Source organism: Hyperolius riggenbachi, chromosome 5 (genome assembly GCF_040937935.1).
Source record: "Hyperolius riggenbachi isolate aHypRig1 chromosome 5, aHypRig1.pri, whole genome shotgun sequence".
Taxonomy (NCBI): Eukaryota; Metazoa; Chordata; class Amphibia; order Anura; family Hyperoliidae; genus Hyperolius; species Hyperolius riggenbachi.
In genome coordinates this window covers 323,205,230-323,493,587 of record NC_090650.1, presented here as the reverse complement: position 1 = coordinate 323,493,587, position 288,358 = coordinate 323,205,230, and the positions used below count along the sequence as shown (strand labels likewise).

Here is a 288,358-nt window from a genome sequence, read left to right as displayed (position 1 = left end):
ACACCAACACTTTGATCCACATAGGGTAGCACCATGCTGGACTACATCCAGCAATAGTTCCCCTAGGGATCAGCCTAAATATGCCCTTGTAATATTTATACTACCTGGTGCAGCGGCGGGAGCTGTGGCTGGCGGCGATCAAAGTCTCAGACTTTGTTTGATTCTTTGATCTGAAGAGGCTGAACAAGATTTTATCTGGCAACAGCGCCATCTTGGGGCAGCCAGTTTTCGACATTAGTCCTATGCTGAAAAATGCCAGTGCTGGACATCTGACATAGGATTGGAAAGGGTTAAGATATATGTGCAGACTACAGGCACAGTGCTGAGATCATCATTTTAAGTGGAAACATGGATTGGTTACAGTGTTTGCTGCCAGCCAATCACTGCTGTACCTTAAAGAATGGACCAGTGCCTCTTGTGGTCTGCAGTGACTGCAAGTATATAAAGATGTGTGCCCGCTGTGAACCTATGTACTGCTAGAAGTACTGCACAGAATAACTGAATGATGCCATAGAGCTGAGTGCGCTCTCATCCAATCACCATTTTATGTCTGTTGCTAACCTTACTGAATATAATATTTACTTTCTCCACTCTGGCCAGAACTTTCAGTCTGTGTAACTAGTTGAAAATTATAGCATGATAAGGAGCATAGGGGTTGTGTTGGAAAATCTCAATTAGAAAGTATAATTTAATAGAACGCGTATTGAACCAAATTCATTGATTCATGTAGATGATATAGCACTTTCATTGATTCAGAGCAAACGATTTAGTGCTGAAAGCTCGAAGCTAAAACGATGCTACAAAACTCTGTTTAATGCCGTCCTTGAGAATTCCTTCACAAAGAAATTCTTTGTAATGTTCAGGGACTGGGTAGAATGCGGTATATGTCAGTCTGATCCCCGAGGATTGTATTTCGTACTCTTAGAGCTGTTATGAGCCTACATTATATCCAAGGAGTAATTTTCCTTAGGGGTGCCTGACTTGCTTTGTGTCAATATTACAACATTTTAAGTCACGTACAGTATATGCTTCTGGGAACCGAGCAGGAGCCAGCCAGACTCATAATGGTCTGCATTCATTAATAAAGGCAGAAGCTTCTGTCCCTCCATTGCCCACAACAGGGATGCCTCTCTGGTCAGATGGGACTCGTACACTCACATTTAAAGAGAGCTTTATTCTGAGTGGGCAGGAGATGAAATGCAGGACTTGCAGGCATTTCCGAAATCTGCTGCAAGTCTGAGCACAGGGATGACCTTAATAGGTCAAAGTAGAATGCAGGTCAAAAGACTTATTATCCGGACTATTGGAAACCAATTGCGTTTGTTAAAAAAAAAAAAAAAAAACAAGGGAAAAAGTGAAGCGTGTTTAAAGGCAGAGAATAGTGTTGCATACCTCTTCTGAAAGTAAATAGTTGCCTTCGGAATGAGACAATGCAAAGCCTGGTGTGTGTGTGTGTGTGTGTGTGTGCGCGTGCGCGTGCGTGTGTGTGTGTGTGTGTGCGTGTGTTATCCTCAGTGTGTGTGTGTTATCCACAGTGTGTGTGTGTTATCCACAGTGTGTGTGTGTGTGTGTGTGTGAGTGTGTGTTATATCCATAGTAGCAAAAAAACCTATATGTTATATCCATAGTGCTTCTGCTTTGAGGGTTGTGATCGCTACACATTGTCACAATATGTCTCCCGATTTACTAACATTCTCCTGCACATAAGTGATCCTAATGACTGGGTGCATTACCATTTGTGTTACTGATTGCCCAGTAAGCTCATGGAGAACCAGTACTCCTAGGAGTGTGTAAGGGACTAAACAGGACCAAAATGCCACCTTACTAAAATGCTATGCAAAACAGAAGTTTGCCTTCTTAAAACAGAACGTATTTGTGATTATTCGGGTTGGAGTGAGCATATGAGGTATCTCACAATGTATTACTGCTGAATATGTAAATCATCTCTTTGTTGTCCACAGTGTGGCGGTACTGTTGCAGTAAAGTGGGTTGCGGTATAGTAACACACTGCATGCCATGTTCTTCACTATACCGGGCGCAACGCGATCATAACATGCAGCACTGCTGTCCTGATCCATTGTGTTGCATTCCTGCTGTCACAGGGAATGCAGCTGCTGATTTAAGCTCACACTATGCACATTGCATTGTGATAAGATTTCAATGGAGCCGAAAATTTACATCATGCGTTAGCGTAAGCGTTGCAATACGACCATACACTGAGGCATAGAGTACAATGCCTGACTTCCACTATAAACGCTTACATTGCTCTGTAAACACAATGCATGTTGTGTGTGTCACCTTGATGGAATGCACCACTTTGCAATCAGTGAGATAGCCCCATAGGAATATTGTTGTATTGGGTTATGGTGCAGTGATTTTGTCATAGTATGAAAGGAGCCTTAGAAGACATGCAAATCCTACAAAACAGGCGCAATGGCATGGTGGATAGCATGGTTTCCTTCCATATCTGGGTCTCCAGGACACGATCTACATATGTTCTTCCTGTTTTTGCATTGGTTTTCTCTCACATTCCAAAAACATACTTTAGCATGAAATGGATTGGTTCACAACAAAATTAGCCCTAGATGGATAGGGGACATCAGACAAATAGTAGGAATACATTATGAGCTCTGAGGAAGAGTTGGTGAGATAACAATGCCAGCATTTATAATTACAAAATAATAATAATTTACAGTAGCTAAAGAAGTTTTCTGTTTTCTATAATGCTCTCCGATGAACCAAACACAAGGCCGTGTCTACAGGGTCTAGTACTGTATAAATTAAGGGGACCAGTTTCAAGCAACAAGATGCGGACCATTCCATATTCACAGGGAGCAGCTTTCAGTGCTGAAACACCTACATGGAGATCTCCTGCAAAAGCTACTGAGACAAACCAAAAAAAAAAGTATTTTATAGGCTTTGCTTTGTTTTTAAATAGCACCGGCAAAAACAGATATAGACAGGGTCTGCCACTGCTGTGTAAAAAGTGGTAAACGGAGCAGAATCAATGATGCTATTTTTATTATTGCTCACAGGGTGCTTTTTTAAATATCCTGTTAAAGTGTTTTAAAGAGTTTCTGGCAGACCAGTGAAAGCTCCTGCACACCATTGTACTTTGCACAGCAGGGCTGATTTGTAAAAAGTGTAACAATATATTACCATACTGAGGTTTTGTTGTTTTTTTTTTTTTTTTTTACATTGATGCATTTTCTTCAATGCTTTAAAGAGAATGGTTGAAATGTTAACACTTGCATGGTGCTCTTTTCCTGGACTCAAAGTGCTTGAGAGCTGCAGCCACCAAGGGCGTGCTGAGTAGCCACCCTGGAGCATTGAGGAGTCTTGCTCAAGGACTCTTTACTGAACAGGTACTGGCTCCAGACAAGATTTGAACCATTTGTTTCCTATGTTAGAGTTGGTATATTTAACCAGTTGCTATAGTTGGTTGAACCACATGAAACTGCCACCTTTCAGCCAGGTATCCATCACTGTTTGGTTGCTGTATAATACAACAGAATGGGACTGTCCAAATGCTTTGTGGCAGTTCCATTGGTTTTGTTAACATGGTGAATTCACACCTGTCAACTAGCTGTGGGAACCAGTCCTAACTCATCTTCAATGATATCTAGTGCCTCTTCCACATTCTAGAGACTGATCTTTGGGGGACAGAGGGTTAAGTCCGTTAAACTACCAACATGTTTGTAAAATGGATCTGGAAGCACTGGACCTGTAATGTAACCGTTCATTATTGACCATACTGCTAAGGGGTCAGCACGATTAACTTACCTTGTTCTTCACAAGGAGTCTCATTATTGGAAAGACCTTCCTTTTTTCTGACAGTATTTTATCATCCTCAGTGCATCTATAATTGTAGTACATTTACAACATTATACTATATGATAGCCGCCATATCCCTCTCACTCCACATTCCCTTTAATATAAAACTATAGGAAAGTCCAGTGTTGATTTACAGTAAATTAATTTCTACTTGGGATGTTTTTGCTTGTGAAGTCTACATGAGATAGAAGTCTGGCTATTAATCCAAGCTGACAGTTAATAGTTTTAAGCATTCATTTTTTTTCTTCTTTTGCTTTTTTTATATATTTTATTTCCATATTTTGATTTTTGTATTTTTTTGGGACAATAGATATTTGGGTGATGGATCCTTTAAGGATAGTGCAATTTATCAGTATTTATGGGAAGAATAGTAGTTCAACAGCTGGAGAGCCACAGGTTGTCTGTCTCTGGTTTCTACACATAATAAAGTTTGTTGCAAATAGAATCTTCCGCACAAGAAGCACGTAGTGTACCATAATTAGTTAATCAGTAATGATGAATTACTTACGTTTGTGTTTTTGAACTATAGAAAAAAGTAACATGCTGCTCCAGTGTTGTCACCATCTGTTAAAGGATTGTGTATTGTACATATCATGTTTTGTTCTTTCTTGTATTAGTTATTTACCGTGTAAGGTTTTACATCAGAAAAGCTGGTAAATGACAGTGTTGACACTGCTTACTGAATGTACTCACCATGATACACTTCATATTTAGCAAGTTAGACCTTTTTTATCTCCTTTTCTTGTATTGATGTGCAGTATTATGGTAGAAGGTTGCATTGAACTGGTCTTTGGAGTTGGTGAAAATGCCTTTGTTGGGAGCATATTCATAAACATTACAACATAATACAGGTCTAACCATTTATGCTGCTGTCTTTTGGGTTTTTATCCCTTTAGGACCAGAGCAATTTTCAACTCTCAGTGCTTCTCCCATTCTTTTGCCAATAACTTAATCACTACTAATCACAATGAACTGATCTATATCTTGTTTTTTTCGCCACCAATTAAGCTTTCTTTGGGAGGTACATTATGCTGAGAATTATTTTATTCTAAACGCATTTTAAAGGGGAATAATAAGAAAAAAATTAAAAAATAACAATTATTTCTCAGTTCTTGGCCAGTATAGTGTTAAAATAAAACATTCTACTGTGGATAAAAGCCACACATGCTATTTGCTCATTTGTCCTGGTTATTGTTTTTAAAACATTTCCCTAGTACAAAGTATGGCGCCACTATTTTATTTGGAAATAAAGGTGCATTTTTTCAGTTTTGTGTCCATCACTAATTACAAGCCAGTAAATTAAAAAATTAACAGTAATATACCCTCTTGACATAAATATTAAAAAAAAAGTTCAGTCCCTAAGGTAACTACTTATGTATTTTTTTTCCCTATACACAAACAAAAGTTTGGGTACTTGGGGAGGGTGTGGGATAGAAATGTTTAATTATAAAAGTCAGTGTTGGCATTTTTATTAAATAAAAGTGTTTTTGGGTGTAATTTACTCATTGGCCACAAGATGTCCTCAGTCATTATTTCCGGAAGTAATACGTGGCACTGTATCAACAGGAAGATACAATGAATGCAGGCGTCTCATAGACGCCGATGTTCATTGAATCGGGGACTTAGATTAATGAATGGGAACTGAATTCCCATTCATTCATCTCTCTGCTAACGGGTGACAACGGGAGCGCAAAGCAGCCACCAGCCGCTATAGACTTATTTTCACGGCCCTGGTACTTCAATTGAAGTTTTGCCGGGCCATGAATATACTGCACAAGATGCAGTAATAGTTAAATTATAATATATTTGTTTAAAAATTATTTTCATAACATGTTATGCTCTTTTTCTTCATATGATCTATTGCCTAGGTTCTCAAAGTGTGGTATGTGTACTCCAGTGGGTATTTCTGATTGGACGAGGGGGTACTTGGGCTTAATATAGTTTATTAACTATATCAAATTTAGAGTTGTACAAAATGATAAATCCCATAAAAACAATAACATCCAAAACTATTTTAGCCTATTAAATGCAGTAGTAAATGTTTGGAAACTAGTTACAAACAATGTATGTGTACTATTTGTAGGGCCGGTTCACACATGCTTCATCGGGCGGCACGTTAGCCGATGCTAAACGCTTTTCTGCATCCAAACAGAAAACTGCTTGCCATTGATTCCTGTTGGCATTTAAAGCACCAGGTTCATGCCAGTGTGAGCAGTTTTCACTATTTTTCTGGATTTTACATTTTTATCCATAAAATATATTTTTTTTCCCCCAAACATACTTTCTATAGTGCATTTCTGGATAACGTGTGATAATGAACACAGTACTCAGCAATTCTAAATGCTAAGAAAAATGACATGTAGCTTATGCATTGCATTATGCACATCACACCAGGTACATAGAGTGAACTTGGCCTAAGTTAAACCCCATCCCCATATGGCTTATTCTGTACTTAAAGTGTACCTGAGGTGACATTTCAATTACCAGGCTGTTTTGCGTGTTTTATTTTGCTGCCTGAAAGAGTTAACTTTCAGACATGCAAGTAACAGCTTCTGTGTTGTTGGGACCTTAACAAAATACACAAATCTGATTTATTCAATTTTACACACTTAGCAAACCCTGTATGAGACCTCCATAAAAAATAACTTTTATTTGTTACAATAAAATCTTTTCCATCGCTATTGTTATTTATTTTTATTTTAGTATTCTTGATTTATATCACATTAACCTAGTAGGGTAGTGGAGAACAATTTATTCTTAGAAAGGACCTTCTATATTTTCTAGTCAGATCCTATCCAACCCGGTACTAGGCACTAAATTAGTAGAAATGCTGAGTTACTTCAAATTGTACAGAACCCTCCATCTAAAACCGACATGTTTCGGCCCCTAAAAATGGAGCCGTCGTCAGGGCTATAATGAAAAAGTGCTTAGGGTGCAAAGTGCATAGTAGAAGATAAACACAGCTATTTACAAATACATAATCGGTTTTTAGGGGCCGAAACATGTCGGTTTTAGGTGGAGGGTTCTGTACAATTTGAAGTAACTCAGCATTTCTACTAATTTAGTGCCTAGTACAGGGTTGGATAGGATCTGACTAGAAAATATAGAAGGTCCTTTCTAAGAATAAATTGTTCTCCACTACCCTACTAGGTTAATGTGATATAAATCAAGAATACTAAAATAAAAATAAATAACAATAGCTATGGAAAAGATTTTATTGTAACAAATAAAAGTTATTTTTTATGGAGGTCTCATACAGGGTTTGTTAAGTGTGTAAAATTGTTGGGACCTTGTCAGGAATGTAGTAAGGCTCACTAATAAGCAGAATACACCCATAAAAGTTTTCCTGGCAGAATACAACTTCTGAGCGCAGGGAGAGATAGAACAAGGCTAATAGTTCATGTAATTTAACTTGGGGACACTAAATAGACTGCCATTAAGCAGAGACAATAAAACATTCAATCTACTTTGTAAATGTTTAAATATAAAATAAAACCATGGGATATCTTAAAAAAAAAAATATTTAGGAGTAGGAGGATAAATACAATTATTTATCTCATCCTGTTTATTTTCACCTCAGGTTCACTTTAATTTTCTTGCAGCATTCATTCAGCAATGATGATGACCTCATTGTCTGACATAAAGTTGGCTACAAGTGATGAGCCAAAAATTATTGTACAATGATAAGTGTCCCAGCCAGGAGGCAGAAGTTGAGATTAGCAAATCAAAGCGTCTAGCAGCTGATTGAGCAGCAGTTGTGTTCTTTAGTAATGTTCTAATTCCAACTTTTCCCTCCTGGGTGAAACTTACTTCAGGTGAATTTTAGCTCCTCATCAGTAGCCACTCTGGGACATGACTACAAATGCAATATGATATATAATAATATGGTTCAGTAAGCATGACATTTATAGACCCTGAATGATTGCTATTAAATATGCCTGGCAAGATAACATAAAGTAATAACCATTTCTCCATTCTCTTTTAGAACCACACGATGTCTCAGCATAGCAGTTAATGCAAAAAAAAAAAGATTTGTCTGAAGAACATCTGGAAGCACAGAAAAGGGAACATGTTTTAATCTTTGCACGAAACTTTGATTGTTCATGTATATTAATCTTAAAAAAAACATTGTATTTTATCATAAACTTGTATTATTGGAGCTGTTAGGTGTTCATGTGTTTGGACTTTTTAGCACCGGATAAAACTTATTGTATATACAGTGTTGCACATGTATTATGATGTTCAATACAAAAAAAAAATTAAAAAAAAGTCTTATAAAGACAGCTGACTTGGGCCCTATTCAAAGAAAGAAGTGGAAAAGCTGCGTGTAAAGAGACTGACGTCAACGTCTGCAAACAGACAGAGCAAGAGAAATGGTTGCTGTATTCCAACGTCCTTTCCAGTAGATCTTGGTCTTTAATCCTCGTTTTAATATAAAACAGCTGAACTGAATTTGTTTATATACTGCAGCAGAAGATTCTTGCACAGAAAGTCATTTCTCATCAAGAGGAAAACAAAATCTTGAATAAGGCCTATATATAAATATTTACATACATATATATATTTGTAAGCCTTGCAGTATGGCAGATAGCATTACCATATATGCAATAGTCATTATGTAGATTGTCAAACGATTTTTTTTTCTCCAGAAGATCATTTTGATGCTTTGTGTGTCTGAAGTTTTTTTTTTCCTCTTTCTTAACAATGGTTTCATCCTGCCAAAAATTCTTGAATCCGTTAAATTAACTTGTATGTTACCGTTCTCAATGTTTACTCTGCGGTCTGAACCTGGAGATTACTGGAATTGTTTACCAAGAAAATAAATCCAATTTATCATTATTTGAAAGTGTTTTGTTTTATATGTTTGTAATAAACGGTTTCCAAATGTAGTTAGCATGGAGTGTGCAAAAAGACCAATAAAGGGTAGACCTCTTGCAGGGCCTACTAAAGGTGCCTACTGGCATAGAGTGGTTGTTTGCCATTAACGGCCACATTGAGCAACAACTGGATGACAGTAGGACCTACCTACTAACCTAACCTACCCTAGATCACCACTAGTTAGTCCTTCTCAGAAGACAATTCATTGGAAAACTTCAGCCTGGTACACACTTTGAATTATGATTGGCCAATCACTGACCATTGTTTCCACCTCCATGTAGTTTCAGGGTTTACCTACACAATCTGCTCATAGTATTCAATGTTTGTTGACCCTCGTACTACATGAGGTAATAAAATTGATCAGTGATTGACCAATCATAATTTAAAGTGTGTATCATGCCATGACCAAGATGCAGGACTATCTGCCATGAAATTACTTTACTTGCCTATATATGTGGCTGGATAGTGTACTGGTTAAAGGAGCACTACAGCAGAAACTGTAAAATGTAAAATATGTGCAAACATATACAAATAAGAAGTACATTTTTTTCCAGAGTAAAATGAGCCATACATTACTTTTCTCCTATGTTGCTGTCACTTACAGCAGGTAGTAGAAATCTGACAGAAGTGACAGGTTTTGGACTAGTCCATCTCTTTATAGGGGATTCTCGGGGATATATTTATTTTCAAAAGCACTTAGTGAATGGCAGTTGCTCTGTCCAACTGCCAAAAAACTGTGTAGGGAGCAGGGAAGCTGGCCAGCATCATTGTTTAAATCCTTTTTCGAGAATATTTTTATAAAGAATAAAAGCCTTGCTGAGAATCCCCTATGAAGAGATGGACTAGTCCAAAACCTGTCTCTTCTGTCAGATTTCTATTGCCTACTGTAAGTGACAGCATTATAGGAGAAAAGTAATGTATGGCTCATTTTACTCTGGAAAAAATGTACTTATTTGTATATGTTTGCACATATTTTAAATTTTACAGTTTTTCGCTGTAGTGCCCCTTTAAGGGCTTTGCCTCTGACACAGGAGACCAGGGTTCGAATCTCGGCTCCTCCTGTTTAGTAAGCCAGCACCTATTCAGTAGGAGACCTTGGGCAAGACTCCCTAACACTGCTACTGCCTATAGAGCGCGTCCTAGTGACTGCAGCTCTGGCGCTTTGAGTCCGCCAGAAGAAAAGCGAGATATAAATGTTCTGTATGTGTGTAAGTTACCAATAGAGATGCACTCTCTCTCCTCCTCCATCGAAAATAGCATGTGCATTTAGCCAATCCCTGCTTAACTATGTCTGTTTACAAACAAGGAAACCATATTCTAATGCTAAAACATGCTAGCACACACCATGGTTTCAGCAAACACTTGAAAAGATGCTCCATGATTAAAAAAAGTGTCAAATGATATATTATCTTCACATAAAAACCACCACCTGGTCACCCATGCAAAGAGTAACTCTCACCTCCTCTGTTACCCTAGTAGTTAGCTAGGCATAGGTAGGAGTCCCAGTATAGGTAGGTAGGCATAGGTAGGTGTCCCAGTATAGGTAGATAGGCATAGGTAGGTGTCCCAGTATAGGTAGATAGGCATAGGTAGGTGCCCCAGTAGTTAGCTAGGCATAGGTAGGAGTCCCAGTATAGTCAGGTAGGCATAGGTAGGTGCCCCAGTAGTTAGCTAGGCATAGGTAGGAGTCCCAGTATAGGTAGGTAGGCATAGGTAAGTGCCCTAGTATAGGTAGATAGGCATAGGTAGGTGCCCCAGTAGTTAACTAGGCATAGGTAGGAGTCCCAGTATAGGTAGGTAGGCATAGGCAGGTGTCCCAGTATAGGTAGATAGGCATAGGTAGGTGCCCCAGTAGTTAGCTAGGCATAGGTAGGAGTCCCAGTATAGGTAGGTAGGCATAGGTAGGTGCCCCAGTAGTTAGCTAGGCATAGGTAGAAGTCCCAGTATAGGTAGGTAGGCATAGGTAGGTGTCCCAGTATAGGTAGATAGGCATAGGTAGGTGCCACAGAAGTTAGCTAGGCATAGGTAGAAGTCCCAGTATAGGTAGGTAGGCATAGGTAGGTGTCCCAGTATAGGTAGGTAGGCGTAGGTAGGTGTCCCCGTATAGGTAAGTAGGTGCCCCAGTAGTTAGGTAGGCATAGTTAGGTGTCCCAGTATAGATAGTTAGACAGGGCCTGGCACAGTAATAGCAATTACCAAGGTCCAGCTGCAACAGATAGGGCTGTATAATGTCATTGTCAGTGGGCAACACAAAAAAAAACACATCACGCCAACACGCCTGGCCGGCCCGCCACCTGGCCCTGTCCTGCGTCCTGCCCCAATGCTTGGCATGCGCAGTAGCACAAAAGCACTGACACATGGACAGGATGCAGGGACACTTGTAAATTATTATATAGGATATTGTGACGTGTTTTGCAAGTTTCCATTGCAAATAACCTGCTTAAAGGATACATCCAAGGAGTATAAAAATAAAAAAAATCCACTTACCTGGAGCTTCCTCCAGCCCCTGGCAGCCGTCCTGTGCCCTCGCCGCAGCGCCACTCCCTGCCGGTGGCAGAGGCCTATTTGCGTTCCAGCGCGCGTCTCACGTACTCGCACTGACATCATCAAGACTGTACTGCGCAGGTGCAGTAGCTCTGCGCCTGCGCATTACTGTCTGGATGACGTCAGTGCGATTCAGTGAGCCGCATGCTGAAGCGCAGGAGAAGTCGACCTGGCAAGGTTGGCTTCTCCAGCGGAGGGGCCCGGGAGCCACCGGTGTTGTGATGAGGGAACAGGACGGCTGCCAGGGGCTGGAGGAGGTCCCAGGTAAGTGGATTTTTTTATTTTTATATTCCTCTGACCTTCCCTTTAAAGGAAAACTATTATGAAAAATGTTAACATTTGAATTAGAAGTGTCTGACAGCAGAAAACAATACCTTGGCAGTGTAATCTAAATGCTGAGAAGATGAAGAATTCATAACCTTTATTGGCAGATTGGGACAACACAAAATCCAACTTTAACCTTTGCCAACTTTTAAACTGCCTGTACTCTCCACTTGAATCCAAAAGATAGGAGTCATTCTATTAAGTAGACTAGGCATAGAGCCGAAGGGTTATTAAAAAAATAAAGTTTTTCACCTGTAGTTTTGGAGAAAGAAAAGTATACACAGAGTTCTTAAACTGTGTTGTTCAGCAGTTATTATTCAGTACTATATTTACTCTTTTAGCCTATATTTGTTTGGGAGCAGAAGAGAGCGAGAGAGAAAGGTGGCCACACTCTCTCTACTAAGATTAATATTCAGTGTGTAGCCATTTGCAGCCTCCCCTTGTCTGGGGTGCAGCCTTTTTAATTGCATTTCATATTTATGTGTGTGTGCATATACATATATATATATATATACTGTAGTTTTTGGACTATAAGACTCACTTTTTCTCCCCCACAAGCGGGAGAAAAAAGTCACCGCGTCTTATAGTCCAAATGCAGGGAGGTCCTGACTTGTGAATGCCTGCCAATACGAACCTCCAACCTGCCGCAATGTTGGGAACTTCCTGTACTGTGCCCATGCAGAGGAGGACACTGGGACAAACAGAGGACACAGGGAACACAAAGGTATATAGAGGAGGACACAAGGGGACACAAAGGGGCATAACGGACACAAGGAGAACAGAGGAGGACACCTGGGGACAGCAGGACACAAGGGGGACAGAGGAGGACACAGGGGGACACAAAGGGGCATAGAGGAGGACACAATTGAGAGACAAAGGGGCATAAAGGAGGACAGAGGCAGACACATGGAGGACACAGGAGGACGCAGGGAAACACAAGAGGTACAAGGGGGCATAAGGTACAAAGGGGGCATAATCCATAAGACTCCCCTTCACCATGGATGCACCTGGTTCAGTATATATATTTTTTTCCCCTGGTTTTTGTCCTCTGAATCTAGGTTCGTCTTATGGTCAGGAGCCTCTTATAGTCCTATACAGATATATATATATATATATATATATATATATATATATATATATATATATATATATATATATATATATATATATATATATATATATATATATATATATATATATCTTTTTACATTTTTACTTTATGTCAATTTTTGTTGATTTTTTTTCTTTAAGTTTTAAAATGATAGGTACTTGAATAAAAATGCAGAAAAGCGAGGACTCTTCCACAAATCATGGAATGGTTATATGCTATCCTACATAATAAAACCCTACCTATCCCTGTGTCATCCTCCTGTCCCTGTGCCCCATGTATTTTGGCTACTGCACATGTGTAGCCGTTGGGACTGGAGGAGGACGGGGCCAGGGTGGCGGGTGAATGGGTGCGCATGCAGCTGACGGGTGTGCGCACTGACATGCGGCGGTGGTGGCAATGAGATAGACCTAGAGCCCGTTTTTAAATGGGCTTAAAGAGGAACTCCAGTGAAAATAATGTAGTAAAAAAAGTGCTTCATTTTTTACCATAATTATGTGTAAATGATTTAGTCAGTGTTTGCTCATTGTAAAATCTTTCCTCTCCCAGATTCACATTCTGACATGTATTACATGGTGACATTTTTACTGTGGGCAGGTTATGTAGCTGCTCCTAGCTGTTTTGGCTGTTAGAGACAGCTGTAAACAGCTAATTCCTGTCTGTAAACATTGTTACATTGTGGCAGTTTGCCCAGAGTACCGCGGTACTCAGAGCTTCTTGTGGGAGGGGTTTCAGCACAAAATCAGTCATACAGCGCCCCCTGATGGTCTGTTTGTGAAAAGCATTATATTTCTCATGTAAAAGGGGGTATCAGCTACTGATTTGGATAAAGTTCAATTCTAGGTTGGAGTTTCTCTTTAAGTCTACTAGTTTATCAATAAACATCTTTCAATTTGTATAAACTGAAAAACTATTTTTATGCGGACAATGTTTTGCCTTTTATAATATCATTTCGGCCAGGCACGTTTTCGCTCAGTGATTTCCTTTAATTTATGAAAAATCATTAGGCCTTCCACTGTATATTTTTTTAAAAAATGTATATATTACCAATCCCACTATCCGCGAAAAGTGCATCCTCCCAGGGTCTTCAGAATGCATGTTGGGACATCTGTATACCGTATGCATGGGCCAGAGCTTTGCATATCTATATGTTATTAGGCGCTGCACCTGGAGGTAGTGCACGAGTTTGTCATGGTCATACTTCCTGTGTAGCCACAGGACTCTAAAGAGATGAGGGAAGACCTGAGCATCAACCATGGGCAGTGGGTGGCCAGAGAGGTAATGCATATTGTTTTTCTATTAATACACTTTATGAGTACCTGGAGAGTTGGACCAATAGGTGAGTAATCACTATTGTGGGAATAGCCTCTAGTGCATGATTAACATTTATAGCAATCTGGTGTTAATGCTGAACGAGATAACGTGTTATTAAGTTAAAACTCAATCAAACAGACCTAAAAAAAAGTATAGTCTCTTTAGGGGAACTTAAAATGGGTGAGTAAAAGTCTGCTGTAGTTCTGTAGTAACAAGGGGAGGTTGGTTCACGTAATGCCAGTAATAAAGCCGCCATCAGACTTAACGTACGTTACTGTAGCAACGCTTGCAGTAACACTCTCCTAGGTGAAAATGTTTCCTCTTATCTAAAGGATAACTTTTTAGCACTTTGCAATTGAAAACATAGGTAAAGAAATGGTAGCTCAGAATTATTTTGAGTATTTTCTAGGGCCCTTTCACACTTAGGCCTGGAACCCACTAGCAGCATTTTTGTAAGCCCTTGTGATTTGAAAAGCTCTTGCTAATAAAATGCTATGTGTGTGATCCCACTTGAGGTATGTGATTTTTTTTTAAATCATTCAGAGCATTACATTAGTAAGTGCTTTTCAAATCACAAGCGCTTAGAAAAGCTCTCTAGTAGGCCCCAGGCCTAAGTCTGTTGCGTCTCGATGGACAATATCAGCGCAATTCAATGATATTCCTGTGATGCTTTCACATTGAGTGTGGTGCAGTGCAGCATATTTTGTGTTATATTGGTAATGAGTGCATTTACAGTGGCAGTGAAGCATACTTAAAGGGAAGCTTATCACCCTCCCGATTGCCTAACGCCGACTGGCATCGGGAGGGTGACAGTCCCAGGACAGCCTAATGCCAAAAGGCGTCAAGTCCTGGTGCGGAGTTTTGCAGGACCTCCGCTTAGCTCCGTCATCAGTCCCTCAGTGGCGATCGCCTCTAGGAGACTGTTAGGCCGTCTATTTACATTGTACAGCGATGTGATCTACGGCAGCGCTGTACTGGGGTGGGGACAGCCGAGTCACACGGCTGTCCCCTAGAGAGGCTCAAGAGCAATCGGCTCACATAGGCTGATGCCTATGACAGCTGATCTCTGTCATTGCCTGGCTGGGGGGGGGGGGGGGAATAAAAAAAAAATACAGTTTTATTTTTACGAATTACACAAATTTACATACACAGTTATATTAAAAAAAAATCCATAAACTAATTTAAAAAAAAAACACTGCCTGCATCAGCGTTCAGAGAAATAGAATGCTCTGTGGGCAGAAAATGAGGGGGATTCATTTGTGTGCTAATGTGTATGGCTCTGCAGCATCCTATTAAAGCTGCAGAGCCCTGAGTTTAAAAAATAGCTGGGTCACTAGGGGGTGTAAGCCTACGGTCCTCAAGTGGTTATGTGACATGATGAGATGGACATGTGTATGTACTGTGCCAAGCACACAAATAAATATGCTTTGTTCCTTTTCTACGTTCTCTGTCTGAAAGAAATAATATTCAGGTGCGCAACATCTCATACCTTTGTTTTCACTTAAATTTTACTTTAAAGTAGTCTGAAACTCTGACATGACATTCAATAATAATGTGTTTTCCTACTTTGTATTGCCCATACATTTAGCATATTTGCTTTTGTGCACACGTAATATTGTCTGTTTACAAATTACAAGTTCCCAAAGTACAGCTTATTTGCTCTGAAAGCTGCCATTGCATTTTATTCAAGCTGCTTTTTATGATATATTAAAATCTTCTAGTGAGCTCTTCTGAACGGTGTGCATGCTTGAAGCACGCTCCTTTTCAGTTGTTACACACAATGTAACAACTAAGGACTGTATGCAAAAGATACAGTTATCTCCACTTCGGATCCTAGCCTGAAGGGGCTTTCCACGGCAGAACAAAGTGTTGTGTTAACTGATCTGCTGCTGTTCTGCTACAATGTGTTTTGTAAGGAATCTTTTAGAGCAAAGAAGAAATGCAGAGTTTCAGACCACTTTAAGCATACTTTGATTTTACTGTATGCTAGCTTCACCTTATAATGGTGCCACTTTTCCTATTGTATCACAACGCAACCTGCACAGTGTGAAAGGACCCTTAAAGTTATTTTTTTATTGGTAACTTGGTTTGAATATGCCTCCTTGGAGAAAACACAAGAGGAAAATTCATAGGATATGGACCATAGTGTAAGCTTAAAGAGAACCTGAACTGAAAATAAAAAGTCAAAGGCCTCAATTCACTAAGCTTATCTCCTGTCTTTAATAACTCTTCTAGAGTTGTTACCATAGTGATAAGGCATGTAGTATTCAGGAAACATTTTACCTCAGGCAAACCTAAAGTTAACTCTTCTGTCTTTAAGTTAACTCTTTAATCCTTAAAATAACTCCAGAGTTAAAGACAGGCTGTTCATTAACTGCCTGTGAAAATAACTACAGAGGAGGTAAATTAACTACAGAGGAGGTAACTTAAGGAATGAAGAGATAAGATAACTCTCTCACTATGTGGAGGTAAGTTTTCTCTTGCCTTATTATTTCCAGCATGATCTTAGTGAATTGAGGCCATTATAACCATACACAGGTCATACTTACCTCCTGTGTAGTCTACTACTCAATCTCTTTCTCCTCTCCTGCATCCCATTTGTCCACTGTGATTAATGGAATTCTCCGTCCTCCATTTTAAAAATGGCCATAACCCCCTAACAGCTTCCTGGTCAGCACAATGTTAAACTGTAAAATCGCCCACTTGAGCCATAGGGAAACATTGACATTACCTTGCACATTCAGTTGTAACTGACAGCTGTTGATATATAACTTACAGCAACTGGTATATTTCAGTTCTGACAAAATATTGTCAGAACTGGAAGGGATCGTTGTAAGAAGAAAATGGTGAGCTTCGGAGAGGAACTAATGCTGAGGTTAGTATGTAATGTTCATTTTCAGCTACGTCATGTGTTTATTTTAAATAATTGTCCTCGCTTCAGGTTCCCTTTAAGCACTTTAAGAGACACATATGACCTGAAAGGGATAGGATCAACTAAACAATGGTGTGAATCTACTGTAGGTCATCCTATGTTCCCACTCTTCATTTTGATTGAATATAAGTATTGTGCATCATTCTAAAATCGAGTGAACTGAACTCCTCAGCATATGGGTGGAATTACTGTATATTGTACATTGACATTTCTAGGAATAATTGCAGCCCGCCAATGAAAACTAGGGCTCAGGCAAAATATCGTAACGGTAAACATGAGATTTTTTCCTCCAATAAATCATTAATCCTATTAAATGTGATGGTGCGCAGGTAAAGCCTTAAAAAAGCCACGTTTCTCTGGGGATCTCCTTGTATATTGTCATTTTCAACCATCTTATTCCGCTCTTGGACAAAGCTATAGCTGTCTCTTCTCCAGTAAGATTATCTTGGCTACTTTAAGGCACATGAGTAAAACAAAAATGCTGTGTTATGTACAAAATGCAAGGCACGCAAATGGTTGATAACAAAGGGAAATGTGAGTTGTGTGAGCCTTGCCTGGGACAATAGAACACTCTGCTCCCTCTCTAGTTCCTCCTTAGCTTGCATTTGGATGACATTCCTTATATCCGTGAGGCAGTAACGTCCCAAACATAACATTTGTCTGCTATAAAGTAACACAAAGCTGATTCATTATGATTAGTGCACAGACAATAACTTGAATAAAGATGGGGAGCTTGTAATCTAATATCTATACCAGTGCCCCATATCTGTCCCTGCTATGAAGAATGCACAATAAGGGAAAGAGGCGCCCTGATTTGAAAATCAGGGCGCCTCTTTCCCTTATTGTGCATAGTTATACCCCCGTACATGTTTGTCCGAGGGGTGGTGACAGAACACCCGTTGTTTTACCACGGTTAATGTTTTGTCCATCCTTTTTTATCTAAGAGAGCGACCGCAACCAGGTCCGTCCAGGACCACCCCGAGTGGAGTCGGGTTTATGGTCTCCACCTGCTTCCTGTGGTCGGTTGCCCCTTGCAACCCTCCTTTGTGAGTAGCCCTTTCAATCAATTGATTTCTCCTCCACACACCTACTATTGACATACTGCACTATCGGGCTCCCTTTTTTATCTCCTGTATTTTTTTCCATAGGGTGCCAAGACACCCCAACCACGACTGCTATGAAGAGGTTTATGAACAATTATCTGTATCGCTAGAATAGATATATAAAGTGCGGCACTCCTATTCAACTGTACAGTGGAAGGGATAAAAAAAGCATAAACACTCTCACCACCTCTGGCCGGGTCCTTGCTGCTTTTCACATATTGGGATGTGTGCTCCGCTGTAGCGTAGAAAGAAAAGAAGCCAATCTGTATGTTATGGAGAAAAGAAAATACGTGCACCTTCCGTCCTCTGTAGCCGTGTTTATTTCAGCAGTGTTAAATCCATCACATAGGATCCTTACAGTGGTCTTAGTGGTAACAAACCAGCTGATTAGGCAGCGGTGGTGAAGGAGGTGGGTGGCGGGTCAGAACGGCGGGGAGCGACGGCCGTTTTGTGTCACACAGACACTTGGTCACGCTGCGTTCCGCTGCTGAAATAAACACGGCTACAGAGGACGGAAGGTGCACGTATTTTCTTTTCTCCATAACATTATGAACAATTATACCTACTAGTGTCCTATCTGCAAACTAAGGACACAATCTACCAAGCCTTGTACACACATGCAACTTTGCCGCACAACCAGCCCAACAACATGACAGACTGCACAACCAATCAATTGCACAACTTGTATTTTCCGCACTCCAACCAACTGAACGACCAACTAATTTGCATACTTTGCGCTCAAGTGAACGACAGACTGCACGATATTGCCGCAAGTTGTTCAAAACGAAATGTACACATATGGCCAACTGTACTATATCAGCCCAACAGCCATGTGAGTTTATCCACCATTTGGATCGGGCAAACCACCTGTTATCATTTGCTCATCTAGTCATTTGTCATGCGTACACATGCCCAACTAACATCTAACAGACCAAGTTTGGACCATAGATGGGCGGAAAAGTTGCACGTGTACAAGCCTTAAGATCATGCTAGTGATAAGGCAAGTGAAAACTTATCACCACACATCGATCTGTATTTTAAGTGTTAATTCACTAAATAAGCTTGCCTTATTAACACGTAGTGACAAGCTTTCACAGTGTGAGTGTTATCTTATCACTCCAGTCCTTAAGTTATCACATCCAGGGGCGTCGCTAGCCCTATTTTGGGGGGGCACGTGCCCCCAATCTGTCCTGGGGTGCCACGGATCTCCGCAGGGCCGCGCCTGGGAGGGTGCATTGCACCCAGGCGCCTGTCTCTGACAGGCGCCGCCCGGCCGTCGCTCACCCCCTCTGTCAGCGGCTCCCTCCAGCCGCCGCCGCGTCACTCAGACCTCGATCAGGCGGTCGACCAATCGTGCGGGCGCTAGGACCCAGCGCCCGCACTGATATGCGGAAGTGATCACTTCCGCATACAGAGGTAAGGGGGGGAGCGGCGGCGGCTCCCTGTCACTCACTCACTTCCTAAAGGAGCTCCCTGTCACTCACTCACTCCCTAATGGGGCTCCCTGTCACTCACTCACTTCCTAAAGGGGATCCCTGGCACTCACTCACTACCTAAAGGGGCTCCCTGTCACTCACTCACTGCCTAAAGGGGCTCCCTGGCACTCACTCACTACCTAAAGGGGCTCCCTGGCACTCACTCACTACCTAAAGGGACTCCCTGTCACTAACTCACTCCCTAATGGGGCTCCCTGTCACTCACTCACTTCCTAAAGGGGCTCCCTGGCACTCACTCACTACCTAAAGGGGCTCCCTGTCACTCACTCACTGCCTAAAGGGGCTCCCTGGCACTCACTCACTGCCTAAAGGGGCTCCTTGTCAATCACTCACTACCTAAAGGGGCTCCCTGGCACTCACTCACTGCCTAATGGGCTCCCTGTCACTCACTCACTCACTCACTCCCTAATGGGACTCCCTGTCACTCACTCACTCCCTAATGGGGCTCCCTGTCACTCACTCACTGCATAAAGGGGCTCCCTGTCACTCACTCACTGCCTAAAGGGCCTCCCTGTCACTCACTCACTACCTAAAGGGGCTCCCTGTCACTCACTCACTACCTAAAGGGGCTCCCTGTCACTCACTCACTACCTAAAGGGACTCCCTGTCACTCACTCACTCCCTAATGGGACTCCCAGTCACTCACTCACTACCTAAAGGGGCTCGCTGTCACTCACTCACTACCTAAAGGGACTCCCTGTCACTCACTCACTCCCTAAAGGGGCTCCCTGGGACTCACTCACTGCCTAAAGGTGCTCCCTGGCACTCACTCACTACCTAAAGGGGCTCCCTGTCACTCACTCACTGCCTAAAGTGGCTCCCTGGCACTCACTCACTGCCTAAAGGGGCTCCCTGGCACTCACTCACTGCCTAAAGGGGCTCCCTGGCACTCACTCACTACCTAAAGGGGCTCCCTGTCACTCACTCACTACCTAAAGGGCCTCCCTGTCACTCACTCACTACCTAATGGGCTCCCTGTCACTCACTCACTCCCTAATGGGGCTCCCTGTCACTCACTCACTACCTAAAGGAGCTCCCTGTCACTCACTCACTGCCTAAAGGGGCTCCCTGGCACTCACTCACTGCCTAAATGGGCTTCCTGGCACTCACTCACTACCTAAAGGGGCTCCCTGTCACTCACTCACTGCCTAAAGGGGCTCCCTGGCACTCACTCACTGCCTAAAGGGGCTCCCTGGCACTCACTCACTGCCTAAAGGGCCTCCCTGTCACTCACTCACTGCCTGAAGGGGCTCCCTTGCACTCACTCACTGCCTGAAGGGGCTCCCTGGCACTCACTCACTACCTAAAGGGGCTCCCTGGCACTCACTCACTACCTAAAGGGGCTCCCTGTCACTCACTATCGGGGTCCCTGTCACTCACTTCCTAACTGGAGGCACCTGTCACTCACTAGCTAACCTGGGGGTCCCTGTCACTCACTACCTAACTTGGGGGGCTACCATATTAAGGGGGCATTCTGCCTATTTATGTGAAATGCTGTCTATTTATGTGCCTCATGATTGCTGAATTTGTCTTGTTGGGAGCCTTATGATTTGTTGGGGGCCTCAAGATTGCTGAATTTGTCTTGTTTGGGGCCTCATGATTTGTTGGAGGCCTCATGATTGCTGAATTTGTCTTGTTGGCGGCCTCATGATTTTTTGGGGGCCTCATGATTGCTGAATTTGTCTTGTTGGGGGTCACATGATTGCTAACTGCGAGACTATGGGAAAAGCTGAATCCTTATCATATGAGACAATAGCATTACACCTACTTTTTTAGCTTTTTAAAACAGAAAATAAAACTGGAAGGTTCTAAAAAATTGAATACATTTTTCAGGAGTAGGATGGATGAAATTGTTTATCTTCACAGTTTATTTTCAACTTGGATTTTCATAATGTTCAGTATTTAGTTTAAATTGCTGTTGCCACTTTGCGATGGATAAGTGACTTTTGGGCTGCAGTTTGGGCACTCGGCCTCCAAAAGGTTCGCCACCACTGTCATAATCTAATGTCCCACCATTGCTAGGTTCGTATAAATTTGTCTCCACCCGTTACCACACCTATATTCTGGTCCATGGCCCACCCATTTTTCGGTGCGGCGCGATAAGCACGCCGCACAACGTGATCCTCATATTTTTGGCACGCTAGCTGCAGTGTGCTGAATTCTGCTGCCTACAGTATGTACAGTATACGCTGTTCTCTAGTGCCTGCACTGTGTGCTGATTTACCTCCAGTGTGTACAGTGTAAGGTGTTACTCTGTGCCTTTACTGATTGTAAACCAGCTATATTGTATGCTGATCCCTGCTACTTTCAGTATGTACAGTATTAGCTGTAAAGCCTGGTACACACATACAATTTTGATTAGCCAATTTTAGCTCTGTTCATAAAATTCATTGTCTGTTGCCCCACTTACTGCACGGGGGTTGTAAAATTGGGGGTCAGTGATTGACCAATCAAAATTGTATGTGCGTATTCATCTTTGATCTATGCCTATACTGATTGTAAATTATCTAAATAAAGGACAGGGGGCTCCATCCAATATTTCGATGGGCAGGCACGTTATCTGTAGCTTACACCGCTGCTAAGTTCATGTACATTTGGCCCCACCCATGGCCATGCCCACTCACCTCATGGCCATGCCAATTCTTTGCCGCAGCGCGCTGCGCGTGCCGCATATACCTCCCCACCTGGTGCCCACAGGTGCCCCCGATCTCCAAGGACCCTAGAAACGCCCCTGATCACATCTGTAGTTATTCTCACATGCAGTAGATAGGGAGGGGAGAAGCACATGCAGGCAGGATTTAGCTCCACCCCTCCTGCTGCCTCTTCTGCCAAGACAAGTACAGCCAGCCTGCAGGTGGCCCCTGCATATGGCAGCCAGGGAAGGAGAGAGAGGCTGTGTCTGTGTGTTGTCGTGTCTTTCTGTGGCTGTGTTTGTATGTGTATGTATGTGTCTGTGTGTGGCTGTGTATACATACGCTTGATGTCTCTTAATTCCTCGCTGTGTGCCTGCTGTGTATTGTGGTTATCTACAAAGAAGAACTTTAGCGAAAAGGGGAAAAATAATAAATCAATACAGTGCAAAGTGAGAAGTTAAAAAATAGAAGAGATATCAAAAAATGATTAATATTCTCCATGTAATTTGTTCATATTGTTTGATCCACAATCAGCCTGCACATAATCATCTTTACTACTGGCAGACATAAAAAAACAGACAGCACCAACTGTCATTATCTATAACCACACCTCCTAACAATGTGATAGGCAAATTGTTTTTTTTCATACATTAGATTAACATATACACAGAGGGAGATACAAGGTTCACAGATAGGAAACTGTCAGGACCTAGGTCCTGACATCACACTGTGGGAGGGGTTTCACCACAATACAGACCCCCCTGATGATCTGTTAAAGAAAAGGAAAAGATTTCTCATAGGAAAGGGGATATCCGCTACTAATTGGGATGAGTTGGTTACAGTTCCTCTTTTTAAAGACTCTTGGACAGTCGAATTGCATGCTTGTTGGATGGTTCAGCATCCCATCTGTCGGCTACAAACACCATTCAGGAAATGCAGTAAAATGACAGAATTTGTAACCGCACTCTTGTCAGTGTTTGACATGCAGTGGAGATACCCAGTTGCAAAAAAGTAGCATGTGGTCACACTTAGATGTGAACAGTGGCCTGGTGTATGGGAGCAGCTGCCTTGGCAGTAAATTCACTGCTTTCAGCCTCCTGCGTGAAAAGAGCCTTAAAGGGAAATGAGACGTATATGAAGGCTGCCATATTGCCATATTTATTTCTTTTTAGACATACCAGCTGCCTGGCAGTTCTGCTGACCAATCTGGCATCAGTAGAGTCTGAATCACTCATCTGAAACAAGCATACAGCTAATCTTTTCAGATTTTTGGCAGAAACATCTGATCTGCATGCTTGTTCAGGGTCTATGGCTAAAAGTATTAGAGGCAGAGGATCAGCAGAACAGCCAGGCAATTTGCATTGTTTAAAATTAATTAAAGGACACCCGAGGTGAAAATAAACTAATGACATAAATAATTGTATCAATCCTCCTTCTCCTAAAAATGACTTTTTAAGATATTCCACAGTTCTATTTTATACTTAAATCTACTTATTACGTTTTTATTGTTTTTGCTCAATGATACATTCATTGAAGTATGGCAGTGCTAAAATCTATGAACTATTGACCCTCTTTATCTCTTTCCTGCTTTCAGAAGCCATTTTCTGCTAGAAAATTGTTTTATAGTTGTAATTTCTTATCATTGAGGGTCACACTGTAGTCACTTCCTGTCTGAGTCAGGACTGAGTCAGCCACTTACATACCTGATATTTAACTCTTTCAGGCAGAGAAAGAAAAAAAGGAACACAGCCTAGTTATTTGTGTGCTAGGCACTGTACATACACATGTCTGTCTCATCATGTCACACGTCACCTCGGGTATCCTTTAAATATGTCAGCCTCCATATGCCTCTCACTTCAGAATTCCTTTAAGGGAGGTTCACAATTGTCTGTGCGAAAACCCAAATGTTTATCGCACATTAATTTTCAGACACTATGCATGTTCATTGTCATTTAAACGCACACGTTTTCTTTCACAATAACTATATATTGTGAATCTGGGAATAAAAAAAAAAATTCGATGAATGTGCAAAATTATGCGGCACTGCTGAAAGTTTTATTATTGCAGGCAAAATTCACATCCAATTGTGAACGATCCCATTGGCTAAGTTCACGTGCAAATTTGCAAATTGAAAACTGTATGCGATTTTGACAAGTGTGAACCCTGCCTAGGAGAGTCTTTTGCAGTGGATTGTGTGTGCAAAGATAAACCATGACGTCATTTGGTTCAGTTGTACTAGCTTCATTTGCACAAGTGGTGAGCTGGTTCTGGTACAGGTTTGGTTGAAAAACATATCCTAAAATGAGATATCTAGTGAAGGAGATGTAAAACATGCTAACAATTTACTGTGCTGCATTCAAACATACTGCTGTGCAGAGAAGTCGGCCTAATCAGATGTTTAGTATGGCTACACGGAACTTTCACTGCTCCCCACCACACATCTTCATAAAAAAGCAAGAAACCAGCAATGCAAGGCAAAAATCAGCAACATTTAGCTTTTTTTTTTTAATTTTGTGGATTCTTCCCCTAGCACATTTAGGACTCTTGGCTGGTGCCCATACCAACATTGCTCACCTTGATCCATAGCTGCTGGTTAAGATTACAGCTCAGGAAGAGCTGAACATTTTTACCCTTCTTTCTCTCATTCTGGAAGCGTTATAAAAATGATTTTATTCCAATGCTTCCCATGCTTAGATTTATAGCGCAGCTTCAATAGTGTCTCGATATGTTATGCGGAATCAAATAACCAGGTGTTTATACCACGTATGATCTGCATTTACTAACCTCCCTGGAGAGGCTGGTTGCATATCTATGCTACGTTAGATGGCAAGAATGGAAATCATAAACACTATTCAAAATATTATTCATACCTTCTCATTATGATAAATTTATCTTGTAATGATAGAAAGGCCATTGTCCCAGCGACACGCTCTAACATATTGAATTCTGCGGGGCTAGTGGAAGAAATAGGAATGATGAAGAATGAGATTTTGTGGATCAGATGAGGTTACAGACATGAGATTAATAAAAATGATTCTTGTGATGAGCAAGCAAATGTGTACAGTTAAGGTCAATATAAATTAGGTGAAGGACAAGAAAATACCACATTCACATCATTGTCTTCAAATGCTCCAAAGAATAATTATCAGCTGTACTGTTTTGGTCTGGATAAACCAGGGACTGCCTGTTTTTGCCTGCTCAGGATGTCCATTATCTTACATAGTTATTTGGGTTGAAAAAATACATACGTCCATCAAGTTCAAGCAGAGAACAAAGTACACCACCAGCCTGCTCCCTCACATATCCCTGTTGTATCTTGTAGTTCAAAAGAGTTTAAAGGATAACTGAGTGATATGGAAGCTGCCATAAGTATTTCCTTTTTAAGCAATACCAATTGCCTGGCAGTCCTGGCCCTGCTGATCCTCTGCCTCTAATACGTTTTGAAAACATACCCTGAATATGCATGCAACAGATCAGGTGTTTCTGACATTGTCAGAGCGGACAAAGCTAGCCCCATGCTTGTTTCTGGTGTTATTCAGACACTACTGCAGCCTAATAGCTCAGCAGTGCTGGCAGGCAACTGGTATCATTTAAAAAGAAGTAAATATGGCAGCCTCCATATTCTTTTTACTTCAGTTGTCCTTTAAATTAAACTACTTTTTAGTCCTCATTCAGTTATCATATTTGCTTTTGTGCACAAGTAATTTCCCGTTTACAAATTTTCCCAAGCCATTGCATTTATTGCATAGCTGCTGTATTAGTATCTAGTGACCATTTCTGCCCTTTTCCAACTCCTGTGAAGCATGCAGCTGTGAAACAGCACTGCTTGGAAGTTTTACTAATCGTGGCTGATAAGTAAACATAAAAAAAGACAATATAATCACTTCCTCAGCATAGGTTGACAAGCTTCCCACTGAAGAAGAAAATGCTGTGGTTACTTGTTTGAATACTGTTCTGCTTTTTATCCTCCTATGTTTTATGCTGTAATTAATATTTTAGAGCAGAGAGGAAATGCTGGGTTTCATACAACTTTAAATAATTACTCTACTTTGGTACAAAAATCTACATAACATATCATCAGTCTGCAACCATGGCAACAAAAGGTTTTGATGAGCCCCTTGTTTTTGACATTGGACAAGGATGATTTGCATGGAGAAGAGAGTTCCACCCTCCTCTTGCAGACTATTCACCATGGACTGGTTGTGTTCAGGAAGCAGAGTCCCACTGTAACGATTGGTGTCAGCGAGAATAGATTTCTCTGATTATTGGTGATCTGCAGTATCACCAATAATACAGATGCTATACCTGATTATGTGTGATCTGCAGAATCATCAATAATGAGAGTATAGCAAGACACAGGATAACCAATGTAAGAATAGATATTTGATGCAACAGTAATGATAGAGATACCCCAGAGGAGCTGGTGGTGATAGGTATCTCAATAGAACACACGAGTATTCACCCAACAAGCTGGATATGTGATTCAGTACAGCTGAGATCACCCGAGGGGCGAGAGACTTAGACTGTACTGCAGCCAGTGGACACCTGAGGAGCAGGTGTTTAAGACTGTACTGTAGTCAGGGCTTGCACCTGAGGAGCAGGTGCTAAGACTGTACTGCAGCCAGTGGACACCTGAGGAGCAGGTGTTTACAAAGATGCTGCAAGTAATGATCACCTGAGGGGCAGGTGATTAAGACTGTGCTGCAGTCAGGGTTTCACCTGAGGAGCAGGTGATACAATACTAGAATCCCTCACCAGTGGCTGACGCACTGGTGAGTACAGGATAGTCAGACAGGCAGGATCGGCAACGTACGTACAGATACAGTACAAAGACAGAAGGCTAACTCAGAGTTTAAGTTCAGGCAGAGTCGGCAACTGGATCAGATAGGTGAAAGTACAGAATCAGAAAAGCAGGAGAATAGTCAAGGCAAGCAGAAGGTCATAACAGATAATACAATGCAATTAGTTCTTTAAGCTATCAACAGAATCTGGCTCAGTGTGGATCCCCAGCTCCAGCTGGTTCTAGCACACTTTGGGATCTGACTAAGGTCTGAGCACTAACACGTTAGCATTCGCAACAGCAGACACGGAGCAACTGACAGGCTGGTACTATATATACAGAAGTGCTCCACAGCGCCACCCCAGTCATTCAGCCAATCCAGCGTACTGTTGGAGTCAGCTGACCTGGTAGATCAGCTGACTCCCCTTCTATTCGCATAAAGGTCCTGTCGCCTGGCGCTCGCGCACGTAGCCCTCAATCTATGTGCAATGGAAGGACCCGGCAGAGCACCAGCATGTAACTGCGCGGCTGAGGCCGCCAGCCGATACGCGGAGATAACTGCTATTCCGCTTGCCTCTGCGGCGGTATCTCCGCTAACCATTACACCCACGCTCACAGGCTCTGTAGTATTGGCTATACCATACTATACGATTTGTGGCATTAGGAAGTTAAAAAGATTCAAAACCGTCTTTAACCACTTGCCGACCGCACGCTTATACCGTGCGTCGGCAAAGTGGTAGCTGCAGGACCAGCGACGCAGTACTGCGTCGCCAGCTGCAGGCTGATTAATCAGGAAGCAGCCGCTCGTGCGAGCGGCTGCTTCCTGTCAATTCACGGCGGGGGGCTCCGTGAATAGCCTGCGGGCCGCCGATGGCGGCTCGCAGGCTAAATGTAAACACAAGCGGAAATAATCCGCTTTGTTTACATTTGTACGGCGCTGCTGCGCAGCAGCGCCGTAAGGCAGATCGGCGATCCCCGGCCAATCAGCGGCCGGGGATCGCCGCCATGTGACAGGGGACGTCCTGTCACTGGCTGCACAGGACGGATAGCGTCCTGTGCAGCCCAGATCTCCCGTGGGAGCAGGTAGGAGAGGGAGGGGGGAGAATGTCGCCGCGGGGGGGGCTTTGAGGTGCCCCCCCCGCAACATGCCTGCAGGTAGGAGCGATCAGACCCCCCCTGCACATCATCCCCCTAGTGGGGAAAAAAGGGGGGCGATCTGATCGCTCTGTGTGGCCGCGGATCTGTGCTGGGGGCTGCAGAGCCCACCCAGCACAGATCCAAACAAACAGCGCTGGTCCTTAAGGGGGGGTAAAGGGTGGGTCCTCAAGTGGTTAAATAAAAATTCATTACAAAATTTAAAAAAGAAAACCTACTAAAAATAAAACATAATATATAAATGACAACCAGAAGGCAAAAAGCGATGTGTCATGCTTTAGAATTTGCCCAAATTCCCCACAAACAAAAGAGTGTGTAACGACTATAAAGGCTCTTGGATACCAAAATCTTTTGTGACTTCTAGAGGCTTTTGAAATTATTTCTAACTGGTCGCCTGTGTTTTACTATTATAGGGCTCATTCTTAATTTCAGTTTACCACTTTTAGAATTATTTGGGAAAATTATGGAATGTGATAATTGTGCATAAAACAAAAATGTGTTGGATGTCACATGTTAGCCCCAAATGCCCCTGTCAACAGATGTTTCAGGAAAGTCAAAATAGATTAAGAGAACCAATAATGAATGTCATTGCCGAGTAGAAAGGTAAGAAATTTTAATGTTATTTGCATGGGAGGGGACCTTTAGTGTTATGTAGATTCTCTGAATCCTCACTTCATAAAACAACAAACTTAACTATTGTGAAAGTGGCTGCTTCTTTAAGTGAACTTGTTCATAAAGTCAGTAACATGTGCTTAATCCTCTGTAATGAATTCATTCACACCCTGGTGCTCAATTATATGTTCAGAGGGGGCTACAGTTTTTAGTGGTAAATGTACCATTCTCTTTACAGTGTTTGTTCAACTGAATTTGTAAAGACACACATGCAAAGCAATGAAGCATTATAAATTCAATGCTCATTTTTTACGTTTTAAATTAATTTCTTGCTCTTTTCCCCCTACATCACACCACTGAACTATGAACGACTAGAAAATGCCCACAGGGTGTAAAATGGGTCCCAGGTCAACGGATCACCCAAGCATGCCTTTTCTCCTATAAAGTAGTGAAAGCATGAGCAGGTCTCATTTGTGCTTTCAACCCCATTTTTTTTTCTACACATATTTGTTATTGTCTGAGACATAACAAGTTTAAAAAAGGAAAGTTAATTAAATATGGAACAAGACTGAGCAACATCTTTTAAACCATCATGTCATTAGATGTGGATCCCTCCAAGGGGCTTCTTAAATGGGGTTTGAGAACAATGACTGTTCAGTTAGATATTTATGGGCATGGTTATGTAAACACACACTTTATTGTCTATGTATATTTAATATAATTATCAGTTTTGTACTGACAATCTCGGGAGACTCCAGAAATCAGTCTTGCTTTGGGGATGTCAGCAGCAAAGACAATTGTCGGTAAGAAATTTTCATAAATTGTATTATGAAGTCCAGTAAAGAAACAGACCTCACGTTACCATGGAATCCTTTGAACCAGCTGTAAATCTTTCTCAATAGGTTGGAAGACAATGCCCCTGTTGCACTGTGCAGCACTGGAACTCCCAGAATAGCAATTTGTTACTGTTTGATATTTATCATATCATGTGTGATGGTAGCGCAAAGGACAAAATCAAGAACACAATAATACAATTGTACAAGTCTCCAAGTCCTCAGAGGAATGCCCCTTTGTTATGCAATACTACTTTATTGTAGCAAACCTAATAAACATTTTCTTATTGTTCTCTCTTTGTTGCTGTTTCAGTTTTGTTGATGCGAAATTAAAAGGGCTATCCAAACTGATTAATAGAGTAGCCCATGCACTTGAGAAAACTGTTCATGCAGCTATTTGTGTAAATGATCATGCTGGTAATGGTATTGCACTTCTCTATACGCTTTAGGATTATTCTCCTTAGAAACACAATTAGTCCCAACAGTCAGTCTATTGCTATAATAGGTCAGCAGCATTGATATTGTGCAATGCCAGTGCAGGTTATCTAATGCAAAGTATAAAAACAATGGGAACATTACTTCAGAAAGCACTTATGTCTGTAATGGCTTCTAGCAAGGGAACCGGTAATGTTTTTGGGTCATCTGCTCTCTAATTAAAATATGATCTATTCTTTGTTATTCTTATTGGAGTTTTATGACCTTTACACGACCATCTAAAATCGGGATGCTCTTTAATGCAAATAGGCGACGGTAATTGAGACATCCAATCTAGATATATACTTTATGCTAATATCCACACTCCACTCCAGTGCCGTTTACTGAGATGAAACCGGTTCTGTTTCAGTATCACAAAACCGGATAACGTTAGAGATTTCTCAAATGTTTATACTTACTTAAAAACATCGGCCTTGAAATATGAACAAATGGCTATTATCCCAACTATGTGAGTTTTTACTATTAAACTTTTTATCCTGGGAAATCTGAGAAGTTAAGAGCTTCCCTTCAGAGCGTCTGGTAAAAAATCATCTTTTTCGTAAACCACGAGTGACGCGCTGTCAGGAAAGTTTAGCCTTTTTGTTTGAGCCATGACGTTGGGTTGGTGAGGCTCAAGAAAAACTAAGGAGGCACATTGAAAATAAATCTTACAAACAAAGCAATGCTTTGTCTGCAGTTTGCAGTCTCTCTCCGTTCTTGGGGGAAATAAAGGTTGAAGGAGAAAAATAGAGTCTTGAATTTGATTTAATATGGAGCAAGAAAATTGCATAAAGTCAAACTCTCTGGGAGAACATTTGCTTGTATATTGGTGTGTAAATATTCATCTTTTCTTATGGCAATTCCTATGATGATAGCGGATGTAGCCATGGCGTGTCACTGTTTGTAGACACTTAAGAAGATATTCACGTTGTCATTGCAGCTAGACTTGTGTAAACGCCGTTTTAAAAATATTGCCAGCCATGTTGTTTATATACATATTTGCACACATACTATATTTTATATATATGACATATACTTGCTGACGTCCCCTTTTTCTTAGCTTCCTACTTGTCATGTATGATTGGTCACTAGTACAGAACAATCTCTACCTAGAGACACTGTTCACTTGATGCACCTTCCAGGGGTTTCACAAAGTTATTTACATCTGCAGAAACTTGAGAAAGCACATTAACTATTCCAAGCATGAATCTGGAAAAAAAACTCCTAAAGGCAAAACAATGAATCTACTGCAACATGAAAAAATGTATTGAAATAAAAAAAAAATAGAACAAAATGACAACACATGTACGCATTTTTTTAAGTAAGGTAACGTAAGCTTTGATTATGTACAAAGTTTAGTAACAGTAGCAGCAAATCACATTTAGGTTTACAGTGGTCACTTAGCTTGTAATTGGTTGCTGATAGTGTTGTCTTATTGGTGGGTATGTCAGTAGGCTTTATTCATGTGTACATTTAAAAATTCCACAAATTAAAAAGGGTGCAGTTTAGAGGTTAGAAGCTTATCAGTAAATTTACAGATATTCTACTATCGACTTTTACCATTAGTAGAATTTTGGTAAATTTTAGTAACCTCTCATTTACGCTCTTATCAGGTCTCTGCATAGCGAAGGAGGGAGAGATTCACTTGGGAAGGGGAGTGCCTATAGGCACGTGCTTACAGTGCCTTATGGTAAATCCTGCTCTGTTAACGCTTAATCTAACTCTAATCTTACACGAGCTGTCCCTCTACCAATACCTTACCTATCCGACTCTCCCTGCCAATACCTGACCCTAACAACTCCCCCGCCACAAAATTTGCCAATATTCTGGTTTTTGTTTTGTTTTCACACTGTGCCCAAATTAAGACAACCAAATCATGGAAAATGTTGCAGCATTTAAAACACATTAAAGAGACTCTGAAGCGAATAAAATGTGCCATTTTTACCTTGTATTTCGCTTCAGAAGTCTCAGCAGAGGTAAACCGCTGCATCCCCGCCACAAAACGAGGGATTTAGACCCCCCAAATCTCCAAGGGGCAATCCAGGCAGCACTTCCTGAAAGGGGCAGAGCTTTCTGCAGTAGCTCTACCTCTACTGATGTCAATCGCCAGTGATTGCCGTCTCTCCCCGCCCCTCTCACTCTTCCTTCACTGAGAGAGGTGGGGAGAGGCGGAGATCCGCATGGAGATTGACGTCAGGAGAGGCAGAGTTGCAGCTGAAAGCTCTGCCTCTCAGGGCAGCACAATCCAAGACCAAGATGGTCGTGGATGTTTGCCCAGTGATTTGGGGGGTCTAAACCCCTCGTTTTGTGGTGGGGGCGCAGCGGTTTACCTCTGCTGAGACTTCTTAAGCGAACCACAAGATAAAAAGGGCAAATTTTATTCGCTTCAGAGTCTCTTTAAGGAAATAGCCACACCCTTTTTAACTTGCTCTATTATTAAATGGTTTGTTTATTTACTTGGTTAAACAACAGAGAACATAACAGAAAACATGGTTTATTAAAAAAAAGTCCTTTATTAGTGCCACGGGTTTATAAACCTTTCTTATCTGGTCATATCAAACCATAGCACAGGTTGCATATATATGTAACTAGTTATGTGAATGTAATCACATGCATGTATTTTTAGGTCAAACTCAATTTATTAGCAAAAATTCTCACTGCAGGTATGCAGAGGCAACTGTAATCATAGGATCACTAACCTATCAGCAGTTCTTACTATGACCTGCTATGGCCCAGGTGAAGTTTCACCTAATTTTACAAGAATACCTCTATTTCATAATGCTTTTTTAAAACTTACAAAATTAGGCCCAATGTGAGTCAGGTCAACAAGTTGGGAACCAGGACAAATTCCCTGTAGGTGCGATCTGACAGTCCCTTATTAGGCAGCACTCTATGTCCACTAAACAGAATAAAAACACACAAAGGGGAGAGCGCTCTGAGTGTCAGTAAAATATATGAAAACTTCACCCTGTCCCAGACAGGTCTCACCTGGTTAAAAGTGGCTGTCAGAGGCAGCCTCTCTAAGCATTTATCTGCCAGGGACCGGGCTCTCGATCTGTGGCCAAGACACGGGGGCAGTATCCAGAGGGGGCTGCAGGCAGGCTGGGGTCTCGGACCGCTGGCTGGGATGATCCACAGTGTAACTGCTAGCGAGCTCTCCTCGAGGTCAGTGCAAGAAGAGGGAGAGCATGGTCCCTACATCATGCATGGCTGGTAGTCATATGCACAATAGCAGCGTCGCATGGTTGCTAAGTACCACCGCAGCGACAACTAAAAACAGGGAGGCTAGAAGACTTTTAGAGATATATAAAAAAGGGGGAAATCGTTTATTTAAAATGCAACGCGTTTCTCAGAGACTGCAATCTCTGTTTCATCAGGCTTTTCCAGTGCATCACATTTTCTTTATACTACAATTTAGCTCCCTACCTGGCCACGTAATAGCCAAGGAACATTGTTATTTTAACTGTGTATTGATATAGCACTGATTTCTTCCACAGTGCTTCACAGAGTACTTAGAGTACTTAGTCATGTCACTGACTGTCCCTGCCAGTCACTTGACACACAGCTTATTGGGCCAATCAAAGTGCAGCTTAGTGAATCAAGCCCTAATTATTTTATCTACACACATTGAAACATGATCCAACGGGAGCAAAGGAATGGATCATACAGTTTGTCATTAATTCACCCCGTGACCAACCTGTAAATTGGTAACAATAATAAGGCTCAGTGCTCAACAAAAAATGGAAAATGAAAACTAAACTAGTTAAACATAAGCCTGTAAATGAAACTAAGCAAGTGTATCTACCTCGGTGTCTTTAATTTAATTCCATTATTTGATTTACTGCAAACCCAGATTTTTGCAGTATGGTTCAGGCAAATCGATGGAAATAAGCTCTTGAAGGTTCTGTTCACTTCTAGTTGTAAAATGTATTTGTACAGCTATTGAATACTGATGAGCTGAGTGACTAATGATCCCATAAAGTTGTTGCATGAGAGTAGTTTATTATTGCAGTGTTTTAGTGCATCAGTGTATCTTGCATAAGAAACGCAGCTGAAAATAATATTAAAAGAAATAAACATGCATTCAGGTAAACATAATAAAAAGGACTCTGGAATGAGGGCTTGGATGTAACTTTCAATAAAGGTCAGGTATTTCTTCCTCCTGGTTTAAATTCTTGGAAATGAGGCCACCAAGGTCATCAGAGATGACCGAGATGGATTACAGAATAATAAATTAGGATCCTTTTTCCCATGACAAAAGTTTATTAAAGCGAATGCTGTTTAGTGCAGGCTGAGATATATGTCTTACAATGAGCTAACCTGACACTTTCATGAACCAGGGACTTCCGTATATAGTGAGCTCAACTCGTATGGGTTCAATAGCATATAATAGGACAACCCTGGGGATTTGGTTGTTACAGCAGGAAGAGAGCTGTAGCAATAATATTGTACAAATAAGGACCGTTGTATTTGTAGAAAAGAGAATTGGGTTAGTGATGGATCACCAAAGGATGTGTGGCAGTTCAATTATTTCAACAAACTGTCCTTAAATAGTAAATATTTTTGAATTGTATTGCTGCAGGTGCAACACTGAAAATTAATTGTTGCTTCTCGTACAGTAAAACTGATGCATTGCAGTCAAAAGGTTTTCATATATGGAAAATCAAGTTGTGTAGGACAGTCTATGGGAATTCATCCTCGCCGATGTGAAGACAGCACAATAAAAGCTGGTGGTGACCTATATAAACCTTACAAGACTCGGATCCAGTAAGCTTGTCAAAGGCGGTAAATGTAATTTAACCATTTTATTTAATCATTTTATCCACTGTATTTGTCAGTGAAGGAAAGGCTTTCTTTTTATGTTTAAATAAAGATTCATCTTCCCATTCTCACTGTTTCACAGGCCACGTTTTCTCCACTTTGTCTGGGAGATAGTTGAGTAGAACCATTTAACGGTTTTGTGTGCTTAACAAAAAATTGCCACGGTCAATAATTTAATTTGTCTAATCAGTGACTTCAATTTATAAGACCTTTAAATATAAGAACCTACCTTTCAAGTTTTGTAAATCTCTGCACGCCAATTTTTGTTTCTTGTTTGTAAATCTTCCGGCAGGTAATCAGTAGAAGTAGATGATGGCATTTCTCAATTCAGTGAACATTGATTGCTGATAATGAATGTTCTCCTGTTGTCCAGCTTAGCAGCACAAGCGTACTAATGATTAACATTTACATATGCTTACCGTCAACTTGTGATCTAGTTGAAGGTCCTGGAAAATATTCACTGCTGTGAGTCTTGAGATGAACCATGCCCTAAAGAATTGTGCCACAACTTTAGAGTAACACTGTCAGATCAAAGGGAAAACTTTTCAAATTAGTTCTTCCTAGTCCAGTAGTAACTAGCATTATAATTGTATATAAGGTAACTTTTTCTTCTGACATTGGCTACTTCCTTGGCCTTAACCAGAGCTGGCCATGTGGGCAGGCAAAAGTTATAGCTGGGTCGGGACTTTTTTGTTTTTTAAAGGGAAGGTTCAAGCAAAATAAAAAAATGAGTTTCACTTACCTGGGGCTTCTACCAGCCCCCTGCAGCCATCCTGTGCCCTCGTAGTCACTCACTGCTGCTCCAGTCCCCCGCTGGCAGCTTGTCGACCTCGGAGGTCGGCGGGACGCATTGCGTACATTTTTACGCATTCCCGCTATTGCAGGAACATTAACACATACATTTTTTTACGCGTTACTTGTTCAATGCGTAAATATTTACGCATGGAACCAGTAATGCGTAAAAATGTATGTGTTAATGTTCCTGCACTAGCAGGAATGCGTAAAAATGTACGCAATGCGTCCCGCTGACCTCCGAGGTCGGCAAGCTGCCAGCGGGGGACTGGAGCAGCAGTGAGTGACTACGAGGGCACAGGATGGCTGCAGGGGGCTGGTAGAAGCCCCAGGTAAGTTAAACTCATTTTTTTATTTTGCTTGGACATTCCCTTTAATGCATTCGAATGTAAAAAAAAAAAAGGTGAGGAGATATGTCTGTGGTGCCACATTGCAAGAACAAAAGAGGATGCATGTGAGACTAATTTACAATAAAAAGGTAGCTTAGTTACAAAAGACCACTTCTTATAAGAGATGAATGGAAGGAAGGAATCTTCTACCACAGTTCCTATTGCTAAAAATAAACATCACAATCTCAAAGAGGTAAACAAAATGCTTATAGCAAGGGCCTTCAGAGGGTGGTGGTGTGTGTGCGTAGGGGGGGGGGGGGGGATAGGGGCTGAAGGCACAAAGAGGGCACCTAAAAATATTAGGATTAGTTGGCCAGCACCCAAAAAATAGCTGAGAAGAAAGAAGGAGTAGGTATCGGCAAAAGCGTCGCTGATATTGGTGGAAATTGCAGAAGGGGGTAGGTTAGTGTTAGGCATCGTTAGTGGGAGCGCTAGTGTGAGAATAGGGTTAGGTTTCCTGTTATTAAAGTATCTGGAAAAATGACAGATATTTTACTATTGGAATTACCACTGCCCAATCGTAGAATATTGGTAATTTTACCGGTATTCTACTAGCAGCTGCAATATATCTGGTGCCCAAATTACCATAGCTCTCTTTTTAGATGTACACCTTGAGGCCTCCTTTGGTTTGTAGCCCCAGCATATTGCAACAGAAGCCTGCCATTCAGTCCTTTACAGAAGAGGCACATGAAAATCAAGTTGTCAGATTTTATTGTATTTAACCACTGGGGTCTACTAGGAGTTATGAATAAATTCAGTCAAAAACTAGAGAGGGGAATCTCTACAGAAGTGCAGGCTGAAGTCTGCAGGGGAGCTGCCTCATAGCTATGTTATTGGCAGTTATATCAATGATGCAGCAGGGAATTACAATCTGATTGGCAGGGCCGGATTTGTGGGCAGGCCACATAGGCCTGGGACTAGGGCGGAGTTTAGCCAGGGGCGGGTTAACAAGCAGGCAGTGTTCCAACAGCTGTCCATGCCAGCCCCACATTAATGGCCATGTTGTCCGCAGCCTCCCGCCCCCCCGGCGCTTTGCAGTGTACACAGTAGCATGTCTGTGTGTGCAGAAGCGGCGCTGGCAGCTTAAAACGGGGACAGATTTACTTTTGTGACAGGAGCAGTAGCCACATAATTGCAGATCTGCCCGCTGTCAGTCACTGGTAGTCCCTCCGCCCCCCACCCCTATATTCAGTTTCAGCCAATCACTACTGAGGAGGCAGCATAAGGAAGTGCCAAAGCTGCACCACGATTGGTGGATGGCTGGTGCTGGGAACTGATTGGTGGTGAGTGACTGCAGGCGGGATTTCTGGATGCTGGATGTGATAGGGAAGCTCATGGACAGGACTCCGGAGACAGTGAAGAAGGTACAGAATGGCGGGGAATGGGAGAAAGGGTGGCACTGGCGTCGGGATCACCCTAGGGGAAGCCTGGTCCTGTCTGCCTTTGTTTTAATTAGTTAATTAGTTTAATTAGTTAATTACACTGTCCCTACTGCCGCTCAACCCTGCAGTTCAAGGTGCTGCCAAGCATCATTGTTGACATGGGGTATGTGACAGAAGTCCTCCTTTCACACTGACCTGTAACGGAGTCCAGTAGCTGCTTAGATAAGCTGACTTTCCAGATGCTGCTGAATGTTTTGTCTTAGCTTGCCTGATTTATTACCCATTCCCAGTAACTCCACATGTGTAACGTCTCCTTCCCTCCTCCACTCTTTTCACTTTTCTTCTATCTCATTCCCCCTCTCTTGTTCCCTCATCTTGAGGTCTATTTCTGTCCTTTTTCCTACCCTCTTCCTCATCTTGTTCCCTGTCTGTCTTAATCCCTCATCATGTACCCTCTATGATCTATCCTTTCCTCCACTTTCTCCCCCCCCCCCTCTTCTCTCTCTCCCCCCTTCTCATCTCTCTCCCCCCACTCTCTCTCTCTCTCCCCCTCCCTCTCTCTCCCCCTCCTTCTCTCTCCTCCTCTCTCTCCCCTCTCTCTCTCTCTCTCTCCCCCCCCCCCTCTCTCTCCCTCCCCTCTCCCCCTCTCTTCTCTCTCCCCCTCTCTTCTCTCTCCCCCTCTCTTCTCTCTTTCCCCCTCTTCTCTCTCTCCCCCTCTTCTCTCTCCCCCCACCCCTCTCCTCTCTTTCTCCCCCCTCTCCCCCCCCCTTCTTTCTCTCCCTCTCTCTCTCATTTTGACTGTCCTCAGAAACTCACAACAAAGGTTTACCATATTATGATAAAGCCTTTGTATAGTGCTGACATCCTCTGCAGCACATTACAGAGTACATAGTCATGTCACCGACTCTCCTCAGAGGAGTTCACAATCTAATCAGTGGCGTAGCAACAGGGGATGCAGAGGTAGCGACCGCTTTGGGGCCCTTGGGCCAGAGGGGCCCCAGAGAGTCCACCCTCTATCACAGTATTAGCTCTTTCTTGGTCCTGTGCTGGTAATAATCACTTCTATAGATGCTTTGAATAGTAGTAATCCTTAAAGGGGCACTACAGCGAAAAACTGTAAAATTTAAAACATGTGCAAACATATACAAATAAGAAGTACATTTTTTTCAGAGTAAAATGAGCCATAAATTACTTTTCTCCTATAATGCTGTCACTTACAGTAGGCAGTAGAAATCTTACCGAAGTGACAGATTTTGGACTAGTCCATCTCTTCATAGGGGATTCTCAGCAAGGCTTTTTTTCTTTATAAAGATATTCCCTAAAAAAGCATTTAAACAATGATGCTGGCCAGCTTTCCTGCTCCCTACACAGTTTTTTGGCAGTTGGACAGAGCAACTGCCATTCACTAAGCGCTTTTGAAAATAAATATATACCTGAGAATCCCCTATAAAGAGATGGATTAGTCCAAAACCTGTCACTTCTGTCAGTAGTGCCCCTTTAACACACTGTTCTCCATCCCCTTCTTGCACCTCTGACTCTGTGGTTGTCCTTGGCAGGTTTTGGTGCACCGTATCAATTGTTATGTATGGAGTCTTGGGGGGGGGGGGCATGTAAAACTTGCATCGGGACCCACAGCTCCTTAGCTACGCCACTGAATCTAATCCTACCATAGTCATAGTCTAATGTCCTGCCATGTTATTATTATTATGTATTTATATAGCACTGACATCTTCTGCAGCACATTACAGAGTACATAGTCCTCTTTATATATATAGCACTGACAACTTCTGCAGCAATTTACAGAGTACATAGTCATATCACTAAATGTCCTCAGAGGAGCTTACAATCTAAACCTACCATGGTCATAGTCTAATGTCCTACCATATTATTATGTATTTATATAGCACTGACATCTCCTGCAGCACTTTACAGAGTACATAGTCATGTCACTGACTGTCCTCAGAGGAACTCACAATCTAATCCTACCATAGTCATAGGCTAATGTCCTACCATATTATTATTATGTTTATTATGTATTTATATAGCACTGACATCTACTGCAGCACTTTACAGAGTACATAGTCAAGTCACTAAATGTCCTCAGATGTGCTTACAATCGGGGATGTAATATTGTGTTTCCGTGTACACACATGGTGGTGGTGAGGGAAGGCCTAGGGCGGTAAAAAGTACAAATCCGGCCCTGCTGATTGGTCAGAACAATGTGTGGAAAGTTGAAATCTGCTAACATTTTTGAGCAAATATTAAACAGTCAGTAAACTTAAAATCAGATTACTAGATAGAATTATTCCCATGCCATGCCATGTATTCACATCATGTGGCAGACACAGACAATCAGAATGAAGGTAGAGTTTGCTAAACACAGAAGTAAGTATGAATCTGGGTTTGTGTATTGTAAGATCCTTTATGTCATTCGTGACCTTGAGACCCCAGACTCTTGTACTGCTGCACAAGCTTGAACTGGAATCAAAACAACATAAATCTGTGAGAGTGTGTTCCATTTCTAGTTAGCAAGCTGCTGCATGACTATTTCCTGCTTAAAAAAATTGCCTAGGCTATTTACTTTCGTCAATGCTATGTACTTGTATTTTTTTACTAGAATTATTACATAAAAGGAGTGCAATGAACATTTTTAGATGCAGGAAATGTACAGTAAAGTTTTATCTACATTTTAATGGCTGCCATTTTCCTGTGGCAACCTTTGCAAAACATTTCATAGCACTAGTTCAGGTTCCCCTTTTATAACTGTATTTCATAGAAATAGATAGTCTGATAATGCCTATTATTATTATTAATTAGTAATTAATTAGTAATTATATAGCTCCAACATCTTTCATTGTGTTATATGAAGTGTATAAAATCTTGTTACTTAAAGAGACACTGAAGCGGAAAAAAAATTATGATATTATGATTTGTATGTGTAGTACAGCTAAGAAATAAAACATTAAGATCAGATACATCAGTCTAATTGTTTCCAGTACAGGAAGAGTTGAGAAACTCCAGTTGTTATCTCTATGCAAACAAGCCATTAAGCTCTCCGACTAAGTTAGTCGTGGAGAGGGCTGTTATCTGACTTTTATTATCTCAACTGTAAGTAAACTGTTTACTTTTTCTCTGCCAGAGGAGAGGTCATTACTTCACAGACTGCTCTGAAAGACTCATTTTGAATGCTGAGTGTTGTGTAATCTCCACATATTATAGAATGATGCAATGTTAGAAAAAACACTGTATACCTGAAAATAAAAGTATGAGAATATTTTCTTTGCTGCTAATCTTCTAGTAATTATTCATAGTACACAACCAATTCACTATATCATATATTTTTTTTCGCTTCAGTGTCTCTTTAACTGTCCCTCAGAGGGGCTCACAATCTATTCTCTACTATCGTCATATGTCCATCATAGTTAGGGCGAAATTTATGGTGAAGCCAAACGACTTATCTGTGTGTTTTTTGGATGTGGAAGGAAACTGATGCGCTTGGAGGAAACCCACGCAGACAAGGGGAGAACAGGACCCAGCACTTCAAGGCAAGCGTGCTATCCACTTTTAGTCTTAACTTGTAAATGACAGCATATTTTTGACACAATCACTGTATTATTTCTGTATAAGGGCATATACATTCCTCACACATACAATATCTCACAAAAGTGAGTACACCTCTCACATCTTTGTAAATATTTGATTACATCTTTTCTTGGGACGGCAATTAAGCTATGACGCTTTGATACAATGTTAAGTAGTCAGTTGTACAGCTTGTATAGCAATGTAAATTTGCTGTCCCATCAAAATAACTCAACAAGCAACCAATAATGTCTAAATTGCTGGCAACAAAAGTAAGTAACCCCCTAAGTGAAGAATTGAGAAATTGTGGCCACAATTTATTTTTCTAGCACTGCTTTAACTCCCTCCAGCATGGAGTTTACTAGGACTTCACAAGTTGCCACTGTACTCCTCTTCCTCTCCTCTATGACAATATCACAAAGCTGGCATATGTCAGAGATCTTGTGCTCCTCAACCATCCATTTTAGGATGCCCCACTGATTCTCAATAGGGTTTAGTTCTGGAGAAATGCTTGGCCAGTCTAGCACATTTACCTTCAGTTTCATTTGCAAGGCAGTGGTTGTCTTGGAGGTGTGTTTGGGTCCTTATCATATTGGAATACTGTCCTGCAGCCCTGTTTACAAAGGGAGGGTATCATGCTCTGCTTAAGTAGGTCGAGGTACATGTTGGCAATTATGGTTTCATCAATGAACTGCAGCTTCCCACCCCAGTGTCGGAGGCACACACGTAGCCCTAAACCATGACACTTCCACACCATGCTTGAATGTAGGCAAGACACACTTGTCTTTGTATCCCTCATCTGGTTGCCGTGCCACACATTCTACACCATCTAAACCAAATAAGTTTATATTGGTCTCATCAGCCATAGGACATTGTTCCAGTAATCCATATCCTTAGATCTATGCAGCAATGCTGCCAACACTCATGCCTCTATTTGCAAAATGTAACCTCTGGATATGATGCTGACCACGTGCACTCAATGTCTTTGGTCGACTATTGCAAGTCCTGTTCTTTGGGGAACCTGTCCTGTTAAACTGCTGTATGCTGCAGCTCAGTTACAGGGTGTTGTCAATCGTCTTATAGCCTAGGCCGTCTTTATGTGGAGCAACACATTTTTTTTAAAATAAGATCTTTAGAGAACTCTCTGCCATGAGGTGCCATGTTGAATTTTCAGTGACCAGTGCGAGAGTGAGAGAACGATAACACCAAATGCAACTCATCTGCTCTGCATTCACACCTAAAGCCTTGTAACACTAATAAGTAACATGACCCCGGGGGAGGGGGGGGGGTTTGTAATTTTTCACGTAGGGGTGTACTCACTTTTGTTTCTAGCCGTTTAGACATTAACCTCCCTGGCGGTATGATTATTTCCAGATTTTAGGGTCTTTTCAGCACGTTTCAGACCCTAAAATCAGGAAAACAATCTCGCCGCCAGAATGCCAGCAGCAGCCCCAGCACTCACTTACCTCCCTGGGCTCCAGCACTGCAATTTCACTCTGTCCTCCAAGTGGTGCTGTAACTCTGTAGGGAGATCCCTGACGGCAATCTCACCAGAGTGATTCAGAGCCTCAGAGGACAGGAAGGAGAACGGCTACCGACATCTGGATCCCTCAGGAGGTGAGTGATTGCTATACTCTGCATTGAGCTCCCAGCGGCTAGCCTTACTGCCAGGGAGGTTAATGGCTGTGTTGAGTTATTTTGATGAAACTACAAATTTACACTGTCCATGCTGAACACTTGTACACTAGTTAACATTATGACCCATATGCAATTAACTTTTTCTCCTGAGTTATCTCCTAGGAGGTAATTTTTATACTCTCTTTAAAATAAGTTTTTAGCATTTTACAATTGAAACAGTAACTAAAAGTTGGTGAAAATGTTCAACTTCTATTAACATTATTTTAGGTAATAAAGGATTTTATGACAAGGCCCACATGCAATTCACTCTTTCTTCTGAGTTTTCTCCTAGGTCATATTTTTAAACTTGTCAATAAAATGCCCTTTAAGCCACCAGAAAGTAAGAACATACTGAAAATGATTTTTATAGAAAGTTTTCACCAGGTTTTCAATACATTTTCAGGTGAAAAGTGCTGGGAAGTTAAATTATCTCCCTGGAGAAAACTCAGGAGCAAAAGGGAATTGCATATGGGCCACTGTATCTTAACACTTTGCCTGCACCAAGTATCCAAGTCAGACCCACCCTTTCATGATGCTAAATATATCACTACTATCTATGGTGGAAGTGGCTGGAAGGAGAAACTGGCTGTGTTTAAAGAGACACTGAAGCGAAAAAAAAATGATGATATTATGATTTGTATGTGTAGCACAGCTAAGAAATAAAACATTAAGATCAGATACATCAGTCTAATTGTTTCCAGTACAGGAAGAGCTAAGAAACTCCAGTTGTTATCTCTATGCAAAAAAGCCATTAATCTCTACGACTAAGTTAGTTGTGGAGAGGGCTGTTATCTGACTTTTATTATCTCAACTGTAAGTGATCTGTTTTCTTTTTATCTGCTAGAGGAGAAGTCATTACTTCACAGACTGCTCTGAAAGACTCATTTTGAATGCTGAGTGTTGTGTAATCTGCACATATTATAGAATGCTGCAATGTTAGAAAAAACACTATATACCTGAAAATAAAAGTATGAGAATATTTTCTTTGCTGCTAATCTTCTAGTAATTATTCATAGTACACAACCAATTCATCATATCATATTTTATTTTTCGCTTCAGTGTCTCTTTAAAGCAGTTGACAGTTAGGATCTGGGAACCTGAAAGCCTCTGTTCTCTTAAAGGGGCACTATGGCGAAAAATTGTAAAATTTTAAATAGGTGAAAACTTATACAAGTAAGAAGTATGTTTTTTTCCAGAGTAAAATGAGCCATAAATTACTTTTTTCTTATGTTGCTGTCACTTACAGTAGGTAGTAGAAATCTGACAGAAACGACAGGTTTTGGACTAGCCCAACTCTTCATAGGGGATTCTCAGGGATGTATTTCTTTTCAAAAGCACTTTAGTGAATGGCAGTTGCTTTGTCCAAGTGCCAAAAAATTGTGTAGCGAGCAGGGAAAGCTTGCCAGCATCATTGTTTAAATCCTTTTTAGGGAATATCTTTATAAAGAATAAAAGTCTTGCTGAGAATCCCCTATAAAGAGATGGACTAGTCCGAAACCTGTCACTTCTGTCAGATTTCTACTGCCTACTGTAGGTGACAGCAACATAGGAGAAAAGTAATTTATGGCTCATTTTACTCTGGAAAAAACATACTTCTTATTTGTCTATGTTTGCACATCTTTTAAATTGGAACATTTTTCACCATAGTGTCCCTTTAAGTTTTGATTTTTGGATTGCAGAAACAGTGCAGCTTTCTGGTATAATTTTAAAAGCACAGTTTTTGTTATAATTGCATTTTCATGAAAAGCAATTATAGAGATGGAACCTGAAGTAGTGTTTCAATTTATTTCCATGTAATTAATTCACTACCATCAGCACAACCACCACTCAGTACCAGGACATTTTATCACTTTTAGTAGTGTGTCAATTTATCCATTCATTGCGCCTACGTAACATAATTTTGTTATAATTATTTTAAGGACAGAATAAGCTTTTTTTTGTTTTTATAAATATTTAGCTTGATATATTAAACAAAAAATATTCAGCTATTTTTAAATCTCCAGCTCCGAGCCCCTATCCTTTTTTATCAAAATTGTGGTCAGCAGATCAAAAGGCATTATTTCAACAGCAATAGAAACAGAAAAAATTAGGATGTAATACGTATATACAGCACATTGCAATAGGATAATAGTATAACCATATATCCCCCCGTCTATTTTATTTTATTACCCCCTTGAATTGCCCCCCTCTCCCCTGAGCAGTTGAAATTAAAAGCCACCTGGTTGTAGAGAGTCTCTTCCACCACCGAGTGGCACTGTAATGCTGACACGGTCTCCTGGATCCCGATCACATCATATCATGTGATCAGATGTGATCAGAACCCAGAAGACCTGTGGGAAGTACAGAGATGCTGGTGGAGGAAGAGAAGAAACCCTTCAGAACAGGTAAATATAAGTACTTCCTGCCACCTGCTCGTTTGGCTGCACTAGGCAGCCATACGAGTTATGCTGACAAAGGTTTTATGTTTTTATCCCCACAGCCAATATGTGTAGGCATTTAAAGGACTTCCGGTGCAAGTAATATTAAACAGAGTTTACTCACCTGGGGCTTCTTCCAGCTCCGAACAGCAGTTTCAGTCCCTTGCCGAGGCCCAAGTCCTCCACATTGTCCCACTGTCCGCCGGTAAAGATCGCAACCCCACTTTCGGGTCGGCTCTTCTGGCCTGCGTGTCCATGTTATGTGGTGCGTACTGCACCTGCACACAACTACTGCACAGGCACAGTGCGTGCCAGATGACGTGAAAGTGCAGGTGCAGAAGAGCCGACCTGACAGCGGGGTCACAATCTTTACTGGCGGACATCGGGACAACGCGGAGGACCGGGGCTGTGGCAAGAGAATGAGACTGCTGCTAGGGGATGGAAGAAGCCCCAGGTGAGTAAAATCTGTTTAATATTACTCACATTGGAAGTCCTTTAACCTACAGAGATCGCTTCTAAACAGGCTAGTTGAAAAGGGGGCCTGAACCAGCTGTGTAAAAAGGGCTTCACCACTGACTTCAATATTATTTGCCATGAATCTTGGCTATAAGTGGGTGAAAAGGGCACCCAATGTTTTTTTTCTGCTATAAAAAGGCACCGAATATAGCCAAGATTTTTTTTTCAGCTATAAAAGGGTGCTTTATATGGCCAACATTTTTTCAGCTATAAAAGGGCGCTGGATATAACTGATATTTTTTTCCACCTATAAAACAGTGCAAGATATAGTCATGATTTTTTTTCAGCTATAAATGGGCACCCAATATAGCCGAGATTTATAGCTGAAAAAAATCTCAACTATATCCAGCACCCTTTTATAGCCCGAAAAAAATCTTACCTATATCCAGGCGCCCTTTTCAAATGAATGCAAAAAGGCTAGCTTTGTGGCTAGTATTCTGATTCCTATCATACCTAGCAAATATGGTGATGATAGTATGCATTGGAGCTTTGCTTTTAACCACAGAGGTTGATGGTTTAGCACCAATGACTAAAACTGATTTACCAAAGTTCTGCCGAACTGTCAGAGGATCGATTGAGCACGACAGTGACAATTTTGCTCATACCTAGTTGCTAGATTATCTTGAATCAACATATGAGCCAATTTAGGTGCACTTTATCATAATTTTTTTTTATTTGAACTATTTGAGTAGTAAATTAAAATAAAAGACAACAGATGCACTTGAAAATGTATGTTTTCCCTTTGCAAAAATTCCAGCGTAAACAATATATTGGAGATGTTCAGCAATCATTCCAGTATTAAGCACGTCCATATTTGAGTTGTCAGAACATATTAACTTAATGGATCATATATACTATTACACCCTCCAGACACAGTATGATCCAACTCAGTTAAATGAGCCATTAAAAGGCCATATTTGCTTAGAAGTGATTTTTTTTAGTGCATCAGTCAAACAAAAAAACTCATGTTTCTGCAAAATGATTAGAAAACGCCTATATACTTTACTTAAAGCTGAACTAATGAGCAAAGAGATAAATACACAGCTGAAATACTATGGCTCTTATGCAATTTACCTTTTCTCTTGTTTTCTCCTTGGAGATAATTTTTCATTTTGTGGTTAAAATAACTTTTCAGCATTTTGCAAATGAAAAAGTGCCAAAAAGTAGGTGAAAAATTAGTGTAAATTATTCAGAGTATTTTCTTTTTGGTGGCTTAACCACTCAAAGTACCCCTGACGCGGTTACCCAATTCCCCCTACACTAGTAACACTATTATACTGATGGTGCTGAGACTAACTCACAGCACCATCCTCCCCCCTACAGTACTCCCTGCGGACCCTGTTCTGACCAGTCAAAGTCTTCGACAGAGGCAGAACGTCGATTATGAGCGGGGAGGAAGTGACCGTTCTTCCTCCCCGCTGTGTGTCCATAACTCAGCCCCCTCCACCTGCTGCTTTACTTCCTCATATGTTTCATTAGACACAGTGCGGAGGGGAGTTGCACTGTTTGCGGGCTTGTGATAATTGAGGTCGGAAACATATCCGACCTCAATTATCACAAGCGCACACAGCGCGCAGCTCCCCATATACGGATCTGAAGCGGCAGGTGGAGGGGGCAGAGTTATGGACACACAGCGAGGAGGAAAAACGGTCACTTCCTCCTCACTCATAATTTTTGCCAAATGGGGCCACAGGGGGAGTTGGTGGGGGGGATGATGGTGCTGTGTAGTGTGACTTTGTCACAGCAGCAGTAATAAAACTATTTTAAAACTATTTATAACCAGGTCAGAGATACTTTAAGGACCACGGGCTTAACCCCGTAAAGACCAGACCATTTTTCACAAATTGGGTCACTGCAGCTTTAAGGCCTCGCTGCAGGGCCACACAGCTCAGCACGCAAGTGATTCCCCCCCTTTCTTCCCACTAACAGAGCGTTCTATTGGTGGGGTCTGATTGCTCCCAGCATGTTTATTTTTGATTTTTTTGTAAAGATTTGTATGTTATATTTTCTAATAAATATGCCTATTTTTATTTTATTTTTTTGTATCCCTCCCTCCCTTCCTTCCCTCCACTAGCCTATCACTGTGATCGGCTGTCATAGGCTTCAGCCTAGGAAATTTAGGTAAAAAAGTAAATTGAATAACGTCTAATATATGTGAAACCTGTATAGTGCACGGCACTTGCAAACTGAGCAGGAAGCAGAGGAGGCATGTATCTCGCCAGGAGCAGGTATGTATAACGATCTGTTGTGCTGCCACTCTGCATTTACAATATGTAGTACTGCCCTGCAGCTTTCCGGACCCCCTCCCCACCCTCCCTCGGCTCTTGGGCCTTCCCCTGAGACCCATGTTATGCATTGTTGGATACTAAGTAATATGCTAGCAGTATGATCAACTTTTATTTAAATTTCTGCTAAAATCGAATCAAGCAGACAATGCAGAATAATCAACGGCATAGCAATAGCAGCCATAGCAACTGATATGGGGCCCTGAAGCAAAGGGATCCCAAGCAATAGGGGCAGGTGGCTCTCGAGTGCCTAGATCTGAGGGCCCATCAAAATTCTTCTATGGGGCCCCATAATCTCTAGCTATGCCTCTGAGAAGAATGTAATATTTACCCAAGTGATCCTCTATTGGGGAGTGATCAGTCACTTGCTGGGTTGGGCTGTTATAGACCAAAGAGTGGTTAACATTAAAGGATACCACAACTGAAATGTGACATAATGAGATAGACATGTGTATGTACAGTGCCTAGCACACAGATAACTATGCTGTGTTCCTTTTTTTCTTTCTCTGCCTGAAAGAGTTAAATATCAGATATGTAAGTGGCTGACTCAGTCCTGACTCAGACAGGAAGTGACTACAGTGTGACCCTCACTGATAAGAAATTCCCCCTTTTTACCTCTTTCTTGCTCTCAGAAGCCATTTTCTGCTAGGAAAGTGTTTTATAGTTGGAATTTCTTATCAGTGAGGGTCACACTGTAGTCACTTCCCGTCTGAGTCAGGACTGAGTCAGCCACTTACATACCTGATATTTAACTCTTTCAGGCAGAGAAAGAAAAAAAGGAACACAGCATAGTTATCTGTGTGCTAGGCACTGTACATACACATGTCTATCTCATTGTGTCACATTTCAGTTGTGGTATCCTTTAAGAAACATGACAGGTTGACACAGTTATGGAGTCTCTGCCTTGGGTAGCAATGACCTTTCCCCAGCCTCTCATTGTGGGGATCACATCAATGGAACACATACATGAATCAAGGGGGTAGGGTTAGGTCTCATAATATACAGTATAACAATTACTGTGCTATAATATTCAGTAAGAATACAAAAACCAACATACTGCATGAGCTGGGGCTGAATATTATTAAAAATAATTGCATCAGTGCTTAACACATAGAGAATATAAACATGGATGTTATATAATAAGCTGTAAGGTTAATGAGCTGTGTGTCTTACAGCGCACCAGTGATGCCATACTCCTGTATCGTAATGCTCTACATTAAACAGTTTGCAGCTAATTAAGAGCAGTGTCTGGAAACCAAATGACTAAACTTATACAAAATCATTACTCACTGCTTAGAGGCAGTAGATACAAGATGAAGATATTCAAATGCTTTCTAATGAAATATGCAATTTTCATGCATGTTTATTTATATTAAAGGTGACTTAAATTATCCAGGAACTGTCTTTGGCCACTTAGTTAAATTATGGCTAGGTTCATGGAATAAAGGATTCATGCTCTGCTGGGTTCAAACTGCACTTCTCTGAATGCAACCCAACTATCATCTACTAAGTCCCGCTATCTACAGAAGTAACAAATGGAATGGGCAATGTGATCTCTCATCAATTCACATAATTAACTGCCAGATTGTTAATAACCCTGTAGAAAGGACAATAATGTGCAGTGATCCATGGCGGAAATGAGTTGTGAGAGGTTTTAAAGCAGAAGTTACATATTTGCATAAATGGGTTAATTATGCCATACAGTACATGTTGGGGAGTACATGCTTAGCAGAAACAGCAGAAATGTGCATGAGTTACGGAGCTGACTGAAGTTTAAGGGTCTAACAAGGGATGTTATATTGGTTTAAAGGGGAACTGAAGAGAGAGGTATATGGAGCCTGTCATGTTTATTTCCTTTTAGACAATACCAGTTTCCTGGCAGCCCTGCTGATCCTCTGCCTCTAATACTATTAGCCATAGCCCCTGAACAAGCATGCAGCAGATCAGGTGTCTCAGTGGTTCAGACTTATAAGTCTGATCTGACAAGACTAGCTGCATGCTTGTTTCTGGTTTTAATCAGATACTACTGCAGAGAAATAGACCAGCAGGGCCGCCAGGTAACTGGTATTGATTAAAAGGAAATAAACTTGACAGCCTCCATATACCTCTCTCTTCAGTTCCCCTTTAAATTCCCTAAGCATTACCACATTAGGTAATGCAGAAAACAGTTGATTATACCAAACATGTAGGCAAAAGTCAATTTGCTAAGGCTGTTACCGCATGGAAAAGTAAAATTACAGACTAGTGAGGTAAATTACTGATTTAAATACCTTAACGTGGGATTGTCAACATAAAAATCAAATTTAAACAGCAACTGATCTGAGTGTATTAAGTGATAAAGATACTAATCCTACATTCAAAACTTTCAAAACTTTTTCTGCTGTTATGGTTTGGAGTTATCACTTACCTTAGGAGCACTGGCCCTTTAATTGCCATTGCCATTGGCTGGTAAAACAGTTGCATGCTGGGGGTCTTTTTATCTATAATATATTCCTCCTCTTCCCTTTATTTCCCCCTCCTTGTAATGACATAAGACAGTGCACTTCCTATTATAGACCTCAATGGGAGTGTCTGAAGACTCTGGGAGGAGGGCAGGTAACGCGAATACACAATTAGCAAGAGGAGAAAAAAGGAGTGAGGGAGGAAATTATGTCAGGATTTGCTTCATTCAAAAGTAACCAAGATGCAAACTGTCTAGAAAAGGATTCTCTGCTTTTCCTTTATAAAAATTCACAGGAATCATAACTTGGTCAGTGCAATACATCTGTTATGTAAGTAGAACTAGTATTTATCTACTTATATATGTGTTTTGTATTTCTAGGTTAGCATGGGTGACACAATAAATGTCAGTTCACTAGATTAGAGCATTTGGGTAAAACAGGTTAGATGTTCGGTGTTTTAAGACCAGCCTGGAGCTGTCAGTAACTTACAATCAGACATTTGGTAAGATGGAAAGGCAAAGGAGACCGCCTGTAGGAGGAGCCGCCCATCCTATTACTGAAACCATTAGTGCTGATATACTGCCGGGCAGTCATACTCCCTCCTTTAAGGGTGAGGTCAAATGCACACTTCTTGACCAGGTCTTTCTGATTTAGGTAGAGATGGAATGACAGCAAGTAATAGCATTAAGCTAGAAAAACCAAGAAACCATAGAAAACTGGAGAAGTTTTGAAAGAAAGGGAACCTGAAGTGAAAATAAACTTATGAGATAAATTAATTTGATGTGCAGTATACTGTAGATGATAAATGGAACATTAGTTTCATGTACTGTATTTATTTTCAGTTTAATGGCTTAATTTTTTAGATTGCATCATGTCATAAACAACTCCTGAAGAAACGTAATCAGTTTGTGAAAAAATGCAATCAATTGGTTTTCTGATTGTGTTTCATGTTTCCAATTTAATTTGCCCATCTAGGAACCACACAGGCAAAATTCTGGGGTCTGTCTATTCAGCTGGATACAACTGTTGAGGGGTTGTTGGGATTACAATGGTTGTCTTCACTTAATGGGAACAAAATAGACCACCTCACAGTTAAGTGTATTTCTGCCAGCAAAGGGTCTCCTTTCATGGCAGGGGAAACCTGTCACAGCAACTTAGCAGGAGCCTAGGAAGCCAGGTTCAACTGTGGGCATATCTAAAATAAATGTATTGTATGATTTTCACCTTGTTAAGAGATTCTATACTTATGACAGGTATGAAAAGGGTAACACAAGCAAGTGTCTGTAGGCCTCAGGCTCTAGTGAATAATCAATGGGGAGTCACAGATGAAGGAGGGAGGTTCATCAAGCCTCCCATACAATACTGTCCATACACATCCAATCCAGATCTGGACTCGACCCTTCTCAGTGAAATCTTCAATATTGCATTTATAATACAAAAAGCGGTGGTACAGCAACAAAAAAAAGCACAACGTTTCGGGCCACTGCCCTTTATCACGTGCTTAATCATCTGGACACTGTGATACACTGATATAGTACATATGAGTATGAATGAGTACAAATCTAAACACACCCACACCATTAATTGGGGGGTGAGCACAACCTTCTTGCATAATATTAACCCTTTCAACAAAAAAGGACAGACTGAAACTATAAGAAGCACTTCAAACTAAAATCTATGTTCACCTCTCCTGCTGGCGTGTAGCTTTCCATCTGTGTGCACTAGAAGGCCCAGGCAAAGCAGACACATGTTGCTGTGCGGAAACCACCAGTCTGAATGCGGAGACAGCCGCCCCGCCGCCAGACCGCGCGGCGGCATCTCCGCTATTCATTACAGTTATCAGGGTATTGATTTGTAGTGTCTCGTTGGAAGTTTCGGTACCCCTTTTAGAAAGCTGGCATACCCAGCAACCGGGTTATTAAACTTCTTTGTAACAGAACGTTCTACAATATTCATGTCTGATATCAATAGGATATATTTTCTTTGGGAATTGTTTATCTGTTATTATAATGTGTGTGTGATGAACTTGAGCTGAGATATGAAAATGTTATATCATTTGGACTTAAGATTCCTGTCAAAAACAAAACTGCAGTCCAGAGACTGCCTCTGGGTCCCACGCTAAAAGTTGGACCTGTACATAAGGAACAGGCTGGAATTTAACCTAAGTCCTCCCTTGTGTACCATCACCTGATTATTGCCAGCCAGAGGACCAGGGGGCTAGCCTCCATTTTGACTAAACTTTTGACAACAAAGGATCCCTCCATTTTGCTTGGATTTTGCGTCAGTCTGCACATGCACAGAAGACCCAGACTAGACCCGACTGAGCCTGTTACTGGGGCTGATCGTGGCTGAATAGCAGACCGCAGGAGGACGGCGTGGGACTCAGAAGTATTTATGGGAGGGGGAGTAAGTATCAAGTAAGTATCAAATCTTTAATGTACGAGGTCTGGTACACTTTAAGTCATTTTCTCAGCTGCAAACCTGATTTAACCACTTAAGGACCATGGGTTTAAACCCTCCTAAAGACCAGGCCATTTTTTATAAATTGGGCCACTGCAGCTTTAAGATTTCGCTGAAGGGCCAAATGTAAATATTTATTATTTTTACAATGAATTTCTCCTTTTTTAATTATTTAAATATCGCTCCCTCCCACCGCCAGCCAATCAGTGTGATCGGCTGTCATAGGCTTCAGCCTATGACTGCGGATCGCTGTCTTGCCACCCAGGGGGACAGCCGTGTTACACGGCTGTTCCCATTACAGCGCTGCCATAGTTCGCAGTGCTGTACTATGTAAATAGACGGTGGTTTCACCGCAGGGAGACTGATGGCGGAGCGGAGCTCCATCATCCAAGCAGGGGGGGTACGCATCGGCGCGCGTGTTCTCCTGCAAAACCCCTCCGCAGGACTTTACAGCGTTAGGCGGTCCTGGGGCTGCCCATTGGCGTGATGCGGTTGGGAACAAGTTGAGCCACACAGAAAGAATCCTACCCTTACTGAAGATTTGCTACCCTGAAGTATTGTATTGTTTTAGCCAGAGCAAAATGTTTAAACATTTTCATTTGCAGGTTTAGAATAGTCAGAAAGCCTGTAAAGGAGAGTGCTGGCAGTCCTGTACCTGAAATATTGTGCAGAAAAAAAGTGTTTTTGCCGTTTGCACGCTCCTCCATAGCCTGTCTGCTGCCCAATGCCAACAGTTTCAGCGCATTGACAGTCTGTGGATTGAAATAGATTGGAAGGCATTTAACGGTCTGACCACTAGGGGGCGTGTGACACATCAGACTGTCACAGTTGCTGTTTAGAATCGACACTCTGCCTTGTTAAGCTGAAAGAGAAGTAATGACCCTTTAAACTTTCCTACACTTAAACTTCATCAGAAGTCATTTCTCACTGTTTGTCAGCTGATTTATCCTCTATTTACTTTTCAGGAAACATGACTGTATTCAATAAGCTGCCAGAAAGCTCTTTCGCATAAATAACAACTTTATTTTTTAGCAACAAAAAAATGTAGCAGAGGCACCAACAAGTGTAAAATATATAAAAATTGTTTCAAAGAGGAGGTAGTGGTAGACTTACCTCTGCAATGATGATCCAAATAGTCAATTTTAGTAAAGACTTTTAATTGTCACTATAAAAACTCCAAAATATGATGCGTTTCATGGGACATAGCCTGCTTCCTCGGGCAGAAAAGGAGTATCTCTATCAGAATCAGTGTGCACTAGGCACTTCCGTGAATAGGGGGACTAGTAACTATAATTTCATATACGGTACTCTCTGGTATTCTAACATACTACACTATATTGGGCTTTTGGCTTTCTCCCTCTTTTTGGATTACATAGTTTTTAACTCTTGTTGTACTGGAAAACAGAAAGGAATTTCATATAATTTCTTGCTAAGGCTAGTATTATATGTACCTATATTTATCTCATCGTGTCACATGTCACTGCACTAAATAGATATGGAAGCAAGAGGAACGCTCTCTTCTCCAAGAGGTAACTGGAAAGATGTTGGGCCATATGCAATTCACTTTTTCTCCTAGTAAAACATTTTTCGTCTTTTGTTAAAAATAACTTTTTAGCACACTGCCATTGAAAAAGTCCTAAAAAGTAGGTGATAAAATATTGTTAAAATTATTCTGAATATTTTCTTGCTTGCTGGTGACTTAAAAGGCATTAAAACGATAAGGTGTAAAAATATCTCATATGAGAAAACTTGGGTGAAAAAGTGAATTGCATATGGTCCATTGTATGGTACAACAACATCATCTACTTTCCCCACAGAACTCTCTGGATTGATATGGTTGTAATTATGACCTTGATAGGTGGCATTTTTAAGCTACATATTTGTACATACTAATATTTTTTAAAAGAGGGTTTACTTCTAGTTCTGGTTGACAATGCATCTTTCTTGGCTGCAACTCCCTGCCACTGGATATTAAAATTCAAATGTCATCATATTGTGGAGGGTATTTTAGAGCAATTATGTTTTCATTCTGTTTTTCATTAGAAAATGATTTAGGTGTCACGCACTACTTATTTTATATGAATTAATTTATGCACATTACAATATTTTGTTTATCTGTTTAGATGAGCAATGAAGAGGTTAATTAGAAAAGATGTTCCCTGATTTGTTTATGTAAAGTTTTTTTTTTATTATTATTGTTTTAGGCTTCAAAAGATGAACTGAAAAACCTCTGTGCGATGAACCAAAACGTAGTTTATTTTTATTTGTGATAAGCATAAATTCTATACAGTCCAGGTGTTTCCGCACATACCTTATTTGACTATTTTATGCAAAAATCCAAAGCTTAGAAGTGAATATCAAATGTAATTTGACAGTAGTGTAATAGAACACACAGAGATGGGTCGCTGATGTTCATTGAGGGCGAAGTATCTTGCGCATTAATTAGCGCAGGGTAATGCACCGCTCTGGGAGCTTGATTCCCTATTACTAATGTAAGATTAATCTCACCTGCAGGTTGTTATGAGAAGTCCCTCACAGCTCGTTATCTAATGCAGCTACCTGGGCATTTTGGCTCATCTATAGGAAAGCAGAAGTTGTATAAGGGGTTAAATATGAGTACATGTAGCGGAAACACCGTGATAGTTGGTTGTTGACATTACCAATATTTTACTATAGACTGACCCAGCCTAGCACTAACCCCCTCGTCTAAAGCCTAACACTAACCACTGTACTAGTGCCTAACACTAACCTCCTCATCTGAAGCCTAACACTAACCACTGTACTAGTGCCTAAAACTAACCCCCTTGTCTAATGCCTAACAATAACCACCCCTCTAGTGCCTAATACTAACCTCCTCGTCTAATGCCTAAATAATGCCTAAATATATGATCGGAATTCCCGCTTTTCTCCCCCCAATTTTAATCGATCCGGAATGCTGGAAATGTTTCTTCAATGTTTCTAAAGATTGAATGGTGTGTCTTAGATTGTAAGTGTATTAATATACACACCCTAGCAATTTTCTCACAAGTTCCAATCATGTTTATCATGATTGGGGAAAAATTGAACATATGTGTGTGGTACATTGGTCAGATTTTAAAAATTTGATTGCAATTCTTAAATTGAACAGATTTTCAAAAAATTGTATGGTGTGTGGCCACGTTAACACTAACCACCCTCCTAATGCCTCACACTAAAGGGGCCCCTGCACTGGTAGATTTTAGCCATCAATCAACTGTTCTGAATGAATTGGCTAGAAATCAGTGAAGCAGAAAGCATGATTGATCGATCAATTTCCGGCCATTTTCGATCAATTTGCTCTATCGGTCCGGAATGGAAAATCTGGGTCGATCGGCTGCTGGCAGATCAATGGCCCATAGGGTTGCATTGGATCGAATGGTGCAACTCTGCATTTTGATTGATTTTCAATAGATTTAATTCTGAAAACTATCGGAAATCTGTTCCTAGTGTGTGGCACACATCAGATAGATTCCTGTCAGATTCGACCTGACAGGCATCTGACAGGAATCTATCTGATGGTCAAATCTGCTGCTAATCTATAAGTGTATGAGTACCTTAACACTAACCACCCTCCTAGTGCCTTGCACTAACCCCCTCATTTAATGCCTAACACGAACCACCCTCCTAATTCCTGAAACTAACCCCCTCGTCTATTGCCTAACTCTAACCACCCTCCTGGTGCCTAGCACTAACCCCCTCATTTAATACCTAACACTAACCACCCTCCTAGTGGCTCACACTAACCCTCTCCTCTAATGCCTAACACTAACCACCCTCCTGGTGCCTAGCACTAACTCCCTCATTTAATGCCTAACACTAACCACCCTCCTAGTGGCTCACACTAACCCTCTCCTCTAATGCCTAACACTAACCACCCTCCTGGTGCCTAGCATTAACTCCCTCATTTAATGCCTAACACTAACCACCCTCCTAGAGCCTAGCACTAACCACCTCATCGAATGCCTAACACTAACCACCCTCCTGGTGCCTGACACTAACCCTCTCCTCTAATGCCTAACACTAACCACCCTCCTGGTGCCTAGCACTAACTCCCTCATTTAATGCCTAACACTAACCAACCTCCTAGTGTCTAGCACTAACCACCTCATCGAATTCCTAAAACTAGCCACCCTCCTAATGCCTGACACTAACCCCCTCATCTATTGCCTAGTACTAACCACCCTTCTGGTGCCTAGCACTAACTCCCTCATTTAATGCCTAACACTAACCACCCACCTAATGCCTGACACTAACCCTCTTCTCTAATGCCTAACACTAACCACCCTCCTGGTGCCTAGCACTAACTCCCTCATTTAATGCCTAACACTAACCACCCTCCTAGTGCCTAGCACTAACCACCTTATCGAATGCCTAACACTAGCCACCCTCCTAATGCCTGACACTAACCCCCTCATCTATTGCCTAGTACTAACCACCCTCCTAGTTCCTAGCACTAACCCCCTTGTCTAAAGCCTAACACTAACCACCCTCCTGGTGCCTAGCACTAACCCCCTTGTCTAAAGCCTAACACTAACCACACTCCTAGTGCCTAAAACTAATGTCCCCTTTTTAATAATGCCTAACACTAAATCCGTCGCCCCAATAACCGCCTACAAATAGACGATCGGTTGCAACCTTTATCGCCTGCATAGTAGCTGACCGGCTACTATTCACATCGGGTGTCCTACCGATAGCTTACATTAGAGTATATTAGACACCTGACGATTTTAGATCCCAGATGACCTGATCTGGCTAAATACTGTATGTCATGCAACTGTCATGACTTATTCTTCACAGAGGATAACAATGCATTATGGTGGCAGGCATGGGAGTTTTCTGAACAGCCCCTGGCCTGATACGGTGTCCCAATAATAAGGGCCTATTTCCACAGAGAGTGGTTTGCTTCAAATCGCAAAACGCTTTTTAAACCTCTAGGGTTGCTACTCTAACATAGGGATCGTAAAACATATTTTACACTATCGTGTTTAAATTTTCTGTAAATCTCAATTGCTTTTTGGAGCGATTTTACCTGCGATTGTGGTATTATGCTAAAAGATAAATACAAAATCACAATTGCAATCGCATAACAAAACTGGGTAGAAATCGCAATCGCTTGCGTTTGTGTTTTCCTTTTGCGATTGCTAGTGGAAAAGAGCCATAAGGGAACAGAGGGATTATACTGCTACACAGGGTGATTTGATAAGTACTCAGCCCCAGCAAATGGGTAAAGGGGTCTCTAGTAGAGCTGAAGAGCTGCTGCTCTATTATCAAAAGAGGATGTTTTAGTCAAGTTTTAGTCAAGTGCCAAATCAAGATGTTTATAAATAAAAAAACAATTCATAAGAAAAAAATGGGTCTACCAAATTATCATTGTACTTATTAACTGGCATAAGATACTTATCTGATCGCCCCATTGTCAGAATGATTGGATAGCACCAACCCCTTCATTAGCAGTCAACCTCCCCCCTTCCCCCCATTCCCTCTTCCCAACAAGACCAGAGTTTATATGCCTACCAGCACATGGCACAGGGATTAAAGAGGGGAAGGCATTTGCTATGCCTTCTTACAAGGCACTCCCTCCACGGAAGCAGTAGATTTGGGCGCATGAGACAAGTGGACAAAAAGGGCGCCCCATTCACTTTCATTATAAATATCGTTTAATGGGCGCTGAACGGGGAAAATAAGGCGCCGGAGATTTTTAAGGATTTATAACGGCGCCCGGAGATTTTTAAGGATTTATAACTATGTTTGTGATGATTTAAGTTTACAAAATGAGCCCGTGACGAATAACGTTTATGAAGATAATAAATCACTATTTTTAAAACATTTCTAACACATTATTATCCACCCAAAAAAATAATTTACATTTTTTTTCTTTACATTCTTTATTTATTCATGTCTGTAAAACATTATTATCCATAGGGGGTTTTAGGTTTAGGCACCAACAGGGGGGTCTTAGGTTTAGGCACCTACAGGGGGGTCTTAGGTTTAGGCACCAACAGGGGGGTCTTAGGTTTAGGCACCAACAGGGGGGTCTTAGGGTTAGGCACCTACAGGGGGGTCTTAGGGTTAGGCACCTACAGGGGGGTCTTAGGTTTAGGCACTAACAGGGGGGTCTTAGGTTTAGGCACTAACAGGGGGGTCTTAGGGTTAGGCACCAACAGGGGGGTCTTAGGGTTAGGCACCAACAGGGGGGTCTTAGGGTTAGGCACCAACAGGGGGGTCTTAGGTTTAGGCACCAACAGGGGGTCTAGGGGTTAGGGATAGGTACAGGGAGGGTTTTTAATAAACGAAAATATAAGTTTCACTTTACAAACAGGGAAGATTAACGTTTTAAGAATTGCCGATCTCATACACATTATTTAGTGATTTATACATTTTTAAATCACTATTTATAAACGAAATTCTACACAATAATTTCTATAAACGATATTTCCATTTATCGTTTATACCACGCGCCCTTTTTTCCCGACGCCCTTTTCGTACGTACGCCTCCCTCCACTGCTGAGAGGCATAAATCAACTGGTGAACAGAGCAGGTGGAAATAACATAGATGCTGGTATTGTTGTAGTTAAGATCCTGCCAAGTAATTATTTGTTTACATATGGCCAAACCCAAGCTAAACAATGGGCCTGATTCACAAAGCGGTGATAACTCAGTTATCACGCCTAAAACACTTTAGGCGTGATAACCTTTGCACCGCTGAGTTAGCACCGCTTTGTGCTATTTATCGCGCGCAAAGTCCCGTGCGCGCCCATAGGTTTAATGCGACTGCGCGCGCAAAACTTTGCGCGCAGGAATTTCGCGCGAGTTTCTTCTTATCATGCCTAAACTGAGTTTAGGCGTGATAAAGGGCTTTTCACTGGCGTGCTAACTGTTAGCACCGCTTTGTGAATCAGGCCCAATGTCTTCCTTACATAACAAAATTCTCTTGACTTAATTTATTAATTTAGTCTTGCAAGTATACCCTAAAGAGTAATCGTGGTTGGGGTGTCTTGGCACCCTATGGGAAAAAAAGATACAGGAGACAAAAAAGGGAGCCCGATAGTGCAGTATGTCAATAGTAGGTGTGTGGAGAAATCAATTGATTGAAAGGGCTACTCACAAAGGAGGGTTGCAAGGGGCAACCGACCACAGGAAGCAGGTGGAGACCATAAACCCGACTCCACTCGGGGTGGTCCTGGACGGACCTGGTTGCGGTCGCTCTCTTAGATGAAAAAGGATGCACAAAACATTAACCGTGGTAAAACAACGGGTGTTCTGTCACAACCCTTGCAACCCTCCTTTGTGAGTAGCCCTTTCAATCAATTGATTTCTCCACACACCTACTATTGACATACTGCACTATCGGGCTCCCTTTTTTGTCTCCTGTATCTTTTTTTCCCATAGGGTGCCAAGACACCCCAACCACGATTGCACTTATCCGGAGGCTACCGTGAGCTCCTACCGGAAACACAGGACAAAATCGGTAGAAGACCTTATCCGAATATACGGACAACAAGACCATGGAGAACCTAGACAATCGGTTCCAACATCGTAATAAACTCTTTGAACAGTTTAGACTGAACAACCAAACCATGGAGGGCATAGCCTCAGAAGATATTACTGATCCCAAAGAGACTACGCCAGTTCCAGATTTAAAACCCTGGTTCTATGAATTAGAAAGCCTGTTAAAGAGTGAATTTTTTAATCAGGCCGACATAGCAATGCAGAAAACATACATTGAAGAGAGAATAGCACCAGAGGGACTTCGAGTTTTAGTCGAAACCTCTTTCCCCAACGATTTAGTCTACACTGCAGAATGGTACATATACCTCCAGTCATGCTCAGTGGGCATGATGGAGCGGATTATCTCAAAAAGAGAAAGCCTGCTACTCGAATTTGCTGAAAAAATAGTGAATCTTAGAAACAAGTTAGCTCCCTATACCAGCACACAGGAATATCTTACGCTTTCCTTCTCACTATCCAACAAGCTACACAGATTTGAGGCGGATATAATGGAGACCAAACTAAAAAAACTCAACCGTGACAGAGCCGCTTACGCTGCACATACACAACACAAAAGACGACAACATATAGATACACCACAGGGCGACCAGCCTGTGCTACCACAGCCTACACCCAATCACCCCATACCCAACAATGGTGGTATTGCCCCCCTTGTCCCCCCACAGGGTCCTAGACCCACCCGCCCCCCTTACCGCCCCCCACCTAGACGTCCTCGACGTCTCCCCACACGCCCCCTCCCCACAGCCCCAGTTCACCCCCCTCCCCCTCCATGTCCCATCCCTTCCCTCCTCACACTACCATACCCTCCCCCACCGTTCCTACCCTACCCCCTACCCCCGCACCCCGCCCTTCTCCCCCCCCTGGTAGTAAACCCCTACCACTTCTCCACACCCCGGTCCTTCCCGCCTTACCCGACCCACCCGCCCTCCCTAACCTATCCCCTCCCCCCACCACCCACACGATCGAGGTGGAAATCGACCCTCTCGACCTCACCACACACACAGCCACACCCGCCAGCACCCCCTCCCAACCTAGGTTCCCATCCCAGGTCCCCTCCCCCACCTCACATGCCCCATCCCAGTCACCACACAACACCCCCACTGACACTTCTACACAGTCCACCATGCCGTCTGCTCGACCCAAAGCAAACAGCACTATCCTGGATTATTTTTCCGCTGCCCAGGCCCCACGAGGGGATACCAGCTCCACCTCCATCCCCACCTCATCCCAATCAGATTCTGACACACCATCTTTTTTAGAGTTACCTTCCCTTCTAACCAAAGACCCTCCCCTGCGACCTTTGATCTCGAGCCCAACTCCACAATACCATGTCACACATCACACAGCTCCGAGAGCCACAAAACGACCAGTATCCAGTCCCGAAAACGGGGTAGAAGGGGCGGCAAAAAGAAGGGACACAACAGGGAACAAGCACAACTAAAGCTATCCCCCCTACCCTTCAATATAAGTCTATATTTAATCTGTCTTCCCACTGTCTGACGCCAATAGAAACTAAAGTCCTAAATCACGGTTTGTCCTTTTGTCCTACCAAAATATCAAACCTTTTTGAATTATTTGTTGATCTGAACGCTTTTGTGAGGAAACTTACACTAAGAAGATATTTCATTATGAAAGATTTTAAAAAATTGAATCCAGTTACTAATTCCACTATCCAAACTATCTTCACAAATGAACCAAACAATGGCCCAGATGTAATCTTAGATGCTGATACGTTTGAAACAGAGAGATTTATCCATACTGAATTCAAGAAAAAGTCACAATTCTACCCTACATCTTACAGAGGTCCACACGTTGAGAACTTCTACCTCTCCGTGCTAGAGGACCTCAGACGACAAGATAGTAAGCATGACAAATCCAAATCAAACCTGACACGAGCAGAACGCACTGCGATTAATTCCCTTAAAAACAATCAAGAAATAGTTATAAAGGCTGCAGACAAGGGGGGTGGTATCGTCATTATGGACACAACAGACTATACCACCGAGGCCCATAGACTACTACACGATCCAAATTATTATGTCAAATTACTTCAGGATCCTTCGCATGAATTTAAACTTCAATATGATAAACTAATTCTATCAGCCTTAAAGGAAGGTATAATCTCCAAAGATGAAAAGGATTTTCTCACCACTGCACATCCTAAGTTGCCGTTTTTCTATTTTCTACCAAAATTCATAAGTCGATAAAAAATCCCCCTGGTCGCCCAATAATCTCTGGTATAGGATCACTCACCTCTCCATTGTCAGAATATATCGATCACTTTCTACAAAAATACGTCATATCACTCCCTTCTTACCTGAGAGACTCTAGCCAACTCCTTGAAGAACTTACATCTTTTGAATGGTTGCCGAGTTACCATTGGGTTACCTTGGATGTAGCTGCCCTCTACACTAACATCAAACACAATATTGGCCTCCAGTCGCTAGCCCATTTCCTATACTCAGACACCACTATGCCCATCCCCCAAAAAAACTTCCTCTTACATGCCACCAAATTCATACTTACCCATAACATTTTTTCATTCCAAAAAACGATATACCTACAGATCCGAGGCACAGCCATGGGTGCTAATCTAGCACCATCCTATGCAAATCTGACAATGGGCCTTTTTGAGAAGCTATTTTTGAGTCAAAACCCCTATCACAGCAATGTGGTTAAGTACTGGCGTTACATAGACGATATTGTACTAATCTGGGAAGGAGAAGTTGACTCGATTGGTCAATTTGTGGACTCCATCAACAACAATGATTGGGGGCTTTCCTTTACCGTCAATACCCATCCTTATACCATAGATTTTCTGGACATAACCCTTTATGTAGAAAACAATGTTGTTAAATCAAAAACCTTTTTTAAAAAGGTTGATGCGAACTCATATGTCCATTACAAGAGTTCGCACCATAAACCTTGGAAAACAAACATTCCATTCGGGCAGTTCAGACGGATACGCAAAAACTGTTCAGATACATCTACATTTGACAACCAGGCAGACACCCTAGAAAGCAAATTTTTGGAACGATCCTTCCCAAAACCCCTGATAAAATCAGCTAGAACAAGAGCGAGACTTCTAGAACAAAGATCCCTCCTTACCACACAAAAAAGGAAAGTCACAGCCACTGACACACAACCCTCGTTCATTACCCGCTTCTGCTCTAACCACAACAATATAAGATCTGTTATCAATAAACACTGGTCAACATTGCTTAAAGACCCTTACCTTTGTCCAAAACTAGAATCCAAGCCCAAACTGATATTCAGAAGAGCCAAAACCTTAAAGAACATCATAGCCCCGAGCAGACCCCGAGCACTTGCCCCCAGGGAACCCACCCTCAAAATCTCCCCTGGTATACAAAGATGCCATTCACAAAAATGCTTAGCCTGTGAATACCTGCGCCCAGGAACCTCCTCTTTTAAATGCACTGTCACTCAAGAAACATTCAGCATTGACCACCATTTCACTTGCAGCACTACACACATCATCTATTTGATAACTTGTCCTTGTAATAAACAATATGTCGGCCGCACAAGTCAACAAACAAGAGCTCACATAGGACAACACAGGAGGAATATTCAAAAAGCATATGCCAAACATAGCCTCTCAAGACATTTTGCAGAATTTCATAATTCAGATCATAGGCTCTTCACATTCATGCCAGTTGAATACGTATCTAACAACCTGTCCCATACCGAACGCATGACTCGCCTTCGGGCTAGAGAAATGTTTTGGATTTTCAAATTAAGAACATTGAAACCAGAAGGACTCAATGAATGCCTGGAGCACAATTACTAATCTAGCTCCGACATTAAGTACAAATTTTTCCGAACTAGCCTGTCATCTGGGTCCCCCCCCCCACAAGTTATCATGCATTGACACACACCAATGTTTGCTTATTATCCTGTATAACAATGTTCCAATTCATCCTTCGCCCCCTCACTCTTCCCTCCCCTCACACACCAACCCCACTTTTCTTTTCTTTCTCTCAGCTCGGCCATCCACCTGCCAATAAAATCATTCCACCACATAGTCATTCTCATTTACACCACTCATATGCACACATTTCATACATATTGGAAAATATATATAATATATATAAATAAAAAATAAAAATATCTTATCCTTATGACATCACTCATATGATTTTGAGAGTGACACATAAACTATTATATACACGTCCTGAGCATTATATATGTGCTAAACAGAGAGATATATACCACAAAACAATGCAGTTTTATTGTATAATCGTGTTTAATGCAAAGATTCCTATATAATTTAATTCATCTAATCACTATTTTTACCACTAACTATTAGATATTTATCTAAATAATCCACTATTGCGCCAATGTATTTTAATATATATTTTGTCTTTCACCAACTGTCAAAATCTATCACTATGAGAACAGAAATCCAGTCCACTAGCAATGAGATGCTAATGAGAAAGTCTCATCGCCATCTAGTGGCCAAATAATTTAATACATCAACTCCTGGTCCTATCTTTTCTATGAATCCAGCGTAGGACTGGCAAAATACATTGCCTTCCTATGCTATGCCCCTTTCCAATATGGCCCCACCACTACTTCCTGTGATTACATCATCACGCACCCTCCCCTTCCCTAATCTGCTGAGAGTGTGCAGACCTGCAGCTGCTTAAACAAATCAAGTAAGGTTATATAATGCAGAGACAGGGAATGTCCTGTAGAGGCTCCCTATGCTACATGATTTCTGTCATTTGGTGAGTATTACAACGTTGTTTTCTGGTCTCCATTGTATCCTGCCTTTTTGCTCCCCCTGCTGACTGAACATGTATTATGCTGTACACAATGTACTGCAATGCTTTTAAAAGTCAGTGACCAGTTCCTTTTACTTATGCAGAGCAACACTGTGAAATGCTTGCAGCGCTGCCTGGATTTTGTCTTTGTTTAGAACTGGCCAAGTTTTTAGTATTTCCTATGTTGTTGTGTGTGTATGTATGTATGTGTATATATGTGTATATATATGTTTATATTTTTTATACATTGCTAGATATCTGTGTTTTATATTATATCATTCCTATGGGCGCATGGCTAATTTTAGAATACTATCCACTATGTTCCTAGTTCTTTTTAATTGATGATGCATACATTATCATCAATGGAACCCCCCCCCCCTTTTTTTTTTTTTTTTTTTTTTTTTTTTTCTTCCTTGGTCTGTATATAATTTATTTTTTCCATATATATATATCTATATATATTATATATTTATCATTCATCTAGGAGGTGCATAATAATAATGGTATTGTGCATTACGGCAAATGGAGCTTAGACTAAACCATCAAGTTTGCCCTTAGATATGAGACACAGTAGTGTGTTCTCTTTGATGTGTGTGTGCGTGCGCATAAATATGCGTTTGCATATGCACAGCATGGAATCAACTATTAGGGCATGGATAAATCTGCCAAATTAAATTCATGTTATGCTATTTATTCATTTATATATGTACTCTGACCGTTATTATTTTTATAATTTTTTATGAAATATGTATATGTATGTACATTGAGGAACTCTTTCTGCTGTTCTAGGCACTGTATTGGCCTGAGGAAGCGGGCTCAGACCCGCGAAACGCGTTGCCTGTGCTCAAATAAAAATCTTTTGTAAGTTTACAGAGATTTCGTCATTGAGGTAAGATACCTCATTTTTCTTTTTCGTTTTTAAACTGGTTTTAAAAGCTTTTATTCAAATCAGGGCGCCTCTTTCCCTTATTGTGCACCCTAAAGAGTAACTTTACTGAATATAACTTTGCTAAAATCCGGTTTGCTAAAATCCGCCAGGGGGCAGCAAAGCGTTTTTTTTTTTGTTTTTTTTTTCATGTAGCGAGACAAGGTCTCGCTACATGATAGCCTCCGGCGATCGGAGATCAGGAGATCCCGTTCAAAGAACGGGATCTCCTGGAGGGCTTCCCCCGTCACCACGGCGACGGGCGGGATGACGTCACCGACGTCGTCGACGTTGTGACGTCAAAGGGGACTCCAATCCACCCCACAGCGCTGCCTGGCACTGATTGGCCAGGCAGCGCACAGGGTCTGGGGGAGGGGGGCGACTGTGGCGTGACGGATAGTGGCAGATCCGCGGGTAGCAGCGGTGATCGGATTGCACATGCAGCTAGCAAAGTGCTAGCTGCGTGTAGCAAAAAAAAAATTATGCAAATCGGCCCAGCGGGGCCTGAGCGGTGCCTTCCGGCGGCATAGCCTGTGCTCAGCATGGGCTTACCGCCAGGGAGGTTCATATATATCTTATATCTTACTATATTCATTTATGAATTGTTTCGCCATTGTAAAATTTTATCTCTTAGATGGCGTCATCTTTACTGCTGGCAAGGAGAATCCCTGTGGAATGTTTTTTGTTGTTTGCTATAAAATGAGCAGAAACAACACATGGTCTCCCAGAATGCTTTGGGGAGAAGGCTGTGTAACATCATATCCTAGGCTAAGCATCACTGGCAAGGTGGGGTTACATACCAATCTACAGCTTTAGAGAGATTTAGGAAATTTTCCTGATGGTGAAAAAAAAGGATATTTAAAGTAAAATAGGCTGTCTTTAATCCTGTATTACATTCTACTATTATAGCATTACAATGTCTCTTTAAAGAGGAACTGTAGTGAAAATAACATAATACAGGTAGTCCCTGACTTACGAATGCCGGACTTATAAACGACCCGCCGATACGAACGACATGAATTCCGTGTTTCCATGGGAACAAGTCAAAACATTTTTTTAAATTATACTTGTACTTTTTGAGAATATCGATTTAAAAAAAATTCAAAGAAAAAATTGTTTTTAAACTTGTATAAACAGGTACAAAGGGCAGATGTGACACAGAGGGGGACACTGCAGGCACAGGGGGCCACAGAGGAGGTACAGGGGACAGAAATGGCACAATGTTCCAACTTAAGAACAGATTCAGGTTAAGAACGAACCTACAGTCCCTATCTCATTCGTTAACCGGGGACTACCTGTAATATATATAATATACAGTATATTATTAAATTATATTATATTATATACATAATAATAAGCAAATGTGCTTATTCCTTTTTAAATATTCCTTTATTGATTATTTAGTTAGTTAGTGTTTGCCCATTGTAAAATCTTTCCTCAACCTGATTTACATTCTGAAATTTATCACAGGTGGCAACTAGTGTTGGGCGAACATCTAGATGTTCGGGTTCGGGCCGAACATGGCCGCGATGTTCGGGTGTTCGCGCCGAACTCCGAACATAATGGAAGTCAATGGGGACCCGAACTTTTGTGCTTTGTAAAGCCTCCTTACATGCTACATACCCCAAATTTACAGGGTATGTGCACCTTGGGAGTGGGTACAAGAGGAAAAAAAATTAGCAAAAAGAGCTTATAGTTTTTGAGAAAATCGATTTTAAAGTTTCAAAGGGAAAACTGTCTTTTAAATGCGGGAAATGTCTGTTTTCTTTGCACAGGTAACATGCTTTTTGTCGGCATGCAGTCATAAATGTAATACATATAAGAGGTTCCAGGAAAAGGGACCGGTAACGCTAACCCAGCAGCAGCACACGTGATGGAACAGGAGGAGGGTGGCGCAGGAGGAGAAGGCCACGCTTTGAGACACAACAACCCAGGCCTTGCATGAGGACAAGAAGCGTGCGGATAGCAATTTGCATTTTGTCGCCATGCAGTCATAAATGTAATACAGATGAGAGGTTCAATAAACAGGGACCGGAAACGCTAACCCATCACAGATGTTCATTGTTCATGTTACTTGGTTGGGGTCCGGGAGTGTTGCGTAGTCGTTTCCAATCCAGGATTGATTCATTTTAATTTGAGTCAGACGGTCTGCATTTTCTGTGGAGAGGCGGATACGCCGCCGATCTGTGACGATGCCTCCGGCAGCACTGAAACAGCGTTCCGACATAACGCTGGCTGCCGGGCAAGCCAGCACCTCTATTGCGTACATTGCCAGTTTGTGCCAGGTGTCTAGCTTCGATACCCAATAGTTGAAGGGTGCAGATGGATTGTTCAACACAGCTACGCCATCTGACATGTAGTCCTTGACCATCTTCTCCAGGCGATCGGTGTTGGAGGTGGATCTGCACGCTTGCTGTTCTGTGTGCTGCTGCATGGGTGTCAGAAAATTTTCCCACTCCAAGGACACTGCCGATACCATTCCCTTTTGGGCACTAGCTGCGGCTTGTGTTGTTTGCTGCCCTCCTGGTCGTCCTGGGTTTGCGGAAGTCAGTCTGTCGGCGTACAACTGGCTAGAGGAGGGGGAGGATGTCAATCTCCTCTCTAAAGTCTCCACAAGGGCCTGCTGGTATTCTTCCATTTTGACCTGTCTGGCTCTTTCTTCAAGCAGTTTTGGAACATTGTGTTTGTACCGTGGATCCAGAAGGGTATAAACCCAGTAATTGGTGTTGTCCAGAATGCGCACAATGCGTGGGTCGCGTTCAATGCAGTCCTAGGCCGAAGAGGTCATAGCCTAGGGTCACAAAACCTGTTTATTTGGGCAATTTCAATGGTGGCGAGTCTGACGTACATAAATCGCAGCAATGGCCGTTAGCAACGTCTGAATCTCACGAAATGTCTCATGCAGGTAGAAGACATATTGTTAGACTTGGGCTCCAAAGATGGGTTCCCTATATCTCTGCAAACCAGAGTTACAGGGCTCCAAATTTGGTAAAATCCCCCATAGGCTTTCATTGGGCCTCCTATTTACAGTTCCAAAATCTCACATCTTTTCAAAGGGCAATTACTCAGCAGTGGCAAATTTTCTAGCATTGTAGGGACCCTTAGGGGGAACATGACTGGTGAGTTTTGGGCCCCTAGGCAAAAGAGGTTATAGCCTAGGGTCACAAAAACCTGTTTATTTGGGCTATTTCAATGGTAGTGATGGTGACGTACATAAATCGCAGCAATGGCCGTTAGCAAAGTCTGAATCTCACGAAATGTCTCATGCAGGTAGAAGACATATTGTTAGACTTGGATTCCAAAGATGGGGTCCCTACACCTCTGCAAACCAGAGTTACAGGGGTCCAAAATTGGTAAAATCCCCCATAGGATTTCATTGCCTCCCTATTTCACTTTCCAAAATCTCACATCTTTTCAAAGGGCAATGGCTCAGCAGTACCAAATTTTCTAGCATTGTAGGGACCCTTAGAGGGAACATGACTGGTGAGTTTCGGGCCCCTAGGCCGAAGAGGTCATAGCCTAGGGTCACAAAAACCTGTTTATTTGGGCTATTTCAATGGTAGTGATGGTGACGTACATAAATCGCAGCAATGGCCGTTAGCAAAGTCTGAATCTCACGAAATGTCTCATGCAGGTAGAAGACATATTGTTAGACTTGGATTCCAAAGATGGGGTCCCTACATCTCTGCAAACCAGAGTTACAGGGGTCCAAAATTGGTAAAATCCCCCATAGGATTTCATTGCCTCCCTATTTCACTTTCCAAAATCTCACATCTTTTCAAAGGGCAATGACTCAGCAGTACCAAATTTTCTAGCATTGTAGGGACCCTTAGGGGGAACATGACTGGTGAGTTTCGGGCCCCTAGGCCTAGGGTCACAAAAACCTGTTTATTTGGGCTATTTCAATGGTAGTGATGGTGACGTACATAAATCGCAGCAATGGCCGTTAGCAAAGTCTGAATCTCACGAAATGTCTCATGCAGGTAGAAGACATATTGTTAGACTTGGATTCCAAAGATGGGGTCCCTACATCTCTGCAAACCAGAGTTACAGGGGTCCAAAATTGGTAAAATCCCCCATAGGATTTCATTGCCTCCCTATTTCACTTTCCAAAATCTCACATCTTTTCAAAGGGCAATGGCTCAGCAGTACCAAATTTTCTAGCATTGTAGGGACCCTTAGGGGGATCATGACTGGTGAGTTTTGCCACTGCTGAGCCATTGCCCTTTGAAATGGTGTGAGATTTTGGAACGGTAAATAGGAGGCCCAATGAAAGCCTATGGGGGATTTTACCAATTTTGGACCCCTGTAACTCTGGTTTGCAGAGATGTAGGGACCCCATCTTTGGAATCCAAGTCTAACAATATGTCTTCTACCTGCATGAGACATTTTGTGAGATTCAGACGTTGCTAACGGCCATGGCTGAGATTTATGTACGCCACCATCACTACCATTGAAATAGCCCAAATAAACAGGTTTTTGTGACCCTAGGCTATGACCTCTTCGGCCTAGGGGCCCGAAACTCACCAGTCATGTTCCCCTAAGGGTCCCTACAATGCTAGAAAATTTGGTACTGCTGAGCCATTGCCCTTTGAAAAGATGTGAGATTTTGGAAAGTGAAATAGGGAGGCAATGAAATCCTATGGGGGATTTTACCAATTTTGGACCCCTGTAACTCTGGTTTGCAGAGATGTAGGGACCCCATCTTTGGAATCCAAGTCTAACAATATGTCTTCTACCTGCATGAGACATTTCGTGAGATTCAGACTTTGCTAACGGCCATTGCTGCGATTTATGTACGTCACCATCACTACCATTGAAATAGCCCAAATAAACAGGTTTTTGTGACCCTAGGCTATGACCTCTTCGGCCTAGGGGCCCGAAACTCACCAGTCATGTTCCCTCTAAGGGTCCCTACAATGCTAGAAAATTTGGTACTGCTGAGCCATTGCCCTTTGAAAAGATGTGAGATTTTGGAAAGTGAAATAGGGAGGCAATGAAATCCTATGGGGGATTTTACCAATTTTGGACCCCTGTAACTCTGGTTTGCAGAGGTGTAGGGACCCCATCTTTGGAATCCAAGTCTAACAATATGTCTTCTACCTGCATGAGACATTTCGTGAGATTCAGACTTTGCTAACGGCCATTGCTGCGATTTATGTACGTCACCATCACTACCATTGAAATAGCCCAAATAAACAGGTTTTTGTGACCCTAGGCTATAACCTCTTTTGCCTAGGGGCCCGAAACTCACCAGTCATGTTCCCCCTAAGGGTCCCTACAATGCTAGAAAATTTGCCACTGCTGAGTAATTGCCCTTTGAAAAGATGTGAGATTTTGGAACTGTAAATAGGAGGCCCAATGAAAGCCTATGGGGGATTTTACCAAATTTGGAGCCCTGTAACTCTGGTTTGCAGAGATATAGGGAACCCATCTTTGGAGCCCAAGTCTAACAATATGTCTTCTACCTGCATGAGACATTTCGTGAGATTCAGACGTTGCTAACGGCCATTGCTGCGATTTATGTACGTCAGACTCGCCACCATTGAAATTGCCCAAATAAACAGGTTTTGTGACCCTAGGCTATGACCTCTTCGGCCTAGGACTGCATTGAACGCGACCCACGCATTGTGCGCATTCTGGACAACACCAATTACTGGGTTTATACCCTTCTGGATCCACGGTACAAACACAATGTTCCAAAACTGCTTGAAGAAAGAGCCAGACAGGTCAAAATGGAAGAATACCAGCAGGCCCTTGTGGAGACTTTAGAGAGGAGATTGACATCCTCCCCCTCCTCTAGCCAGTTGTACGCCGACAGACTGACTTCCGCAAACCCAGGACGACCAGGAGGGCAGCAAACAACACAAGCCGCAGCTAGTGCCCAAAAGGGAATGGTATCGGCAGTGTCCTTGGAGTGGGAAAATTTTCTGACACCCATGCAGCAGCACACAGAACAGCAAGCGTGCAGATCCACCTCCAACACCGATCGCCTGGAGAAGATGGTCAAGGACTACATGTCAGATGGCGTAGCTGTGTTGAACAATCCATCTGCACCCTTCAACTATTGGGTATCGAAGCTAGACACCTGGCACAAACTGGCAATGTACGCAATAGAGGTGCTGGCTTGCCCGGCAGCCAGCGTTATGTCGGAACGCTGTTTCAGTGCTGCCGGAGGCATCGTCACAGATCGGCGGCGTATCCGCCTCTCCACAGAAAATGCAGACCGTCTGACTCAAATTAAAATGAATCAATCCTGGATTGGAAACGACTACGCAACACTCCCGGACCCCAACCAAGTAACATGAACAATGAACATCTGTGATGGGTTAGCGTTTCCGGTCCCTGTTTATTGAACCTCTCATCTGTATTACATTTATGACTGCATGGCGACAAAATGCAAATTGCTATCCGCACGCTTCTTGTCCTCATGCAAGGCCTGGGTTGTTGTGTCTCAAAGCGTGGCCTTCTCCTCCTGCGCCACCCTCCTCCTGTTCCATCACGTGTGCTGCTGCTGGGTTAGCGTTACCGGTCCCTTTTCCTGGAACCTCTTATATGTATTACATTTATGACTGCATGCCGACAAAAAGCATGTTACCTGTGCAAAGAAAACAGACATTTCCCGCATTTAAAAGACAGTTTTCCCTTTGAAACTTTAAAATCGATTTTCTCAAAAACTATAAGCTCTTTTTGCTAAAAATTTTTTCCTCTTGTACCCACTCCCAAGGTGCACATACCCTGTAAATTTGGGGTATGTAGCATATAAGGAGGCTTTACAAAGCACGAAAGTTCGGGTCCCCATTGACTTCCATTATGTTCGGAGTTCGGCCATGTTCGGCCCGAACCTGAACATCTAGATGTTCGCCCAACACTACACGTGACCCGTTCGGCCAATCACAGCGCTAGCCGAACGTTCGGGTAACGTTCGGCCATGCGCTCTTAGTTCGGCCATATGGCCGAACAGTTTGGCCGAACACCATCAGGTGTTCGGCCGAACCCGAACATCACCCGAACAGGGTGATGTTCTGCAGAACCCGAACAGTGGCGAACACTGTTCGCCCAACACTAGTGGCAACTTCTTTAGTGCTGGCAACCTGCAACACCGAGGAATGCCACAATAGTGTAGCATCCACACTCAGTAGGAGAACACACTCGGCGGGGACTACGTCCCTTCATGGTATGACAGATATGTTTGAGTTGGCCTAAGGTCTGAAACTGATTATTATATAATTTTGTGTGCCACGAAACACGTCAGGCCATTTGTTTTTAGCGAACTCTGCACATGAAATCTGAATGTTATTGTACAATGTGCATGAATTGAAGATTATACAAATATTAATGTGATACAGCATTAACCCCCTTGGCAGTACGCAGTTTCTGACTCTGCGTCCGCCGGGAGGCTTTTTGACCCCAATTTTTTTTGACGCTTTAGCTAGCATTTCGCTAGCTAAGCGTATGCTTTAGGTTGCTCCGGTCCCCCCCATGCCCGCCGATCGCCCACGGCTATACGTACCTCGCCACGATCCAACGAAGAGCGCAGTTTCCCGATCGGCTTCCGGCGTTGCTATGGCGATGATCGGAGCTGACGTCATGACGTCATCGGCATCATGACGTCAGCCGCAATCCCGATCGCCGCCATCGCGATGCCTGGAGCTGATTGGGCGGCTGCGCCTGCGTGGGAACGATGGGGGGTACGTATTCCGGAAGTAACTGCGGGCGATCGCGGGGGACCGGAGCAACTTGTGCATACGCTTAGCTAGCGAACCGCTAGCTAAAGCGTATTGCACCAGTTTCTTTGTTTTTTTTAATTCCTGGGGCCATGTGATCCTCCGCGGCGGCTACCCCGTGTGTAGCACGGGGTTACCGCTAAGGAGGTTAACGGTGTCCTCTCTAATATTCCCATTCTTTGGACTTTTTGATATATGTGATACAGCAATAACTGTTTCTAACGTATATGTTTATGTTGTGTGTTCTGAGCTGAACAGAAAAAACTCCTGGGCCCATATGCAATTCTTTTTTTCACCTGAGTTTTCTCCTAGGAGATAATTTTTCATCTTCAATTCAACTTTTTAGCACTCTGCAATGGAAAAAGTACCAAAAGGTAAATTAAAAAGTACTGTCAAAATTATTTTGAGTATTAGTTTGCTTGCTGGTGATGTAAAAGGCATTTTATTTACAAGTTGTGAAAATATCAACTTGGAGAAAACTAAAGAGAAAAAGTGAATTGCATATGGGCCCTGGTCTCTGAGAGTGCATTGAGAGAAGAAGGGCACATAGCTAATCAGCCTAGGTTTGACATCACTGGTAGGGCGGAGCTGCATACCAATATACAGCAATATATAGATAAAGGAAGTGTGTCTGATGCTGAAACCAGGTAAATTAACCTAAAAGTGGGTATCTTTAATAATTTAATGTATTCTACTATACTGTTCCTTTAAGTTAAGGTGACTACAACCAACACTTTTATTTTTAGAAAGCATTACTATAGCTTGCAACTAGTGGTGTAGCTACAGACGATAGGGCCCTATAGCAGAGTTTTTATGGGGCCCTCAGATGGAGGCACTCTTGACCAATACCACCTACCCCTACCCTATGGATATGAGTTGACTGGGCAATTTCCATTTCCACCATGCAATGTACACTGTGTATAGTTGATGGGCACTGAAACAAAGTCAGAGGGTGGAGAAACTGAGGCAGGGCTTATCGGCCCACGCCGCACTCTGTGTAGCATCTGAGTTTGGCACGGCTATAGCAGTAATGCTAATAGTCCGCAGCCCACACAATGGGTAGTTCGGGGATCCAGTGATTGCCAGACCCTGAATTACCTCTCCCTCCGAGTTGATATGGCTCTGAGGGGAAATAGTAATTACCACTGCCCAGAATTTCCGTCATTCGGTTCACCCTGCGTCAAAGTGACCCTGCACAAAGTGCCATGTAGGCGGAGAAACAAAGTGAATGCATCAAGTGCTACCTGGCCCTCCACCTCTCCAGGGCCCCATAGTAGTTGCTATGGGTGTTATGGCTATTGCTACGCCCCTGCTTGTAACAAGTACATTAAAAGGCTGTAACGATTGTATAACTATTTCCGTGGTCAGCGCACAGGATGCGCGCTGACACTGCGGAAATCCTCCACAAGCGTATAATCGGAGAGAACCCAGCAATAGTGCTATGCACCAGTAGAGGGGAATTCCTGCCGGCAGATGGAGCTGTAGAGTGCAGAGGAACAGATCCTCTGCACAGCCACAGATGCCTGCTAATGATTGTACGTAATGGGGCAGCAAAGCAGGGCAAGATAGCCCTTAAAGAGAGAGAGCACAGAGACAGACCAAATGTGTGTTCCCCAATCTAGTCGCCACCCGGCGACGGCGAACACACATCCGCAGAAACAAAGCGGGAATGCAATCGCAGGAAAGAGGCGATTGCCAGAAGTGACAAAAGGCAGAACAGAACAGAGCACAAGAGTAGCAAAGGCACAGCAAACAATAATCAGAAGGTGAAGAAAATAACAAACGCTAGCTAAACGCGAACACCGCACTCATTCGCAACAGCGAACGCGTTTACGGCGCTGTCTCCGCACGATAAGCGCAACAGAGACAAGCACGCCACCCTGACTAACCACTGACAGACAAATGAACAAATAACAGGAACGCTTGCTAAACGGTTGCCTTACCTCAGGCAACCGCAAGCGTTTGCTCCAGACAGACGAACGATCAACAGGAATAGGTCAGATAAGATCCACCGCTCTTCCGCCAGAGCGAGTGCGATCCGGGTTCAGGGATAGGACAGAAAGGATTCACTGCTCTTTCCGCCAGAGCGAGTGTGAATCAAGTAGAGAAACAGAACTAGCAGGATCCACTGCTCTTTTCCACCAGAGCAGGTGTGATCCAAGTAGAGAAACAGAGCTAGCAGGATCCACTGCTGTTTACCACCAGAGCAAGTGTGATCCAAGTACAGCAACAGAGTTAGCAGGATCCACTGCTCTTTTCCACCAGAGCAAGTGTGATCCAAGTACAGAAACAAAGTTAGCAGAATCCACTGATCTTTTCCACCAGAGCAAGTGTGATCCAAGTACAGGAATAGGCCTAGCAGGATCCACTGCTCTTTCCGCCAGAGCGAGTGCGATCCGGGCACTGGACCAAACGATTCCCCATCGCCTACCGCTGGCGACAGTGCAATCGCAAGGACATGACAAACAGGCAATACAGATAATACAACCTGACTGCACTAGAAGTATTGCCTAGTGCAGTCCCCAGGAATTACTCTAAGATAATCTTTAGCAAACAATAGCAAGGCTGACACTCCAGGAGTGTATTAACAAACCATGATGACCAGCAAATGATTGTGGGATCACATGGTATTTATGCTACAAGCCTTCAAAGGAGGCGGCTAGGCAATTTGCATGACAAATGTATGCAAATTCCTCAGCAGCAGAGCAAGTCTGAAACTTGCAAAGTGAAGAAAGGTCTCTCTTCCAGAGACCTGCAGCCCACAGACTTGAGGAATGGTCAAACAGCTGTCTCCCTGTGCAGCCAGGTGAGCGGATCATTACAAAGGCTTTTTGGTTCCGACTCTCTGCACAAAACTACTCAGTGATTCATTTTTGTATCTTGTAGTAATGAAAGACAAATGGATTGAAGTAACAGTATGCATGCTGAGTAAAGTATTAAACTTTTTTTTTCATGTTTACGGATGTGTGATGCTTTGAAACACTAAATGACTGAGACCGGTCACACACAAGCCTGCCTCTTGGAGGAAATCCTTTGCATTCATGGGCAAGACAGCATTTCCGTAGTCTCCCTGAATGAACTCGGTACACCAATGACTTTTTACCAAATAGTATAAATGACCATGTTTGTTTTCAGACTATGCCTTAATTGTTAGTGAGAGCCCCTCAGCTATTGCTGGTGTTACTCATTACCCCCACCTAAGAAAACAGACTTTTAAATCAATTGATGTAAAACATTTAATCCAGGCAATGCACATATCCCACCAAGGCAGTTTATTTTTTAATGCTATTATTTTGTTTTCCTCTGAACAAGTCGGTGCCAACTTATCAGACTGACCTTTATTTACAAATTGTAATCAGCTCTCTGGGAATTAAATATCATCACAAATGTGTTAGAATAGTTTTTCCGAGGCTGACCTCACAGTCAATGGGATTTTCAGTTTCTTGGGAATCTGCTGTCTGTAGAACATTTCAACTGTTGTTCTGACGTTGACAACATGTAAATAAGCCGTGTGCCATTGGGAACATGAAGAAAATGTCATCAAAATGATTTGACCACTTTTCATGAATTAAGGCATGTGTGACAGTTCATGCAGAATCACCGCTGTTCCTTATTCAAAAACAAATAATCAGCCTAATAGGCATCCGGCTCCAAGCTAGGTTCTGGCAACCGCCTGTCGGTGGAGATGATTTTTGCAGCCAATGAGCTGCCAATCACAGGCGGAAAAAACTGCTTCTGAACAATGGCAGCTATCTCCTCTCCAAGGTTTCAAAGAAATATCCTTGCTGGGATGGCATCTTTCCAGCCTATCCTCTAAATATGCTACAAAAACTGTATGGCAACAGAATGGGGATGAAAGTGCATGTAAGTATTTGTGAAGTGCCAGACTGAGGCGGTGGTGCATAGTGAAGCCGTGATACAGGCTCCAAAGGCATCACTTAGCAACGCAGGGCATGTGCTACAGGGGGAGAATTACTCACAGTGATTAATACGATCATTATGAAAAAAATGCATACAATAATTTTTGTGCCAGGAAGAAAACAGTTCTAGTTTTAGATTAATTTGGAACTCCGCTGCACAGAATTGCTTTTTATTATTTCATTGCACAAGCAGACACGTAGGATTAGCTTATTGCTATTTATTGTTATTGTTTATCTGTGGTGTACATTCCACCTTTTTTGAGAGTTTTCGGGAATAACATTCACAATGAAGACACTATCTGGGTAGTTTAGAAAGATCCAGAAGAGCCAGGCACTGGTGAATATTCCTGGGGTCAAATATGGGCGGCAGATAGAATTGAAGACAATTGGGCAAATGTGTGCAGTATCAGTGATGTACAGGTGAAGCTTGAAAACTTAAAATATCATGCAAAAGTTCATTTATTTCAGTCATTCAACTTAAAAGGTGAAACTAACATATGACATAGATCATGACATGCAAAGTGAGATATTTCAAGCCTTTATTTGTTATAATTTTGTTGATTATGGCTTACAGCTTATGAAAACCCCAAAATCAAAATCTTAGAAAATTTGAATATTGTGAAAATGTTCCATATTCGCACCCGAAAAGGCATTTGATGCCGTTAGCTGGGGGTGGATAGAGAGAGTTCTGTGTAAAATGGGGTTTCAAGGGGCATTTGTGAATGTCTTTAAACTAATGTACAGGTCTCCCAAGTCCAGGATTGCTACTCCACGCTTTCTGTCCCAACCATTCCCGTTGCAGAGAGGTACACGGCAGGGATGTCCCATGTTGCCCCTCTTATTTAATATCGCCCTGGAACCTCTGGCAAGGAAATTACATACATAATTGGAGGGGTTGCATATAGGCAGAATGAAACTAGTGCAGGCGTTATTTGGGGATGACTTGCTCCTCTTCACACAGTTGCCCAGAACCCTTCAAGTAATCCATGAAGTAGGCAAATTCTCCAGGTTTAAAATGAATACTGATAAAAGCAAAATGTTGTTGCTCTCTAAATTCGCGGATACGAGGAACTTTAGGGACGTGGGAGTATAGCTGACTAAAGACAAGATCCGGTATTTGAGAGTTGATAGTATTAGGGATCCTAGTTCCTTATGCACGCTGAACCTCTCCCTGCTAATTAAGTCCATAATAGCACAACTGCAAAGGTGGAGTGGTATGCCTCTTGGGGTAGCGGGGAGGACAGCGATGGTTAAAATGATTAGTTTCGGGAGATTGATCCATCCAATGCAGTTGATACCTGTACTCCTGATACATTCTGACATACAGGCATTGAATAGGGCATTAACTATATTTTTGCTGAGGGATAAACAAGCTTGTATATGGTTATCTAGGCTGCAGGTCCAAAAGGAAATGGGGGCCCTTGGTTTTCTGAACATAAGGAAATACAATCTCTCATGCATGTTCCACCTTTCGGGTCTGGATTGCAGGTACTACAATCCAGTTCTCTAACACTCCTCCGGAGCAGCATATGGCAGAGCCATGGGACCTGATAGGACTGCTACAATCTGAATGGACCTCACTGTTGCTTCGGTTGATGCATCATATACTGTATATAGTCACCTTTGTGACCTGGCGGGAAGTGCGTAAATTGTTTCATCTACCTTGGAAGGTGTCTAAGTATGTGCCTTTGGAAGGCATCCTGGGCTTTGGACCAGGCGCCATGCATGAGAGCTATATGAGATGGATGGAGAAAAGGATTACAAAGTTGGGGAACCTATTAGATCTCAGTAATCATAGGTGGCTCACATTTGAGGAATTTATACAACAGTATAGGGCCCCAAAGGCGGACTTTCTGATCTGTGGTCAGATATGCTCATATGTCAAGGCTAATCTGAGGGATATAGCTACAGTGGCTAAGATTCTCCACTTTTTTCAAGCCGAGGGGTGAGACTCAGTCATTGTCAGATATACAAAGGGAACTTTCCAGTATAGGTATGGAGGCAAAAGCTACTCAAGATATGGCAGACTGGAACAGGTACTTTACAGCCCCTGTATTATAGAATGCATTAATTGTGTGAGACAGTTAATAGTGAGTGAATGATGGAGGGAATCTCACATGCTAACAGGGGCGTCGCTAGAGCCTTAGGTCCAGCGCACAGGAACGGTATCCTGTCGGGAGTGCCCTGGATATGGGCGGGGATCTAGTGTGCCCGCTGCGCTGACAGTGCTCCCGATATACGGGAGTTAGCAGCGTCCCTGCTGTTGCCATGGCAGCGGAGGTCACATGGGGCCAGGCAGCCAATGCTGAGGAGAACCTCTCCTGCCGTGTGAGGCTCCTCATTTGAAAGTGAAAGCTCCATTTCAGCTGGAGCTGGGATGGTGCTGTGCGGGGCTTTCCTGCTTTCTCTCACACCTGCAGTGACAAGGGACTCTGTGTGAGCTGGCAGGCGGAGAGTGTGTGAAGTGCAGCCCCCCCCTCACAGAGAGACACAGATCCTGGGAAGAGGCCAGAGAGGAGCTTCCTGCTGGAGGGACATTCAGGCAGCATGCACAGGCAGACTGCTGTGCTGCTAAATCCTGTGTGACTGTGAATTCCATGTGGCTGGAGGTAAAGCTGCCCCTCCCCTACCATCTTGTGCTGTCCCCCTTCTGTGTTGTTCTATCCCTCCTTTCCATCTTGCACCCTCTCCCCTGTTTTCATAACCCCTCTTCTTGCGCTCCCCCTGTTTTCATATACCCCCTCCATTTTGTACGCTCCCCCATTCCCTCTTGTGCTCTTTCTCCCTCTCTTATTTTATATAGCCCTGACATCTCCTGCTGCACTTTACACAGTACATAGTCATGTCACCGACTGTCCTCAGAGGAGCTCACAATGTCCTCAGAGGAGCTCATAATATTATTATTATGTATTTATATAGCACTGACATCTTCTGCAGCACTTTACACAGTACATAGTCATGTCACCGACTGTCCGCAGAGGAGCTCACAATCTAATCCTGCCATAGTCATAGTCTAATGCCCTCCCTTATTATTATTATGTATTTATATAGCACTGGGTCACTGACATCTTCTGCAGCACTTTACAGAGTAAATAGTCATGTAACCGACTGTCCTCAGAGGAGCTCACAATCTAATCCTATCCAGGGGCGTAACAATAGACCCTGCAAGGGATGCCTCTGCAGGGGGGCCCAGAAGCCACAGGGGGCCCATGGGGGGAAAAGTTTGAGAGACTGACAGTTAAGAGCACCAAGAGAAAAAAAACGTATTCTGCTCTCACAACATTGTTATATTGACTGCATGTGTCCACCACAAAGATAAGGACTCATACACACTCTGGAATTTGTACACTGTCCCTGCTCCCTGGGGTTCTTAAAAAACATCTGTCTCTCACTGCTGCAAAGATCTGATGACTGCATGTACAACCTAACAAAGAACGGAGTCACATTTTGAAAAAAAAGTTGTAGACTTTCCCTTTTTCACTCTGAAAGGATTCCTAGATTCTTATCACACAGGCTAATGACCTTATGGCCTCTAATTACTTTTACAACACAGCAGGGTGGAGATTGATGTCTTACTGTTGCTGCTGCATTGAGAGCTTGTTGTCTCATACTGAGTCCAAGATCCTGTAATAAGAGTATCAATCAGTGACATTCTGAATGTTTTGCCAAAGTTTCAGTGAATACAATATGTTATGTTCAGCATGTCATTGTTGTTCCTCCATATAGCATGTGCTCTTATGAAGTAAAATAATATGGCTGTGTATATGTATGTAGTGGGAGCAGAGCTGCAACAAGGGACTTGTCAGCTGCAAGGGGCTGGAGGAAGCCCCGGGTAAGTAGATATGGGGGTAGCATAGTTTGCCTGACATTTCCTTTAGGTCTAAGTGTTTTTATCTGCATGGGGAAAACACATTGGTCCTCAGTTTTCCTGTGCAGAAAGCGAAGGGGTTGGGGGCCCCATCCAAAGTTTCGCGGGGGGGGGGGGCCCATCCAAAGTTTCGCAGGGGGGCCCAGTGATGTCTAGTTACGCCCTCCTACCATAGCCATACTCTAATATCCTACCATATTAATATTATGGTATGTACTTATATAGTCCTGACATCTCCTGCTGCACTTTACAGAGTATGTAGTCATGTCACCGACTGTCTGCAGAGGAGCTCACAATCTATTCCTACCATAGTGATAACCTAATGTCCTACCATATTATTATTATGTATTTTTACAGCACTGACATCCTCTGCAGCACTTTACAGAGTACATAGTCATGTCAGTTACTGTCCCCAAAGGAGCTCACAATCTAATCCCTAACATAGTCATAGTCGAATGCCCTACAATATTATTATTATGTATTTGTATAGCACTGACATCCTCTGCAGCACTTTAAAGAGTCATGTCACAGACTGTCCTCAGAGGAGCTCACAATCTAATCCCTACCATAGTCTATATATTATGTACAGGATCTTCTAAAAAAAATTAGCATATTGTGATAAAGTTCATTATTTTCTGTAATGTACTGATAAACATTAGACTTTCATATATTTTAGATTCAAATACACACAACTGAAGTAGTTCAAGCCTTTTATTGTTTCAATATTGAAGACTTTGGCATACAGCTCATGAAATCCCAAATTTCCTATCTCAAAAAATTAGCATATTTCATCCGACAAATAAAAGAAAAGTGTTTTTAAAACAAAAAAAGTCAACCTTCAAATAATTATGTTCAGTTATGCACTCAATACTTGGTCGGGAATCCTTTTGCAGAAATGACTGCTTCAATGTGGCCTGGCATGGAGGCAATCAGCCTGTGGCACTGCTCGGGTGTTATGGAGGCCAGAGTGTTGGGTCTTGCGTCTCTCAACTTTCTCTTCACAATATCCAACAGATTCTCTATGGAGTTCAGGTCAGGAAAGTTGGCAGGCCAATTGAGCACAGTAATACCATGGTCAGTAAACCATTTACCAGTGGTTTTGGCACTGTGAGCAGGTGCCAGGTCGTGCTGAAAAATGAAATCTTCATCTCCATAAAGCTTTTCAGCAGATGGAAGCATGAAGTGCTCCAAAATCTCCTGATAGCTAGCTGCATTGACCCTGCCCTTGATAAAACACAGCGGACCAACACCAGCAGCTGACATGGCACCCTAGACCATCACTGACTGGGGGTACTTGACACTGGACTTCAGGCATTTTGGCATTTCCCTCTCCCCAGTCTTCCTCCAGGCTCTAAATGGTATTTGGAAAATAGAGGCGCCAAAATAGGATAAAATGAGTTAAAAACGTATAAAAGGAGTAGCTACAGAGGCACTCCAGCTCATATATGACCTGCTAATGTGATCTCCTACCTCAGGATTGCCTGATGAAGCGGGATGTGTGCCCGTGAAACGCGTTGCACTGTTTTTGGAGACTAATAAATACCATTTTATACTGTTTATGGCTTGAATTCAGCCTGGTCATTTTATGCGAGGGTAGTGGATCCACCCACCCCCTCCTTTTATACGTTTTTAACTCATTTTATCCTATTTTGGCGCCTCTATTTTCCAAATACCATTTATAGCTTGTCCACCCTTGGTGGAGGGGTGTATCCCCAATTTTTTCTGTCTATAGAGAGCGACTTTTTATGCCTGAGTGGGGTCAGGTTATAATTCTCCCCACCTGCCATCTTAGTGGTCGCCTATGTGGTGACCCACACTTGTGAGTATATTTGTATCTCAATTTTTTTTCCAACACTTGGTTGAACATATTACACTAGATTGGGCTCTCGGTTTTTTTTCCTGTTTTTCAAGCATTCCTCCAGGCTCTGGCACCTTGATTTCCGAATGACATGTAAAAGTTGCTTTCATCCGAAAAAGTACTTTGGACCACTGAGCAACAGTCCAGTGCTGCTTCTCTGTAGCCCAGGTCAGGCGCTTCTGCCGCTGTTTCTGGTTCAAAAGTGGGTTCATGCTTCCATCTGCTGAAATGCTTTATGGAGATGAAGATTTCATTTTTCAGCATGACCTGGCACCTGCTCACAGTGCCAAAACCACTGGTAAATGGTTTACTGACCATGGTATTACTGTGCTTAATTGGCCTGCCAACTCTCCTGACCTGAACCCCATAGAGAATCTGTGGGATGGATATTGTGAAGAGAAAGTTGAGAGACGCAAGACTCAACACTCTGGATGAGCTTAAGGCCGCTATCGAAGCATCCTGGGCCTCCATAACACCTGAGCAGTGCCACAGGCTGATTGCCTCCATGCAGGCCGCATTGAAGCAGTCATTTCTGCAAAAGGATTCCTGACCAAGTATTGAGTGCATAACTGAACATAGTTATTTGAAGGTTGACTTTTTTTGTTTTAAAAACACTTTTCTTTTATTGGTCGGATGAAATATGCTAATTTTTTGAGATAGGAAATTTGGGTTTTCATGAGCTGTATGCCAAAATCATCAATATTGAAACAATAAAAGGCTTGAACTACTTCAGTTGTGTGTATTTTAATCTAAAATATATGAAAGTCTAATGTTTATCAGTACATTACAGAAAATAATGAACTTTATCACAATATGCTAATTTTTTGAGAAGATCCTGTATATAGCACATAGCATGCCAGCCAGCCCTGAGCCCAGCAACACTGCAGAATAACTGCCAGCCAGACTAGCACAATATTATCACCACTATCCAGACCAACACAGCGCTACCTCCAGCCAGGCCTCAGCAATCACCACCAGCCAGGCCAGTACAGCATTACCACCAGCTAGGCCTCAGCATCACTGCCAGCCAGTGGCGTTTCTACCACAGAGCGCAGGGGGGCGCGGCGCACCGGGTGCCAGACAGCCAGGGGGGTGTCGCCAGTGCGCCACGACCCCCCATAGATGCCGGACTCAGGAGGGGAAGAGCAGCGCTAGGAGGAGGGGTGACAGAAGGGATAGCGGCGGGGAGGGGGGACATATCCCCCCCCCTTCCTCACCTGGGTCCCCTCCTTCTGCCTCTCTTCTCCCCCCTCAAAATGCGGGCAGCGGGCCGGGGGCAGTGGTCAGCGAGCAGACGAGCGCGGAGAATACTCACGTTACTTCCGCGTATCAGCCTGGAACGCTGCGTCGCCGTTACGTGCCTCTTCTGCGCCTTAAATCATTGGAGGCGCAGTAGAGGCACGTGACGGCGACGCATGTTCCAGGCTGATACGCGGAAGTAACGTGAGTATTCTCCGCGCCGGCCTGCTCGCCCTGTTTGCTGCCCGCTGCCCGCTGCCCACATTTTTTTTGGGGGGGGAAGAGGCAGAAGGAGGGGACCCAGGTGAGGGAGGGGGGAGATATGTCCCCCCCTCCCCACCGCTATCCCTGCTGTCACCCCTCCTTCTAGCTACATGGAGGGGGGGGCACTATACTGGGGGCAGCTAAACTGGGGGCCACTATACTACCTAAACTGGGGGCCACTATTCTGGGGGCAGCTAAACTGGGGGCCACTATTCTACCTAAACTGGGGGCCACTATACTGGCGGCAGCTAAACTGGGGGCCACTATACTACCTAAACTGGGGGCCACTATACTGGGGGCAGCTAAATGGGGGGCCACTATACTACCTAAACTGGGGCCACTATACTGGGGGCAGCTAAACGGGGGGCCACTATACTACCTAAACTGGGGGCCACTATACTGGGGGCAGCTAAACTGGGGGCCACTATACTACCTAAACTGGGGGCCACTATACTGGGGGCAGCTAAACGGGGGGCCACTATACTACCTAAACTAGGGGCCACTATACTACCTAAACTGGGGGCCACTATACTACCTAAACTGGGGGCCACTATACTACCTAAACTTGGGGCCACTATACTAGCTATACTGGGGCCACTATACGGGAGGCCACTATACTAGCTACACTGGGCCTGGGGGTCACTTTACTAGCTATACTGGGGGCAACTATGGGGGCCACTATATTACCTATACTGGGGGGGGGGGGTCACCATACCAGCTACAATGGAGGCTACACTGGGGGCAACTATACTATCTAAACTGTGGGCCACTATACTACCTATATTGGAGGGCAGCTGTACGGGGGCCACTATACTAGCTACACTGGGGGCAGCAGCTATGCTGCCTATCCTGGGGGCAACTATACTAGCTATATTGGGGCAACTATACTACCTTCACTGGGGGCAACGAGCTACATATACTGGGGGCAACTGCTAGCTACCTATACTGGGGGCAGTGGCGGCACCGGGGGAGGGGGGGTGCTTTGGGTGCTGAAGCACCCCCTAAAATTCTCAAAGCACCCCCCTGCGTTAACTCGTTAACTGACTTTCGGCATCTAACAGTTTCAGTTGCTGGCTGCAGAGGATCGTGGGAGCTGCGCACCGGATGAAGGCTGGAGCAGGAGCTCTGCTGCAGGTGAGTAAATGTTTTTTTGGTTTTTTTTTATTTATATTAGCAGCCAGGTGTAGTGTTTATGTTCTGGCCAGGTCTGCTACACGATTGAAGTGTTTTCTGGACTGGTCTGCCACATGTTTGCATGTATTTTCTGGTCACATCTGCTACATGATTCCATGTATTTTCTGGGCAAATCTGCCGACATGATTCCATGTATTTTCTGTGCAAATCTGCCGACATGATTGCATGTATTTTCTGGGCAAATCTGCCGACATGATTGCATGTATTTTCTGGGCAAATCTGCCAACATGATTCCATGTATTTTCTGGGCAAATCTGCCGACATGATTGCATGTATTTTCTGGGCAAATCTGCCGACATGATTGGATGTATTTTCTGGGCAAATCTGCCGACATGATTGAACGTATTCTCTGGGCAAATCTGCACACATTACGTTTATTTTCTTGAGAAAACCTGCACAAGTATGTGAACTTTCTGGGGAAAGGGTCACCAAAACTTGGGTTCACTGTCTTTGCGTTGCACTTTTAAAGGGAACCCGAGGTGAGAATAATATTGAGGCTGCCATATTTATCTCCTTTTAAGCAATATCAGTTGCCTGGCTGCCGTGCTGGTCCTCTGCCTCTAATTCTTTCAACCATAGACCCTGAACAAGCATGCTTGTTTCTGGTGTGATTCAGTTCGCTACTGCAGCCAAATAGATCAGCAGGGCAACTAGTATTGTTTAAAAGGAAATAAATATGGCAGCCTCCATATCACTCTCACCCGGGTTCACGTTAAATTACAGTTAGCCCTGCCCTCATCCGGTCATGGCTACGCCCATTTTTGCACGCCGCATGTTATAGCGCCACCCATTTTTTGCCCCTTTACTTTTTTTGGGGTGGGGGGGGGGGGGGTCGTATAATACCCAGCACCGGGTGTCAAATGCCCTAGGTAAGCCACTGCTGCCAGCTATGCCAGCATAGCATCACCGCCCCAGGCCAGCCAAGGATAAGACAGATGCCAGGTGAGGGGACTCTGCCTATTTATGTGAAATACTGTGTATTTATGGTATTTAAAATACACCACTCAAATACTGTGTATTTATGGTATTTAAATTACACCACTGCTAGGTTCATGTACATTTGACCCCACCCATGACCACGCCCCCTCTGGCTGTAAGGCCACGCCCATTCACTGTCCATTGGTGCCCAGGGGTGCCACGGATCTCCCAGGATCCTAGCAACGCCCACGCATGCTAATGATCTACCAGGCCAAATATGCTTTTAAAATCAACTATAAGACGCCCAAGCCAGATTTTATAATCATTGTCCTAAGTGTAAAGCACCTCGGGCAGATATGGTGCCCTGCATCTGGAGTTGTGTTATTCAATTGTACTGGAATGTTTTAATACAGTTCACCAATAAATTAGGGGCAGGGGATCTGACTAAGGAACCACTGTTATTGCTGTTTAACACTGTTCCTGTGGATGAGTCCATGAACGAGCTGCAAAAAATACTGGACATTGTACATATAGTACTGTATGCAGCACATAAAACGATCTATAATAGGTGGATATATGCAACCCCTACCCCCCCCCCCCCCCCCAATCTCTTTGGTTTCTCCAAGAGGAAATTAGACATTTAATGATGTTGGAGAATAACAGCATAAATAAAGAAAAAGGAACAAATTTTTTTTTTTTTTTGAAAGATGGAAACCCTTTCTCTTGGTAACCATGGCAAATGCAGTATTGCGCACATTGGTTACTTCATTTAAGTATACCTTGTGGTATGCAAAAGCAGAACTTTCAGGCACTCTTGGACATTTAGAGGTATAAGACTGGGGGAGGCCTAGGGAGTTCGGACTCCCCAATGCCGATTGTGGACCATATAGGAGCATACTGTGTATTAGATCTTAGCAAGGTATGGAGCAGACAATGACATGGGAGGCAGGGTGGCTTTGATGATGCTACAATGTCTATGTATTACCCGTTGGTAAAACGTATGGCAAATGGTTAATAGTTTTGGGGAAATAAATAAAATGTAAAAAAAAATGTTCCATATGCTAGGCTTAAAGTGTCAGGCTCTAATCAGCTAATTAATCCAAAACACCTACAATGGGTTCCTGAACCTTTAAATGGTCTCTCAGTCTGGATTAGTAGGAATCATAATCATGGGAAAGACTGCTGACCTAACAGGTGTGCAGAAAACTGTCATTGACACCCTCTTTAAGGAAGGAAAGCCTCAAAAGGTAATTGCAAAGGAAGTTGGATGTTCCCAAAGTGCTGTACCAAAGCACATTAATAGAGAGTTATGTGGAAGGGAAAAGTGTAGAAGAAAGAAGGTGCACAAGCAGCAGGGATGACCGCAACCTGGAGAGGATTGTTAGGAAAAGAACATTCAAAAGTGTTGTGGACTTTCACAAGGAGTGGACTGAGGCTGGAGTTAGAGCATAAAGAGCCACCACACACAGATGGATCCTGAACATGGGCTTAAAATGTCATATTCCTCTTGTCAAGCTGCTCCTGAACAACAATCAACATCAGAAGAGTCTTACCTGGGCTAAATAAATAAAGAACTGGCCATATTTTGCATCTGATTTGGAAATCAAGGACCATGACTCTGAAGAATGGAGAGGCACACAAACCAAGATGCTTAAAGGATACCCGAACTGAAATGTGACATAATGAGATAGACATGTGTATGTACAGTGCCTAGCACATAAATAACTATGCTGTGCTCCTTTTTTTCTTTCTCTGCCTGAAAGAGTTAAATATCAGGTATGTAAGTGGCTGACTCAGTCCTGACTCAAACAGGAAGTGACTACAGTGTGACCCTTACTGATAAGAAATTCCAAATATAAAACACTTTCCTAGCAGAAAATGGCTTCTGAGAGCAAGAAGGAGGTAAAAGTGGGGAATTTCTTATCAGTGAGGGTCACATTGTAGTCACTTCCTGTCTGAGTCAGGACTGAGTCAGCCACTTGCATACCTTATATTTAACTCTTTCAGGCAGAGAAAGAAAAAAAAGAGCACAGCATAGTTATTAAGGTGCTAGGCACTGTACATACACATGTCTATCTCATGATGTCACATTTCAGTTCGGGTATCCTTTAAAGGCCAGTGTGAAGTTTCCACAGTCTGTGTTGATTTGGGGAGCCATGTCATCTGCTGGTGTTGGTCCACTGTGCTTCATTACATGGGGAGTGAATGCAGCCTTCTACCAGGAGATTTGGTAGACCATAACCTGGGTCAATGACTATGGGATTACTATGCTTTGTTGGTCAGCAAACTCTTATGACTTGAATCCCATAGAGAATCTATGGGGCATTGCCAAGAGAAACATGAGACTGAGCAATGCAGAAGAGCTAAAGCCTGCCAATGAAGCATCCTGATCTTCCATAACACCACAGCAGTGTCACAGGCTCATAGCATCCATGCCATGCCGCATTAACACAATAATTAATGCAAAAGCGGCCCAAACCAATTACTGGGTACATATGCATGATTATATTTTTTAAAGGTCCAACATTTTTCAATTTAAAGGATACCAGAGCTGGGCTAGTCGCGCAATGTTGGACGCACGCAGCCAGGCCAGGGCCTGTGCAGTAATGTCCGACTCCGGTGACCAGGAAGAGGCTGCCGGTGCGGGGCATTTACGTAGGAAAGGAGGGGGACAGAGGAGAATGGGGGAGCATTTCTCAGGCTTGATTTGGTTCTGGTATCCTTTAAAATCTTTGTTTTATTAATTTCATGAGATTTTGATTGTGAGGTTTTCATAAATTGTAAGCCATAATCATCAAATATTATAACAAATAAAGGCTTGACATATCTTGCTTTGCATGTAATGACTATTTAATATATTAGTTTCACCTTTTAAGTTGCAATACTGAAATAAGTGAACACAATATTCAGATTTGTCAAGCTTTACCTGTATACTGCATGTATAAATGATGTGATGTCACGGCTCCCTGCTAGAGGATAGGTAGTGTATGAGGTCACCTGAAATAGTAGGCTTGGAATATACATACCTTGGAATTTTCTGATTTTAGCCAGCAAGTCCAGCTTTTTAAACTAATTACCAGCCCTCCAGGACAGCTCCTAAAATCGGCACCTGCTATAAACACGGTGGAACAGGTGACCATATACCATGTCACTCAGACACACTCAGACACAGGAAAGCATGATGTGTTCCAAATAGTAAATATAAGTTTCCTTTTTACGTGTAATTACATCAATCAATCAATGAGACAACTTAGGTGATTCATAAAGGGCTCCCTCACTTCTTATATGACCATGGGTCATAGAAGAGGTGCCAGTGAGGAAGGAAGCTGAAGCGCGCTGAAGAAGAAAGCAGCACGGTGCACTCTGTATGATGGGGAAGGGGAGGTATAGGCAGCCCTAATACTGGGGTGGGGAAGAAATGGAACAAAACCAACCCTAATTGTTACACGGTGAGGACAAAAATTACCTGTTATGAATATATATGGACAACAACCCTAATACTGCTGTATGGAGGGGGGGGGGGGCAAAAGGCTGCCATTATACTGCTTTAAGGGAGGGGTGGAAGGGCAAAGTCTACCCTAATCCTGCTATATGGGGGGGGGGGAGCACCCCCAATACTGTTGTGGGGTACAGGGGGGCAAAGGGTCAAAGACCACCATGTGGGGGGCGGGGAGATACAGGCTACTCTAAAACTGTTGTATGGAGGTAAGGGAGACAAAGGTCACCCAGTGCTGCTATCTGATTGGGGAAGGCTGCCTAATGCTGCTATCTGTGGGGTGGGGGGCACAAAGGCCACCTTATACAGGTATTTTGGAGGAGGGAGGGTAAGGGGAGGGGGGTGCGTGTTAACTTTAACAGAAAAGCCCTCTTAGTGAAAAAGAAAGCTATGCTAAATATACATTAGTCTTCTTAAATCAGAAGGTATTTGCAATAATTTACTTGGCACCAGGGGCATAACTACATGGGAGCAGTCCTTGATACTGCAGGGGGGCCCAGAGCAGTGTAATCTATGGGATTGTGTGCTCCTTTCCTATGACAGCACTTACTTGTATTACTGGGCCTACCTAACCAGCCCATATTGCATGATCATGTATCTTGTACTGCCTTGTATAACTTTGTTCTATGTAGTATAACCTTGTTACGTCTGTCATCCGTGTATCATTGTATATATTTATTGTCCAGTGTTGCGTAATATGTTGGCGCTTTATAAATACAATAAATAATAATAAATAATAATAATAAAGGGGCTCCAACTACCACTTCAATCCCTTTGATAAAGAGGTCCATCCTTCAAATCAGTTGTTTTTGGGGCTACACTTGTTATGGTTGTGAAGATTATATTTATTGTCCAGTGCTGCGGGGCCCCTTGAAAGAGGGGCCCCAAGGCTGTGAGGGCCACAAGAAGTGGACATTGGGGGGATCCATCAAAGTTTTGCTGGGGCCCCCCCAGGATTTCTAGTTACACTCCTCCCTGGTAAATATGACTGATATAGTCAGTATGCATGGCTGTTGTCTGATCCCTTTGTCTTATTTTTTCTGCAATATTTTTTTTCACACATTTTATTCTTTTGTAAATGCTATAAAAAAACAAGTAAATACGACTTATTTATCTTTTTTGTTAAAAAATAAATAAATATGACTGAACTCCATGCCAGGTGTAGGGCTGTTGCTTTGGACGCCATACATTGCCCTCTCAACAAAGCACATTCATAGCGGTATAATTCAACCGCATTCATTTCATTTAACCCCTATATCTAAATGAAATGAAATGACTGAGCGAAAGAACAATAACCCGCACAAGCTTTGTGAAAATACGCTCCTCTGTTCTGCGCCGTTGGTAAATATAAATGTTTCATACGAAATTTGTAAGACGCATACTTATATGTGTGTATCTCTAGTTATCTCACAGGCTAAAATTCGAGATGAGACATCTTTTCAAATAAAAAACAAATATCCCAGTGCACATATAAAAATGTAATATATTTTTTAGATTTCAAAACAAGATGTTTTCCTCAGAAAAAAGAATCGCTCTCTTCCTCCTAATGATAATACATCAAGCATCAGTCATGAAGTTCTCAGCAAGATGTAGCAAGTGACAGCTGAAAGCTTCTCCCATTCAGTGACTGCTGTGGGATTCCTAAATACTTTTAAGAGAGGTAAAATCTCCTATTCAATTCATTTGAATTGCTCCTCCACGCAAGATTGAAGCATCTCTCTGTGATATTGGATACACAGAGAATATAAATGTCCTGTTATACCCAAAAGATAAAGAAAGTGAGTTGTGCTTTAATAACACCTCTCAAAAACAACAAGGCATCCTGTTTACAAAGAGCATAAAGGTAAGACAAAAACCTGCAGCAATAAAGTTCATGAAATAAAATAGAATATTCACCATTTACAAAGCTATTTAGCTTAAATTAAAGTTTGATAAAAGGACACTCATTTCACATTTTTAATATTTTAGTCTATTTGTCTTATGTGTAGATTCAAATGTTGGGTCTCTGTGATGGTTTTACAGCAGTTATTTGGGTCTATAGCTCTAAACACAGAACTAAAGGGCCCATATGCAATTCATTTTTCTCCTAGCAGTTAATTGTTCATCTTCAATTTAAAATAACTTTTTAGCACTTTGCAATGGAAAAAGTACCAGAAAGTATGGGAAAAGGTACTGTAAAAATTATTTTGAGCATTTTTTTGTTGTTGGTGGCTTTAAGATAAACCGAGGCGGGGTTCTGGGAATGAAGTCCCTATACAGAGGCTGGGTCTGTCTATAGAGCCCAGCATCTGTTGCTATATAGATCGCTCCTAAGCCCCCCCCCCCCTGCGCTCTGCAATACCCCCATAAGTCACATTCGCGCTGTGCGGCTGTGTTTACCTTTCCTCTGTCAGTCTTGGCCTCCTGCATCGCTCCGGTCCCGCCCGCGTCCCTTCCCTCCAATCAGCGGTGAGGGAAGGGACGTGGGCGGGGACCGGAGCGATGCAGGAGGCGGGGAGCGGCGAGACTGACACAGGAGAGGTAAACACAGCGCGCTCTGACAAGCTGCGTGTCAGCAGCGCGACTGTGTTTTATGGGGGGATTACTGAGCGCAGGGGGGGCTTAGGGGCGATCTATATAGCAACAGAGGCTGGGCTCTATAGACAGACCCAGCCTCTGTATGGGGATTTCATTCCCAGAACCCCGCCTCGGGTTCTCTTTAAAAAACATTTCATTTACAAGTTGTGAAAATATTACCTAGGAGACAACTCAGGTGAAAAAGTGAATTGCATATGGCCCTTTGTCATAAAATGCCTTTTTGCACCACAAGCAAGCTAGAACATACTCAAAATAAATTTGATAGTACTTTTTCACCATATTGTGGGGTTTTTTTTCAATTGTAAAAAGCTGAAAATTATTTTAAAGAGAAGATGAAAGTATTCTCCTAGGACATAACTCATGAGAAAAAGTTATTTGCATATAGGCCAATGGCCCTTATTCAAGTCTCTTTTTCTCCCAATTTTTCTCCTGAGAGATAATTTTTCATCTTCTCTTTACAATAACGTGTCAGCGCTCTGCAATTGAAACAGTACCAAAAAATAGGTAAATAAAATACTATCTAAATTTTCTTGCTTACTGGTTGTTTAAAATGAATATTTTATTGATATGGTATGAAAAATCAACTAGGAGAAAACTTAAGCAAAATATATGCAATTAACTCTTTGTCCAAGGTTGTATTTTCACACCTAGGGCCATATACAATTCACTTTTTCACCTGAGTTTTCTCCTAGGAGATAATTTTTCATCTTCAATTTAAAATAACTTTTCATCACTTTTCAACTACAAAAGTACCAAAAAGTTGGTGAAAAAATACTATCAAAATTATTTTGAGTATTTTCTTGCTTTCTGGCGGCTTAAAAAGCATTTTATTGACAAGTTTAAAATTATCACCTAGGAGAAAACTCGGGTGAAAAGGTGAATTAACCACCAGCAAGCATAGACAATACTCAAAATACATTTGATAGTACCTTTTCACCAAGTTTTGGGTACTTTTTCAATTGTAATAATGCTTAAGAGCTATTTTCAAGAGAATATGAAAATTATCTCCTAGGATATAGGAGATAAAAATTATTTCAGGAGAAAAAAATAATTTCATATGTGCCCTTGCCAATAAAATGCTATTTAAGCCACCAGCAAGCAAGCACATACATTTGATACTTTTTGATACTTTTTCAATTGCAGAATTCTAAAAAGTTATTTTAAACAGTAGATGAAAAATGATCTCCTGGGACCTGGGAGAAAAAAGGTGGCAAGGCTATTCAGTTATAAGGACCAATGTTCCTGATCCAGTTTACTTTATCCTCTAAGTTTTCTCCTGGGTGATATTTTCACATCTTGTCCTGCCTTTTGAGTCACCAGCAAGCATGAAAATACAATACTCTGAATAATTTTGTCACTGCCTTTTCACCTACTGTTTAGTACTTTTTCAATTGCAGTGCTAAAAAGTTATTTCAAGCAGAGATACAAAGGCCCATATGCAATTCACTTTTTCACCTGAGTTTTCTCCTAGGAGATCATTTTTCATCTTTAATTTAAAATAACGTTCCAGCACTTTTTAACTGAAAAAGTACCAAAAAGTAAGTGAAAAAAGTACTATCAAAATTATTTTGAGTATTTTTTTTGCTTTCCGGTGGCTTAAAAGGCATTTTATTGACACGTTTAAAATTATCACCTAGGAGAAAACTCGGTGAAAAAGTGAATTGCATACGGGCCAGAATCTCTTCTAGAAGAGAACTTGGGAGAAAAACGTGAATTGGATCATGCCCAATGTGTTGTCTATGGGGTCTGGGAATAAAGAACACAGTTAATGAATACTTAAGTGGTCATACATCAGGTGACTAGGCGGCTGATTGACCATCCAATTCGATTATTATATTTGAATTGGATGAAAATCGGTGCCACCAAGTGCATGCCCGACTGACAAAGCAACCAATTTCAGGATGGAAATTGGTTGCATGGTCGATCACACATGCTGCAATATGTCGGGCTAAAGTTGGTTGGTCAGGTGTACAGCGGTACCGTGGCCAATTTTGGAACGATCGACGGAATGACAAAACCCCCACCGCTGCTGCTGCAATGTATAAATGTGCCCCCCCCATGTGTTCATTTATACATTACCTGTCCGTTGTCAGCCTCCATGCGGTTTCCATCCATCTTGCTGGGTTCTGCATACTCTCATACATGCTAGCGATGCATAGCGTCGGACGTCAGGCGCTATGGGCCGCTAGCATGTACGCGTATATGCGGCTGTTACCCGTCAAGATGGACGGATACCGTGTGGAGGCTGCTACAGGACAGGTAATGTATAAATGCACACAATGGGGGGGGCACATTTATACAATGGGGGCAGCGACAGTGAGAACGTGATGGGCTCAGCCAATTCCCTGAAGATTTCATGCTAAAATTGGATGGGAATCGGCCTGTACTATATGTTCAGCTTCAACAAGAGACACATTTATCTCTAATCAGAATCGATTAGAGATAAATGTGTCTCTTTGTCGAATCTGCCCATAATCGTCAGGTCTATGGCCACCTTTATGGTACAAAAACCGTTTGGGAAATGGGAATCTCAGATACGTGTTGAATCAAAGGACGCCACAAACTGCAGAGACGTGTTACTACCCAAGTGTAACAATTCAAAAAAACAGGATGGTCCTTGATTGCTGAGGGACAGTTAAGTGATAAGACAATATATACTCTGTACAGCGCTGCGTAAGATGTCAGTGCTATATAACTACTAAATAATAATAACTCCTCCTGCTGACGCATTTCATTTTGGTAGAAAGTGAAATGCATGAGTCATAGAACTAAAGGAGGGAAGCCTGTGTTCTGAATAAACCATTGTGTAGCTGACCAATTCCTTGATTGTCTTTAGGAGTAGAGAAGCCATGTCAGAACCCATTCTCAGCCAGCTATCACAGTTCCATCTATATTGCCCCATATATTACACCACTACCATCACACTAAGAAATAAGACACATGGCAGGGCTGGGGGATACATTCAATTCTCATGTGACCCAGTCCTTTGGTGCTTGTTCTAGCAAGCTTGTTATGCATTCCTTGTCTATTATCGGGCCACCTTGTTACGTGATAAAATGAAGAAACATCATTCAAAATAACATGTTGCAAACCATTAGACATTGCACACCATTTATTTGAAAGTGGTCTGCCACATTTTGTTCATATAATAGAAAAAGGGCTAGAATATGCATCATTTTTCTATTCCTACATCCCCCTGCTATGGAACATACCTTATAATAAACTTGTAAGGCAATTTTACTATCATCTTTGTGAGAAAAGAAAGTATGGAGTTGTTTTGATACATTTGAAAAACATTAGAGAAGAGACGTGATCAAATAAAGGCAAACTCAGTTTTGTCCTTTTTTGCTTTTTGTTTGCAACTCTTGTTTGGGTCCTATCAGAATATAGCAAGGCTTGTCAGATGCTTAGTGGATTAGAATGTGTGCTAGTGCAGCCACATGGGTTATCCCAAACAGAAAATTAGCTTTAAAGCTCAACGAAAACCAGAAACTGAACAGAGCAAATTGTAATAGCACTCAGGCATGATAGGCAACCAATAAAAAAGTGTATAGAAGCAAAGTAATGGAAAGAGTACCTGTTTCAAGGGCTACAGTTGTACAACTTCCTTTCTCTCTACTCTGGACATAGCTACTGGGCTGGACAAGTATATTCAGATGCTAGATCTTTTGTCATTAGGAACAACTTTCACCTCAGGGGAGAAATCTTGGTTGTACAGATTTACCAAATCTATGTAGTAGTAATGTCCATTGGATTGAAAATACCTTGAATGATTAATTGGGTAAGCTCTTATACTACATGAAAGTGGTAAGATTGAACAACCAAGATTGTATGGTGTGTGTTGAGCCTAACACCTGCACCTGTAGATATCCCACCATGTCATTTAAATGACAAATTACTGCTATTGTCATTTGTAGTACTTCCCAGCCTGGGGCACTGCTCACTCATCCAATAATTGTCATTCCCCTACTCCTTCCATAAAGCAGAACAGATTCTACAAAGAGACTGTATGTAGCCTATACCAGGTAAGTCCACGTGACACACAAAGTAGAAAGAACAAGATGACAGATAGACATGGCCTGAACAGTTTGCATGCGAACTTATTCGCTCGATCTTCGCTGGTTCGCGTTTGCGGTGAACAGTGAACTATATGCGAGTTCGACCCGCCCCTATACTACATCATTAGGGTAAACTTTTACCCTCTACATCACAGTCAGCAGACACAGGGTAGCCAATCAGGCTACACTCCCTCCTGGAGCCCCCCCCCCCTTATAAAACGCAGGCAGCGTCAGCCATTTCACTCACTCGTGTGGCTGCAGTAAATAGAGAAGGGAGAGAACCTGCTGACATAGGGAAAGCTTAGTTAGGCTCTTGTGTTAGGCTTCTTAGGTTGCTCCTTCTTGCTGATACATATTGCTAAAAAGCACTCCTCATCCTCAACAGCTCTTTTGAAAGCTAATGTTGTTCTTGTGATCTATTTTTTGTGTGTATGTGTCACAGACACTTGTGTTGCATATACAGCCCTATCAGTCAGTCGCAGCTGCTGGACCTTCACCCCTTGGTAATTCCTACTGTGCCACCGCCAGGCCCAGCACATTCAGTGACTACCTGTGTGTGTGTGTGACAGCTGCACATTTGTAATACCAATCACTGCATACCTACCTGTTCAGTGCACCTACCTACCTATGTGAGTGCATACAGTTTTATATACCAACAGTTGGTGTACCTGTTCACGGTACCTGTGTGTGTGACAGCTGCACATTTGTAATACCAATCACTGCATACCCACCTGTTCAGTGCACCTACCTACCTACGTGAGCGCACGCAGTGTTATATACCACCATTCACTGCACCTGTTCACGGTACCTGTGTGTGTGACAGCTGCAAATTTGTAATACTAGTCATTGCATAATTGTTCACAGTACCTGTGTGACCGCATACTGTTTAATATACCAGTCCATGCATACCTGTTAACTGCACCTGTGTGACAGCTGCACATTGTATTGTAATATCAGTCACTGCATACCTATCACTGCACCTGTGTGACTGCACATTGTATTAGTCAAGTCAATGCATACCTTTCACTTTATCCTCCCCCGATATGGACAAAACAACAGGCAGAGGCAGAGCCAGAGGCAGACCCAGAGGCAGGCCACCCAGCAGGTCTGTTCGACGTCGTGATGACGGATTTCGTGTGGCCCTGGCTTAAAGTACAGTGCTCAGAAGAAGGCACGTCCCATCAACTCCCAAGACTGTCAAGACGTGGTTGACTATTTAACACAGAACACCTCATCTTCTGCAGCCACCAGCACTACTACAAGCACAACATCTGCTGCATTTGACACTTCGTAGGAGTTATTTGGTGGGGAATTAACTGATTTACAGCCACTATTGTTACAAAAAGATGAAGGCGCTAAGCAAGTTACACCACCTCATATGTCTGAGTTAGGCAACACTATGGACGTAAGGTGCGAGGAGGTGGATATTGAAGTACCTGCTGTTGGTGCAGTTTATGAGGTGTCTGAGGCAAGCAAAGCTGGGGAGGATGATTATGATGATACGGATGCCACATGGGATCCTAATAAACAAGATGACCAAGGGGACAGTTCAGAGGGGGAGTCAGAGAGGAGTAGCAGGAAACGAGTTCCTTAAAGAAGCAGGGGGAGCTTGTCATCAGAAACAGCTGGTGGCAGTGTCTGGCGCCATGTATCACCACCTATGGACAGCCAGCCAACATGCCCTTTAATGTCAGCTGCTGATGCCACCATAGTGCCATCACCCCAGGGGGGCTCAGCGGTTTGGAAATGTTTTTATGTGTCTGCCTTAGATCAGAGCAATGCCATCTGTTCTCTCAGCTGGCTTGGCAGAACTGTTATCTTGACAGCTGTTACCATACCAGCTAGTGAACTCTGAGGCCTTCCGAAAATTTGTGGCCATTGGGACACCGCAGTGGAAGATTCCAGGCCGCAATTATTTCTCAAAAAAGGCGATACCCAAACTGTACTATGAAGTTGAAAGGCAAGTGGTGTTATCTCTGGCAAACAGTGTTGGGTCAAGGGTCCATTTGACCACGGATGCCTGGTCTGCCAAGCATGGTCAGGGCAGGTACATTACTTACACAGCCCATTGGGTCAACCTGGTGACCGCTGGCAAGCAGGGAGTACGTGGCTGTGCAGTGTCGTGACACCTCCACGGCTTGCAGGCAGGCCTACTGCCACCTCCTCTCCTCCTGCTACATCCTCTTCACTGTCGTCCTCCTCCTCCTCAGATGAGTGTGGCAGTTCAACTCTACTGGTGCTGCGATCTCCTCTCCAGCTACACAGCCCCAGCTCCCCAGGGCCTATACTGCATGCCAGGTACGACGGTGTCACGCTATCTTAGACATGTCTTGCCTCAAAGCGGAGAGTCACACTGGAGCAGCTCTTCTGGCTGCTCTTAACAAACAGGTGGATCAGAGGCTGACCCCGTCCCAACTGGAGATCGGCAACGTGGTGTGTGAGAATGGCAGCAATCTCATTTCGGCTTTGAATTTCGGAAAGTTGACACATGTACCCTGCATGGCACAGGAACAGGAGGAAGAGTTGTGGGATCAATTCTCATCAGAACCAGATGTTTCCTCAACACCTGCGGAAGCACAGAGGGTGGAGGAGGAGGAGGAAGGTGTTTTTTTGGAGGAGGAGAAGGAGGAGGCGGAAGAGCAACCACAGCAGGCGTCACAGGGGGCTTGTGCTGCTCAACTTTCCCGTGGTATTTTTCGTGGCTGGGGGGAGAAGGAGAACTTATCTGACATCACTGAGGAAGAGCAAGAGGAGATTCATAGTACATCTGCATCCAAATTTGTGCAGATGGCGTCTTTCATGCTGTCCAGCCTGTTGAGGGACCCCCATATAAAAAAACTCAATGGGAATGAGCTGTACTGGGTGGCCACGCTACTAGACCCTCGGTATAAGTACAAAGTGGCGGAGATGCCTCCAAATCACCAGAAGGCAGAAAGGATGCAGCACCTACAGAACAAGTTGGCAACTATGCTTTACTAGCAGCGTTGCTAGCAGCGGCCGCTATAATAATTTTTCTGGTGCGTGTACATGCCTGCCTAATTTTTCTGGCTGCACTGCAGCTGCAACAACAAAACAAAAGACATGTGCATGTGTCAATTCCCCTTTGTGATCGTTACCTTGCCACTGTGAAGGGGCTTGCGTATCACAATGAAGCAATGATCGCCGGCTATAAGAGTGTCTCGGGGGGCACACCCAAGATAATAAGGTCGTTGCTTCATTGTGGACAGACCAAATTCGATCAGCTGGACAGTCACTGTTGTTCTGTCATTGAGCTACCTCAGCCGGCGACCATATGGGCATTGAAACCGCCATGGCCGGCACGCTCGCCATGGTGCGCACCAGTCCAGTATGGCCATCACTACACAAACAGATGTTTGTGAAGCGTTACACAGTGAGTTTGGTCTGTCAGTGTGAAGCAGTACTCTAATTACACTCCCTGATTAATGTATACACATGCAAGATGTTTTTGGAACGATTGGCGTCAACACGCAGAGAGAATCTGATTATTGGTGATCTGCAGATTCAACAGTAATGCAGATATACACCAGATTATGAATGATCTGCAGAATCACTAATAATCCAGGTATGTCTAGCCTCTGGACACCTGAGATATGAGTGTACAATGTAACAGTAGCACTTTGAGAGAGAACCGGGTCTACATGAAAAGGGCGCCGGTAAAAAAGGGCGCCTGGTGGAGCCCATATATACCAACTTTGGCTACAAAAAAGGCGCCTGGTGTAGCCCATATAAACTTCGGCTACAAAAAAGGCGCCTGGTGTAGCCCATATCAAAACTTCGGCTACAAAAAAACTCCGGGATGTGTTAATTACTATTCCCCCTCCAGGCCGCCATGGATAGTGGGGGAATGAAATAATTGGCTTCCAACGCTTATAGCCCATATAAAAACTTCGGCTACAAAAATACTCCAGGATGTGTTAATTACTATTCCCCCTCCAGGCCGCCATGGATAGTGGGGGAATGAAATAATTCGGCTTCCAGCACTTGTAGCCCATATAAAAACTTAGGCTAGAAAAAAGGCAATAATATGGGCTACAAAGGGGCACATTACTGTAGCCGAAATCCTTGTACCCGAAAGAAATGCGGGCTACAAAGGGGAGCCCGCTTGTAGCCGAAAACCTTGTAGCCGAAAAAATATGGGCTACAAAGGGGAGCCCGCTTGTATCCTATATCAAAACTCGGGCGCCCTTTTCTACACCTTGTAGCCCATATTTCCAGAAATAACATTGATGTCTATGGCGGCGCCCTTTTCATACAGGCAGCTCGGGCGCCCTTTTCAACCGATGCCGAGAGAACCGCCAGAGGAACTGGAGGTATGAAGAAGAAGGGATTTCACCTCAGACTGTGGGTGAATCCCTAGGCCAAAGGCTCCCTAGGAGAGGGGCCTAGGCTTGGTTGCAGGAAGCCCTGCTGCTAATATAAACAGGCTTGCCCTAACTAGGTGTGAGGGCCTATTCTCTATGCCCTGGAACCGGGTTAAGGTATAACATAGAAATGACACAGTATCCTAGTCTTGGGTGTGAGGTCCGTAGTCACAACACCCTGGAACTGGTCTAAAGCATAACATAGAACTGACACAGTATCCTAGTCTTGGGTGTGAGGTCCGTAGTCACAACACCCTGGAACTGGTCTAAAGCATAACATAGAACTGACACAGTATCCTAGTCTTGGGTGTGAGGTCCGAAGTCACAACACCCTGGAGCTGGTCTAAAGCATAACATAGAACTGACACAGTATCCTAGTCTTGGGTGTGAGGTCCATAGTCACACCCTGGAACTGGTCTAAAGCAAAACATAGAAGTGACACAGTATCCTAGTCTTGGGTGTGAGGTCCGTTGTCACAACACCCCGGAACTGGTCTAAAGCATAACATAGAACTGACACCGTATCCTAGTCTTGGGTGTGAGGTCCGTAGTCACAACACCCTGGAACTGGTCTAAAGCATAACATAGAATAAGCATGAGAAAGTATTCTAGCTCAGTGTGGATTCCCAGGTCCTTCCTGGTTCAACCACACTGTAGGATCTGACTGAGGTCTGTGTGCTAACACATAAGCATTTGCAACGGCAGACGATGTGAGACTGAGGGATGCGTGGTTATATAATGCAGCGCTGGCCAGCGCCGCCCAATCCCTTCCAGCCAATCCGCATACAAACTTGGATCAGCTGACCAAGGGAGTCAGCTGATCCCTCTCTGCTTCCCATAAAGCTTCTGTCTCGCCGCGCGCGCGTGTATTCCTCAGCCTATGTGCACAGGAAGGCTGCACCAGGTCAGACACATGTCGCCGCGCGTAAACCGCCGGACTGGGCGCGGAAACGGCCGCCACGCAGTCAGAGCACGCGGCAGCCATTCTGCAATCCTTTACAGTTTTAAAGCACTTTAGCATGCAATGTGATTTCTGCCCTTAAAACGCTGCTGTGCGTCAAGATTTTTCCTGGGGACTTTTGGCTTGTATCCCACTCCTCAATGCAAAAACTCAGATGTTAGACCCCTTGAAACATCTTTTCCATCACTTTTGTGGCCAGCATAAATGTTTCTAGTTTTCAAAGTTCGCCTCCCTATTGAAGTCTATAGCGGTTCGCGAAAGTTTGCATGAACCGAACTTTTGCAGAGTTTTGCGTTTGAGGTTTGTGAACTGAAAATCGGAGGTTCGAGCCATCTCTAATGACAGACTACATTTCCCAAACTCACTGCAGTACATTAGAAACCAGAGCCCATATGCAATTAACTTTTTCTCCTGAGTTATCTCCTAGGACCTAGGAGATCATTTTTATTTTCTTTAAAAAGCTTTTCATCAATTTACAATTGAAAATGTTCCCAAAAGTACTTTAACTTCCTAACCCCCAACGGTTTTTACCGTAACAGACCAGAGCAATTTTCAGCTGTCACTGCCTTTCATTCACCAATAACTTTATTACTACTTATCACAACAAATGATATATACCTTGTTTTTTTGCCACCAATTAGGCTTTTTGTGGGTAGTACATTTTGCAAAGAATTTTTTTATTCTAAATGTATTTTAACGGGAAAAATAAGAAAATAATGGAAAAAATTCATTATTTCTCAGTTTTCAGCCATTATAGTTTTAAAATAAAACATTCTCCTGTGGATAAAACTGACACATTTTATTTGCCCAATTGTCCCGATTGTTAAACCGTTTAAATTATGTCCCTATCACAATGTATGACGACAATTTATTATTTGGAAATATAGGTGTTATTTTTCTGTGTTTTTTTTGTCCGGTCCATAATTACAAGCCCTTATGTAGTAAAGTAAAAGTAATTTTCCCTCATAAAATATAGATTAATAAAGCTGAGTTACTAAGGCAACTATTTTTGTAATTTTTTTTTGGGGGGGGGGGGGCTTTGGAAGTGTAAGTTAGTAATGTTATTGATATTTAATAAGTGTATGTGTATGTATTGCCTGTATGTGTAATTTTACTTTTTGGCCATGAGATGGCACTAGTGAACACTCTACCATTTAATAGGAAGTTTTTTGTTTTTTTTTTACATTTGACTATGCTGTAATTGTTTCCTTTTTTATGAATGGACGTGGCCGCTGATCGCAGTCACGTCCATTCATTCCAGGCATTGCGATTGGGTAGAGGACCTCTCGGTCCCATTCCAGATCGTGGTGACCCGACGGTAAATGGCAGCGGGAGCGGCGCGCACATATGCGGAGCGGCGGCAGGAGTGAGCGACTTATTAAAACATCCTGGAGCCATTAACAGGCTCAAACAGGACGTTATAATAGGTTAGATTATCGGTAAGTGGTTAAAAAGTACTAGCAAAATTGTGAATATTTTCTTTCTTGCTGGTGGTTTAAAAATCAATGTATTGACAAGTTTGGAAATATCACCTAGGAGAAAATTCAGGCAAAAAAGTTAATTGCATATGGACGCCAGTTTTCTCCACTCTCCTCCAAACTTAGTAGATCTTTCCTTATGTCACAAAATAGAAAGCTAGAACTAAGTTCTAATGCTCTGAATTAATGACATCTTAATAAGTGCAATTCATGCATGCATTGTTATTGTAATGTGCTTAAAGCAGATCCAAGATGAAAAACTAACTATAACAAGTAACTTGTCTATATATCTTATCTAAAGTTTAGATAGTTTACACAGCAAATCTAGATGCAAACAGCTTCAAAAGTTTATGATTATTTATTCATGTGATACAATGAGGGCAGCCATGTTCTGTTTGTCACATTGTCACAGGCTGAGGGCTAGAGATGCTATCAGCTTGCCTGTGTGTAAATTCAGTCCCCTCTCCTCCTCCCTCCTCCCCTCTGCCTCTGAAATAAATGGCCAGTAACCTCCTCCTCCTCCTGCCCAGACTGAGCTCCCATAAGTCATTGCTACAGTGCCAAGGCACAAAAGGAGCTGTGGGCGAGGCTTGTTTAGTTTATAGGGAATTAGAGTATTAAAACAAAAAAAAAAGTATTTGGTTTGAGAAATGCCCTATAAACTATATGAAAGGAACACAATTTATGCAATGAGTAAAAGTTTATCTCGGATCCACTTTCATGCAAAGAGTGTAACGTATATTACCCTAGCAATGTACATGTTACCTAGGTAAAGTGAGCTGTGCTATGTAAACTGCAAAGTGCCTGTAAAACGTCTTTGTAAAATTGTTTGGATGACAATTTTACCGAAGTTACGTAAATACACCCATTGTTAGTTCAGTGTTGTTGAATATAAATTTCTTTTTAATTTGATACTATTAAAATTAGTTTTCCATTTTAGGATTCAGCTTCTATAACTTTTTAATGTAATTATGGTAAAAAAATGAAAACCAATGATTGAAAACTGACAACAGTGTACTGTTAATACAAGATGTCCCATGATCCTCTGTGTTTGGGTCATTAGTCTGGGCTTGTCCAGTAGTCTTCATAAATAAGGAAGTAACATTTCTGGCATTTCAATTCTTCAATTTTCATGAAATAAAACTATTAGTTCACAAAGGAATCATCTGTTGAGTTTCTACATGTACAGCTCATTCCGAGTTTCCAATTGCTTGAAGACAGTAGCATGGCTTTACGTGACCAGCTCCATAGCATAGAAGAACCTCTTGTTAGGTTGGTAAGTAAGCGAGTAAGTCATTGGCCCAATAACGGCATTGTGGTCCCACCCGCGAGACCATTGGCACCAGTAACTAAGCGGACAGCCGTGATTGACAGGGCTGCACACCACTCAGCAGCAGCCCTGTCTTGAGCCTCTCTTCTCCGGCTCTATGTGGGATCCGGAGGATACCGCCCTCAGCCTGATCAGCTGCCAAGTCACAATAGTAGTGACTGCAGCCAGCAGACCTCTGTGGGTATGCACCTCTACATGTCTGTATGGAGGAAGGTGCTCTGAACAGATGAGGCTAAAATTGAACTTTTTGGCCACCAGGGAAAATGCTATGTCTGGGCAATCCCAACACATCCCATCATCCCAAGAACACCATTGCCACAGTGAAACATGCTAACTACAAGGATATTCTTCAGCAAAATCTGTTTCAGCCTGCCAGTGATTTGAGATGGAGGTTCACCTTACAGCAGGACAGTGGCCAAACGCATACTGCTAAAGCAACACTCGAGTGACTTAAGGGAAACATTTAAAGGGAACCAGAAATGAAGCACCCTTGTGTATTTTACCTTATATATCAGTAAGAACATTAGAGAAAACACTTACCATCCTCTCTGTTATATCCTCACTGCTAAAAGTGTCTGTTATCAGCTGTAATAAGAATCCCGGACTGAGCATTCAGTCTTGCTTTGCAGGGAATAATTATAGCTGAGTCATTATAGCAGAGCCACAAGGGGGCAGGCTTGGGCTTGAAAAGACACCAGTGAAGACAGACTCAGCTATAATCTTTCCGTGGCAAAGCTAGACTGAGTGCTCACGCGGGGATTCTTATCAGAGGTGATAACAGTCAGATTAAACAGAGAACAATGAAACAAACAGCAGATTAGGTGTTTACTGTCATGTTCCCACTGATTTATAAGGTCAAATACAAGAGGGTGCTTCAACTCTGGTTCTCTTTAAGTGTGTTGGAATGGCCTAGTCAAATTCCAGACCTCAATCCACTAGAGAATTTGAGGTTAGACTTTAAGATTGCTGTTCACCATCCGACATGAAGCAGCTGGAGCAGTTTTATTTTAAGGAATGGGCAAAAATCTCAGTGGCATGATGTAGCAAGCTCATATAAACAACTTATCCAAAGCAACGTGTAACTACAATTGCTGCAAAAGGTAGCTCCACAAAGTACTAACTTGGGGTGAGGGGGACATTATGCACACTGAAGTTTTATTTATTGAACCCATTTTTTTCTTGCTTAACAATAAACCAAAGCAATGCCTCTTCAAGTTGCTCATGAGTTGACATGCTCTGTCAATGAAATGGTGCAGTTTCTCAAACGCACCATTATAATTGCAGATTGTGAGGCAACAAAATATCAAAAAAATACAAGTGGTTATGATTACTTTTGCAAGGCACTGTACCTTTAATTTTACTCACTCAGATGCATTGGAGCAAGTCCTAATACTTTTTAAATGAGGAAATGAGGTAGAATAATTGTTTTGATCTGTTTTACAGTTTTTTTTTTAAAGAAAAGACGTTTTTATTATCGATTTATATAACCTCGCCATATTTACTGTATCCGTATATCAGGATCTGTGGCTTTGTTACCCTGCTGGTTGCAGCACTGGTGAACTTTGGTGTATCCTACTATTGCTGTCCACCAGCAAATGGTTTTCGCCTTGCTGGGAACTGTGCAGTTCTCCATCTTGCCAGCAGATGGAACTGTGGGGAGAATCTGGCCAGTCGCCTGATCAATGTGCTGCATAATCGGTAATCGGAATACCATGGAAATTTTAGGCCAATCACTACACTCAGGAATACTCAGTAATATCAGAGTCTTGTGATTGGTCCAAAATTACAGCGGCAATCTGATTTTGCAGAAAAAAATCGGCATTCTCTGATTGGTCCAATGCTTCTGAGTTTTGTGATAAGGCTAAAATTACCCAGTTACAATAAACTGGATTTCCAGGTAAATCTGATTTCCAATTTCCATTTTCCGATTTCCGAGTTCTGATCAAAAATGTTGATTTATGAATGGAATTGTTGAAAATTCAATTCCGCAGAAACCGAATGGGCTATCCTAATCATAATGGGAAGCAGGGCCCAAAATCACTCTTCCTGAAATCCTTTTAGGAAATCACTCCGATTTTAAGTGGCAAAGTCATTCTCAAAAACATTTTTTTAGAGTGGTTTGCAATTGCAAGTGGGTCCCAGGGCTTAGAAACAAACACAGGTATGTGTGGCACAGATGCTGGTGGGTAATACAGAGCTTGTAGACAATGGAAATGTTACTAATACATTGTGTCACACAAAATGCAAAGCAAATTACAATAAGCAAAAGGGAGAAAAATAGTTTTATATTAAAATACTATTCTCTACTATACACTATACTAATGCAATACTAAACTATGTACTATTACTAGTATACTATACTGTACTATATTATATAATACTAATTCAATATTACTATACTATACCAATACAATACCATACTATGTACTATTACTATACTATACTATACTATACTATACTATACTATACTATACTATAATACATTATACTATTGCAATATTATACTATGTTCAATAACTATACTGTACTATAGTCTTCTATACTAATGAACTATTACTATACTATACTATACTATACTAATACAATACCATACTATGTGCCATAAACTATACTATACTATGCTATACATACTATACTAATACAATACCATACTATGTGCCATTACTATACTATACTGTACTATAGTACACTTTACTAATCCAATATTATACTATGTTCTATAACTATACTATTCTATAGTATTCTATACTAATGCAATATTACTATACTACAGTATATTGTACTATGGTACCCTATACTAATGCAATACTATACTGTGCTCACATCCTTGCTATACAGGTTTGTAAACATTTGCAAAAAAATAAATAAATAAAATACAGAAACGTTTTCTGTAATATGTGCAATTTATTGGCAATACTTGAAAGCAAATATATGTGAGATGTTATTTTTATTTTTTATACTTTTTTATTAGTTCTTCTTTCCCTGTAGCATATTTCTCTCAGGTCTGCCAGATTCAGTACTCCAGTGTGTGTTGCTTTATTTCTGAGGCCTGTTAGTGTCTTTTAAATGTCAAGACATTTTTCTCTTGCCGCTGTAGCTTTCAGCGTTGTTTCACCTTTTGGGCACCTCTACCTTTACCCTCTCCAATCTGCAGTCACCACTGTGCTGATATAATCTCAGATTTTCAGCAAATCAACACTATGTACTCCCTGCTGACTCGGAGAGTTTACTACTGACAGGAATAAAAAGATAGTGCCCTGCAGTGGTTTATCTCTGTATTCTTTGCTCGCCACAGATGGATCTTCAGTCTCTCTGGTTTTCACAATAATGTGTGGAAAATATGCTGCTTCATTTGTGCTTCTGTCAGGGAACATTTACATTTAAGGAAAAAATTAACAATCCCAACCTAGACACGATTTATATTCTCACATAAATTATATTACTGAGCACACGTGAAAATAAACATATAAATAAGACCTTTCTGCATTCCCATATTCTTATTTTAGTTTTAAAGGACAACTGAAGCGAGAGGGTTATGGAGGCTGCCATATTTATTTCCTTTTAAGCAATACCAGTTGCCTGGCTATCCTGCTGATCCTCTGACTCTAATACTTTTAGCCATAGACCCTGAACAAGCATGCAGCAGATCAGTTGCTTCTGACATTATTGTCAGTTCTCACAAGATTAGCTGCATGTTTGTTTCTTTTGTTATTTAGACACTTCTGCAGCCCAATAGATGGGCTGTCAAGCAACAAGCAACTTGTCTAAAAGGAAATAAGTATGGCAGTCTCACTTCAGTTGTCCTTTAAGGGCTACAAATGTAGATTTGAAGATTAAGTTTTCTCACTGGCATATGCTACTGCTGTTAATATTTATTACGTTCCCATAATAGAGTAACAATGACCCATTGAACCTCTTCCTCCCGATTTAATTCCCCCCAGAAAACTAGATACATATTTTAGGCATTTATGGGCTCACCTACATATTGCACTCCATTAAACTTAAAATTATATTGCAGGTGGAAAACAGGTGCTTGACATGCCATCATCCTGTGAATGCATAGCTATTTTAAATGTAAACTCATGCATTTGTTAATATATTAGTGATCATCATTTCTTTGAATGTTTGTTGGTTGGTTTTATTAGTCCATACCCAACGTGGCAGAGAAGCACAGTGGAGCTTTACCATTTTCAGCACCGGTTTGGTTCACTTTGCTGTTCCGGATGCACGTCACGTGAGATACATCGGGAGCTGTACAGAGCAGAGGTGCGCTGAACAGCTGAATGGACTAACTCAGCATTGTGTTGGGTAAAACTCTACGGTGCTACTGTCCCAATTAAAGGGAGAAACTGTGTGTGTGTGTGTGTGTGTGTGTGTGTGTGTGTGCGTGCGTGTGCGTGTGTGTGTGTAAATAGGTGGGGCAGGAGGGAGAGGGACTACAGCGTCATACTTGCTAAGGGAGTAAGGGTGTTAATGAAAGCCACACTTGTTTAGGGGGAGCGTGGGTGGAAGGGGGAGTTATTTTGGTCTTACATGTTATGTAAAAGTGGGGGACAGACGGTTATGCAGTTCAACCTCATGGGGAGGGCAAGTTTAATGGAGGTGGGGGAAGAATAAGGTGGTAGGAGGGAAATTGTGACTGCATGTTTTTGGGAGGCACAGGAAAAGAGATTGTCCAAACTTGGGTGGGGATGGTTGGTAGCTCTTGTGGCTTGAAGTTACTTCCCTGCATGTGCCATCCTTTTATGGGTCTTGTGTTGAGGTGTTGTGACTAATTGCATTGCAGCAGTTTGGGATAGTTCCAGCTGCAGATTTTTTCTATGATAAATCAGTTTGCAGAAGGTCACACGAAATATATAAAAAAAAAAGAAACAAATTGTTTGCTTCTGATTTTGTTTGTATAAATCTTGGAACACAAGGCTGCTTTTGCTGTGTAGTTCTCCTACACCAGAGTTCTAGACTCTCTTATTAACAACATTATTTTCTCAGGGCAAGCAATACTCTGGTATATGACTAAAATTGCTTCATAACTTCAAAAGAAAGTTCAGTATTTCACGGTGTGATAAAAGGATCATGTAGTAGGTTTATATGTCATGTTTACAGTAATAAGATGTAGCTGATGACCTTAGTGGGACTTGTAATAACATTTCATATGATAACCTGGATGGTGATCTGCTTTATTAGGTTCTAATGACTGGTTTTAGAACATTGCAGCAGAAGGCATGTCTGGTCCAAGTCTATCATTGTCATCTTAATTCCCTTCCAAAGCGAATCATGTGTACAAGCCTACATTGCAGAGACATCATTCCAGAGGTTACACACCCTACAGCAGATGCCTGATCACCCGTAATAATAGAAAACTGTAAATACGCCAGCCATAGCTTTTGTTAGTGGAGGCAGATTAGAAAGTTTACCTTAATAAAAAAAAAGTTTTCCCTATCCCCAATAAAAAGCAATTGATTATGACGTATTTCACAGCATGCACTAAGCTTCAGTAAGGCTCTGAAAAGAGAAAAAATGTCACAACATAACAAAAGAGCAAAAATGTCACAACATTTCAAAAAAGAAACAGACATCAGAAATACAATTATGCATATCAAGAAACAGCCTCCACAGGGAAGAAAAACAAAAACATGGAACTAATAACAGGAGATTTGAGTGGGTTTGGTCAGCTGACATTAAAAAAACAAAAGACAAAAGAAGGACAGGAACCCACTATAGTGCAGTGTGTTCGGCACATGAAAGTATGATAAAGGAAAAAGGTACTCAAACCAGGGTTGCCAAAGCAACCACCTTCTGTGCATGTGGGGAACACATGTCCCGCACACGGGTTGTGGAGGAAATCTCATAAAAAAGGGCCATTGTGCAATAGAAATGTGCAATAACACTGCATACCTTTCACCGCATCTGTGTGACTGCACATTATATTATACCAGTCACTGCATACCTTTCACTGCATCTGTGACTGCACATTGTATTATACCAGTCACTGCATACCTTTCACTTGAATGGATGGCAGACTTGCCCTTTATAACAGATTCCCGTTAAAGGATTTAATGTGTATTTGTCTCATCATTATACAGCAGTCAACAGGGCCTCGAAAGAGTCCTCTTGTATTGTTATTTTTTGTCACTACCTCCCTGAGTCGGGACTTGCATGCCGAGCCTGCTTCCTTCCTTGGATGTGTGGTGGTAGCTGTTTCTCAGGCTCCCACTCCGGACCGGAATCGAACCCTGATTCCCATACCTTTCACTGCATTTGTGTGACTGCACACTGTTTTATATACCAGTAAGTAAGTGCATACCTTTCACTGCATCTGTGTGACTGCACACTGTTGTATATACCAGTAAGTAAGTGCATACCTTTCACTGCATCTGTGTGACTGCACACTGTATTATACCAGCGATTCCTGCTCCTCTGCCCACAGCAGCCAGGTGTCCATTAAGGAAATCTTTGAGCGGAAGAAGCCAATGTCTGCCAGTCACCCCCTTGCCCAGCGTCTGACAACTGGCTTAGCGGAACTGTTAGGTCCCCAGCTGTTACCATACCAGCTGGTGGACTCTGAGGCCTTACGAAAATTTGTGGCGATTGGGACACCACAGTGGAAGATACCAGGCCGCAATTATTTTTCTAAAAAAACGATACTCAAACTGTACCGTGATGTTGAAAGGCAAGTGGTGTCATCTCTGGCACACAGAGTTGGGTCAAGGGTCCATCTGACCACACATGCCTGGTCTGCAAAGCTGGGTCAGTGCAGGTACATTACTTATACAGCAAATTGGGTCCTTCCTTGGATGCGTGGTGGTAGGCATTTCTTAGGCTCCCACTCTGGACCCCTGGACTACTGGGTACGCAGGCTTGACCTGTGGCCAAAGCTGTCACAATTTGCCATCCAACTTCTGGCTTGCCCTGCCTCAAGCATCCTGTCAGAAAGGACCTTCAGCACAGCTGGAGGCATTGTCAGTGAGAAGAGAAGTCGCCTAGGTCAAAAAAGTGTTCAGTACCTCACCTTTATCAAAATGAATGATGCATGGATCCCGGAGGTCTAGTGCCTGCCCGAAGACTAAGTCAGTCCCCACAGAGCATCTCTGCCTGCCTGCCTGCCTGCTGGCTGCTGCTGCCTGCCCTGAGACTAAGTCAGTCCCCACACAGCATCTCTGCCTGCAGGCCGCTTGACTGCCTTTTTGGCCACCACCAACAGGGTCCAGGACTCCAGGTGAATTTTTAAGGCTGCTGCTAGCAGCGGACGCTAACAAAAACAATAATAATTTTTCTGGTGCATGTACATGCCTGCCTAATTTTTCTGGCTGCAAAAGCTATGGACAAGTGTCAATTCCCCTTCATGATCATTACCTTGCCGCGGTGAAGGGGCTTGCGTATCTCAATGAAGCAATGACCTATATGAGTGTGTTGGGGGCACACCCAAAATAATAAGGTCGTTGCTTCATTGTGGACAGACCAAATTCGATCAGCTGGACAGTCACTGTTGTTCTGTCATTGAGCTACCTCAGCCCGACCATATGGGCTTGAAAACCGCCATCGCCTGCACTCTCGCCATCGTGTGAACCAGTCCAGCATGGCCATCACTACACAAACAGCTGTTTGCGGTGCGTTACAGAGTGAGTTTGGTCTGTCAGTGTGAAGCAGTACACTAATTACACTACCTGATCCATGTATACACACCCAAGATGTTTTATTTTAGGAATGCAATGTGATTTCTGCCCTTTAGGGATTATAACCCTGCTGTGCGTCAAATCCATAATATTCCCCGGAACTTTTGGCATGTATCCCACTCCACCATGCCCTCTTCCAGGGGTTAGACCCCTTGAAACATCTTTTCCATCACTCTTGTGGCCAGAAACAGTGTTTGTAGTTTTTCAAGTTCGCCTGCCTATTGAAGTCTATTGCAATTCGCCGAGTTCGCCCGTTCGCAAACTATTGTGGAAGATCGCGTTCGCGAACCCAAAATCTGAGGTTTGAGCCATCTCTACCCCCAAAGCCTCAGAGCCCCCCTGCGATGGCAGGGTTCACAGGGGTGATTGCTACGCCCATGCTCTCTTGGCAGGTAACTGGGCTTCCTATAGCAAAGTATTTTTTGACTGTAATTCCTTATCGGTAGTCCACCTATAGCTTTAAATTTTACAGAGCCACAACAACCCCACATGCAGATAGCCTGTTTCGGACAGTGTGGCTGTTGGTGTGGTGATGTTGGTGTTGGGTTGATGTCGCTCTGTAAAATGTAAAGCTATAGGCTTGCTATACCCCAGTGTTTCTGGATGTAAACCTGGCTTCAGGGGCATAAAGAGATAATTTGCATATTCAGCAGTGTGCACTGTGGGTAACCAGAGATTTTCACTTAAATCTAAATTATTGAAAATACCTTCTGTTTTAAAGGGAAGGTTCAGGGACAGTTAAAAAAAAATAAAAATCCAAATCCACTTACCTGGGGCTTCCTCCAGCCCATGGCAGGCAGGAGGTGCCCTCGGCGCCGCTCCGCAGGCTCCCGGTGATCTCCGGTTGCCAACCCGACCTGGCCGGGCTGGCGGCCAGGTCCGGCCTCTTCTGCGCTCCATTGTGCGTTCCACACCGGCACGCTGACGTCATCGGACGTCCTCCGGGCTGTACTGCGCAGGCTCAGTAGTTCTGTGGTTTTGGTCACGCCAAAGTGTTTGGTTATTCTGTTGGTTAAGCTGAGTAAATCATGAAATTAACAAAATTCTAAAAATATTCGGTAAAAAACATGGTTTTATGACACTAAGGAGATTCATTATATTAGTTATCTTGTGTCCAAATGGCAGAATACAGTTTCTGCCATCTGCTAAAATAGTAAGTCGTTATTCAACATATAAACCAAACTTTAAAGTGGTAACTCAAAAACAGTAATAAAAATCACAATTTCCTGCAGCAAGCAGCAGTCTGGGAGAGACAGTAATCAAATAAAAATACCAGCACCATGCAAGCTAGCTGAATACCAGGTAGTGTTGGGCGAACATCTAGATGTTCGGGTTCGGGCCGAACAGGCCGAACATGGCCGCGATGTTCGGGTGTTCGACCCGAACTCCGAACATAATGGAAGTCAATGGGGACCCGAACTTTTGTGGTTTGTAAAGCCTCCTTACATGCTACATACCCCAAATTTACAGGGTATGTGCACCTTGGGAGTGGGTACAAGAGGAAAAAAAATTTAGCAAAAAGAGCTTATAGTTTTTGAGAAAATCGATTTTAAAGTTTCAAAGGGAAAACTGTCTTTTAAATGCGGGAAATGTCTGTTTTCTTTGCACAGGTAACATGCTTTTTGTCGGCATGCAGTCATAAATGTAATACATATAAGAGGTTCCAGGAAAAGGGGCCGGTAATGCTAACCCAGCAGCAGCACACGTGATGGAACAGGAGGAGGGTGGCGCAGGAGGAGAAGGCCACGCTTTGAGACACAACAACCCAGGCCTTGCATGAGGACAAGAAGCGTGCGGATAGCATGCTTTGTACCACCATGCAGTCATAAATGTAATAAAGATAAGTGGTTCAATAAACAGGGACCACGCGGCAACGCTAACCCAGCAGCAGCACACGTGATGGAACAGGAGGAGGCGCAGGAGGAGAAGGCCACGCTTTGTGAGACACAACAACCCAGGCCTTGCATGAGGACAAAAAGCGTGCGGATAGCATGCTTTGTACCGCCATGTAGTCATAAATGTAATAAAGATAAGAGGTTCAATAAACAGGGACCACGCGGCAACGCTAACCCAGCAGCAGCAGCAGCAGCAGCACACGTGATGGAACAGGAGGAGGCGCAGGAGGAGAAGGCCACGCTTTGTGAGACACAACAACCCAGGCCTTGCATGAGGACAAAAAGCGTGCGGATAGCATGCTTTGTACCGCCATGTAGTCATAAATGTAATAAAGATAAGAGGTTCCATAAACAGGGACCGGCAACGGTAACCCAGCAGCAGCAGCAGCAGCAGCAGCACACGTGATGGAACAGGAGGAGGCGCAGGAGGAGAAGGCCACGCTTTGTGAGACACAACAACCCAGGCCTTGCATGAGGACAAAAAGCGTGCGGATAGCATGCTTTGTACCGCCATGTAGTCATAAATGTAATAAAGATAAGAGGTTCCATAAACAGGGACCGGCAACGGTAACCCAGCAGCAGCAGCAGCAGCACACGTGATGGAACAGGAGGAGGCGCAGGAGGAGAAGGCCACGCTTTGTGAGACACAACAACCCAGGCCTTGCATGAGGACAAAAAGCGTGCGGATAGCATGCTTTGTACCGCCATGTAGTCATAAATGTAATAAAGATAAGAGGTTCCATAAACAGGGACCGGCAACGGTAACCCAGCAGCAGCAGCAGCAGCAGCACACGTGATGGAACAGGAGGAGGCGCAGGAGGAGAAGGCCACGCTTTGTGAGACACAACAACCCAGGCCTTGCATGAGGACAAAAAGCGTGCGGATAGCATGCTTTGTACCGCCATGTAGTCATAAATGTAATAAAGATAAGAGGTTCCATAAACAGGGACCGGCAACGGTAACCCAGCAGCAGCAGCAGCACACGTGATGGAACAGGAGGAGGCGCAGGAGGAGAAGGCCACGCTTTGTGAGACACAACAACCCAGGCCTTGCATGAGGACAAAAAGCGTGCGGATATAGCAGCAATGCTTTTTGCCGCCATGCAGTCATAAATGTAATACAGATGAGAGGTTCAATAAACAGGGACCGGAAACGCTAAACCATCCCAGATGTTCATCGGTCATGTTACTTGGTTGGGGTCCAGGAGTGTTGCGTAGTCGTTTCCAATCCAGGATTGATTCATTTTAATTTGAGTCAGACGGTCTGCATTTTCTGTGGAGAGGCGGATACGCCGATCTGTGATGATGCCTCCGGCAGCACTGAAACAGCGTTCCGACATAACGCTGGCTGCCGGGCAAGCCAGCACCTCTATTGCGTACATTGCCAGTTCGTGCCAGGTGTCTAGCTTCATGCCCGGTTTCAGGTCCAGCGGTGCCAGCCACAAATCCGTCTGTTCCTTTATTCCCCTCCAAATTTCCTCCCCTGTGTGCTGCTTATCCCCAAGGCAGATCAGCTTCAGCAACGCTTGCTGACGCATGCCAACAGCTGTGCTGCACTGCTTCCACGATCCTACTGCTGCTGGTGCTGGGTTAGCGTTTCCGGATGAGGTACAGCTTTGAGATGCGTTGGAGGAGAAGGAGTCAGAGAGGTAGGTGCTGCTGTTGTTATCCAGTGGGAGGGACGGCGGTGCAGCTGTTTGCGGCGTGGGCAACACCCGCGCCGTAGCAGGTGAGGAATCGCTGCCAGGCTCCACAAGGTTCACCCAGTGCGCGGTAAGGGAGATGTATCGACCCTGGCCGAACGCACTCGTCCAGGTGTCAGTGGTGAGGTGAACCTTGCAGGCAACGGCATTCTTCAAGCTTCGGGTTATTTAGCTGACCACGTGCTCATGCAACTCAGGCACTGCAGAGCGCGCAAAGTGGTAGCGGCTGGGAACCACGTAACGTGGGATGGCCACTGACATCATGCCCTTGAAGCTGTTTGTCTCCACCACTCGATATGGCAGCATTTCGCAGGCCAGAAGCTTGGCTATGCTGGCTGGCTGTTACTGCCACGGCCCGGGGGTCATTTGCTGGCAATTTCCTCTTGTGCTCAAACATCTCAGAGACAGACAACTCAACCGTAGCGCTGCACACCGAAGGGCTGTTGGTTGTTGTGTTTGATGAACACTGGGAGACCTCAAGAGCACTAGTCCGGAAAGTGACAGTGTCAGCATCGTCTGATGTTTGTGAATGTTGTGAACCACGCAATGGCTGGGCTACTGCTGCTGCTGAGGCGGGTCTGGTGGTGAGTCTGGTGAACCCAAGGGAGGCAGTGTTGCTGGTGGTACGGTGGTACCCTGTCCTGCCGCGTTTGCCCACAGAGTGGGATGTTTGGATAGAATGTGGCGGCTCATGCTGGTGGTGGAGAGGTTGTTAATACTTTTCCCCCTGCTCAGGCGGGTCTTGCACACCTTGCAAATCGCCATGGTAACATCCTCAGTGCAGTCTTCAAAGAAAGCCCAGACTTTAACTGGCTGAGGACTCGGACCTCGTGCGTGATGTGCTGGTGCTGCTTAACCCACTGCTGGACGCTTGAGAGGTCATCCAAGTAATTATCTGGTCCTGTTCTTTTGGATCTGTGAGGGTTGTTGTCCTGGACAACATGGGCAGTATTGAGTGGGTTTTCTTGGGTGCTCCCCTGTGGCCTGTACGTGAACCGTCAGGGGAAACACCTCTTCCCTTGCCCCTCCCTCTTTCACCGGATTTCTTCCTCATTTCACTTATCCTTAAAGTACACGCTGACTGGCAGCAGTACAGTGGCAGTACAGAAATGCTATACAGTGGTGGGTGAGCGGTGTACCACTATTGTCAGCAGTGACACAGAGCACAATGCTATACAGTGGCGGGTGAGCGGTGTACTACTGTTCCCAGCAGACACAGAGTGGAAGTAAACACAATGCTATATAGTGTGGCTGAGCCGTGTACACAGAGTGGCATTAAACACAATGCTATATAGTCTGCTATATAGTCACCCCGAACAGGGTGATGTTCTGCAGAACCCGAACAGTGGCAAACACTGTTCGCCCAACACTACTGGGAGGGATCGCAGATTTTAGTACCTAAACACACGATACAACATGTTTTCCGGGGTCGGACTCTGAGGCACATACAGATGGTCCCGATCATCATCCTCATCATACAACTCTTCTCCTGAGTCTGACCCACCCACCACCTCTGCCACCCCAACATCCCCAGACACAGACCCCTCATCGTCCTCAACATTAACTTGGGATGCTGGCCTGAGCCAGACCTCCTCCTCCACATCAGGCCCCATCATCTCCTCAATGGCAGCCCTCATTAATCGCTCTGGCGACGGACTGATGCACACAACGTTCTCCTCCGGGGAGGGCTGCTGCTGACCACTGGCTGCTGGGGTGGATGTTATAGCTTGCGTGGGGCGTTGGCTGTTGCTGTTGTTGGGAGTGCTGCTCACAGCGGAGGTCTCTGGGGAACTCATGTTGAGCTCATATAGTGGTTGACGGTGAGTGGAGTATTACTGATCCCAGCAATATACACACTGACTGGCAGAGTACGCAATGCTATATAGTGTGGCTGAGCGGTGTACACAGAGTGGCAGTAAACACAATGCTATATAGTCTGGCTGAGCGAGCGGTGTACTACTGTTCCCAGCAGAATCAGAGTGGCAGTAAACAATGGTATATAGTCTGGCTGAGCGGTGTACACACAATGCTATATAGTCTGCTATATAGTGTCAGTAAACAATGGTATATAGTCTGGCTGAGCGAGCGGTGTACTACTGTTCCCAGCAGAATCAGAGTGGCAGTAAACAATGGTATATAGTCTGGCTGAGCGGTGTACACAGAGTGTCAGTAAACAATGGTATATAGTCTGGCTGAGCGGTGTACACACAATGCTATATAGTCTGCTATATAGTGTCAGTAAACAATGGTATATAGTCTGGCTGAGCGAGCGGTGTACTACTGTTCCCAGCAGAATCAGAGTGGCAGTAAACAATGGTATATAGTCTGGCTGAGCGGTGTACACAGAGTGTCAGTAAACAATGGTATATAGTCTGGCTGAGCGGTGTACACACAATGCTATATAGTCTGCTATATAGTGTCAGTAAACAATGGTATATAGTCTGGCTGAGCGAGCGGTGTACTACTGTTCCCAGCAGAATCAGAGTGGCAGTAAACAATGGTATATAGTCTGGCTGAGCGGTGTACACAGAGTGTCAGTAAACAATGGTATATAGTCTGGCTGAGCGGTGTACACACAATGCTATATAGTCTGCTATATAGTGTCAGTAAACAATGGTATATAGTCTGGCTGAGCGAGCGGTGTACTACTGTTCCCAGCAGAATCAGAGTGGCAGTAAACAATGGTATATAGTCTGGCTGAGCGGTGTACACAGAGTGTCAGTAAACAATGGTATATAGTCTGGCTGAGCGGTGTACACACAATGCTATATAGTCTGCTATATAGTGTCAGTAAACAATGGTATATAGTCTGGCTGAACGAGCGGTGTACTACTGTTCCCAGCAGACACAGAACAGTACACAGAATGCTATATAGTGTGGCTGAACGAGCGGTGTACCACTGTTCCCAGCAGACACAGAACAGTACACAGAATGCTATATAGTGTGGCTGAACGAGCGGTGTACCACTGTTCCCAGCAGACACAGAACAGTACACAGAATGCTATATAGTGTGGCTGAACGAGCGGTGTACTACTGTTCCCAGCAGACACAGAACAGTACACAGAATGCTATATAGTGTGGCTGAACGAGCGGTGTACTACTGTTCCCAGCAGACACAGAACAGTACACAGAATGCTATATAGTGTGGCTGAACGAGCGGTGTACTACTGTTCCCAGCAGACACAGAACAGTACACAGAATGCTATATAGTGTGGCTGAACGAGCGGTGTACTACTGTTCCCAGCAGACACAGAACAGTACACAGAATGCTATATAGTGTGGCTGAACGAGCGGTGTACTACTGTTCCCAGCAGACACAGAACAGTACACAGAATGCTATATAGTGTGGCTGAACGAGCGGTGTACTACTGTTCCCAGCAGCGACACACAATGACTGGGGGGGACCCTGGCTAGCGTGGCTGGAGCGCGAACTACCCTGCCTGCCTACCCAAAGCTAAACCCACAGACAAATGGCGGAGATATGACGTGGTTCGGGTATTTATTTACCCGAACCACGTGACAGTTCGGCCAATCAGAGCGCGTTCGGGTCCGAACCACGTGACCCGTTCGGCCAATCACAGCGCTAGCCGAACGTTCGGGGAACGTTCGGCCATGCGCTCTTAGTTCGGCCATATGGCCGAACGGTTTGGCCGAGCACCGTCAGGTGTTCGGCCGAACTCGAACATCACCCGAACAGGGTGATGTTCTGCAGAACCCGAACAGTGGCGAACACTGTTCGCCCAACACTAATACCAGGGCATTTAGAAGGAGAAAATCAGTATGGACAATAATTGCTGGTAAATGCACAAGATATTGGGTTATGACACCTGCAATTTTTCCTTGCGTGTGCAAGTATTTTTTTTAACTCCCCAGATGCCTGTAAAAATGGCAATGATAATTTTCTGTCAAGGAATCTCCTGTATCTGCCAGATCCTATGGCTGAACAGTGGAGTGTTTAAAGCCTCATCTACACGGTACAATTTTCCATCTGATCAACCAGTGATCTGATAGATTTTGCATTGATAAGTACCCAAAATATATTGCATATTGTTGGAAATTATCTAACAGATCCATCTAATAGATCCGATTTGACGAAAAATTGTACTGTGTAGATGAGGCTTATCTAATTCTGGGATTGTTTTGCAAATATGTGTACAAGAAAGAAAGGGCAATAATGGATCACAGCACCACTAGCAATCGCTAGGCATCTATCTGAAAATGGCGCCTGCGAATAATGGCGCACGATGTTGCCGCTAATCCGTTTGCCGCTTATCGCTATTTAACGTTAAAGCCTTATTGTTATTTAACGTTAAAGCCTTATTGTTATTTACCGTTAACACACAGAACCCTCTCTGTACCTATCCCTAACCCCTAAACCCCCCTGGTGGTGCCTAACCCTAAGACCCCCCTGGTGGTGCCTAACCCTAACCACCCCCTGGTGGTGCCTAACCCTAACCACCCCCTGGTGGTGCCTAACCCTAACCACCCCCTGGTGGTGCCTAACCCTAAGACCCCCCTGGTGTTGCCTAACCCTAAGACCCCCCTGGTGGTGCCTAACCCTAAGACCCCCTAGTGGTGCCTAACCCTAAGACCACCCTGGTGGTGCCTAACCTTAAGACCCCCCCCCCCCCCCAGTGGTGCCTAACCCTAACCTTGACAGTGTTACATTAAATCCATTCCCCGTTTTGCAGTTAAATAACGTCTGCAGTTTGGCTTATGTAGGGCGCTATTGATAAATAACGTTAGTGTGTGCCACTATTGATAAATAACGTTAGTGCGTGCCGTTTTTCTTCTTTTTTCCCTGTGCGCCATTATTATGCAGTACTAACGATAAATAGCGATAAGCGTATCCTTTTAATGCGGCGCCATTGTTATGCATAGGCGCTGTGCGCCATTATTCACTGATCCCATCGCTAGAGCTAAGCGCTAGCGATTGCGATTCAGCAAGTCCCAAAATTCTTTCCGCGAATGCAATCGCAATTTTGCTATGCAGTGCATTGCATAGCAAAATTGCTGTAAAAATCGCTCCAAGGCATGATCGCGCTTTAGTAAAAATCAAATCGCAGTAGTAAAAAATACCTATTGCGATTCCTATGTTATTTAGCAAACCTTAGCGATTTAAAAATCGCTAGCGATTTGCAATTTTGCGATTCAGCATTGCAAATGCTCACAGTGGAAAAGGGCAACTGAAAAAGGGCAACTCAGAGTGGAAAAGGACATCTGAAGTGACAGAGATAAGGAGGCTGCCATATTAAACAGTTCCATTTGCCTGGCTGTTCTGCTTATCCTCTGCCTAATATTTTTAGCCATAGACCCGTAACAAGCATGCAGATCAGATGTTTGACTACATTTGCTGCATGCTTGTTTCAGGTGTGGGACTCAGACTCTACTAATGCATGAAAGATAAGCAGGATGCCAGGAAATTAGTATTGTTTAAAAGGAAATAAACATGGCTACCTCAAGATTCCTCTCAGTTCAGTTGTCCTTTAAAGTATGAGAGGCCGCACATCAGCAAAGAAGTTAGGCATTGCTGCTGATCTCCTCAGCTGAAGTTTGTCCAGTGTGTGTGTGTGTGCAAGGCTGGTCTTAGAAGAAACCTCTCACGGAATAACTAGCCACAGGTACACATTCCTAAGGCAGGGTTGACACTTATTAAAAATCGTGTGCGAATTTAGAATTTTGTGAAAATGTGTTTGCCGCATACACAAAGGAAATCAATGGAGGATTTCACTTGTGTTTAAAAATTGTGAAATTGCATCGAAAGCAAATTCTCATTAACTTTTATTAGCTACTTTGAATAAAAGCATACTAATGTGAATACAAACACGATGAAATGCATGCGAAAAATACATCCCATTTTTCATACTGCCTGCCTTAACCTATACCAGGCACAACAATCTGCTATCAATCTGATTTACACACCACCACTAGTACACAGCTAAGACTATATAGTATATACTGCGCTACGTGTATTTCTCAACATTTTGTTGGTATGTACCCCTTTTAAGACCAAATACCATTATCACAAGTACCCCTTGATAAATATATATTTAATCGTAGTACATGATAATTGGTTCTAAACAATTTCCAAGCATTTACTATTGCTTTTAATTAGCTAAAATACTAACTTGGTGTTGTTTAACTACTTTGGCCTCCTGGACGTACTAGCTACGCCCAGGAGGCCATGTGCGTGTCCGCGCGCTCCCGCGGCCGATCGCGCGCGTGCACGCGCGCTCCTGACCGCGGATCGTTAGCCCGTTAGTTACAATAATAAAAAAAAAAACATGTAAATATTTACTTAAGGGTCTAAACTTTTAAAATATCAATGTAAAGATGAAATATTTCTATATTTTTTTTATTCTAAACTTGTAAATAGTGATAGATGCAAAACGGAAAAAATGCACCTTTATTTCCAAATAAAATATTGCCACCATACATTGTTATAGGGACATAATTTTAACGGTGTAATAACCGGGACATATGGGCAAATACAATACGTGAGTTTTAATTATGGAGGCATGTATTATTTTAAAACTATAATGGCTGAAAACTGAGAAATAATGATTTTTTTCCGTTTTTTTCTTATTCTTACTGTTAAAATGCATTTACAGTAAAGTGGCTCTTTGCAAAATGTACCACCCAAAGAAAGCCTAATTGGTGGCGGAAAAAACAAGATATAGATCAGTTCATTGTGATAAGTAGTGATAAAGTTATAGGCTAATGAATGGGAGGTGAACATTGCTCGGATGCATAAAGTGAAAACGACTGAAGGCTGAAGTGGTTAAATAAGATTTATCATTTTCTAAAACTCTAAATTTGTTATTCTTGATTAAGTATATCAAGCCCGAGTACCCCATGGAACCATCAGAAGTACCCCCCTGGGGTATGCGTACCACACATTGAGAGCATAGGTGTTAGAACCTGCAAAAGGTAGTTATTAACTCTTTACCAGCCAATTTATTAAGAGGCTTGCAAGTTATCCCCAGGCCAATTTATTTTAGTACAATTTTTTATTTCTTATTTGTTACATTTCACTGCTTCTAATTAGTAGTTTTGCAATGTATATTTATGGCCACTTGTCACTAGGAGGAAGTGTGAGACAATAACAGAGGATTTCTACCTTCAATTTCTTTATTTTCTGCTAGCAGAGAGAGATCAAATCATTCCAAGAATTTGCAGCAAAATTAATTCTGTCCACTGAGGTGAAAAGCAGTGAACTTATCTCAAATGGAATAACTCTACTGAATCTAGTAATGAGTTAATAATGATTTATTAATAAGAAAAGTGGAAGTAAAACATAATTAAAAAAATATGTACAATTACAGAGAAACAGACATACAATAAGAGTGCATAGGGTTTCAGGATAAAAAGGAAAAAGTCAAAACTGCCTGTATATCAGAAGAAGAACCAGTAATTCCACCTAAAGATGAAATCCATAACGTTTCAACCCCCCAGATAATGACAGAGAGTGCTAGATTTACCTCTGTTTTACTAGAATTGGAAAGAATTATGAGCATTAATAGAGTGCACCTGTGTGTGTAATCTAATGTCAGTACAAATACAGCTGCTCTGTGACGGCCTCTGAGGTTGTCTAAGAGAATATTGGGAGCAACAACACCATGAAGTCCAAAGAACACACCAGACAGGTCAGGGATAAAGTTATTGAGAAATTTAAAGCAGGATTATGCTACAAAAAGATTTCCAAAGTCATGAACATCCCACGGAGCCCTGTTCAAGCGATCATTCAGAAATGGAAGGAGTATGGCACAACTGTAAACCTACCAAGTGCTTCTCTTCAGCAGGGACAGGGAAGCTGGTAAGAGTTGATCTGAAGATGGATGGGAAGATGGATGGAGCCAAATACAGGGCAATCTTGGAAGAAAACCTCTTGGAGTCTGTAAAAGACTTGAGACTAGGGCGGAGGTTCACCTTCCAGCAGCACAACGACCCTAAACATAAAGCGAGGGGAACAACTGAATGGTTTAAAACAAAACATATCCATGTGTTAGAATGGCCCAGTCAAAATCCAGATCTAAATCCAATTGAGAATTTGTGGCAAGATCTGAAAACTGCTGTTCACAAACGCTGTCCATCTAATCTGACTGAGCTGGAGCTGTTTTGCAAAGAAGAATGGGATTTCAGTCTCTAGATGTGCAAAGCTGGTAGAGACATACCCTAAAAGACTGGCAGCTGTAATTGCAGCAAAAAGTGGTTCTACAAAGTATTGACTGCAGTGAGACCAAAGGGGGCTGAATAATTATGCACACCCCACTTTACAGTTATTTATTTGTAAAAAAAAATTGTATTTATGATTTTCATTCCACTTCTCACGTGTACACCACTTTGTATTGGTCTTTCATGTGGAATACCAATAAAATTAATTCATGTTTGTGGCAGTAATGTGACAAAATATGGAAAACTTCAAGGGGGCCGAATACTTTTGCAAGCCACTGTAAATAAAGGGAGCCCCTGTGAGTCGCCATGGTCATAATTCAAATAATGTTGATAACATACAAGTACATGAACCTAGGTCACATTCTATAGGTGCTGTATTAACCTTTTAGCAGCCACATTTAGTAAAACTTTATGTGGCTGCAGAGCCAATTTTTTTCCTGCCGCTGGGGAAGTGTGCCTTCCCTAGCCTGGCAGGCGATGTGGGCTATGCAGAGCAATGCAGGGAGCTTTTATAGTTACCTGTTCCGGACACTGGACTTCCTCTCTTTATCCACCCACGGCGCTGCTCTCCCGGCATCCTCTACTGAATTCCGATCACATGTTATTACATGTAATTGGGGCTCAAAGGATAGTGTCAGTGGTGCAGCACCACCCAGTGGTAGAAGAAGGGGGATGGAAGAGACTTTTCCATTACACCTCTTCCACAACTGGGTGGCGCTGCACCGCTGACACTATCCTCTGAGCCCGTACTATCATGTGATCGGAAGTCAGAAGAGGATTCTGGGAGTGTGGTGCTGTAGGTGGATAAAGAGAGGAAGCCGTTCCCACGTCCGGAAAAGGTCTCTACAAAAAACGCTTTCTGCATTGCCCTGCGGGACCTCATTAAGCAGAACAACAAGTTCTGGTGGCTGAGGTTAAAATGAGTGTGCATCTTCAATCTAAATATTTTGTTTGAAGATGCTAATGGGTTAATGAAGCTCACATTTATAGTTGTATATGACTGGGCCACAAGCTGTTTCTCATGGGTTACTGAGAGAAATAAACAGAGAAGGGAATGGAGGAGAACCTAGAGGATCCTCAGGCCCAAACTGTGGTGCAGCAGCATGGGTCCTAGAGAACATGGTGCCTTGTGTGGTCTGCATGGGCCTATGTCTGCCTCTGATAGAGACATTGAATATATAACATGACAGAGATCCTTCCTTTTAAACATAATTCTGTGTCCAGAGCTGCAGAATATAATAATCTTTCATTTTCACGCAGCGGAAGAGGCGCTTGAAATTCTGAGTAATCTGTTTGCCTGAACCATTCTGGTTTCAAACGTCCTAAGGCGCTGCAGTTGCTGTAATTTACTGCTAGAGGTTATTGTTTTCAATGACCTACAAAATCACATCTTGTTTTTAATTTTCAGTAAAGCAGGGATTATGCTGCAGCAGCAGGACATTTTCCATGCTCACCATTTGATGTCATCCTTTTTATTGCAAGCGTGTCATTTGTTTCTACATCCAGATCAGCGCTGACTTCTCTTTTTCCTTCGGAGGGAAATGCCGCCCATCATTTTCACATATAAACCAATTTATACAGCCTATACAGGTGGTTTATTGCTTCTTACCATCACTTTTCCACACATTCGGAGGTGTGTGAAAGCACATCCAAGCAATATAGAAAACACTGGGTGCTTCGGTTATTTGGCCTGTTTCTAAGGTCAAACTGACTATTTGTACACATAGTATTATGGTGTATTTGTCATCAGTTTTACATAGCTTATTTATAAAACTGGCAAAAATCCAGACCTGAAAGGAATATGTGGACTACCATCTTAAAATCCTTTTAAAACTACCGATTGCTGGTCTTTCACAATGATTCTTGCTCAGTGACAGGATTAGATGCAGGAAATAAGTACGACAGATAATAGGCAATTTTTTACGAAATACACATAAAAAAATATACTGTATGTATTTGAGTATAAACCAAAATTTTTTTTGCTCTTAAAGTTTAAAATGACACCCCATCCCTGTCTGAGAAACTCGTGTCTAGTGGTCCCCTATCTCACTCCTATAGTTTGTTTCCTGGTGTCTAGTGTTCCCCCCACACTTTACGATAGGGTGTTCCCTAGTGTCTAGTGGTCTCCACTTACCCTCCAATAACATGTTTCCGGGCATCTAGTGTCCACCTTTACTCTCCCATGATGTGTTCCCTGGCAGGGCCGGGCTGAGGCAGAGGCGAGAGAGGCTTCAGCCTCAGGGCGCAGTGTAGGAGGGGGCGCACAACTCACTCAGCAATCATTTACCTGTTGTGTTTGAAGCAGAGAGAAATAAGAAAAGGGGATACATGGCAGTGACTGCAAGCCAGATAACTAGAGATTAAGGTGTTGGGGGCCCTGGGGCGCTTCTTAGTCTAATAGCAATCAGTGTGTGATGGCTGGGGTGGGAGGGATGGAGGGGCGCACTTTGGTGTCTCAGCCTTGGGTGCTGGAGGACCTTGTCCCAGCTCTGTACCCTGGTGTTTAGTAGGAACCCGCCCTTTCCTATAGCGTGTTACCTGGTGTCTAATGGTTGCCCTCTCTCTACCATAGAATGTGCCCTGGTGTCTAGATGAAGCCCTCCCTCACCCATAGAGTGTTTCTTTATGTCTAGTGGTCGCTGGTGTCTTGTGGCTGCCCTCCATCTACCATAGCATGTCCGCTGGTGTCTTGTGGCTGCCTTCCCTCTACCATAGCATGTCCGCCGGTGTCTTGTGGCTGCCCTCCCTTTACCATAGCATGTCCGCTGGTGTATTGTGGCTGCCCTCCCTCCGCTATAGCGTGTTCCCTTGTGTCTAGTGGCCACCTGTCTCTCCCATCGTTTGTTTCCTGGTGTCTAGTGACCACCCTCCCTCTGCCATAGTGTGTTCCCTGGTGATCTAGTTACTGCCTGCCCTCTCTCCCTGCATCCCCTTGCAGAGTAATGGCAGTGGAAGAGCACCTCACCTGATCCAGGGCACGACACACTGCACTCTGTCTCTCTCAATTCTTACTCTGGGTCAGATTTGACTTTTTTGTTTTTTTGTTGCTCATGTTAATTCCATGCACTCTGTTATTTTACTTGGTAAATTAAGTGGTGATTGTAACGATCGAAGATGTTACCTCTTACCCACGCCATCCCGGGTGTCGCTTCCCAGGTGACCTCTGAAGGGGCCTAGCTTTATTGGTTTCTGAGGCTCATCAGCTAAACTGATGAGCACTCGTTAATTACTCTTTATTCCCACCGGCTCCACTGGTGAGGAGTTCACTAGCCTGCAGTACTGTCTTAAATCACCTGCTCCTTAGGTGATCGCTATTTGCAGTATTGTTTGTATCACCTGCTCCTCAGGTGCCCTCTTGGCTGCAGTACTGTCTTAAATCACCTGCTCCTCAGGTGATCACTAGGCTGCAGTACAGTCTGAATCCCATACTCCTCAGGTGCCCTCTTGGCTGCAGTACTTTCTTAAATCACCTGCTCCTCAGGTGATCACTAGGCTGCAGTACAGTCTGAATCACATACTCCTCAGGTGCCCTCTTGGCTGCAGTACTGTCTTAAATCACCTGCTCCTCAGGTGATCACTAGGCTGCAGTACAGTCTGAATCACATACTCCTCAGGTGCCCTCTTGGCTGCAGTACTGTCTTAAATCTCCTGCTCCTCAGGTGATCACTAGGCTGCAGTACAGTCTGAATCACCCGCTCCTCGGGAGATTCTATCTCCTCAGTATCTGTATCTCCAGCTTGCTGGGGGCTTGTACGCTATTATACTGTCAGTGTACTGATTGTGCCTCACCAGCCTCTCAGGTGAGGTCTCGCAGAACTATTAACCACTTGCCGACCGCGCACTCATACCGCGCGTCGGCAAAGTGGCAGCTGCAGGACCAGCGACGCAGTATTGCGTCGCCAGCTGCAGGCTGATTAATCAGGAAGCAGCCGCTCGGGCGAGCGGCTGCTTCCTGTCAATTCACGGCGGGGGGCTCCGTGAATAGCCTGCGGGCCGCCGATGGCGGCTCGCAGGCTAAATGTAAACACAAGTGGAAATAATCCGCTTTGTTAACATTGTACGGCGCTGCTGCGCAGCAGCGCCGTAAGGCAGATCGGCGATCCCCGGCCAATCAGCGTCCGGGGATCGCCGCCATGTGACAGGGGACGTCCTGTCACTGGCTGCACAGGACGGATAGCGTCCTGTGCAGCCCTGATCTCCGGGGGGGGAGCAGGTAGGAGAGGGAGGGGGGAATTTCGCCGCGGAGGGGGGCTTTGAGGTGCCCCCCCCGCCAGCCACATGCAGGCAGGAGAGATCGGACCCCCCCCAGCACATCATCCCCCTAGTGGGGAAAAAAGGGGGGTGATCTGATCTCTCTGCCTGCTACATGATCTGTGCTGGGGGCTGCAGAGCCCACCCAGCACAGATCACTCAACACAGCGCTGGTCCTTAAGGGGGGGTAAAGGGTGGGTCCTCAAGTGGTTAAGTTACAGTCGCACCAAGCATTACACTCATAGCATACTTGTAGCTATACTAGTATTATTGGTGATTCTGCAGATCACCACATAATCAAGTATAGCGTCTGCATTATTGGTGATTCTGCAGATCACCATATAATCAGACGTCTGAGTTGCGGCACCCCACCGTTACAGTGATTTTTAGTAGGGTGGTTTATGTGTAGTTTGTAGATAGATAGATAGATAGATAGATAGATAGATAGATATAAAGCTACGTATGTATGTAGTATACTTTAGTATATTTTGGCATGCTTTTTGGTTCTGCCAATTCATTAATAGAGATGGCCCGAGTGGTTCGCCGGCGAACGGTTCCCGGCAAACTTCCGGTGGTTCGCGATCGCGGAGAACTGCAAACTTTTCCGGAAGTTCAGTTCGCCCCCGTAAGGCACCATTAGGGTCAACTTTGACCCCCTACATCACAGTCAGCAGGCACATTGTAGCCAATCAGGCTACACTGCCTCCTGGAGCCCCTCTCCCCCCTCATAAAAGGAAGGCACCGCCAGCCATTATGCTCACTCGTGTGCCTGCAGTAAATAGAGAAGGGACAGCTGCTGCAGACTCTCTCATAGGGAAAGATTAGTTAGGCTCTTGTAGGCTTGTTAGCTTGCTCCTTGCTGATTCTTATTGCTAAAATAGCACCCTACAACAGCTCTTTTGAGAGCTAATCTTGTTCTTGTGATCTATTTTTTTTCCTGTGTGTCCCACTGACACTTGTGTTGCATAGACAGCCTTGATAATTCATACTGTGTGTGTGCCACTGCCAGCCAGGTCCAGCACATTCAGTGACTACCTGTGTGTGTGACAGGTGCACATTGTAATACCCATTACTGCATATACCTACCTACCTGTTGATCACAGTGCACCCACCTACCTACGTGAGCGCACGCAGTGTCACTGTGCCTGTCCGCTACCTGTCTGTGTGTGACAGGTGCACATTGTAATACCCAGTACTGCATATACCTACCTACCTGTTGTTCACAGTGCACCCACCTACCTACGTGAGCACACGCAGTGTCACGGTGGCTGTCCGTTACCTGTGTGTGTGCGTAACAGGTGCACATTGTAATACCCATTACCGCATATACCTACCTACCTGTTGTTCACAGTGCACCCACCTACCTATGTGAGTTGAACGCACGTAGTGTCACTGTGCCTTTCCGCTACCTGTCTCTTTGTTACAGGTGCACATTGTAATACCCAGTACTGCATATACCTACCTACCTGTTGTTCACAGAGCACCCACCTACCTACGTGAGCGCACGCAGTGTCACTGTGCCTGTCCGCTACCTGTCTGTGTGTGACAGGTGCACATTGTAATACCCAGTACTTAATATACCTACCTACCTGTTGTTCACAGTGCACCCACCTACCTACGTGAGCACACGCAGTGTCACGGTGGCTGTCCGCTACCTGTGTGTGTGCGTAACAGGTGCACATTGTAATACCCATTACCGCATATACCTACCTACCTGTTGTTCACAGTGCACCCACCTACCTACGTGAGTTGAGCGCACGCAGTGTCACTGTGCCTGTCCACTACCTGTCTGTGTGTGACAGGTGCAGGTGCACATTGTAATACCCAGTACTGCATATACCTACCTACCTGTTGTTCACAGTGCACCCACCTACCTACGTGAGTTAAGCGCACGCAGTATAACTGTGCCTGTCCGCTACCTGTCCGCGTGTGACAGGTGCACATTGTACTACCCAGTACTGCATATACCTACCTACCTGTTGTTCACAGTGCTCCCACCTACCTACGTAAACACACGCAGTGTCACTGTGCCTGTCCGCTACCTGTCTGTGTGTGTGTGTGACAGGTGCTGTCACGGACGATTGCGGGGACGCAGGCGCGTCCTGGAACCGCCCGTGAAGAAAAGAACGATCGCACTCGATTCCTGCATCGATTGCGCTTCAAATCGATACAATCCGGGTTGAGTGTGTAGGGGCAGCTGCAGTCTTTTCTCAGCAGAGAGAGAGCCCCAGCCTAAATGCTGGTTGGCCCTTTTGATATGCTAATGAGCCTGGGCCCAGAGAGTCCCTGGCTTCAAGCTGTGCTGATGGCCCATCCATCAGGTATAAGGTGACAAACACCATGACAGAACCAATTTAGAGTGAGGAAACTCAGACACTCCGACTCCTTTTCCCAGCAGGGAGCCGACATGTGGCTTGCTGCTGCCAACTTCAAAGAACCTTTGCCTGGGAATGACCTGGTATAAATCCCAGGGGTCTCTCATATTCCATAAACTGCTATATGTATCATATTTTCTGTGTTGCCAGGCTGGCAGACCCTCCAAACTAACAGAGCAGGTAGGGCCCTGCCTGGCGTTGGTTCTGAGAACATTTCAGAACCTTCTGAGGTAAAGACTGCCCGTTAGGCAGTTCAACAGTGCCCTAATGGTACCACAGGGGTCCCACCCCTCATGTTTGGTATCAGACTGCTGGGTACATCGAGGCAGACCTGAAAATATTAGTAAATCGGCCCTGACCTGTACGGTTCTGTGAGATAGAGCCCATATATGGTTAAGGCATGATTTCTGGTCTCCAGGACAAGGGCAGGACTCATCTCATGTTCTAAGGGGGTGTGTGGGCCTGCCCTCACTTCCTCCTACTGAATCAGGGGCATAAGAATGGGAGAGGAGCCAAACTCAGGGTCCTCCACACTGAACCATCTTGCACTCATCAGATGCCAGCTTGAGGATATGCTGGCATCCACCTGGTCTGAACTCTGAACTCTGGACTTTGAAACCAAGGACTTTATGATTCTTCCCACAATAAGGACATCTTTCCAGGAACTAAGTATTTTTCTCCCTTCTTTTATTTTTCATACTGGCTATTACTGTTTTCATAATTGTTGATTTTCATAATTGTCTGTATATATTAATTATTTATATTGCGTGAATAAACGACTTTCCCCAAGTCATTCACTGTTTCGCTACCCTGCTTATCAGCACACACAGAACTGATCCCGGGTCTCTGAAGATACGCTACTGTTTGTTTGTTGTTGGCTAGACAGAATATCGTGTGTTTAACCGTTTTATTCGCAGGATTAGTCAGTCAGTTAGTGGGCCCCACGGTCCCATAGTAACCGCGGTGGTGGCAGTTTACTCTGAACCAGTGGGTGACGTTGTAATCACCCGTGTCTCACAGGCTCCCTTCTGAGTTGTCTGCGGCTAATTCTTAACGGTTCCTGCGCATTGACTGCGACCAGAGTTCGCACGATCTGTGCGCTGGCACCGTTTAGAAGGCTAAGGGCGGTCAGCCACTGAGGGCTCCTGTGACAGTGTTAGGCAGCGGTTGGATCTGTGTTGTGCTGAAAGTATCTGCGATAGCGCTAGCGCTATCGAGAAACGAACTAATTCGTTGGTGTAGCTGGAAGGCAATATATTTTTTATATATACAGAGAGACTGTGTAGCCAGTACCCCTTCCCCAAAGTTTTATTTTATTTGGCATGGAAATGTCCGGGAACTACCAGAACATGTGCCTAGCAGACCTGGAAAATCTTTGCGAAGAGAGGGGCATTGGCATCCTCCGCAAGACAAAACGGGACCTGATAGCAGACTTGTCCAGATGGGATGCCCAGCAACTGCGGGAGCCGGGAGTGTCCGCTGAGGTGGATACCAGCCCATCTGACAATCAAGGGGAACCAGAGGCTGAAGATCTTAGGCGTACAGAGGTTGAGCATCCTGCGGGCCCTGTTGCAACAGTTACGCCAGAGACTGTCAGTATGGACCCCAATCCCAGAGTTTCTGACATTACTCGCCCGGAACTGGCCAGTACTGGACTGTCCATGGGTGCTGACCCGGTAATGCAGCAGGCATTACAAAAGCTGATGGAGACTGACCTGGAAAAGTACATGCAGTACATGGAAGCACGAGAGGAACGGGAGCGCCAATCTGCAGAACGCAAAGCTGCTGCTGCTGAACGCCACGCGGAGAGGGATGCCGCAGAGGCGCGGGAGAGACGACAGCATGAGCTCAACATGGCAAAGGTGCAACAGGCCAGCCGGAGTTCACCGCCCAGCCTCCCTGCTGAAGGAGCTGCAGCACCCGTAAGTGCAAAATTTAAATTTGCTAATATTGAAAAAGACACTGACATTGACTTGTTTTTGCGGTCTTTTGAAAAAGCATGCCGTCAGTATCGTCTGTCCCAAGACCAGTGGGCCAGACATCTGACACCTTTGCTGCGCTACAAAGCGCTTGATGCTTTCGCAGAATTGCCTGCGGAAAAGGATAATGATTATGATGCTATAAAAGACGCTATCATTACTAAGTACCAGCTGACGCCAGAAGCCTATCGCAAAAAGTTCAGGGCCTGGCAGAAAAAGTCTTCTGATTCGTACCGAGATGTGGTCAGCAGCTTGCTCACCACACTCCGCCAGTGGACACTCGGCCTCACCAAAGGGTCTTATGGCGTCCTGGAGGACTTGATAGTCCTGGAACAATTTCTGAACATTTGCCCTGCTGATGTACGACAATTTGTGCTAGAACGCAAGCCGGCTTCAGCAACTGTCGCTGCAGACCTTGCTGAGACTTTTGCAACTACCCGGGTGGCTGATACCCGCAGGACGGTCCCATCCAGCTGGAGGGGAGGTCAGCCCAATACCTCGGCAGACTCTCCTGCCCCTGTGAGCCGTCCGCCACAGAGGCCACCCAGCACAGCTTCTGCACCCAGGTCTGCAGCCCCTGGAGAGGTCACCTGTCACTACTGCCACAAGACGGGACACATGAAGTTCACCTGTCCGGAGCGGAGGCAGGCCACCCCAGCACCTGGACCACCCGCACCTCGCCCGCGGCAGACACCACCCGCCAGCGTACCCCAACCAGGAACCGCATCCAACCTGATGTTTGCAAAGGGGACAGGGAACTCCCCCATCACAAGCAATCACCAGCTGGTTACTGTGAATGACCAGCTTGTCACTGGTTTCCGTGACACCGGAGCAGATGTCACTCTGGTGCGTGCACACCTTGTCCCCGCAGAGGCCATCATCCCTGACCAGTACCTCACCCTCACTGGAGTGGGGGGCACTCTTTCTCACATTCCCCAAGCCCGGGTGTCCATCGACTGGGGGGTGGGGGTCCACGAAAGGGTTGTTGGGGTTATGAAGGATCTCCCAGTCCCGGTGTTGCTAGGGACTGATTTGGGCAAGCTTGTGTCCTACTATGAACCTGCCACGACCGCCTTGTCGCTCACGGAAGGAGACGGACTCTCCACCCACCACCAGGTACTTTATACACTTGGGGGAGCACCAGGGGGAGGTGTGTTGAATGTGCCCAGTTCAAGGGTACCAGGTTCAATAGTGCCTGCTTCAAAGGCACCTGAGTTTGATGTACAGACTGTCTGTTGTGATGATGCTGTAACTGTACCTGAGTTTACTGTACAACCTGTCTGTAATGAAAAAATGTCTATACCTGTCAATATCATTACTGCATGCAATGATGATTTGAGTACTGTCCGTCTGTGCCATTCTGACAGTGTACCTGTGCTAGCAGTACCGCGCAGCTGCACTGCTCAGAACCTGAGCTCAGAACAGGTGGAGGGGGTTCCGGCCTCCTCCCCCTCCTCTGACCGCAGGGATGAGACCTTTCAGCCGCTGGCCTCGTGTGACATGAGCCAGTTGGCTGAAACTGACAGCGCCGTATTCTCAGCTGCACTACAAAGTGACCCAAGCCTGGAGGTGCTCAGGCAGCAAGCCGCTGAGCCCCTCGCAGACGGGGCCGCTTTCAAGGTGTACTGGGAAGGTGGGAGACTGTACAGTGAGTCTGTACAGCCCCCTACAGGTAGATCCCACGCGAATACCAAGTGGCTTGTGGTCCCGAGTGCGTTCAGGGGACATGTGCTGAAATCCGCACATGGTAATCCTCTGACAGGGCACTCGGGTGTCCGCAAGACACTCGCCGGTATTCGGAAACAGTTTTATTGGGCCCGGATGAACAGGGATGTAGCCAACTACTGCAGGGCATGTGCCGTCTGTCAGGAGCTGGGAAGGTCCAGGGATTCCCGCGGGGTTCCCTTAGGTCCACAGCCACTCAGCAGGGGAACCCTGCGTGGGCTGGCTGTTGACCTAACCAACCCACTGCCCGTTGTCCGCAGTCCCGGCAGACACCACGTCCGACTGCAGTGGCGCAAACGCCCTGTCCAGAACGGTCCATGTCGGGTCCACCCTGGGGGTAGCAGACCGCGACCGGTCCAGGGGAACCGAGCCACAGGCTCCACTAGGTTTTCCCGCCGTACCGGCAACTCGAGGCCCGTCAGCCAGGTTAGCGGCGCCGCCACACATCTTGCGGATGAGTGGCTAAGCCACGGACAAGGGGGAGGGCTGTCACGGACGATTGCTGGGACGCAGGCGCGTCCTGGAACCGCCCGTGAAGAAAAGAACGATCGCACTCGATTCCTGCATCGATTGCGCTTCAAATCGATACAATCCGGGTTGAGTGTGTAGGGGCAGCTGCAGTCTTTTCTCAGCAGAGAGAGAGCCCCAGCCTAAATGCTGGTTGGCCCTTTTGATATGCTAATGAGCCTGGGCCCAGAGAGTCCCTGGCTTCAAGCTGTGCTGATGGCCCATCCATCAGGTATAAGGTGACAAACACCATGACAGAACCAATTTAGAGTGAGGAAACTCAGACACTCCGACTCCTTTTCCCAGCAGGGAGCCGACATGTGGCTTGCTGCTGCCAACTTCAAAGAACCTTTGCCTGGGAATGACCTGGTATAAATCCCAGGGGTCTCTCATATTCCATAAACTGCTATATGTATCATATTTTCTGTGTTGCCAGGCTGGCAGACCCTCCAAACTAACAGAGCAGGTAGGGCCCTGCCTGGCGTTGGTTCTGAGAACATTTCAGAACCTTCTGAGGTAAAGACTGCCCGTTAGGCAGTTCAACAGTGCCCTAATGGTACCACAGGGGTCCCACCCCTCATGTTTGGTATCAGACTGCTGGGTACATCGAGGCAGACCTGAAAATATTAGTAAATCTGCCCTGACCTGTACGGTTCTGTGAGATAGAGCCCATATATGGTTAAGGCATGATTTCTGGTCTCCAGGACAAGGGCAGGACTCATCTCATGTTCTAAGGGGGTGTGTGGGCCCGCCCTCACTTCCTCCTACTGAATCAGGGGCATAAGAATGGGAGAGGAGCCAAACTCAGGGTCCTCCACACTGAACCATCTTGCACTCATCAGATGCCAGCTTGAGGATATGCTGGCATCCACCTGGTCTGAACTCTGAACTCTGGACTTTGAAACCAAGGACTTTATGATTCTTCCCACAATAAGGACATCTTTCCAGGAACTAAGTATTTTTCTCCCTTCTTTTATTTTTCATACTGGCTATTACTGTTTTCATAATTGTTGATTTTCATAATTGTCTGTATATATTAATTATTTATATTGCGTGAATAAACGACTTTCCCCAAGTCATTCACTGTTTCGCTACCCTGCTTATCAGCACACACAGAACTGATCCCGGGTCTCTGAAGATACGCTACTGTTTGTTTGTTGTTGGCTAGACAGAATATCGTGTGTTTAACCGTTTTATTCGCAGGATTAGTCAGTCAGTTAGTGGGCCCCACGGTCCCATAGTAACCGCGGTGGTGGCAGTTTACTCTGAACCAGTGGGTGACGTTGTAATCACCCGTGTCTCACAGGCTCCCTTCTGAGTTGTCTGCGGCTAATTCTTAACGGTTCCTGCGCATTGACTGCGACCAGAGTTCGCACGATCTGTGCGCTGGCACCGTTTAGAAGGCTAAGGGCGGTCAGCCACTGAGGGCTCCTGTGACAGGTGCACATTGTAATACCCAGTACTACATATACCTACCTACCTGCCTCAGATCGGAGCAATGCCATCTGTTCTCTCTGCCTCCAAAAATTGAGCCGTGGAAAGTCCAACACTCACGTAGGGACAAGTGCCTTACGAAGGCACATGGAGAAAAGGCACAAACTGCAATGGGAAGAGCACCTGAGCAAAAGCAGCACACAAAAGAAAAGCCACCCTCCTTCTCCTCATCTTCAGCCGCTTTCTCCCTTGCACTTTCACAGTCATCCTCCTCCACTCCGCCTCTGCCCTGGAGCAGTTCCAGCTCCTCTGCCCACAGCAGCCAGGTGTCCGTGAGGGAAATATTTGAGCGAAAGAAGCCAATTTCTGCCAGTCACCCCCTTTCCCGGTGTCTGACAGCTGGCGTGGCAGAACTGTTAGCTCGCCAGCTGTTACCATACCAGCTGGTGGACTCTGAGGCCTTCCATAAATTTGTGGCCATTAGGACACTGCAGTGGAAGATGCCAGGACGTTATTATTTCTCCAAAAAGGTGATACCCAAACTGTACCGTGAAGTGGAGAGGCAAGTGGTATCATCTCTTGGGTCAAGGGTCCACCTGACCACGGAAGCCTGGTCTGCCAAGCACGGATGGGGCAGGTACATTACGTACACAACCCATTGGGTCAACCTGGTGACCGATGGCAAGCAGGGAGTATGTGGCTGTGCAGCAGACCAACTTGTGACACCTCCACGGCTTGCAAGCAGGCCTCCTGCTACCTCCTCTCCTCCTGCTACACCCTCTCCACTGTCGTCCTCCTCCTTAGCTGAGTGGCAGTTCAACTCTACTGGTGCTGCGATCTCCTCTCCAGCTACACAGCCCCATCTCCAGGGGGCCTATGTATGCTGCATGCCAGGTATGACAGTGTCACGCCATTTTAGACATGTCTTGCCTCAAAGCGGAGAGTCACACTGGACCAGCTCTCCTGGCTGCTCTTAACAAACAGGTGGATCAGTGGCTGACCCTGCACCAGCTGGAGATCGGCAACGTGGTGTGCGATAACGGTTTGAATTTGGGAAAGCTGACACATGTACCCTGCATGGCACATGTGCTGAATCTAGTCATTCAAAGATTTGTGTCAAAGTACCCAGGCTTAGAGGACGTCCTGAAGCAGGCCAGGAAATTGTGTGGGCATTGCAGGCGGTCTTACACGGCCATGGCACGCTTTGCAGACATTCAGCGGAGAAACAACTTGCCAGTGAGACGCTTGATATGTGATAGCCGGTCTCGCTGGAATTTGACCCTGGTCATGTTCTCTCGCCTGCTAGCACAGGAGAAAGTCATCACCCAGTACCTCTACAATTTCAGTAGAAGGACACAATCTGGGGAGATGGGGATGTTCTGGCCCCCGAACTGGACACTGATGCGAAATTTATGCAGGCTCATGCGGCCGTTTGAGGAGGTGACCAACCTGGTGAGTCGCAGTGAAGGCACCATCAGCAACCTTATGCACGGCACGCTCCAGGAAGTAAGCGTACGGGATCGAGTGGTGGATCAAGATTTGGAGGAGCGTGAAGAGGAACAGTTATGGCAGGAACAGTTGTGGGAGCAATTTTCATCAGAATCAGATGTTTCCTCAACACCTGCGGCAGCACAGAGGGGGGAGGAGGAGGAAGAGTCGTATGGGGAAGAGGAGTCAGACTTGGATTATGAGGAAGGTGTTTCTTTGGAGGAGGTGGCGGCAGAAGAACAACCGCAGCAGGCGTCGCAGGGGGCTTGTGCTGCTTGACGTTCCCGAGGTATTGTTCGTGGCTGGGGGAAGGAGAAGGACTTACCTGACATCACTGATGAAGAGCAAGAGGAGATGGATAGTATGTCTGGATCGAACTTTGTGCAGATGGCGTCTTTCATGCTGTCCAGCCTGTTGAGGGACCCCCGTATAAAAAACTCAAGGACAATGAGCTGTACTGGGTGGCCACGCTACTAGACCCTCGGTATAGGCACAAAATGGCGGACATGTTACCAACTCACCAGAAGGCAGAAAGGATGCAGCACATGCAGAACAAGCTGGCAACTATGCTTTACAATGCGTTTAAGGGTGATGTCACAGCACAACGCAATAAAGGCACCACTGCCAGCAATCCTCCTCTCATGTCCACGCAGGCAAGGACAGGATGCTCCAGCGATCTCATGGTGATGTCGGACATGCGGACATTCTTTAGTCCCACACCTCGCCTTAGCACTTCCGGATCCACCCTCCACCAACGTCTCAACCGGCAGGTAGCTGACTACCTGGCCTTAAGTGTGGATGTAGACACTGTGAGCAGCGATGAACCCTTGGACTACTGGGTGCGCAGGCTTGACCTGTGGCCAGAGATGTCCCAATTTGCCATCCAACTTCTGTTTTGCCCTGCCTCAAACATCCTGTCAGAAAGGACCTTCAGCGCAGCTGGAGGCATTGTCACTGAGAAGAGAAGTCGCCTAAGTGACAAAAGTGTAAAGTACCTTACCTTTATCAAAATGAATGAGGCATGGATCCTGGAGGGCTACTGCCCGCCCGAAGACTAAATCAGTCCCCACACACAGCATCTCTGCCTGCACGCCGTGTGACGGGTTGCCTGCCCCAAGACTAAAGCTAAGTACTCACGGGGGGACAATTGTAGCTGTCGCTAGCACACGGGAGCGTGTGCGCGACAGTTCGGCGACAGTTCGGCGACAGCTCGTCGCCAAGTCCCTCTGCATCCACATGGCAGCAGAGGGATTAGCGATGTGGCGGAAGCTGTCGCCGAGGTTCCTCCCCCCCGCCGGAAGCTCCGTGTGCTGTGTGTGGGTAGCTGTCGCTAGCCCGCATACACATGCGGGACTAGCGACAGTTCCGGCGAGGTTGCGGCGACGGCTGTAGCCGGCGATTGAACATGTCAATCGCCTGGCGACAGCTCCAACGGGTGACGGTTCGGGGCGCGCGCATCATACACACGGGCGAACTGTCGCCGCAACATGCGCGTGCCACGCGGTTGTGGCGGCGGCCGTCCCCCGTGAGTATGGACCTTAAGTCGCTTCCCACACAGCACCTCTGCCCGCAGGCCGCTTGACTGCCTTCTCCGCTACCACCAACAGGGTCCAGGACTCCAGGCGGATTCCTGAATTTTTAAGGCCACTGTTAGCAGCGGCCGCTATAATAATTTTTCTGGTGCGTGTACATGCCTGCCTAATTTTTCTGCCTGCACTGCGGCTGCAACAACAAAACAAAAGGCATGTACATGTGCCCATTCCCCTTCATGATCATTATCTTGCCACGGTGAAGGGGCTTGCGTATCACAATGAAGCAATTACCGATGGCTATTTGAGTGTCTCGGAGGGTGGCACACCGAAGATAATAAGGTCGTTGCTTCATTGTGGACAGACCAAATTTGATCAGCTGGACAGTCACTGTTCTGTCATTCAGCTACCTCAGCCTGGCAACCATATGGGCTGGAAAGCCGGCATCACCTGCACTCTCGTCATGTTGCGCACCAGTCCAGCACGGCCGTCACTATACAAACAGCTGTTTGCAGTCACTGAATACCTTTCACTGCATCTTTGACTGCACATTGTATTATACCTGGCAGTCAGTGCATACCTTTCACTTGAATGGATGGAAGACTTGCCCTCCATAACAGATTCTCATTAAAGGTAATAAAGTCGATCAGTGTCATATACAGCAGGGCCTTGAAAGTCCTCCTGTATTGTTATTTTTGGTCACTACCTCGGGACGTGCATGCCATGCCTGCTGCCTTCCTTCAATTTTTGTGGTAGCCGTTCCTGCTCTTTTGCCCACAGCGTGCCTGCTGCCTTCCTTGGATGTGTGGTGGTGGTAGCCGTTTCTTAGGCTCCCACTCCGGACCAGAATCTAACCAGGATTCTCCGGACATTACCCGTGTTCACTCGCAATGGCAGATTTGCCCTCCATAAAAGATTCTCGTTGCAGGTACTGAACAGCAAGCACAACAAGTATTTAAAAAATAGATGTAAGCTTTAACAATGGTAGAGAAAGAACCATCGGAAGTTGATAAGGCAGTCAGACATTACCTGAGTGAGGAAGAGCAATCTCGCCATGGTGCGCACCAGTCCAGCACGGCCGTCACTACGCAAACAGCTGTGCGTTACACAGAGTTTGGTGTGTCAGTGTGAAGCAGTACTCTAATTACACTCCCTGATTGATGTATACACATGCAAGATGTTTTAAAGCAGGGCTTTTCAATCTTTTCACTAATTGTACCACTTTTATCACCTGAAAATTTAGAAGTACCACCCGTGGGCCTGCGCAGTAGAGCGGACCCGATCAGGCTCGGCTGTTTTCACCAAAATCAAAGAGGAGAGCTGCTACGGCGAATGCTGGTATGCTGACAAGGAGATCTTTGGGCGTCCTTTTGCTGGATCCCCTCTACTGTGGAGGAAGGTGGAAGTCTCTTTAGCCCCCGAGGTCCTCGCTGTGCTGCCCTGCAGAATAGTTCAGACCTCAGATCAGTAGTAACCCGACTGTCACTGTCACTGTGCACCGATTGCCTGGCTGTCTCTTCACCACTGATCTGAGGTCTGAAGTATGCCGCAGGGCAGCACAGCGGGGAGCGAACGAGGGGAGCTGAACTTTGCGGAGGCAAGATGGGATGATAACAAGTGGCAGACAAACCTGGTGTGTACCACCTGGCCAACAGCAAAGTACCACTGGTGGTACGCGTACCACAGGTTGAAAAGCCCTGTTTTAAAGCACTTTAGGCCTGCAATTTAGCATTCAGTGTGATTTCTGCCCTTAAAACACTGCTTTGCGTCAAATCAAGATTTTTCCCCGGGACTTTTGGCGTCTATCCCACTCTGCCATGCCCCCCTCCAGGTGTTAGACCCCTTGAAACATCTTTTCCATCACTTTTGTGGCCAGCATACATTTTTCTAGTTTTCCTCCCTATTGAAGTCTATTGCGGTTCGTGAAAGTTTACGCAAACCGAACTTTCGCGGGAGGTTTGCAAACCGAAAATCAGAGGTTCGGGCCATCTCTATTCATGAAACATGCTAAGGAAATAACTGTGGGACATCTTTCATGTATCTACCATAACTGTGTTCATTTGCTGGGTTAAAAATTTGTTTGCAGATACTTTATGCTCTTGGCATACAGTCACAGCATAAGGGCCCTTTTCAATTGACTTTTCCTCCTGAGTTTTCCCCTAGGTAATAATTTCACACCTTATCAATATAATGCCTTTTAAGCTACTACCAAGTATTGAAATACTAAGAATAATCTTGACAGTACTTTTTCACCTACTTTTAGGTACTTTTTCAATTGAGGAGTGCTGAAAAGTTGTTATTTAAAGTGTAACTGTCGGGCATAAAATAAAAAATCAATTCTTTATTATTCTTTATGATAGTCCCTAGGAAATTCACTAACAGGTACAGTGGTTGGATAAAATAATGGAAACACCTAACATTTTGGCATCATAATCTTTCAACATGTTTTAAGTGATCAAAACTTGATACATGTTAATTTTTTTTGTTTATTATTTTAGTTATTTGATATGTTTAACCACTTCACCGCTGAGGGGTTTTACCCCCTGACCACCAGAGCAAATTTCACCTTTCAGCGCTCCTTCCATTCATTTGTCTATAACTTTATCATTACTTATCACAATTAAATGAACTATATCTTGTTTTTCCACCACCAATTAGGCTTTCTTTAGGTGGGACATTATGCCAAGAATTATTTTATTCTAAATGTGTTTTAATGGGAAAATAGGACAAATGTGGGAAAAAATTAATTATTTTTCAGTTTTCTGCCATTATAGTTTTTAAATAATGCATGCTACTGTAATTAAAACCCATGAAATTTATTTGCCCTTTTGTCCCGGTTATAAAACCGTTTAAATTATGTCCCTATCACAATGTTTGGCACCAATATTTTATTTGGAAATAAAGGTGCATTTTTTTCAGTTTTGCGTCCATCCCTAATTACAAGCCCATAGTTTATAAAGTAACAGTGTTGTACCCTCCTGACATAAATATTTAAAAAGTTCAGTCCCTAAGGTAACCAGTTATGTATTTTTTTTAATTGTAAATTTTTTAATTTTTTTTTTATTATAAAAAAAAAAATGGGGAGTGTGGGAGGTAATGAGTTAATTTTTTGTGTATAACTAATTCATTTGTATGTGAAAAATGTTTAGGGTATAGTTTTACTATTTGGCCACAAGATGGCACCAGTAACTTTTTGTTTAACGCGACCTCCAAGCGTCCTTCCGGACGCTTGGAGGAAGTAGTAGGAGGCTGGGTCCGTTTTTTTTTTCACAAAAATCGCGCTGCTTACCGGAAAAGCAGCGGATCATTGCGGGGCTTAGATCAACGAACGGGAAAGGTTTTCCCGTTCATTGATCTTCGGGCGAGCAGCCGGCGGCGTGTTTACCCGTGGGAATGCGCGCTAGAGCGAGCGGGAGCGCGGACAGCGGCGGGAGCACGGAAAGTACAGATTTCTCCGTCCCTGGGGGTTAAAGGATGAAAAAAGGGACGGAGAAATTCGTACGGGCGGGGGTAAAGTGATTAATTAAAATAAATTGTTTTTACAGATATTTAAACAAAAGTTGGTTATAATTTATAAAAATGGCAGATCTTTAAGACTTTCAAAGAGGCCAAATTCTTGGTGCTCGTATGGCAGGCGCTACTGTAACAGAAACTGCCTGAATGCTTGGCATTTCAAGAGGTACTGTCTCAAAAGTAATGACTGCCTTTGAAAGAGAAGGAAAAAGTCCTCAGCAAAACACAGTTGTGGCCGAAAGTCAAAGTTGTCTGAGAGAGACTGTCAGACTCTAAATTGAAATGGTTAGAAAAGCTCGCAAGACCATGGCTCCTAAAATCACTGCAGAGCTGAATGAAGACCTACAGAACCCAGTTTCCACAAAAACTGTTTGTCGGGAGCTGCACAAATCTGGATTCCACAGAAGAACTGCAATTAGACAACCTCTGCTCTCAAAGACAAATGTTTCAAAGAGTTTAGAGTGGTTTAGAAACCTCCAGAATTGGTCCCTTGAGCAGTGGAAAAATGTGATTTTCTCTGACGAATCAATGTTTACCTTATTTCCGACCTCCGACCGAGTGTACATTTGGAGACAGCCAAAAGAAGCTTTCATACACACTGCCTTCTCCCAACCATAAAACATGGCGGGGGTTCTGTGATGATCTGGGGTGCCATTTCTTGGAAATCCGCCGGGCCAATGATTTCCCTTAATGGAAGAATTAACAGCTGAGACTATTTAGGAATTTTGGGCGACCAAGTTCATCCTGTGGTTCAAGAACTTTTTCCGGAGGGGAATGCCATCTTTCAAGATGATAATGCCCCAATCCATACAGCTAGAATTGTTAAAGAATGGCACGAGGAACAGTCTAATGGAGTTGAACATCTCATCTTGCCACCACAATCCCCAGACCTCAACATTATTGAGCATTTATGGTCGTTTTTAGAGATTCAAGTAAGAAGTCGATTTCTGCCGCCATAGTCTCTAAAAGAACTGGAGGGTGTTTTAACTGAAGAATGGGCTAAAATTCCTTTGGAAACAATTCACAATTTGTATGAATCAATACCTCGGAGAATTGAGGCTGTAATTGCCGCAAAAGGTGGACCTACACCATATTAAACTACCGTATATTTTGTTGATTTTCAAGGTGTTTCCATTATTTTGTCCAACCCCTGTACATCTCCCTACTCACTGCCAGGCATTGCACTGTTTCAGAAACAGGCGGCGTACGCTATTAATGAAAAAAATTGCTAACAAGTGCACAGTGTATAAAATGTGAAACATAGAAAGAAACTGATATAAAAAACAGCATAGTCCCCCACCCCACTCTTCCCCTGGCCTTACTAATCCTTTAATCAAAGATGAAGTTTTGGTTATTAGAGAGGAGAGTGGGCTATCTGGACCATAACCAACCCACATGGATATCAGAAGTAAGGGGGGTGTAGGATTGTGATAATTAATAAAGGGCTGATGAAATAAACTTCCCCTCCCAGATTTATAGGTAAAAAAGAACATTTTATGACTGCTAAAATATTCACACAAAGGAATAAAAGTTTTAAAAGATCTACACAGTAAATGAAATAAAATGTACAGTATGTACCCACTTTTAAAAGTATTCCATTGAACTCCCTCCACATAATCTATGTGTATTTTAAACATTCTTTCCCTTCTGTACTTCACCCTAGTTCTTCTTCTATGCTCGTTTTTGACTGTGGACCACCAATCCGATGTCCTCTCTCACCTCAGCCCCTGCCACAGCTGATCTGGAGACATGGTATATTTGAATTTTCTGTTGATGCATACCATTGTTTACATAAATGGACCGACTGGGATCCTCAGTGGAGAATTCAAATAAGCCGTCTTGGGATACTTAACTTTGGGACAGGGGAGCTTTGCAATTGGATTGTATTGGCTATGGTCCAGGGAACAGAAGCACATTACCACCTGGTCACCTGCTTGGTTGATTAAGAGATTAAGACTTTGAAAGTCAGCTAAACTGTTTTTTGTTCTGTTTTTTTTTCCTTATAAAGGACAACTGAAGTGAGAGGTAAATGGGGGCTGTCATATTTATTTCCTTTTAAACAGTCACCAAAACTCAGAGGGCCATCCTGCACAGAATCTAACCTGCAGAGGCATCTCAAGTAAATCTATAAGGGCAAATATAGTTGTAACGATCGGTGTCAGCACACAAAGAGAATCTGATTATTGATGATCTGCAGAATCATCAACAATACAGATGTATACCTGATTATGGATGATCTGCAGAATCACTATAATACAAGTATGACTAACCTCTGGACACCTAATGAAGTGTAAGTGTTTGGTGCAACGGTAGGCTATCTCCTGTGGGGCGGGAGACACAGATAACTTTGGCCAGAGACCACCTGAGGAGCAGGTGGCCCTAAGGCTGTGCAGGGACTATCTCCTTAAGAGAGGGGATAGAGATAATCTGGCAGCCAGTGATTCCCTGGTAAACTGGTAATCAGACTGTACTGCAGCCAGGGGACTCCTATGGGATAGAGGCCACTGGCTGCACTGCAGGAAGGACTCTCTGAGGAGCAAGAGGTCCTTGCAGCTAACTGACACTTGGTGGAATAGTGTCACGGGTAGTACAGACAGACTGAACACTCGAGGGATGAGTGACAGCCAGAAGGGTCGGGCAGGCCAGGTCGGCAACACACGAGCAGATAAGGTACAAAGACAGGAGGCTGATTCGGTAATCGGGTACATGCAAGGTTGGCAACTGGTAGGCAGATAGGCAGAGGTACTGAATCAGAAAGCAAGAGAGAGGTCAACAGAGCAAATGGTCATAACAGATATAAAGCACAATCCTAGTCTGGGGTGTGAGGTCCTTGCAGGGGCGTAACTAGAAATCACTGCCCCCCCCCCTGCAAAACTTTAGATGGGGCCCCCTTCCCATGCACACTTAATAGGTACTGTCTACAAGTTTTTGTCTACAAAACTTTGTATGGTTCGTTATCAGTGGCTGAGCAGAGGCAGTCATTAGAACAATTGTGCAGAGAGCAAAAAGTTTTTTCTCTCCTTGCCATGAGTTGTCGGCCTCTTAGGACAGGGCCCCCTGTGGCTTCTGGGCTCCCCTTCGGCTGCATCCCTTGCAGGGTCTATTGTTACGCCTCTGGGTCCTTGGTCTCGACACCCAGGAACTAGTCTAAGGAATAACACAGTATCCTATGCTTGGGTGTGAGGTCCTTGGTTTCAACACCCCGGAACTGGTCCAAAGTATAACACTGCAATGACACAGTAATCCTAAGCTTGGGTGTGAGGTCCTTGGTCTCAACACCCCGGAACTGGTCTAAGGTATAACACAGCAATGACACAGTAATCCTAAGCTTGGGTGTGAGGTCCTTGGTCTCAACACCCTGGAACTGGTCTAAGGTATAACACAGCAATGACACAGTAATCCAAAGCTTGGGTGTGAGGTCCTTGGTCTCAACACCCTGGAACTGGTCTAAGGTATAACACAGCAAATAACAAGAGCGTAATCTGGCTAAGTGTGAATTCCCAGGTCCACCTGGTTCTAACACACTGTAGGATCTGACTGAGGTCTGAGTGCTCACACGTAAGTATTCGCGACGGCAGACAACTAGCAACTGACCAGCAAGATCTATATATACTACAGCGCTCCTCAGCGCCGCCCCCAGCCCTTCCGCCAATCAGGAGTTCCGCTGGAATCAGCTGATCGTCCTGATCAGCTGATACCTCTCCTGCTGGCATAAAGGTCCTGTCTTCTAGCACACGCGCGCATAGCTCTCCATCTGTGTGCACTAGAAGGCAAAGGCAAACCAGACGCATGCTGCTGTGCGGAAACTGCCGGTCTGAACGCGGAGACAGCCGCCCCACCGCCAGACCGCGCGGCGGCACCTCCGCTATTCATTACAATAGTTCATTCATAAGTAACCCTGCCTAATTATAAATCAAACATGAATACAGGTGGTCACCTACTTGCATACAGGTACTTTTCTGGGAGAGTGTTTGTAAGTTGAATTTGATTGTAAGTCCTGTGTTAAAGCAAACCTGAACTGAAAATAAAAAGTCATAATAAACATACACACATTATACTTACGGTACCTCACGTGTAGTCTACTCAGCATTCTCTTTCTCTTCTCCCCTGTCCTGTTTGTCCAATGTGATCAAAGGAATTATATGTCCTCCATTTTAAAAATGACTATTACCCCATAACAGCTTCCTGGTCAGCAAACTGCAATATCACCCACTTGAGCCATAGGGAAACATGGACATTACCTTGCTCATCAGTTGTCATTTCAGTTATAACTGACAGTAACGAATATATAACTGACAGCAAAATCTTGTCAGAACTGGAAGGAATCGTTGTAAGAAGCAAATGGTGAGCTTCTGAGAGGAATAGACAGCAAGGTAAATATGTAATATTCATCTGCAGGTACTTCATGTGTTTATTTTAAATAATTTTACTTGGTTCAGGTTCCCTTTAAACATGGTGAAAACTTTAAACATGGATAACTTATTTACTTTCAGACAACTCTGGATTTGGACATATAGTATAGATTATTTTTTGGGGGGGTTGTTTTCAATTGTACTACAATTATTCAATAGGCCAAGTCAGGATCATGGTTCTCTAATGAGAAACGAGCGTACTCCATACCCAATAGGCATATGAATATTTTCCAGTGAATCTGGGCGTCAAATGGAGAAATTATTGTTTAGAATGTCTGTCGGTATTGGTACCTTTAGAATTGTACACTACAAGGTTTTTGTTGATGCTCAGCGGTGCTGTTAGTCTGTGAATTATTGCAATTTCTACACCTGCATGCTGGCTTCCTGATTCTTCACCCCATTACTCGTTAGCATGACTATTGCTAATTATAAACCCGTTGACTAACTATGATTGCATTTCAGTTTTATAGTACAATTACAGCGGTCAGAGCTGCCAGATCCTTGCCATTTACAGGCACTCACTCTGCTGCCTCTATGCCTAGAAAGTTGGGATGTTGAGTAATTGCTTTCATTGCAACTGTGGCTTCAGCTGAGAGATCATTTGTGTCTGTAGCTCCAGGGATGCAGGGAACGGAGCTCAGAACTGAAGTATATCAAGGGGCCAAAAAGATGAAAAGTGAGTACTCTTCTTAATCATGCATAAAGCAGGTTCTGATGAAATGACTGCTTGAAACTTTTAACCACCCCATACCTAAATATGCATAAAAAACAAAAAGATCAAAATAATATAGTGAAAACTATCATTTAGAATTCATTTATGCTTTAAATGTCAAATACTTAGATTAGTGTCAGTGTTTTATTTCCTATCCTCGAAAACGTAAAGAAAACTGAGGCCGGTTTCAAACTACCGGTTGGCATTAGTGGTGCGGTGCAGTCCAGGGATTATCGCATTAATACGCAGTAATCCCTTCCTGGCTGACAGCGCTCACTTCCTGTTTCAGAAATACGGAAGTGTAAAAATACGTTTCCGCACATGCATGCCTCAACGCCACAGTGTAAATTTTTTAAAAAATAACCTACGTTGCCATAGAATTACATGACTTCCACTCCATCGCACGCTGCCGCAGGTCGCCGCAGAAGTACACGGTAATGTATAACTGTCCTCACTGAAATTATATAGTTTATGTTTCTACATTGCTAAAATATGACAATTCTGTATAGTTTAAGCAAAATACAAAATATATAGGAAGGAAGCACAAATGCAGCAGCTCTGAAAAGTTGAACCACTCATACTGCAGAAATATTGAATGGGATTTCATATTTCATATTCCTTCCAGATTTGTATGTACTCTTGTCTGTCCAAGTTATTAAATAACGCCAATAAAACACAATTATTTGGTACAAAGAAAAAAACCCACATTCTCAGTGTTAGACAAAAATGAAATAACAAATATGACTTTTCAATATTCTTTTATCCAATATGTTTTTTTACAAAATTACATTTAATGGCTAAATATTTTATGAGCAATATTTTTTTCAATATATACTTAATTTTGAAAGTTACATTATACGCAAAATTAAATTCCACCTAGACAAGCAGAGGCAGAAACCTTGATTCAATATCGGTGAGACCAAAGCCATGCTGTCTATAAGACTATGACATTTCCAAAGACAGTAAAATAACAGCAAAGTGTAACGTGAGGTAAAATTAAAAGTGATTTCCTTTTTGGAACCCCTAGTGCAACAGGGTTTGAGTCTTCTAGATCTGAACTTTCTGCTACACCGAATATCGAAAGATAAGAAATATATAAAAAAGCTAATTCTATCAAATCTCAATTTACGCAGTTAATTAGTCTACACATGAGTAAACCAGAATCAGAATCAGAATCAATTTTATTTCGCCAAGTAAGTTTGCACCTACAAAGAATTTGTCTTGGCAGTTGCTTAACAAACACAAACACAAACAAAAACAATACAAGGGAAGACAGTGTGTATATTACAAGTCAAGGACATTATAAGTGTAGTGGCAGTAAGCAATGTGAGAATTGTTCATTTACAGTTCTGTGCTGATTACTATCAAGTCCTAGCAGCTCTAACGTGGTTCAGCATTAAGTATGGCTACCGCTTGAGGAAAAAAGCTGTTCCTGTGTCTGGAGGTTTTGGTAGCGATTGACCGGAATCTTACTCCTGAACCTGCACCATTACATTTTGAGGTAGGCCAAACTTTTTCAGCTGACGTAGATGGTACATCCTCTGTTGCGCTTTCTTGACAATAGTGGCTGTATTGTTATCCCATTTTAGGTTGTGTGAGATCGCGGACCCAACAAACTTGAATGACTCTACCTGGGTTATTGTGGATCCATTTATGGTTAAGGGGAGGTGCTGGGGGGGGAGATCTCCTAAAGTCTATTATCATCTCCATGGTTTTGAGAGCGTTTAGTTCCAAGTTGTTGCTGCTGCACCAGGAGGAAAGCTGTCCCACCACCTGCCTGTATGCAGATTCATCCCCGTTTTGTATGAGACCAACTACTGTTGTGTCATCTGCAAACTTCAGAACCTTAACAGATGGATCTGTGGAGATGCAGTCATTGGTGTACAGTGAGTAGAGCAGTGGGGAAAGCACACAGCCCTGGGGTGCACCAGTACTGACGGTCAGAGAGCTTGATGTGTGTTTACCAAGTCTAACACGCTGTCTCCTATCGGTTAGGAAATTGGTTATCCTTTTGCAGATGGATTCAGGTATGTGTAGCTGGGAGAGCTTGCTGTGTAGCAGAGATGGCATTATGGTATTAAATGCAGAGCTGTAATCTATAAATAAAATCCTGGTGTAGGTTCCTGGGGTGTCTAGATGCTGTATAGCTTCAATTATATATCTTACAGGAAACCTGTAGGGGAAAAGAGTGGCCAATTTGGTTACTTACCTTGGTAGAGGAAAGCCTTTGCATAATCCAGCCATTCTTCCACTGGGTCCAGTCAAAAACCATTGACAAGGGCTTGTTGTTGACAGCTCGCGCACATGCAGTAGCATGGAGCCGATTAGGATCAGATTTTTCTGCTGAAGCCCAAGTGGGTCTGTGCTACTGCACAATCGCGAGCCGTCTTTGCCTGCACTGTATCACAGACCCAATCACGCTCTGCTATTTCCGCCCAAGCCAATCCGTGCCACCACACAGTGTAGCCTTGCTTCGGGGATCCCTGCCCTGCAATGAATTGGTGATGGAGGATCCAGAGGCTTCCCTCTCCCAAGGTAAGTATCTCATTTTTCTTTCCTGATTTGCTTTAAGATTGTGTTAAAACTGTGTGCACTATAGTGCATGTGAACAATGTGTTTTCTCCTGAGTTTGCTCCAACAAGATATTTTCTAACCACACCAATAAAATACCTTTTAAGCACCCGTCTTGCAAGAAAATTCTAAATATAACTTTGCTATGCCTTTTTTGCCTACTTTTTAGTATTTTTTCAATTGCTAAGTTCTAGAAAGTTATTTTGTAGATAAGATGAAAACATATCTCCTGGGACAAAACCTCAGGAGAAAAAGTTAAATGGATAAAGGTCTGTGTTTTATAACACACGAGTTATTGCAAAGCATGGTCAATGTCTATTGCAAACACTCTCACACGTTATACAAAAACACACTGCAAATAGCAAGTTAGGCTAAACTCACTCCGAATTTGTAGCATAAATGTACTTTATGTGGCTGCTAGAAGGTTAAATACACAGTACAAAACCAGGTTTTATTAGTGTTTCAAGTTAAAATAGAGCATAGTTAAATCCACCCTGACGAAAACCATAGTGAGATGGGCAAAATTCCTATGTGGGCAGGGTCAAGTTATCCCTGGTAGAAAGAACGCTCCTACTGGCCAGTTTGATTGACCATATTAAAGGAATACTTAAGTAATTTAAAAAAATGACTTTTACTCACCTGGGGCTCCCCTCAGCCCCCCTCGCCGTGTCCCTCCGATGCGGCTGGTCTCGCCGGCGGCCACTGCCGGTTTGGCCGTCACCGGCCAACGTGGCTGATTATCCGCGTCCCCGGACGCAATAGCGCCTTCTACAATGCTATTGCGTCCGGGGACGCGGATAATCAGCCGCGTTCACAGCCTGTCGGCCGGTGACGGCCAAACCGGAAGTGGCCGCCGGCGAGACCAGCCGCATCGGAGGGACACGGCGAGGGCACCGTTCAGCTGCAGGGGGCTGAGGGGAGCCCCAGGTGAGTAAAAGTCATTTTTTTTAAATGACTTAAGTATTCCTTTAAATCAGCTGATGATCAACATTTGATTTCACCAGTCTGACAAACTATACAGCTGTATGTGGTTTGGCTACTACGAGGTGAAATATCTAGTGGATGAAAAAGATCTAGTGAATTGGGCGTCCAAAGTGCAGGAGAACTACAGGAGTGGTTAGATCAACTTAGAACTACACTTTCAGTAGTGGGCTTCACATTGTTTATGAATTCTAACCACTGAGACTAGTACAGACTCTTTCTGTGTCTGCAATGTTATGAAAGTATGATGTACACTGGTGTAGTGGGTGGATCATTTCACCGTGTAGTGATTTTAAACACTATTAACTACGTTATATGTTAACTTGAAAAACTAATCAAGTCTGTTATTTAAAGTGGCTCCCAACCTTGTTATGTATTGACTTGAAAATAATACTAATAGCAGGCAGGTAGTGATAGGTAGATTGCAGTGACAGGAAGGTAACGATAGGTAGTTTCTAGTCACAGATAGGAAGTAATAGGTAGATTGTAGTGACAGGCAGGTCGGGATGGCCAGGGTGATCAGATGGAGGGAGAGGAGAGAGGGGGGTCGAATGGAAGGGAGAATTAGAGGAAAGTAAGGGGGAAAGGATTGGAAGGGAGGGGGATCAGCAAGGAGGAAGGAAGGGAGGGGGACATGTCAGCGCACTGTTCTGCCCCGCTGGCTCCATGCGGGCTTCCCTGGGATTGATGGATGCAGGTTGGCAGAATGTGGGTAGCTCAGATCGCTACCCACAGTATGCTGACTGGCATCCATCAGTTTCAGGGAAGCCAACAGAAGCAAAAAAAGCAGAGCCGGTGGCAGAGAGCAGATAGGAATCTCCCTGGCGGCATGGATGAGTCTGACTCATCAATACCAATTTCAGCAAGTTTTAGCTGGACGAGTCAGGCTCGTCATTACTGCTAGGGAGGTTAACTGGGTCATATAAGATGATAGTCATAGTTTTTGAGAGGTATGTAAATTAGTAGTTATTTGATTGCTGTAGCAAAAATCATAAAAAGTCAGAGTTGGTTTAAATAAAAAAGTTATTACTTACATGGTTGTTGATGTAATAACCTTTAAGCAGCTGTCACTATGGTCCATATACTTTCCACTTATCTCTTTGAGTTTTCTCCAAGCAGATATTTTCAAATCTTATCAATAAAATATCTTTAAAGCTCCCACCATGCAAGAAAATACTCAAAATACGCTTGAAATTACTTTATTACTGTATATATTCGACTCTAAGTCTAGAAATTTAGGTCAGGCTCACCAACTAAAAGTATAGGGGTCAACTTATACACAAGTCACGAGCAATACTGAGTAATGTGTGTACTATTAGTGACATTCCCATTTGCAGCAATTTACCCAGTGGTAAGTGACACTTTCTTTATAAAGGTAATGCCAAGAAAATACAGGTCTGCACAATTAACAAGGAAAGGGGCAGGGGGACAATACTGGGCTGCAGGAAGGGGGGGGTGAATAACTGCTGCACTTGGGGGCCTGGACTCGGAGTTATAAACAGCACTTAAGGGACAAGAGGGGTTAATGGCTGCAATACTGTATACAGTGCTGTCATTAACCCCTTCTTGGCCCCAAGTGCAGCTGTTAATTCTTCATGATCCCCAAGTAAAGCCATTGACTTTGCTGGGTAGACTTATACTTGGGTCAATAAAAAATTCCAGCTTAAGAGGGTCAAATATTGGAGTTGACTTATACACGGGGTTGACTTATATTCCAGCCAGGATACACAGCACTTACTTTTTAGTACTTCTCAATTGCCAAGTGCTGAAAAGTGAAAACATTGATTGGATAAGGGCCTATGCTTCAGTATGGCCAAAGTAAGCACTGCAATCTTAATAGCAAACTATTTTTTACAATTTCAGTGTGCTGGATGACTTAAAATGTCTCCACTGAAATGCTTTGAGATCTCTGTAGATGCATGTAGTGTAATAGTCCCTCAGAAGATGCAGTCTGTGAAATGCTCATAATTTCAAGTTCATGCATATTTTATAGTCAATAATTTTTGCAGATGTATGCAGTTTGGAATTAGTCCAATGAAATGTAGTAGCTGATGATTTTGAATAGTCCAATACCAAGCTGCACACATTTACATGAAATAAACCTAATATTTCCATCAATTCCAAATTATTAGTATCTCATCTCTAAGAAAGTACTGTTGCCAGCAGGGATTGAAACTTGATCCCTCAGATGACAGTTTGAGGCCATAGTGCTGTACAGATGAGTCAATAGCCTATAGTCTTGCTAGGCATTCTGTTGCTTTAGAGAGAGGTGATGTGGGGGAGGGGCACAATATAGAGTAGCTTCAAGAGTAAGGGGAACAATGCCCTCAGCTTGTGCTCAGAAGGTGCCATCTGGCTCTCTGGATCACTTGGCAATGCACGCGCTGTACACACACTAGATTCTCAACAGGGATGGCCCCAACCATCCACATCGGCCAAGAGACATCTAGCATGTGTATGAGGCTTAAGTCTGTAATCACTGTAGTTCAAGATTAGGTAGGAAGAAGCAATCATGTCTTCTTGAAATGACTGGACAGAGTACATAGTGGCTGGATAGTGTACTGGTTAAGGGCACTGCCTCTGACACAGACCAACGTTTCCAAACTCAGCTGATCCTGTTCAGTAAACCAGCACCTATTCAGTGAGGAGATCTTGGGCAAGACTCCCTAACACTGCTACCGCCTATAGATTGCACCCTAGTGGCTGTAACTCTGGCACTTGGAGTCTGCCAGGAGAAAAGCGCAATATAAATGTTATATGTCTTGTCTTCAATGCAGAAACGACAGGTGAGGGGTAGCACCCATGCAAGAGGACAAGCAGTGTGCCACAGCTTTAAGCCACTGTAGCAGTAGAAAATCAATATGAATCCCACAAAGCTGGCACCACCTCAGCCGCCCACTATAGTCATTTTTACTTCTGACATGTCATTTTAATGACTTCCTAATAAAGAGCTTTATTTACTGAAGGAGGTGCCATCTTCATGGGATTCACTGTGTCTTGTCTTGATATTTTTATTCACTTGCTGTATTGAAGGCAGTATATCAACGCCCCGCGGGAGGACTGTTCCCATTCCAGGGGCGTAGATACACGCCTGCCGTGACATCACTACTGTGCGCACTCCCCAATGTCACCCATGTGCTCTCCCACACTCGTTCACATCGCCGCCAGTAAGTAGGGAGATCAGTAAATGGGAACACATTCATTGATGTAAGTCCCCGTGTCTATGATCGCCGGCATAAATATAGTATGCTAATAGGAAATAATGCGTGACATCTTGTGGCCGAATAGTACAATTACACCCAAATACATTTAATTTAATAGAAAAGACCCACAATTACATGTCAAATTAACTTCTTCCTTCCCACACTCTCACATAGGGCTTGATTCACAAAGCAAGCTAAGTGTTAGCACGTTTGTGAAAAGCCCTGTATCACACCTAAAGTCAGTTTAGGCGTGATAAATAGCACCTACTTAGCATGCCTACAGACTTTGGGCGTGTTAACCAGGGTGCAAAGTAGGTTAGCACCATTTATTAAAATCACATCAAGCGCAAAGTCCCGCACGCAAAACATTGCACGCGCACAGCGCGGTGCGCATGAAACTGCACATTGCCGTGCGACCTTAACCTCGCATGGTGCAATGTTGAGGTCGCACCACATGCGACCTTATAGGCGTATCGGGTGCGCGTGATGTGATTTTAATAAATGGTGCTAACCTACTTTGCACCCTGGTTAACACGCCCAAAGTCTTTAGGCGTGCTAAGTAGGTTAGCACCGCTTTGGGAATCGAGGCCATAGTATCCCCCAAAAAATGTTTACATGAAAAAAAAGACAATTAAGAAAAAAAACACATAAAAAGTTACCTTAGGGACTGAACTTTTTTTAATATGTATGTCAAGAGGGTATATTACTATCAGTTTTTAAATTATGGGCTTGTAATTAGTGATGGACGCAAAAATGAAAAAAATGTACCTTTATTTCCAAATAAAATATTGGCACCATACATTGTACTAGGGAAATATTTTAAACATTGCAATTACCAGGACCAATAGGCAAATAAAATGTGTGGCTTTTATCCACAGTAGAACTTTTTACTTTAAAACTATAATGGCCGAAAAACTGAAAAATAAAGATTTTTTTCTTATTATTCCCATTAAAATGCATTTAGAATGAAATAATTCTTAGAATAATGTACCACTCAAAGAAAGCCTAATTGGTGGCGAAAAAAAAAGGATACAGATTATTTCTTTGTGATTAGTAGTGATTAACCACTTCAGTACCAGCACCCTCTGCCCCCTTAAAGAGTAACTGTCAGGCTGCAAAAGCTAATTTAAACCTCTATTCTCCTGTGTTAAACAGTTTAGAAGGAAGCCAAAAAGGCAATACTGCAGTTAAAAATCTCTCTTACTTTAGATGTTTGCTGACAGCAAGGCTCCGTATTCCCAGGCTCCTAAGGAGGACGCAAGCCGAATAACAGATACTGCAAAGCATTCTGGGGCCCTCCCCTGGCTGCTAGTGAGGCTCAAGTTTCAACAGCATGTAACAGTCTAGCTCACAGCACTAATAAATCTCAGGCAGAGTACACTGCAGGAGTCCGCTATTGTTCCTAGCCACATGGCTAATTAATATTCACTGCACAGTAGTGTTATTCATTGCCAGCGTTTGTGAGAGTGGAATCATCAGGAAGCAGGCAGGACATGACGACACATTTGGCTTCATAGGAGACAGACAAACATGGAACCTGCCATGAGCTGTCAGGAGCATCATTCTCTGCAAATACTATATAAAAATTATGTGAAGTACAAACGTGGACAGTGAAATGCATATGTAATGTAAGTACAGCCAATCTTTAGCTACTGATATATGTGTTTATTTTCTCTGAGACCCTATACCTAACAGCTCCTCTTTAAGGACCAGAGGGTGCTGGTACAGTAAACCGCCGCTTCCTGACGAATCGCTGCTAAAATCCGCCGCTCTCGCCGGTTACGTCGCTCTGTCCTCGCCGCAGGCTGCTCTCTCTGCCGTCGCTATGACGGCAGAGCGCTGTGCGCCGGTCAGGAGCCGCTTTCATTGGCTCCTGACCCTGTCACTCAATGTAAGCCAATGGGAACGGCTTACAGTAATGACAGGGCCAGGAGCCAATGAAAATGGCTCCTGCCCGGCTCACAGTGCTCTGCCGTCATAAAGGCGGCAGGGCAGCACATTGCGGCGGGGACAGAGCGGCGAGAGCGGCGGGAACGGGCGGGGGCGCGCAGTGAATGGGACGTAGAGTTTACGTCCGGTCAGAACCGCAGCGCCCCCTGCCCGATGTAGATTTAAATTGTGTCGGTCCGCAGGTAGTTAACCACTTGAGGACCGCCCCCAGCCGATGGGCGGCGGCAAAGACCGGGCCCAAACGACCGCAATACGCCCATCGGCGGGGGCGGCATCAGCGGTGGCTGTGCGGCGATCGCGTCATCAATGACGCGATCGCCGCCGGCAATAGGCTCCGCCCACTCTGCACGGAAACCCGCCGGCCAATTAGCAGCGCCGGCGGGTTTCAAATGCGGCGATCCGGCCAATCAGAGGAGTATAATACACTTTGTTATTGTAACAAAGTGTATTATACTGGCTGCCTCCTCCGCTGATGGTCACTCGTCGTGCGACCATCAGAGAGGACAGGCAGCCTGCAGATAAGTGCACACAAACACTCTTTGCCCCACACAGACCACCCGATCGCCCACCCCAGCCCTCAGAACCCCCCCTGACCACCCCAGCACACCAGCATCTGCACCCCACCACCCACCTAAAAACCCATCAATCACTCCCTGTCACTATCTAGGGACGCTATCCCCTAGGTTAGGTCCCTAACTGCCTCCTAGGGTCCCCTGATCACCCCCCCTACCCTCAGATCCCCCCCAGACCCCCCTCCCAGACCACCCCCCTGTATGCTGTATACAGCTATATAGCTGTCTTACCCACTGATCACCTGTCTATCACCCATCTATCACCTGTCTATCACCCCTTGTCACCACCACCCATCAGCGCAGACCCTAAACTGTCCCTTGGGGGCACCTGATCACCCACCCAGACCCTCAGATTGCCCTCAGACCCCCCCCTCCTGATAACCTCCCCAGTGCATTGTTTACATCTATTCTCCCCTGTAATCCCTCACTGATCTCCTATCGTCACCCCCTGTGTCTGCCACCCACCAGATCAGGACCCAGTCTGCCCCGTGCGGGCACCTAATCAACCCCCCACACCCTTAGATCGCCCTCAGCCCCCCCCCCCCCCCCCCAATCACCTTCCCAGTGCATTGTATTTGATTGTGCTGCAATTGTATTTGATTGTGCTGACATTCAATTTCATTGTGCTGACATTCAATTTTATTGTGCTGTAATTGTATTTGATTGTCCCGTGATTTTTTTTGATTGTCCCGTGATTGCCCTGTGATTGCCCTTTGATTGGCCTGTGATCGTCTTTGATTGTCCCGTGATCGGCTTTGATTGTCCTGTGATCGGCTTTGATTGTCCCGTGATCGGCTTTGATTGCCCTGTGATTGCCCTGTGATTGCCCTGTGATTGGCCTGTGATCGGCTTTGATTGTGTCGTGATTGGTTTGATTGCCCTGTGATTGGCCTGTGATTGGCCTGTGATTTGCTTTGATTGGCCTGTGATCGGCTTTGATTGTGTCGTGATTGGTTTGATTGCCCTGTGATTGACTTTGATTGTCCCGGGAATTGAGTGCCCTGTGATTGGCCTGCGATTGCCCTGTGATTGCCTTTGATTGTCCTGTGATTGTTTCTGATTGCCTCCGATTCCCCACTCGCCACCACCCCCCTGTCACTATCCAAGTGATCTAAAAACAGTGAAAACTGTCACTTTTTTAGTATCACTAGTGTTAGCAGTTAGGCCAGTTAGCTAGGCCCCTTTGTAAGTGTCAGTTAGTGCTCAGCCCACTGCACCACAGTCACTAATTAGCGTCATCACTGTCGCTAATCAACATTGGTACTATATAGTATCTGTAAGTGATCATTACTGATCGCAGTCAGATCTATTAGGGTCACTAGGATCCACAAAAAAAAACGCAGTGTTTGCCCGATCAGGCCTGATCGTTCGCCTGCACTTGCGTTCAGCCCGCCCCACCGCAGTGACAGAATTTTTTTTCTGATCACTGCAAAAACACTGTACAATAGCTGTGGCACTGTAAACCTCAGTTTTGATTTATTTTTTTTATCAAAACTCAGTGAGCACAGCTTTCTACCTCTCAAATACTCCCTTTTGCTAGGTAGGTGCTCTTTTTTCTGCGTAGTCTCAGAGGAATACCCCCTAAATTTAGCAGCCCACCATGGCAAGAAAGGGGTATTCCGATGATGAGGTTCTCAGGTACATGGCCCAGTCGGATGAGGACGATTGGGACGCCTCATTCGACGAATCTTCCGGGTCAGAGTTTGAACCTGAATTGAGCAGTGGCTCACTGACCGATAGTGATGACGAGGTTGAGGTCCCGGCTAAAGCCAGGCGTACCACACCCCATGTTGTTGGACCGCAGGTGGCGCAGGATCAGCCTCAAGGGCAGCAGAGTGGTGTTCGTGCTGGTCTGAGATTTCATGGTGGGGCAGGCACCAGCAGCACAACATCTCCTGGACCTAGCACCAGTACTTCCGTAGACCCTGGTGAAGTGGCGAGCACCAGCATGGAAGTTGAAACTGGTTCGGTGGCACGTGCAGTAAGATCCCAGTCGCAGCCACCAAGAAGACGGGCCCGTACTACCCCTAATTTACCAGAGTTGCTGGCAAACCCAAATTGGCAATCCCCTGATTCCGCCGCACCCATACTTCCCCCTTTCACCGCCCAGTCTGGAGTCCAGGTGGAGACAGATAATCTAGGATCGGCCCTAGACTTTTTCTATCTGTTCTTCACCCAGGATCTCTTGGACTTAATTGTGGCAGAGACCAACCGTAAGGCCACACAATATATAACCGCCAATCCGGAAAAGTACCTTGCCCAGCCTTTTCGGTGGAAACCAGTCCAAGTTTCCGAAATGAAAATTTTTTTGGGCCTTCTCCTTCACACGGGACTAGTAAAGCAGAATGTGTTGCGGTCTTATTGGTCTACGGACCCAGCACATCATGTTCCCCTGTACTCTGCTGCCATGTCCAGGACACGATTTGAGAACATCCTGCTCTTCCTGCACTTCAATGACAACGAAACCTGTCATCGAAGTGACCACCCTGCTTTTGACCGGCTCCACAAAATTCGACCCCTCATAGACCACCTGTCATCCAGATTTGCAGATGCTTATACCCCTGACCAGGACATCTGCGTAGACGAGTCCCTCATACGCTTTATCGGGCGCCTTCGCATCAAACAGTACATCCCAAACAAGCGCGCCCGGTATGGGGTGAAACTGTATAAGCTCTGTGAAAGGGCCACAGGCTATACATCTTATTTTAGGGTCTATGAGGGAAAAGACTCAAAATTGGAGCCGGTCGGATGCCCTGACTACCTGGGGAGCAGTGGAAAGGTTGTGTGGGACTTGGTGTCACCCTTGTTCCAGAAGGGGTACCATCTTTTTGTGGACAATTATTACACAAGTGTGGCCCTCTTTCAGCACTTAAAAATAGAAAAAATCCGATGCTGTGGCACCGTGCGGCCTAGTCGCCAGGGCTTCCCCCAACGGCTCATTACCACCAGACTTCAACGGGGGCAGAGGGCCGCCTTGTGTGCTGACGACCTGCTCGCGGTGAAATGGAAGGACAAGAGGGAGGTTTACTTCCTGTCCACCATTCACGCAGACACGACAGTTGAAATTCAACGGCGAACTAAGGTCATTGAAAAACCCCTTGTCGTCCACGAGTATAATACTAACATGGGAGGGGTGGACTTCAATGACCAGAGGTTAGCGCCCTATTTAGTTGCCCGAAAAACAAGACGCTGGTATAAAAAAGTGTCTTTTTACCTCATTCAATTGGCAATTTACAACAGCTTTGTTCTCTACAGTAAGGCTGGGAGAACTGGCTCGTTTATTCAATTTAATAAACAGATCGTGATGGAACTCCTGTATCCAGGAGGTGCCGTGGCCCAACCCCAAGATGCAACTAGCCGGCTGCATGGAAGGCATTACGCCTATCCAATTCCGACTACCCCAGGTCAACGAATCCGAAGAAAACGCTGTCGTGTCTGCAGCAGGGCTGGAATAAGGCGTGACACCACTGTTTATTGTCCCACCTGTCCTGACCAGCCTGGCCTATGCCTAGGGGAGTGTTTTGAGAGGTACCACGAGCAGGTACACTATTAGAGAGTAGGGAACTCCACACACAGCGGTAGGCACACAAGGGTCTCTCAGTGCTATTTCACACTGCTGCGATGCGTTAGGGCAAAATGCCTAGCAAAAGTCACACTTTGCGGTCCCCCCCTATGCCGGAAGTGCTTGACTTAACGCTAGTGCATGCCTACGTTACTGCGTGGCTTCTGTGGCAATATCGATCGGCGCGGAAGTCATGTTAGTCTATGGCGACGCAGTTCATTACTAGGCCGAATGCTACTCTTGTGGTATTGCCTGAAGGTCTGTTTTGGACGATACGGTGCGGCGGGCTCGACCCACCGGATATGTCAATATGCAGTGTGAAACCAAACATCGGGTTTCCAGAGACCCTAATACACAGGGCTGCCAGAAACCTCTCCTTTCACTTGGGACAAATTGCGTAATGTATTTCGCCACAACTCTGTGCAATTTGCACTTCGCACATTGTTCCATGGGGGAGGAGAGGTTTGTCCTCGGGAGGTAAGTTAAAAAAAAACAAAAAACAGGTAAGCAAAGAAGTTAATGTTTGGTTTGCAATGTTAAGTTTTTTATTAAAAAAAGTTCAAAGGTTATTAATGTTAATGAAGTAATTGCTTTGCTGCTTGCTTGTTTTTTGGGGTTTTTTTTCTCTTTTTCCATCCAATAACCTTCCAGGTGGACCGAGCGAATGACTAACCAGCTGCAGTACTGATGGTGCATCCTGACAGAACGTTGCGCGTCTGTCAGCTTACACACAAGTCGGTGCATGCAGCGCTGCAGGACGAGATTTCTCCTCCGCAGTCAAAAAGATACGTTTGCCGAGGCATATGGGCCGAGGAGTGGTGTTGGGGATTCATATGCTTTGGCAAACACTTTGTATCAAAAAAGAACTCTGGCAATGATTTGTTCATCCACATCGATCGGTGTGAATGGATAAATCAGGTTTGCCAGGGCATACGAGCTGGTGGGTTTGGATTTTTGGGGCGGCAGCTCCTATGTCCTGGCAGACGCCTTCCCCTCCTTTTTGTATTGTTTTGTCTTTTTTTCTTCTCTCTTTTTTTCTATCCAGACTGACCAATCAGCTGCAGCACTGATGGTGCATCCTGACAGAACATTGCGCGTCTGTCAGCTTACACACAAGTCAGTGCATGCAGCGCTGCAGGACGAGATTTCTCCTCCGCAGTCAAAAAGATACGTTTGCCGAGGCATATGGGCCGAGGAGTGGTGTTGGGGATTCATATGCTTTGGCAAACACTTTGTATCAAAAAAGAACTCTGGCAATGATTTGTTCATCCACATCGATCGGTGTGAATGGATAAATCAGGTTTGCCAGGGCATACGAGCTGGTGGGTTTGGATTTTTGGGGCGGCAGCTCCTATGTCCTGGCAGACGCCTTCCTCCTCTTTTTTTTTTTTTCAAAATTTTTTGGCAGATATTTTTTCATCCACATTGATTGATTGTTTGACGTTCATTTTTCCTTTCAGCCCACAGTGCATTACCCTTATGCCCAATATAAGGAGTATAGCAGAAACTCCTAATACTGGCCATACATGTAATAAATGCAGAGACCCTAAAATGCCAGGACAGACCCCACGAATGATGCCATTTTGGAAAGAGGACACCCCAAAGTATTCCGTGAGGTGCATGGTGAGTTCATAGAATGTTTTATTTTTTGTCACAAGTTAGCAGAAATTGTGGTTTTGTGTTTTTTTTTTTTTTTCACAAAATGTCATTTTCCGCTAACTTGTGACAAAAAATAAAATTTTCTATGAACTCACCATGGCCCTCATGGAATACCTTAGCGTGTATACTTTCCAAAATGGGGTCATTTGTGGGGTTTGTTAACTGTCCTGGCAAGTGGGCGGGGTGCTAAATTTTGAGCACCCCTGTAAAGCCTAAAGGTACTCATTGGACTCTGGGCCCCTTAGCGCAGTTAGGGTGCAAAAAAGTGCCACACATGTGGTATCGCCGTACTCGGGAGAAGTAGTACAATGTGTTTTGGGGTGTATTTTTACACATACCCATGCTGGGTGGGAGAAATACCTCTGTAAATGACAATCTTTTTTGATTTTTTTACACACAATTGTCCATTTACAGAGTTATTTCTCCCACCCAGCATGGGTATGTGTAAAAATACACCCCAAAACACATTGTACTACTTCTCCCGAGTATGGCGATACCACATGTGTGGCACTTTTTTGCACCCTAACTGCGCTAAAGGGCCCAAAGTCCAATGAGTATCTTTAGGATTTCACAGGTCATTTTGCGGAATTTGATTTCCAGACTACTCCTCACGGTTTAGGGCCCCTAAAATGCCAGGGCAGTATAGGAACCCCACAAATGACCCCATTTTAGAAAGAAGACACCCCAAGGTATTCCGTTAGGAGTATGGTAAGTTCATAGAAGATTTTATTTTTTGTCAAAAGTTAGCGGAAAATTGATTTTTATTGTTTTTTTCACAAAGTGTCATTTTCCACTAACTTGTGACAAAAAATAAAATCTTCTATGAACTCACCATACTCCTAACGGAATACCTTGGGGTGTCTTCTTTCTAAAATGGGGTCATTTGTGGGGTTCCTATACTGCCCTGGCATTTTAGGGGCCCTAAACCGTGAAGAGTAGTCTGGAAATCAAATTCCGCAAAATGACCTGTGAAATCCTAAAGATACTCATTGGACTTTGGGCCCTTTAGCGCAGTTAGGGTGCAAAAAAGTGCCACACATGTGGTATTGCCGTACTCGGGAGAAGTAGTATAATGTGTTTTGGGGTGTATTTTTACACATACCCATGCTGGGTGGGAGAAATATCTCTGTAAATGACAATCTTTTGATTTTTTTACACACAATTGTCCATTTACAGAGTTATTTCTCCCACCCAGCATGGGTATGTGTAAAAATACACCCCAAAACACATTGTACTACTTCTCCCGAGTACGGCGATACCACATGTGTGGCACTTTTTTGCACCCTAACTGCGCTAAAGGGCCCAAAGTCCAATGAGTATCTTTAGGATTTCACAGGTCATTTTGCGGAATTTGATTTCCAGACTACTCCTCACGGTTTAGGGCCCCTAAAATGCCAGGGCAGTATAGGAACCCCACAAATGACCCCATTTTAGAAAGAAGACACCCCAAGGTATTCCGTTAGGAGTATGGTAAGTTCATAGAAGATTTTATTTTTTGTCAAAAGTTAGCGGAAAATTGATTTTTATTGTTTTTTTCACAAAGTGTAATTTTCCACTAACTTGTGACAAAAAATAAAATCTTCTATGAACTCACCATACTCCTAACGGAATACCTTGGGGTGTCTTCTTTCTAAAATGGGGTCATTTGTGGGGTTCCTATACTGCCCTGGCATTTTAGGGGCCCTAAACCGTGAGGAGTAGTCTGGAAATCAAATTCCGCAAAATGACCTGTGAAATCCTAAAGATACTCATTGGACTTTGGGCCCTTTAGCGCAGTTAGGGTGCAAAAAAGTGCCACACATGTGGTATTGCCGTACTCGGGAGAAGTAGTATAATGTGTTTTGGGGTGTATTTTTACACATACCCATGCTGGGTGGGAGAAATATCTCTGTAAATGACAATCTTTTGATTTTTTTACACACAATTGTCCATTTACAGAGTTATTTCTCCCACCCAGCATGGGTATGTGTAAAAATACACCCCAAAACACATTGTACTACTTCTCCCGAGTACGGCGATACCACATGTGTGGCACTTTTTTGCACCCTAACTGCGCTAAAGGGCCCAAAGTCCAATGAGTATCTTTAGGATTTCACAGGTCATTTTGCGGAATTTGATTTCCAGACTACTCCTCACGGTTTAGGGCCCCTAAAATGCCAGGGCAGTATAGGAACCCCAAAAATGACCCCATTTTAGAAAGAAGACACCCCAAGGTATTCCGTTAGGAGTATGGTAAGTTCATAGAAGATTTTATTTTTTGTCAAAAGTTAGCGGAAAATTGATTTTTATTGTTTTTTTTCACAAAGTGTCATTTTCCACTAACTTGTGACAAAAAATAAAATCTTCTATGAACTCACCATACTCCTAACGGAATACCTTGGGGTGTCTTCTTTCTAAAATGGGGTCATTTGTGGGGTTCCTATACTGCCCTGGCATTTTAGGGGCCCTAAACCGTGAGGAGTAGTCTTGAAACGAAATTTCTCAAAATGACCTGTGAAATCCTAAAGGTACTCATTGAACTTTGGGCCCTTTAGCGCAGTTAGGGTGCAAAAAAGTGCCACACATGTGGTATCGCCGTACTCAGGAGAAGTAGTATAATGTGTTTTGGAGTGTATTTTTACACATACCCATGCTGAGTGGGAGAAAGATCTCTGTAAATGGACAATTGTGTGTAAAAAAAATTAACAAATTGTCATTTACAGAGATATTTCTCCCACCCAGCATGGGTATGTGTAAAAATACACCCCAAAACACATTATACTACTTCTCCTGAGTACGGCAATACCACATGTGTGGCACTTTTTTGCAGCCTAACTGCGCTAAGGGGCCCAAAGTCCAATGAGCACCTTTAAGCTTTACAGGGGTGCTTACAATTTAGCACCCCCCAAAATGTCAGGACAGTAAACACACCCCACAAATGACCCCATTTTGGAAAGTAGACCCTTCAAGGTATTCAGAGAGGGGCAAGGTGAGTCCGTGGTAGATTTCATTTTTTTTTTGTTGCAAGTTAGAAGAAATGGAAACTTTTTTTTTTTTTTTTTTTGTCACAAAGTGTCATTTTCCGCTTACTTGTGACAAAAAATAATATCTTCTATGAACTCACTATGCCTCTCAGTGAATACTTTGGGATGTCTTCTTTCCAAAATGGGGTCATTTGGGGGGTATTTATACTATCCTGGAATTCTAGCCCCTCATGAAACATGACAGGGGGTCAGAAAAGTCATAGATGCTTGAAAATGGGAAAATTCACTTTTTGCACCATAGTTTGTAAACGCTATAACTTTTACCCAAACCAATAAATATACACTGAATGGGTTTTTTTTATCCAAAACATGTTTGTCCACATTTTTCGCGCTGCATGTATACAGAAATTTTACTTTATTTGAAAAATGTCAGCACAGAAAGTTAAAAAAATCATTTTTTTGCCAAAATTCATGTCTTTTTTGATGAATATAATAAAAAGTAAAAATCGCAGGAGCAATCAAATAGCACCAAAAGAAAGCTTTATTAGTGAGAAGAAAAGGAGCCAAAATTCATTTAGGTGGTAGGTTGTATGAGCGAGCAATAAACCGTGAAAGCTGCAGTGGTCTGAATGGAAAAAAAGTGGCCGGTCCTTAACCACTTGAGGACCTAGGGCTTTCTACCCCTTAAGGACCGGCCACTTTTTTTCCATTCAGACCACTGCAGCTTTCACGGTTTATTGCTCGCTCATACAACCTACCAACTAAATGAATTTTGGCTCCTTTTCTTGTCACTAATAAAGCTTTCTTTTGATGCTATTTGATTGCTCCTGCGATTTTTACTTTTTATTATATTCATCAAAAAAGACATGAATTTTGGCAAAAAAATGATTTTTTTAACTTTCTGTGCTGACATTTTTCAAATAAAGTAAAATTTCTGTATACATGCAGCGCGAAAAATGTGGACAAACATGTTTTTGATAAAAAAAACCCCATTCAGTGTATATTTATTGGTTTGGGTAAAAGTTATAGCGTTTACAAACTATGGTGCCAAAAGTGAATTTTCCCATTTTCAAGCATCTCTGACTTTTCTGACCCCCTGTCATGTTTCATGAGGGGCTAGAATTCCAGGATAGTATAAATACCCCCCAAATGACCCCATTTTGGAAAGAAGACATCCCAAAGTATTCACTGAGAGGCATAGTGAGTTCATAGAAGATATTATTTTTTGTCACAAGTAAGCGGAAAATGACACTTTGTGAGGAAAAAAAAAAAAAAAAAAAGTTTCCATTTCTTCTAACTTGCGACAAAAAAAAATGAAATCTGCCACGGACTCACCATGCCCCTCTCTGAATACCTTGAAGGGTCTACTTTCCAAAATGGGATCATTTGTGGGGTGTGTTTACTGTCCTGACATTTTGGGGGGTGCTAAATTGTAAGCACCCCTGTAAAGCCTAAAGGTGCTCATTGGACTTTGGACCCCTTAGCGCAGTTAGGCTGCAAAAAAGTGCCACACATGTGGTATTGCCGTACTCAGGAGAAGTAGTATAATGTGTTTTGAGGTGTATTTTTACACATACCCATGCTGGGTGGGAGAAATATCTCTGTAAATGACAATTTGTTAATTTTTTTTACACACAATTGTCCATTTACAGAGATATTTCTCCCACTCAGCATGGGTATGTGTAAAAATACACCACAAAACACATTATACTACTTCTCCTGAGTACGGCGATACCACATGTGTGGCACTTTTTTGCACCCTAACTGCGCTAAAGGGCCCAAAGTCCAATGAGTACCTTTAGGATTTCACAGGTCATTTTGAGAAATTTCGTTTCAAGACTACTCCTCACGGTTTAGGGCCCCTAAAATGCCAGGGCAGTATAGGAACCCCACAAATGACCCCATTTTAGAAAGAAGACACCCCAAGGTATTCCGTTAGTAGTATGGCGAGTTCATAGAAGATTTTATTTTTTGTCACAAGTTAGCGGAAAATGACACTTTGTGAAAAAACACAATTAAAATCAATTTCCGCTAACTTTTGACAAAAAATAAAATCTTCTATGAACTCACCATACTCCTAACGGAATACCTTGGGGTGTCTTCTTTCTAAAATGGGGTCATTTGTGGGGTTCCTATACTGCCCTGGCATTTTAGGGGCCCTAAACCGTGAGGAGTAGTCTTGAAACGAAATTTCTCAAAATGACCTGTGAAATCCTAAAGGTACTCATTGGACTTTGGGCCCTTTAGCGCACTTAGGGTGCAAAAAAGTGCCACACATGTGGTATCGCCATACTCGGGAGAAGTAGTACAATGTGTTTTGGGGTGTATTTTTACACATACCCATGCTGGGTGGGAGAAATTTCTATGTAAATGGACAATTGTGTGTAAAAAAATCAAACAATTGTCATTTACAGAGATATTTCTCCCACTTAGCATGGGTATGTGTAAAAATACACCCCAAAACGCATTATACTACTTCTCCTGAGTACGGCGGTACCACATGTGTGGCACTTTTTTACACCCTAAGTACGCTAAGGGGCCCAAAGTCCAATGAGTACCTTTAGGATTTCACAGGTCATTTTTGTTTCAAGACTACTCCTCACGGTTTAGGGCCCCTAAAATGCCAGGGCAGTATAGGAACCCCACTAATGACCCCATTTTAGAAAGAAGACACCCCAAGGTATTCCGTTAGGAGTATGGTGAGTTCATAGAAGTTTTTATTTTTTTGTCACAAGTTAGCGGAAATTGATTTTAATAGTTTTTTTTCACAAAGTGTCATTTTCCGCTAACTTGTGACAAAAAATAAAATCTTCTATGAACTCACCATACTCCGTACGGAATACCTTTGGGTGTCTTCTTTCTAGAATGGGGTCATTTGTGGGGTTCCTATACTGCCCTGGCATTTTAGGGGCTCTAAACCGTGAGGAGTAGTCTTGAAACCAAATGTCGCAAAATGACCTGTGAAATCCTAAAGGTACTCATTGGACTTTGGGCCCCTTAGCGTACTTAGGGTGTAAAAAAGTGCCACACATGTGGTACCGCTGTACTCAGGAGAAGTAGTATAATGCGTTTTGGGGTGTATTTTTACACATACCCATGCTAAGTGGGAGAAATATCTCTGTAAATGACAATTGTTTGATTTTTTTACACACAATTGTCCATTTACATAGAAATTTCTCCCACCCAGCATGGGTATGTGTAAAAATACACCCCAAAACACATTATACTACTTTTCCTGAGTACGGCGGTACCACATGTGTGACACTTTTTTGCAGCCTAGGTGCGCTAAGGGGCCCAACGTCCTATTCACAGGTCATTTTGAAGCATTTGTTTTCTAGACTACTCCTCGCGGTTTAGGGCCCCTAAAATGCCAGGGCAGTATAGGAACCCCACAAGTGACCCCATTTTAGAAAGAAGACACCCCAAGGTATTCCGTTAGGTGTATGGCGAGTTCATAGAAGATTTTATTTTTTGTCACAAGTTAGTGAAAAATGACACTTTGTGAAAAAAAACCAATAAAAATTAATTTCCGCTAACTTTTGACAAAAAATTAAATCTTCTATGAACTCGTCATACACCTAACATAATACCTTGGGGTGTCTTTTTTTTCTAAAATGGGGTCACTTGTGGGGTTCCTATACCGCCCTGGCATTTTACAGGCCCAAAACCGTGAGTAGTCTGGAAACCAAATGTCTCAAAATGACTGTTCAGGGGTATAAGCATCTGCAAATTTTGATGACAGGTGGTCTATGAGGGGGCGAATTTTGTGGAACCGGTCATAAGCAGGGTGGCCTTTTAGATGACAGGTTGTATTGGGCCTGATCTGATGGATAGGAGTGCTAGGGGGGTGACAGGAGGTGATTGATGGGTGTCTCAGGGGGTGGTTAGAGGGGAAAATAGATGCAATCCATGCACTGGGGAGGTGATCGGAAGGGGGTCTGAGGGTTTGGCCGAGTGATCAGGAGCCCACACGGGGCAAATTGGGGCCTGATCTGATGGGTAGGTGTGCTAGGGGGTGACAGGAGGTGATTGATGGGTGTCTCAAGGTGTGATTAGAGGGGGGAATGGATGCAAGCAATGCACTGGCGAGGTGATCAGGGCTGGGGTCTGAGGGCATTCTGAGGGTGTGGGCGGGTGATTGAGTGCCCTAGGGGCAGATAGGGGTCTAATCTGATAGGTAGCAGTGACAGGGGGTGATTGATGGGTAATTAGTGGGTGTTTAGGGTAGAGAATAGATGGAAACACTGCGCTTGGGTGGTGATCTGATGTCGGATCTGCGGGCGATCTATTGGTGTGGGTGGGTGATCAGTTTGCCCGCAAGGGGCAGGTTAGGGGCTGATTGATGGGTGGCAGTGACAGCGGGTGATTGATGGGTGGCAGTGACAGGGGGTGATTGATGGGTGGCAGTGACAGGGGGTGATTGATGGGTGATTGATAGGTGATTGACAGGTAATCAGTGGGTTATTACAGGGGAGAACAGATGTAAATATTGCACTGGCGAATTGATAAGGGGGGGTCTGAGGGCAATCTGAGCGTGTAGGCGGTCGATTGGGTGCCCGCAAGGGGCAGATTAGGGTCTGATCTGATAGGTAACAGTGACAGGTGGTGATAGGGAGTGATTGATGGGTGATTGATGGGTAATTAGTGGGTGTTTAGAGGAGAGAATAGATGGAAACACTGCGCTTGGGTGGTGATCTGATGTCGGATCTGCGGGCGATCTATTGGTGTGGGTGGGTGATCAGATTGCCCGCAAGGGGCAGGTTAGGGGCTGATTGTTGGGTGGCAGTGACAGGGGGTGATTGATGGGTGATAGGTGATTGGCAGGTGATTGACAGGTGATCAGTGGGTTATTACAGGGAAGGACAGATGTAATTAATGCACTGGCGAATTGATAAGGGGGGGGGGGGGGTCTGAGGGCAATCTGAGCGTGTGGGCGGGTGATTGGGTGCCCGCAAGGGGCAGATTAGGGTCTGATCTGATAGGTAACAGTGACAGGTGGTGATAGGGGGTGATTGATGGGTAATTAGTGGGTGTTTAGAGAAGATAACAGATGTAAACGATACATTTGGGAGGTAATCTGACGGCGGGTTTGCGGGCGATCTAATGGTGTGGGTGGGTGATCAGATTGCCCGCAAGGGGCAGGTTAGGGGCTGATTGATGGGTGGCAGTGACAGGGGGTGATTGATGGGTGATAGGTGATTGGCAGGTGATTGACAGGTGATCAGTGGGTTATTACAGGGAAGAACAGATGTAATTAATGCACTGGTGAATTGATAAGGGGGGGTCAGAGGGCAATCTGAGCGTGTGGGCGGGTGATTGGGTGCCCGCAAGGGGCAGATTAGGGTCTGATCTGATAGGTAACAGTGACAGGTGGTGATAGGGGGTGATTGATGGGTAATTAGTGGGTGTTTAGAGAAGATAACAGATGTAAACGATACATTTGGGAGGTAATCTGACGGCGGGTTTGCGGGCGATCTAATGGTGTGGGTGGGTGATCAGATTGCCCGCAAGGGGCAGGTTAGGGGCTGATTGATGGGTGGCAGTGACAGGGGGTGATTGATGGGTGATAGGTGATTGGCAGGTGATTGACAGGTGATCAGTGGGTTATTACAGGGAAGAACAGATGTAATTAATGCACTGGTGAATTGATAAGGGGGGGTCAGAGGGCAATCTGAGCGTGTGGGCGGGTGATTGGGTGCCCGCAAGGGGCAGATTAGGGTCTGATCTGATAGGTAAAAGTGACAAGTGGTGATAGGGGGTGATTGATGGGTGATTGATGGGTAATTAGTGGGTGTTTAGAGGAGAGAATAGATGTAAACAATGGATTTGGGAGGTGATCTGATGTCGGATCTGTGGGCGATCTATTGGTGTGGGGGGGTGATCAGATTGCCCGCAAGGGGCAGGTTAGGGGCTGATTGATGGGTGGCAGTGACAGGGGGTGATTGACGGGTGATTGATGGGTGATTGACGGGTGATTGACAGGTGATTGACAGGTGATTGACAGGTGATCAGGGGGATAGATGCATACAGTAAACAGGGGGGGGTGGTCTGGGGGGGGGGTCTGGGGAGAATCTGAGGGGTGGGGGGTGATCAGGAGGGGGCAGGGAGCAGGGGGGGGATAAAAAAAAAAATAGCGTTGACAGATAGTGACAGGGAGTGATTGATGGGTGATTAGGGGGGTGATTGGGTGCAAACAGGGGTCTGGGGGGTGGGCAGGGGGGGGGTCTGATGGGTGCTGTGGGCGATCTGGGGCGGGGGGGGGGGAGAAAATCAGTGTGCTTGGTGCAGACTAGGGTGGCTGCAGCCTGCCCTGGTGGTCCCTCGGACACTGGGACCACCAGGGCAGGAGGCAGCCTGTATAATACACTTTGTAAACATTACAAAGTGTATTATACACTTTGTATGCGGCGATCGCGGGGTTAACATCCCGCCGGCGCTTCCGTATAGCCGGCGGGATGTTGCGGCGAGCGAGCGGTGACAGGCGCCGGCGGAGGATCGCGTCACGGATGACGCGATCGCTCCGCCCATGCCCTTAAATGGACCGCCGCCTCTGTGGGTGAGGCCGTCCTGCAGGGCTCCACTTCCCCGCCGCCCCTGTGTAGTGGGCGGTCGGGAAGTGGTTAAGGGGTAGAAAGACTGTGGTCCTCAAGTGGTTAAAGAGGAACTGTCGCAAAATCATAAAATTTAAAACACATGCAAATAAGAAGTACATTTCTTCCAGAGTAAAATGAGCCATAAATTACTTCTCTCCTATGTTGTTGTCACTTACAGTAGGTAGTAGAAACATTACCTACGGATTTTGGGATAGTCCATCTCTTCATAGGGGATTCTCAGCATGGCCTTTATTCTTTATAAAGACATTCCCTGAAAATTATTTATACAAAGATGCTGGCCAGCCTCCCTGCTCACTGCACACTATTTTGACAGTTGGACGGAGCAACTGCCATTCACTAAGTGCTTTTAAAAATAAAGAAAATCCTGACAACCCCCCTATGAGAAGATGGGCTAGTCCAAAATCTGTCAGTAATGTCAGATTTCTACTACTTACTGTAAGTGACAGCAACATAGGAGAAAAGTTATTTATTTGTATGTGCTTTAAATTTTAAGATTTTCGCGACAGTTCCCTTTTAAGTTATTAACGAAAGAAAAGGAGGAGCACTGAAAGGCTAAAATTCCTCTGGTCCTAAAGGGAAAAAAACTCTCAGTGGTTAAGTGGTTAAAAAAACTACATGTAAAAGGGTTAAAATCAAATGCATCCTAAGAACAGCTGTGCTATGCAGTACTGGGTTTAAGGCAGCTTTAGAAAAAAAACATCTGTAGTGTTTACAGAGTATTTTTCTTGTATACTATTTCATTATTGCTGTTACTCAGTTTGGGAAGTCTCCTGGGTTTACAAGTAACAAAGCACAGCTGTAACTGCTTGCCAAGAGAGCTCTCAACAATAGCCTCCATAGACAGGGTTCTGTTCCCAGAAAATAATGGATCAATCAGTCTGCATTGTTAGGTAACGTTATCTCACAACTAGTCGCAAGCTGAGAATCAGAGTATCAGTCAATTCTTGCTCAGGGACTCCACTTTCTGGTGGTAAACTGTAAACACAAAATATTCTGATGTAAAATTACATATTTATCTGCTATAAGCAAGCATCAATTCATATTTTTAAAGATACGTATTTTGTATAGAAAAACAAATAACTAACAATTAAAACACTAAAACATCCCTTAAAGCAGAACTGAACTCAGAACTTCCTCTCTGTTGTAAAAGATAAGTAATAGCATAATAACCTTTAAAGAAAAACATTTCAGCTGATACAAATCCTTCAATAAATCTGCAGTGTGCCTACTTCCTGCTTTCATGGAAGCAGGCATATTGGGGAACTTCAGCCTAAACAAACATACTGTCATCAAGTTACATCAAGTTACATTAGTTATGTTAATTAGAATAAATAGGTAATATAATCTCTTACCCACCCGGTTTAAAAGAACAGGCAAATGTTTGTGATTCATGGGGGCTGCCACCTTTGTCATGGGGGCAGCCATCTTTTTGGTTGAAAGGAGGTGACAAGGAGCAGGAGACACAGTTCCAACTGTCCTGTGTCCTGATCACCCCTGCCAGCTGCACACGCTAGGCTTCAAATGTCAAATTCAAAATGTAAAAAAAAAAAATTGCACCAAAACAGCAGAACGAGAACAACAAAATCAGAAATCCCATCATGCTTTGCATAGCATCAGGGGAAAAAAGCCCGGGCAGTTTTCTTCTGTGCAGCTAAAAATGAGGCTTGTATAAGAGAAACAAAGTTCTGATGCTGTGAAACTGTTAAAGAAACACCAAGCCTTTTCAGTGCTGATGAGTCGATTTTTAGTCCGGAGGTTCACTTTAAGATCCTGTGTTTACCGATTGCCAGTAGCTTCTCTGCCTGACAGCCAACTGATACAGCTGAGAGATCAAATTACACTAGTGATTGGTCACCGATGAGGGGGAATTAGACAGGCTGAACTCTCTGAATACATACAGGGTGCATTTCTCTGTTTTCCTTCTGACCTGTCCAAGAGTTCAGGTCCACTTTAAGTATTAGAATTTATTTTCCTTGTTCTTATAATTTTTCGCATTCATGAAAGCTGACAATATGTCTTTGGTGTTTTATGTGTTTTTATATATTTATTTAATGTTGCACACTCAATTTTGATCGATTCGTACATTTTTGACACCCTAACCTAGCAAGGTGTCTCTTTTTACCTAGCAAGATATTTGTCTGTCCTACAGTGCAGATTACACAGGTACAGTATATATGCATGATACTTTGGTTTGCTAAAGAGGGGAATATTGCCCTGTTCAGACCTTTTCCCCCCATTTTATTTATCCCTCATAAGTTTAATTCACCAGATTTAGGTGAGCATTATTTCTATGAGAATGCAGAATGGACTTTTTAAATTCATGAATGGACATCTTCAATTCATTGCTGAATACCAGCAAAATTGCTCAGCATTCTATATGCGTGCTGAAATATTGGGCCACATTTACAAAAACTTGGTAAAGTTGCAATGTACAGGGAGTGAACAACAATTTGACAGGTACGTATGCTGACTACATTGCATGCATGGCGCATTTAGCGTGACCTGCAATGCCTAGGAAACACAAGCACTGCATGCTATGCAAGTAGCGTAATGCGCGTTACCCTAGAAATGCTCGGGTTACCTGAGTAACACATGGGATTTACACTAATTGTGCATGCACACTATGTTGTCAGAGCAAGTAATGTTAATATTGCCTTGCAACTTTACTGAACCTTCGTGAATACGGCCCATTGTATCTAGGTATTTGCAATCAGCCATTTGTGTTAACAATCTTTGTGCAATGTGTATAGTATGAAGCCTTTACAATTTAAAGGAACTGTACACAGCAGTGCACGGTCTAGGTGTGTGTGTGCGTGCGTGCGCGCGCGCGCGCGCGTGTGTGTGTGTGTGTGTGTGTGTGTGTGTGTGTGTCCAGTACTGCAAATTATCTTGCATACAGACAGAGAGATAAATATTGCCTGAACGGGACGAATCCTTAGTGACCCCTGATGCCTCAGCAATACTGATCATTGGCTGCTGTACACACATAGGGGTTGTCAGCTGATCCTTATCGGCCATTTCAGCCAACGGTTATCGCATGTGTGTACGTAGCTTACGCTGATTATTTTGTGCTGGAGGAACAGCTCTGTGAATCCACAGTGATTAGTGAAGGAAGTCATCACTACATCATGACCCATATTTCTATATAGAAAGGGCAAAAACATGAGCCAAATCCCAGAGAAGCATAAAACTTCAGAGATAACAGCTTAAATGCTACTTAAATGACACCACCTAGAGTGTACTGTATCAATACAAGTAGGGCAGGTGTACTCAGGCTTTTGACTTGATTTTAACATAATTTTGTTGTCTTGTGAACTTCAACATCTGTTCAATGTCAGTTTGACATTAGTCAAATAAGTTGCCTTCAGATTGTTTTTAGTTTGACATCTAAGTTTGCCAGTCACATGATGTCAGACTGAACATATTCTGAAATCTGATGTCAAAAGTTGATGGCCCATATGCAAGTCACTTTTTCTCCTAAGTTTTCTCCTAGGAGATATATTTTCATCTTCTATTTAAATTAACTTTCCAGCACTTTTCAACTGAAAAAGTACTGAGAAGTAAGTGAAAAAGTACTGACAAAATTACTTGAGTATTTTCTTGCTTTCTGGTGGCTTAAAATGCATTTTATTGACAAGTTTAAAATATTACCTTGTAGAAAACTTTGGAGAAAAAGTGAATTGCACATGGGCCCTTGTATATTATCACTTACTACTTAGCATTAGTACACAGGAAGTATATAAAAGTATAAACTGAGTACATCTTTAAAGGGAACCTAAACTGAGCAGGATATGGATTTTTCCTTTTAAAAGAATACCACTGCAGCAAACAGATCAGCAGGACTGCCAGGCAACTGGTATTGTTTAAAAGGAAACTTATTAATTAAGTAATATTAATTGCTAATTGCTAATTAATTAATTATTAATTGCTTATTAATTACATAGGTATTTCAAAAATACTCCACCTGTTAAAAAATGCATCAATTAATAAGTTTTCTCCACTGTCTGTTATTTCTCTTCCCCCCCCCCCCCCCCCCCCATTTTATTCAGAATTACTAGTTCTCTTTGAGTCTTTCAGAATTTTACTGCTACAGATGTCATTGACATTCATTTTGCATCCTATGCACCACAAGCAAGGCATCTAACTATTTATTCCTGCTTAATGGCACCCCAGCACAGAAGCTGAGCTGTATAACGTTCCGGTGGACATAACCACAAGTTGTAATTAGACTTCCAGTGACCTCTCTCTTTTAGTACAGGAAACAAGCATCGGAATTTGCGGGTTTATTATTACTGTGCTATGAATCAGGTCATCCGGACAACATTTAAAAACTGCCTATGAACAGGCTAGGCGAAAATCTAACATGCATGTGTGCTTTTTTTAGACTTATTCTCTTTCTTAAAGCAAACCTGTGACTTTAATGGAGGGAAAAGTCAGATACTTACCTCGGTAGAGGAAAGCCTCTGGATCCTTCGGAGACTTCTCATTTCCTCCTCTAGACCAGGGGTCCTCAACCTTTTCCGGCCCGGGGACCACTTTCTGACCACATTTTTTTCCGGGGACCGCCGGAGGGAAGGGGGGGGGGGGGTGTGGACATTGGGTGCATGTCCTAGTGGACAGTGGAGCGAGTTACGGGGGGGGGGGGGGGTCTAGGGTGCAGTGGCATAGCTAGCATAGTTGCCCCAGTATAGGGAGTTTAGTTGCCCCAGTATGGCTAGTATAGTGTAGCGATTGTGGAATCGTCTCCGTGGTCAGCGCACCAGACGTGCGCTGACGCGGCGGATTTCCTCCACAAGCGGGAAACCCAGGCTAGGTGCTATGCACCCGCAGAGGGCAATTCCCACCGGCAGATGGCGCTGTGGAGTGCAGGCGAACACCGCCGCTGCACAGCCACAGATGCCAGATGGGAATTGTACAGAAGCCGATAAACGGGGCTGAAGAGCCCTTAAAGAGAAAGAGCACAGTGACAGGATGTATGTGTGTGCACCAAACTAGCCGCCACCCAGCGACAGTGAACACACAACAGGGGAAACAAAGTGGGAACGCAATCACAAGATTGGCGATTGCCGATAAAGACACAAGACAGAGCAGGACAGCGCACAAGGGTAGCAAAGGCACAGCAAATCATACAATGAGGAGATACGGAAAATAACAAACGCTAGCTAACCGCGAACACCGCACTCATTCGCAACAGTGCACGCGGTTATGCGCGGTCTCCACGTGATAAGCACAATAGAGACAAGCACGCCTAACTAACCATCGACAGACAAACATGAAACAGAGGACGCGAACGCTTGCTTAACAGTTACCTCACCGAGCCTAAAGCAAGCGCCCGTAGCAGACAAGACAGACACACGAAAACAGGGACAAGCGAGAGATAGGATCCACAGCACTAGCGAGAAGCGAGTGCGATCCAGGTACAGAGTAGCAGAACAGAAGGATCCACAGCACTAGCGAAAAGTGGCTAGCGCGATCCCAGAAGACAGAACAGAAGGATCCACAGCGCCAGCGAAAAGTGGCTAGCGCGATCCCAGGAGACAGAACAGAAGGATCCACAGCGCTAGCGAAAAGTGGCTAGCGCGATCCAGAGAGGCAGACCAGAAGAGATAGCTGGTAGCAACCGCTGCACCAGCTATGCTCCAAGAACAGAGATCAGAACGACTTCCTAACGACCAGCGCTGGGACAGGACAATCGCAACAGACAAACAAAACAGATAAACAATCCTAACTGCACTAGGGAAATCTGCCTAGCACAGTTTCCAGGAATTACTCTAAGCTGATCTTCAAACCAAGAGCATGGCTGACACTCACTAGGAGTGTGTACTACAAACCCTGAAGGAATGACCAGCAAAGGACTGTGGGTAATCCCAACCTTTATACTGCCAGTCATCACAGGAGGCAGGTAGGGGATTTGCATAACGAATGTATGCAAATTCCTCAGCAGCAAGCTGCAGAACTGACAAAATGTCTCTCTTAAAGAGACCTGCAGAATGCAGACGTGAACAGTGATCAAAACGCTGCCTGTCTGCACAGGCAGCTGAGCAGATTCTCACATATAGTTCCCCAGTACAGCTAGTATAGTGCCCCAGTATAGCCAGTATAGTGCCCCAGTATAGCTAGTATAGTGCCCCAAGATAGCTAGAATAGTGCCCCAGTATAGCTAGTATAGTGCCCAGTATGGCTAGAATGGTGCCCAGTATAGCTAGAATAGTGCTAATTATAGGTAGGTAGTGCCCTGTATAGCTAGTATAGTGCCCCAGTATAGCTAGTATAGTGCCCAGTATGGCTAGAATAGTGCCCAGTATAGCTAGAATAGTGCCCAGTATAGCTAGAATAGTGCTCAGTATAGGTAGGTAGTGCCCAGTATAGCTAGTATAGTGCCCAGTATAGCTAGTATAGTGCCCAGTATAGCTAATATAGTGCTACAGTATAGTACCCCAGTATAGCTAGTATAGTGCCCCAGTATTGCCAGTATAGTGCCCCAGTATAGTGCCGCAGTATAGCCAGTATAGTGTCCCAGTATAGCTAGTATAGTGCCCCAGTATAGCCAGTATAGTGCCCGAGTATAGCTAGTATAGTGCCCCAGTATAGCCAGTATAGTGCCCTAGTATAGCTAGTATAGTGCCCCAGTATGAGTAGGTGGTGCCCCCCGCCCGTCCCCGCCGATGTTATTACCTTAACAGCGTCCGCTCTCCCCTCTCTGGCGCGTGTACTTATTCCAGCAGCGTATCTCCCGGCTGCTGTGTGTGAGGAGGCAGGAAGCAGGGCAGCGGCTTCCTGTAGCGGCGATGTGTATCGCCGTTACTATGGGAACCAAGCCCTGCTTCCTGCCGCATCACACACAGCAGCCAGAAGATACGCTGCTGGAATAGGTACACGCGTATAAGAAAGTGGCCGCTGCTAAGGTAATAACAGCGGCGGCCACGGGGACGGGAGATGGGGGGGCGGGGGAGGGGGAAGAGGACAGTCCTGCGGCCCAACTGGGAACATCCCGCGGACCACCAGTGGGCCGCAGACCACAGGTTGGGGACCCCCGCTCTAGACTTCCGCTTCTCTCTGCAAACTCGAGGCTGTGCTCCCGTACATGTACAAGCATGGCCACACTATGCGCAGAACGCCTTGCGCCTGACCGGCAACATTCTATTGTGCTGGCGCAAACCATCTGTACCTGTGCAGTGTGGCCATGCTCCATCAACAAGTTCTTGTCAATGAATATCGGGACTCACAGCACTGGTACAATCCACCATGGACCAGGCTTGTGTTTTCAGCACATCCCATAGATGCTTGTCTGGATTAAGACCAGAGAAAACATGATTCCTCAGATCAGGTCACCTTCATCCATTGCTCAGTTGTGCAGTTTTGGTACTCAAATGCCCTTTATAGTAGCTTTTAGAGGTCAATAGGGCCTAAAATGAGCACTTCAACTGGTCTGCACAGCCCCCATTCTGTTGTCTGATACATTTCTTCAATGGCTATCATTGGGGGTTTTCATCAATTTGTGTTACAGTAGCTTTCGTGTGAGGTCAGACAAGACAGGTTAACCTTCACTTTCCACATGTGCCTTGGACACCCATGACTAGTTGCTAGTTTATCTTTACACATTTTTACTTCTTCCTACAGATGAACTTCAAGAACAAACTGTTCATTTGTGGCCTAATATATCTCCCTCATTGAACTGTGTCATTGTTTTGAGATAATCACTGTTATTAAGTTATCTTTCAGTAATTTTGATATTTTGGCTGATCGCTTTTACAGACAAATAAGAACTGAAAAGAATAGTAGGGCAAAGGAATTTGGGTAAATAGGTAGACACCTTTCAAAAAGATATGAATGGTATTATGCATGCTATTTGTACAAGTAAAGGTGCCCATACACTAGAATGAATATGGGCAGATTCGACAAAGAGACAAATTTATCTCTAATCGAATCTGATTAGAGATAAATATGTCTCTAATCGAATCTGTATCTGTATAAATGTATGTAAATTATGTAGTGCATTTATACATTACCTGTCTTGAAGCAGCTCACCGATTCCATCCGTCCATCTCGCCGGGTAAGCCGCATACACGCTAGCGGCGCATAGCGTCTGACGTCAGCCGCTATGTGCCTTCGTGACGTCAAAGCACCACCGGCGTGTATGTGGAACCCGGCAAGATGGACGGAAACCGCTTGGAGGCTGACACCGGACAGGTAATGTATAAATGCACTACACACATTTATACAATGCGGCGGCAGGGTTTTGTTGTCTCGTTGCTCATTCGCAAATCGGCCGCCGTAACGCAGCATACCCGACCAACCAACCTCGGCCCGAAATTTACCAACATGCGCGATCGACTGTGTAGCCAATTTCTGTCCCGAAATTGGTCGCTTTGTCGGTCAGGCATGCACTTCGCAGCACCAATTTTCATCCAATTCGATTACAATAATTGAATTGGATGGTCGATTGGTTGGTTGGTCGCCTAGTGTATGGCCCCCTTTAAGCTCCTAAATTCTGATATAACGATTAAAGGCTAGAACACCTCTTGGGTTTCTTCAGCTTTCTGGGTTTTTGTTCTTATGCTAGGTACACACCATACAATTGACTGTTAGATTTTCTGTTATGCTGGGCATACACGGCTCGTTTGTGCGCCGGAATCGAGCCGCTGGCTCGATGCCGGCGCGTCCCCGCTCGTGCGCGCAGGCGCGTGGATCGATTCCCACTCGTCCCCGTGGGCACTTTCTTATCTGCGCTTCGTTTCTTCCATTGTCCGCCCACGGGGATCGAGCACGGTATCGATCCGGCGCGTTGATTGGACACGTCGGATATTATCCAACATGTTGGAAATTATCTAGCTAACCATCTATCTGAATAGCAATTAGGCATTGTTCTACTCAGCAGGAGATAACCAGAAGACAATGCACCAGAGATAATGACCCGTCTCTACAGAAAATAAACTAACAGAAAATCTAACAGAAAAATCTAACAAAAAATTGTATGGTGTGTACTAGGCATTAGTGACCCTAGCACTGGTACAATAAATAATCAACATTTCCTTAATTGGGATGAGTTCCAATTTTCGCTAAAGTAATTTACACATCAAAGTTTCCATTTTCAGTCTAAAAATGTTTGTGAAAATAAAATTTAATTTTGGCAAGATCTACATTTTTGCAAAAATAATAACTTTTTTGAAAATGTGTTTATCATGCCTATTGACTTCAATGTGTTTGGTGAAAAAAGTTCATGCCCATGTATATTTTTATGAATATCCTTATTTATGAAAAAATGGCCATATTGGCTCTTCACTTTACTACTCCTTAAAGTAGACCTGAGATAATACAAGCACAAGGATTTATACTTAGGTTGGGCTTCCTCCAGCCCCCTGTAGTCTATTTTCTCCAAGATGATCCAGCACAGCTCTTTTAGTCAGAAAATTATTTTATTGGATCATAAAAAGTACAAACACTGTAGCTGCATAGTGGCTACGGTCCACCGTTTCGGACCATCACAGTCCTTGTTCACGCCACACAGCCCTATACCCTGTGGGTACAGGGGTGGGTCCGCTGCACGCCCATTCCCCGACATCGCTAGTGTGCTGTCTCACACATCTTTGTCCCTGTAGTCTATTAGCTCCCTCTGTTTCAATCTGGTCCCCTCCATTCTTTCACTGTGGAGTCCGTAATCCAGCCGAGTTGCGGGCCACTGTGCATGCATGGTCCTGGCCCCACACACCTCATGATTGAGCTCCTGTGGCTGGGAGCATTCTGTTCAAGTGCAGTTACAGTCTTTGTGTGACTTTGATCATATATGCACTGTATGGCTGTGCTTTAATAAACACCCTTTTCTTACTTCTTTGTCCTGCCTTGTTATGTCTTACTACAAACAGTGACCGACCATTTATGTGCTGTGGGCTTTGTAACCCATTGTTTATTAGAGAATGAAGGTGGCAGCCTCCATATAGCTCTCACTTCAGGTGCCCTTTGATTAGTTACCTAAAGCATGCCTCAACACAGTAACAGCTCAGGGGTGTAACAACAGTCCTCCGAGCCACCAGCAAACAGGTCATCAGGGGCCTCCCTGCAGCACCGCGCACCCCCTTCCTTCCCCCTCAGAGCCTGGGAGCTCCTCCTCCCTTCCCCCTTGCAGAATAAGAGAAGTGGACCACTGTGGAAAATATTTACCTGCTCCAGTTCCATCTGGCCTCCTCTTCTACACCCGAGTCCTGGCATTCTTGCTCTGCTGCATACCCGGCTCCCAATGGATGTTATGTAATCAGTAGCCAGAGGGGGCACCGTAGAGCAAGTTGCTACTGGGAGCAGGGAGAGAGGCAACGCGATGAGAGTACATAGATATATTTACACAGCACTCTGCGGTGCTACTCTGCATGTGGGTGGGGAAAGGGAGGAGTGAGCCCTCATAGCTAAGGGTCGGGTCGCAGGGGCTATTGTTATGCCCCTGTAACAGCTTTTTATGATTCAGTCCCAGAAGTTTTTTTAAGTTTTTACGCTTACCGTATATCACAACTATACAGTTAATTGTAGTGGTGTTGTAGAGTTTATAACTTGTGGGCAGAAAATGTCTAGAATAGTCTTATGACTGCATGCTCACTGATGATTAATATGACCTTGTGTCGTCTTACCAACAATGTTCAAATTAGCGGCTGGTGCCGGCCCTTAGAGATCCTTGCCCTGGAGTTACTGTCCCTCTATGACCCGGGCCCCTCATCAGGCCTGATTACACAGTACGATACATGAAAGGCTTTTTTAGCATAATAACTGTATTGATTTTAAATATGCATGTTATCTCTAAATGACATAAAGACCGCCACATTGAAACACTAGATTTCATTCAGTTCTAACGGCCTCTCATTGTACGCAATTCTAGAAGAGATGGAAGGTTGCACAGATTTCAGTGGCCCTAATATTATACAAACATTAAACTGTATAAAAACAGCGGCAAGTCAAATAATGGACACTCTAATGTAGCTCACCCACTTGCTAAAGGTGCGCACTGCAATTCAAATTGAATCACGTTTGGCAAGTAAATGCTCTTATTCAGATATGCAAATCTGTCTCTATTCATAAGTTAAAGTCAGAAAAGGTTCATGCCAGCAGTCTACATACACACCTACAATGGGCCTCCGTGGACAAGCTGAAAGCTCTAAAGCCATCTGCACTCTTTTATTCAGTGTTTTAAAGAAAAGTACATGAACTTTAGAGAAAGGCATCGTAATTGCTGCTTACATTGGTCCAAACGGTGAGACATTTTGTGCACTGTGCCAGACCCACAAGAAGCCTACTGAGAAATTTAAGAAAATCGGAGTTGAAAAAAAAACGTGTATCTGAGAGGGATTTCTGAATATGAAATAATCTCAAAAGAATATGATAGGTAAGAGTAGCATTATTCTCTAGCTACTAATGGACAGATTATTCTGTTGTCATTTACAAAATAAAGGTCGGTGGGTCTAATTATTTAGTAGAACTCACCAGGCCTCATTTACTAATCCGAAGGACTGCAAATTACTATCCTAAAATTTATTGTGTGGTTGTAGCCTGACTGCCACCACGATGCGATAATACCCTCTCCAGGTGGTGATAATAAAAATACAATGGACTCCCATGGCTCTCTGTACAAGAGCAGCTATAATCTGATTCATTTAAAGAAATAGGGAATTGTGCACTATTTATAAAAAATAAAAAAAGGAAATATTTATCAGGGCATGCTCACAGGTACCTACATGCACACTGATGCCCTCACTGGACATTGGCATTACCAGTTGCCATGAGTTTACTGCATAATGTGTGTGAGTGGGCCTCCAACCTAGCAGTCCAACATTCAGAAAAGTAATAGGGCAATGGGCACATGCATGTACTGGGCCCTGTTTAATTCAGTGGCACTATGCACAGATGCAATTGCAGCTAGCCTTGACTCAAAAATTGGGATAGTTCAAATTTGTCTCCCCGCTGCTGCTTGCTTCGTACTTAGTTGATCATGGCAGTACCATGGTGAGGGATTGCAATGTGTAATCCCTTTCCTTTGTAAATCTCCCTCAAAGACTCACTAGTGTGCTGCAGCCAATAGCTAGAATCTTCCGGGGGATCTAAGACCATAGCCTTGTGGACAGGTGAATGCATCTCTCAGTCACCACCCCTCCAGGTACCCTGAAAAATGCTTCCAATTTCTAGCTTGGTGGGCCAGTATTTCTGCTGTATGTTCTGATGCTCCAGACCCTGGTCCATCCTCTGGACCAAGTAGGTCCTCCACTGAGCTTGGTTGTGGATCTGTATGTGATTACTTATGCTCCTGGTATCCAGGTCATTAACAGTCTTGTACACCAATCAATTGTAATGCTGGGCATACACGGCTTGATTTTGCCGCTCGATTCTCCTGCTCAATCGATTCCCCTTTGATTTCGCAGGCGATTCTCTTATCTTCCGTTCGTTTTTCTTATCTTTTTCCATTGTGTTCAATGTGGAATCGAGCGCGGAAACCATCGGGCGGGAGATCGGACATGTCGGAAATGATCTATCGAGCCATCTAAATGGCTCAGAATCGAACCTTGTATTCCCAGCATTGGAGTGACACACAATCAAATTACACAACCAATTTGGGGAGGAGACTTGCTGCACACCCAATTTACATTATATAAAAAAAATTCAAAATCATAGTCTTAAAGAATGAATATCAGTAACACAGAGTCAAGTTAAAAACTGCAATAGACACATTAAAATCAAAGGGTGTTACTTAGTGAGAGCTCACTTAAAGGTTGCATGTCCTGAGGCAGTGTATACTGTATATAAATAATAGTGACAATTGTAAAGTGATGAACAAAAATGTCCAGCAACTTAGACACAAAAGGGAAAGAGCCCTGCCCTTGCAAGCTTACAATCTTAAAGGATAAGCGAGGCAACAAAAGAGATGTAGTTTTACTTACTGTACCTGGAGCTTCTTCCAGCCCCTAGAAATCACTTGTGTTCCTCACCGCAGCTCCGGTCTTCTTCAGGGTCTTGCTGCCAGCCTCTAAGGATCACCAACCCCCAATGGGTCAGTGTTTTCTGTGCATGCTCAGGGGTGCTCCCACCCCGATAAGTGAGGTGACACGTAAGGTTCTCACCCAGGGCTGTTGTATTAGATTAGATTCAGGAGCTCAGCTTGGCCAGAGGCTGAAAGTGGAATGGCCTAAGTTAGATTGTATGTTAGCCTGAAAAAGTTCATTTTTAGAGCATGCTTGAAGGTAGCAAGGCTTCAAGCATGACGGATACATAAGAAGAAAAAAAAGAAAAAATAAATCATTATTTCTCAGATTTCAGCCATTATTGTTTTAAAATAAAATGTGCTACTGTAATAAAAACTCACATGTTTTATTTTCCTTTTATTTTATTTTGTTTTTTGTTTTCTCATTGTACTCTATCAATATTTACAAGCCCATATTTGCAAAAATAGCAGTAATGCACTCTCATGGTATACATATTTAAAAGATAACTCCCTAAGAGAACAATGTATGTATTGTTTTTTAAATTCCACAACTTTGTGTTTTTTTTTGTTTTTTTTTGTTTTTTTTTACAAGTATGTTATATGGGAACAGGTAGGGATTAGAAGGGGTTAATGTTATAGGTATATGACATTTATTTTGTTAAAGTTTTCATTGTAATATTTTTTTGGACCACATAATGTCCAAAAATCTTCTCACTGGTTAGAGCCCAGTTCCAGCTGCGTTCCAGCCAACAGGAAGTGAAAGTTAATTTCCTTTACAATGGAATGATCGTTGTGGCTCATTGCAACATTAATCATTCTTAATAAGACACTTAGATTGTCTTTGGGAACATATGTTCCCGCTCACCAATCTGTGCACTACTGCTGGCCGCATGATAGTTGTGATCGGTAGGGACGAGCTCAAGTGCAGATTTCAGGAACGTAGATACTCTTTGCAAATGTTCAAGAGTTTAGACAGTCGATAAGGACAAAAACAATGTGTTTATTGGCCTGAAGCCACTTCCTTAGGTAAATCCTTAAACCTTAAATGAAACAAAAAGGAGCTCTAAGCAACTTCAGTATAAAACTATAGATAGCTTGATCTTATGCAACTAAAGCCATTTATCAATCAATAAAAAACAGAAACCTAAAAATAAATTGAAAAAAGTCATCGCTGTCTTTTCTTTGTACTGGTGGAGGTATAGGTATTTTTCTAATATTGTATACTATGTGCACAGTGTGCACCATATTGCATAACAATGGTAATTAATTAGTTGGGTAGAAGATTAATTGGGGTGTGTAGTAAAATGCATTAATATGGTAAGTAGATAAATAACCATACATACATAGGTTGATCGCACAGAAGAGAATTATCTAATATAATGCCTTTATATAAAGTCACATTCATTAATAGAGGATATACTAAGATGTGGTATATATGGGAAGAGTCTCTAAGGCAATTCAATCTCTCCTTAGACCAAATGAAGAGGTGGTCGATCAGAGCATGCACAGGCTGTATGCTTATTGTATGTGTTCTTATCTCATGGTATACCAAAAATCGATCTTCTGTAAAACTCTAACTAAATTGCCATAGGAAAAACATAAAGGAGAGGAATTCTTAAATCTTAACACCCCAATAATTGATCATGATAACAACAGAAACCAGCAGTTAGGGTTGAGGTTTATATCACTGAATTCAGTGTCCATGGCCTTCCCATCAGCATTTAGTAGCCCCCAAAACTCTTGAGTTGAGAACATCAGGTTAGCCATGCAGTCCCTAGCAGCAATTCTGAAAAACAAGTGAGTACGTGTTCCATTGAAGAACTAGGAGTTAGCCTCAATATGCTGAGATGGGGGGGGGAGAGGGCACTCGAAGCTTAAAGGTGCCCATTAATGGTAAAACATTTTCACCAAATGCGATCTTTCGATGCGATTTTAATGATCGAATTGAATAGAAAATTTGTTGTTTATGAAGGCAATCAATAAGGAACGATTCTTTGGTCAATTGCTAAATTGGATCAAATCGATCCGCAAGTTGGATTTTATGATCAAATTGGAATTAGGAATCATTCAGTAAATGTGAACAATCGATAATTACCTTCCGATTAGTTACGATTGTTCAACCTGCTTCGAAAGATCGCATTTGGTGAAAAAATTGTACCGTTAATGGGCACCTTAAAATCGATGACTATATTGCCCCCTTCCCCCCACCCTCCACAATGATGTAGGCAGAAAACAATTTAGCAGACCTTCAGCAGTTTACATTCTTAAAGCTGAATACTCACCACCCGACGGAGGAAGATGGATCCCAGCGACGTCCCATGACGACGAGCATTCCAAGATACATCTTCTGTCCGGCAGGTACACATGACAGCACACGGCCGGCACAAACGGGAAATCATGCAATCACTGTACTTTGCATGGAGTCATCGGAGATCTTAAAGATCTGATCCACCTTGGCGGTCATTATCACCATACATTGCTAAATGTTGTTCGCGTAATAGTGCGTCTGTACCCACATTGCGAGATCATAAAAATGGTCACTCAGAACATCACCAGTCATGGGAAAAATCACAAGGTGGGTACAGGCCTTTAGGCTCAGCAGATTAGAGCAGATTTTATCCCTAGAAAGCTGTTGAACAACTAAATTTACCGGCAGATAGTTTCATTATGGTGATATCTGAAAACAGTTTTTCTCGAGAGTACCGTGCAAACCATCGATGGGTGTAGCAGCTCTAATACAGCCCTAGCCTACGTGTATGCTATCTTTTCCATTAATCTTTAGGTTCCAAAATAAATATTTAGAGTAGAAAGAGTTAAAGTCATATCAATCATACCTATGAGGCCAAAGACAATCTGATTTACTGCAACCCGACTACAGTCCAACCCTCCCAGTTATTTTTCGCTTAAGTCCTAAAATCAGATAATAAAAACCCACTTAAACAGATTAAGTCCAGAGCGCTACACTTTTTCAATTATTTACTAAGGAAAAGTTATGTGAAATCTTACTTTTATTGACCAGCGTGCTCCCGTTGGGCATCAATGACTGCATACAAATGTTTCTAGGAACTGCTGATCAGTACTGCACAGTGGCTTAGAAAAATAAAGGCCTTTTTTCCATACAGATACGTTTAAATTCAGGGTAGCTGATTGGCTTCCTCATATGAACTGCCCACTTCCGATCCTCGCACAATTTTTCTGTAGAATACAGCAGGTCATTGTCTTCCTGCTTCACCCATTTTCTGACACCCAAAGCGAAAACAAACTAATGAAATAAACACTTGTATCTATCTTCCTTCTCCTAAAAAAGACTTTTTAAGATATTCCACAGTTTTATTTTATGTTTAAATCTACTTTTTAGGTTTTAACTGTTTTATTGTTTTTGCTCAATGACACATTCATTGAAGTATGCCAGAGCTAACATTTATGAACTATTAACCCTTTTTTTTTTGTTTCCTGCTCTCAAAAGCCATTTTCTGCGAGGGAAGTGTTTTATAGCTGGAATTTCTTATCAGTGAGGGTCACACTGTAGTCCCTTCCTGTCTGGACTGAGTCGGCCACTTACATACCTGATATTTAACTCTTTCAGGCAGAGAAGTAAAAAAAAGGAACACAGCATAGTTATTTGTGCTCATAAATGGTACCAAAAAAAGGTTAACTTGGCGCGCTCCACACCCTGCCCTTAAGAATCTCCTCCCTCAACCGTGGGTACGCTGCATGGAATATAAATGTCACATATACATTCAGTTTTATACAACAAACAGATAGAAAACAACCATGCGCTGCCTCACAGTCCACTAGGTAATGTCCACCAACAATAGGCTCTTGTGTGAGCTACTCCACTCCAATCTTCAGGTCCAATGCACTTCAAAGGAACACCAAAAAAGAGACAGAAAAACAGTTCATCACATAGACTGCAAAGTTGCAGAGACCTTCCACCTGATATGGTAAGGTAACACCACCTTTTCGTGCTCCACCACTAGGGATCTCTCTCACCTTCTGAACCGGCTGCCTAGACCTACAGACAGCTCAATCAGCTTTATGAATTACACAGTGCAAGATCTCCAACTTCTCCCAGCTTTACATTCTCCTCACGCACATTTCTATAAAAGATGATCATAGAAAATAAACTAAAAATACCATTGCGTAGGCTGTTTCACTTTTTAGCTCATTAGGGGACACCACTACCAGGGAAATTCACCGTGTATCTAGCTGAGGGTCACCGTATTACCACTCGTGCACCCACCACCTACACAGACCTTGCTCACCTTCTTTCCAGGCTGCCACAGTCACAGGCATCTTAGATCACATGTATGCACGGTTAACTGTTGCTCAAAGGTTCCTCTCCCTTGCGCGTACAGTCCCACAACTTCAGTTATAAACAGCCCACTGCAACTGAACAAGCTTCCATAGTGTAAAATCTTTAATTAAGATAATAGATAAAAAGAGCACTACTCACAAACATCAAAGTATTCAAGCATATAGTAAAAAACTCAGAGGACGTCTCCTCCATTCACTGCAAGCACCTCCTGCCCGTTTAGCCACGCCCTACGCATTTCACCGTATAACTCATCAGGGGCTCTGGGCAGGATTGGTGCTCAGTGTCTAAAATATCCCACCCCTCATGTATATTCAATATTCCCATACTCTATTTCCCCAAGGCGACATATGTCCTTATAGCGCCAGAATACTGCACGCCTTCAGCTGTATTACCTACTATTCCTCCATCACATCCCACTCTATAAGTTTCAGGAAAAAAACGGCATCTTTACAACTATCCGCATCAGCCAGGCCAAATTCTGCGTGTACGCATTTCCCCAAATCCCGCAATACCACGCGGATCATATGTGCGCCCACTCCCAGTCTCGCGCATGCTCAATACTGTCCCCTGTGCTCCCGGCCCATTGCGCCTGCATCTCCTGCCACAACCAAATCAGGCTCAACAGCCTGCTGCAATGACTAACAGTTTCCACATGCGCAAACCTTCCTTGTCACTCCCAGCCTCTCACCGCGCTTGTACAAGCCAGGCATATTAGTTACAGCGAAACCCTACCTCCCAGTTGTCATAGTAACCTCAACATATACCTTCATAGTCTGCTCAGGTCCATGCAGCTATTCCTACACTATTTACAATTCAAAGTCACATCATCCCATTATTTTAACTAAACACAGACAGTTATTAATCCCCTCATATGTAGAGGTGTACAGAGGCGCCAGCAGGATAAAAATCACTAAAAACTTTTAAAACGTTCGGATGCGGTGGTGGACCAGCCAACCCAAAAACAGACCAAGGTACTGTCAATTAAAGTTCTAAACAATTTATTCACATATTCCTAAGACTAAGAATGCCTTAGGAGTATGCGAATACATTGTTTAGAACTTTAATAGACAGTACCTTGGTCTGTTTTTGGGTTGGCTGGTCCACCACCACATCCCGAACGTTTTAAACGTTTTTAGTGATTTTTATCCTACTGGCGCCTCTGTACACCTCTACATATCAAGTTACCCACCCTTCGCGGAAGGGTGTTACACCCTCTTCTTCCCCTATCTACAGAGAGCAACTTCTTAATCCTGAGTGGGGACAGGCTTGTTCTCCCCACCTGCCTTTCCAGTGGTTGCCTTGGAGGTAACCCGGGTTTGTAAGTATATTACTTACATTTTCATTTACTCTCATCCATCTTCCAATACATACTACACTGTATTGGGCTCTCGGTTTTCTACTTCATATTTTTACAAGCTTGATTAATCCCTTCAGACTTGATCCCTCCCCTCAAAGCCTGCAATATCAATAAATACACAATGTGCAACCAATATTGTCATATCCCCCTGATTCCTCATTAACCCCCTTGGAGGTATGATTCTTTCTGGATTTTAGGGTCTAAAGCAGTACAATTTTTTGCACCGTTTCAGACCCTAAAATCTGGAAAAAATCATGCTGCTAGGGAGATCTGCAGCAGCTCAGCACTCACTCACCTCCCTGGGATCCAGTGCTGCAGTTTTCCCTCCGTCCTCCAGGTGGCGCTGTAACCCTTTAGTGAGATTTCACAAGGGGAAAACAGAGCCTCGGAGGAGAGGAAGAAGAATGGCAGCCGACGTTGGGATCCCCTGGGAGGTGAGTGATAAACGCCTGCTGTGCACATTGCTCTGCATAGACCTCCGACAGCTACCACCCCGTTTTTCCACCCCGAGCTGTACTTGTGATTACCGGAGGTTAAGGGGAATGCAGCCGCGAACTGTCAGAGGGTCCTGGCCAGCGGCAATGGTGTCAGGAAGAAGATGATAAGCCTCAGACTATTCAGATGCTTTCCTCTACCTTGGTAAGAAGGGGAGTAGAAATAGGGGTTGCAGAGGTTGCGACCACATCAGGGCCCTCCCTCAACTACAGTTTTAGCTCTCTATTGGTCCTGTGCTCATAATAATCACTTCTATAAATACTTTAAATAGTGGTAATCATTAACAAACTGTTCCCCATCCTCCTTCTTGCACCTCTGACACTGTAGCTGCCATTGGCAGGATTTGGTGCTCCGTATCAATTGTTATGTATAGAGTGCTTGGGGGGCCCCAATGTAAAACTTGCATCGGGGCCCACAGCTCCTTAGCTACGCCACTGTTGGTAAGCATCTAACTATTTTGTTTCCAGGCTAGTACAGGTATCGCTCATGCTGGTCCTAGATGCACTAAGTGTAAGCCACATAATAAATTAAATGAGTTCTAACAGAGGTGGTTCTTCCATTAAGCAACATCAGAGGAGGTTCCCGTCCCCAAATGTCCCCTCCTTGAACTCCCCCCCCCCAGATGTGCAGCGCCGCTTCACACACCTGCACTCTTCATTACAGTGATAGGATCTCCATTCGCCCCATCCAGCTGCTTAATATCCATGGTTACAGCGGTGCCTCATGTGAGGGACTGCAATGCACAGCCGATGTGTCTCTCCTCTCTGGTCTGGCTTTACACACACACACACACACACACACACACACACACACACACACACACACACACACACACGGGGGGTGGAGCATCCTTGCAATAAATTGCTTCAGGCAGCAAAAAGTCTAAAACCGCTCCTGAGTACCAATACATTAGTGGGAATTTTGACATTTCCCAGGAGAAAGTATACTGACATGAGGAAAGTGACAGTCCTTTTATTTTTCTGCAAGTTGTGACTATAGCTATGTTTTATAAATGCAGTCACTGTTATTTAGCTGAACGTAAAACTGCATTAAATTGTGACTTTATAAATACATATTTGCCTGAATGTCTATATATTAGTTATGAAACTGATTGGAATTAAACATTGCCCTCTGCGTGCAAAATTCATTTGATACGGGTTAAAAGTTTAGCTTTCTCATAGTGCACAGTAGGATGTGATAATGCGCATCCTTGCCTTATGAAACAGGCAAAAAAAGACGATCCCAGATGTATGAAAGCATCATAAAAAGAAAATTAATACACAGTATTATGTGTTAAAGCACAAAAGGATGCCATGTACTGCAGAGCAAGATATTTTTCATAATGCTTTGTTTGTCATTGATTTCAATGCCAGACATTAAGGGACGGCTAAATGAAAAGGCACATTTCACTAAACATTTGTTAAATTCAAAAACTGGGTCATAACGGAGCTGCTTTATTCCATGCCCAGTCTGCCTACTTTCACAAGGGAATAAAGGCATATAAACTTCAGCTGGGGGATGTCGTTCTGCCTGAGTGCAGCAGTGTGATACCCCTGCACCTTTTCAACAGCAGGGAAACACTGGTACAGAGGGATTGTCTATGAAGAGGACCTCCATAAAGCAAACAGGCACATTCTTGATAATTTTCTGACCACCAATGACTCACTTCCATCAATTTGCTACTTTTCTTGCCACAAACACTATTCATTCAGTTTGGATTTCTTAGCTGTGTTTTGATTGACTAGCAGTAAAATTAAGTCATACCGTGTGCTTCAACTGTCAGTCTTAAAGGACCACTAGCGCAAAAATACTAAAATTTAAAAAGACACTGAAGCAAAAAAAATAAATAAAAATCATGATATAATGATTTGTATGTGTAGTACGGCTAAGAAATAAAACATTAGGAGCAGAGACATATGTCTAATATTGTTTCCAAGACAAGAAGAGTTAAGAAACTCCAGTTGTTATCTATGAAAAAAAGCCATTGAGCTCCACGACTTTCAAAGTCGTAGAGAGCTATGTCTTCTGAAGCTTGTTATCTCAAGTGTCTGGCACTGTATTGTTCGTTTTCCTGCAGAGAACAGTTCAAAGGTTCTCTAGCCTGCTCTGTAAAATCATTTAGAATGCTGAGTAGTGTGTAAACTGCAAATATTAGAGAATGATGCAATGTTATTAAAAAAAAAATATAACTAAAAATAAAAATATGAAAATATTTTCTTTGCTACTGATGTTCTAGTAATTATCTGTACTACACAACCAATTCATTATATCAGGGATGTCAAACCGGTCCTTCGAGGGCCAAGGTCCTTACACATTTTTTACAAAGCTCAAATTAATTGATGGGTCTGAATCAGGAAATGTGTGGTCCATCAGGTAGAACACATTCCTCTCTTTCTCAGTCCATCCTAAACACCGGTATGGATCTGGCCCTCCATAGGTTCGACACCTATGATTATATCATAATTTTTTTTTTTCTTCAGTGTCAAGTGTTAAAATACACGTAAACACATACAAATGAGAAGCGCATTTCTTCCAGAGTAAAATGAGCCATAAATTACTTTTTTCCTATGCTGCTGCCACTTACAGCGGGTACTAGAAATCTGACAGAACAACAGGTTTTGGACTAGCCCATCTCTTTATGGGGGATTCTCTGGGTTTTCTTTATTTTCTAAAGCACTTAATAAATGGCAAATGCTCCAACCAACTGCCAAAAAAAGTGTGCAGAGAGCAGGGAGGCTGGGTAGCATCTTTGTATAAATCCTTTACAGAGAGTGTCTTTATAAACAATAAAGACCATGAAGAGATGGACTAGTCCAAAACCTGTCGGTTCTGTCCAATTTCTACTACCTACTATAGTAAAATGTTTATGTAGCGTGTTAGCCAAACAAATTATGTAGGTAGAGAAAAAACAAAGTCTTGTAAAAGGTACCTTTTAATGGCTAATTTTCTATACAACAATTGTTCTTAATTGCCGCTAATTTTAATATTTTCTTTGTATCATGTGTAGCCACCTAATCTGTGTGCAGATGAGATTCATAATAAAAACAAAGCAATCCTAATCTAAATGTGTTTTATGTGGCTGTGCTGTATACTTTTATATATATATGACCCCTCCCCCCGCTATGTAAAAAAGAACTCCCACAATTTAGCTAAAGGCAATCCACAGCACAGTATAATTATCGACAAACTTACTCACTTTTCCCATAGCAAGCATAGCAGGATTCTTCAATCTCAGTAGTTAAAGCGGTTGGGCAGATATAAAGTTGAATGGAAGTAATGTAGAAGTTAGAGGAAAGTAAGTTCAAGTACTGAATTAACCACATAAATGAACTAATTAAAGAGCCTGTAAGCCTGTAAGGTCAAAGAGAAACGCCTTCCTGCTGCCATTTCTTTTACCCTTAGCAACAGTAGTAATTTGAATATAATTGTTGCTGTGTATGGCCCATTTTTTCAGTTATAAAACATTTAGTCATGCAGTTTTCAATAGCAGGTAGCCTCTGATTACTGTATATACTCACGTATAGGCCAAACCCCCCAATTTTCATCCCTCAAATAACCTAATAATGTGTCACCTAATTAAAAGCCGAGTGTGAGAAAACGCGGAAAAGCCGCCGCATATGCCAAGAGCAAGGCTGCTGACTCCGCATCCAAAGCGACGGTTTGCACGCATAGACACGTGTCTGGTAGTATGGTGGAATGCGGAAAAGCCGCCGCATGTCCTGACAGCAAAGCGGCTGTTTCCGCGTCCAACGCGGCGGTTTGCATGCAGCACCATGCGCTTGGTGTGGCTGGGTCTGTTAGTGCACATAGGCAGATGGAGAGCTACGCACACGCGGGTCTGAACTCAGGACCTTTATACCAGCAGGGGAAGTGTCAGCTGATCAGGAAGATCAGCTGATTCCTGCAGGACTCATGATTGGCTGAATGGCTCGGGCGGGGCGGCAGAGTCCAGCAACTATATATTCTGCTGCTTGTCAGTTGCTGGTTGTCTGCCATTGCGATCACATCATGGTAGCACTTAGGCCTTGTCTGTATCTATGTTCTAGACCAGTTCCAGGGTGTTGATGATCACGGAACTAACATCCAAGACTAGGGAACTGTATTATCATTTATGTTATACTCCAGACTAGTTCCAGGGTGTTGATGATCAAGGAACTCACACCCAAGACTAGGGAATTGTATTATCATTTATGTTATGCTCCAGACTAGTTCCAGGTAGTGTTGGGCGAACAGTGTTCGCCACTGTTCGGGTTCTGCAGAACATCACCCTGTTCGGGTGATGTTCGAGTTCGGCCGAACACCTGACGGTGCTCGGCCAAACCGTTCGGCCATATGGCCGAACTAAGAGCGCATGGCCGAACGTTCCCCGAACGTTCGGCTAGCGCTGTGATTGGCCGAACGGGTCACGTGGTTCGGACCCGAACGCGCTCTGATTGGCCGAACTGTCACGTGGTTCGGGTAAATAAATACCCGAACCACGTCATATCTCCGCCATTTGTCTGTGGGTTTAGCTTTGGGTAGGCAGGCAGGGTAGTTCGCGCTCCAGCCACGCTAGCCAGGGTCCCCCCCAGTCATTGTGTGTCGCTGCTGGGAATAGTAGTACACCGCTCGCTCAGCATTCTGTTTACTGCCACTCTGTGTACCTCGCTCAGCCACACTATATAGCATTCTGTTTACTGCCACTCTGTGTCTGCTGGGAATAGTAGTACACCGCTTGCACAGCCACACTATATAGCATTCTGTTTACTGCCACTCTGTGTACCTCGCTCAGCCACACTATATAGCATTCTGTTTACTGCCACTCTGTGTCTGCTGGGAATAGTGGTACACCGCTCGCTCAGCCACACTATATAGCATTCTGTTCACTGTTCTGTGTCTGCTTGGAATAGTGGTACACCGCTCGTTCAGCCACACTATATAGCATTCTGTGTACTGTTCTGTGTCTGCTGGGAACAGTAGTACACCGCTCGTTCAGCCACACTATATAGCATTCTGTGTACTGTTCTGTGTCTGCTGGGAACAGTAGTACACCGCTCGCTCAGCCACACTATATAGCATTCTGTTCACTGTTCTGTGTCTGCTGGGAATAGTGGTACACCGCTCGCTCAGCCACACTATATAGCATTCTGTTCACTGTTCTGTGTCTGCTGGGAATAGTGGTACACCGCTCGCTCAGCCACACTATATAGCATTCTGTTTACTGTTCTGTGTCTGCTGGGAATAGTGGTACACCGCTCGCTCATCCACACTATATAGCATTCTGTTCACTGTTCTGTGTCTGCTGGGAATAGTGGTACACCGCTCGCTCAGCCACACTATATAGCATTCTGTTCACTGTTCTGTGTCTGCTGGGAATAGTGGTACACCGCTCGCTCAGCCACACTATATAGCATTCTGTTTACTGCCACTCTGTGTACCTCGCTCAGCCACACTATATAGCATTGCGTACTCTGCCAGTCAGTGTGTATATTGCTGGGATCAGTAATACTCCACTCACCGTCAACCACTATATGAGCTCAACATGAGTTCCCCAGAGACCTCCGCTGTGAGCAGCACTCCCAACAACAGCAACAGCCAACGCCCCACGCAAGCTATAACATCCACCCCAGCAGCCAGTGGTCAGCAGCAGCCCTCCCCGGAGGAGAACGTTGTGTCCATCAGTCCGTCGCCAGAGCGATTAATGAGGGCTGCCATTGAGGAGATGATGGGGCCTGATGTGGAGGAGGAGGTCTGGCTCAGGCCAGCATCCCAAGTTAATGTTGAGGACGATGAGGGGTCTGTGTCTGGGGATGTTGGGGTGGCAGAGGTGGTGGGTGGGTCAGACTCAGGAGAAGAGTTGTATGATGAGGATGATGATCGGGACCATCTGTATGTGCCTCAGAGTCCGACCCCGGAAAACATGTTGTATCGTGTGTTTAGGTACTAAAATCTGCGTTCCCTCCCAGTAGTGTTGGGCGAACAGTGTTTGCCACTGTTCGGGTTCTGCAGAACATCACCCTGTTCGGGGTGACTATATAGCAGACTATATAGCATTGTGTTTAATGCCACTCTGTGTACACGGCTCAGCCACACTATATAGCATTGTGTTTACTTCCACTCTGTGTCTGCTGGGAACAGTAGTACACCGCTCACCCGCCACTGTATAGCATTGTGCTCTGTGTCACTGCTGACAATAGTGGTACACCGCTCACCCACCACTGTATAGCATTTCTGTACTGCCACTGTACTGCTGCCAGTCAGCGTGTACTTTAAGGATAAGTGAAATGAGGAAGAAATCCGGTGAAAGAGGGAGGGGCAAGGGAAGAGGTGTTTCCCCTGACGGTTCACGTACAGGCCACAGGGGAGCACCCAAGAAAACCCACTCAATACTGCCCATGTTGTCCAGGACAACAACCCTCACAGATCCAAAAGAACAGGACCAGATAATTACTTGGATGACCTCTCAAGCGTCCAGCAGTGGGTTAAGCAGCACCAGCACATCACGCACGAGGTCCGAGTCCTCAGCCAGTTAAAGTCTGGGCTTTCTTTGAAGACTGCACTGAGGATGTTACCATGGCGATTTGCAAGGTGTGCAAGACCCGCCTGAGCAGGGGGAAAAGTATTAACAACCTCTCCACCACCAGCATGAGCCGCCACATTCTATCCAAACATCCCACTCTGTGGGCAAACGCGGCAGGACAGGGTACCACCAGCAACACTGCCTCCCTTGGGTTCACCAGACTCACCACCAGACCCGCCTCAGCAGCAGCAGTAGCCCAGCCATTGCGTGGTTCACAACATTCACAAACATCAGACGATGCTGACACTGTCACTTTCCGGACTAGTGCTCTTGAGGTCTCCCAGTGTTCATCAAACACAACAACCAACAGCCCTTCGGTGTGCAGCGCTACGGTTGAGTTGTCTGTTTCTGAGATGTTTGAGCACAAGAGGAAATTGCCAGCAAATGACCCCCGGGCCGTGGCAGTAACAGCCAGCCAGCATAGCCAAGCTTCTGGCCTGCGAAATGCTGCCATATCGAGTGGTGGAGACAAACAGCTTCAAGGGCATGATGTCAGTGGCCATCCCACGTTACGTGGTTCCCAGCCGCTACCACTTTGCGCGCTCTGCAGTGCCTGAGTTGCATGAGCACGTGGTCAGCTAAATAACCCGAAGCTTGAAGAATGCCGTTGCCTGCAAGGTTCACCTCACCACTGACACCTGGACGAGTGCGTTCGGCCAGGGTCGATACATCTCCCTTACCGCGCACTGGGTGAACCTTGTGGAGCCTGGCAGCGATTCCTCACCTGCTACGGCGCGGGTGTTGCCCACGCCGCAAACAGCTGGATAACAACAGCAGCACCTACCTCTCTGACTCCTTCTCCTCCAACGCATCTCAAAGCTGTACCTCATCCGGAAATGCTAACCCAGCACCAGCAGCAGTAGGATCGTGGAAGCAGTGCAGCACAGCTGTTGGCATGCGTCAGCAAGCGTTGCTGAAGCTGATCTGCCTTGGGGATAAGCAGCACACAGGGGAGGAAATTTGGAGGGGAATAAAGGAACAGACGGATTTGTGGCTGGCACCGCTGGACCTGAAACCGGGCATGAAGCTAGACACCTGGCACGAACTGGCAATGTACGCAATAGAGGTGCTGGCTTGCCCGGCAGCCAGCGTTATGTCGGAACGCTGTTTCAGTGCTGCCGGAGGCATCATCACAGATCGGCGTATCCGCCTCTCCACAGAAAATGCAGACCGTCTGACTCAAATTAAAATGAATCAATCCTGGATTGGAAACGACTACGCAACACTCCTGGACCCCAACCAAGTAACATGACCGATGAACATCTGGGATGGTTTAGCGTTTCCGGTCCCTGTTTATTGAACCTCTCATCTGTATTACATTTATGACTGCATGGCGGCAAAAAGCATTGCTGCTATATCCGCACGCTTTTTGTCCTCATGCAAGGCCTGGGTTGTTGTGTCTCACAAAGCGTGGCCTTCTCCTCCTGCGCCTCCTCCTGTTCCATCACGTGTGCTGCTGCTGCTGCTGCTGCTGGGTTAGCGTTGCCGCGTGGTCCCTGTTTATTGAACCTCTTATCTTTATTACATTTATGACTACATGGCGGTACAAAGCATGCTATCCGCACGCTTTTTGTCCTCATGCAAGGCCTGGGTTGTTGTGTCTCACAAAGCGTGGCCTTCTCCTCCTGCGCCTCCTCCTGTTCCATCACGTGTGCTGCTGCTGGGTTAGCGTTGCCGCGTGGTCCCTGTTTATTGAACCACTTATCTTTATTACATTTATGACTGCATGGTGGTACAAAGCATGCTATCCGCACGCTTCTTGTCCTCATGCAAGGCCTGGGTTGTTGTGTCTCAAAGCGTGGCCTTCTCCTCCTGCGCCACCCTCCTCCTGTTCCATCACGTGTGCTGCTGCTGGGTTAGCATTACCGGTCCCTTTTCCTGGAACCTCTTATATGTATTACATTTATGACTGCATGCCGACAAAAAGCATGTTACCTGTGCAAAGAAAACAGACATTTCCCGCATTTAAAAGACAGTTTTCCCTTTGAAACTTTAAAATCGATTTTCTCAAAAACTATAAGCTCTTTTTGCTAAATTTTTTTTTCCTCTTGTACCCACTCCCAAGGTGCACATACCCTGTAAATTTGGGGTATGTAGCATATAAGGAGGCTTTACAAAGCACAAAAGTTCGGGTCCCCATTGACTTCCATTATGTTCGGAGTTCGGGTCGAACACCCGAACATCGCGGCCATGTTCGGCCTGTTCGGCCCGAACCCGAACATCTAGATGTTCGCCCAACACTAGTTCCAGGGTGTTGTGAATACGGACCTCATACCCCAGACTAGGATTGTGTTATTACTGTGTTACGTTAGCCCAGTTCAGGGCAAAACCTTACATATTAGCAGCAGGGCTTCCTGCAACTCAGCCTTGGTCCCTCGCTCAGGGGTCCACAGGCTACAGGAATATCACCCACCGCTCAGGGGTGAATTCCTCAGGAGTTTAGGCCGCCAGCTCCTCTGGTGGTCTTTACTCAGAGTTGTTACTGTTGCACCAAACACTTACACTCTCTCCGGTGTCTGATTATTGACGATTCCGCAGATCCTCAATAATCGGGTATATCTGTATTCTTGGGGATACTGCGGATCGCCAAGGATCAGATTCTCTCTCTGGTTGCTGACACCAATCGTTACAGAATGGCAGACCGAACCCAAATGGACGCACTGTATAGCCATGTTGAAGTCCTGACCACCGCGGTAAACCAACTTTCCGCAGGAGTTTTGAACCAACAGACCCAGATATGTCAGATATTTGGTGCTATTTCAGAACTTCAATCAGTGCGATCTCCTCTTAGCACAGACATACGTATGCCTGTACCTGAAAAATTTTCTGGCGACAGATCTGACTTTCGATACTTTAGAAATAGAGTGTTATCATACTTTGAGTTAAGGCCTAACTCATCTGGAACTGAGGCACAGAGAATTACATTCATTAAGACTCTGTTGTCGGGGGATTCCCAGACCTGGGCGTATGGTCTTCCTGTTGGGCATCAGGCCCTGGCCTCAGTCGATTAATTTTTTGAGGCTATGGCTATGATTTACGATGACCCGGACATTGCTTCGACTTCTGAACGGAAGCTCAGGCTTCTGCGTCAGGGCAAGTGTCCGGTAGAGAATTATGCTGCGGAATTCAGGAGGTGGGCGGTCTAGGCTAGATGGGACGAATTCGCCCTCCTAGACTGTTTTTTGGCCGGATTGTCAGATACTATTCATGAGGTGATGATAGGTCATCCTGAGCCTGAATCATTGGATGAGGCAATCTCTTTGGCCATACAGATAGATCGCCAGTTGCGCCACCAGAGACAGGTTCGTGGTAGAGTGGCCAGAAGGTCTATCGTACACGATTCTTCTCGGTCTCCCTCACCCCCAGTCGAACCTATGCAAATTGGGTACACAAGGTTGAGTCTGGGGAAAAAGAGTCGCAGGAGCCCAAAGAAGAACGCTTTACAAGGGTCCACTAGGCCAGACGAATGCTATCGCCTAGGATTAGTCAAAACCATAGGTGAGCAGGGTTCATCCCTGAATGACGGTCGGCTGATCCTTCCCTGTTCGGTTACATGGGAAGGGCGGACCAAGTCCGCAGAAGCCATGGTGGACTCGGGTTCGTCAGCGAACCTCATAGATTCCGATTTTGCCAAAAGTTTGGGGATACCGTTATCTGCACTCGACCGGCAGATTTTGGTCATTGCAGTGGATGACTCTCCATTGCGCAGTGCCCAGTTTATTTCCCAAACCCCCCTACTGTCATGTTGTTTAGGGGCATTGCATGAAGAGAGTTTACAGTTCCTGGTCCTGCCGATGAAAGGCTCTGCTGTTGTTCTCGGTATGCCCTGGTTACAACTTCACTCTCCACTGATTGACTGGGCTTCAGGACAGCTACTGAACTGATCAGCCCATTGTCATGAGCACTGTTTAAATAAGGGTGAGGTGGATAAAACCAGGATACAGGTCGCAGGAAAAGCAGGACAGTGTACAGTTATTCCTAATGGTTCCTGTTCCTCACAGTTACCTCTCATGCATAAATCTGATAGCAGAAGCCCCAAAGCAGACACTTTAGACAGGGATTTTTTGGCCCAAAACCATTCTACCACCGAAAAAACAGGCTGACAAGAAATCATTTCCTGTGTCCCTGCCCGGGTCAGCGCTGCAGGTGGATTCCACTCCCTCCCTCCCTGGGTTGATTGATGGCCGGCCTGAGTATGAGATAAAAAGAAAATTCTCTAACTTACATCCTGGAAAGCCAGGAAGGAGATGTCCGGAGTCCACTCCTCAGGGGGGGTACTGTGAGAAAATGCGGAAAAGCCGCCGCATATGCCAAGAGCAAGGCGGCTGACTCCGTGTCCAAAGCGACGGTTTGCACGCATAGACACGCGTCTGGTAGTATGGTGGAATGCGGAAAAGCCGCCGCATGTCCTGACAGCAAAGCGGCTGTTTCCGCGTCCAACGCGGCGGTTTGCATGCAGCAGCATGCGCTTGGTGTGGCTGGGTCTGTTAGTACACATAGGCAGATGGAGAGCTACGCACGCGCGGGCCTGAACTCAGGACCTTTATACCAGCAGGGGAAGTGTCAGCTGATCAGGAAGATCAGCTGATTCCTGCAGGACTCATGATTGGCTGAATGGCTCGGGCGGGGCGGCAGAGTCCAGCAACTATATATTCTGCTGCTTGTCAGTTGCTGGTTGTCTGCCATTGCGATCACATCATGGTAGCACTCAGGCCTTGTCTGTATCTGTGTTCTAGCATAGTTTCCAAAGGTGTTGACGATCACGGACCTCACACCTTAGCGTTAGAAATATTGATCTGTATTATTTGTTATGACATTCTGCTTGCCTGACTATTCTTCAGTACTCTGATTCTGTACCTTGCTATCTCTGATATCCTGTTGCCAAACTCTGCTCGTTCCTGGACTCCGTATTTGCCTCCTGATTCTGTACCCCGCTATTCTGATACCCCGTTGCCGAACCCTGCCTGTTTATTAGATTCCAGATCTGTCTCCTGAATCTGTACCGTATTTGTCTGTGTGTTTACGACCTGGATTGCCCGACCTCGAGAACTGGCCTTACTGTTAGAGGCAGTTCCCAGACCTGTTAGTGACACCCTCTCACTGGTGTCACTCTCACTCTGTCCTTCCTACTTTCAGTCTAGCTCCTCCCCCGGGAGAGTCTAGGCATACGGAAGGAACATACTTCTGTGCAGTACTCCTTACTGCTTCTGTACCTTCTCCTAAGGTGCAATACTCAAAGTATTACTCTCACACCAAAACACTCTTATCTCTCAGGTGTCCAGAGGTTAAAATATATATATGATTATCTGTGATACTGCAGATCATCAATAATCGGGTATATTCTGCATTCTCGGTGATACTGCAGATCACCGGTAATCAGACCCTCTCTGTGTTACACCGGTGGTTACACCGAGCCCCCAATGTCTCCCACTAGCCTCCCCCATGTATGTGATGCAGAGTGAGCATTGGAAGCATGCTTGTATCTATAGTTAGTTACCTCTCAAACCCCAAATGTCTCCCCCAGCCTCCCCATGTATGTGATAAAAAGTATGCATTGGAAATGTGCTTGTATCTATAGTTACCTCTCCTCGTTTCTTACAGCCATCTTCCTGTCTTCTCATCCTTGCAGCTCTGTACTTGCAACTACAGGTCCAGACTTCAAAGTCTTCTCATTCTGGGAATCCATACCTACTGGGCCAGAGGCCTTAAACCTTATGAAGTGCAAGTAAACAGCACAGAGGTACAACTCCCCTGAGAATCCCCCTGTGTCACTGCAGACATACAAACATAAAAGAATAAAGCTTACTAACGCTCTCAGTCAAGCTAACAACTACATATGAGCAGCTCACAGGGCAGGGTCATATATCACACAGTGAAAAATAAAAAAGCCCCATCGCAACTCAGATGAACCCAGGACTCAGCCAGCAGTGCTGCAACTACTGTAAAAAGTTAATATTTGTATTTTATTTAAAGTGAACCTGAAGTAAAATAAAGCTTATGAGATAATTAATGTGTAGTACGGATGATAAATAGAGCATTAGTAACATGGAAGCAAGTCTTATGTTTGTATTTCCAGTTTAACGGCTTAATTTATAAGATTGCATCAGACTGCCACAGTTGCTGTTTAGAATCCACACGCTGCCTTGTTTATCTGAAAGAGAAGTAATGACCCTTTGAACTTCACTTCAATTCACCACTTGAGGACCGTAGGCTTACACCCCCCTAGTGACCAGGCTATTTTTTACAATTTAGGCCACAGCAGCTTTAAGGGCTCGCTGCAGGGCTGTACAACCTAGCACACAAGTGATTCACCCCCTCCTTTGCTGCAAACCACCAGCATGTTTTTTTTAATATATATTTATTTATTTGCCACTTATTTTTAAATAAATGTTCGCTTTTTTTTAATTATTGCATTTTTTTTATTACAGCCTATGACAGCTGATCACCACTAGGCCTCCCAGGGGGACAGCTGTGTGACACGTAGATCGCAGCACGGTACTGTGTAAATAGATGGCGGTTTTGCCATCTAACAGTCTCTAGCGGCAATTGTCATTCAAGCAGAGATGCGAGCGCATCGGCATGTGTGATCTCCTGCAAAACCCCGCCCCAGGACCAATTGGTGTTGGGCGGTCCTGGGGCTGCCGCTGCGTTCACGCCAAATGGCATGGAACGGTCGGAAAGTAGTTAAACCTCATTAGAAACATTATCTCACTGTTTCTAGGCTGGTTTAGCCTCTATTTATTTTTCAGGAAACCAGACTGAATTGAAAAGCTGTCAAAAATTGAATACATAACAGCTCAAGTTTTTTAACTCGTGTTGTACTTGAAAACAGAAAGTCCCTTACTAGGGCTAGTATTATATGTACTTACGTTTGCCACATCACTTTAGGTATGCAACTTTTAGGTATTTAGGTATGCTACTTTAGGTATTTCTACTTTTCCAAGAAACAAAAGCAATCTTTACAAAATAATCACTGTATATTTCAAGTATTTTAACAAGCAGACTTTTACCAACCACATGCTTTGTGCAGAGAAATAAACCAATGGGACAAACAGGGAGGGGATCATTCTGGGCACCTTTAGCACTCAGCCATATGCTGTTTCTGGTTTTTCTAAAAAACATACTTTGGCTGTAGGCTGAAGTTAAAAGATGATAATTAATGAAATTCAGCAACAAAATACTTGTGATGATGTTTCTTATATAGGGGTTGATTCACTAAACCCTGGTAAAATTGCTGTGCACTATTTGTGTATTTACACAAGTAACACATTGCATTATGTATACAGCATGCATGCATACAACCTGCATTGCTAGCTGAATGCATGTTACTCACATGCTCTACGTTACTTGTGTAAATACCCGTAAAATTGTTTTTCACTACCTGCGCACAGCAATTTTACCAACGTTTAGTGAATCATTTCCATCCTTCTCTCCTCCGTCGCAGCAGAACACATTGCTTATCTGTAGCCCAGTGACGCCTATGTACAGCACTTGTCCCTGAACTGTCACTCAAAGAATTGTCAATCCCTACAGGTGACATTCTACCCCTATGGGGGTCATTCTGTATTTGTAGGAACCTTAGGTCTCCTAATATGCTAATTAGCTTTACCAGGATGACAGAGCTAGCAAATCACTGACTAACACAGCAGCTGGTTTAAATGGATCATCTCCTAGAAGCTTTGATTTGCTAATTTGTAATATTATTTTACTTATAAGAAGCTTAAAATTTCAATTAGGGGATGATTAAGAAGCTCCTGATAAGGAATTTGCCACTTAGTGCAATCTCCTAGCTTTATATTATTTCTTATTCTGCAGAGAAAGCATGATAAAGGCATATATTCCAATGAACATTCCATTTCCTGCGAACATTTTGTATCAGTAAGAAGTCCCTTTTAACACTAAAACTGTCTTTGTGTAAAACAGCTTTTAAACCACATTTTTTTGTTACCTCTGTCAGCTATAGTATGTCCACTATGGAGGGAGAGCAGACCTTTGTGTAGAACACTGAGTTTATTGGAAGTAACAGGGAGCATTCTCACACAAAAAAAACCGCACAGATCCTCAGCAAGCATGGAGCCAGAACAGACAGTGACCCTATACTGTGAGGGGGAGGGGAAAAGAGAGGGCTCTGATAGCCCAAGGCTATTTTTCCCGCATTAGGGTCTATAGTTTGTATCCACCACAGTCTGTGTACTTCAGATTCTATAGCCGTGAAAAAAAGCTTGAGTGACATGATACTGTGTACTTCAGATTCTATAGCCGTGAAAAAAAGCTTGAGTGACATGATACTTCACCACATATGGATATTGGTATCCATTTTGTAGTTGAATCAGTCTTATTGTGATACTTTCAAGACAAGCCACATAGAAATGCCATGCATAGAACAGCAGCGACATCTAGTGGTACAATACAGTAAGACTATTTGTATATATTTCATGAATTGTAGGTGTAATTTGTAATTGTCAGACTGTATCAAATAAATTATGCATAGAATAGGGAAAAGAAAGAACTGAGAGCCATTGCTTACAGACATGCATCGTGAGGGCAACCATTTTGTGAGAAGAGGAGATGTTTATAGAGCCTGTAGTGTATCCAGTCTAATAAGAAGAGAAATATACTGTTCAGGGACTAAGTACCAGTACACAAAATGGCCATACAGCAACAGTGTTCTGTTAGGGTGTTTTATATGTATTAATACAGCAAATACATTGGCTGCCTGTACATGTTATGTTAGTGATGGATTGCTAAATACTGTAATGAAATATTGCTAGGGCATCACAATGGCTAACAGAGTAAATATAGTCAGGGCCAGTTAAAGGGGCTCCGGGGCCCTGGGGCAAACTGAAGCAGGGGCCACCTGACCGAACATCCCCCCCCCCCTCGGGGCCAAATGTTCCCTGGGGCCCCTGCGTGTGAAGCAGCAACAGCAGTAATTACTCACCTGTCCTGGAGTGTGGAGGCTGCACAGTAAGGGCCCTCCTTATAGCCATTCTGTCCTCCTCCTTCTCTATGACCCGGCGTGTGTTATGTCCAAACACGCGCTGGGTCATAGAGAAGGAGGAGGACAGCGTGGATGGAGTGCCTGGACTGTGCAGCCGCCACCCTCCGGGACAGGTGAGTCATTACATGCAAGGGCCCTGGGGAGAAGTGCAAGGAGCATGTGGCAGGGTCGGTGGCACGGGGGCCCCTGCAAGGGTTGAGGGCCCTTTACCTCTATGTCAGCGCTGGCCCTGAATACAGTATAGGTTTCTCCTCCAATGGCGCTACAGACCGATTTGAGCCTTGGCCTCCTTCAGTTTACACACACAGTATAGGTTCAGTTCTGTGATTTTGGTAGGATAGTTACAACGGCTATCCCATTGCTTAAAGAGGAACTCCCGTGAACATTTTACTGTTGGCAGGTGATGTAGCTGCTGCATGGTTTTTGGTAGTTGGAAACAGCTGTAAACAGCTATTTCCCACAATGCAGCAAGGTTCACAGACAGGAAACTGACAAAAGTTTGAACTTTTCTTGTGGGAGGGGTTTCTTGTGGGAGGGGTTTCACCACAATATCAGTCATACAGCGCCCCCTGATGGTCTGTTTGTGAAAAGGAATAGATTTCTCGTGTAAAAGGGGGTATCAGCTACTGATTGGGATAAAGTTCAATTTTTGGTCAGAGTTTCTCTTTAATCTCCATGTCCAGTGGTGTTGTTAGTTCAACAGATTGATGGGCATTGTGGGCAGTGCCCTCAACAGATTCCATGTGCCATGGATATCAGTTGTGGGGTAGCAAAATGCCTCAAACCCCAGCTGTGAAATGAGTGTGCATGGCTCCCAGCTGTTCCAATTTTGGAGGGACAGTCCCTCTTTTGGAACCCAGTCCCTCTGTCTGTCTTTCTTCCTCATTTGTCCCCCTTTTAGGACTAATGTAAAGATCTATATAAATATATGTATTTTTCTACTGAAAAAAGTGTATTGAATTGACCCTAAACTTTATCCTCATATGTTAAATGAATATATTTCTTGTTTTCAAATGTTATTATGAAGGAAAAGTAGTGATGATAAAAAGGACCAGTGTGGTTTGAATCATAAAATTACATCTTTTGCTTATGCATTTCTTATTGTATGTCTGACAAGGGATGTCCGGAGAGCTTGTCTAGGGGTGTGGCAGAGGAGTGTCCTAAAGGCGTCCCGCTTTGTTATCTCAAAATGATGAGAGATATAAGTGTGCTGGACCTGCCTATTTTACCATGTGGCTGGGGTGAAGGGCCACTGTGTACTGCTTCTATGAGCACTGACCTCTAACTTGATGACAGTAGATTGACAGGCGCTGTGCCACATCAACCATACTCCTTATCCTCTAGGCCACTGATCGTGAGGTCAGCTGATCAGGGCCACATGCTCTAACTTGAATCTCGCGGCCACCAGGGGATACAGTATGCGGACATTGCCACTCTGTGCAGGGAAACAAGACGCATCATGGGGCTGCTGCTGCTGGAGGCTACTCTAACTGCCACTGCACCCATCTCCCTTCATTGTCAACCCCCCCCGGATCATCGCAGCCTTGCCTTCAGGTCAGTCAAATGATTTTAGCGGCACATTGTGAGAAGGGTCGCAGTGCCTTCTCCTGACTTTGTCTCCCGGCTGCATGACCACCATGCTGGCAGCACCATCGTTCCATCAGAGACCATGCCTCCAGCGCCCCCGTTCCATCAGAGACCATGCCTCCAGCACCCCCGTTCCATCAGAGACCATGCCTCCAGCACACCTGTTCCATCAGAGACCATGCCTCCAGCACCCTCGTTCCATCAGAGACCATGCCTCCAGCACCCCCGTTCCATCAGAGACCATGCCTCCAGCACCCCCGTTCCATCAGAGACCATGCCTCCAGCACCCCCGTTCCATCAGAGACCATGCCTCCAGCACCCCCGTTCCATCAGAGACCATGCCTCCAGCACCCCCGTTCCATCAGAGACCATGCCTCCAGCACCCCCGTTCCATCAGAGACCATGCCTCCAGCACCCCCGTTCTATCAGAGACCATGCCTCCAGCACCCCGGTTCCATCAGAGACCATGCCTCCAGCACCCCTGTTCCATCAGAGACCATGCCTCCAGCAACCCTGTTACATCAGAGACCATGCCTCCAGCACCCCTGTTCCATCAGAGACCATGCCTCCAGCACCCCCGTTCCATCAGCGACCATGCCTTCAGCACCCCCGTTCCATCAGCGACCATGCCTCCAGCACCCCCGTTCCATCAGCGACCATGCCTTCAGCACCCCCGTTCTATCAGAGACCATGCCTCCAGCACCCCCGTTCCATCAGCGACCATGCCTCCAGCACCCCCGTTCCATCAGCGACCATGCCTCCAGCACCCCCGTTCCATCAGAGACCATGCCTCCAGCACCCCGGTTCCATCAGCGACCATGCCTCCAGCACCCCTGTTCCATCAGAGACCATGCCTCCAGCACCCCTGTTCCATCAGAGACCATGCCTCCAGCACCCCTGTTCCATCAGAGACCATGCCTCCAGCACCCCCGTTCCATCAGCGACCATGCCTTCAGAACCCCCGTTCCATCAGCGACCATGCCTCCAGCACCCCCGTTCCATCAGCGACCATGCCTTCAGCACCCCCGTTCTATCAGAGACCATGCCTCCAGCACCCCCGTTCCATCAGCGACCATGCCTCCAGCACCCCCGTTCCATCAGCGGCCATGCCTCCAGCACCCCCGTTCCATCAGAGACCATGCCTCCAGCACCCCAGCATTAGTGTTCTGCCAGCAATCTTGAACTCATGCCAGACTGCTCTGCAGATCCAGATCTCCTTCACAGCATCCTGAGTCCTTCTCTTGCCTGCTGTTTTAATACATTCAAATTCTAGGGTGTTGGAAGAGGGGTAGACTTATGTGGCGTGTATATACCAAATTCTATATTTTTACTAGAAAAGTTGGGGGGGGTCGTCTTATACGCCAAGTTGTCTTATACGCCGCAATATACGGTACTTCTTATTTGTTTATGTTTGCACATATTTTCAATTTTACAATTTTTCGCCATAGTGCCACTTTAAGTAGCCTGGAGTAACTCCTCCCCCAAACAGATATCAGAATGAGGTAGGCTGGTATAACTCCTCCCCCTTCCTCCCAGAGCAGCAATTAAGCAGTGCAGAGGATAGTCACCAGTCCTGCAGGTGTGCTCACTCCTCCATTGGCAAGCCTCCTCCAATCTTCCGCTCAGTGTGTACCCCTTTTATATCACATGCTGATGGGTCATGTAATTGCCTGCACTGCAGAAGTCATGTAGACAGAAACACAGGCAAGAGAAGAAGCTGTACAGGGGAGTTAAAACTTTATGTTGTGCACTTACTCTGTATCTCCTCGCTTCACATGGGACAGGATGTTGTCCAACATTTGTAGTACACCCACATCTTAAATCCTCAACTACCTAATGTGATGGCATCACCTGATGCATTCCTTTGCCTGCTTGGCATTTCAGAAGTGTGATTTATTGATATTGTTTCACTCCTGATCAGCCAAATCTATGAAAACTCCTCACAGGCATCCAAAGAGGTAATTTTAGCTTGGAATGGTGGAATAATGAAAACTTAAAGAAACGGCAGTCCATTTCCATTGTTTTTCAGTCCATTTAATTTAAATATAAAAACATATTTGTTATTAAATATTCCAAAACATAACTGCCTAAAATATTTTCAAAAGTAAAGATTGAAAAAAACAAACCTCTAGAAGTCTAATTCTCACTACTGCGTAAATAGATACTTAAGATCTGGAACCACTGCTATGTTATCAAAGCCAGGATCACAGCCAACTATTCCTAAACAGCCTTGATCTATATTCAGCAGCAGTCAGGGTTTTCTCTGCAGGAACCCTGTCTAACAGATGTGGCCAACACTGCAATGTACACTGAATAGAATGCGGACACAAGAATAAAAGGGTTTATTAAGATAATGCACTTTTACAGTACAATACGTGATCAGCGGTACTTCAGATAATAGTGGAAAATCATCAATCAACCAAAAATAAGTGACAAACAAAACTCAAAAAAGCAAATATTAAAGAATAATTAAATATAGATATAAACAAAACTAAGGTAAGTACAAACTATGTACACAACAGGAATAGGCAAGGCATGACTAGCAAAGGAAACCGGGATAGATCAAGAGAAAAAAACTAAATAACAGAATACAAGTAGAATCAAAGTGACCTTGAGTACAGTGATGCTCAGATACCACCGATCACGGATTCAACCAAATTCGGCCACGGCGGAATAAAAAGACGTGATTTTGATCCGGATTTGAGATGGATTTACGAATTCGGCCCAGATTTTACCTACGATTGCCTCTAAAATCCGGAATCACAGGTCGTGATTTAAAAGCCCGCCAAAACCCGCCGACTTTAGCGGTTAATAGCAAAGCCCCCTTACATGGTAGAAACACCAAATTTGCCAGATATGTTAAGAAGAATAAAGGGGACTCCCAGATGCCACCATGAACTCTACCAAGGAGTCGTCGCCCCCACCTCCTGCTGGGGCACCGGAGGTGGGGAAAAGCCCCTTCTCCATGGATTGGACAAGGGCTCTGGGGGGGGAGGGGAAGGCTTGGCCACTCCTCCCCCAGAGCCCAACCCCCCCCCCCATACCATGGCATACCATGGCCATGAGGGTTGGTATAGCTCAGGGTGCAAAGCCCCAGTTGGCCAGGGCTCCATATTCTGGCTATCTCAGCCTGCATGGGGGCAAGGGGTTGAATAGCAGATTTAAATAGCAGAATAGCAGATTAAATTGCAGATTTGAGAACCAGGCGGCACCCACTGGGCCTCCTACCACCTCCTCCGAATTAGACGTCCTGCTCCCAAACCCACCTCCCCTGGCTGTGAATGAGGACGACATCCTCAAGCACCTGTCAAAAATGAATGCGAGGAAAGCCTCAGGCCCAGATGGAGTGTCACCAGCCTGTGTGAAAACTTGTGCACAGCAGCTAGCCCCTATTCTCTCCTCTATCTTCAACAAATCCATCCAGGAAGGCAAAGTTCCAGCGTGCTTCAAGAGGTCCACCATCATCCCTGTCCCCAAAAAGCAGGGTGTCTCTGACCTCAACAACTTCAGGCCGGTGGCTCTCACATCCGTCATCATGAAAACCTTTGAAAGCATGGTTCTGCCCCTCCTAAAACATTCCACTGAGGCACAGCTGGACCCATTCCAGTTTGCATACAGAGCGAACAGGTCCACCGATGACGCCATACACATCTGCCTGGAGCTCGTTAACGAACACCTTGACAAACCAAACTCCTACGCCAGGATCCTCCTACTCGACTTCAGCTCGGCGTTTAATACCATCAGCCCCCAAATACTCCAGGATAACTTGGTTGGCCTCGGTGTCCACCCCACCCTACGCCATTGGATCACAGACTTCTTGAGCAACAGATCCCAGGCCGTCAAGCTGGACACTATCATCTCGCAGCCAAGGACCACCAACACAGGTGTCCCTCAAGGATGTGTTCTGTCCCCATTCTTATTCTCCCTATACACCAACAATTGCAGGTCCACGGGGGACTCTGTCAAAGTCATCAAGTTTGCTGATGATACAACAATAGTGGGCCTCATCTCTGGAAATGACGAGCAAGAATACCGCAAGCAGGTTGACAGAATTTGCCTCTGGTGCAGGGAAAATGGCCTAGTCCTCAATACTGCAAAAACAGTAGAGATGATTGTGGACTTTAGAAAAAGTGCTGCCACCCCTCCTCCAATCTGCATCGATGGTACGGAAGTGGAAAGGGTCCCCTGCACACGCCTTCTAGGCACTACAATCTCCAAGGACCCAACTTGGAAAGCCAACACGTCCTCCACTCAGAGGAAAGCCCAGCAGAGGCTATTCTTCCTACGGCAACTGAAGAAGTTCGGGATGGCCCGGGAGCTTCTGACGAACTTCTACACAGCCACAATTGAATCTGTCCTCTGCTCCTCCATCCTTGTCTGGTACGCTGGCGCCTCCGCCAGCGACAGGCACAAACTACAGAGGGTCATAAGATCAGCTGAAAAAATCATCGGGAAATCACTCCCCCCACTAGACCAACTCTACAACTCCAGACTTTGCTCCAGAGCTCTGAGGATCGTCAATGACCCGTCCCACCCAGGCTTCCGCTTCTTCCAGCGGCTCCCCCTGGGCCGGAGATTCCGGTCCATCTACACCAGGACTGAAAGACACAGGAATAGCTTCTTTCCCTCAGCTGTAAACTCTTTGAACTCTACGAACTTCTTACCTGTCCCATTCAAGTAGCATTCGGTAGCACGTGACATGACTGCACTGCCGCACATCTTACACCTTACATACTTGAGCTCTAACTTGTGTCAACATGTATGGTTAATCGCTGTATCTGTATTGTTTACTGTATTGTTTTTTGTACTGTATTATATTGTATGTTTTATTCCACACATAGCCCTGTACATGCCAAAACCAATTCCGGGTCCGACCCAGTCGTGCTTGGCGAAATAAATGATTCTGATTCTGATTCTGAAATATGCTCTGGAGGGGGGACCCCACGTCATTTTTTTTTAAATCTCTTCTGAATATAAAAAAAAGTTAAAAAAAATAGGAAAAGAATATTTTTCCCACAGTTTTTTTTTTTTTAACTTATCCTGCAAATGTGTTTCTAGCATGTTAACTTTGCTATTAACTACTAAAATTGGCGGGTTTTGCTTTATTAACTAACTGCATTTAAATGTATACGTTTTTCCTTTGAAATTTTAAAATCCATTTTCTCAAAAACTATAAGGTCTTTTTGAAAAAAAAATGTTCCTCTTGTTCCCACTATTCTTCTTAAAGGGACACTTAAGCCAGAAAAAAAAGAGTTTTACTCACCTGGGGCTTCTATAGTTTCGTTTTTGCTGACAGGCCCGACAGGACTGGCCACGCGTAGCTTCCTTCGCATTCCCGACTGCAATTAGCGCTATTGCAGACCGTAACGCGTACAAAAATACACGTTGAAGCATTACCAACGCATATTTTTTGCCCGCAATAGCGCTAATTGCAGTCGGGAATGTGGAGGAAGCTACGCGTGGCCAGTCCTGTCGGGCCTGTCGGCAAAAACGAAACTAGCTGGCAGCGGGGGACCAGAGGATTAGTGAGTGGCTGCAAGGGCACAGGACTGCTGCAGGGGGCTGGTAGAAGCCCCAGGTGAGTAAAACACTTTTTTTTCTGACTTAAGTGTCCCTTTAACATATCTGACAAATTTGGTGTTTCTACCATGTAAGGGGGCTTTGCTATTAACCGCTAAAGTTGGCGGGTTTTCAGGTGATAATCATGGATATTTTTCCCGTGATCACTGCCATGATCATGGGCCAAATACTTGGAATAATGGCTGAATTCATGATTGACTGCTGTGATTGATTCCCGATCACGGATTCGGATCACGATGTTGGATAGTGAAACAAATGCTTGTGACTCACGGATTGTATTCAAACAACACTCAGTAAGTGGGATATGGAGGTTGCCATATTTATTTCCTTTTAAAACGAGTCTGAAGCCAACAAAAAGTCAGATGCTCACTTATGGAGAGGAAAGGCTCTTGATCTCATAGAGCCTTCCCAATCCTCTCTAGGGTCCATTTGCAATTCACTTTTTCTCCTGAGTTTTCTCCTAGATGATATTTTCAAATCTTGTCATAAAATGCTCGTTAAACCACCAGCAAGCAAGAAAATACTCAAAATAATTTTGATAGTACTTTTTCCTCACCTTTTGAATACGTTTTCAATTCTAAAATGCCTAAAATTCATTGCATATGGGCCTTGGTGTCTTCATTCGCCCACAGTCCTGTGTTTAAATTTGCATCCTTGGAGAGTCCTCAGAAATCTGCAGAGGCACTAGGGTACCCAAGTGCTTCCAAAGAAGAGTGACTCCATACTGCACATATGCAAGTACAGAGTCTCCCATCTTCGGAAGCACTCTAGGAACCAAGAGCTCCTGAAGCCTTCAATGGTAATGGATGATTCAAGCTATGTGAATACAAGTATGACTGTGATATTGACAGTTAGGATAAACAGTTACACCTAGCATGAATCCTTTTTTTTTATTCTAACTACTCCAAATATCGCTAGTCATTGGAATGGCTGACAACTGCATTTTAGCTACATGTTTTCCATTTCTTTTGTTTATAAATCCGGATGGAAATGACAAAGCCAAGATGTGCTATTCTACAGATGTTTCCAAATCCTTTGCCAAGGTATAAGCCACATTCTGCTACATTTCAGAGGCACATAATCAGAATGACTTAAATGGTTTGGAAGGCTTACAGTTTAAAAATACAGTCAAATCAGAAAAGCAACATCTGATAAGAATTTTCTACCAAGGTATTAAATGGGAATACATTTATATGTGTGTGTCCAACTGTACAGGTGTTAAATTGCATACCAGTTATTAATGAGCCTGCTGGGAACTGGTTAGGAAAGGCTAAGAAGAAGATAACCAAAAAATACAAATTAAAAACTATAACAGTTATTTTTCTGGGACATAGCAAAGCTGTACAGTGCTCTAAGCATTTATGTTTGGAGAGCTAACACTTGATACTTTAGCGAGACAGCACTGTGCTTAAAGGATACACGAGGTGACATGTGACATGATGAGATAGGCATGTGTATGTACAGTGCCTAGCACACAAATGACTATGCTGTGTTGCTTTTTTCGCTTTCTCTGCTTGAAATACTTAAACATCAGGTATGCAAGTGACGGTTTTTGTCTGGGTCGGGACTGGGTCAGACTATAGTGTATCCCACCCTCACTGATAAGGAATTACAGCCACAAAACACTTTCCTAGCAGAGCATCGCTTCTGAGGGCACAAATTGATTAAAAAAAGGGTCAGTAGTTCACAGATTTTAGCTCTGGCATACTGCAATGCATGTGTCATTGAGCAGAGGCAGTGAAACAGAAAAAAAAAGTTAAAAAATAGATTTAAATATAAAATGAAACTGTGGGCTATCTAGAAAAGGTCATTTTTAGGAGAATGAGGATAGATACAAATGTTTATGTCATCAGTTTATTTTCACCTCGTGTTTTCTTTAAACTACACATTCCATCTTACAGTGTAATGACCACACCGCACAGTAACTATGCAGAAAACTTCATGTGATGTCACTTCCGCATCTGAAGTCCTCCGTTGCTGTGCGCCGCTGTCTTCACAGCCACACTGATCTGCCTGCAGGTCTGTCAGCTGTATGGGCAAAGGTGCTGGCCTGGAGCACAGCATGGGAAGTCCCTGCAGTGAGTGAGGCCCCAAGTGAACGATTGGGTCGCTTGTACCTAACTGCACCCATGCCTAAAATAAAACATCAGATTTCACAGATTGCCAGGTGACACTATGTCCGATTGTGGTATTCGATTCTCGTCCAAGAAGACATTACGTATGTCACTAATAAATAAAGTTGAGCAAGCAAAGTTTCGCAAAAATGTACACTGTACCTGCCTGTGTGTGTTAGTGTGTATTAGTGAGGGGCTGGGACAGAGAGGGTTAACTTACCTGTCTTGCCACCTCTAGCCGCTGCACTGCACACTGCTCTCACTTTCACAGCAGAAGTTCTGGTTGTGAAGGTAAAAGTGTCAGGAGGATGGAGTGCAGCGGCAGAGGTGGCAAACAAGTAGGTTAGCTCTCTCTGCCCCGGCCACCCACTCACACACGTGGGTAGAGTTTTCCTTTTCTTAAAATTCTTGACTACCCCTTACTCATGAGTCCCACCTTTGTGTGGTTCAGGTTATCATCTTCAGTCAATTGATCAGAGTGAGAAGATTAATTAGACTCTACAGCATTATGAGCATTACTCTACATTGTTTTACATTGGTCTTTCAAGATCACTGGGCTTCACTACCCTCCCTCCACAGCAGTACTCATTTGAAAAAATGCCATCCATTCTTCCACGAAGCTGTCTCAGCAGTGTTTTGCATATTATGACTACCATACTGTATAATTTCCCAACATGGCTTGAGATATTTCAACCCCTGATTTATAAGAAATACCTCAAGGCCTATCCTCCAGTTTTAGACAGCTCCAAAATTTTCCAAGATTTCTTCATGGGTAGCAATGGACAATATGTACTGTGGACAAACTCAGAAATCAGAGGTGAAATCTGAAGCCTGGAGATCCCTACACTCAATCACAAACTGTGTTGTCCTTCTAAAAAGCTTGGCTCCAGGTTCATTGGTCCATTCCCAGTGAAGAAGCCCCTTAATTAGGTGGCTTTTGAACTGCCCAACTCCCTGAAGGATCATCCAGTTTTCATGTTATTTGTCTGAAAGCCCATATGCTTATGCAGAGCTGGAACAAGGTCCTCCAGCACCCAAGGCTGAGACACCAAAGTGCGAACCCCAGCCATCACACACTTATTGCTATTAGTCTAAGAGGCGCCACAGGGCCCACAACCTCCCCAACACCTTAATATCTAGTTATCTGGCTTGCAGTCACTGCCATGTATCCCTTTTTCTTATTTCTCTCTGCTTCAAACACAATTAGGAATGACAGCTGAATGAATTCTGCGCCCCCTCCTACACTGCGCCCTGAGGCTGGAGCCTCTCCAGCCTATGCCTCGGCCCGGCCCTGTGCTTATGCCTTCTCTAACAGCAGGTTCACCACCTCCTGTGCTGATTGATGAAAGCAAAGAATATAGGACTCCAGAAGATTGGTAGGAAGGCTGAAGTATTTGGTAAAGTGGAATGACTACAATCATCTAATAGAAAACTCATTGTAACCTGCTCATTTCATGCATGTTTAAGTTCAAAGGTTAAAGTCTTTCACCATAACCATCTAGATATGCTATGTCCTGAGGACATCTGGAGGCTGCCCTTAGGGAGGGGGCCATATTACCTTAAAAGATCCAACTGTCCTCACAAAAAAACATTTATGGGACTAGCTGTTCATTCATGACCTCATTTAGCGGGGTCACATTTTTAATTCATGTTTGAAAACTCTGAATCCTGATCAGAGGAAGTGGAAGTGTGTCCTGATTCTGCATTTGCTTTCCTCTATCTATGTGAGAATGGCTATAGATTCCCTAAAAATTTTTGTACTGCTTCTGTCAATTTTATAGTGTTGATTTTGCACACAGATTTACTTTTAAGGAAAGAAAAACATTTTAAAAGTAAAGTTTATTCATAAAAAAGTTTATTTAACTACTTCAGCCCTCAGTCGTTTTTACTTTATGCATCCGAGCAATGTTCACCTCCCATTCATTAGCCTATAACTTTATCACTACTTATCACAATTAATTGATCTAGATCTTGTTTTTTCCGCCACCAATTAGGCTTTCTTTGGATGGTACATTTTGCTAAGAGCTACCTTACTGTAAATGCATTTTAACAGTAAGAATAAGAAAAAAACTGAAAAAATTCATTATTTCTCAGTTTTCGGCTATTACAGTTTCAAAATAATACATGCCTCCATAAATAAACCCACGTATTGTATTTGCCCATTTGTCCCGGTTATTACACCATTTAAATTATGTCCCTATTACAATGTATGGCGACAATATTTTATTTGGAAATAAAAGTGCATTTTTTTCTGGTCTGCATCCATCACTATTTACAGGCTTATAATATAAAAAAAATTAGAAATATTTCATCTTTTGTTTGCCCATTGTAAAATCTTTTAAATCCCTGATTTACATTCTGACATTTATTACATGGTGACATTTTTACTGTTGGCAGGTGATGTAGCTGCTGCATGCTTTTTTGGCAGTTGGAAACAGCTGTAAACAGCTATTTCCCACAATGCAGCAAGGTTCACAGACAGGAAACTGCCAAGAGTACGTACTTTTCTTGTTTCTTGTGGGAGGGGTTTCACCACAATATCAGCCATACAGCACCCCCTGATGGTCTGTTTGTGAAAAGGAATAGATTTCTCATGTAAAAGGGGGTATCAGCTACTGATTGGGATAAGGTACAATTCTTGATCGGAGTTTCTTTTTAAGGCCTAGTTCACACTCGCCGCTTGGAGCAGCACTAGCCCGCGATCGTGTTCAGCTCTGCGATCACGATTTGCGCTTCCCATTCAATAGAAAGAGAATTACAGCGCAATCGCCCCAGAAATGCTGCATGCAGCGCGTTTGCAATTGATCGAAATCGCAAACGCTGCAGTGTGAATGTATCCATAGGGATACATTAGTAGCAGCGCTTTGCTAATCGCCAGCGACCAGCAAAGCGCTGAAGAATAGCCAAGTGTTAACCAGTCCTAAATGCTGCTCCTGATCAATACAGTGTGATGAAGGATGTCTTTACACATAAGGGATGGATAGACTATGACATGTTTGTTTTTATGAGCAAAACTGTAATATCACTGTCAGCCACATGATGTCAGTGTTTTACAAGAACTAATATGGACTCATTTACTAGGTTGAGGGAATGTGATCTTTCAGCATGGCAGCTGACTAATATCAGAGAAAGAGATTGAAGAAGAAAAAAATGGAATCTTCACAACTGGACTGGTGAAAACCCTAAAGAGCAGTAATTAAATCATCAATACTGTGTATAGCCCATTTCCTCTATATAATGTTGTGTAGCTGTCCCACTGATAAATAAACCACTCTACTGTGGTGTATATATTTCAGGAGTATGACCTTTAATTCATCTACTGTGATGAAATGTGTAGTCAATCATATAGTCATATAGGGGTTGATTCACAAAAACCTTGTTTATTTTTTCACCTCAACTATAAGGAGTTTTTTGTAATTTGTGAGATAAAATAGAAAAGGGCCGCTATTCAATTAACTTCTTGTCTAAGTTTTTCCAAGGAAATAATTTTTCTTTTTATGTACAAAATTACTTTAACATATCTAACAACTGAAAAAGTACTCAAAAGTAGAGTAATTTCTGGGTACTTAAAATGTCTTTTATTGATATGATGTGGGAAAAAAAAGGTTAATTGAATAAGGGCCCTTGTCTGTTTACCTAAATAAGTAAGATGAGGTAATTCATGAGATTTATTTTGTCAATCAACTCCTTCTGCTGTATTACCATGAATTATCTCTCCTTGGCCCCTCTATCCTCAATTCCTCCTGAATTTTCTCATAAGAGATACATTTTCATCTTCTTTAAAACAACAAACTTTATGGAAATTGGCAATTAAAAAAGTACAAAAAAGTAATTCAAAAGGAATATTAAACTTATTTTGAGTATTTTCTTGCTTCCTGGGCTTATTGATAAGGAGTAGAATTATCTCCTGGGAAAAAACTCAGGAGAAAAGCTTATTGATTGGGGCCATGGGCCCTGGTGTAGCAGTGGCTGAATAGTGTAATGGTTAAAGGCTCTGCCTCTGACACAGGAGACCTGGGTTCAAATCTCGGCTCTGCCTGTTCAGTAAGCCAGCACCTATTTCAGTAAGGAGTTTCTTGGGCAAGTCTCCTTAAAGAGACTCTGTAACAAAAATTGCATCCTGTTTTTTATCATCCTACAAGTTCCAAAAGCTATTCTAATGTGTTCTGGCTTACTGCAGCACTTTGTACTATCACAGTCTCTGTAATAAATCAACTTATCTCTCTCTTGTCAGACTTGTCAGCCTGTGTTTGGAAGGCTGCCAAGTTCTTCAGTGTTGTGGTTCTGCTATGAACTCCCCCTTCCAGGCCCCTCTGTGCACACTGCCTGTGTGTTATTTAGATTAGAGCAGCTTCTCTCTTCTCTCTTATCTTTTATAAGCTGGATAAATCGTCCTCTGAGCTGGCTGGGCTTTCACATAGTGAGGAATTACAGACAAGGGCAAAGCTGTTTGCAGGAAGAAAAGAGCAGCCTGAAACTTCAGTGCATGAGAGATGCAGGGGGAAAGAAACACACAAATGATCTCTTGAGATTCAAAAGGAAGGCTGTATACAGCCTGCTTGTGTATGGATGTATTTTCTATGTGTGGACATACTGTACATCAACCTACTTCCTGTTTTGGTGGCCATTTTGTTTGTTTATAAACAAACTTTTTAAAACTGTTTTTAATCACTTTTAATGCGGCGGGGATCGGCAAAATTGTGACAGAGGGTAATAGGAGATGTCCCCTAACGCACTGGTATGTTTACTTTTGTGTAATTTTAACAATACAGATTCTCTTTAACACTGCTACTGAGTGCGCTCTAGTGGCTGCCTCACAAGCGATTTGAGTCCGACAGGAGAAAGGCGCTACACAAATACTGCTATTATCCTACAGCAAGATTGCCATGCGCAGGCAGTGATGTGAGCATTGCTTAGGTAACGTGCACTGAAGTACATGTTACCCTATTAACGCTTATGTTACTTAGGTTATGCAGGTCATGCTAATTAGGTAACATGTGCTACACTGTCAGCAATAGTAATAGTAAAATTGCCTTGCACTGCCTGCGCACAGCAATTTTACCATCGGTTAGTGAATCGGGGCCATGGTGAGATAATTCATGAGATAAAACAAATATGGAGTGATAAGTTGTAAGTTAAGACAAAATAGAGATAATTCATGAGATAAATTCAATGAAATTTCCCCTAAGTTTTTAGTTTTTTTAACTTTATCAACAGAATGTGTTTTCAGAATTTAACAACTGATAAAGCACTAAAAAGAAGTTAAAAAAGAAATGTCAAACTTGTCCAACTTGTATTGTCAAATTTTGGTTATCCTGTGTCTCAGTTTCCTGTTCTTAGCAAATGTCCATGTGCTGCATTTTTCCACTGAATACTGTATGTTGTGAAGCTGGTCTAAAATTTCATCTGATTTAACTTTTTGAATGCTATTAGCAGCCCAGCCTTCAAATGCCAAAGATTTTCCTGCGATCGTAAATTCACCATCAAGAAGCCAAACATGATCAGCTTCATGAATCCAATGCTTTATTCTTTATTTCCATTACGTTTTTCTTAAACAAAGAAGCTTCATTAGGGTTGTCTTAAATGCTGGGTGACAGAATTGGTACAGAAAGGGATTGATTGAGGAATTGAAGAAGAACAGCCAGCAGGTGACATTGTACACAAGCGGAGACACACAAACATCACAAAACCCCTCTGAGATAATGGTAACGAAAGAGTATGGCGCCCAACAGATGCAAAATGTGCAAACAAGCAGAGCTAGAGATGCGGCCATTCTTTTATCTCTGGACAAGGCTGAATCAAGCGTCCCATTTCCGTTTGGCAATTCTGTCTTTCTTCCACTGGAGAGAGCGTGATTAGCATTACACATTGCTGCAAAACATCTTAGTAAGGAACATATATTGGTAAGAAATCTGTAAGTATTGACGTGTTTAAAAGTCGTGGGACGATTTGAATGGTCAGTTTTACTTCCTACAAAAAATATGTCATCTTTTCTCACGTCTTCTGATAAATGGCCTGAATTATTGTCAGCAGATTTTACTTTACCCTTCATGCGATTTCTGATATTAAAGTAAACACTGAAGTTAAAAAATGCTATTGCTGTCATTGGGGTGAGGAAGTCAAAGATGGAGGAGTAAAGTGAGTAGCGACTAGTGTAGTAGAATTCTGGGTTACATTCCCCATCTGGTACCACGCTGTAACCAACCACATACTCCCATATTATTATTGCTGGGCCAAAATTCAGGAAGGCGATGATCCAGACGGCTGCCATCTTCATAAAGGCTTTTTTCAAGTCATTTTGTTGATCCCGATATTTGACCTTTAAAAGGAAAGTAAAAAGCCACAAAGAATTATAAAAGACTTTTTGAGTAAAAAAAGGTTTGAAGTATTAAAGAGTTTTTCTGAACGCAGATGTAAAAATGCATTCAAATGCATCCCGTGGCGTAGCCATACTTAAAGGTCACCTGAACTGATGCAAAGCAACCTGAGGTAAGCACAGAGTTAAAAGACATCCGAGGTGTCGTGTGACATGATGAGATAGACATGTGTATGTACAGTGCCAAGCACACAAATAACTATACTGTGTTCCTTTTTTCTTTCTCTGCCTGAAAGAGTTAAACATCAGGTATGTAAGTGGCAGTTCCTGTCAGGACTGGGTCAGACTACAGTGTGACCATCACTGATAAGAAATTACAACTATAAAACCTTTCCTAGCAGAAAATGGCTTCTGACAGCAGGAAAGAGATAAAAAAGGTTTAATAGTTCATAGATTTTAGCTCTGGTATACTTCAATTAATGTGTAATTGAGCAAAAATAATAAATCAGTAAAAACTTAAAAAGTTGATTTAAATATAAAATAAAACTGTGGAATATGTTAAAAAGGTTATTTTTTTAGGAGGAGGAGGATAGATAAAATTGTTTATTTTGTTAATTTATTTTCACTTTGGGTGTCTTTTAATATATTCTGACTCCACATACCTCTGTATGTTGTCCCTTCCTCTCCTCGTTCCCTCTGGTCCATGTAGGCAAAAAAAGATTTGACCAAAGTCACATTTTCAGGCAGGAAGAGGCAGGCTTGCTGTAATGTTCTCTCCTATGATCCTCTTAAGAAGAGTGAATGAGACAGAAAAGAGGAGGGGATGCAAGGGTGCCAGGAGGGAACATCACTGCAAGCCTGCCTCTTCCTGTCTGAAAATTTGAATTAAAAGACAACTGAAGTGAGAGGGATATACTGTAGAGGCTGCCTTATTTACAGTTGCCTGACTATCCTGCTGATCCTCTGCCACTAATACTATTAGCCATAGACCCTAAACAACCATGCAGCAGGTCAGGTGTTTCTTTTCTGACATTATTGTCAGATCTGACAAGATTAGCTGCATGCTTGTTTCTGGTGTGATTCAGACACTACTGCAGCCTAATAGATCAGCAGGGTTGCCAGTCTGCTGCTATTGTTTAAAAGGAAATAATTATGACAGCCTCTATTCTTCTCTCATAATTTGTCATTTAAGCCCATAGTCACATTTTGCAAGGAGCAACTACTGGAACCAGGAGGAACAAGGACAACCGACCACTCACAGAGGTATGTGGATCCAGCATAAACATGGGCTTACATGGGCTTACCTTAGGGCCTTTTTCCACTGCACAGCTGAATGGCAAAATTTCAAATTGCTAATGATTTTTAAATCGCTAGGGTTGCTACCTTATCATAGAAATCATGAGAAGTATTTTCCAATGTAGTGATTCGATTTGCAAATCGCAAACGCTTTCTGGAGTGATTTTAAGGGCCCTTTTCCACTTGCAGCGATTGCGATGCTGAATCGCAAAATCACTAAAAATGTTTAAATCGATATGGTTGCCATTTTAACAAAGGATGCGTAGTAGGTATTTTCCACTACTGCGATTCGATTTTTACAGCGATTTTGCAAAATCACAATTGCTTGTAAAAATAGTGACAAGACATCATCATAGCATGAGCCCCTTCATATAATATCAGTGCTGGCCCAGTACCCCATAATACGGGTAACATGAGATTAGAAACACTTTGAAAAAAAAACTTTGAAATTATTCTGTGATGCTTTTAATTCATAATTTTTATTATACATACATTTTGCAGGTTGGTTTCAATATGATTTATATTTTTTAAACACAAAACTTACCATAATGTATTGACAATGATAATTTTGGCGACCGGAGCTCAGCGCCGAGCGCCGAAGCTGGGCACCGTCATCACACAAGTGCTGTGCTGTGCACTCCACATAAGAGTAATCCAGGGATCCAAGGGGAAATAGTATTTAATGCCGCCGATATATTTGAGCAGCAGTGGGGTGAGCCGTCATTCGGCTCATCCTGCGCCCAGCTTACCAGCAGCAGAGACATACATACGCTCCCCTGAGCCCACATGAAGTACCCCGGAGGCACTTGTACCATGTGTTGAGAACTTAAGTCTAAGGCCTCACAATTTTTTGATTTGTTTATACACAATTGTCCATTTACAGAGATTTTTCTCCCACCCAGCATGGGTATGTGTAAAAATACACCCCAAAACACATTATACTACTTCTCCTGAGAACGGCGATACCACAAGGGGCCCAAAGTCCAATGAGTACCTTTAGGATTTCACAGGTCATTTTGAGGCATTTGGTTTCCAGACTACTCCTCACAATTTTTTTTTTAAAACATCTCATTTACAGAGATATTTCTCCCACCCAGCATGGGTATTTGTAAAAATACACCCCAAAACACATTATACTATTTCTCCTGAGTACGGCGATACCACATGTGTGACACTTTTTTGTAGCCTAGGTGCGCTAAGGGGCCCAACATCCTATGAGTACCTTTCGGCTTTACAGGGGTGCTTACAATTTAGCACCCCCAAAATGCCAGGACAGTAAACACACCCCACAAATGACCCCATTTTTGAAAGTAGACACCCCAAAGTATTCAGAGAGGGGCATGGTGAGTTCATGGCAGATTTCATTTTTTTTTTTGTCACAAGTTAGCAGAAATGGAAACTTTTTTTTATTTTTATTTTTTTGTCACAAAGTGTCATTTTCCGCTAACTTGTGTCAAAAAATAAAATCTTCTTTGAACTCACCATGCCTCTTAGTGAATACTTTGGGATGTCTTCTTTCCAAAATGGGGTCATTTGGGGGGTACCTATACTATCCTGGAATTCTAGCACCTCATGAAACATGACAGGTGCTCAGAAAAGTCAGAGATGCTTCAAACTGGGGAAATTAACTTTTTGCACCATAGTTTGTAAATGCTATAACTTTTACCCAAACAAAAAAAAATCCAATAAGTGTCTATTTATTGATCAAAGACATGCATCACAATAAATTTAGACAAAAATTTATATAGAAATTTTACTTTATTTGAAAATGTCAGCACAGAAAGTAAAAGACAAAATTCATGTCTTTTTTGATGAATATAATAAAAACTAAAAATCACAGGAGCAATCAAATAGCACCAAAAGAAAGCTGTATTAGTGACAAGAAAAGGAGGTAAAATTCATTTAGATAGTAGGTTGTATGACCGAGCAATAAACCGTTAAAGCTGCAGTGGTGTGAATGGAAAAAAGTGTCTGGTCCTTAAGAGGTTTTAAGGCTGCAGTCCTTAAGTGGTTAAAATAAATAATATATATATTTCAACTTACGGCTCTGGTGACAGCTAGGAATCGGTCATAGCTGATAAGAACAATGTTATAAATGGTACACTGGCACAATGTATAATCAACTGTCAGCCAAAGCTTGCACATGAGTTTCCCAAGAACCCATTCTTTGTTGATAATGTAATTCTTCAGGTAAAGCGGCAGTGAGAAGGTACCTAAGAAACGTAAAGGTATTTTCCAGCATTTACATAGCGTATTAAATTTTCTGTTAATTTCAATACACCTAGAAATAAAATGTATACTATACATATTAGCGTGACAAGCAAAGGAAAAACCTATTGCTTCTTCATGTACTGCCCATAATAAGACATCGGAAATATCTGGATATCATCAGGCTCAGCTATTCTCCACACATCATGTGACTGCTGGGAGGCCTGGGGCCAGAGGAGGCCTGTCTTCTTATTTGCGGTAGCACTCCCCCAGAAGCCACTATTGCAGATTTAGTGCAAGGAAGCTCTGGCACCAGTTGTATATTTACCCATTCTGGCTCACAGCAGTCCCCTCCTCCCAAATGCCTCCCTCTTTTTCTTCTTTCATCACACAGACTTGTCCTGCTGCTACCAGTGCATGCTGCTTTACATCACATCAGCACCAGACTGGCATTAGCATTTGCCTGAAACAGCCCTTTCCAGTAAGTTAGGCTACATTCTCTCTCCCTCCCCCCTTAGTATAGGAAGAGTCCAGGGGCTAAGGGTGTCTGCCTCTCCCCTTCCCCACCTGAATAGCAGACTACACAGCGGAACACAAATACCTAATCCAGCACAACGTCCTTTGTTTTCCTTCACTGCTGCCTATAACTGTGCAGAGGCATCCCTCTGTAGGCTCCCCATGCCGGTCATGTGACATCAGGAGCCTATGGAGAGTCGGTGCTGCACAGTGATAGGCTGCTGTAGTGCAGAAGGAGATGCCCGGCACTGGACTAGGTATTTGTGCTCCGCTGGGTACTCAATATGAATCATATGCTTCAAGTGCTTATAGCAGGTCCAGTCCTGGGGATGGCACTTCTGGGGAACATGGCTTTACTGAGGGTTAGGAAATAGTGTGTATGGAGGGGAGGTGGAATTGCATGAGTGCCCGTTGTTTTGTAATTATGTTCCTGCGCACACACCACAGCCACCAAGTATTTGTTTTCACAAATTCTACCTAGACTAAAATACAATATAAATGTGCACTTATTGATTGCTGAAAATGCTTCATCTCTAACCGCGTCCTAACTGTGGAGGTGAGACTAATGTTGTGCTGTGTTACGGGTTTGTCATGAAGTGGCCAAATGAACTCATTCAGATCCAAAAAAGAGTGGAGCCCTTCCCGTTATAGTTTCCCTGATGGAGGTATTGCTAGTAACAATGGATGCAGAGTTGGAAATGGCTTATGAGGATAACATAAAGCTACATGGGGGGGAGGGGTGTAAAATGTGGAAATTATTTTAATATTAAAAATAGAAAATACCTTCTGAGTGAATGGAAAATAAGTATTCACAGCTCAGCGTGTGAAGTGGGACATTTATTTAAATGTATGGAATCGTCTGTACTAGCTGGCTGAGTACAGTACTAGTTTTGATTAAGCCATTACTCCGAAGAATCCTACAAAAATAAAACTGTGGAAAGAACACACTTGTCTTGTGTGGATAAAATCTATTTATGTTCCTGAATAAAATGCACTTTAAAGTTATTTTTGCCTAAGTTGACTGTCACTTACAGTCAGTAGTAAAAGTTTGACAGATCTGACAAGTTTTTGGACTAGTTAATTTCCTCATGAGGATATATTTATTATTAACAAAAGAACCAGGAAAGGATGCATACAAAGATGCTGACCAGCCTCCCTACTCCTCTGAATACTTTCAGCAAGTGTTTTTGAAAATAAAGAAAACTCAGGAGTCCCCTCTGTCAGATCTGACAGGTTTTTACAACCTGCAAGTGACAGCAACATAGGAAAAAAATAACTTTATTCAGGAACATAGCTGCATTTTATATTCATACATACACAAGTATATTGAATTGTATAATGTTTCACTCCAGATAAAATAATTTGTAAATATTCTGCTTTGTTGTCTTTTTACTTCTCTTGTGTTTATTTTAATAACATTTTGGAAATATTTCACATACATTTTGCAATTATCTCTCAATTGTAACCATCATTTAATAAAAAAAACACTATATACAGTTTTTAAGTTTGTCCACTAGACACGATTAAGTTGTGGTTATGTACTGTACAGTAATTCACAGAACTGCATCCACCATGCTAAAGAAAACATTCCCATGGTGCAGCTGTGAAATGCCTGTTTGATACTTAAAGTACCTGTGAAGAAGTTGATTGCCAAGTTCAGCAGAAAGTAGTTGTTAGTGTTTGGTTATATATACTGTACAGTAATTCATAGAACTGCATCACCTTTCCATGGTGCAGCTGTGAAATGACTGTTTGATACTTACCTGTGAAGACGATGCTGATTGCCAAGTTCAGCAGAAAGTAGTTGCTAGGGTTTGGTTATATATACTGTCAGAGCCGGGACAAGGTCCTCCAGCACCCAAGGCTGAGACACCATAGTGCGCCCCTCCATCCCTTCACCCCAGCCGTCACACACTGATTGCTATTAGACTAAGAAGCACCCCAGGGCCCCCAACACCTTAATCTCTAGTTATCTGGCTTGTAGTCACTTCCATGTATCTCCTTTTCTTATTTCTTTCTGCTTCAAACACAATTAGGAATGACAGCTGAATGATTTGTGCGCCCCCTCCTACACTGCGCCCTGAGGCTGGAGCCTCTCCAGCCTATGCCTCGGCCCGGCCCTGTATACTGTACAGTAATTTATAGAACTGCATCACCTTTCCATAGTGAAGCTGTGAAATGCCTGTTTGATATTTACCTGTGAAGAAGTCACTGATTGCCAGGTTCAGCAGAAAGTAGTTGCTAGGGGTTCTAAGTCTTTTGTTTATGATGAAGCCCAGAATGACCAGAGCATTGCCAGTGCCTGTCAGAAAGATAATGCAGGACATCAGCACTGCCTGAATAATCTGCACATCAGCGGTACCCATCTGACTTGCATTAGATATACTGACATTATTGTAGAAGGTAGGTTCTGAAAAGCCATTCCTGGAATTTACCTGCATTATGTGTGCTTATTCTAGTTAACTATTGCCTCAACAACTCTGAAATATAAGAGACATTTTACTCATCTACAAGTTATAAAAATAGGATAGATGCTTGCTTTCTGTATTGTCGTATTTCTGCCTACCGAACATTTCAAGCTAAGGACCAAATAGGAGCACTAGGCAATCACGAATCATGACTGCGTTGTGGTGGAAGCATTCCCTAATATAACTATTTATAAATACTTCATTTTCCACAGGGGACATACTCTACTGAGACTTTGTCGGTAATCAAAGCGAGCAGCCCATCTTGCAGGATGGATATTTTAGTCCCTTGATGTTCTGTGGCGATTATACAGTCTTGTTGAAGAGAAAATTGGAGTTACAAATCAAATGTGTACGGACCTCCATTTCTGTTTCAGTAATACCATAGACTATACTATCTACTGGCAGTCAAGGAAGAGATTATTAGCCAGTGTAAACCTGACATGGGAAAAACAAGTTCTATCTTACTTACCTGGGGCTTACAGGTCCCTTGGTTTCCTCTTGGTCTTTTCTGATGTGCTGCTGTGCCCCTCTAAAAGCTCACTGGTTGGACCAGTCGTGAGATATTGCGCATGCACAGCCGTGCACCTCTTCAAACACGCTCCCATGGCGCGAGCCCATTGTTCTTCTCCTTACCCAGGTTCTACTGACCATATGAGTTATTCCACAGTGCATCACTGCTGAATATGCAAATCGTTGTTCATGTAAGCTAAACAACAATCTGACACACAATTGCACTCCAGCGGTTCTGAAGGTGTGTTTAGCTTACAGGGACAACAAAGGGATTGTTTGCCTATTCAGCAGCGATTCACTGTGAGACACTCATATGCTCATTCCAACCTAAATAATAATTTCTGTTTCAAAAAGGCATATTTCAGTTTTGGTCAGTTATCTACAGCCTAATTTTTATTAGTAAATGCAACAATATATTTAGCTACAACTGTACATGCACATTGGCATAGGGATCACCATAGCAAGCATAGCAACTGCTATGAGGCTGTAGGCCCATAGAGACACTGAAATCATAGAGACGGTGGCTGTGAAGGTGGATAGATCATCAGAGGAGCCTGGAGAGGTGAGTTACTTCGCTTCTGTGCTATGCATATGGGTGTAGAGGGGTGTCAAATCTGGCAACCCATGTTGAGGGCCCCTCTTGCTACCTATACTGGCAGGCTGCCTATACTGGAGGCTACTTCTGGCTACCTTTATTGGGTGCCCCTCTAGCTACCCATACTGGGGGGGAACTTCTGGTTACCTATACAAGGCTTACATCTTGCTACCTATACTTAGGAACCTTCTTGCTACCAATACTGAGAGGCTACTTCTAGCTACCTATACTGTAGGACTCATGTATATACTAGAGGCCCCGCTGGTTACCTATACTGGGGTCTAACTAATACTAGTGGGACCCTCTGGCTATCCATACTGGGGGCTACACTTAAGACTACCTAATACTGGGGGTACCTCTAGCTACCTATACTGGGGGGCTACCTATGGCTAATACAGGGGGAACCTTCTTTATACTGGGGGGGGGGAATTCTGGTGAAGCAGAAGATTTGGGTGCTGGTGGCTGCCTGGAAATTTGGACACTGCCATAAACTGCAAGGTGGGCATTGCAGGTGCTTAATATAGCAGAAGTTTCAGAAGCAGTGGAGATAACGTCAGAGGGACAGATAGCAGCAGGAAGAGCAGATTTTAATGGTGCAGATAGCAGCAGAGGGACATATAGTGGCATGGGAGTAAGTGATTGGGAGCAAAGGGTTTGGCCTCTATGTAGTCAAACTACGCATCGGCACTAAAGTGTTAGCCATAGGTTGGGCCGTGGGGTGGGAGGCTAGTTTTAGGCATAGGCAGCGGTAGATTAGTTCTAGGAGTAGGTAGGGAGGAGTGTAAGTGCAAGAGGAATTATCTAGTATCCAATAGAAGAATATCGGTAATATTGCTGATATTCTACCAGCAGCTTCACCTGACACCCAAATATCCAGATGCCTCTTCTCAATGTACATATTTCTGGCTACCAAACTCAAAGGCTACCGAAAACTACTGTGTGTGTGTGGGGGGGGGGGGGGGCTGGAAAATCGGGGGCAGGGAGTGGGACCAAAATTTATGGGGCCTCTTGATTTCTAGCTATGCCCCAATATATGCATATAAATCCCTCTTGGCATGGAAGGCAAAGCTATGGTCAAAGTATGGGAGTAGTGTAAATCTTTTACGAACAAGACTGCATAACCACTATTTTATTCCATTAGATTATATTATACATGTTACAACCAGAACCTGAAGTCTGGCCACTGCAGGATCTGGCCGGGCAATGTGAGAAGTGGCTGTCTATTGCGGCTTTTACACTATTACGCAAAATACTTCTAAAAGACTGTCAGTTCACTGGCTTTGGCTGGCTAGAATGGGACCTGACCAGAGCTAGTCAGCCAAGTCCCAAAGAAAGGAGCAAATCAGCACAGTTCAGTGGCAGTGTGGTGGTATCTGCAATTCGCAGAGCTCCTAGAGCCCCGGTGTCCTCTCCACTCTGCACTGTGTGCCTGTGTGTGGCCTGTCTGGCTTGTTTTTGAACCCCTTTGTTGCCAGAATTTGCTGTGTTTTCATATGGCAGTATGGAGAGGTGAGAGAGAGGAAACCGGGGCTCTAGAAACTCAGGGAATTGCAGATACCACAGCAGCCAATTCTGAACTGTGTTGATTTGCTCCTTTATTCGATACTTGGCTGTTCAGCTCTGGTCAGGTCGCATTCTGGCCAACCAATGTCTGAAAGGAGCAAGTGCATCAGGTATTGGTGTGCATAAAAGGGTGAACACCGCCTCACTCCACCAACCTTCACTGCAATGCTCGACCTGGGCAGCAAGTCCAAAATCAGAAGAAGAAAGGTCCGCACTTGTCAGTAAAACGTAGATCTTTTTATTTATGGACGTATCCAAAGACAACCAAGGAAAGCATTACATAGCTGACATGTTTCGGACTGTCAGTCGTTAGTCATAGCTATGACTAAGGACTGACAGTCCGAAACATGTCAGCTATGTAATGCTTGCTGTGGTTGTCTTTGGATACGTCCATAAATAAAAGGATCTACGTTTTACTGACAAGTGCGGACCTTTCTTCTTCTTCTGCTTCAGGTATTGGCAGCATCAATCAGCTGTTCCATATATTGGCTGGCCAGATCCTGAGGTGGCCAACTTTGGGATCTGACTGTAACATACACATATATTAAACAACCTGAATGTACAGTGGTTACCTTTAGGCTGGATTCACACTTAGACTTGTTGTGTTGCATCGTGTTGTGTTGCAGCAATTGAGAAAAGCATGCCGCAATGCAACGAGACGCAACTCAACATAACTCAATGCAATTCAATGCATCTAAATGGGAAGCCAGCCTAAGGATAATCAGATTTTGTAAGTATTCATTACCATCTGAATTATCTTCCTTCTCTTTTTTAATTTTTTATACTTATTGACTTGCTGTATTATTTCTAGTCCTTTTTTTCTTTCTTTTTTTTCTCAGATGCTCCTAGACCACCCTGAAAAGGATGGTGGAGAAAAGCTTAATCCAATGCAAAATGCTCATTTAAAAAAGGCACCAATAGCAGTAGCCACCCAATTTGGAAAAAAATGAAAATTACATTTTAAAATAAAGCATACATTCATGTTAAAAAGGCACCCACAGCTTTACAGGTCAGCCAAGTTTGGATTTTACCTTATGCAACCTTTGCATATTTTACATGTAGGTGCATCTGCCTCCACCCTTTCACTTCAGGTGGCCAGATACCGCTATCTTTCCTCTGCAAAGTGGTACCTCTTGTTCGGGAATTCATATTTATACATTAAGAATGGAAACAGAAAATACTTTAGAATTGATTGGTGCATGGCAGAGGTTCCCAGCCATAGAGTCTCCTTGTTATACAGATTAGTACTGGACAGTATAATTAGTGATTTTTCTGTGTATTTTCAAAAGTGGGAGGAGGATCTGGTTGTTTCAATTAGTGCTCAGCAGAAAGCTAAAATGTGTGTTTTATCTCATGTGACTTCAGTGAGTTCAAAGGCTAAAGTGTAATGATCTGCTCAGCTGCCTGTGCAGGCAGGCAGCTTTTTGACCATTGTTTAGGTTTGCATGCTGCAGGACTCTGGAAAGAAGAGCTTCTGTCAGTTTTGCAGCTTGTGCTTGCTGAGGAATTTGCATACGTTGTCATGCAAATTGCCTGGTCACATTCATTGGAGGCGTGTACTATAAGTACTATGTGCTTCCCACAATGCTTGGCTGGTCATAAGGATTTAGTCCTGTGTAACACTCCTGCCGGGAGTGTCAGCCTTACTCTCTGTTTGAAGATCAGCTTAGAGTAATTCCTGGAAAACTGCACTAGGCAGGTTTCCTTAGTGCAGTTGGGATTGCTTGTCTGTTTGTTTGTTCTGTTGCTGTTGTCCTGTCCCAGCGGTGGTCGACGGGAAATGGTTCTGATCTCTGTTCTTGGAGTATAGCTGGTACAGCGGTTGCTACCAGCTATCTCTTCTGATCTGTCTCACTTGGATCGCGCTAGCATCTTGCGCTAGCGCTGTGGATCCTTCTGTTCTGTCTCCTTGGATCGCACTAGCCACTTTGCGCAAGCGCTGTGGATCCTTCTGTTCTGTCTCCTTGGATCGCGCTAGCCACTTTCCGCTAGTGCTGTGGATCCTTCTGTTCTGCTACTCTGTACCTGGATTGTGCTAGCCACTTTCGCTAGTGCTGTGGATCCTATCTCTCGCTTGTTCCTGTTTTCGTGTGTCTGTCTTGTCTGCTATGAACGCTTGCTGGAGGCTCGGTGAGGTAACCGTTAAGCAAGCGCTCGCGTCCTCTGTTACATATTTGTCTTGTCTTGGTTAGTTAGGCGTGCTTGTCTCTATTGTGCTTATCACGTGGAGACCGCGCACGAACGCGTGCACTGTTGCGAATGAGTGCGGTGTTCACGTTCACTTAGCGTTTGTTATTTTCCTTGTTATTCTCATTGTATTATTTGCTGTGCCTTTGCTAACCTCGTATTCTGTTCTGATCTGCCTTGTGTCACGTCTGGTGATCGCACCTCTCGCGATCGCGTTCCTATTTCATATCTGCTGTTGTGTGTGCACTGTCGCGGGGTGGCAACTAGGTTGGCGTACACACATACAACCTGTCCCTGAGAAGGTTACACAATCGTTACAGTATGACCAGCCCAACCCAAAACCCCAGTGTAGACGGAATTTCTGATTGGTACGATTTTGTCGAGTTTGGGTCCTGTTTCTTTAAGAGCTTTAAAAGGCTAAACTCAGAGACCAAAGCGGAATTTCTTTCTGAATGTGTGAGGTTTTGTCTGAATCCCACCTTTAAGATTACTGATCCGTCTACGTCAGCTCTTCTGTTTGCCTATGTGCTCCTAAAAGACGATTTGTTCACCTGGGCATATGATGTGCTAAAAAATAATTCTTGGAATGGTAATCTGTATCAGTTGCTTGCAGTGATATTCTCTCACTGGTTTAAACTGCCTGGCTTACCACCTGCTCTGATTAAATGTGTAGCTGCTGATAAGTCAGCTGATCTTTCCCTTCCATGCAAAACTTTTCAGTATGACAATCAGTTCAATGTGTCTGTTGCCACTTCAGGTTTTAAACAGCAGACATGCAAAGTGGCTAAAAAGATAAAAACTAAAAAACGCAAGCATCGGAATAAAACACTCCCTATTGATGTTTATAATGATGTTGTTCCATCTCCGGCTTTTTTGCCCCAATCCAAAGCTTATGTGGATCCTGCTATAGGTAGGATCGCACACTATATTAAAGCAGTTAAAAAATCTGTTCTTGTTCCTGAACTCCACCCCTATGGAGATTATCTGGATACTGGCCTGTTTGAACCCCCATTTGCTTCCTGGGATATTGGGGCCTTGCTGGAGGAATTCGATTTTGATTGGAAAGCTTTTTGCGATTTTTACATCGCAAAAAGCCAGGATGTCTTGAATGATTGTCTCGATTCTATGTACCTTTTGATTGATTCCAATGAATGTGACGAGGGTGATGTGGATCTGGTGATTTATGTGTGGCAGACGATTTTGGATGAGTTGCACACACACCAACCAATTGATTCCAATAAAGAGACATCGTTGTCGGATGATTGTTCCTGCCTTTCTGGGGTAAAGCATGTGAGTCTTGACTTTGTGCAATCTAAGAATGAATGAGTGTGCCACTGTGGTTGATTCCTGTGCGAATCCTGAAGGATTCTCTCCTGACAGTGTGCAGTTTGAATCTGTGCGATCTGATGCCTGTTACTCGGATGTTCCTGCAGATTGTGATCGGCGTGAGTCTGCCGATTTCCTCAAGGACGTGTGGGATCCTTTGTCATTTAGAAACAGATCTTTGAGATCTTCCGTCTGTGACCCTGCTATGGGGAAAATTTCTCGACTATGCAGCGTCAAAAGTAAAATTAATATGCCTAATAAAGTTTATCCTGTTGATGTCGCTATTTCTTCTGCAAATTAGTCTCTGTCTCACCCTGTTCACGCCTGTAGGGGCCCGTTGCCTGATGACAGTTGCTCCAGTGTTTCTGTCCTGAACACCTTACAGTCTGCTCCACAGATCGCGGAGGTTTGCGCTATGGAAGCGTCAGTTTCACAACCTAAAGTGAATTTTGATTCGCAGGTTTTGCGTTCTGATTCCTCGGATTCGACATTGTTAGCCGAATCTAAGAGTGAGACAGCGCTTCGGTTTTGCGAATCTGATGCTGAACCTTCTTTGCCTTGTTCAGAGACGCTTTCTCTGAATCTGCCCTGTACCATGAATGAAAACATGTTTTCCTTTCACACTGACGTTTGTGAGCCCCTTTCTTGCTCTGAGGGAAGTGCTGATTCTGCACCCTGTACTCTGGATGAGTCAATGTGGCCTTGCTTAGAATCCCCTGCAGTGTCCCTAGAGGCTCGTCTAGGTATTGCCACTATACTCACCTGTTTTTCTGCAGTTTGGAGTTACAAGCTAGTTTGACTGCCACACAGAATTCTGGGTACAGTGAGAATGAAGTTAGGGAGTCAGTTTGTGTTTCAGTAAATATTCCTGTACATCCCGCTAATTATGATGAAGTTCAGTCTAAGGTTATGGTGGAACCATTCCTGGGACATCTGCCCTGCCTGCAGGAGGTATTTAATGTTCAGCCCTGTAACATGGATAGTTCAGAATCCTTCGTAGAAAACCTGGAAAATGATGTTCCTGAGGTCTTGTTTGATGTTCTGGAGGTCTCCGAGCTCCTCCCAAAGGGTGCAGAACTTGTAGGAGATGTCTCCTGCCCCCCAAGTCCTTCTGAGGTGTTGCCCTCTTCCGTGGGCATTGCTGCCTTGCTGGCTACCTTTTCAGCTCTGGTGGAGCTTCAGTCATGGGTAGTCAATGATGAATTTCTGTCAGATACCATTACAGTCATTGAGATCTCTAAGCCTGAGACCGAGTCTTCTTTTGAAATACCAGTACCTGTGACCTCTACTCGTGATGATTTTCTGCCCGGTCCTGGTTTTGGTCTGGTCGTGCCGGACTCTGAGGTTGGCAGTTCCCCGACGTGTCCTGAGGTTTCTCCTGTGCTGGTGTACCCCAGTGTGCTCTGTGACCCAGAAAGCCCAAGTGTGCCTCGGTTACCAGCGTATTCAGATGCTTCCTCAGTGGAGACATGTTCTGATTTAGCCTGCCTGCTTGCATGCCCAGAAGTGGTCCCTGAAAGTCCTGATCTTGATGGGTGTCCTGCTAATTCTGAATCTGGAACTGTCATAGGTTCCATGGGGGTGCTTGGTAGCTCTCCATGTGAGCCTGGTGAGCGTTCTGGCTTCTTGGAATCTCTGCGGAGCTTCAAGGCATTCTGGGAGATTCCGAGAGAAGTTTTGCTTGGTACCCTGAATACGATCAACAGCGGCTTTTGTTTTGAAAGAGACACTTCGAACAGGTTTTGTGGCAGATTTGGTATTTTCGGACGCTCCTTGGAAGGTGGTGGGTATTGTCTGGAGGGTGTCGGTGGCTTCTTCTCTGGTATCCACAGTCCTGATGGGTGTTACGCTGAGACTTGTAGTGCTGATGGGCATGTTTCGGTGGCTTCTGTTTCCGATGAGGTTTGTTTCGGGTGGACTGACTCTGGAATTGGACCTTGCCGGGCGGTCCCGACCTTCATGAGTCTTCTGTTAAAGTGGTTTGGAGATATCAGTTTTGAGGGTCGTCTGGAATTCGACCCTGGAGGGGGGGGGGGGGGTACTGTAATGATCTGCTCAGCTGCCTGTGCAGGCAGGCAGCTTTTTGACCATTGTTTAGGTTTGCATGCTGCAGGACTCTGGAAAGAAGAGCTTCTGTCAGTTTTGCAGCTTGTGCTTGCTGAGGAATTTGCGTACGTTGTCATGCAAATTGCCTGGCCACATTCATTGGAGGCATGTACTATAAGTACTATGTGTTTCCCACAATGCTTGGCTGGTCATAAGGATTTAGTCCTGTGTAACACTCCTGCCGGGAGTGTCAGCCTTACTGTAACGAAAAATCTGCAACGCCGGATGGATTGCGGAAATATGGTCGCATCCAGTCCGGCAAGCGGACCTTCCAACGCGGGATGCGGAAATTCGTCCGCATCCGCTGCGCACACCCGTCCGAGCACTCTGCTCCAAACTCACCAACATGCTGTTCACCAGGGTTCTGCCATCTTGCCTCTAGGGGGTGCGGCCGCACGCCAGACACGCCTTTATACTCTTAGAAAGCGTGTCAGCTGACCTGGAGGTCAGCTGACATTTTAGCCTGCTCTGATTGGTTGCTGCCTGGGGTGGAGACTTCTCTCCCAGGCAGTATATAAGGAAGTGCTTTTCAGTCACACTTCGTCTGTGTTTGCGATACCCTGTGTCAGCACTCAGACCTTAGACTAGATCCCAGGTGTTGAAACCAAGGACTTCACACCTAGACTAGGAGATTATTATTGTTATTGATTCTCTGTGTATGATTCTGTGCCTGTCTTGACTTCTCTTCTGCTTCCTGATTCTGTACTCTGCCAGCCCGTACCGTTAACGACTATTGGCTTGGTTCCTGACTATTCTCTCGTCTCACGTCTCTGTACTGTTGCCGCCTGTACTGTTGCCGAACCTCTTTCTGTCTGACCTTGCTCCCTTCAGTGGAACGTCTCCCACTGTTGGGTTATTATCTGAGGCTTGCCTCCCTGAGACGCCGGCCCTAGCAGACCGTTACTGCCAGAGGCTGAGATTCCTCCACTGCCACTTTGGGGGATCTCACACACGGGGTTCCCATTCAGAGGTAACCACACCTCTGAGGAATTGCCGTGTGGTGGATATTTCCACAACTTTGTGAATATTTACTGCTTTGTTTATTTCCATGTTGATCGTGTGTCCACTGCTTTACATCTACCCGCATTATTAGCAATTCCGCAGATTGCTATATAATCGGGTCTATCCTTGTATTATTGGCGATACTGCGGATCCCCAATAATCAAGGTTCGGGGTGTGACACTGGTCTGAGTAGATCATTTCAGGCACTTACCGTGTTAGTGAGCCTTCCGCTGATTTACCATCAGGAAGATACTGACTATTTCACTCTAACATATCTGCATTAGTGGTGATTCTGTTTATCACCACTTAATCAGATATTTGTGCCTCTTGCTGACACCAATCGTTACACTTACTCTCTGTTTGAAGATCAGCTTAGAGTAATTTTCTGGAAAACTGCACTAGGCAGGTTTCCTTAGTGCAGTTGGGATTGCTTGTCTGTTTGTTTGTTCTGTTGCTGTTGTCCTGTCCCAGCGGTGGTCGACAGGAAATGGTTCTGATCTCTGTTCTTGGAGTATAGCTGGTACAGCGGTTGCTACCAGCTATCTCTTCTGATCTGTCTCACTTGGATCGCACTAGCATCTTGCGCTAGCGCTGTGGATCCTTCTGTTCTGTCTCCTTGGATCACGCTAGCCACTTTGCGCTAGCGCTGTGGATCCTTCTGTTCTGTCTCCTTGGATCGCGCTAGCCACTTTCCGCTAGTGCTGTGGATCCTTCTGTTCTGCTACTCTGTACCTGGATCGCGCTAGCCACTTTCGCTAGTGCTGTGGATCCTATCTCTCGCTTGTTCCTGTTTTCGTGTGTCTGTCTTGTCTGCTACGAACGCTTGCTGGAGGCTCGGTGAGGTAACCGTTAAGCAAGCGCTCGCGTCCTCTGTTACATGTTTGTCTTGTCTTGGTTAGTTAGGCGTGCTTGTCTCTATTGTGCTTATCACGTGGAGACCGCGCACGAAAGCGTGCACTGTTGCGAATGAGTGCGGTGTTCGCGTTCAGTTAGCGTTTGTTATTTTCCTTGTTATTCTCATTGTATTATTTGCTGTGCCTTTGCTAACCTCGTATTCTGTTCTGATCTGCCTTGTGTCACGTCTGGCGATTGCACCTCTCGCGATCGCGTTCCTATTTCATATCTGCTGTTGTGTGTGCACTTTCGCGGGGTGGCGACTAGGTTAGCGCACACACATACAACCTGTCCCTTTGCTCGTTCTCATTCGCAATCGCCTCTCTTGCGATTGCGTTCTGTGCTTCGTAAAATTCCTGTCTGGCATTTGTGGAGGTACAGAAGATTGGTTCCTCTGCACTCCCCAGCGCCATCTGCCGACAGGAATTTCTCTCTACAGTTGAGTAGCACCTTTTGCTGGGTGCCTGCAATTACACGCTTGTGGAGGATTTCCGCCGTGTCAGCGCACGCGTTGTGCGCTGATCACGGAAAAAGTTCCACAATCGTTACATAAAGACATTAATTTTAAAGTATTGGGCAGCACGGTGGCATAGTGGTTAGCGCTCTCGCCTTGCAGCGCTGGGTCCCTGGTTCGAATCCCAGTCAGGTCAACATCTGCAAGGAGTTTGTATGTTCTCTCCGTGTCTGCATGGGTTTCCTCCATGCTCTCTGGTTTCCTCCCCCCCCCCCCCCAAACAAAAAACACACAGATAAGTTAATTGGCTTCCCCTAAATTGGCCCTAGACTATGATACATGCACTACACGATATAGACATATGACTATGGTAGGGACTAGATTGTAAACCCCTCTGAGGGACAGTTAGTGACAAGACAATATATACTATGTATGGTTAGGTAGAACAAAGCTGTAAGGTGTGGCACATCCCTTCTAGTGAGTAAGCAACACAAGCACCACTCTCACTGTCCAGTGAGCTGCACTTCCAAAGGGGACCAACTGTCACTGGACGTGTGCTCTGCCAAAAGCAAGAAGGAACAGTTCATGAATTGGTTATAAAGGAAACAGGAGCGTGCACCTTCCGTCCAAAGATTTATTACTGTGTGATGACAACAGACAGTGACAACATTGCAGTCCATAAGCATAAAGCAGCGCATCAGATGGTGAAAATCAATACCATATGTGAACATTCATGTCCGGCTTACGTGTCCATCATGTGTAACTGGTACAGTGGGAAGGAGGTGGGTGGTAGGCACAGAGGTGGCGAGCGACGGCCCGTCTCCTGACGCTTGGTCACGCTTCGTGCCACTGAAAGAGGATGGCGTGAGGTTCCGGGGTAAAGACGGGGAGCTAGTCCCGCCCCTTCCGGTCATCTCACTTCCTCCTCGTGAGAGCTCGTTGTCCTGGCAACAGGGACGCCCTGGTAGGGGATCCAGCAGGGCGGAGATGAAATCTCCGTCATCTAAGGGAGTCTCCTCTATTCTCAGCAGCCGCTATCGCGGTGCTGTGTTGAGTCTGGGCTATGCGTTCTCCTCACGGCCAGTGCTCAAAAAAGGCACACCTGCCGCAAACGTAAACGCCTATAAAATGCCCAGGGAACACACAAAAATTAAATAACAAAATTTATGCAAATCAGGAGAGTCTGCTAGATCCCCTGCAGGTGCCACCGCCATCAGGACACACCGGGTTAGGGTGACTCAAAACGTGAAATTAGTGATAGTGTCATTAAAATCACGTAGACGGGGAAATTATTCTATGGCCTATAAACAAATATTGCTACAACCATAAGGACACTGGCGGGGTTCCTAATTCAAAAGGGGTATGGAGGGGAGCCTGTCTAAGTCACCGCAAGGGTACTCTTTCCGCATTAATACGGAAGTCAGGGGATAAATACAAAAGTGTACGTGCTATGGGACCATAAATTTTAATCCCAGCCATCAACTAATCATATAATCAATGTTGCAAATCACAATCATTTTAATTTTAATTGCTCATAATTTTTAACAAACCCTTTCCCCCCTAAAAAGTTACACCCTTACGGTGACAAACTACATGACTCTCCAACACTCCTCTATCATGAATATTTAACAGGGATATAATATATTTTTATACTCATTGGCTTGTCAGTAAGTTCTTGCTAGTTTTACTATACATCAGGTCTGCCTAGTTCATAAAAAGGCATATATCTATTATCTATAACCAACAAGGTTCATTTAAGGGTCTAGCATACAGGACAACTCTGTTTTGTCATTAAGCCCTAATGGCCCCATTGCTTCCAATCGCAAGATCAATCTCGTTTCTCTCCTTAACAGTAGTCTCTCTCTGTCTCCCCCTCTTTGGGGTATATCTTGTTTCTCCAAAGCTGCAAACTTTAAATTAAATCTATCCGCACCATGATCATTTCTCATATGTTCAATCAGGCGTGTGCACCCTTTACCCGATTTAATTGACCCAATATGTTCTCCAAATCTTGTCTTCATCGACCTAGTTGTCTGTCCGATGTAGAACCGGTTGCAAGGACAGATCAGAACATATACTACAAAATTCGTTTGGCAAGTAAAAAATTCTTTCACTGGCAACCATTCTCTCCCTACTCGAATACTTTTCTGGGTAAACAGCCTTTCACACCATTTACACCGGCCACATCTATGATTACCCCAGGGCAGGGAAGCATTCAGCCAGTCTTTATTTTTAGGCGAAATGAACTCACTGCTGGTTAAAATATTGCCGAGTGTGGGAGCTCGCCTAAAGGCCACTCTAGGGGCCTCTTTTGCAATTTTAATCAGATCGGGGTCTCTCTTGACCATAGACCAATTTGAATATATGGTCTTTCTAATACGATCTGCCATCGGTGAAAAATCAAAAGTAAACGTGGTTCTGTCTGGCCCTTCCTCAATCCTTTCTTTAGGGGCCAATAGGGCCCTTCTCATTTGTTTTTTTGCTTTATTTCTTGATTTTTTCAAGAGGTCCCGATCGTAGCCTAGTTTTATAAACCTAGCAGTGAGCTCATCCGCCTGTACTTCAAAATCGCACTCTCTGGCATTATTACGCTTTAGTCTAAGGTACTGCCCGTAGGGAATAGCCTCAATGACTGATCCTGGATGGAAGCTCTGCGCATGTAGTATAGAGTTGGTGGCCGTATCCTTTCTGTATCCTTTGGTGAGTAAACGGTCACCTTCCACCATAAGCTTCACATCCAGGAAGGCCATCTCCTGCTCACTGATCTCGTGGGTGAATTGCATATTCACCTGATTTATGTTGAGATATCGCATAAATTCTGCAAATTCTCCTTCTGTCCCCGACCACACCACCAGGATGTCGTCCACGTACCTGGACCAGCGTCTAATGCGCTCACGGAACGGGTTTGTGTCCAGAAGCACATAAGACTCCTCCCACGCCCCCAGAAATAAATTTGCATAGGAGCATGCCACGGGGGTCCCCATGGCCGTCCCTGATACCTGCTGGTACCAGTCGCGGTCAAACATAAACGCATTATGCGTCAATACAAAACAAAGACATTCAAGGATGTAGTCTACGTACCTCGCATCCTTGTTAGTACGAAGTAAATATCGTCTGACCGCGGCGATACCCAACCCATGTGGGATCCGGCTATACAGGCTGACCACGTCAATCGTGGCCAGCCTGTTGCCAGGAACCCACGTGGCACGCTCCACCAGGCGTAACACCTCAAGGGTGTCTTTTAAATAGGACGGTACTCCCTTCAGAAGGGGACGCAGGAGGTGGTCCAGGAACCTGGACAACCTCTCAGTGAGAGACCCACAGCCTGAGACTATGGGTCGTCCCGGTGGCGTGGTCATGGACTTGTGTATTTTTGGTATGTGATACCAGACTGGCCGCCGTGGATAGAGGGGGAGCAAATCGGTGGCTAATGTGTTGGAAAGAAAACCTTCCTCTACCCCCCTGCGCAACAAAGTATGCATTGAATTCAAATATCGTGTGGTGGGGTCAGAAGGCAGGGGGCGGTAAGTTTCTGTGTCGTTCAGTTGTCTCAATGCCTCATCTCTATATTGAATATTAGACATAACGACAAGGTTCCCCCCTTTGTCTGCCTTTCTGAGCACCACCTCTCGATTATTCATTTCGCCTAAAAATAAAGACTGGCTGAATGCTTCCCTGCCCTGGGGTAATCATAGATGTGGCCGGTGTAAATGGTGTGAAAGGCTGATTACCCAGAAAAGTATTCGAGTAGGGAGAGAATGGTTGCCAGTGAAAGAATTTTTTACTTGCCAAACGAATTTTGTAGTATATGTTCTGATCTGTCCTTGCAACCGGTTCTACATCGGACAGACAACTAGTTCGATGAAGACAAGATTTGGAGAACATATTGGGTCAATTAAATCGGGTAAAGGGTGCACACGCCTGATTGAACATATGAGAAATGATCATGGTGCGGATAGATTTAATTTAAAGTTTGCAGCTTTGGAGAAACAAGATATACCCCAAAGAGGGGGAGACAGAGAGAGACTACTGTTAAGGAGAGAAACGAGATTGATCTTGCGATTGGAAGCAATGGAGCCATTAGGGCTTAATGACAAAACAGAGTTGTCCTGTATGCTAGACCCTTAAATGAACCTTGTTGGTTATAGATAATAGATATATGCCTTTTTATGTACTAGGCAGACCTGATGTATAGTAAAACTAGCAAGAACTTACTGACAAGCCAATGAGTATAAAAATATATTATATCCCTGTTAAATATTCATGATAGAGGAGTGTTGGAGAGTCATGTAGTTTGTCACCGTAAGGGTGTAACTTTTTAGGGGGGAAAGGGTTTGTTAAAAATTATGAGCAATTAAAATTAAAATGATTGTGATTTGCAACATTGATTATATGATTAGTCGATGGCTGGGATTAAAATTTATGGTCCCATAGCACGTACACTTTTGTATTTATCCCCTGACTTCCGTATTAATGCGGAAAGAGTACCCTAGCGGGGACTTAGACAGGCTCCCCTCCATAACCCTTTTGAATTAGGAACCCCGCCAGTGTCCTTATGGTTGTAGCAATATTTGTTTATAGGCCATAGAATAATTTCCGCGTCTACGTGATTTTAATGACACTATCACTAATTTCACGTTTTGAGTCACCCTAACCCGGTGTGTCCTGATGGCGGTGGCACCCGCAGGGGATCTAGCAGACTCTCCTGGTTTGCATAAATTTTGTTATTTAATTTTTGTGTGTTCCCTGGGCATTTTATAGGCGTTTACGTTTGCGGCAGGTGTGCCTTTTTTGAGCACTGGCTGTGAGAAGAAAGAAAGGCCCAGACTCAACACAACACCGCGATAGCGGCTGCTGAGAATAGAGGAGACTCCCTTAGATGACGGAGATTTCAACTCCGCCCTGCTGGATCCCCTACGAGGGCGTCCCTGTTGCCAGGACAACGGGCTCTCACGAGGAGGAAGTGAGATGACCGGAAGGGGCGGGACTAACTCCCCGTCTTTACCCCGGAACCTCACGCCATCCTCTTTCAGTGGCACGAAGCGTGACCAAGTGTCAGGAGACGCGAAACGGCCGTCGCTCGCCACCTCTGTGCCTACCACCCACCTCCTTCCCACTGTACCAGTTACACATGATGGACACGTAAGCCGGACATGAATGTTCACATATGGTATTGATTTTCACCATCTGATGCGCTGCTTTATGCTTATGGACTGCAATGTTGTCACTGTCTGTTGTCATCACACAGTAATAAATCTTTGGACGGAAGGTGCACGCTCCTGTTTCCTTTATAAACAATATATACTATGTACAGCGCTGCTTAATATGTCGGCACTATATAAATACTTAAATAAATAAATAATATTAACAAATGTTAAAGGACTCCTGGTAAATTGGCCTTGATGTATCCAGAGTTGATAAATGTTGGAGGGGGTGTGGCATTAGTGGTACGTTAGTGCATCTTTTTGGGGGTGTCCTCGGTTAAGAACATTTTGTAATGGAGTACTGTTGTATGTTAACAAGGTTGTTATTCATGATCTGGTTAAGAATGATACTTTAGAGGTGATTTTACACAATTCTTCTGTCTGTTTCTGAATATATAAATTTGTGGCTACCTTAATTGCTTATTGTGGCTAAAGTTTAATTCCAATTAACTGGAGATGCCCGAATCATCCAACACTATATGGTTGGTTGGGTTAAAAAGGTGCTTGTCATAAGACATTGGCTAGGTGGGAGGGTTTTTGTTCTAAGTGGATGGGGTGGATTGAATTTATGAATTCAGAAGAATATAAAGAGATATTGTCTTCTGGAGAGGGAGGTTCAGGAAGAGTATGTGGTATGCTGTTGTTGTTTTTTTGTTTGTTTGTTTGTTTTGGTTTTGGGTGATCACTTTTGTGTATTTTGTATTGACATGATATATATTTGAAATTTGATTTAATTTCTTGAGATTTAAGAGCAAATAAAAATAAAATTATATAAAAAGAAAGAACTGACTAGTGTGCCTAGCCAGTGTGGAAATAAAAACTAGCATGTGCAGAATCCTACTGGGCAAAGTTCCGTGGAGTCCATCCAGATTCTCCCTCTGTAGATCTGCCAATGCACAGCTCCACAGGGACAATTCTGAGGTTGCCTGTCAGGAGCAGCAGACCCCCTTCCATACCACAGCAGGCTGGCAATTCATTCTGTTAGCTGCAAAGAAAAGGCTTTTAGCAAGTCACAAAGGGAAAGAAGATATAAAGATAACAGCACTACTGAGACGAGGTACATTTATTATAAATCATTTCATGCTGACATTAAAAAGTAATTGTGTGTATGCAAAAATACTGTAACTACAGCAACCTGCCACAATTTAGCCACCCAACTCCCTTCCTTGTACATCCAGATTAACTTTTATCTACTTTTGAATTAGTCAGCAAGGAGGTAAGATGCCAGTAGGCTACTATCTAACAACTAATATCCTTGTGGTAAGGAGTTCTAAAGTGTAGGGGCCCTATGACAGAATGCTCTAGGGTGACCAAGTTATTAGATCATTAGCCCTCCGCTACAACCTGTAGATTTGCTGAGTCCATATGCGTGAACTCAGAATCAGGTGACTAAATTAAGACAGCTAATGTATAGATGCAGCTAAAGTAAGGCGGCTGTGGAGGATCAACACACAGGAAGGCAAGTCGTGGGAAAGGGAGTCATTACAATAACCTGTGCTCTTGGAGTACTTACAATGGAATGTATTCCTTAGCTAGCTGTTGGTGATCAAAAGAGTGAAAACACCATCATACGAGGATAGTGGTTAAACATCAAGTGATCAGCTGTTTACAGAATCCCGCTAAACATTCTAGAGCTATGGGAAACCAACAGTGACATCATCTGCTACCATCCAGTTGACACAGTTGTGCCATTATTTAGCCCATGCTGCAAAACATTGGTGTCTGACTCTGTCTATAAAAACCCTGTTATAACAAACAGATACACGTTCACAGCACCAATCCAACTGGGGTTAGTAGTTCCCCTTTAACCTCACTTAGAACACCTAACAATCTTTTGTTTTTTAAATCCTATACAGACATGTAGGTAAAAACGCAGTAATTAATGCCCAACTAATCCAAGGGCAAACACTTTAAAGATAACCTGTGATTTTAAAGGACACCTGAAGTGAGATGCATATGGAGACTGCCATATATATTTGCTTTTAAGCTATACCAGTTGCCTGGCAATCCGCAGGGCCGGGCCGAGGCATAGGCTGGAGAGGCTCCAGCCTCAGGGCGCAGTGTAGGAGGGGGCGCACAATTCATTCAGCTGTCATTCCTAATTGTGTTTGAAGCAGAAAGAAATAAGAAAAGGGGATACATAGCAGTGACTGCAAGCCAGATAACTAGAGATTAAGGTGTTGGGGATGTTGGGGGCCCTGGGGCACCTCTTAGTCTAATAGCAATCAGTGTGTGACGGCTGGGCTGGAGGGATGGAGGGGCGCACTTTGGTGTTTCAGCCTTGGGTGCTGGAGGACCTTGTCCCGGCTCTGGCAATCCGTGTTAGTCCAGTTTGAAATCTTTCCTCTCCCTGATTTACTTTTTGATATGTATCACAGGCGGCAACATCTTTTGTACTGACAGGCGATCTCTGCAGAATGTTGTTTACGGAGAGTCCAAGAACCAGTAGAAAAAAAAGTCTCTGCTGTCCTAGAATGTTCGGGGAGGGGGGAGAATTTCTGCATAATAAACAGCCTAGACTAGGGCCCATATGCAATTCACTTTTTCTCCTGAGGTTTCTAGTAGGTGATACTTTCAATCATGTCAATAAAATGCATTTTAATCCCCCAGCAAGCAAGAAAATACTTAACATAGTATTGATAGTACTTTTACTCCTACTTTTTGGTACCTTTTCATTTGCAAAGTGTTGAAAAGTTATTCTAAATTAAAGATGAAACATTATCTCCTAGGAGAAAACTCAGGTGAAAAAGGGAATTGCATATGGCCCCATGTGTCAGTGAGAGGGCAGGGCTGCATACCAATATACAGCAATGTATAGCTAAAGGAAGTGTTCCTGATGCTGCACGATATTTCACGTAAAAGTGAGTATTGTTGTTACAATTCTTCTTTAACCACTTAAAGAGGAACTCCAGTGAAAATAATGTAGTAAAAAAAGTGCTTCATTTTTTACCATAATTATGGATAAATGATTTAGTCAGTGTTTGCTCATTGTAAAATCTTTCCTCTCCCCGATTTACATTCTGACATGTATTACATGGTGACATTGTTACTGTGGGCAGGTTATGTAGCTGCTCCTAGCTGTTTTGGCTGTTAGAGACAGCTGTAAACAGCTAATTCCTGTCTGTGAACATTGTTACATTGTGGCAGTTTGTCCAGAGTACTGCGGTACTCAGAGCTTCTTGTGGGAGGGGTTTCCGCACAAAATCAGTCATACAGCGCCCCCTGATGGTCTGTTTGTGAAAATCATTATATTTCTCATGTAAAAGGGGGTATCAGCTACTGATTGGGATAAAGTTCAATTCTAGGTTGGAGTTTCTCTTTAAGGACTGCAGCCTTAAAACCCCTTAAAGAGAAACTCCGACCAAGAATTGAACTTTATCCCAATCTGTAGCTGATACCCCCTTTTACATGAGAAATCTATTCCTTTTCACAAACAGACCATCAGGGGGCACTGTATGACTGATATTGTGGTGAAACCCCTCCCACAAGAAACAAGAAAAGTACGTACTCTTGGCAGTTTCCTGTCTGTGAACCTTGCTGCATTGTGGGAAATATCTGTTTACAGCTGTTTCCAACTGGCGAAAAAGCATGCAGCAGCTACATCACCTGCCATCAGTAAAAATGTCACCATGTGATAAATGTCAGAAAGCAAATCAGGGATTTATACGATTTTACAATGGGCAAACACTGACTAAATCATTTATACATAATTATTGTACAAATGAAGCACTTATTTATTACATTATTTTCACTGGAGTTCCTCTTTAAGGCCCAGACACTTTTTTCCATTCAGACCACTGCAGCTTTAACGGTTTATTGATCGGTCATACAACCTTCCACCTAAATGAATTTTACCTCCTTTTCTTGTCACTAATACAGCTTTCTTTTTGTGCTTTTTGATTGCTGCTGTGGTTTTTAGTTTTTACTATATTCATCATATTCATCAAAAAAGAGATGAATTTTGTCAAAAAAATTGATTTTTTTTTTTAATTTCTGTGCTGACATTTTTCAAATAAAGTAAAATTTCTACATAAATGTTTGTCTAAATGTATTGTGCTACATGTCTTTGATCAATAAATAGACACTTATTGGATTTTTTTTTGTTTGGGTAAAAGTTACAGCGTTTACAATCTATGGTACAAAAAGTTAATTTCCCCAGTTTGAAGTATTTCTGACTTTTCTGAGCACCTGTCACGTTTCATGAGGTGCTAGAATTCCAGGATAGTATAAATACCCCCCAAATGACCCCATTTTGGAAAGAAGACATCCCAAAGTATTCACTAAGAGGCATGGTGAGTTCATAGAAGATTTTATTTTTCGTCACAAGTTAGCGGAAAATGACACTTTGTGACAAAAAAATAAATAAAAAAAAGCTTCCATTTCTGCTAATTTGTGACAAAAAAAATGAAATCTGCCACGGACTCACCATGCTCCTCTCTAAATACTTTGGGGTGTCTACTTTCCAAAATGGGGTCAATTGTGGGGTGTGTTTACTGTCCTGGCATTTTGGGGGGTGCTAAATTGTAAGAACCCCTGTAAAGCCTAAAGGTGCTCATAGGACTTTGGGCCCCTTAGCGCACCTAGGCTGCAAAAAAGTGCCACACATGTGGTATTGCCGTACTCAGGAGAAATAGTATAATGTGTTTTGGTGTGTATTTTTACACATACCCATGCTGGATGGGAGAAATATCTCTGTAAATGAGATTTTTTTGATTTTTTTTTACACACAATTGTCCATTTACAGAGATATTTCTCCCACCCAGCATGGGTATGTTTAAAAATACACCCCAAAACACCTCAGGAGAAGTAGTATAATGTGTTTTGTGGTGTATTTTACACATACCCATGCCAGGTGGGAGAAATATCTCTGTGTAAAAAAAAAAAAATTGCATTTACAGAGATATTTCTCCCACCCAGCATGGGTATGTGTAAAAATACACCCCAAAACACATTAAATTACTTCTCCTGAGTACGACGATAATACCACGTGTGACACTTTTTTGCAGCCAAGGTGCGCTAAGGGGCCCAACGTCCTATCATTTTGAGGCATTTGATTTCCAGACTACTCCTCGCGGTTTAGGGCCCCTAAAATGCCAGGGCAGTATAGATCACCCCAAGGTATTCCATGAGGGGCATGGTGAGTTCGTTGAAAATTTTATTTTTTGTCATAAGTTAGCAGAAAATGACACTTTGTGAAAAAAACAAACAAACAACAATTTCTGCTAACTTGTGACAAAAAAATCTTCTATGAACTCACCATGCACCTCACGGAATACTTTGGGGTGTCTTCTTTCCAAAATGGCGTCATTCGTGGGGTCTGTCCTGGCATTTTAGGGTCTCCGCAATCATTACATTTATGGCCAGTATTAGGAGTTTCTGCTATACTCCTTATATTGGGCATACGGGTAATGCACTCTGCGCTGAAAGGAAAAATGAACGGCAAACAATCAATCAATGTGGATGAAAAAATATTTGCCAAAAAATGTGAAAAAAAAAGAAGAAGGGAAGGCGTCTGCCAGGAAATAGCAGCTTGTATGCCCTGGCAAACCCAATTTATCCATTCACATCGATCGATGTGGATGAATAAATCATTGCCAGAGTTCTTTTTTGATACAAAGTGCTTGCCAAAGCATATGAACTCCAACACCACCCCTCAGCTCATATGTCTCGGCAAACGTATCTTTTTTACTGCAGAGGAGAAATCTCGTCCTGCAGCGCTGCTACACCAACTTTGTGTAACCTGACAGTTGCGCAATGCTTCTGTCAGGATGCACCATCAGTGCTGCAGCTGGTTGGTCGGTCGGTGGGTCTGTCCACCTGGAAGGGTAATGGATGGAACACAAAAAAAAAAAAAACAAGCAAGCAGGAAAGCAATAACTTCATTAACATCAACTTTTATAAACTTTATTGAACATTTTTAAACCAAACAACTTTTTTGCTTACCTGTTTTTTTTTTCCTTACCTTTCCAAGGACAAACTTCTCCTCCCCCATGGGACAATGCGCAAAGTGCAAATCGCACAGAGATGTGGTGAAGTACATTATGCACTTTGTCCCAAGTGAAAGGAGAGGTTTCTGGCAGCACTGTGTATTAGGGTCTCTAGAAACCTGATGTCTGGGTTCACACTGCATATTGGCATATCCGATGGGTCGCGCGCACCGCATCGCCCAAAACAGACCTTCATTGAATACCGCAAGAGTAGCATTCAACTTAGTAATCACATTCGGCCTAGTAATTAACTGCGTCGCCGTAGACTAACATGACTTCCGGGCCGACCCAAATTGCGGCAGAAGCATTGCAGTAACATAAGCATGCACTAGCGTTAAGTCAAGCACTTCCGGCCAATTTTCCCTAACGTATCGCGCCAGTGTGAAATAGCACAGAGACCCTTGTGTGCCTGCTGCTATGTCTGGAGTTCCCTGCTCTCTAAAAGTGTATCTGCTCATGATACCTCTGGGAACACTCCCCAAGGCATAGGCCAGGCTGGACAGGACAGGTGGGACAGTAAACAGTGGTGTCACACCTTATACCAGCCCTGCTGCAGACATGAAAACGTTTTCTTGGGGTGCGTTGATTTGGGGTACTCGGAATGGGAAAGGCGTAGTGCCTTTCATGTAGCCGGCTAACTACATTTTGGGGTTGGGCCACGGCACCTCCAGGATACAGGAGTTCCGTAACAATCTCTTCCTGGAATTTAAGGAAAGATCCCGTTCTCCCAGCCTTACTGTAGAGAACAAAGCTGTTGTAAATAGCCAATCGAATTAGATAAACAGTCACTTTTTTATACCAGTGGCTGGTTTTGCGGGAAACTAAATAGGGCCCTAACATCTGGTCATTGAAGTCCACCCCTCCCATGTTAAAGTGATAGTTGTGGACGGCGAGGGATTTTTCAGTGACCTCAGTTGCCCGTTGAATTTGCACTGTCGTGTCTGTGTGAATGGTGGACAGAAGGTAAACGTCCCTCTTGTCTTTCCATTTCACCGTAAGCAGATCATCGGTACACAAGGCAGCCCTCTCCCCCTGTGCAAGCTGGGTACTAATGAGCCATTGGGGGAAGCCCCGGCGACTAGGCAGTGTGGTGCGGATTCCTTCTATCTTTAAATGCTGATAGAGGGCTTCACTTGTGTAAAAGTTGTCCACATAAAGATGGTACCCCTTCTGGAACAATGGAGACACCAAGTCCCACACAATCTTGCCACTGCTCCCCAGGTAGTCAAGGCATCCGACCGGCTCCAATTTTGAGTCATTCCCTCATAGACCCTAAAACGAGATGTATAGCCTGTGGCCCTGTCACAGAGCTTATACAGTTTCACCCCATACCGGGCGCGCTTGCTTGGGATGTACTGTTTGATGCCAAGGCGCCCGGTAAAATTTACGAGGGGCTTGTCTACGCAGATGTTCTGTTCAGGGGTATAAGCATCTGCAAATTTTGATGACAGGTGGTCTATGAGGGGCCGAATTTTGCGGAGCAGGACATAAGCAGGGTGGTCAATTTCATGACAGGTTGTGTTGTCATTAAAGTGCAGGAAGCGCAGGATGTTCTCAAATCGTGCCCTGGACATGGCAGCAGAGAACATGGGCATGTGATATATTGGGTGCATAGACCAATAAGACCGCAATACATTCTGTTTGACTAGACCCATGTTAAGGAGTAGGCCCCAAAAAGTTTTAAGTTCGGAAACTTGGAGTGGTTTCCACCGGAAAGGCTGGGCATAGTAGCTATCCGGTTTGTCGGTGATGTATTGTGTGGCATAACGGTTGGTCTCAGCCACAATTAAGTCATAGAGATCCTCGGTGAAGAACAGATGAAAAAAGTGTAGGGCTGATCCTAGATTATCTGTCTCCACCTGGACTCCAGACTGGGCGGTGAAAGGGGGCAGTACGGGTGTGGCGGAACCAGGGGATTGCCAATTGGGATTTGCCAGCTCCTCTGGAAGACAATGGGTAGTACGGGCCCATTTTCTTGGTGGCTGCGACTCGGGTCTTAATGCACGTGCCACCGAACCAGTTTCAACTTCCATTCTGGTGCTCACCACTTCACCAGGGTCTACGGAAGTACTGGTGCTAGGTCCAGGAGATGCTGCGCTGCTGGTGTATGCCTCACCATGAAACATCAGACCAGCACTAGCACCACTCTGCAGCCCTTGAGGCAGATCCTGCGCCACCTGCGGTCCAGTGACATGGGGTGTGGTACGCCTGGCTCTAGCCGGGACCTCAACCTCGACATCGCTATTGGTCAGTGAGCCACTGCTCTCTACAGATTTGAACTCTGACCCAGAAGATTTGTCGAATGAGTCGTCCCAATCGTCCTCATCCAACTGGGCCATGTACCTGTACACCTCGTCATTGGAATACCCCTTTCTTGCCATGGTGGACTGCTAAATTTAGGGGGTATTCCTCTGAGACTACCCAGGAAAAAGAACACCTACCTAGCAAAAGGGAGTACTTGTGGAGTAGAAAGCTGTGGTCACTGAGTTTTGATTAAAAAAAATCAAACCTGATCTTTACAGTGCCACAGCTATTGTACAGTGTTTTTTGCAGTGATCAGAAAAAAAAATTCTGTCACTGCGGTGGGGCGGGCTGAACGCAAGTGCAGGCGAGCGATCAGGCCTGATCGGGTAAACACTGCGTTTTTACTGTATCCTAGTGACCCTAATATACATCTGACTGTGATCAGTAATGATCACTTACAGATACTATATAGTACAAATGCTGATAAGCGACAGTGATGACGCTAATCAGCCACTAATTAGTGACTGTGGTGCGGTGGGCTAAGGGGTAAATGACACTAACACAGGGGCCTAGCTAACTGGCCTAACTATTAATACTAGTGATACTAAAAAAGTGACAGTTTTCACTAATCACTGTTCTGTTTTTATATTAAGAAAAACAAAAATTAGCTTTCCTAAAACAGAAAGAATTTGCGATAATTCAGGTTGGAGTGAGCTCGAGATGTCTCCCAGAGCACCACTGCTGAATATATGCAAATTAACCATCGTATCCTTAGAAGCTAAACACACCTCCAGAACCGCTGGAATGCAATGATGTGTCAGCTTGTTAAATTGTACAGAGCCATAATAATCCAACATGCATACAGACTGTTTCGGATTGTTTGATCCTCATCAGTGCATGGCATGGATTAATTTGGCTCTATGGAGTAGGGCTTGTAAATCGAGAGGTACAGACTAACCAGCAAGCTCATGGTGACCCAGAACTCATTGGAGTGTGTAAGGGACTATAATGGTCCTAAAAGCCCCCTTACTAAGATGTTAAGAAAAACAAAAATTTGCTTTCCTAAAACAGAAAGAATTTGCGATAATTCAGGTTGGAGTGAGCTCGAGATGTCTCCCAGAGCACCACTGCTGAATATATGCAAATTAACCATTGTACCCTTAGAAGCTAAACACACCTCCAGAACCGCTGGAATGCAATGATGTGTCAGCTTGTTAAATTGTACAGATCCATAATAATTCTTTCTGTTTTAGGAAAGCAAATTTTTGTTTTTCTTAACATCTTAGTAAGGGGGCTTTTAGGACCATTGTAGTCCCTTACACACTCCAATGAGTTCTGGGTCACCATGAGCTTGCTGGTTAGTCTGTACCTCTCGGTTTACAAGCCCTACTCCATAGAGCCAAATTAATCCATGCCATGCACTGATGAGGATCAAACAATCCGAAACAGTCTGTATGCATGTTGGATTATTATGGCTCTGTACAATTTAACAAGCTGACACATCATTGCATTCTAGCGGTTCTGGAGGTGTGTTTAGCTTCTAAGGGTACAATGGTTAATTTGCATATATTCAGCAGTGGTGCTCTGGGAGACATCTCGAGCTCACTCCAACCTGAATTATCGCAAATTCTTTCTGTTTTAGGAAAGCAAATTTTTGTTTTTCTTAACATCTTAGTAAGGGGGCTTTTAGGACTATTATAGTCCCTTACACACTCCAATGAGTTCTGGGTCACCATGAGCTTGCTGGTTAGTCTGTACCTCTCGGTTTACAAGCCCTACTCTATAGAGCCAAATTAATCCATGCCATGCACTGATGAGGATCAAACAATCCGAAACAGTCTGTATGCATGTTGGATTATTATGGCTCTGTACAATTTAACAAGCTTTATTATTATTATTATTTATTTATTTATTTATAAAGCGCCAACATATTCCGTGGCGCTGTACAATGTAAGAAAACAAACAAGGGATACATAATGATACAGACAATGATATACATGGAAATATGAACACTGATACAAGATACAGCACTGCTGATTACAATTTGATTTAACAGGATGACTAAAATGTATACATTTCTAACAGTGTGCAAGCAATTGAATTAATAACATTCCATGACACAAAAGGGTGAGAGCCCTGCCCTTGCGAGCTTACAATCTGAAGGAATGGGGTGGAAACAAGAGGTGGGGGAAGTATACAGTATATGTACAGGCAGTGCGTAATTAGGTTATTTAGTGGGTGCATGGCCTAAGCTAGAGAATATGCTTGTCGGAAAAGGTGGGTTTTGAGGGAGCGTTTAAAGATTTCAAAGGTGGGAGAGTGGCGGATGTGTTGTGGAAGGGCATTCCAGAGGAGGGGTGAGGCACGTGAGAAGTCTTGTACACGTGAATGTGAGGAGGTAATTGTAGAAGAGGATAGAAGAAGCTCGTGTGCAGATCTGAGACAAGCTGACACATCATTGCATTCCAGCGGTTCTGGAGGTGTGTTTAGCTTCTAAGGGTACAATGGTTCATTTGCATATATTCAGCAGTGGTGCTCTGGGAGACATCTCGAGCTCACTCCAACCTGAATTATCGCAAATTCTTTCTGTTTTAGGAAAGCAAATTTTTGTTTTTCTTAACATCTTAGTAAGGGGGCTTTTAGGACCATTGCAGTCCCTTACACACTCCAATGAGTTCTGGGTCACCATGAGCTTGCTGGTTAGTCTGTTTTTATATAGGATAGTGACCGGGGGGGGGGGTGTTCAGGGTCAGAAACAATCACAGACAATCAAAGCCATTTAGAGGGCAATCAAGGAAATTACAACACAATTAGAGCCAATAAGAGTGATTAGAGACAATCAGACGGCAATCACAGCCAATCAGCGCAATCAAAGCCATTCACGGGACAATCGAAAACCAATCACGGGACAATCGAAAACCAATTGCGGGACAATCAAAAAACAATTACGGACAATCTAAGTCAATCCCGGGGCAATCGAAGCCAATCACAGGACAATCGAAAACCAATCACGGGACAATTGAAAATCAATCACGGGACAATCGAAAACCAATCACGGGACAATCGAAAACCAATCATGGGACAATCGAAGTCAATCACAGGGCAATTGAGACAATCAGAGCCAATCAAAGCACAATCAAGCGTTACTGACAGGAGATTAGAGGTACACAATGGCGGGAGGGGGGTGATCTAAGGGCAGGTGGGAGTGATCAGAGGGGAATCTAAGGGTGGGGGGGGTGATCAGGAGCCCGCAGTGACAGGTGGTGACGGGGTGATTGATAGGTGATCAGTAGGTAATTACAGGGGAGAATATATGCAGGCAATGCACGGGCGAGGTGATCAGGGGGGTCTGTGGGCGATCTGAGGGTGTGGGTGGGAAATTGAGTGCCCGCAAGGGGCAGATTAGGGTCTAATCTGATGGGTAGCACTGACAGGTGGTGACAGGGGGTGACGGGGTGATTGATAGGTGATCAGTAGGTAATTACAGGGGACAATATATGCAAGCAATGCACTGGCTAGGCGATCAGGAGGGGTTTGTGGGCAATCTGAGGGTGTGGGCAGGTGATTGGGTGCCCAGAAGGGGCAGATTAGGGTCTAATCTGATGGGTAGCAGTGACAGGGGGTGATTTATGGGTGATCAGTGGGTGTTTAGAGGGGAGAACAGATGTAAACAATGCACTTGGGAGGTGATCTGAGGGCAGATCTGCGGGCGATCTAAGGGTGTGAGGGGGTGATCAGGTGCCCGCAAGGGACAGGTTAGGGTCTGATCTGATGGGTGGCAGTGACAGGTGGTGACAGGGTGTGATTGATGGGTGATTGACAGGTGATTGACAGGTGATCAATGGGTGATTACAGGGGAGAATAGATGTATACAGTACACGGTTTTTGGGGAGGATCTGAGGGTGTGGGGTGGTGATCAGGAGCCCCTAGGGGGCAGTTTAGGACCTGATCTAAAGGATAGCGTTGACAGTTAGTGACAGGGCGTGATTGATGGGTGATTAGTGGAGTGATTGGGTGCAAACAGTACACTGAAGGGGTGATCGGGGGGGGGGGAGTTTGAGGGGTGCTGTGGGCGATCAGGGGGTCTGTGTGCCTGAAAATGTGTGTGTTATTACTCACAGTGCTGCCATCCTCTCTGGTGGTCATCTGGTCGATCGATCACTGTGACCACCAGGGGAGGAGGCAGCCTGTATAATACTCTTTGTTTACCTAACAAAGTGTATTTTACACTTTCTATTGGGCTATTTAAAAATTTACAACTAGAGATGGCCCGAACCTCCGATTTTAGGTTCGCGAACCTTCACCAAATGTTCAATTCGCGCGAACTTTCGCGAACCGCAATAGACTTCAATGGGGAGAAGAACTTTGAAAACTAGAAACATTTATGCTGGCCACAAAAGTGATGGAAAAGATGTTTCAAGGGGTGTAACACCTTGAAGGGGGCATGGCGGAGTGGGATAGATGCCAAAAGTCCTGGGGAAAAATCTGGATTTGACGCAAAGCAGCGTTTTAAGTGCAGAAATCACATTGAATGCTAAATTGCAGGCCTAAAGTGCTTTCAAACATCTTGCATGTGTATACATCAATCAGGGAGTGTAATTAGAGTACTGCTTCACACTGACACACCAAACTCACTGTGTAACGCACCGCAAACAGCTGTTTGTGTAGTGACGGCTGTGCTGGACTGGTGCGCACCATGGCGAGAGTGCAGGCCGTGGTGGTTTTCAGGCCCATATGGTCGTCGGGCTGTGGTAGCTCAATGATAGAACAACAGTGACTGTCCAACTGATTAAATTTGGTCTGTCCACAATGAAGCAACAACCTTTTTATCTTGGGAGTGCCCACCCCCCCCTCCCTCCCTACCCCCGAGACACTCATATAACCGTCGGTCATTGCTTCATTGTGATATGCAAGCCCCTCCACCGCGGCAAGGTAATGATCACGAAGGGGAATTGGCACATGTACATGCCTTTTGTTTTGTTGTTGCAGCCGCAGTGCAGCCAGAAAAATTAGGCAGGCATGTACACCCCCCCGAAAAATTATTATAGCGGCCGCTAGCAGCGGCCTTAAAAATTCAAGAATCCATCTGGGGTCCTGGACACTGTTGGTGGTGGCGGAGAAGGCAGTCAAGCGGCCTGCGGGCAGAGGTGCTGTGTGGGGAGCGACATAGTCTTGGGGCAGGCAGTCACACGGCGTGCAGGCAGAGATGCTGTGTGTGGGGACTGGCTTAGTCTTCAGGCGGGTAGTAGCCCTCCGGGATCCATGCCTCATTCATTTAGATAAAGGTGAGGTACTGAACTCTTTTGTGACTTAGGCGATTTCTCTTCTCAGTGACAATGCCTCTAGCTGCGCTGAAGGTCCTTTCTGACAGGACGCTTGAGGCAGGTCAAGACAGAAGTTGGATGGCAAATTGGGACAGCTCTGGCCACAGGTCAAGCATGCGCACCCAGTAGTCCAAGGGTTCATCGCTACTCACAGTGTCTACATCCACACTTAAGGCCAAGTAGTCGGCTACCTGCCGGTCGAGGCGTTGGTGGAAGGTGGATCCGGAAGGGCTAAGGCGAGGCATTGGACTAAAGAATGTCCGCATGTCCAACATCACCATGAGATCGCTGGAGCGTCCTGTCCTTGCCTGCATGGACATGGGAGGAGGATTACTGGCAGTAGTACCTTTATTCCGTTGTGCTATGACATCACCCTTAATCGCATTGTAAAGCATAGTTGCCAGCTTGTTCTGCATGTGCTGCATACTTTCTGCGATCTGGTGATTTGGTAACATGTCCGCCACTTTGTGCCTATACCGAGGGTCTAGTAGTGTTACCACCCAGTACAGCTCATTCCCCTTGTGTTTTTTATACGGGGGTCCCTCAACAGGCTGGACAGCATGAAAGACGCCATCTGCACAAAGTTGGATCCAGACGTACTATCCATCTAAAAAAAAACAAAAATCAATTAACCCTTTGCACTCTCACATGCAAATGTTCAAACAAATGCATTCACAGATTCACTCATCCAGGCACAACTGTTATCCCTATAGCTAAATTAAAAGCCGGGGTTTTAGTTCACAGAAGAATGCATTCCCATGCTTAGTCACCTATACTGCGTAGAAGTACCCAGGTAAACATAGGTGTCCTAACTCTGGCCCTGTAACATGCATAGTGCAGACATGCAAACACATTCATTGCATCAAACCTATCAATGGATTAGGAGCACACATCCTAACTTCCTCTCCTGGGAAAGACAGTGCATCTTACCAATCGCACAAGAGAGCTAACGTTATGTGTCCATGTGCACCATGCGCATACACCAGCATAAGCTGTGTGCGTGCTGACAAACACATACAGGGGAAGGAGGGAGTGCACTGAATTAAACCCTAGCCACAGGGGTCAATGATAAGAATAAAAATACATATATCCAGGCACGTTTGTCAGCACGCACACAGCTTATGCTGGTGTATGCGCATGGTGCACATGGACACATAACGTTAGCTCCCTTGTGCGATTGGTAAGATGCACTGTCTTTCCCAGGAGAGGAAGTTAGGATGTGTGCTCCTAATCCATTGATAGGTTTGATGCAATGAATGTGTTTGCATGTCTGCACTATGCATGTTACAGGGCCAGAGTTAGGACACCTATGTTTACCTGGGTACTTCTACGCAGTATAGGTGACTAAGCATGGGAATGCATTCTTCTGTGAACTAAAACCCCGGCTTTTAATTTAGCTATAGGGATAACAGTTGTGCCTGGATGAGTGAATCTGTGAATGCATTTGTTTGAACATTTGCATGTGAGAGTGCGAAGGGTTAATTGATTTTTGCTGTTTCTAACCACACCCCCTTCAGCACCTCCCTTTCCCTTATAATTTATTTAATGTCTTAATTAGAGGCGATGTGCCTGGATATATGTATTTTTATTCTTATCATTGACCCCCGTGGCTAGGGTCTAATTCAGTGCACTCCCTCCTTCCCCTGTATGTGTTTGTCAGCACGCACACAGCTTATGCTGGTGTATGCGCATGGTGCACATGGACACATAACGTTATCTCCCTTGTGCGATTGGTAAGATGCACTGTCTTTCCCAGGAGAGGAAGTTAGGATGTGTGCTCCTAATCCATTGATAGGTTTGATGCAATGAATGTGTTTGCATGTCTGCACTATGCATGTTACAGGGCCAGAGTTAGGACACCTATGTTTACCTGGGTACTTCTACGCAGTATAGGTGACTAAGCATGGGAATGCATTCTTCTGTGAACTAAAACCCCGGCTTTTAATTTAGCTATAGGGATAACAGTTGTGCCTGGATGAGTGAATCTGTGAATGCATTTGTTTGAACATTTGCATGTGAGAGTGCAAAGGGTTAATTAATTTTTGCTGTTTCTAGCCACACCCCCTTCAGCACCTCCCTTGCCCTTATAATTTATTTAATGTCCTAACTAGAGGCGATGTGCCTGGATATATGTATTTTTAGTACTATCCATCTCCTCTTGCTCTTCCTCAGTGACGTCTGGTAAGTCCTCCTCCCCCCCCCAACCCCCAGCCACGAACAATACCATGGGAACGTCGAGCAGCACAAGCCCCCTGCAATACCTGCTGCGGTTGTTCTTCTGCCGCTGCCTCCTCCTCCTCCTAAGAAACACCTTCCTCATCATCCGAATCTGACTCATCTTCCCCACACGACTCTTCCTTCTCCTCCAGCCTCATCTGGTTCTGATGAAAATTGCTCCCACAACTGTTCCTCCCATCCCTGTTCCTGTTCACGCTCCTCCACAGCTTGATCCACCACTCTACGCACGGCACGCTCCAGGAAGTAAGCATATGGGATCAAGTCGCTGATGGTGCCTTCACTGCGACTCACCAAGTTGGTCACCTCCTCAAACAGCCGCATGAGCCTGCATGCATTTTGCATGAGTGTCCAGTTGTTGGACCAGAACATCCCCATCTCCCCAGATTGTGTCCTTTTACTGTTATTGTACAGGTACTGGGTGAAGGCTTTCTCCTGTTCTAGCAGGCGAGAGAACATGACCAGGGTCGAATTCCAGTGAGTCGGGCTAGCGTGCCATGGCTGTGTAAGACCACCTGAAATGCCGACACAACTTCCTGGCCTGCTTCAGGATGTCCTCTAAGCCTGGGTACTTTGACACAAATCTTTGAATGACTAGATTCAGCACATGTGCCATGCAGGGTACATGTGTCAGCTTTCCCAATTTCAAAGCAGAAATGAGATTGCTGCCATTGTCACACACCACATTGCTGATCTCCAGCTGGTGCAGGGTCAGCCACTAATCCACCTGTTTGTTAAGAGTAGCCAGAAGAGCTGGTCCAGTGTGACTCTCCGCTTTGAGGCAAGACATGTCTAAGATGGCGTGACACCGTCGTACCTGGCATGCAGCATAGGCCCTGGGGAGATGGGGCTGTGTAGCTGGAGAGAAGATCGCAGCACCAGTAGAGTTGAACTGCCACTCAGCCAAGGAGGAGGAGGAAGACGTTAGTGAAGAGGATGTAGCAGGTGGAGTAGGAGGAAAAGGAGAGGAGGTGGCAGGAGGCCTGCCGGAAAGCCATGGAGGTGTCACGAGTTGGTCCGCTGTACAGCCACGTACTCCCTGCTTGCCATCGGTCACCAGGTTGACCCAATGGGCTGTATAAGTTATGTACCTGCCCTGACCGTGCTTGGCAGACCAGGCATCCATGGTCAGGTGGACCCTTGACCCAACGCTGTGTGCCAGAGATGACACCACTTGCCTCTCAACTTCACAGTACAGTTTAGGTATCGCCTTTTTAGAGAAATAATTGTGGCCTGGTATCTTCCACTGCGGTGTCCCAATGGCCACAAATTTACGGAAGGCCTCAGAGTCCTCCAGCTGATATGGTAACAGCTGGCGAGCTAACAGTTCTGCCAAGCCAGCTGTCACATGCTGGGCAAAGATTTCCTTCACAGACACCAGGCTGCTTTGGGCAGAGGAGCAGGAACCACTCAAGGGCAGAGGCAGAGTGGAGGAGGGTGGCTGTGAAGGTGCAAGGGAGAAAGTGGCTGAAGCTGCTGCACCTGAAGGAGCAAGAGGAGAAGGAGGGTGGCTTTGCTTTTGTGTGCTGCTTTTGCTCAGGTGCTCTTCTGATTGCAGTTTGTGCCTTTTCTGCAGTTGCCTTCGTAAGGCAGTTTTCCCTGCGTGGGTGTTGGCCTTTCCACGGCTCAATTTTTGGAGGCAGAGATTACAGATGGCATTGCTGTGATCTACGGACGACACACTAAAAAATTTCCAAACCGCTGAGCCCCCCTGGGGTGATGGCACTACGGTGGCATCAGCAGCTGACGTTGAAGGTCATGTTGGCTGGCGCCGGACACTGCCACCAGCTGTTTCTGACGACGAGCTTCCCCTGCTTTTTTCGGCAACTTGTCTCCTCCTACTCCTCTCTGGCTCCCCCTCTGAACTGTCCCCTTGGTCATCTTGTCTCTTAGGATCCCACGTGGTATCCGTATCATCGTCATCATCATATTCATCCTGCCCAGCTTCGATTTGAATCAGTTCATTCCCCACCAATTAACTCCTGCGAAGTGTCAAATGCAGCGGCTGTGGTGCTTGTAGTAGCACTGGTGGCTGTGGAAGATGAGGTGTTCTGTGTTAAATAGTCAACCACGTCCTGACAATCTTGGTGTAATGATGTGGTGTTTTGGTGTACACACTCAGAGTTTTCTGATTATTGGTGATCCGCAGTATCACCAGTAATACAGATATATTTGATTATATGGTGATCTGCGGAATCACCAATAATACAAATATTTATACGTACTCTGGAAAACAGAAGGTATGGATGATATAACTTGTGGAAAACCCACCACACTGACGTTAACTCAGAGGGATGGTGACCTCTGGAAGGAAGGGCAGTGTTTGCGATTCTGCGACTAGGATAAGAACGCAGAATATCGTGTTCCTCAACAGCAATGATATGCTGAGGAGTTACTGAGTTCCCCACAAGGAGAACTCAGCAGAGTATAACCCTTTAGTGGACGAACCACTAAAGGGGGAGAAGTCAAATGGTAAACGGTTCGGTATCCGAACTGGCAAGGAAGTACCGAATCGACAGACAGAAATCAAGATCAGAGATCAAGCCAAGGTCAGCAACGGAAAATCAGATGGGCAGAGGTACAGAATCGAGAAACACAAGAGTAGTCAGAAGCCAAGCCAATAGTCGGTAACAGTACGGGCTGGCGAAGTACAAAATCAGGAGACAAGAGAATAAACGGGTAACAGGCAAAAGGTCATACACAGTATACAATGCAATTAGTACTTTAGGCTATCAACAGAATCTGGCTAAGTGTGGATCCCCAGCTCCAACTGGTTCTAGCACACTTTGGGATCTGACTAGGGTCTGAGTGCTAACACACAAGTATTCGCTGACTGCAGACAACTTGCAACTGACAGAATGCCTGCTTTTATACTGTGCTGGACTCAACCAGCCCGCCCAGCCATTCAACCAATCAGAACATGGCTCAAGGACCTTGCAGCACAGCTCAAGGACCTTGCTGAGGTCAGCTGACCAGCTGGTCAGCTGACTCTCCTTCTAAGAGTATAAAAGGCTCTACTGCGCACGCGCGCGGCCCCTACGGGGTCCAGACTGTCATGAAAGGTGCCTCGGCGAGCAGCATGCCATGGGGCCTGTGAAGGTGTTCCAGGAGTGCAGCCTCGGCGTGGAGTACGCCAAGAGGTCTGCGACTGAGCGGTGGATCGTGCTGCCGCTGCGGACGTGGACGTTTCTCCGCGTTCCGCATGCGACCATGCGGGCGGTCGCGCTGCTGATGCGGACGCGGACAATCCTCCGCTTCCAGCCTGCTGTTGCCTCATTACACTTGGGAGTTGATGTGACGTGCCTTCTTCTGAGCACTGTACTTTGGGCGAGGGCCGCATGAAATCACATCAACACGACCTCGCACAGACCTGCCGGGTGGCCTTCCTCTGGATCTGCCTCTACCTCTGCCTCTACCTGTTTTGTTCGTTTTGTCCATATCGGGAGGGATGAAGTGAAAGGTATGCACTGACTTGACTAATACAATGTGCAGTCACACAGGTGCAGTTAACAGGTATGCATGGAGTGGTATATCACACTGCATGCGCTCATGTGGGTGGGTGGGTGCACAGTGAACAACAGGTACCCTGCAGTGGGTATTACAATGGGCACCTGTCACACACAGACAGGTACTGGACAGGCACAGTCACACTGCGTGCTCTCTCGTAGGTGGGTGGGTGCACAGTGTGAACAGGTAGGTATATGCAGTGGGTATTACAATGTGCACCTGTCCCACACAGACAGATACCGGACAGGCACAGTGGCACTGCGTGCACTCACGTAGCTGGGTGGGTGCACAGTGAACAAGGGGTAGGTACAGTGGTGTGAAAAACTATTTGCCCCCTTCCTGATTTCTTATTCTTTTGCATGTTTGTCACACTTAAATGTTTTTGCTCATCAAAAAACATTAACCATTAGTTAAAGATAACATAATTGAACACAAAATGCAGTTTTAAATGATGGTTTTTATTATTTAGTGAGAAAAAAAACTCAAAACCTACATGGCCCTGTGTGAAAAAGAAATTGCCCCCTGAACCTAATAACTGGTTGGGTCACCCTTAGCAGCAATAACTGCAATCAAGCGTTTGCGATAACTTGCAACAAGTCTTTTACAGCGCTCTGGAGGAATTTTGGCCCACTCATCTTTACAGAATTGTTGTAATTCAGCTTTATTTGAGGGTTTTCTAGCATGAACTGCCTTTTTAAGGTCATGCCACAACATCTCAATAGGATTCAGGTCAGGGCTTTGACTAGGCCACTCCAAAGTCTTCATTTTGTTTTTCTTCAGCCATTCAGAGGTGGATTTGCTGGTGTCTTTTGGATCATTGTCCTGCTGCAGCACCCAAGATCGCTTCAGCTTGAGTTGACGAACAGATGGCCGGACATTCTCCTTCAGGATTTTTTGATAGACAGTAGAATTCATGGTTTCATCTATCACAGCAAGCCTTCCAGGTCCTGAAGCAGCAAAACAACCCCAGACCATCACACTACCACCACCATATTTTACTGTTGGTATGATGTTCTTTTGCTGAAATGCTGTGTTATTTCTACGACAGATTTAACAGGACACGCACCTTCCAAAAAGTTCAACTTTTGTCTCGGCGGTCCACAAGGTATTTTCCCACAAGTCTTGGCAATCATTGAGATGGTTTTTTTTAGCAAAATTGAGACGAGCCTTAATGTTCTTTTTGCTTAAAAGTGGTTTGCGCCTTGGATATCTGCCATGCAGGCAGTTTTTGCCCAGTCTCTTTCTTATGGTGGAGTTGTAAACACTGACCTTAATTGAGGCAAGTGAGGTCTGCAGTTCTTTCGATGTTGTCCTGGGGTCTTTTGTGGCCTCTCGGATGAGTTTTCACTGCGCTCTTGGGGTAATTTTGGTCGGCCAGCCACTCCTGGGAAGGTTCATCACTGTTCCATGTTTTTGCCATTTGTGGATAATGGCTCTCACTGTGGTTCGCTGGAGTCCCAAAGCTTTAGAAATGGCTTTATAACCTTTACCAGACTGATAGATCTCAATTACAGTACTTTTTTTCTCATTTGTTCCTGAATTTCTTTGGATCTTGGCATGATGTCTAGCTTTTGAGGTGCTTTTGGTCTACTTCTCTGTGTCAGATAGCTCCTATTTAAGTGATTTCTTGATTGAAACAGGTGTGGCAGTAGTCAGGCCTGGGGGTGACTACAGAAATTGAACTCAGGTGTGATAAACCACAGTTAAGTTATTTGTTAACAAGGGGGGCAATCACTTTTTCACACAGGGCCATGTAGGTTTTGAGGTTTTTTTTCCTCACTAAATAATAAAAACCATCATTTAAAACTGCATTTTGTGTTCAATTATGTTATCTTTGACTAATAGTTAACGGTTTTTGATGAGCAGAAACATTTAAGTGTGACAAACATGCAAAAGAATAAGAAATCAGGAAGGGGGCAAATAGTTTTTCACACCACTGTATATGCAGTGGGTATTACAATGTGCACCTGTCACACACAGACAGGTACCGGACAGGCACAGTGACACTGCGTGCGCTCGCGTAGGTGGGTGGGTGTACAGTGAACAACAGGTACCCTGCAGTGGGTATTACAATGTGCACCTGTCACACACAGACAGGTACTGGACAGGCACAGTGACACTGCATGCACTCACGTAGGTGGGTGGGTGTACAGTGAACAACAGGTAGGTGTATGCAATGGGTATTACAATGTGCACCTGTCACACACAGACAGGTACCGGACAGGCACAGTGACACTGCGTGCGCTCACGTAGGTGGGTGGGTGCGTGCACAGTGAACAACAGGTATGTAGGTATATGCAGTGATATGTATTACAATGTGAACCTGGCACACACACAGGTATTCACTGAATGTGCTGGGTCCGGCAGTGGCACACACAGTGTGAATTACCAAGGCTGTCTATGTAACACAAGTGTCAGTGGGACACACACACACACAAAAAAAAATAGATCACAAGAACAAGATTAGCTCTCAAAAGAGCTGTTGAGGGGTGCTTTTTTAGCAATAAGATTCAGCAAGGAGCAAGCTAACAAGCCTACAAGAGCCTAACTAAGCTTTCCCTATGAGAGTCTGCAGCAGCTTTCCCTTCACTAATTACTGCAGGCAGGCACACGAGTGAGTGAAAAGCCTGACGCTGCCTGCTTTTTATAAGGGGGGGAGGGCCTCCAGGAGGGAGTGTAGCCTGATTGACTACAAAGTGCCTGCTGACTGTGATGTAGAGGGTCAAAGTTGGTCCTCATGATGCACTATGGGGGCGAATTAAACTTCCGGTAAAGTTTGCGGTTCTCCGCGATCGCGAACCCTGGAAGTTCGCCGTGAACCGTTCACCGGCGAACCGTTCAGGCCATCTCTATTTACAACCCGCCGGCGCTGCTAATTGGCCAGCGGGTTGACGTCACGGGTGGGCGGAGCCTAATGCCAACGATTGTGTGCGCATGCGCGTGTGATCACCCACAATCCCCTCCCCCAGGTCCTGCCGACGATCTGCGTTATGCGGTCCTGGGGGTGCCAGCTTACCACCGCCATTGGTAGTGGGCGGTCAGCAAGTGGTTAAGTTGTCTAAGGTTTTATACTTACCTGGGCAGGGGAGTAACTAGAACTCAGTGTCCCGCTGCAAATGCTAAACTTTGGATGAGGCCCCTTCTCCTCCTCCCCTACCTACTTCTCCTCCTCCCCTACCCCCCCTAGAAAGGCAGGCCAGGCAGGATATAAAAAAAACATGCTTACAGTATAGGTAGCCAGGTACAGGTGTTCCCAGTGTAGACCATCCAGGTATAGGTGCCCCCAGTATAGGTTAGCTAGGTATAGGTGCCCCCAGTATAGGTATCCAGGTATAGGTGACCCCAATATAGGTAGCCGGGTCTAAGTGCCCCCAGTATAGGCTAGCCAGGTATAAATGCCCCCAGAATAGGTTAGCCAGGTATAGGTGCCCCCAGTATAGGTAGCCAGGTCTATAGGTGCCCCCAGTTTAGGTTATCCAGGTATAGGTGCCTACAGCATAGGTTAGCCAGGTATAGGTGCCCCCAGTATAGGTAAGTGCCAGGTATAGGTGCTCCCAGTATATGTTGCCTGGTATAGGTGCCCCCAGTATAGTTTATCAAGGTATAGGTGCCCCCAGTATAGGTAGCCAGGTCTATAGGTGCCCCCAGTACAGGTTAGCCAGGTATAGGTGCCCCCAGTATAGGTTAGTGCCAGGTGTAGGTGCTCCCAGTATAGGTTAGCACCAGGTATAGGTTCCCCCAGTACAGGTTAGTCCGGTATAGGTGCCACCGGTATAGGTAGCCTGGAGGGAGAGAAGAGGGCACACAGCGGCAGGGAGGAGACCCCTTCAGCGCTCCCTCCACCAGTAATTAGCGCAGCAGGGTGGGCAGGCAGTTGATGCTAACTCACCTCTTCCTGGCTCCATGTGACAGAGCTCTGCGTGACACCGGTCTGCTACATCTCCCAATGCTGCTGACACTACTTCCTGATTAGCAAAAGTAGAGTCAGCAGCTTTGGGGAGATGTAGAAGACGCACACAGAGCTTCGTCGCATGGAGCCAGGAAGAGGTGAGTCAGTGCCCCATGCCTGCCCACCCCCTTATGCTAATTACTGTAGGGAGGAGCTCTAAAGGGGGGCCTGATGTGAGGGAGGGGGGAGTCAGGCCCTCCTCCCCGCCACTGTGTGCCCTCTGCTCTCCCCTCCTGCATTGAGCCCCCTCCTGCAACAACCCGAGGGGGCCCACAGGTTGCTCTACCTACGAGCTCCATCTCTTGCAGGGGTGATTGTTATGCCCCTGTTTCTGGGGCTTCTGTCCCCAAATGAACTTCCCAGTACATTGGTCAAGTTGCGCTTTGTCACGCATGCTGTTACAAATTTGCTTTTGTCCCTTTTCACTCACTGACCCTGTCAAAATAATACAATAATCACAAGGGCAGATTTACAAAACAAGTGCCAGAAAAACTGGAGAAAATCAGGTCCAAATGTGGAATAGCTGCCCAGGGGGAGGATTATGATTGGTCACTCTGAGCAACTTTTCCATATCTGTACCAGTTTTGCTCAGTTTTGGTAAATCTGCCCCACTGTACTCTGTCACCCTCCAGCTAAAGTGAAAGCAGAAAACCGAATGAGAAACCCACCCACTCCCTTTTTAGAAAGGGATAAGGGTTTATAAAATCCTACTGGTTGCTGGGGGGGGGGGGGTCTATATGGTCTAATTCCTTTGCAAGGATACCTAGGCACACTCCTTTGAATGTAGAAAAGGAAATAGGCAACTATCTCCTAAACAAATTCCCATCATGGTGAAATTTGGCCTAATGCCCACAAAAATTTAAAACCAGATTTGCCACAAATCTGTCTTGGCGAATTTCACTTGCTCACCCCTACTACAGATCCTGTAGACTGGGGTGTAGCAATACCCATAGCAAGCATAGCAATTGCTATGGGGCCCTAGAGAAGAGGGGGCCCAGGTAGTGCATGATGTGTTCAGTATTAGCTTTGCTTTGTTTCTGCACTCTCTGAGTCTCACTGCTCATGGATGATACACATTAGTATGAAAATGTAAATTGCTCAGTCAACCCATATTCAGTGGGTAGGGACCATTAGCATTGCTCAAGAGTGCCTAGATATGATGGTGCCATGTAATTTTGCTATGGAGCCCCATAATCTCTAGCTACGCCACTGCCTGTTAAGTAATATGGAAGATGTCAATGTTATAGAAGTACATAATAATCATAAACTGCAAACCAAAGAGCTATGTTTATTAATTTACACTTCCGTTGTATAACTCTTACATCTTTGTGCTTCTGCAAATACTGACACACTTATTAGCAATCAAAGAAAATGCCTTTTTAAAACTCTTGTGGCACAAAGGATAGAGAGCAGGGTTAATGGCTGAGTTTATCCAAAGCAACCAAGTCGTGATGTCATTGAAATAAGGATGAATGCAACACTCACGACAAGCAGCCAGGACAGAATAGGGTGCCCAGCAGAAAGCAAATACTAACACCAATACTGCCAGAGACTTGGCTGCTTTCTTGTCCCGAGAAAGCTGAATCAGATGTATATTAGCAGCTGTATCATTGTTTGAAGAAACAGGGGCCGCTGTTCGGTTAAACCAGCGTTTGGGGGAGTCTTTCAATCCCATATTTGTATCTGCAGTCCCTGGGGGAGAGGCATTTTCTGTAAAAATAATGTAAGGCTTATTATCACTTTCCTGCTCCTTCAGTGGCCGAAGAGTAGAAGATTGCGCTTTCATCCGGCTCCTTCTCAAAATATTCCAATAAAGGCTCAGATTAAAGAACACAATACTGATAAGTGGGAAAATAAAATCAAAGCAGGATGCAGATAAAAGAAACATTGGTTTTTGCAAAAATCCTGGTAAACAAATGTCCTCTGCATCATTTTTATTGAAAATAAAAATAGCTGGTGTGTATAAAAGGAAGGAGAATATCCACACTGCAGCTATCTTCAGAACAGTGTGGGTTTTATTGTTTTCTGATGAACGATATAACATCTGGAAAGAAATGGTTCAACAGACATTAAAAGTAATAATAAAGCACCTAATCCTACATACATGTAACCACGTATGGAAGGTTTCTGACTATAGATGATCAATCAGACGCTAATATTTCCAGTTGGTGCGCAAATATAATGCAAATTGTATGCATCATGGAATTGGGCTGATCATAATCAGCAGGAAGTGCATGTGATTAGACCAGTTCCAAGCTCCATACATATCAGAGCTGTGGAGTTGGAGTCGAGGAGTTGGCGCAATTTTGGGTACCTGGAGTCGGAGTCGCAGTCAGAGTCGGTGCTTTCAATAAGCTGAGGAGTCAGAGTCGGATGATTTTTTTAACCAAATCCACAGCTTGTGTAAAAATTAGACTAAGGAGTCAGAGTTAAGGAGTCTGAGTTGGAGCAATTTTGGGTACCCGGAGTTGGAGTTGCAGTCAGAGTCGTGGTTTCATAAACTGAGGAGTCAGAGTTGGATGATTTTTGTACCGACTCCACAGCCCTGATACATACTGCATGAAATCTGTGTGCTAGGTAGAGTTATTAGCATCCCATTCACCATCTTTATTTCTGAGCCTTAAAAAAATAAAGTAAAATGTTACTATAATACTTATAGAGGCTCAAAATAATACAGGGCCAGTTTAGGCATTGTGCCAATTAGCCATCATGTTTGTGAAAGCATGCAAGCAAAAAAAAAGTTATAATGCAAGACTTCAGAGATTTAGGGTCTGATCCAATTCACTTTTTCTCCAAAGTTTTCTCCTAGGTGATATTTTCACACCCTATCAATAAAATGCCTTTTAAGCCACCAGCAAGCAAGCAGGGCCGGGCCGAGGCATAGGCTGGAGAGGCTCCAGCCTTAGGGTGCAGTGTAGGAGGATGCACATTTCATTCAGCTGTCATTCCTAATAGTGTATGAAGCAGAAAGAAATAAGAAAAGGGGATACATAGCAGTGACTGCAAGCCAGATAACTAGATATTCAGGTGTTGGGGAGGTTGTGGGCCCTGTGGCACCTCTTAGTCTAACAGCAATCAGTGTGTGATGGTTGGGGTGGGAGGGATGGAGGGGCGCACTTTGGTGTCTCAGTCTTGGGTGCTGGAGGGCCTTGTCCCGGCTCTGCAAGCAAGAAAATACTCAGAAGACATCAGATCTGAAGATGAAGCAATATTCTCCTAGGAGAAAACTTAGGAGAAAAAGTAAATGATTTTTATTATTGATTTATAAAGCACCAACATATTCCATGGCACTGCACAAAGTAAGTAAGTAAACATGGATACATCATGACACAATTATATAGATCAAATATGGGCACTAGTAAAAAAAATACAGAAATGGTGATTACAATGACAGGTGTAACATGCTGAATAAAATGTATAACAGAGTGCAAGCTAAAGACTGAGTAACACATTCCAAGACACAAACGGGTGAGAGAGCCCTGCCCTTGCGAGCTTACAATCTAAAGGAATGGGGGAAACAGAAGGTGGGAGGAGTGTGCAGTATACATACAGGAAGTGTGTGTTTAGATTATCTATTAGGGAGTAAAACTTGGCAAGAGGTCAAAGAGGGAATGGCCTAAGTTAGAGCCTATGCTTGTCGGAAAAAGGGAGTTTTGAAGAGTGGTGGATGTGCTGTGGAAGTGCATTGCAAAGGAGGAGTGAAGCACGTGAGACATCTTATATACATGAATGCAAGGAGGTGGTTCTAGGGGAGGAAAAAAGAAGCTCATGTGCAGTGCAATTGAATGGGTCCATCTCTGTAAATAGTAACATAGTACAAGTAAGTTTCAATGAATTGTGGTAAGAAAGCCCTGCACACAGAGGGAGAGCATTTGAACTTCATGGAAGATAGTGCCCAAAATTCCAACAAGAACACAACAGTAGAGGCATAACTACAAAACAAGAGGCCCAACAGGGATGTTTTAATATTGAGACATTGGGCTGATGCAGTAAACTCCTGTAAAAATTTATGTGCCAATTTAACCACTTGAGGACCTAGGGCTTTCTACCCCTTAAGGACCGGCCACTTTTTTTCCATTCAGACCACTGCAGCTTTCACGGTTTATTGCTCGCTCATACAACCTACCACCTAAATGAATTTTGGCTCCTTTTCTTGTCACTAATAAAGCTTTCTTTTGGTGCTATTTGATTGCTCCTGCGATTTTTACTTTTTATTATATTCATCAAAAAAGACATGAATTTTGGCAAAAAAATGATTTTTTTAACTTTCTGTGCTGACATTTTTCAAATAAAGTAAAATTTCTGTATACATGCAGCGCGAAAAATGTGGACAAACATGTTTTTGATAAAAAAAAACCCATTCAGTGTATATTTATTGGTTTGGGTAAAAGTTATAGCGTTTACAAACTATGGTGCAAAAAGTGAATTTTCTCATTTTCAAGCATCTATGACTTTTCTGACCCCCTGTCATGTTTCATGAGGGGCTAGAATTCCAGGATAGTATAAATACCCCCCAAATTACCCCATTTTGGAAAGAAGACATCCCAAAGTATTCACTGAGAGGCATAGTGAGTTCATAGAAGATATTATTTTTTGTCACAAGTAAGCGGAAAATGACACTTTGTGAGAAAAAAAAAAAAGAAAAAAAGTTTCCATTTCTTCTAACTTGCGACAAAAAAAAAATGAAATCTGCCATGGACTCACCATGCCCCTCTCTGAATACCTTGAAGGGTCTACTTTCCAAAATGGGGTCATTTGTGGGGTGTGTTTACTGTTCTGACATTTTGGGGGGTGCTAAATTGTAAGCACCCCTGTAAAGCCTAAAAGGGCTCATTGGACTTTGGACCCCTTAGCACAGTTAGGCTGCAAAAAAGTGCCACACATGTGGTATTGCCGTACTCAGGAGAAGTAGTATAATGTGTTTTGGGGTGTATTTTTACACATACCCATGCTGGGTGGGAGAAATATCTCTGTAAATGACAATTTGTTAATTTTTTTTACACACAATTGTCCATTTACAGAGATCTTTCTCCCACTCAGCATGGGTATGTGTAAAAATACACCACAAAACACATTATACTACTTCTCCTGAGTACGGCAATACCACATGTGTGGCACTTTTTTGCACCCTAACTGCGCTAAAGGGCCCAAAGTCCAATGAGTACCTTTAGGATTTCACAGGTCATTTTGAGAAATTTCGTTTCAAGACTACTCCTCACGGTTTAGGGCCCCTAAAATGCCAGGGCAGTATAGGAACCCCACAAATGACCCCATTTTAGAAAGAAGACACCCCAAGGTATTCCGTTAGGAGTATGGTGAGTTCATAGAAGATTTTATTTTTTGTCAAAAGTTAGCGGAAAATGACACTTTGTGAAAAAACACGATTAAAATCAATTTCCGCTAACTTTTGACAAAAAATAAAATCTTCTATGAACTCGCCATACTACTAACAAAATACCTTGGGGTGTCTTCTTTCTAAAATGGGGTCATTTGTGGGGTTCCTATACTGCCCTGGCATTTTAGGGGCCCTAAACCGTGAGGAGTAGTCTTGAAACGAAATTTCTCAAAATGACCTGTGAAATCCTAAAGGTACTCATTGGACTTTGGGCCCTTTAGCGCAGTTAGGGTGCAAAAAAGTGCCACACATGTGGTATCGCCATACTCGGGAGAAGTAGTACAATGTGTTTTGGGGTGTATTTTTACACATACCCATGCTGGGGGGGAGAAATACCTCTGTAAATGGACAATTGTGTGTAAAAAAAATCAAAAGATTGTCATTTACAGAAGTATTTCTCCCACCCAGCATGGGTATGTGTAAAAATACACCCCAAAACACATTATACTACTTCTCCCGAGTATGGCGATACCACATGTGTGGCACTTTTTTGCACCCTAACTGCACTAAGGGGCCCAAAGTCCAATGAGTACCTTTAGGATTTCACAGGTCATTTTTGTTTCAAGACTACTCCTCACGGTTTAGGGCCCCTAAAATGCCAGGGCAGTATAGGAACCCCACAAATGACCCCATTCTAGAAAGAAGACACCCAAAGGTATTCCGTACGGAGTATGGTGAGTTCATAGAAGTTTTTATTTTTTTGTCACAAGTTAGCGGAAATTGATTTTAATTGTTTTTTTTCACAAAGTGTCATTTTCCGCTAACTTGTGACAAAAAATAAAATCTTCTATGAACTCACCATACTCCGTACGGAATACCTTTGGGTGTCTTCTTTCTAGAATGGGGTCATTTGTGGGGTTCCTATACTGCCCTGGCATTTTAGGGGCCCTAAACCGTGAGGAGTAGTCTTGAAACCAAATGTCGCAAAATGACCTGCGAAATCCTAAAGGTACTCATTGGACTTTGGGCCCCTTAGCGTACTTAGGGTGTAAAAAAAAGTGCCACACATGTGGTACCGCCGTACTCAGGAGAAGTAGTATAATGCGTTTTGGGGTGTATTTTTACACATACCCATGCTAAGTGGGAGAAATATCTCTGTAAATGACAATTGTTTGATTTTTTTACACACAATTGTCCATTTACATAGAAATTTCTCCCACCCAGCATGGGTATGTGTAAAAATACACCCCAAAACACATTATACTACTTTTCCTGAGTACGGCGGTACCACATGTGTGACACTTTTTTGCAGCCTAGGTGCGCTAAGGGGCCCAACGTCCTATTCACAGGTCATTTTGAGGCATTTGTTTTCTAGACTACTCCTCGCGGTTTAGGGCCCCTAAAATGCAAGGGCAGTATAGGAACCCCACAAGTGACCCCATTTTAGAAAGAAGACACCCCAAGGTATTCCGTTAGGTGTATGGCGAGTTCATAGAAGATTTTATTTTTTGTCACAAGTTAGTGAAAAATGACACTTTGTGAAAAAAAACCAATAAAAATCAATTTCCGCTAACTTTTGACAAAAAATAAAATCTTCTATGAACTCGTCATACACCTAACAGAATACCTTGGGGTGTCTTTTTTTCTAAAATGGGGTCACTTTTGGGGTTCCTATACCGCCCTGGCATTTTACAGGCCCAAAACCGTGAGTAGTCTGGAAACCAAATGTCTCAAAATGACTGTTCAGGGGTATAAGCATCTGCAAATTTTGATGACAGGTGGTCTATGAGGGGGCGAATTTTGTGGAACCGGTCATAAGCAGGGTGGCCTTTTAGATGACAGGTTGTATTGGGCCTGATCTGATGGATAGGAGTGCTAGGGGGGTGACAGGAGGTGATTGATGGGTGTCTCAGGGGGTGGTTAGAGGGGAAAATAGATGCAATCAATGCACTGGGGAGGTGATCGGAAGGGGGTCTGAGGGGGATCTGAGGGTTTGGCCGAGTGATCAGGAGCCCACACGGGGCAAATTGGGGCCTGATCTGATGGGTAGGTGTGCTAGGGGGTGACAGGAGGTGATTGATGGGTGTCTCAAGGTGTGATTAGAGGGGGGAATAGATGCAAGCAATGCACTGGCGAGGTGATCAGGGCTGGGGTCTGAGGGCATTCTGAGGGTGTGGGCGGGTGATTGAGTGCCCTAGGGGCAGATAGGGGTCTAATCTGATAGGTAGCAGTGACAGGGGGTGATTGATGGGTAATTAGTGGGTGTTTAGGGTAGAGAACAGATGTAAACACTGCACTTGGGAGGTGATCGGACGTCGGATCTGCGGGCGATCTATTGGTGTGGGTGGGTGATCAGATTGCCCGCAAGGGGCAGGTTAGGGGCTTATTGATGGGTGGCAGTGACAGCGGGTGATTGATGGGCGGCAGTGACAGGGGGTGATTGATGGGTGGCAGTGACAGGGGGTGATTGATGGGTGATTGATAGGTGATTGACAGGTAATCAGTGGGTTATTACAGGGGAGAACAGATGTAAATATTGCACTGGCGAATTGATAAGGGGGGGTCTGAGGGCAATCTGAGCGTGTAGGCGGGCGATTGGGTGCCCGCAAGGGGCAGATTAGGGTCTGATCTGATGGGTAACAGTGACAGGTGGTGATAGGGGGTGATTGATGGGTGATTGATGGGTAATTAGTGGGTGTTTAGAGGAGAGAATAGATGGAAACACTGCGCTTGGGTGGTGATCTGATGTCGGATCTGCGGGCGATCTATTGGTGTGGGTGGGTGATCAGTTTGCCCGCAAGGGGCAGGTTAGGGGCTGATTGTTGGGTGGCAGTGACAGGGGGTGATTGATGGGTGATTGATAGGTGATTGACAGGTAATCAGTGGGTTATTACAGGGAAGGCCAGATGTAATTAATGCACTGGCGAATTTATAAGGGGGGGGGGGGGTCTGAGGGCAATCTGAGCGTGTGGGCGGGTGATTGGGTGCCTGCAAGGGGCAGATTAGGGTCTGATCTGATAGGTAACAGTGACGGTTGGTGATAGGGGGTGATTGATGGGTAATTAGTGGGTGTTTAGAGAAGATAACAGATGTAAACAATACATTTGGGAGGTAATCTGACGGCGGGTTTGCGGGCGATCTAATGGTGTGGGTGGGTGATCAGATTGCCCGCAAGGGGCAGGTTAGGGGCTGATTGATGGGTGGCAGTGACAGGGGGTGACAGGTGGTGATTGATGGGTGATAGGTGATTGGCAGGTGATTGACAGGTGATCAGTGGGTTATTACAGGGAAGAACAGATGTAATTAATGCACTGGTGAATTGATAAGGGGGGTCAGAGGGCAATCTGAGCGTGTGGGCGGGTGATTGGGTGCCCGCAAGGGGCAGATTAGGGTCTGATCTGATAGGTAAAAGTGACAGGTGGTGATAGGGGGTGATTGATGGGTGATTGATGGGTAATTAGTGGGTGTTTAGAGGAGAGAATAGATGTAAACAATGGATTTTGGAGTTGATCTGATGTCGGATCTGCGGGCGATCTATTGGTGTGGGGGGGTGATCAGATTGCCCGCAAGGGGCAGGTTAGGGGCTGATTGATGGGTGGCAGTGACAGGGGGTGATTGACGGGTGATTGACGGGTAAATGACAGGTGATGGACAGGTGATTGACAGGTGATTGACAGGTGATCAGGGGGGATAGATGCATACAGTACATGGGGGGGGTCTGGGGAGAATCTGAGGGGTGGGGGGTGATCAGGAGGGAGCGGGGGGCAGGAGGGGGATACAAAAAAAAATAGCGTTGACAGATAGTGACAGGGAGTGATTGATGGGTGATTAGGGGGGTGATAGGGTGCAAACAGGGGTCTGGGGGGTGGGCAGGGGGGGGGTCTGATGGGTGCTGTGGGCGATCTGGGGCAGGGGGGGGGGGAAATCAGTGTGCTTGGTGCAGACTAGGGTGGCTGCAGCCTGCCCTGGTGGTCCCTCGGACATTGGGACCACCAGGGCAGGAGGCAGCTTGTATAATACACTTTGTAAACATTACAAAGTGTATTATACATTTTGTATGCGGCGATCGTCGGGTTAACAGCCCGCCGGCGCTTCCGTATGGCCGGCGGGATGTTGCGGCGGGTGAGCGGCGCCAGGCGGAGGCGGAGGATCGCGTCACTGATGACGCGATCGCTCCGCCCATGCCCCTACAAGGACCGCCGCCAATTGTCAATACGGCGGTCCTTGCGGGGTGCACTTCCCGGCCGCCAATTGTACATACGGCGGTCGGGAAGTGGTTAACTGTTACTAGCATAGGGGGAGCACTGACTGTTAACCCATTAGCGATACACGCGTCACCAGGTTAACTCATGCATTGCTATGGTAACACACGGGGTGTGTGCATTGCTACAGTAACGTACGTGGTGCTAATAGATTAACAGCCAGTGCTCCTCCTGCACTAGTAACGGTAAAATGGGCGTGTGTTCCAAATTTATTGCATCAGGCTTTGCGTGCCTCGGTGAAAAATGGGCATGGTCATGACATCATGTGGGCGGGGCTAACTGTAATGTAGTTATACCAGCTAATGTAGTTACATAAAAAATATGAAGTAAATGCACATAATGACAGACAGCGATTCCCCAGTAAATGCACGTAATGAGAGACAGAGTTTCACCAGTAAATGCACGCAAGAGACAGCGTTTCACCAGTAAATGCACATAATGACAGACAGCCTTTCACCAGTAAATGCACGTAATGACAGACAGCCTTTCACCAGTAAATGCATGTAATTAGAGACAGCGTTTCACCAGTTAAAGCACATAATGACAGACAGCCTTTCACCAGTAAATACACATAATGACAGACAGACAGTGTCCCCAGTATATGTAGCCAGGTGTATAGCTGTCCCCAGTATATGTAGCCAGGCGTATAGCTGTCCCCAGTATATGTAGCCAGGTCTATAGGTGTCCCCAGTATATGTAACCAGGACTTACCGTGTCCCCAGGGCCTAGTATAGCCAGGTATATTGATGTCCCCAGGTGGGGTGGCAGCAGAGAGAAGAGGGAGCGATGGACGTCTCCCCCCTTCCCGCACCTTGGGGCTCCCCCTCTCTCTCGCTCCCCCCTCCAGATATGAGTGGCGGGTGGAGGGGCAGTGCACCGATAACCTACCCATTGAATCTTCCTACATCCATTGACACATGCATAGCAGGAGGGTTAAGGGTTAGGGAAGGGGGTAGTAAAGTCTATAGGAAGTAGGTTAGCTCAACAGTGTAGGTTAATTCGTTGGAGCAGAGGCGGCAGAACATGTACTCTCTTCCCAGCGCGGGACAGAGATCTGTGTGCGGCGTACCACTACTTTGGTCTAGTCTAGACCAGAGTAGTGGTGCACCGCGCACAGATCTCTGATCCCGTGCTGGGAAGAAAGTAAGGGGAGCGAGAGAGAGGGGGTGCCCCAAGGTGAGGGAAGGGGGGGAGACATCCCCCCTTCCCCACCACTGTGCCCATCACTCCCTCTTCTCTCTCAGATACCACAAGATCTATTTTTAGGGGGGCCCGTCCCCTCTTGCCCCTGCGTAGAGCCAGCTCCTCTGTAGGGCTATGGCTATTGACACACTCATGAACTACAGCTACAATGCAATAGAGTTGCTCCACTCTTTCCCATTCCTTTAGATTGTAAGCTTGCAAGGGCAGGGCTCTCTCACCATTTTGTGTCTTGGAATTTGTTACACATGTAATCACATTCATTTTGTCACTGTAATTACCAATTCTGTATTTTGTACTGATTCTGTATTTTGAACCAACTCTGTATTTTGTATATTGGTGTACACCATTGTCTGTATTATTATGTACCCCATGTTTGTTTCTTACTTTGTACAGCACCACGGAATATGTTGGCGCATATAAGTCAATAATAATAATAATAACAATAATGTGTGGCAGAAGTCTAGGAGAAGCAAGCAATAAACACCTGTAAAACGGACATGGGCTGTGTGTGTACACGTCAATGTTACCGGCACTCCATGAATCAACCCCATTGCCTCCAGTGACAATCTTTGACTGTCTCTTCAGATCATTCTTAAAGAAAACCTGACCTGAAAATAAAAAGTCAAAATAAGTATACCCAGGTCATACTTACCTCCTGTGTAGTCTACTTCTCAATCTCTTTCTCCTCTCCTGCGTCCCATTTGTCCACTGTGATCAATGAAATTCTCAGTCCTCCATTTTAAAAATGGCCATTACCCCATAACAGCTTCCTAGTCAGCACACTGTTAAACTGCAATAACACCCACTTGAGCCATAGGAAGACATGGACATTACCTTGCACATTCAGTTGGAACTGACAGCTGCTGATGTATAACTGACAGAAACTGGTATATTTCAGTTCTGACTAAATATTGTCAGAACTGACAGGGATCACTGTAAGAAGAAAATGGTGAGCTTTTGAGAGGAACTAATGCTGAGGTTAGTATGTAATATTCATTTGCAGCTACGTCATGTGTTTATTTTAAATAATCTTACTCGCTTCAGGTTCCCTTTAAGAGCATCAGAATCAGTGGCATGTCCAAGATGTGTGTATATTCTGATAGTCTCATTTGCTATTGGCTCCCATTGCTTAGAAACAGCCATAGGTCTCTAATATCTAGCAGGTAGTTCCAAATGGTTTCTCTGTACACCGATCAAACCAGATTTAAAAGACGAACTTGTCTCCAATAGTGTACAACTTGCCTCCTCCTTGACCAGCCTTCTAAATGTTTCAGAAAGGTACTATGATACCCAAAACCCCTCCAACCTTCCATTACCCTTATCAGGGCTGGAATTCCTCTGGTATGTGCACTTTAATGTAGGGTGGTCCCCTTGCTCCATGTGCATCAGCCTCCGATGTGCCGCCCCCCATATGCAGCCATTTCTTTCCAGTGCAAATCTCAAGTACAGCAGACACGCTCTTCCATATGCAGCCCCCAATTACAGTATTTATTTTCCATCTACACCATAGTCTTACATGCTGCAGTCCCCTTATGCCACAGCCTATCAGACAGTTTTCCTGGAATGTTTGCAATACATACAGTACACTGGTTTTCAAATACAGAAACAACACTAACTCTGGAACATATGGAACGATCTCAGCCTATGTCAGGATTGTATTCCATGAGCAGCTATAAATGAAATGCTGCATAAATTAAACACTTTAATTTATAAAGTTGTTTTCTAAAGAATTTGTGTTACTTCAAGAAGTGACACATAAATCAGGCAATTCAGCCATTCTGTCATTTCAGAAATGCAGAAAACCAGATCACATAAAATAAGAACTGATATAATATTAAAATGAGACCAAGCTACATATGACACAGGTGACTGATACTTACAGCTTTGGTCACAGAGAGGTACCTATCACAGCTAATAAGGACAATGTTGTACACTGAAGCCGTGGTCATCGTATAGTCAGAAACTAGCCAAAGCTTGCAGAGGACTTTACCTAATTTCCATTGCTGTGTGAGCTTGTATGGTGAAAACAGAGGGATAGATATGGCACCTGTTACAAAACAATAAAGGAAGATGACAGGAAATTGACATAATATAAAATACACACAGCCAAAACACTGAAACAACCTGACAATAATGTGTAGGTATCTCTGGTGTACCACAAAACATAAGCCTTTCAAAGCCAAAGTTGTTAGAAACAGATCCTTAAAATCCTCTAAACTGTGAGGTGAGGACATGTAAAAGACGTGTTTTTTTCCCCATTAAATCCCACAAATGCGCTATTGTTATGTGCAGCTTTCTCTCAACCCAATCACTCCTACCTACCCCTTCATATTTACTTTATTATTGAGGTAATATGAATTTCATTTAATGTTTAATATACATTATTCATTTACTCTAATGCGTCAGGTCCATGTTTTTGTTCTTGTTTTTTTTTTTATATATCGCAGTCAGACTACTGACTGACACACAAACTATCCATCTGGGATGAGAGGGGACAGGGGACATTTGCTAAAAAAATGGGACTGATGGGAAACCCTCTACATGCTTGAGGAACTTGTGATACTGAAAAAAAATAAAATGAGGACATCTATGCACAGCAGCGAGTAGGGTAACATTTTGCAGGTTCAAGGGCAAGATAATAAAATGTAAATCTTTCAGTCCACTGCCAAAAGCTCCTAAAATGGATATGTGAATATCTGCATTGGACCATGGAGCAATAGAAGATAGTGGCCCGGTTTGATGAATCCTAATCGTATCCAACCCCTCCGTCAATGCCTAACCCTAACTGATCACCCCTCCCCCCCCCCCAACAGATGCCTAACCTTAGGAACCCCCCTCCACACACACACACACACACTCACTGATGCCCAACCTCAAGACCCCCCACATTCACACACACTGACACTTAACTTTAAGACACTCCCCCACTGTCGCCTAACCTTAAGAACCCCTCCAGAAGTGCCTAACCTTAACTACCCCCACCACAAACCCGCTACAAAAATATTGGGTGCCGCAAAAGTTTGGGTGCCGCTACAGGCGCCCATACTAATATCAGTTACTATGTCAAATATGTGTGCAGGCACCCCAATGTCCAGCTTACCTCAAATATAACCCCCACAAGTAATATAAGGAATAAAGTCCAACCAAAGTAATCCAATCATTCATATTTAATTACAGGATTTATCCAGATGCAACAAAGGGGAGGGGGGGGGGTTAAGCCAGTTGAGTTAAAGAATAATTCCTAAGCATTCAATTACACAGAAAACTGCCCATATCATTGGAACTAACAATGATTCTAACATCAATTGTCAGTATCTAAAAAAAAGTACAACAGATTCCCGATTACCTGTTTAGGTGAAAAAACTAAGTTTACAGTGCAAAATAGTAAAAATCCAAACAAAAATACAGGCAGTGATATCAGTTAAAGAGCTAGTGCTAATTCAGGTTAGAGAGATAAACCAGGGTGGAAAAAAAATGAAATGTGAAAACAAGTGGGTGAAGGAGAGTGGGATAAGACATATAAGGGCCTTGCCAATAACAAATGCAAGTCAGAAATAAAGGCTTGCTTTGGCAGACAAATGCAACAAAGAACTGCATCTCCCTATTATTGGTAACTAACCTAGCCTATTTGCATTTGTCTGCCCCATGTTGGCAAGCGCCTGTTCTCATTTAGCTCACTTGCATTTGTTTGGGGTGACATGGTTGCACCAAAGGGTGAGTCTGTGACACAGTGGCAGCCGGGGACAAACTCACTGTTCACACCATCAGTCCCTGTGGAATTAGTTACCCAATGCTACTTAGCACCCAGTGGGGGACATAAATTAAAAGTGTCTGAGACAAAATATTGGTAGGTTTTTAGAAATCCATACAGAACTGTCTCAAACAGCTTAAGAAATCACTAGATAGTGCAGTTTCCTTCTTAAACTGTTCTCAAACAGGATGAGTTAAGAAGGGTTCTCAGACATTGACTGCACTGTCTGAGAAACCTTTCTAACTCCTCCTATTTGTGAGGTAAATTGCTGTTTCTGAGGTAACTAATACTTCTGCTGTATTGATACCAGTTTGATACCAGCAGTCTCTGAGTAAGGAATTCAGCAGGGGGGAGGATCACTTCACAAATCATGCCTAGCCTACACTGCTGCACAATCTGTAGAAGTGCTATTAAAGGGAACCTAAACTGAGAGGGATATGGATGTTTCCTTTTAAACAATACCAGCTGCTTGTCAGTCCTGCTGATCTTTGACTGCAGTAGTGGCTGAATCACACACCTGAAACAAGCATGCAGTAATCCAGTCTGACTTCAGTCAGAGCACCTGATCTGCATGCTTGTTCAGGGGCTGTGGCTAAAAGACACAGGATCAGCAGGAGAGTAGGCAACTGGTGTTATTTTAAAAGGAAAAATCCATATCCTTCTCAGTTTAGGTTCCCTTTAAAGGGGCACTATTGCGAATTCCCTGGTTTTTAGTCCCTTTAACACAAACTTGTGTCTGCTCGCTGATGCCGCCGCTGTCTTGCGCAATTAGAAAGCTGATTTCTGGTTACCACAGCAACGGACACCAATAGGTGTCCGTTACTGTGCCAGCTTCAAATAAGAGGTCCTCAGTGGGCAGCATGTAACTATAGACCCGTATGGTGGCTGCAGCGTACACAGAACTCAGTAACTGCACTGGATTATGCTAAGTCGCGTCAGAAAGGTAAATCTTCCGACGTGACTCACTAGCTATAAATGGTTAGTGGCCATGTAAAAAATCTTTTTCATCAGCTACAATAAGTGGCAATAACATTGCTCCACTTACACATATTAATGTTAAAGAGACTAAAAACCAGGGAATTCACAATAGTGCCCCTTTCAGCACTTCTTAATCAGTGGCAGTTGAAGGATGGATTTGCACTTTTGATAACTGTAGTACAGTTCTAGAAATTCAAGCTTATCTGCCGCTATTAAGTAGGATTTAAGAAGTTTCTTATTATCATGAAGAACTGTTCCCCCTGCTGGTTAGAACTGCTTAAGAAGAAAAAACTGCTTTGATAAATCTGGCCCACTGCATCCTGGCACCCTATGCTGCTTTGCACCCTATGCTACCTAGCACCCAATACTCTTCAGCAAACAGCACCCACTGCAACTTAGCACCCAATGCAATACAGATATCTTTAGAAATTGACATAACAAAAGTTAAATTGATCTTTAAGGAGAACCTGTATTTAGAAAATATGTGTAATAACCTGAATCTCAGTTTGCTTTTCTTGTCCCCTTGTCAGTCCAAAGTTTTAACTTCTTATTGTGTGCATCATCAAATATCAAAGGTGCTATGAGAGATACCTGAAAAAGGCAGGTTGAGTGGAGGGTACAGTGCCCTCAGCCAGTGTTCAGCTAAATAGATACGCCAGGCTGATCAGTGGCTGAGGTGAGGTGTGCGGGACCATTGTGCTCCTGCCAGACTCTCTGCAGAAGCAGTCGTTATTGGCTTAATGCTGAGTGAAAGTTTGGAAAACATTGCAATGAACCAACTGCACAACAGTACGTAGGCAAGATTTTTATGACACAAAAACTGATTGCTAACTCAATGACAGCTGTGCATTTCTTGGAGATTTCCATAACTAAAGTGCACAGTTCAAAGCAGCTGAAACACAGACACTGACATGCATGTTATATGTTCCAGTTTTTACCAATATGAGAGGAATATGATCCAGATATTTGCAGGATCTACCACAAATATGACTTCTAAAAAGATCACCCCCAGGCAGTGGCGTAGCTAAAGAGCTATGGGCCCCAATGCCTCCCCTCCCCCCATTGTTATACATAACAATTGATACGGTGCACTAAAACCTACCATGGACAACCACAGTGTCAGAGGTGCAAGAAGGGATAGGGGACAGTTTTTTAATGATTACTACTATTCAAACCATCTATAGAAGTTATTACCACCAGGACAGGACCAATGAAGAGCTAATACGACCAATAAAGAGCTAATTACTGTGGTTGAAGGAGGGCCCCTCTGGCCCAAGGGCCCCGGTGCGGTCGCAACCTCTGCATCCCCTCTTGCTCTGCCACTGGCCCGGGGGTTGATTCCTCAGCCGAAGAGCTATATACTCGTGTGATTTAAATGTTATTTGCACCTATATGTTAGCACCTTAAAGGACAACTGAAATGAGAATGGAGGCTGCCATATTTATTTCCTTTTAAACAAAACCAGTTGTCTGCCAGCCCTGCTTATCTATTTGACTGCAGTGGTGTCTGAATAACATGAGAAACAAGCCTGCAGCTAATCTCGTCAGATCTTTCAATACTGTATGAAACATCTGATCTGCATATGCTTGTTCAGGGTCTATGGCTAAAATTATTGGGGTCAGAGGATCAGCAGGACAGTCAGGCAACCTGTTCTGCTTGAAAGGGAATAAATATGGCAGCCTCCATTTGCCTCTCACTTCAGTTGTCCTTTAAACACTTCTGCGCTTTTTCTATTTAACTCTGACAAAGCACCCATTTTTAGGGGTGAAACATGTTGGGTTGTTTTGTGGGGTGGTGATGTGTATCCTTTGAATATTCGAGTAGCTAGGGGAAGGAGGTGAAGGATCAGTAATTTATCAGAAGAGGCTAATTCTGCCATGTTACTAATGCCAAAAAGTTTATATTACCATTCCCACGCCAAGCTGGTCTTTTAATGTCACTGAGATTTGTTGTAGATCTAGCTAATGCTAGATTTTTCCAATTTTGTAATATTGATTAAACGTTACATTTTAAAATATATCAAATTCCTCCCATATTGGTAAAACAAATTGTGTAATATTGACTGAGGCATCAGATATTGTGTATTTATTATATTGCCATATATCATATACATTTCTCCTCCTGTTTGTAGCTATTGTCCACCCAAGTTCTGTCTCTATACTGGCGTTCCTTCTTACCTATGAAAAAGTCAGAAATGGCCAGGTTAAGGAGCAAGAAGTTTCTCTGTGTCCTAAGCCTTTTGTCCACAATAAAAGCTAGAACCACTAGACTGTTCCCAAAGATAATAAGAAGAACAAGTATAGATATCAGTGTGTATATACATGCTCTTACACCTCCTGCTAGCAGACTAACACTACTAGTATTTGTTGCATTAGATACTATTGATTCTCCAGCTGTCACATTGCTCATTTTTTTTCTTTGTATTTTTCAAATGTTATCATACACTTCATTTGAGCCATTCAGGTTCCCCGGTATATCTAGTAAATGGATGTTTATTGGATGTGCAGTTTCCTTGTCAGAAACGTGGGACAATAAGAAATGAGGGAGAAATGGATGCTGTGATAAAGCTGTTATACAGCAGAGAAAATCAAAGCCATTCCTTTAGTCCAGTCCAGTCATTCCTTCAGCTCAACCCACTCCTAAATTAAACCTAAGAAATCATCCCTGTATATTTATAGAGGAGCTGATAATCTAGGGATGCTCTGAAATCTCAGTGATATTTTCCCATAGCAATTATGTTTTGTGTACATCTATAGATGCCTTGGGCCCAATTACATTTCAGCTACTCATCTCATTTGGAGCATTTGAAATATAACCTCTGATTGTTTATCCTTAAAACTTTAAAAAATGAAACTTGAAGAGAATTTAGTTGTTAATATCTTGATAACATCATCATTCTGTCCTCATAACCCTACATTCAGGCCCGGATTTACATCACAGGAGCCTATATGCACAGATGTCCTGGCACACTGGACTCCGCCCTCCATGAACCTGCAAACTCCCGCCGACCTGCACAGCAAGTGTGCTGTCTGTCCCAGCTGTCACTTCTCCCTTGCACATAATAGAGGTGCCCCTTAGTATATTGTAGGCAGAAGTACCCTCAATATTAAGTAGCTAGAGGTGCCCCTGACTTAAGGGATATCTCATCAGTGGAATGCTGAGAGCAGGGTGAGTAACCTCTCCTTTACACTCTCATCAGGACTCTGTATAGGAAATGAGAAAGGGAGCCGCTCTAGGAGGGGAGTAAGCCGCCTTTCCATCATCAGGCGCCTGTAGGCACGTGCCTACAGTGCCTTATGGTAAATACGGCCCTGCCTACATTGCTTTATCCTAGCAGCAGGACAGTAGGGTTAGGGCTGGAGCTAGTTAGGGTTAGGGCTGCTTAGGGCTACTGTACCTTCAGCATGTCAGACACAGGACTATATTTCCTATGATAATATATTCATACTTTAAGTGAAACATTGCATTTGTTGAGGAAAAAAAGAATCCCTGCAATTAAACTATAAGGATTTCTGCAAATACAATGTCAGCTTTCCTACCTTAGTTTTATAGGCTTTATGTGAACCCACATTCAGTGCGCTCATACAATGCGTAACATGCACATAACAATAAAAACAAACAAGAACCAGCACAGCTGGTGCTGTGATAGATGATTTAAGGCCCATACACACGTCGGATTTCCGCGAACGACGGGTCGTTTGAACGTCCCGTCGTTCGCCCGCTAAATCGGGCGTGTGTACAGGCTGTCGTTCGCTTGATAAGGGCGAGTTTGAGCGATCCGGGCCTTTAGAGTCTCGTCTTCCACTTTGGACAAAGACCTCCAAATATAGCTCCATATTCATAGTATCTTTTAAATGGCGCGGTCAAAACATTTCCATTCTGTGAACCTACCATGGCACGGCTGAACAATGAGTATGTGATCCAGGCTTCCCCTACAAACACAGGCCCAGTGCACACCAAAAACCTCTAGCAGATCTGCAAAACGCTAGAGGTTTTTGAAGCAGATTTCAGAGTGATTCTAGGCACGTTTAGAGACGTGTTCTAAACATGCCTAGCGTTTTCTGGAGCATTTTTGTGTAGCAGATTACAAATATTGTTACAGTAAAGCTGTTACTGAACAGCTTCTGTAACAAAAACGCCTGGAAAACCACTCCGATCTAGCGTTTTTCAGAGAGGTTTTCCACTTTCCCATACTTTAACATTAAGGCAGAAACGCCTCAGAAATCTAATAACTGCAGCCCCTGAG

The 288,358-nt window shown here is 44.0% G+C and overlaps 2 protein-coding genes and 2 long non-coding RNA genes across 7 annotated transcripts in view; 3 read left to right on the top strand and 1 right to left on the bottom strand.

Moving 5' to 3' along the window:
- The window catches only part of ZNF521 (zinc finger protein 521), a 404,909-nt gene extending 396,236 nt beyond the window's left edge, over positions 1-8,673 (top strand). For all 4 annotated transcript variants that reach the window (XM_068237286.1, XM_068237284.1, XM_068237285.1 and 1 more), the window contains one exon: positions 7,820-8,673. In XM_068237286.1, the coding sequence (XP_068093387.1) occupies positions 7,820-7,849 (30 nt within the window). In that variant the 3' untranslated portion in view covers positions 7,850-8,673. The remainder of the gene's footprint in view (positions 1-7,819) is intronic.
- Positions 1-38,756, bottom strand: part of LOC137518884 (uncharacterized) — a 74,549-nt gene extending 35,793 nt beyond the window's left edge. The window contains exons 1-3 of the long non-coding RNA XR_011020918.1: positions 38,644-38,756; positions 35,261-35,330; positions 25,037-25,120 (exon numbers count right to left, since the gene is read on the bottom strand). This is a non-coding gene — a long non-coding RNA (uncharacterized lncRNA). The remainder of the gene's footprint in view (positions 1-25,036; positions 25,121-35,260; positions 35,331-38,643) is intronic.
- A 26,132-nt stretch (positions 38,757-64,888) lies between these two features.
- LOC137518881 (uncharacterized) lies at positions 64,889-204,420 on the top strand. The gene is made up of 3 exons (XR_011020917.1): positions 64,889-65,054; positions 65,880-65,979; positions 204,040-204,420. It is a non-coding gene; the product is annotated as an uncharacterized lncRNA (long non-coding RNA).
- A 4,619-nt stretch (positions 204,421-209,039) lies between these two features.
- Positions 209,040-210,230, top strand: LOC137519407 (uncharacterized). The gene has a single exon (XM_068238362.1). It carries the CDS (start codon positions 209,040-209,042, stop codon positions 210,228-210,230), a length of 1,191 nt encoding a protein of 396 aa, XP_068094463.1.
- Positions 210,231-288,358: the final 78,128 nt, after the last annotated feature.

Excerpts from the sequence above, each read along its gene's own strand:
- LOC137519407 (XM_068238362.1), top strand. The coding sequence starts at position 209,040 with ATGACCACCATGCTGGCAGCACCATCGTTCCATCAGAGACCATGCCTC.